General features: G+C 43.2%; 8 protein-coding genes across 12 annotated transcripts; 4 read left to right on the top strand and 4 right to left on the bottom strand.

Moving 5' to 3' along the window:
- Positions 1-11641: 11641 nt before the first annotated feature.
- Positions 11642-27903, bottom strand: mrc1a (mannose receptor, C type 1a). Of its 2 annotated transcripts, none has more exons than XM_038997864.1 (30): positions 27742-27903; positions 26318-26719; positions 25789-25962; positions 24774-24929; positions 24059-24172; positions 23781-23924; positions 23206-23391; positions 22044-22201; positions 21657-21773; positions 21362-21477; positions 21102-21250; positions 20712-20911; positions 20428-20543; positions 20093-20174; positions 19653-19797; positions 19368-19406; positions 18929-19092; positions 17169-17233; positions 16851-16951; positions 16544-16683; positions 16096-16204; positions 15580-15752; positions 15149-15254; positions 14671-14903; positions 13953-14118; positions 13629-13781; positions 13264-13380; positions 12771-12932; positions 12593-12625; positions 11642-12314 (listed from the first exon to the last, which is right to left on the bottom strand). In XM_038997864.1, the coding sequence occupies exons 1-30, from the start codon at positions 27812-27814 to the stop codon at positions 12079-12081; spliced, it is 4329 nt and encodes a 1442-aa protein (XP_038853792.1). In that variant the 5' UTR covers positions 27815-27903; the 3' UTR covers positions 11642-12078. The 2 variants fall into 2 exon arrangements, with proteins under 2 accessions (XP_038853792.1, XP_038853793.1); XM_038997865.1 differs by having other exon boundaries at positions 23206-23388.
- An 18763-nt stretch (positions 27904-46666) lies between these two features.
- Positions 46667-55467, bottom strand: LOC120050682 (transmembrane protein 236-like). The gene is made up of 4 exons (XM_038997258.1): positions 55196-55467; positions 54802-54874; positions 52558-52681; positions 46667-47382 (listed from the first exon to the last, which is right to left on the bottom strand). Exons 1-4 carry the CDS (start codon positions 55465-55467, stop codon positions 46667-46669), a joined length of 1185 nt encoding a protein of 394 aa, XP_038853186.1.
- A 10696-nt stretch (positions 55468-66163) lies between these two features.
- Positions 66164-84655, top strand: LOC120051155 (very-long-chain (3R)-3-hydroxyacyl-CoA dehydratase 1-like). The gene is made up of 7 exons (XM_038997863.1): positions 66164-66294; positions 74004-74121; positions 74521-74539; positions 74636-74724; positions 74954-75075; positions 82177-82355; positions 82744-84655. The coding sequence occupies exons 1-7, from the start codon at positions 66176-66178 to the stop codon at positions 82824-82826; spliced, it is 729 nt and encodes a 242-aa protein (XP_038853791.1). The 5' UTR covers positions 66164-66175; the 3' UTR covers positions 82827-84655.
- A 2253-nt stretch (positions 84656-86908) lies between these two features.
- Positions 86909-148573, bottom strand: LOC120051154 (collectin-12-like). Of its 2 annotated transcripts, XM_038997862.1 has the most exons (10): positions 148164-148573; positions 144397-144447; positions 104054-104176; positions 92046-92132; positions 90807-91850; positions 88527-89024; positions 88273-88409; positions 88055-88164; positions 87751-87897; positions 86909-87593 (listed from the first exon to the last, which is right to left on the bottom strand). In XM_038997862.1, the coding sequence occupies exons 1-10, from the start codon at positions 148168-148170 to the stop codon at positions 87503-87505; spliced, it is 2295 nt and encodes a 764-aa protein (XP_038853790.1). In that variant the 5' UTR covers positions 148171-148573; the 3' UTR covers positions 86909-87502. The 2 variants fall into 2 exon arrangements, with proteins under 2 accessions (XP_038853790.1, XP_038853789.1); XM_038997861.1 differs by lacking the exon at positions 148164-148573 and having other exon boundaries at positions 144397-144457.
- A 6148-nt stretch (positions 148574-154721) lies between these two features.
- Positions 154722-162172, top strand: LOC120050681 (clusterin-like protein 1). Its single transcript, XM_038997256.1, has 8 exons — positions 154722-154824; positions 156503-156651; positions 158832-159002; positions 159134-159590; positions 160232-160366; positions 161483-161726; positions 161850-162003; positions 162167-162172. The coding sequence occupies exons 1-8, from the start codon at positions 154722-154724 to the stop codon at positions 162170-162172; spliced, it is 1419 nt and encodes a 472-aa protein (XP_038853184.1).
- A 507-nt stretch (positions 162173-162679) lies between these two features.
- Positions 162680-166253, top strand: tyms (thymidylate synthetase). Its single transcript, XM_038997001.1, has 7 exons — positions 162680-162993; positions 163198-163271; positions 164621-164795; positions 164899-165000; positions 165139-165314; positions 165442-165513; positions 165805-166253. The coding sequence occupies exons 1-7, from the start codon at positions 162771-162773 to the stop codon at positions 165940-165942; spliced, it is 960 nt and encodes a 319-aa protein (XP_038852929.1). The 5' UTR covers positions 162680-162770; the 3' UTR covers positions 165943-166253.
- A 3345-nt stretch (positions 166254-169598) lies between these two features.
- LOC120051153 (tyrosine-protein kinase yes) lies at positions 169599-216868 on the bottom strand. 2 transcript variants are annotated; one of them, XM_038997860.1, is made up of 12 exons: positions 216701-216868; positions 196251-196538; positions 193092-193191; positions 192390-192488; positions 179787-179890; positions 179247-179396; positions 178193-178348; positions 177527-177706; positions 174877-174953; positions 174336-174489; positions 172942-173073; positions 169599-172001 (listed from the first exon to the last, which is right to left on the bottom strand). In XM_038997860.1, exons 2-12 carry the CDS (start codon positions 196528-196530, stop codon positions 171793-171795), a joined length of 1641 nt encoding a protein of 546 aa, XP_038853788.1. In that variant the 5' UTR covers positions 196531-196538; positions 216701-216868; the 3' UTR covers positions 169599-171792. The 2 variants fall into 2 exon arrangements, with proteins under 2 accessions (XP_038853788.1, XP_038853787.1); XM_038997859.1 differs by having other exon boundaries at positions 216372-216867.
- A 19032-nt stretch (positions 216869-235900) lies between these two features.
- On the top strand, positions 235901-240573 carry adcyap1a (adenylate cyclase activating polypeptide 1a). Of its 2 annotated transcripts, XM_038996999.1 has the most exons (5): positions 235901-236180; positions 236491-236595; positions 237597-237731; positions 238212-238316; positions 238863-240573. In XM_038996999.1, the coding sequence occupies exons 2-5, from the start codon at positions 236498-236500 to the stop codon at positions 239044-239046; spliced, it is 522 nt and encodes a 173-aa protein (XP_038852927.1). In that variant the 5' UTR covers positions 235901-236180; positions 236491-236497; the 3' UTR covers positions 239047-240573. The 2 variants fall into 2 exon arrangements, with proteins under 2 accessions (XP_038852927.1, XP_038852928.1); XM_038997000.1 differs by lacking the exons at positions 235901-236180; positions 238212-238316 and having other exon boundaries at positions 236498-236595; positions 238863-239046.
- The last annotated feature ends 43090 nt before the right edge of the window (positions 240574-283663 follow it).

The following is a 283663-nucleotide window of genomic DNA, read 5'->3' as shown; positions in this document are numbered from 1 at the left end:
CTGTATATATCAACTCATACACCCTGTGCCATGGAATCAGTACAAATGGATTTACTGTAACTCATTTTTATCCAGGTCAAATTGGCCAGCCATCAGTGAATATGAATAGAGTGATTAATAAGAAATCTGTAAATTTGACTAAAAGGACTTAAAGCCATCAAGCAAACACTTTGTGCTAACGATCCAAGGCATGTTCTTTGTTAGTTAACATTTTGTTCTGTGTTGAGGTCATATAAATGATGAGGCAAAATGCTTTTCCCCCTGTGAAAGGCAATTGAATCCATGTAATTCAGATATTTTTTTTAATCTTTCTCTCCCTTCATTGTTTGATAATAGGCCTGTTTTACCCAAATGAGGCGCTTTGTGTTACTGTGAATACAGCCCTGGCCACACAAACACACACAAGAGCAAGAGAGTGGGCAAGGCTCTAACCCTTGCAAATATTTTCAATGCGCAATGTTTCAGGGTCATAAGTGTCAGTTTCTAATGAATGAGTTGCTTTCTTAATTTCTAAAACCCCTGCTCAAATGAGACCTCCATTCAGGGCTTCTGACACACACTGTAATCCCACCCATACAAACACACAGAAACACAGCGCCTCACAGACCACATTTTTATGTAGTGTTCTGTCAAATTGAGGGACCTCTAAAGCCACTCAGCATGAGTGCTGCATAGAGGTCAAGGCCTTAAGCCTCCACACACTCACATTCCAACCATGACAAGCATGTTTGAAAGAATGAACAGACAGGAGTGAATGCAGATCGTATCTACTGTGGTAGTAATTGCTGTTAACATTAACATTATTTTTTTGGAGTAAAACCTTAAATGGAATAAAAGGTGTCATAGTAGAACGTTATGCATAGAACCCCATAGCAGATAGAGTAACAGTTGGATGTCATAGAACGTTCTAGGCCTTACCCTGTCACAGAGCTTCTGTGATCCCCCAATCCGTTCTGCACAGTGCACAGCCTGGAGGACAGTGGAGAGTAGGATCCCTGTCTGGTTCCTCTGGAGCTGGGTCTGAGACCCAAGTTGTAGAGCCCCGATGGCCTCCTGCAGGTAGCCCCTCTCCTTGCCATGTTCTGGGGCCTGGCCCTCCACAATCCTCCCCAGTAGACACAGGGGTAGAAGGAGCAATGTGGGGACAGCATGGCTCCAGAAACGCATGGTCCCACCTGGGACCCCTGCCACTGACTTAGGGCTGGATGGAGAGACAACAAGGAGGAGAGGAAAAGAAAGAGGAGAGAGTGCAGCGAAGAGTTCGAGAAAGAGAGAAGTTTTATCAGGCAGGGAAAATAGGATTGAGAAAGACAGACAGAGAAAGAGAGTTAGAGAGAGCGAGGCTAGAAGCAACGAGGGGGAGAATGTGTTTGGGCTAAGGGAGGCCTTAAATGTACCCGCCCCGCCTAATCTAGTGGAGGATGGCCAGCAGGAGGGCTGGCTGGGCACCCTTCACCCGAATTAGCCCCCATTACACAGGGATGGCCAGTCAGCCAAGAGCCCTGGCCCCTCAGTACTCCACAACAAAGGGATTAGTGCAAGCAAGTGAGAGAGAACTAAGGGCAGGGAGAGGGTGTGAGAAGGGGAGAAAGAAAAGGGGCAGGAGCATGAAGGGAAGGACTTTGAGTTTAAATACAGTAATTGATCCATATGGACAGAGCCTGCTATACAGCATGTTGGTAATGAGACAAGGGCCAAATGGACGGAGAAACTCCCGAGTGGATGCACTCAGCAGTAACTTGTGTATCATGTTTGGGGGAAAGTTCCCTCTGAACTATTAGCTGCAGATCAGACATACGGATTTTCTAAACATTCCTCCGAAGGAAAATGTTGCAGATTAGAGAGTTAAGCCATATTACCAGAACAAAGGCTATAACAAATTCTAGTGGAACACTTATCATGAACACATGCACTCTTACTGTATAGAAATAGATGTTCAAGTTCTTTTTTTAAATTGAAAAAAAAAAATCGCACTGGATATCCACCTGCTCACCAATGAGTCAGATTACCATCACACATCTAAACAATAATAAATAGCTGTAGAACACAGATGAATCCCACAACATGAGGACATACTAATACATGAAGCGGCATGCTGAGTAACAGTCCCAGATGCCTGAAGCAGATCCCCAGACATTAACATAGAAGTATTTTTGCTGTATGGTCCCTGAGTCGCCACAGGTCAAACGCACAAGTGCACGCACGCCAACACTACCTCTGAACGCGTTCGCAACATCCTCCCACACACCATGTACCCTGCATGTCAGACAAATCTGAACACACACTTCTGTAAGATCGTATAAAACTGTATACCCATCCAAAACTACCATTGGGAAAAAATGAAACAAAACATTTAATGAAACATGAAGAGACCTAGCTACCTACCGTTTTTCCCTCTCTACCTTTTGTTTTCCTACTCTGGTGGATGAGAGGAAGGGTTTGTGTTGTTTTCGGAGAACCACTTGCATCGGTAAAACCCTCTTATGAGAAGAAGTAAGAATTGTGTAAACTCCTGAGGATTAGCTGCCAGTTCCCCTGCCTTATAGTGCTCAGGTTGCCATGGAGAAACAACGTGGGCACTGGGAGCAACACACCACAGGCTGGGGGTGGGCGAGGGTTGGTGGGGTGGTGGGCAGGGGAGAATGGAAGGGTGTAGATGATCTAGTTGAATGATTGAAGCCTGAGAGAGCACTGTTCTGAGAACTGCTCATTCCTGCAAGCTCTTTGCCACAGAGCAATCAGTATGCACACTCTGAATAGACCGCAGTATGCTGTTATGTAATACAGTAATAGCTATAAATATTTTCTTTGCAGATGACTTGCATTGCATGTAATTGAATGTAACCGAGTGAGTGAGCGACTTAGTGACTGACTGACTGGCTGAATTAGTGACTAAGGGACTGACTGACTTCAGGTTCAACAAATGTTTCCACAACGTTCACTTAAGTCTCATTTTATAGGAATGTTCCCCTTATGAGCAAGGAATGTTTTCCAGAGACCTTTCCCTTAATGTCAATAAGAATTTAGCCAGAATGTGATTACCATGTTCTCAGAACTTAAGATATTAATGTCATAGACACATTTCATGGGTACGTTGCATGATCAAGATGGCGCCGTACTGGATGGCTGCGTTTCGCAATCTCCGACCCAACTATACTATTTAGTCATTTATTTGTACTTTATTTTCACGAAATGTATCCGCTATTATTTCTTACAACCGACAAGGACTTTTGAACATCAGAGCGACAGTTACTTACCCTAATTTAAGCTTCAATTTCAATTAATCTACCAGGGGCTCTACGTAATTCCGACCCAATTTTCAGGCCACCCAAGAGGAAACGCCGGTGTTACAAAGGCAAGAGGGGGGGGATCCTGCTGAGGTGAAGGAGAAAACCAGCCACTTCCCTCCATTCTACTGGCCAATGTACTGTCACTTGATAATGAGATGGATGATCTCCGATCGCGGATCTGCTACCAACGTGACTCTCGAAACTGCAATATTCTTTGCTTTTCTGAAACACGGCTCTCGGACAAGATAGCCCCCATGGCTATCCAACTCACCCGGCGGAAAGGACAGTGGAGTCAGGGAAATCGAGGCGGGGAGGGGGTTTGCCTCTGCATCCACATCAACTGGTGTGCTAACTCTAGTGCGGTGGAAGTGGCGACCCACTGTTAACCCATCTTGGAATACATGGTCAAATGGCGACCCTTCTACCTCCCGAGGGAGTTTTCAGCTGTTATCGTTACTGTTGTATACTGTTACGAATCCCTATGGCCCTGCAGTCTAAGGGGGGTGGATACGAGACCCGTAACATAACTCATGCAAATTATAACAGTGAAAACTAATAACCACAGACATCTTAAATCTACAGTCAAACACTATTGGTTTATTTTTAAACACACGGTAAAGGGGGGCAGGAAGAGGGGCTGAGCTGGACCCAAGGAAAGAAACAACGATCCAAAAACACCCCTAAGCTAGACTAGCCTACTTCAATACAGCTAACTAACTAACCAAAAATGTTAAAAAGTATTCCTACTGGTAATGTATGCCCCTGGGCGACTTGTCTTGGTACCCCCTTTTCCCACCAACAAACAGTCATGAAGCACCACAATACATACTCACATAATTCGAGACAAATGTGACATGTTGGGAAAAAAAATAAAAAAAATAAAAAAGAGCAAGATCTCTACATACAGCGAGACAAAGAGAGTTTGAGACACAGAGAGATCAAGCTCCAAAGAAAACAACTGACTTGGTTTTTAAACCAAGGGAAATAGGATGTGATAGGGTAAAAGAAAAGGAGCAGGTGTCTTCTGATTAGCGACTGATTGGTGACTGATGATTGCCACCTGTGAGGGGAGAAGGAGAGAAAAGAAAATACACACACAGGATACACACTCAGGATACCTGTATCCATAACATATACATTCCACCTCAAAACAAGAAAATAACAAGCTGGCACTTAATGAACTGTACCAGGCTATAAACCAACAAGAAAAGCTACATCCAGAGGCTGCTTTTCTGGTTGCCAGCGATTTTAATTCTGCGTCACTAAGACACGTGATGCCCAAATTCCATCAACACATCTCCAATACCACTAGCGGCGATAAAGTCCTAGACCATTCGGCAAATCTGATCATGACTCCGTACTCCTGCTTCCGGTTTACAAGCAGAAACACAAACAGGAAGTACTCGTGACACGCTCCGTTGAGAAATGGTAACCAGAATCAGAGATTATGCTATCGGACTGCTTTGCTAGCGCTGATTGGAATATGCTTTGAGACGAGCTAACCACCTCCGTTACTGGCTTCATTAGAAAATGTATTGGCCACGTTGTCCCCACGGTGAGGGTTCGCTGCTTCCCCAATCAAAAGCCCTGGATTAGCACAGAGGTTGGCGCATAACTAAAGGACAGGGCTACCACACACAGAGCTATCATACACAACCCCGCTATGACACTCCGCAGAGTCATCAAACGAGCAAAAGGACAATATAGGAATAAGGTGAAATCATATTAAATAGGCTTCGCCGCCTGGCGCATGTGGCAGGGGCTACAGTCTATTACGGATTACAAAGGAAGACCCAACTGTGATCTGCCCAACGATGCCTCTCTACCAGACGAACTGAATGCATTTTATGCACGCTTTGACAACAACATCGTGCCGGGTGTGAGGGCCGTCACCGACCCAGAGGATTGGGTGATCTCGCTCTCCGAGGCCGACGTGAGAAAGCTCTTTAATCAGGTCAACACCCGCAATGCCGCAGGGCCCAACGGTATTCCAAGGGGCGTTCTCAGAGCATGCACAGAACAGCTGGCAGGCATATTCACGGTCATTTTCAACCTCTCCTTGTCCCAGTCTGTAATCCCCACATATTTTAAGATGACCACCATCATTCCTGTCCCCAAGAACTAATGTTTCATGCCAATAATCATGAAGTGCTTTGAGAGACATCACCCCAGACACCCTAGACACACTCCAATTTGCATACCGCCCCAAAAGATCCATAGATGACGCAATCTCATTTGCTCTCCACACTGCCTTCACCCATCTAGATAATAGGAATACCTATGTGAGAATAATGTTAATTGACTACAGCTCAGCGTTCAACACCATTGACCCCTCCATGCTAGTCACCAAATTAATTAGAGTTAACTGCACCTCAGATTGCAGCCCATATAAATGCTTCACAGAGTTCAAGTAACAGACACATCTCAACACCAACTGTTCAGAGGTGACTGCTTGAATCAGGCTTTCATGGTCAAATTGGGCCAAGAAACACGAGCAATGGACATTAGACCGGTGGAGATCTGTCCTTTGGTCTGATGAGTCCAAATTTTTTGATTTTTGCTTCTAACCACTGTGTTTGTGAGATGAAGAGTAGTTGAACGGATGATCTCCGCATGTGTGGTTCCCACCGTGAAGCATGGAGGAGGAGCTGTGATGGTGTGGGCTTGCTTTGCTGGAGAAACTGTCAGTGATTTATTTGGAATTGAAGGCACACTTAACCAGCATGGCTACCACAGCATTCTGCAGCGATACGCCATCACATCTAGTTTGCACTTAGTGGGACTATAATTTGTTTTTCAACAGGACAATGACCCAACACACATCCAGGCTGTGTAAGGGCTATTTGACCAAGAAAGAGAGTGATGGAGTGCTGCATCAGATGACCTGGCCGCCACAATCACCCAACCTCAACCCAATTGAGATGGTTTGGGATGAGTTGGCCCACAGAGTGAAGGAAAAGCAGCCAACAAGTGCTTAGCATATGTGGGAACTACTTCAAGACTGCCATCCTCATGAAGCTGGTTGAGAGAATGCTGAGAGTGTGCAAAGATGGCAAAGGGTGGCTACTTTAAAGAATCTAAAATCTAAAATATATTTTGATTTGTTTAATACTTTTTTGGTTACTACATTATTCCATATGTGTTATTTCATGGTTTTAATGTTTTCACTATTATATTACAATGTAGAAAATAGCAAAAATAAAGAAAAACCCTTGAATGAGTAGGTGTGTCCAAACTTTTGACTGGCACTGTATATCAGGTGGTATGGTTGGAAGGCCCAGAAAAAAAGACTCCAAACACCCAAACCATAGACTATTCTTTCTGCTTTAGCTCGTCAAGTGGTACCGGTTCATCAAGTCTGGCACCAACAGGCACATGAACAGATTCTATCCTCGAGCAATAAGACTGATAAATAGCTAACAAAATAGCTACAAGAATTTCTAAGTTAATCTTTGTTGACCTTTTCTTTTTTGTATTTCACTGTTTCTATGCACACTCGCAGGGCCCTACACACTCACGCACACAGACCCACTCCATCATCTGCTCACTCACACATAATATGCACGTACATTTACACTGACTACCCACGCACACAACCACTCACACACTAGCTTCTGCTACTCTGTTTATCTTTTATCCTGTTGCTTAGTCACCTTACCCCTATACATATCTGTTGCTGACAGGTGTATAAAATCGAGCACACAGACATGCAATCTCCATAAACAAACATTGGCAGCAGAATGGCCAGTACTGAAGAGCTCAGTGACTTTCAACATGGCACCGTCATAGGATGCCACCTTTCCAACAAGTTAGTTTGTCACATTTCTGCCCTTCTTAGAGCTGCCCCGGTCAACTCTAAGTGCTGTTATTGTGAAGTGGAAACGTCTAGGAGCAACAACGGCTCAGCCGCGAAGTGGTAGGCCACACAAGCTCATAGAACGGGACCGCCGAGTGCTGAAGGGCGCAGCGGGTGAAAATTGTCTGTCCTCGGTTGCAACACTCACTACCGAGTTCCCAAATTGCCTCTGGAATCAACTTTAGCACAAGAACTGTGCGTCAGGAGCTTCATGAAATGAGTTTCCATGGCCAGGCACCCGCACGCACACGTCTAAGATCACCATGTGCAATGTCAAGCGTCGGCTGGAGTGGTGTTAAACTCGACCCCGTTGGACTCTATAGCAGTGGAAACGCATTCTCTGGAGTGATGAATCAATCACTCTCCACCATCTGGCAGTCCGACGGACTAATCTAGATTTGGAGGATGCCAGGAGAACACTACCTGCCCAAATGCATAGTGCCAACTCTAAAGTTTTGTGTAGGAGGAATAATGTTTTTCATGGTTTGGGCTAGTCCCCTTAGTTCCAGTGAAGGGAAATCTTAATGCTACAGCATACAATGACATTCTAGATAATTCTGTGCTTTGTGGCAAGCGTTTGGGAAAGGCCCTTTCCTGTTTCAGCATGAAAATGTCCGTGTGCACAAAGCGAGGTCCATACAGAAATGTTTTGTCAAAATCGGTGTGGAAGAACTTGACTGGCCTGCACAGATCCCTGACCTCAACCCCATCGAACATCTTTGGGATGAATTGGAACACCGACTGCGAGCCAGGCCTAATCGCCCAACATCAGTGCCCGACCTCAGTAATGCTCTTGTGGCTGAATGGAAGCAAGTCCCTGCAGCAATGTTCCAACACCTAGTGGAAAGCCTTCCCAGAAGAGTGAAGGCTGTTTTGGCAGAAAGGGCGGTTCATTTCCCAGGAAAGGACATGTTGAATAATAATTACTGTATAAATTAACATGTACAATGTAATCATGTCAAATATGTTATTTGAAAACACTGTATGTTACAATCACTGTGTGACTATAGTCAACCTTGCCAACAGACAAAAAGAGCTGTGAATGAATCTGTGGTTCACAAATCAAGGCCTTGATTGACATTGGAAACAGTAACAAGGCGTGATGTTTAGTGATTTTGTTGGGGGTAGAGCGTTTCTTTGGGACCATCGGGTGACTTCCTGACAACTGATACACAGAAATGTTCTTGCAACGTTCCCATGAAACGTGTCTAGAACATTCATATCTTATATTGTGAGAACATGGCCACCATGTCCTGTGTATGTTTGGTGGGACGTTGATCTAATATTCTCCTAACCCTCAAAACACTGGACACAGGGATTTTCTTGGAACGTTATCATGAAATGTGTCTAGAACACTAATATCTTATATTGTGAGAACATGGCAACCATGTCCTATGCATGTTTGGTGGGACGGTGGTGGAATATTCAGAAAAATGGATGCATGAATGTTCTTGCAATGTCCCATAAAATGCTTTTACACCATTGTTGTATATTCTGAGAACATTGTAACCACATTCTACATAAGTTATGTTTGACATTAAGGCAATGGTCTCCTAACTTTAACACCTAAACATGTTATCAGAAGGTTTTTGCTAACAGAGATAGAATGTTCCACGAACTAACGGAAAACTAGACACAAACATTAGGGGAACATTAGAGTTACAAAAACGTTCTTTCTCCCTAGAATTGTTAGCTGGGTTAGTGACTTACTGACTTCATTCACTGACTGACTGAGTTAAGGAGTGAATTTTAATCCAATTCTGTTCATTTCTCTCAGATGTTGTTAATTACTGTAACTGGTGTGTGTGTAGTTAAGGACCTGCTGAAAGTTAGGTTGGAGTGGGTTTTGAGGCACTGTGTTTCCTTTGTGTTGTTGGACAGGGTTGGACAGCCTAAAGGGCACACTGGACATTCCACACCACTCTCCTCTGAGGCTCTTTGTGGTGCTAATGGTAACATTAATTTGAGCTCTCTCCTCTCTCTCTCCATCTCTTCCTGTCCTCGTAAATATGTGTAATAGGGTTGTTCCATGTGCCTTTTGATATTTTAAGTAGGAATTGTGCACCAATATTGAATTTTAAAATCCTGTTATATTAAATGAAGTGCCCTTTAATATATATATATACATATATATATAGACCACATGGAGAATTCAATCAATCAGGTTTTTCATTTGAATAAGAACTTGCTGAAGTGCCAAAATTCTGCATTTTAGAATGTCCGTCCGTGCACCCTCTGTGACTTCTAGAAAGATTTTAACCCACTTAACCCCAGCATTTCTTCAAGTTGTCATCATCATTGTAAAGCTCTAGTGCTTTTGTTGCTTAGACAGTCATTTCTGAAGAGTATTATTTATTTAATGTGATTAGTGATTCATTGACGTCTGTCCCTCATTTTAAGGTCAACCCTGTTTACGTGAAACTTTTCCTTTAAAAAACTATTTTTTTTTCAGAAGAAACATTGAACATCTAATAGTCAAATCAAAGTGGAACAGCCGGTTGAGTTGGCTCTATTGGCCATTTGAGTTGGCCATTTGCCGGTGTTTTATGGTGTAAACTGAGCGGGTCGAGCATAACACGTCAACCCTGTTACGCACAGATAGGCAGGCTAGAAATGTTTTAACAATTTAATAAAAATTGACGTACAAGGACTGTTTCCAAGAGACCATTCCCTTCATATCAAACATAACTTACCCAGAACGTGATTACCATGTTCTCAGAATTTTCAATATTAATCTTTCATTGGAAGAAAATGAATGTGTCCAGTTTTCTAAGGGTTAGGAGAATATTCCATCAATGTTCCACCAAACATACACAAAACATGGGTGCCATGTTCTCAGAATATAAGATATTAACGTTCTAGACACGTTTCATGGGAACATTGCATGAACATTCCTGTGTATCACTCATCAAGATGTTGCCTGATGGTCCCAAAGAAACATTCTTTTTTCATCATTACACATCACCCCCTTGTTGCTGTGGCCGAGCACATCAATGGTCTGATTGGTGAACCACTGATCCATTCATTGCTCTTTGTTTGTTGGCAAGGTTAGGGACACTTACACAAATAATGCGTTTAACGTAAAGTGTTTATAAACTTACATATTTGACACACTTTGACATACAGTGCCTTCAGAAAGTATTCATATCCCTTGACTTATTCCACATTTTGTTGTGTTACAGCCTGAATTCAAAATTGAATAAATATATATTTTACACATAATACCTTATAATGACAAGGTGAAAACATGTTTTTAGACATTTTTGCAAATGTATTGAATATGAAATACAGAAATATAAAATGTACATAAGTATTCACACCCCTGAGTCAATATAACCACCTTGGCAGCGATTATAGCTGTGAGTCTTTCTGGGTAAGTCTCTAAGAGCTTTCCACACCTGGATTGTGCAACATTTGCCCATTATTATTTTCAAAATTCAGGAAGCTCTGTCAAATTGGTTGTTGATCATTGCTAGACAACCATTTTCAGGTCTTGCCATAGATTTTCACTTGGCCACTCATAGTCTTCTTGGTGAGCAACTCCAGTGTAGATTTGGCCTTGTGTTTTAGGTTATTGTCCTGCTGAAAGGTGATTTAATCTCCCAGTGTTTGGTGGAAAGCAGACTGAACCAGGTTTTCCTCAAGGATTTTGTCTGTACTTAGCTCCATTCCATTTCTCTTTTATCCTGAAAAACTCCCCAGACCTTAATGATTACAAACATACCCATAACATGATGCAGCCACTGCTATGCTTGAAAATATGGAGAGTGCTACTCGGTATTGTGTTGTATTGGATTTGCCTCAAACATAACACTTTGTATTCAGGACAAAAAGTTATTTGGCCATTTTTTGCAGTATTAATTTAGTGCCTTGTTGCAAACAGGATGCATGTTTTGGAATATTTGGGGTATTGTATAGGCCAGTGACACAATATCTACATTTAATCCATTTTAAATTCAGGCTGAAACAACAAAATGTGAAAGGGGTGTGAATACTTTGAGACACTGTATGCAAAATGTTCCCCTAACTAACGAAACACTGGACACTCAAACATCTGGGGAATATTACAAAAACATTCTCTCTCTAGAAGTGTTAGCTTGGATTCCCCCTGTCACAGGGAGTTTTATGGCTGATTTAAGATGAAAATCGTCCACCCTGTACCGGTCAATCCGCAGTAATTTTTTAAATGTATTTACCTCGTGAAATGGGAAAACATGTATTAATGAAGTTGATCATGTGCTCTTTATAACAGAATGATACAATTAGGTGGAATCAAATATGTTTTGGGACCATGTCACACTTCTTAAAAGTCACCGAATTGGTGGAACGACCCAATAACCTCTTTAATCTGCCTCAGTGATGAAGCTGTGTTTAAGAGTACCTCAATTACTGTATATAGTTCCAGAAATGTTGTATTAACCCCCTAAATGCCCCTGGATTCAGTATGTATTGATTTAGCATGCAATGTGTGAGTAAGAGTATAAGGCCAAAGACATTTGTTTCAAAACTTTATTTCTCTCTCGTTTTGATTATATATTTACAATATAACTTGGCAAAAACAAAGCAAAGTACAGTGGTTGTATTTTGAACTTTAGTTTCACACACCAAATAAATCTGTACAAGGCTCCATTAAACCAAACAAAATGACTGTTGTTGATTCTATAATTTGTGCAGGGGTTACATATGTAATCTTAGCTGTACATCTGGACTGTATCCTTGACTGATGCTGATATGCACAAAGTGCATATCATTTTCACCCATTATTTACAGAGCAAGAAAATGAACAAAGAAAATACGTGAATGGTTTCAGATTTAGTTGCAATCTCTCAGAATTGGTAGGCCTTAACACCAGCAGCATGCTTTTGGGGTATTTTTCATATCAAAACTTGTCTCAAAAGTGTTTTCACCTGTTGGTGGTCCTTTGTGTCCTGTCTAAGCTGTTTCGTTCTGCTCTATGTTGGCCACCAGGCCCTTGGTGTCCACAGTGGCTGTTGGGCGGATGGGGTTGTTGAAGTACAAGGTGTTGTCGAACGTACACTCTCCCAAGACGGGGGTAGGTATCCGTTTGCGGAGTAGGAAGGCACCGAGTCCTACCACTGTCATTATCACCAAGACGACTGCCACAGCGATGCCGGCATAACCATGTGGAGCTTCCTCCACTAGGGGAGCTAGAAGAAAGGAAGTCACAGTGTTATTGGCAAACTTATTGGTGGGATTGGTTTTAGTCTCTGTATAATGTTCAGAAAAGTGGAGTAGAGTGAAGTTGCCCCTAGACGCTGATCTTGGGTCAGTTTTGCATTTTCTCCACTAATGGTTACGGATTGGGTGAGGGGAAACTGATCCTAGGACTATGCCCTGGAGCCAGAAAAGCATTGATTTGATTGTCAAAACTATAACATGTATAATTCTTTACGCTAACCAAATATATCTGCTATGAGACACTCACCAGCAACTGGTTGCTTCTCTGTTGGTGTGATGACTGCAAAAGAAAGAGATAAAGATGTTCAGAAAACATCATTGCAAGACAATACTAAGCTGACACAACAAACACAGGATGACTTGAATAATGACTCTGATATCATCCCATCTTAAATACTTGAATCTATCAGCTGAGTTCGACTCACCTTTCGCTGTTTTGCAGATGTACGACTTGTACCGGTTGCAGCTGTTAGTGCTCCACAGACCACTATCAGACTGGATCTCCACACATTGTTCTCCACCCTTTGGCATCCCTTCTTTCCAGTTGGTATAGTCCACCACACTGTTGTCAATCCACATCCAGTCACCTGGAACAAGAACAATGGGTCAAACCTATATCCTTTGACATGGGTGATTCATTGTCATTGAACAACTATAAATCGATAAACATGGTTGTGAAATTGGGACATAATCTTAGAATTGCAAGAGACGGGTAGGTACTGTACTTGCCATTTGTTCATTTAAGGTGATGTTGCTAGTTAAACATGTTTTATATTCGAGGGAACAGGCTTTTTGAGCCAGTGGCCTCCTTAATGTTATGGGTTGTCAGTAAAATTGGTTTCAAAATTCCGGTAATTTTTCCTGAATTCCTTGGTTTTCCAGAAATCCTGGTTGAATTTTGTAACCATAGGTACTGACCTTCGTGGCTCTTGTGCATGCCAATCCAGAATGACTTGGCGCCATCCTGCAATAGCTCAAGGTTCTCCTGGATGAAGCTGGCCTCCAAGGGATCCTCGATACTCACCAGGGATGCTCCTGTTGTCAGAGAAACTTACTACCCATATTCATCATCATCATCATCATCAATCACTTTGAATTTCTTGCATTCAATTAATTAATATGTTCATATGCTCTACATTCAATTAAGACATTGGGTATGTCTCAAATAGCACCCCATTTCCTATGTAGTGCACTACTTTTTGACCGTGGAATAGCATGCCGTTTGGGACGCTATTCCATTGTGGTCTGAATGACAGTTGGTGTAAAGGAGGTGAAGTGTGTACCCATTCGGAGACATTCCACAGTGGCATGGGCCCAGTTGTCCACCACAGAGTTGAGGAAGGCGTAGCAGTAACCCCTGAAGGGAACCCACGTCTTGCGTTTCTTGGGCTCGGGGCAGTTGCCAGGGAGCTGAGGGGGCTGGCTGGGGGCTATGTCTGTAAAAGAGGCCAGAGAAGTTCACATACTGAAGTTGATGTTCATGAGATGTATATGGTCAATGTCGGCAAAATTGATACATTACTGCAAACAACACTTTTAAAAGACACACTTTGGGATTGATCAACCATTAAACACAGACAGTGTGGGTAAATGGAGCCTTGTCTGACCTGGTGATCTCTTGCACAGTGAGGAGTAGGTGTTACTACAGTCGCCTGTCTTCCACTTGGCGTCCGTGTCTATGTAAACACAGGCCATATTGTTCTTTGGCTCATCTTCGCCCCATTTGGTGTAAGATAGAGGCCAGTTATCCACCCACTTAAAGCGCCCTTCAGTCTGAGAGACAGAGACATAGACAATGAAACACACAATGAGGGCAAGATCCAGCCAAAGCTTACAGGTTTAAAACCACAACACCTCTTTGGTTTCTTAAGTGAACACGTCAGAGTAGGAGATCTAATGGATAACAGTGGGAGATCATATCAATGCTAAGTCCTCTTTGGAGCTGCACTAGCTCTTAAACCAAAGCCAGAATCCTACACATTAGGTCATTTTGTACCTACTGTGCCTTGTAAAGAGGAAATTGAAGATCACAAAGCTATTTAGTCTCTGTAACCATAGGGCATAGAGCAATGTCAGTACCATAGCAGCCTAGCGGTTAGAGCGTTGGGCCAGTAACCGGAAGGTTGCTGGATCACAGCCCCGAGCTGACAAGGTAAAAATCTGTCGTTCTGCGCCTGAGCAAGGCAGTTAACCCCTGGGTTCTGTGGATGTCGATTAAGGCACCTCTCTGATTCAGAGGGGTTGGGTTAAATGCGGAAGACACATTTAAGTTGAATACATTCAGTTGGACAACTGACTAAGTGTCCCCCTTTCCTCCACTATTACCAAGTTGTTGTTGAGGCCAATCCACACTGGCCCATTGTATTTGTGGATCTGCATTGTGATGAAGGCCTGGGCGATGGGGTTCAGGATGCTAGCCATCTCTCCATCGTCTGCTTTACATTGCCTCCGGGCCTCGTCCCAGTTCATCTTCTGGACCACCAGTTTGAAGGAGTCATTTCCCAGCTTGTAGAACGTCTTTGTTGACTCTGTGGTGGCGGGGACAACAATCTGAGAATCTGAAACCAAAGGAGACTTGTTGTTGGTGGGGAACCGAAAGAGGGATAATCTATTGGACCACATACCGAAGAATTGGAATTGAACAGCCTCACTAGGGTTACCGATAACTTTCCCAGAACTGGCAGGTTCTCCAGATATGATGCTTGGAGGATTCACGGATTTGTGGAAAACCTGGGGATTTGGGGAAAATTACTGGAATTTTGCAAACCGAGAGCAGCCTCACTGAACTATGGCTTCTTCTCACCAATAATCCTTTTGCAGATGAAACCACGGGATACTAAGCAGTCCTCAACCTTCCACATTCCTGTCTGTTTTTGAGAGCTGCCCACCAGAACCACACAGTCAAACACCTGGAAGAGAGATTGGGAAGGAGATGAAAAGGTTAGATCCCTCTTCAGAATTCTCATTTGACTGGTTAAAGCTGTTTTGCATTTGGACTTGTTGACAGTAAGTCAATCAACATCTCAAAGCCTAACATTTAAAGGTTCCCAAACCCAGATATAAGGCGCAGTCCTGGATTAAAAATAATTCTCAATAAAGAATCTTCCTTGAAAGTAGGATTTCAGTCTGCCTACTTTCAAGGGAGATTCTCTATTGAGAACAATTTTTATCTGTTTCTAGAAAGTCACTTAATCTGTGTTCAGCAAAGAGTTATATTTACTGTAAGTCTTGTACCTCTTCCAGAAATGAATATCGTCCGTCTGGCACTGACGTTGGATGCCCTTTTGCCCAGTTGGTATAGGAAACCCCTCTCCCCTCCGTCCATAGGAAGCGCATCTCCCAGTTGATGTCGTTCAGACCTATCCAAATGTCCTGGGGATTCCCAAGCATCTGGGATGTAAGGAATGCTGGGAGAAAGACCAGTCAGAACAATGAAGAGTCATCAGATGATTCCTGATATACTGTTTACATGCAAATGATTATCAACCTCTGTTCCATTGGCTAGAATTTACATATTTTGGCACTCGTTAACCAATGTCTATAAGATTTCTTGTTGCATGCTTTATAATTTTGCACAAATCCTCATTATAATTTTACACACCAAATTTGACAGAATATTTACTGCATGATTTTATGCTAAATTACATTTAGAGAATTTCAATGTTCATTCTATTTCATTCTACCTTGGGCAATGCCAATGTCTCAGGTAGCTTTGGCAGGGAAGTGTAAAGGGATGGACTTCTCACCCACCTTGCTCATTCTCGCTGAGGACAGATGCCAGGTTCCCTCCCTGGTTGATGCAGTAGGTCCTGGCCTCCTGCCACGGCTTCTTATCACTGTCTCCAATGAATTTGTAGCACTGTGGAAACATGATGCATCAGCACTGTGTGTTGGAACATCACACGCTACTACAGCAAACAAAATGGATTCTATTGTGCATAGGCTCTGGTCAAAAGTAGTGCACTATGAAGGGAATAGGGTGCCATTTGGGATTTAGGCAATGACTCAACTCTCCACACGCAGGTCAGCATGACATTGGGTCATCACTCGGGCCTTGATTTTTTCCCTTGACACATGATAAGGAAAGTAGTTTGTGTGAGGGTTTTCTCTGCTGGTGTACCGTACAGGTATACAGTATGTAGCCTAAGGTATGATTTTATAGTATGTGGTGGTGGTACTGTAGTAGTGTAGCAGTTACCTTCCCCTGGAAAGCAATCCATTCTGGGGCACAACCTCCCTTGGGTACAGTGGTGGGGGCCATGGTTGTGTTAGGGAAACTGGTGGTTCTTTTACAAATGGAGGCCAGCTCTACGCCACAGTTGATGTCATTCCAGTACCCTAGAGATGCAGAGAAACAAAGAGACACAACCCGATATAGACCCAGCTTACAAAATGACATCCTGGGAGCGTCCCCTGAATGTCAGTGAAAGTCCCATGGACGTTGCAGTGTAACAACACTGTAACGAGAGCATAACTGCTAAATCTCTCCTTCGAATCAGACGTACCCATACTCTTGTATATCGACACACAGTTCTCATCGTTGTTGGCGAAGTTGGGTTCGTTTTGATCCCACGCAGTATACACTACAGGAGACCCATCCAACCAGCTGAAACAGACAGTACACAAACCCAGTCTGAACTGTGAGCATCCATTCAATCAAGTACACACCTGGAAAGCACACGTTTCTCCACTCGGCAGAGGAGCACAGATCTCAGGCATGTTCACTGGACTGTGACGAACAAAGCATGGTCATGCACAAATATCTCTGAAAAGAGGTGGTAGGATATCCGGTTGTTTTAACAGTCAACAGTCATTTTACGTACCTAAAAGACTTATCCAAACCAACGGTCATTCCAATGTAATATTGTCCCTCGGATCCTCTGGATATCTGGAAAAAAGTTACAGCTCTTTGAGGAAACAACCATTTCTAGATTGAACATTGAACATTTCAGTGACACTTGTTGTCTACCTGTCATAGTGTAAAATCATCTCTTTATCAGGTCCAAAGAACCAAAGCTTTTCGGACGTCACAGGACTGCATATACACAAATATATACGCAACATGTAAAGTGTTGGTCTCATGTTTCATGAGCTGAAATAAAATATCCCAGAAATGTTCAGTAACGCACAAAAAAGCTTATTTCTCTCAATTTTAGTGCACACATTTGTTTACATCCCTGTTAGTGAGCATTTCTCCTTTGTCAAGATAATCTGTCCACCTGGTAGGTGTGGCATATCAAGAAGCTGATTAAACAGTGTGATCATTATACAGGTGCACCTTGTGGTGGGAACAATGAAAGGCCACTCTAAAATGTGCAGATTTGTCATACAACCCAATGCCACAGATGTCTCAAGTTTTGAGGGAACGTGCAATTGGCATGCTGACTGCAGGGATGTTCACCAGAGCTGTTGCCAGATCATTGAATGTTCATTTCTCTACCATATGCCGCCTCAAATGTCATTTTAGAGAATGACGTCCAACCGACCTCACAACTGCGGACCACGTGTATGTCGTCTTGTGGGTGAGGGGTTTGCTGATGTCAATGTTGTGACGAGAGTGCACCATGGTGGCGGCGGGGTTATTATGGTATGGGCAGGCATAAGCTACGGACAACGAACACAATTGCATTTTATAGACCGTGACGATATCCTGAGGCCCCTTGTCGTGCCATTCATTCACCACCATCACCTAATGCTTCAGCATGATAATGCACGGCCCAATGTTGCAAGGATCTGTACACAATTCCTGGAAGCTGAAAATATCCCAGTTCTTCCATGGCCTGCATACTCACCAGTTATGTCACCCATTGAGCATATTTGAGATGCTCTGGATCAACGGGTTTGACAGCCAGTTCCAGTTCTTGCCAATATCCAGCAATTTCGTACAGCCATTGAAGAGGAGTGGGACAACATTCCACAGGCCACAATCACCAGCCTGATCAACTCTATGCGAAGGAAATGTGTCGTGCTGCATGATGCAAATGGTGGGCACACCAGATACTGACTGGTATTTTGATCCACGCCCCTAAATTTTTTTCAAGGTATCTGTGACCAACAGATGCAAATCAGTATTCCCAGTGATGTGAAATCCATAGATTAGGGCCTAATTTATTTATTTAAATTGACTGATTTACTTACAGTACCAGTCAAGTTTGGACACACCTACTCATCCAAGGATTTTTCTTTATTTTTACTATTTTCTACTTTGTAGAATAATAGTGAAGACATCAACACTATGAAATAACACATATGGAATCATGTAGTAACCAAAAAAGTGTTAAACAAATCAAAATATATTTTATATCTGAGATTCTTCAAAGTAGTCCAAGTAACTGGTTGAGAGAATGACAACTACTTTAATCACAAATATAAAAAATATATTTTGATTTGTTTAACACTTTTTTTTTTACTACATGATTCCATATGTGTTATTTCATGGTTGTGATGAGTATACTATTATTTAATTATATAGAAAAGAGCAAAAATAAATAAAAAGTGTGTCCAAACATTTGACTGGTACTGTATATGATCTGACATTTTTTCATGTTGCATTTATATTTTTGTTCAGTATAGAAGTGTCTACCTGTTTCCATATGAACTTCCTCTCGCTCTCTGCAGTAATGACCAACAGGTCACCAAAGTTCTTTTTACAGAATGCTCTCGCCTCGTCCATGGGGAGATTCTCAGTGTTGAAGAAATACTGAGTGTCGTTGTACTCAACCCAGCCGTCCTTTGTAGTGTTGTACACTGAAAAGGCAAGTATATAAGGAGTACATTTCCTGTTAGGCATTTTTAATAGTACATTTTCACAGAGTACATTTTCTCTTAGTGTTTGTGTTGAACTATGCTTTGCAAACGAAATGATAGAAGAAGGTATGCTATACAGTATGTGCAGTGATTTAATTTCACTTAAAGGAAAGGCCAAGAGCTTGAAGGAGATAGTGAGAAGGAGGAAGTGGAGCCAGGAAGTGGAGGAATGAGAAACAGGAAACTGGACATATTCCCAAGATCCTATGCGTTACCTGGCTCAACTTGAGTGGGAGGGGGCTTTGGGGTAACCCCTGTGGATACCAAAAAAAGTTTGGGTGAGCACATCTGCAAGGTTGAGGGTCAAAATTCTATGTTCATCAATAGCTTCATGACTTACATGTACTGCATGCCCATTGGGCACACACACTGGTTGAATCGACGTTTTTAAACGTGATTTCAATGAACTGACGTTGAACCAACGTGGAATAGATGTTGAATTGACGTCTGTGCCCAGTGGCTGGTGAAGTCAGTGCGCCAGCAGATATGGTCTACTGTACCTTTGCGGATCTCGCAAATCCAGTCATTGTAGGCATCACAGTGTCGATCATTCCAGTGGCGTCCGTAGTAAAACTGGACCTCTGCGCATTTTTCGTTATCGTTGTAGTCGTTTGGTTCTCCAAATCCCCAATTCTCATAGCTGAACTGGAGAACAACATTGGAATAATGTTACACAGTAGCACTGTATGGTGTCCATATTAGGACAGTCTCAGCATGAGGCTGTCCTTATATGGACACCATAGTACTGTATGAACTTTCAATCCCATTAAAGACAATGACTGCAAATCAATGAGAATATAAGAAGTTGTTCTTAACTGACTTGCCTAGTTAAATAAAGTTTTTTTTTTTTTTTTAAATGAGTAAAACAAGTATATAGTGTAATAAACGACTTCTAAGGAGAAGAGATATCACAGGAAAGATGAGGTGGTAGGCTACTCACTGCTGATCCGTCAGCCCACACAAAACCTGCGTTGGGATCCAGATTGCTGAGGCCGATCCAGGCTGCATCAGAAGAATGATATCTGAACAGACAGAATGGAAACCACAGACAGTGGTTATTATGACTGTGTGGATTTCAACCACAGACAGTGGTTATTATGACTGTGTGGATTTCAACCACAGACAGTGGTTATTATGACTGTGTGGATTTCAACCATAAACAGTGGTTATTACGACCGTGCTGATTTTGATTTCAACCACAGACAGTGGTTAATAGGACCACACTGGTTTTCAATGATACTCATGGCTACAGAGACAGCTATGAGGATCACTTACGGAGAGCTGTTCAGGTCTGTGGCACTGTGAATGCTCATCAGATCACCACCAATGGCCTTGCAGAATTCCTGTGCCTCTGACCATGACTTCTTGTTTTCTGTCACTTTTTTGTGAAGCTTATTGTGGGGATAGAAAATTATTATTGATGAATTTTTAATGAATTATTATAATTAAGGATTATCAATGAATTCATGCACATTGATAAAATTATTAATATATAAAAACAACTATTCACTTCAATTGACTAATCAAAGTGTTTGTTACAGCTTGTTCCCCAACTGTACCTTGTAACAGACATTCCTTTTAGCAGCAGGTGACCACCCAGAAGGACAGCTCAGTGCCTGAGTGGTGGGAGGGGCCATTGTTGATGTGACGCCCTCCGCCATTTTCTTACAGATGTACTTCTCCTTGTTGCTGCAGCTGACCACATCCCACAGTCCCGCAAACATTCCAGTTGTCATAGCTACGCAGCCTTGTTTTCTGTCTTTTTTGAAACACACAGAAAGACGAGAGAAAATGTAATAGTTTAATTTAGTTCTGACATTTGCCAGGCAGTTAAGGTGTGGGAGAAAGTACTCCTCTAATACCGCAGTCGTCACACCAATGACAGTTCATGCTACATTCGATCATCAGTTGCTACTATCAATCACCATTGTGGGAAAAGAACACTGTACCTGGCATGCCCACGTTGAAGTGGGTGAACTTGACCTCCGAACTGGTAGTCCACTTGAACGTGTCCATATCCTCCATGTTGGAAAGTCCAGTCCAGAAGTACTTCTCCGGCCTCAAACCCACCAAACTGACCAGGAAGGCATTTTCATACCTACAAACCAACAAACACACACACATTCAGTCTATTATCTGACAACTTATTGCTATTATCTTGTCCAGGATATGACTCAAATAAGTGAGTCAAATATATCTTATCCTGTACCTGTCAGCCACTTCCACCAGGTTTGAGTCACTCTGCTGGCATGTCTGCTTGGCCTCATCAAATGTTTTGGTTTCTGATCCAATGTTGTAGCAGTAAGAACCATACCGGATCCAGCCCTTGATGACAAAAATACAGAAACAATTATCCTCCTACTGGTGAATCTTTGTCAGTCAAGATGACACCATTCTAGTCCTTATCTAGAATCATTTTCAAGCTTCCATTTTATGTGATATCATTGTGTATTCATTAGTTACTGTACACTCCATTTCAACAAACAGGAAATGACCTCACTCACCAGCTTACATCCTGGACTATCTTCCTCTGGGGCACCTGCCACCGGTTTGGTGGAGGCCTTTTTCTTACAGATGTACCCGTAGTTCTTCTCACACAAATTATCAGCCCACTTCCCATCCTGTGAGACAACATGGAGAGTCCACATTGTCACAATACCACATTTAGTACTGTGTTGACACCACTGTTAAACGTTGTCATCATTGACACTGTTAGCCCTAGTATTTAGCTAGTGTTCACATTTATCTAGCGTCAGCATTTACCAAGTATTAGCATATAGCTAGTGTTAGGGTTAGTTATAAAAAATCTGTGGTGTAAGCATTTAGCTAGCTTTAGTGTTAGCATTAGCATGAACCTAGTCTGTCCATTGAGGGACCAATGTGAATGTTACCTTTCCTCTGATCAGGACACAGTCCTCCTGAAGGTTGGCACCGTGGGAGGGCTCCCCTGTCTGCCAGTGGCTGAATGTCACATGGGATCGGTCTGTCCACTCAAACAGCAGCGCGTTCCTTTGGTCGTTCAGGCCGATCCACAGCTCATCTGTGGCCGCTAAAGTCAAGCAGAAGGACATTAAGACTCAAAGCCAGGAAGACAGTGAAAAACACCTGATATATATACTACTTATATAATTGACTGAGGGGACATTATTATTATTATTTTTTCAGGGAAATCCAATTGACACCAGGGTCTCATTCACAATCATGCCTGAGTACAAACATTTTCACAATAAATACAATTTACATCCCCAAAAAAACAAGAAGAATAAAAAAAACGAAAAGGTACAGTTACAATACTACAATTTCAACAAATGAGCCATTACATCAATAAAAACAACTGCAATTCTCAATGAATGAATTTAACACCGGCGTCCTAAACTGCTTTAGCAGCACCAGGAAATCAAGATGCAAGGAATTGTGCAGGTTATTCCAACAATGGGGGGCACTAAAGCTAAAGGAGGATTTACCAGAATCGGTAGAGATCTTAGGGGCCTCAAGATTTAAACAACACTGTGACGGGTTTGGTCGCCTAGCAACAAAGTTAGGTAAGTTAGAAGCTTGTGTAGTAGAACGTTGTAAATGAAAAGGTAATAATGAAGTGATCCATAGGACTTCAATGAGGACCAGCCAACGTTTTGATACAGGATGCAGTGGTGAGTCTTAAAATTGTCACCTGTGATAAAGTGAAGGAAATTATGGTAGACGGCATCCAAACGTTTAAGAATAGTGGCCTCTGCAATCTGGTAAATGGTGTCACCACATAGTCAAGAACGGGCAGGAATATTGACGGTACGATCTGCTGCCTGCTATTTAGGGAGAAGCCAGATCTATTTTTTTTTTGTTAATGCTTTTTAACTAGCTCATCCGCACACTTTTTAAACATGAACTCTTAGTCAATCCAAATACCCAGATATTTATTGGGACACATCTCAGAGTGGTTTTCAAAACTGATGAACTGAAACTGAAATGACAACCCATGAGAAAGATCCGTGTAGTGCATAACAGATCTATCAGATATAGAGGTAATTGTAGCCACAGCATGGATGGTGTACTCACTATATCCTGACTGAGAGATGATGAAGCTTTGTTCTTCTATGTTGTGGATGCTGGCCAGGTCCCCTCCATCTTTGTGGCAGGCGGCTAGGGCATCCCTCCACATCTTCTTGGTACGTTGTAGGTAGTAGCAGTGGCCTGCATAGGGAATCCAGTGACTGGTGCAGAAGGTGGGCTGATCTTTTCCTACTGAGGGGGGGGGGGTCAAAGTTCAATAGTCAGAGAGAAGGTAGAATGTTCAGAAAGTGGTAGACTGCAATGTTTAATCTGTTTGACCCAAACAACCTCTGGGTCTGTGTTCATGAAGCATCTCGGAGTAAGAGTGCTTATCTAGTATCAGCCCGCCCCGTCCATGTAACCTTATTCATTATAATCTATAAAGCCGAAACCGACACTAGTTCAGCACTCCTACTCTGAGACACTTAGTGAAAAATGGGCACTAATTTATAAAGGTTCAGTTTACCCTACCCTACACAACCGGATCTGGTGTTGTTAGCCTTGTGTTGCATGGCATTTGAACTAAGTAAAACATCTTGAGTAGTTCATGACTGTCATGTACCGTGTGATTCAACTCTTACCTATAGGGGCAGAGGCCAGAGTAGTGGAGTTTCCTCTGCGACAGATATATCCCAGCTTCTTGGAACATTCATTGGTCTCCCATTTCGAGGCCTTGCCAGCATTCAGGGTTGCACAGCTGAGCCCGGGTTCAGTTGATGGATGTCCTTTTGGAAATATTGACCCATATATTTATTAATTGTCTTCCTGCAACATTGGAATGCATAACATACTTGGACAACCTCAGTTGTTCCCTAGGCTGTAAAGTATAGTATGAGGTGTTGCATGCGGTTGATCTCACCTGGAGCCCAGTTTAAATATCTGAATGGGTTTCCATTGCTCCACTGCCATCCAGCTTCAAAGTCTAGGCTATTCAGTCCAATCCACAGAGATGTGCCCAGGATATTGGTCAACCCTGCATCAATAAAAAGCATTACAATACGTCCATGAGAGTAGTGTAATATTCTTAATAAGGAATTGATTGTATCAGATTGATTTCTCTCTAAATCAAGGTGAGGTTGTAGGTTAGACTGGCCATAGCGCACTTTGGGCAAATGCCCTGGTCCATCTTCGGGCGGGTGTGTCAGAAATGCCTGGGCTGGTTCCTGGTCCCAGTCCTCCTTTGGCCAACAGGCTAGACTATACCTGAGATGTAAGTCTGACCAGGTCTGACTGTACATACCTGAGATGTAGGTCTGACCAGGTCTGACTGTACATACCTGAGATGTAGGTCTGACCAGGTCTGACTGTACATACCTGAGATGTAGGTCTGACCAGGTCTGACTGTACATACCTGAGATGTAGGTCTGACCAGGTCTGACTGTACATACCTGAGATGTAGGTCTGACCAGGTCTGACTGTACATACCTGAGATGTAGGTCTGACCAGGTCTGACTGTACATACCTGAGATGTACGGTCTGACCAGGTCTGACTGTACATACCTGAGATGTAGGTCTGACCAGGTCTGACTGTACATACCTGAGATGTAGGTCTGACCAGGTCTGACTGTACATACCTGAGATGTAGGTCTGCTCGTGGAGCTCTACTATACTGAGCAGGTCGGCTCCTTGCTGCTGGCAGCTCGTCCTCGCCTGGTGCCAGGTCAACACAGACTGGGTGTTCCTCTGGTACAGGACACCTGTTACTGGGTTACTGTCCCATCCTGAGGATGCTGAGGGGGACATGGAAACATTAGGACACACTTAAGGTGGGAAAAAGAAAGCATCAATAACAGCCCAAGAACTGAATCAAATAGTGTTCTGTTCATCTCTATCACTTTCTGTCATGACAGAACTGCCCCTCATATCTGTGACTATGGTGGCAGTTCACCAGGAACCTTTGTGAAAGGGGGCTTCCTTCCTTTTCCTGTCCCAGTTTTGGAGCTGTGTCAGGGGAAACACAGGAATGAGCTCCAGTCAGGATGGAAGGGTAAAGAGACACAGAGCTGCGTCCACAGCTAGAGGAACTAGAGAAAGCGTCTGTGTTTTTCTGTCAGGAGGTCAGAGACCAGACCTCGTCATCGCTGACCTGGCCAATCCTGACCTCCAGTAAGGTCACGGAAAAACAGGAAAATCAGAGATGTTCATTTGTACATTAGCCTCCCTATCACAGGCTTGGCAGGGGGTTTTACGACATTGTTTGAATTGGCTAGAGTCCCCACATCTTAAACCCTGGTCGTTTGCCTTGTTTTTACAGACTCATCAGAGTCTAGTATATAGTAGGCCACTGATATTAGAGGGTTGTGTACTCCCATGAGTCAAATTGATTTTACCTTTTTATTTTAGGAACTGGGTTGTATTCATAAAGCATCCCAGAGTAGGAATGCTGATCCAGGATCAGGTCCCTTCTTGTCCTTATTCATTTTGATCTAAAAGACAAAACTGATCCTAAATCAGCATTTCTACTCTGAGATGCTTGATACATACGGCTCATGATTTTCTACAGGTGTCACCTACTGACCCTTTTCCTGATCACTGGAAAATGGCAGTAAATGACAAAAACATAGCATGAAATGTGAGTGCTTGACTCACATTTCGAGGGACAGAAGCCCCACTTCTTGGCTTTATTGTAATCTGTCTCTGTGGCGCACCAGAGCTGTCCATCTGAGCGCCCCTGCAGAGTGCACTCAGCATACCACTTCTCCCCAAACTGAAAGGGGAACTGGCAGGGACTTCCAAAGGCATTCCCCCCTAGTGTGAACACCTCTGAAGAAGGGGACAAAACAGTTTGTTACATTTACATTTAACATTTATATAATTTAGCAGATGTTCTTATCCAGAGCGACTTACAGTTAGTGCATTCATCGTAGGATAGCTAGGTGGGACAACCACATACTGTATCTCAATCATAGTAAGTGCATTCTTCCTTAATAAAGTAGCTATTAGCTATCACTCATTGCTAGTAGGGAAAAAAAATCATTGTTAACAGTATGATTCTTCCCAGGTCAGACATTCATCCCTGGCTTTAAGAAAGTTTATGACAACAGCATCTTACACTTCTGATTCCTACCTCCAATCTCCAACCTCCAGTAACAGTGAGTGTGTCTTGTGGCTTACTTACCTTGGTAGCCCTTGGAGCAGAGGTCCTTCTGAGTACCATACATCTTCCAACAGCTCCAAGACCCAGATCCCTGGTAGATCATCATATTCTTCTCGTTGCGGTTGCCATAGTTTAAGTGCAGCGCCTTGTCTTTGAGGCCGAACAGGGTCTCGTTCTTACACTGCCAGTGCTGGAGCTCACTCTTCTCATCACAGGGGAAGAGCAGCACCTTGACCCAGTCCTTCAGGTCCTGAGCCCCCAGGCAGAGCTTCAGGGAGATGCTGAGGAGACGAGACTGTGAGGCCCAGCGGAATTGCTGGTTCTGGGACGTGTGGTCACAGGGAGCCACTGTGACTTGACTGGCGCTCACCGCCACCACACACTTGTTGTGATCCTGGTTGTAGATCAGGAAGGAGCTGCTGTCTGCAGCACGGGGGATAAGGTTCCTCTTTTTATCTGTTTTTGTTCTACAGTACCTTTGTTATTTTTAGTATTACATTGTTATTGATTACTGCACTGTTGGGGTTAGAGCTTTCAAGCACGGCATTTCACTGTACTTGCACATGTGACATTGATACTTGAAACTAAGGACAATGATGGGATCTATCCAAGGTTTCATCCTTCTTTCAGGGCTCTACAGCTGCTCTCACAAACAGCACTGCAACGCTATTGAACTGGGACTGAGACACTGTGTCTAATTGTATCAAAATCACAACATTTTAGGTCCAACTGTACAGTAAGTTGCGTAAGAAAGCCTGTGTATATAATAGTTACTTATTTTCTGTACTTACAGCTGTTATACCTGATTACAGCATTCAAATTATTCTCAATAATTTTTAAGAACTCACAGTGTATGTAACTACAATTGAAATACATATGTTTTTAGGCCACTCCAAAAAATAGGCCACTTTAATTTTTATATCTGAATGTATCTAAAACGCCTTAAAATATTTTGAACGCTATCTAGCTTGTCAAATGGTTCATCAATATATATTTGTATTGTATTTAACCTTTATTTAACTAGGCAAGTCAGTTAAGAACAAATTCTTATTTACAATGACGGCCTACCCCGGCCAAACCCGGACCACGCTGGGCCAATTGTGCGCCGCCCTATGGGACTCTCAATCACGGCCAGATGTGATACAGCCTGGATTCAAACCAGGGACTGTAGTGGCACCTCTTGCACTGAGATGCAGTGCCTTAGACCACTGTGCCACTCGGGAGCCCTTGCAATATCTGCCAATGAAGCAAAATTTACTGAAGGACCTAGAAATTCTGGATATTTATTACCAGTCTACATAAATATTGTTACACTCTAGCAGCCTCAACCTTGCCTTCCGTTTATTGGTAAAGCATATCAACAAATATGATTTGTATCACTTTCATTATACAGAATGCTTAACCATTGCATGAAACCAGTTAAAGTGGAATAAAACCCTACATACCCATCTCAGCAGCACAGCAGAGAGCATGCATAAGGCACAGCAGCACAGCGAGGGATGGACTGGATTCCATCATAGCTAGTGCATAGTTTGCTATCCCAGGGCGAAAAGGTGGTTGTCCAGTCCAGAGAGGAGAGAGGGATCTGGCTGTGGTGTATTCAGGTGTCTCTCATGGAAGAACAGTGACACAGACACATGAATGCTGCCCCCTTAATCCAGCCGATGTGTATCCTGTCACATGGGTTGGCAGGGGGTTGGCCAAAACCACTGACATGAGGAGAGGAGAGGGGAAGGAGGAAATGTGCAGCCACTAGTCATTCACTTATCAGGAGCACACAAGGGGACAAGAAGAGCCACAGGTCTGAGATCAGCCAGAGCATCAATGAGCCAAGCCTCACTCACTTTGATTGGATAAAGTCTAACAAGGACCAACTCTCAGGGCAACTATCTATGGACGATCTGTAAAATCGAAATAAATCAGAGAGGTTCCTCTTTCCAAGTATATGGTAGAAGTCCTTTTGACGACTGAGGAACATCCTTAATTGTACAATATTCCATGCAAGAGACCTTTTGACCCCTATTTTAAGTAGAAGTTGTGCAACAATATTGCATTTTAAAAGCCTGTTATATTAAATGACATGCCCTTTAATATAGACCACATGGATAATACAATAAATCAGATTTTTTTCATATTAATAAAGGCTTGCTAAAGTGCAAACAAATCTGCATTTTGACATGTTACTTCCTAGGAAGATTCCAACCCACTTAATCCCAAAATGTCTCCAAGTTTCACCATCGTTGTAAAGCCATAGTTATTTTGTTGCTTTGACAAAATCATTTCTGAAGATTATTATTTATTTGATGTGATTAGTGATTCATTTATGTCTGTCCCTCATTTTAAGGTCAACTCTGTAACATGAACTGAACTCTCGTTTTAATATGGTGAAACTATTCCTTTTTAAATATATATATATATTAACATTGAACATCTAATCGTCCTATCAGAGCGTAAATTCATGTGAGCTGGCTCTACTCTTTTTGACCATTTTATGGTGTTTTGTGGTGGGAAAACGAGCAGGTTGAGCATCCCTTACAGAAAAAACACGATTTCACATGTGGAAAATCACATGATTTCAGATCAAATTTGACGTGAAATCTGATAAAAACTTGTTTTTGGAACACTTCATGTTATCACATGTTGCTTTACATGTTGTCACATTATCGCATTAACTCCACATAACATCACATGTGATCACATGAAAACATGTGATTTTACAACACTTCACATGTTATCACGTGAAATTCATGTGTTTTTGCGGTAAGGGATAACACGACAATCCATAGACAGGCAGGCTTACATTACATTCAATTGCCACACCCTGCTGCACACAACAAGCTTCCATTCCCACTGTCACGAGGTGATTTAATGCTGTTACTATTTTTGGCACTTAATAAGCATTTACTATAGTAATGTGTTTAATTAACCTTTCGATATGGAAAAACGTGTTTTTAGGTGAAAGACATTTTTCTTTTACAACTTACACTTCTCAAAAGGCACTGGATTGGTGAAACGATACAGTAAGTACAGAAGACTAGATCAAGAGGAAACCTCTCACAAAAAAACAGGCTTCTTGCCAACAGTTGTGGCAAATATTTGGCAAGCTCATATTTTCACATGCAAATTAGTTTTGAGGCAAACTTCTCCAAATACATTATGAATATGCAAATTAGGTGGGACAGCGCCAGTCGGTGACCACCTCAATTGTAACGGGGTCCATTTGGATGCCTGCGGTAGAGATAATGTGACCCAAGAAGGAAACTAGGGATACGTGGAACTCACACGTCTCTATCTTGACATATAGTTGACTCTGCAGGAGGCATTTCAGGACTTGACAGACGTGCAGTATGTGTTCCAGAAGGATCTTGGAGAAGATCAGGAAATCATCAAGGTAAACAAAGACGAACTGATTCAACATATCCTTCAGGGTGTTATTGACCAATGGTTGAAACATTGCCGGTGAGTTTGATAATCCAAAGGATGACTAAATACTCATAGTGGCAACCAGGGGTGTTAAAGGCAGTCTTCCACTCATCTCCCTCCCTGATTCTCACCAGATTGTTAGCGTCGCGGAGGTCTTGTTTGGTGTATTATTGGGCCCCTTGGACCAAGTCCAATGCGGAGGACATCAGGGGTAGGGGGTAACGATTCTTGTTTGTAATCTGGTTCAGCCCTCTGTAATCGATGCAAGGATGCAGGCCTCCATCCTTCTTACCCACAAAGAAGAAGCCTGCACCAGCAGGGGATGTAGAGGGGCGAATGAAACCTGCCTCCAGCAACTCCTGGATGTAATTGTCCATGACTGCTGCTTCAGGGGTCGAGAGGGAGTACAGATGACCCCGGGTAGGTGTTGTGCCGGTTAGAAGTTTTATGGCACAGTCGTAAGAACGATGAGGGGGAAGGGTGGTGGCTTGCCTCTTACTGAAGGCGTCCCGGAGGTTGAAGTATTCGGGAGGAAGTCTTGGTCTTCAAGGGATGCAGGAGGACACGGCGAGACTCTTGGTGGGGGTCTTAGACATTTCGTCTGGCAGTCTTTACCGCAGTCTAGTAGGTGTACCTTGGACCAGGAAACTAGTGTGTTGTGTACCGCTATCCAGGGGTACCCTAGGATAAGGGGGTTCTCGGATGCAGCGATCAACAGAAAAGAGTCTCAGAGTGGTTAACCCCAATCTGCAGTAGAATGGGCTTGGTCTGATATTCCACCTGACCGGAGCCAATGGGGCGTCCATCGAGGGCTTGAATCTGCAGAAGGATGAGACCTTTCACGCAGTGCATTTGTAACTCTCTGGCGAAGTCTTGATCAATGAAATTCTCTGCGGCCCCGGAGTCTACAAAGGCTTGAATCTGGTGCTGACGGTTGTCCCAGTGGAGGGTTGAGAGACAGATGGTGACTGGGTAGCCGGGGAGTAACTGCACAGCTCGTCAGGGTCTCCCCCTGTCCTGGCGCCCTGGCGTTTCCCGTCAGCTCTGGACAAGTAGCAAGGAGATGGTCGAGACCTCCGCAGTAGAGGCAGCTGCCTTTGCACATGCGAAGTTTGCGGCCCTGTGGAAGTCCTTCATCCAAAGCTTGTTGAATGCATGTATTGAAACAATCAGAAAACACTAAACAAAAACAACATTAGGATATTGAAAACAATTACTGAAAACATTTTCTATTTTCACGTCTTAAAGGTAGACTCAGGGCTGGTTTGGCTTTGGAAAAACAAGGTCTGCTGTTACAAAGTTGCCTTGATGTTGCTATGCTTCTCACTTAAACAGGCATTCTATATATTTTTTCAGAATTCTATATAATACTTTGCACATAAACATCATATCTTGCGTGTGCTGGAGCCCCGTGTAACTCTCCACAGACATCCACCTGTAGGTGGTCCCAGGGAGCCTTTGGCCATTCCACTGGTGTCAGGGGTGCAGGAGTGGGTCTGCCTGATTTCCCACTCATCAAGCATGCTGTGCAGTCCTTCACAAGGGACTCAATGTCTCTGTCAATATTTTGCCACCAGACCGCGTCCCTGCATTGTTGCTTCACTTCATGTGCCATGCGAAGCACTTGCGCTTTCAGGACCTCTGGAATCAGTGTGCGATGTCCTCTGGCGATGCCACTTCCTCCCAGCATGAGAGCTCATCTCTCACCCTGTAGAATGGTAGTAGGTCTCCGCCCACCATAGCAGGCCATCCTTCCCTGATGTAGGTGCGAAGCCTTGTGAACAGCTTGTCATCCTGTGATGCCTGTCTGAGTTCCTGTATTGTGAATGTAGCTTCCAGCGGGCCATGTAGCATGTGAACCCAGTTGTCGCCGTCCCCCTCTGTTGCATTCGCCTCTGTTGCCATGCATACCATTGATGCAGGTAAGATCGCCCTGGACAACAGGTCAGCCAAAACATTGTGGCATCCCGGGGTGAACTCAAGATCAAAATTGTACTGGTTCAGACAGTCTGCCCATCTGAAAAGCCGTAGAGGCTTGGGTCCGGAACCCTGTATGGCCAGAAGTGTTGTGAGGGCTTGATGGTCTGTGCGGAGTTTGAATGGTCTGCTGTACAAGTACAAGTACCAGCGCTCACACAGCCCAATTGCAAGCCAGGGCCTACCGCTCTCGCACAGAGTACTTTTGTTCAGTCGGAGACAAGGCCCATGAGGCAAAAGCCACTGGTCGTTCCACGCCTCCATGCAGCTGAGACAAAACAGCTCCCAGGGTGAGTGCCAAGCCAGCTGAGGTATGACGCCACAGGTGACAATCGTTTGTGCTTATGTGTCAAAGTGAGCCAGTGTTGGGGTTGATGTGAGCTGCACCTTGAGCACCTGCCAGCATCCTGACAGTCATGGTGCATCTTTTTTCAAAAGCCATTGAAGAAGAGTGGTTGTCTCAGCATAGTTTGGAAGTAACCGTAAGTAGTATATTTCTATGCTGAGGTATGACGCCAGCTGTGCTGCGGACTGAGGCTCAGGCAAGGTGATAATGGCATCCACATGGGACAGGTTGGAGGTGATGCCCTGGCTGGACAGCCTGTATCCAAGGAACTCAATGTCTGACACCCCAAACCCACTTTTCAGTGTTGAGTCTGGCCCCGTTCTCAAAGAGCTGACGAAACACCTGCTGCAAGCAAGAATCGTGCTCTGTTTGTGATGCACTATTTTTTTACCTTTATTTTACTAGGCAAGTCAGTTAAGAACAAATTCTTATTTACAATGATGGCCTACCCCTGCCAAACCCAGACGATGCTGGGCCGATTGTGAGCCGCCCTATGGCACTTGGAATCAAGGCCAGATGTGATTCAGACTTGATTCGAGCCAGGGACTGTAGTGACGACTCTTGCACTGAGATGCAGTGTATTAGACTGCTGCGCCACTTGGGAGCCCTATATAGATTGACACTCCAGGGATGCCTGTCAGGAGAAGAGTCATAATCTTCTGGAAACAGCTGGGCATGGAGCTGAGTCCGAATGGCATGCGTTTGTACCTGAACAGCCCCCTGTGTGTTATGAACAGTGAGATCTCTACTCTCATGAGCCACGGGAACCTGTAGGTATCCCTGCCTCAGCTCAAGTTTGCTGAATACCGTGGACCCATAAAAATGGGTTGTGAGCCCCTCAGCGGTTTGTATCTGGTAGCGGGTACATGTTGGAAATAATCGCTTGTTCACAGCCCTGAGGTCCATGCAGATCCGAAGATCGCCATTTTTCTTGGGTGCAATGACCAGGTTAGAGACCCATGGCTAGGCATCAATGGGCTCGATGATGTCATCCTCCAGGAGGTTGTCAAGTCCCTTGTCAAAAGGGTCAGCGCTCTCCACAATGGCTGGATTACTGGCTTGACATCTTTGTTGACTGTAGGCCGATGGACAAAACCTCTGAGGTGACCTAGCCCCTCAAACAGTTGTGAGTGCTGCACTTGTGCACCAGTTGAATCTGACAGATTCCTAGGGCATGAAATTTGTCCAGTCCCAGGATGTTAGTGCCATCTGTTGCAATGTAGAACTGTGTGGCCGGTGTGGTTTTGTTGTTCTAACAGACTGGCAGTGAGACAGTCCCAGTGATTGAGATCAGTGTGTGGTTGTAGCTGTAAAGAGATACTGCTGGTCTCTGCAGTGGAACATGTGAGAAGAATGATTCAAAAATGTCTTTCTTCAAAAGTGACAGTTTTGCTCCATTGTCAATTACCAGTGAGGTTCTAACACCCTCAATGTAGCAGTCATTTCTTGAACACAACTGAGTCATCATGTACAGAGTTAATGGGGACTGGTGAACTTCGACCTGCATCTGCTCGATGCTGTCCTGCTACTGCTGAACGACAACTATGGGCAAAATGATTGTATTTGTTGCAGTTCTTGCATCGTTGCCCCTTTGCTGGACATGTTAATGCTCTTGTAGCATGCCTACTGGAACCACAATTTGAACAACGTCGGCCCCCAGTGGTTTCCTGCGCATTCTGCACTGGTGCCTCCGCCAGTGTGTGAAGCCCTGCCCCCTGATATGCGCTCTGTAGTTTATGTAGGTCAGCGAGAGCAACTTCCATTTGTTTTCCAATATTAAGTGCTTTCTCCGGTGTCAGATCATCGGTCTCTAACAACAATTTCTCCCTCAGTGCAGCACGTTAAGTTTTTTCAATGAACTGATCACATAAAAATTTGTTTTCGAATCTGCATGGTCCCACTAGCTCTGTCAAGGAGGAGACAAACTTAGCTACGGACTCACTTGGCAGTTGAGCTCGTTGTCTGAAGAGAAAATGATGCATGATCACACTGTGTGAGCCACTGTAGTGTTCCTCCAGAGCTTGGACCGCCGATGTAAACTTGTTATCCACTGGCTGTAGAGTGGAGAAGACACATTATCCCTCAGCGCCAAGACAGTGGAGTAGAACCGCCCGTTTTCGTGGGGTCAGCAGCTCCATGCAGATTGATAGCTACCATATACAACTGAAAGGATTGAAACCAGCAATTCCACGGAACAGGTGGATCTCCAGGGAGAGGGAGAAATGGAGATGGTGGAGGTAAGCTGAACTCGGCCATCCTCGTCGCCAAATGTTACAAATGCAAGGAGGCTTGTTGTGTAATTAAACTGAACGTCTTTACTTCAGATCAACATGTTAACAACTCGTACAATCCTCACACCTTTGTTTACACACAACGTGCCTGATAAATTCTTAAAGCAATAGTATTCAATACTCAACTGAGTTACGACACCATATTACTGAACACAACAAGTCCTTAATTTGCTTTCTAATGATCATGATCTTTTCATCAAAAAAGTTAACCAATGCTGAAGTGAAAGCCATCTTCTCTTGGCGAATGCTGCTTTTTAGTTTTGCGACAGCATCAAAAATGTATTTTGGATTGTTCTTATTCTCCTCAAATAGGTTGAAAAAATAGGATGATCGAGCAGCAGTGAGGGCTCTTTGATATTGCATGGTACTGTCTTTCCAAGCTAGTTGGAAGACTTCCAGTTTGGTGGAGCGCCATTTCCTTTCTTGCTTCAGGGCTTGTGAATTTTCTGTTAAGGTTACATTTAGATCCTCAGTTAGGTAATTAACCGATTTTTGTACTCCGACATCCTTGGGTAGGTGGAGGGACTCTGGAAGGGCATCTAGGAATCTTTGGGTAGTCCGAGAATTTATAGCACGACCTTTGATGATCCTTGGTTGGGGTCTGAGCAGATTATTTGTTGCGATTGCAAACATAATAAGAAGGTGGTTTGATAGTCCAGGATTATGAGGAAAAACATTTAGATCCACAATATTTATTCCATGGGACAAAAGTTGATGATGACTCCGAAAGCCTTTTGGAGTGGGTCTGTGGACTTATCCATGTGAATATTAAAGTCACCAAAAATGTGAATATTATCTGCCATGACTACAAGGTCCAATAGGAATTCAGGGAACTCAGCGAGGAACACTGTATACAGCCTGTAAACAGTAGCTATAAAAAGTTATTGAGTAGGCTGCATAGATGTCATTACTAGAAGATCAAAAGACGAAAATTGAAATTTGCTGTTGTATATTGTTAGCAACACCTCTGCCATTGCGGGATGCGCGGGGGATATGGTCACTAGTGTTACCAGGAGGAGAGGCCTCATTTAACACAGTACATTCCTCAGGCTTCAGCCATGTTTCAGTCAGGCCAATCACATCAAGATTATGATCAGTGATTAGTTAATTGACTATGACTGTCTTGGAAGTGAGGGATCTAACATTAAGTAGCCCTATGTTTAGATGTGAGATATCACAATCTCCTTCAATAATGTCAGGAATGATAGAGGTCTTTATTCCAGTCAGATTGCTAAGGCAAACACCGCCATGATTAGTTTTGCCCAACCTAAATCGAGGCACAGACACGGTCTCAAAAGTTACCTGTAAACTTTGCCAAAACATTTCAAACTACTTTTGTAATACAACTTCAGGTATTTTTTAATGTAAATAATCGATAAAATTGAAGATGGGATGATCTGTGTTCAATACAGGATTAAAACAAACTGTAGCTAGCTTTCTGGTCACGCGCCTCTAACAAACAGTACACTTCAAGTGACCCTAGTTCAAGATGGCCGTACTTCTTCATTACACAAAGGAACAAACCTCAACCAATTTCTAAAGACTGTTGACATCCAGTGGAAGCGGTAGGAACTGCAAGAAGGTCAATTAGAAATCTGGATTCCCAATGAAAATCCATTGAAAAGAGAGTGACCTCAAAAAAAAAAATCTGAATGGTTTGTCCTCGGGGTTTCGCCTGCTAAATAAGTTCTGTTATACTCACAGACATGATTCAAACAGTTTTAGAAACTTCAGTGTGTTTTCTATCCAAATCTACTAATAATATGCATATCTTATCTTCTGGGGATGAGTAGCTGGCAGTTGAATTTGGGTATGCTTTTCATCCAAACGTGAAAATGCTGCCCCCTATCCTAGAGAAGTTAAGCAACATTTTACTCCTGAACTTAATTAGGCTTGCCATAACAAAGGGGTTGAATACTTATTGACTCAAGACATTTTAGATTTTCATTTATTTTTCTAAAAACATATTTCCACTTTGACATATGGGGTACTGTGTGTAAGCCAGTTACAAAAAAATCTCAATTTAATCAATTTAAATTCAGGCTGTAACACAACAAAATGTGGAAAGGGACAGGAAAGGGAAAGGTCAAGGGGTGTGAATACTAGTGATGGGGAAACAAAGCTTCCTGAAGCATTGAGCCTTCCATCAGATTGCGTTGAAAATGGGTTCATTACTGGAGGCTTTGAGCAACACGTTGTACACTAGTGACACCTGCTGGTCAAAATAATTTAGAACGGCCAAATTATTATAGATGACGTCGCACACGCCGTAGCGCTTGCACAGGTTAGCCATTTTGTCTTCTACCATACCAATACCAAACCAATCAGGTGGTTGTTCCACAAAATGAACTTTGGACATCATTGATCACATGCTTCTCATAAAGTGATACAAGCATCAGCACACTGCTTCGAAGTAAACTGCTTAGTGATTTTGATGCATGCCTCAGAGCGCTGGTATCAAATGTAACATCACTAGTGAATACTTTCTGAATGCACTCTATGTTAAAAGCACTACTTCCTTATGTCATTCATTTATCAACCCTACAAGCAATACACAACTCTATTATTAAGGTTGGAGATTACTATACGGTTTTAAATACCTTATTGGACCGTAAAGGAAATCAAACTACAAACTATCACCCTTACGCACTAAAGGAAATCACAAATATCATGGTTATATTGGAACTAGTGGATATATGGAGGCTTAAATATCCTGACCTAGTGAGATATACATGGCGGAAGCTCATTGAACCTAGTCATCTTGACTTCTTTCTTATGTCATTCTCGCCGGCACCAAAAGTTTAAAAAGTGGTCGAACCATCAAATAATTGGCATACACATTACTCTTACAGAATGTCCATGTGGGTGAGGATATTGGAAATGTAATCAAAGCCTATTGGATGACAAATTGTTTTAAACCAGGACAGAAGAATTTATAACTTACTTTTTACCGACATAACATAGGAACAGCAAATCCCCTTATTGAATGGGACACTTTTAAATGTGCCTTTAGAGGCCATGCAATACTCAATACTAAGCAATTTAGGTCAAAAGAGTTCACATTAACAAAGGAAATAGAGGGACTAACAGTACATATAAATAGCAATAAAAACTGTACCGTAGAGGCACAGAATAAGTTAGTGGAAAAACTAAAAGAAATGGAGAAACGTATTCAAGAAAGATTAAAAAATAACATGAACTGGATGGAATATGGGGAAAAATGCACCAAATATTTTTTTTAGCGTCAACATAGAAATGCTACCAAAATTAATTTACTGAAACTTGTTACAAATAACGGAGTCATCCATGATTCACCAAACAATATTTTGAAAGAGGAAGCAAAGTACTTTATTTTATTTATTATTTTTTTATCCCTTTTTCTCCCCAATTCCGTGGTATCCAATTGGTAGTTACAGTCTTGTCCCATCGCTGCAACTCCCCTACGGACTCGGGGGAGGCGAAGGTCGAGAGCTGTGCGTCCTCTGAAACACAACTGCTTCTTGACACAACCCGGAAGCCAGCCGCACCAATGTGTTGGAGGAAACACCGTACACCTGGAGACCGTGTCAGCGTGCATTGCGCCCGGCCCGCCACAGGAGTCGCTTGTGCACGATTGGACAAAAACATCCCTGTCGGCCAAACCCTCCCCTAACCCGGACGACGCTGGGCCAATTGTGCACCGACCCATGGGTCTCCCGGTCACGGCCGGCTGCAACAGAGCCTGGACTCGAATCAGGATCTCTAGTGACACGGCTGCAATGCAGTGCCTTTAGACCACTGCACCACTCTGGAGGCCTGAAACAAAGTATTAGTAACAAAGATTTTTTTTCTACTAACAATAAAAAATGAACAGCTGTACAGAAAGACTCATGTGAAGGCCAAATTACAGAGAAACGTATTGATTCAATTAAAGCCTTTAAGTCTGGGAAAACTCCAGGGCTGGATGATATCCCGGTTGAGGTATACCAAACCTTTTTTGATGTACTCAGAAGACCTTTATTAGCATGTTTTAACCACTCCAATAAAAATGGTAGTTTATCAGATACTCAACAAGAAGGTCTGATTTCATTATTACTGAAACAAGACCCAAGTGGTAAATATACATTTCCAGTCCATTTAAAACATTGGAGGCCCCTTAACTTCAGTGTTGTGATGCAAAGATTCTAGCAAAATGCATAGTGCATAGAATTAAAAAGTATTGTCAGGTATCATCGTAATCAGACAGGTTTTTTTTACATGGACGAGCCATTGGAGATAATATAAGACAAGTACTGGAAACAACAGAACACTTTTTGAAAAGGCTTTTGATAAAGTACGACTTGACTTTACAGTTGAAGTCGGAAGTTTACATACACCTAAGCCAAATACATTTAAACTGAGTTTGTCACAATTACTGACATATAATCCGAGTAAAAATTCCCTGTTTTAGGTCAGTTAGGACCACCACTTTATTTTAAGAATGTGAAATGTCAGAATAATAGTTGAGAGAATGATTTATTTCAGCTTTTATTTCTTTCATCACATTCCCAGTGGGAAACATTTATATTTTTGTTTCATCAGACCAGGGGACATTTCTCCAAAAAGTACAATCTTTGTACCCATGTGCAGTTGCAAACCGTAGTCTGGCTTTTTTATGGCGGTTTTGGAGCAGAGGCTTCTTCCTTGCTGAGCGGTCTTTCAGGTACTGGCGATACGTGTCATGCACAAAGTAGATGTCCTAACCAACTTGTCAAAACTACAGTTTGTTAACAAGAAATTTGTGGAGTGGTTGAAAAACGAGTTTTAATGACTCCAACCTAAGTGTATGTACATTTCCGACATCAACTGTATATATAAATGCCTGGAATATTTCAATTTTGGAGAATCTCTTATACAATGGGTTAAAGTTATGTATAGTAACCCTAGGTGTAAAATAGTAAATAATGGCTACTTCTCAGATTGTATTAAACTGTCAAGAGGAGTAAAACAAGGTTGTCCACTGTAGGCATATCTATTTATTATGGCCATCAAAATGTTAGCAATTAAAATGAGATCCAACAATATTATCAAGGGGCTAGAAAACCAGGGCTCAAAAACAAAGGTGTTCTTGTACGCTGATGATTCATGTTTTCTTTTAAATCCACAATTTGGATCCCTCCACAGCCTCACAGAGGATCTAAACTCTCTGGATTACAACCAAATTATGATAAGAGTATTATATGACATATTGGATCACAATTTTTTTTAAACATTTACTCTTTACATACCAATAACATGATCTGACAGTGAAGTGGACATACTCTGTATTCATATCCCAAAATAAATAAATGATCCCACTACAAAACATTTGAATAGAAAGTTAGCAAAAATAGATAAAATCTTGTTACCATGGAAAGGAAAATAACTGTCTATTTGTGGAAAAATCACCCTGATTAACTCTTTAGTCATATCCCAGTTTACCTATTTGCTTATAGTCTTCCCTACACCTAGTGACTTGTTTTTTTAAATTATATGAGCGAAACGTATTCCATTTTATTTGGAACTACATACCAGACAGAATTACACAGGTCTGTTTATATAATTAATATGAATTCATAGGGCAGAAATTATTAAATATTAATGCATTAGACCTCTCACTAAAGGCTTCAGTCAAACAAAAGTTATACTTAAATCCAAACCTGTTATCTATCAGATTAGTGAGAATGTCTCACCCTATGGTCAAAAACTATTATGGTTAAACTCAAATATACTAATTGATAAAAAATAAAAATAAATATATTTAAAAAATATAATTAAAATTTAAAAAATCAAAAAAAATCGGTCTAATCTTTGTAAATTACATCATAAACAGGACTGGTGGAGTTATGTCACACTTGCAGCTAACAAAAATATATGTAAATGTCTGCTCGACCCAAACTATTTGCAGCATTACCGCCGAAATGGAAGAGGCAAGTGGAAAGGGAGAAAGTAAGGAACTTGTCTGTCGGCCCTACATTAAAGACCAAAATTGTTAAAGAAGGTTGTGATAAATAAAAAAGTATACCAGTTTAATTTAAGGACCAAAAATTTGTCAGCTGTGCCATATAGATTACAAAATAGTTGGGAAGAGATTTTCGATGTTCCGATTCCATGGCACATGGTTAATGAACTGATACACAAAACTACGCTGGATTCAAAACTTCATTTTTCAATTTAAATTATTATAAGAAATCCTTGCAATCAATAGAATGTTATATATATGGGGGATACAACCATCCCAGCTCTGCAGAGTTTAGTGCGAAGAGACAGAATCATTAGATCATTTGTTTTGGTTCCTTCCATAGGCAGCTTTTTTTTGGAACCAGGTTCAGAATGGCTGAAGAATTGCTACATTTACCTGGAGCTAACTCTGCAAATAGCACTGCTGGATGATTTGAAAAGTCACCAGTATATCAAAAATATAATAATACTCTTAGCAAAAAAAAAAAAATTTCATTTACAATCTGTAGAAGCTATGAGAATAGAAAGGTTCAGAACATTTGTCAAACATCACAGCACAAAAATATATGGCATCTAGAAATCAAAACTGGATGGTGTTCAGAGATAGATGGCAGGGGTTGAGTGGAGCTCAAGGGAGGGACAAAAAATAACAAGATAACTAATGTAAAATATACTGTGTCAGTAAAATGTATATAGTATGTATAAGCTGGAAGTAGAAACCTAAGGGTTGTTGCCCATTGGTTTACTCAGATTAGGGGAGGGGTGGTAGGGTTAGGGGAAAATAATAAAGGAAAATATATTTATAAATATATATATATATATTTACAAAAAAAATATATGGGGGATTGGAAATGATGCAGACAATTACATTGATGGAAGCCACAATCTATCTGCAATATTAAAGCTGATCTAGCCCCTGTGTATCATAAAGCTGAATTGATGTACCCTCTGTATCATAAACACTGTGTATCATAAAGCTTACTTTTTGTTTCACACATGAAGTGTTCCAAAAACATATAGTATGATATTTGCTCAAAAACCACATTCTCAAAAGTTGCAATATTATATGTGAAGTATCATGGGATTTTCTACATGTGAAACTATGTAGCCTGTCTGTAAGAGTCAATTTGTACAGCATTTGCACTCACGGGTGCAACAATTGTAGACGCTTACAAATCACGCCTCAAAATATGTTCATGAGCCAGAAACAACAATAGCATGAGACTAGTGTTCAAAAGGATTTTGGCGCTCCAAAGATACGGTACGGTACTGTACTCTGTGGGGTGGAATTACAGCCCCATTCTAAATACTGCAATTCTATCCCCGACCACAACAATTCCCCACAATGCACTATAATTGACAGCATGCTGCCGTAAAACAAGTATTTTATTGTTGATAATACCCCAAAAATTACTTTTTTTTTAAAAATTACTTTTTAGATTACAGTTTTCCATTTAAGTGTACATCTCAAAACCATGTATGCAAGAAACCTTGACCTGGTGCACACATATTTCTCTTCCCTCAGTTTGATTGAAGGCCTCAATCTGTCTTTTTGCCTTGTGACTGATTCCTTCTAGAAAGAAAGAAAGAAAGAAAGAAAGAAAGAAAGAAAGAAAGAAAGAAAGAAAGAAAGAAAGAAAGAAAGAAAGAAAGAAAGAAAGAAAAGAAAGAAAGAAGCAACAACACAGCTAGCTACTAGTTTAAAGCAATGAAAGATCTAATTGTTACAAAGGTTGAATGTATAGGCTACATTTATGAGAATAATACATGCAGCGTATCAAGCTTGAAGACGATACACTCATTTATCACTCAATAAAGTGTTATGAGTGAGTGAACCACAAGTATCTTTCCAGGGTGTTGATGCACCCTCTTCCCAACGCAGCCTCTTCCAACACCACGGTCAGAGATGGGCAGTATTTCTGTTACATGTATTTGAAATATATATATTGTATTACACTGGGCTGAACTACACTCAATGTTTTTTGTAACAAGGTACTTTTGAGAGCTGTAATTTGCATTTTCACAATTTTGTGGCCCCCTTTCAACCTGCATTGGTATCAGAAGTCTGATGGCACTATGGTGTGTTAAGAGAGTCTGCTTAATGAACTAAATATAAATGTGTATGTAAAAATTGCAGAGCATGCTGAGTATTATTCTAATGAGCTCCGCCGCAAAACAAGGTTTTGTCTAGAAGGGTAACAGATTTTTTCAAAATTAGCAGGCGTAGTTGTAGACTGCAATTCGGGGCATTTCTTGATCTGGGTGTTCCCTGATATTAGGACACGCCCATTGATACCTGCCATTGGTCAGTTCCGGTGTGATGAGACTGATGGTTTCTCGAGACAGAAGATTTGTTTTCATAGCAGGTTAGGATATCAGGTTAGGTAAATTCAAATCAAATCAAATTGTATTTGTCACATGCGCCGAACACAACAGGTGTAGACCTTACAGTGAAATGCTTCCTTACAAGCCCTTAACCTACAATGCAGTTTTAAGTAAAAAATTGATAAATAAAAAATGTAAGACACACTAAAATAACAGTAGCGAGTCTATATACAGAGGGTACCGGTACAGAGTCAATGTGCGGGAGCACAGGTTAGTCGAGGTAAATGAGATAATATGTAGATGTAGGTAGAGTTAAAGTGACTATGCATAGATAATAAACAGAGTTGCAGCAGCGTAAAAGAGAGGGGGGGGACAAAACAAATAGTCTGGGTAGCCATTTGATTAGCTGTTCAGGAGTCTTATGGCTTGGGGGTAGAAGCTGTTAAGAAGCCTTTTGGACCTAGACTTGGCGCTCCGTTAACACTTGCCGTGCGGTAGCAGAGAGAACAGTCTATGACTAGGGTGGCTGGAGTCTTTGACACCGCCTGGTATAGAGGTCATGGATAGCAGGAAGCTTGGCTCCGGTGATGTACTGGGCCGTACTCACTACCCTCTGTAGTGCCTTGCGGTCGAAGGCCGAGCAGTTGCCATACCAGGCAGTGATGCAACCCATCAGGATGCTCTTGATGGTGCATCTGTAAAACTGAGAACCCATGCCAACGATTTTTAGTCTTCTGAGAGGGAATAGGTTTTGTCGTGCCCTCTTCACGACTGTCTTGGTGTGCTTGGACCATGTTAGTTTGGTGGTGATGTGGACACCAAGGAACTTGAAACTCTCAACCTGCTCCACTACAGCCCTGTCGATGAGAATGGGGGCGTGCTCGGTCCTCCTTTTCCTGTAGTCCACAATCATGTCCTTTGGCTTGATCATGTTGAGGGAGAGGTTGTTGTCCTTGCACCACAAGACCTCCTCCCTATAGGCTGTCTCATCGTTGTCGATGATCAGGCCTACCACTGTGGTGTCATCGGCAAACTTAATGATGGTGTTGGAGTTGTGCCTGGCCATGCAGCCATGAGTGAACAGGGAGTACAGGAGGGGACTGTGCCTAATAACCTTAGTGTTCTTGGGCACAGGGACTATGGTGGTCTCCTTGAAACATGTTGGTATTCCAGACTCAGTCAGGGACAGGTTGAAAATGTCAGTGAAGACACTTGCTAGTTGGTCAGCGCATGCTCAGAGTATATGTCCTGGTAATATGTCTGGCCCTGCGGCCTTGTGAATGTTGACCTGTTTAAAGGTCTTACTCACATCAGCTACGGAGAGTGTGATCACACAGTCGTCCAGAACAGCTGATGCTCTCATACATGCTTCAGTGTTGCTTGCCTTGAAGCGAGCATAGAAGTCATTTAGTTTGTCTTGTAGGCTTGTGTCACTGGGCAGCTCGCAGCTGTGCTTCCCTTTGTAGTCTGTAATAGTTTGCAAGCCCTGCCACATCCAACGAGCGTCGGAGCCGGTGTAGTACAATTCAATCTTAGTCCTGTATTGACGCTTTGCCTGTTTGATGGTTCGTCGGAGGGCATAGCGGGATTTCTTATAAGCTTCCGGGTTAGAGTCCCGCTCCTTGAAAGCGGCAGCTCTACACTTTAGCTCTACCATTGCATATCACAGTCATAGCAAGTAAAAAGTTTCTGTAACCGTTACTTAGAATGTCGTTGCTGTTCAGGCCGGCTACTTTCAAATGTATTTTAGTATTTTAAAATACAAGCATTGTGTAGTTTATATTGATAGAATGATATTTATTGTATTTTGTAATTCAGTTTTGTAATTGTGTTTAGTCATTTTTTCTCATCCCTGACCATGGGTAAGGGAAGGGTAAAAGTGATGTTTTACTTTGATGTCAAGTCAGCTCATATTGTTGCTACCTTAGCTGTTGTGCTAGCTAACATGCTACTGAACAGTGACACTAGCATATTGACATGCATATTATTGATATTAGCTAAAATACAGAAATGTATTCACCAAAAAATATGTGCTTAGGCAAATCATTCTCAATTGTGCAAAATATGATAGCCAATGTTAGCTAGCTAAGTTCTAGCCACTAACTAACTAGCTCGCTAGCCAGACAGTGCTGCTGACAGATTGAAACTGTTCTAGCAACAAAATGTTTTTCACTCTATTCCATAACACATGATATTGCTAAGCAGGCATCAATTATTTAACAAAATGTTTATTAGGATGTTAGACACTCAGTGAAAAACTTTGGTAGGTAGCTACATTGGTTGGTTTACATTTTCTAACAGATGTTTCTTCACCCCCTGACTAGTCGTCAATGGTTACTGGTCTTGGAACTCATGTGTTCACCAGAAACGGCTTCTGGTAAACTGTTTGCCACTAGTGGCAATACATGTTGTCGCCACAGATTCAAATAGAATCTTGAGAGAATTGTTTGCCAGAAAAATTTCACTAGTGGCAATAAATATTATTGTCGTAGATTCACCACTAGATGCAAACATTTGCAAACTTCTGGCAACATTTTGTGGCACACTATTTAGTTTGCAGCAAATTTGCCATAAACTTGCGGGAAGTTTGCCGCAATAAATTATATATTGTTCATGACACAGGAGGTGACAGTTGGTCATGAAGATGTGTGTGTTTTCAGAGGACAATAATGTGCTGTGTGTCATATAAGGGAAATTTAGGAGGAAGTTTGCTCCAAAAGTGTTTGGTGTGCGTTTTATCACACTGCCTACATCATACTCACTGTATGCCGAAAAAAAGGGCCTTGAGGTAGATGATACGTGACAAGAGCAGACAAGACAAATGCGTAAACAATGCCCAGAAGCTTGTATTTTTGGAATTTAAGTGATTTAGTAGCCAACTGTTTTGGGAAATTACACTGTAAAGATGTCAGATCAGCCAAGTGAATAAAGCCACCGTAGCCCCAAATGAAATAACTTTTGCTGACTTAGTGGCAGTGAAGGGAGAAGGATGGGGGAGGGATGGGGGGAGAAATGGGCAGGCTCTTCTCCTCCACCACACAGACTGCTGATGCTGTGGATTGGTGGAACAATAACCACTCAGGAGGAATTGTGAGGGCACCGCGGGGATGGATGGTTCTCCAGAAAAGAGGGGACAGAAGAAGGGAGGATATCCTGCTTCCTGCCAGGGGAAGTGAGGGGAGGCCAGAGCATGCAGACCCATTGTGGAAAGCCCAACATGGAGCCCTGTCACCCTGCACCATCATAAGCTGAACGAGGCTGGGGAGGGCCTGAAAAAAACACAATCATACACCGTCATGTACTAACATACAGAGAAATACATGAACAAAATGTAAACACACATGTAAATGCACTCATACACAGTCCATGCTCATGTGGAATCATATCATCAAACAGATTTCTTTCTCTCTTTCTCTTTATTATTTTTTACCCCCAAAAATATGTTTCATTTGTACAAACTCACGCTTTGTTTTTGTGGATAATATCATAACCTAGCAAGGGAAAAAAATCTGGGATGTAGAACAACATTTATGTATATTCTTACACATGCACTGCACTTAGTAATAGAACAGAAAAATCATATATTCTCTGTTATAAAATCTGTAAGAAGTGACATGACAGGTTTTTTACATTCTCAAAGTGCCATAGTTCAGGTTGGGGGCAAGTGGAATTGGAGGGTAAAAAACCCCACTTGGAACAAGGAGGAAATAAGATAACACTGAGACAACACATAGTCCTCTGATATGTCCTCCCTCCCCTTTACGGGAACACATTGCCGAAGAGTTCCCTTTTAACTTGCAAAAACACCACAATGTCGTCCTGTCCCTCCTTTCATCAGAATCATCATTATGAAATGGATCAATCTGTCTTTGCTGTGGTGCACACAGTAATCCTCTCCAATTCTTCTCATGTTCTCCATAACATCCTATTGTCATCGCTGTGTGAGCCCGTTCTTGCTTTTGTCTTCCTTTGGTTTGGTGACTCCTTTGTCTCTGTCATAAAGTTCATCATAGTCCATAGTTTTTTCTCATCCGTGGCCGGCAGCTCAGATCAGAACATCCTCTCGGTGTTGAAGACCCTCAGCTTGGTCATGAAGTTGAAGTAGATGAATGCCAGACAAACGAGCAAGTTCTTCATCAGGTAGAGGAGTGGCGTTACAAAGCCGAAGAAGGCAATGAGGCCGATACGCACAAACAGGAAAGGCAGATCCTGCAGGGCCACGCCTAGCAACGACAGCAGAGGACTGTGGGGCATGACTACCAGCCGCAGGCACGACAGGTAGCTGAAGATGTAGATAGGGAACACCCAGCCCGAGTAGTAGACCGCCGGGTGCCCTGCCACCCTCACCATCTCCACCGTGTCCATCCAGAACAGAAAGCTGTCCACAAACACTTCGGCTCGGGCATCGCTGGCACACAAGAAGTGTAACGGGCCTGTGTAGGCATATGGTGAGACGCCGTGGTCCGCGGACATGCTGGCCGAGCGTGCAGAACATGCCGAGCGCGAGCTCAGGCCTGACATGCTGAACTGTCTGCCTTGTATCTGGTTACCTGGCATCCCCTGGAGTGTCCAATTGGCCTCTGGTTGAGACCCCGCCCCGTTCTGGTCCTGCCCATTTGGACTACCAGGTTGCCCTGGTTGTGTAGGTTGCCCGGGCACAGCTGGCGTTACGGGTGCCGCAGGGTTTTCTGGGTTTACCGGTGTCACTGGGGTTACGTTCGTGACGACAGTGGAAGGGATCTCAGCATCTCTGGCCAATTCGTTAGCTGGACGGAAAGACAACAGCACATGGGTATGTTAGCCATGATAGAACAACCCAGATCAGAACATCTCATTATGGCACAGACCCATGGAGCACACCACGTCACTTCAACGTGGACAACTGGGTAATATTTGGTTGAGACGTTGATCGATAAGATTATAACCTACATTCACTCCCTCAAAAAAAACGCCAAAAGTTTGTTGAATTCCAAATGTGTTATCACTATGCTTTCAACCGCACAGCCAAATTTTTATGGAAGAAACGTGTCTGATTTTTGGTTTAGTAGTCACTGAAATGTTTTATCACTGCACTTTCAACCATTTAAAAGCACAACAATGTTCAAATGGGAATACGTCAGATATTTTGTTTATTTATAAAAAAACGTTCATGTGTTATCACTGCGCTTTATCTTATCACACAACCAAATGACCTGGATTGCGGTTGAGTATACTTTAAAAGTACGTACACTATGCATAGTGCAAGTGATAAATGCACTTTGAAATTCTTTATTATAGCAATTGTGAAGATCTCCACAAAACTACGACCTTTGCATGCTACCTTGAATATGCACCTTTTCTAAGATTACATAGGAGGACATTATAGTTACAGTAACTTCAAAATGTGGCCATGGATGTGTTACTCTTTAGGCCATTTACTGTATTACAAAAGTAATATTGAATTGTGTTTGGTTGACAATATAACCAAATATCAACATTTAAAGGAGATGTATCTACTTCTTGGATAGTTTAATCTGAGCCACTGGCTTAATCCTCTTCTTTAACTTTCATTTTTGGTAGAGTTGCAGACGTGAATCCAACATAGCCTGTTTACGTGTTAACAAATGATATCTACTCTATTGCAAAAGTGATATTGAATTGTGTTTTGTTGTCAATACAACCAAATATCAACATTAGAAGGTTATGTACACTACATTGCCAAAAGTATGTGGACACCTGCTCGTCGAACATCTCATTCCGAAATCATGGGCATTAATATGGAGTTGTTCCCCCTTTTGCTGCCTAACAGCCTCCACTCTTCTGGGAAGGCTTTCCACTAGATGTTGGAACACTGCTGCGGGGAGCGTTCTCCTGGCATCCGCCAAACCCATCCGCCTGGGAGATTCATCACTCCAGAGAACGCATTTCCACTGCTCCAGAGTCCAATGGTGGTGAGCTTTACACCACTCCAGCCAACGCTTGGCATTGCGCATGGTGATCTTAGGCTTGTGTGTGGCTGCTCATCCATGGAAACCCATTTCATGAAACTCCCAACGAACAGTTATTGTGCTGACATTGCTTCCAAAGGCAGTTTGGAACTTGGTAGTGAGTGTTGCAACCGAGGACAGACGATTTTTACGTGCTACGCGCTTCAGCACTCGGCTGGTCCCCTATCCGTGAGCTTGTGTGGCCTACCACTTCGCAGCTGAGCCGTTGTTGCTCCTAAACATTTCCACTTTACACCTTTTAGCAATGGGTGTGGCTGAAATAGCCAAATCCACTCATTTGAAGGGGTGTCCACCTACTTTTGTATATACTGTATAGTGTATGTTCTGTTTGGATAGATCCATCTGTGCCACTGACTTAGACTGGCTTTAATTCCAATTTGTCTATAAATGAATCATTTATATGTTGGATCTCAACCAAAAATCTTAAAGAATGTCACGCCCTGATCTGTTTCACCTGTCCTTGTGATTGTCTCAACCCCCTCCAGGTGTCGCTTATTTTCCCCAGCGTATTTATCCGTGTGTTTCCTGTCCCTCTGTGCCAGTTCGTCTTGTCTGTTTCGAGTCAACCAGCGTGTTTCTCCCCGTGCTTTTGCTATTCCCTCTTTTGCTAGTCCTCCCGGTTTTGACCCTGGCCTGTTTTCTGGACTCTGTTCCCGCCTGCCTGACCAGTCTGCCTGCCCTGACCTCGAGCCTGCCTGCCACTCTGTACCTCCTGGACTCAGATCTGGTTTTGACCTTTTGCCTGTCCATGACCATTCTCTTGCCTACCCCTTTTGGAACTAAGAAATATCAAACACTCAAACCATCTGCCTCCCGTGTCTGGGTCTGGGTCTGGGTCTGTCTGGGTCTGGGTCTGTCTGGGTCTGGCCCTGAGCCCTTATAATGAAAGAATACGACTAAACAGCACTAAATCAAATCAAACTTTAAATGCACTTTAAATAATTGTTTTATTTGATTTAGTCCTATTCTTTCACTTAAATTTGTTTGAGATGGAGATGTGAACCCAACATGTTAATAACTCACTTGTAGATTACATTTGAAATCAACCAAAGCAGGAAACTCTATTTAGTTGAATCCTGGGTTGAATTGAAACAATACGTGTTCTATATAGGCCTAAACAGTATAATTAATGATATACAGTATGATTAAAGTATGGTTTCATTTAATTTCATGTCATGTCTCTTTGAAATTACTTCAATAGCAACAGTGAATCTATAAACATTTTAAGTGGAGTATTCTCAATAATCATTCTCACGATAATACATTGGTAGTAGCCAGTGTCAAATAGCTACGCTGGGCTTGGTTAAAACCCTGGATAGGAGACCAAAGGGTAGCTATAGATCAATTCTCCAGTTGGAGATGCTGCCAAGCCTATTGCTTTTTTTCTGATAGTGGATATAACATTGAAGATCTGATGTTGTTTCAAAAGGTACAAATTCAACGTTATTTTATGATACTAGATTTGTCTATGTTGAAAATTGGTTAGCATTACATAATCCTGGGGTTGTAATTTCAACTTCAAAGAAGTTTGACTTTTTGCAAATCCAATGTACTTTAAAACATAGATTCCACATCACAATACATTGACAAATGACATTAAAACAACGTTGATTTAACCAGAGTCCAACAAAGTAGAACACAGCACAAGACAAGGATTTTCTCTCTGGGCTATATAGGCACTATATTTGACCAACAGCTTTTCTGATCAGTGGAAAAGGACAAACGTTTTGGATCTGGATCATTTCTTCAAATAAAAGGATTCCAAGAAAATGACAGCCGCCCTTAGAACAACGTCATGGTTTTTGCCAATTCAGCACTGTTACGAATAATCAGTTGGTGGGTCATACATAGAATTTCCTGTTCATTTCCTGAGATAGAGAACATATCCCCTGATAGTGTGAGTATTGTTGTCGTTGTGAAATTACACTACTGTAGGTCCCGCTGCATGTGACAAGAGGTTGTGCTCAGTGGATCATGTAACGTTTGGTTGAGTACACGCAACAGTAGCTCAGCCTGGCCTCAGATCCATACACAGTATACTACACGTATTTTTGTTCACCTACAAGACGTATGATATGTACTAATGGTCTAGTAACTTTAGACAGAAACGAAAGTAGGGAGGTTGGTCGGGAGGATGGACGAGCGTCTAGCAATCCAAAGGTTGCGCGTTCCACTCACGTCAGGGAAAACTGTAGCTTTTAGCTAATCTTTCCCCTAAACTTAACCTATTTCTCCTAACCTTTTACATAGATTATCCTAACCTTTGTCATTAGTTCTCCTAACCACCAATGTAAATTCTCCCTGTATTTCTCATTTGTTGTTACAACGCAACAAGCAACATGGTCTCAGCGAAAGACGCATAATACTACGTCATCCAATTCATATGCTATTGTACAACCGAGCAAGAAGTATTCTACTATACATCCTCTAATTTGTATGATATGGTAAGACCGCTATTCTATTCACAACGTAAAGTAATATACACTATATATACAAAAGTATGTGGACACCCCTTCAAATTAGTGGATTGGGCTATTTCAGCCACACACGGTTCTGATAGGTGTATAAAATCGAGCAAACAGCCATGCAATCTCCATAGACAAACATTGACAGTAGAATGGCCATACTGAAGAGCTCAGTGACTTTCAACGTTGCACCGTCATACGACAAGTCCGTTCGTCAAATTTCTGCCTTGCTAGAGATGCCGCGGTCAACTTTAAATGCTGTTATTGTGAAGTGGAAACGTCTAGGAGCAACAACAACTCAGCCGTGAAGTGGTAGGCCACACAAGCTCACAAAACGGTACCGCCGAGTGCTGAAGCACTTAACTTGTAAAAAAGCATCTTTCCTCAGTTGCAACACTCACTACCAAGTTCAAAACTCCATCTGGGCCTCCCGAGTGGCTCAGCAGTCTAAGGCACTGCATCGCAGTGCTAGCTATGCCACTAGAGATTCTGTGTTCGAGTCCAGGCTCTGTCCTAGCTGGCCGCGACTGGGAAACCCATGAGGCGGCCCACAATTGGCCCAGTGTCATCTGGGTTAGGGAAGGGTTTAGCCGGCCGGGATGTCCTTGTCCTCCCCGAGTCCGTACGGGAGTTGCAGCGATGGGACAAGACTGTAACTACCGATTGGATACCACAAAATTGGGGAGAAAAAGGGGTAAAAAAAACTAAAAGGTTAGCACAAGTACTGGAAATGCGTTCTCTGGAGTGATGAATCACCCTTCACCATCTGGTATTCCAATGGACAAATCTGGGTTTGGCAGATGCCAGGTGAACCCTACCTGCCCCAATAGTGCCAACTGTAAAGTTTGGTGGAGGAGGAATAATGTTCTGGGGCTGTTTTTCATGGTTCGGGCTAGGCCTTTTAGTTCCAGTGAAGGAAATCTCAACACTATAGCATACAATTACATTCTAGACAATTATGTGCTTCAAACTTTGTGGCAACAGTTTGGGGAAAGCCCTTTCCTGTTTCAGCATGACAATGCCCCTATGCACAAAGCGAGGTCCATTCAGAAAAGGTTTCTCGAGATTGGTGTGGAAGAACTTGACTGGCCTGCACAGAGCCCTGATCTCAAACCCATCAAACAGATTTGGAATGAATTGGAACGCAGAGACAGGCCTAATCGCCCAACATCAGTGCCGGACCTCACTAATGCTCTTGTGGCTGAATGGAAGCAAGTCCCCGCAGCAGTTGTCCAACATCTAGTGGAAAGCCTTCCCAGAAGAGTGGAGGCTGTTATAGCAGCAAAAAGAGGACTAACTCCATATTAATGGAGATGATTTTGGAGTGAGATGTTCAACGAACAGGTGTCCAGATAATTTTGGTCATGTAGTGTATCTTTCAAAATGGAGGGAACTCATTTACATACCAAATCCAACGAATTGCCAGGTTGAGTAGCTAGCCAATGTTCAATTAAACGTGTGTGTTTAACGCAGAGCTTTGTATTCTCACCGTGTCCAGTGAGTCGACTGTGGCGGATCCTCTCCACAATATCGATGCAGATGAGAGAGAAGAGCACCAACGACACAGGGAGCTCTGCAAACGTATCCTGTCTTATACTGTTATTGATCTGCACCTGAGAGAAAACAATGATCAAAACCAATCAGTGATTCAAATCAGACTACAATGCTAGCCCCGAATGAGATCTAATGAAACCCTCATGTGCCAGTCAGGTACCAGCTTGACTTCCCCTCCAAACCTTCTCCAAACACTACATACAACCCTATGAGTGCTATACATTGAGTGTACAAAACATTAGGAACACCTGCTCTTTCCAGGACATAGACTGACCAGGTGAAAGCTATGATCCCTTATTGATGTCACCTGTTAAATCTACTTCAGTCAGTGTAGATGAAGGGGCGGATACAGGTTAAAGAACGATTTTTGAGCCTTGAGACGATTGAGTCATGGATTGTGTATGTGTGCCATTCGGAGGGTGAATGGGCAAGACAAAATATTTAAGTGCCTTTGAAGGGGGTATGGTAGTAGGTGCCAGGCGCACTGGTTTGAGTATGTCAAGAACTGCAATGCTGCTGGGTTTTTCACGTTCAACAGTTTCCTGTGTGTATCAACAGTCCACCACCCAAAGGACATCCAGCCAACTTGACTCAATTGTGGGAAGCATTGGAGTCAACATGTGCCAGCATCCCTGTGGAATGTGCCCCGACGAATTGAGGCTGTTCTGAGGGGGAAAAAGGGTGTACAACTTAATATTAGGAAGGTGTTCCTAATGTTTTGTACACTCAGTGTATACTCTCTGTGACACTTGGTTAGTGGGCTAATCACTTAGCTCTGGTATGTACTCCACAGGACACAGAACAAAAGAGACTGGGCTGAATTTATGGCTTCTCTTATGTAAAAGAGAGTAGATAAACCAAGGACCTGAGTCACCCGTGGACCTTTAGGAACCTCTAAAAAGTGCTTCATAGACAGCTAATAGGAGGTGGGCACATCACAGACAGGAAGCGGGAAAGTGCCAGACAGACAGCCAATGTGACCAGGGTGGCTGGGACAGGAAGAGGAACTCAGCTGCTTATCAGTTGCTCCTTGGTCATAGGTCTGTAGATTGCTCCCTTGAGAAACCAACTGTTCCTCTGCTCTCATTACCTTTATCCCCTCCTCTCTCGTAAGAGCCCCACTATGACACTGCACTTCAAGGAACTTTCATAATGCTGTGATGGTGCCATAATGGTAGAATAGGTAGACTACAGACGGCATTCTGCGTAGGAGGGTTTGATGTGCATGGAACCATCTACACAGGGGATGGGCAACTTGATGGGGGTGGGGGCTACAAAAAAACAGAACTCATCATGAGGGGCCGCAGTGGCTCGTCGATCTGCCCAGTGGCTCGTGGGCCCCCCTGCGTGCAAAACATTTTAGCGGCAAAAGTTTCCTGCAAATTTCCTGCAATTATGCACATTTTGTAATGGGGCAGAGAGAAAATGTTGCCGTTTTATAGCAAGTTTGCTGCAATTCTATAAATTTTTCCATGGGGCGGACAGAAGATTTAGCCATTTTATAACTCATTTCATGCAATTCTACACATTTGCCATAAGGTGGAGGCAAATGTTTGCCAATTTTAATATGATAACTGATGATCAATGGGCCCCATCCGGGTCGCTAATTCAACCATGCTTTCTAAAAGTTTAGATAGCTAGCCACTAGACTAATTTACCAATAAATAAATAAAAATAGCTGACATGGGCTAATTGAGTGACTGCTGATGCACAACCAAATTTTGAAATTGCACGTTGTATATTCTATTATTCTAACTGTTCCGCGGGCCGACAAAATGGGGGTGGGGGGGGTGCCAGTTGCCCATCCCTGATCTAGACATACAGTAAAATGACATAGAACTGGAGTAGTACAATCCAGACATTGACATCTACTTGTTTTCATCGTTCCTCGACTCCAATCAGGGACTGATTTAGACCTGGTACATCAGATGAGTGGACTCTCGGGCTGCTCAATGGCATTAATCTATTAATCAACTACTGGGGGGAGGAGGAACTGAAAACTAGCAGTACTGCAGACCTCAAGGCTTGGAAGTGAATACCTCTGACTTAGAATGTCTCTCTGAAAGTGTCCCTCTCATTTCAGAGAGGTAACCAACAGGTCGAGTGTCAATGGTCAAACATAGACACACTGAGATGAGAATAAACAAATGATGGATACTACTGGGGTCATATGGTTTACCTCTGAGCTGGCGATGAGAAAGGCAAAGCAGGGTAATGTGGAAAGTGTCAAATAGACCAGGGCCACCGGCCTCCTGAGAGAGAGACAGAGAGAAAAGGAGAAAGGAGATTAAGGAGGGATAGTTTGAGTTATAGGCTAGAGGTTTTTAAAAAGGAAAATATCGATGCATTTGGAAATGGATACTGCCAAACCAATTGCAGGCCCGTCGAGAATCGGACACAGCACAGCTACCGGTCAGGTTCACGCCACAAAGACCAGACAGCCATTACTACACCCCAAGGCTCTGTTCCAGAAAACACTGTGCTGTTATATCACAGCTACAGCTCCTAGCTCCTAGCTTAGATAGTGGATTCCCAACTAGACCACAGACCAGACAGGCCAGACAGACACTCACCACTTCTTCCTCCCGACAAGAAACTTCTTATTCGTGAACACCATGTACTTCATGGGTACCCAGACCAGCAGGGCAGCAGAGGTGACATAGGCGATGGAGGAGGCCACGGTGAGCCAGTAGGCGGTGCTTGCGTCGCCGGGCGGCTGCGACACGCTCTTGACCCGCGCTACAATGAGGGCGAACCTCTGCATGACGATGAAGAGCGGCACGCACAGGCCTGCGAACTGCAGCACCTCGCACAGGGCGAACTTCAGCGTCCTCCCCGAGGCCATGCTGTGGCAGCCCCTGTGCTGGGGGCACTGAAAAAAAAGAGGGAGGGAGGGAGAGAGGGAGAGAGGGGGCTGTTGTCGCAGTGAAGCGACCCCTGTCCCTCTGCGGGCTGGTTAGGCCTCGGCCCGCTGCATTGTCTGTGTCCACTAGCATTTTCCACACGCTACAACCCCGGCTCACTGCTCTGCCGTTTGCTTACACTGCACTAGGCATTGTGTACCTGTATCGGCGCCAGCGGGACGGTGTGATGCGGCTGCCCCTCTAACCTCTTTATGGAGGTTACAAACAAATGATCTCTCTCTCTCTGGCCCTTCAAGGATATTATTTTTCAGAAAGAGGCTGAAGCCTTGGAAGAGATGTGAAACCAAAAGGAAAAGATCTATGGAGCAGAATCATATGGAATAATATAAGGACAACACCATACATGTCCAGTCCCATGTTAAATTAGCAGAGAGAAAGAGAGCTCTTTCATGCTTTGGCTGTGCTGTGCATTGCATGTTCATTCTGCCATGAGTACACATTCCCATCTTGTGGTACTCTGCAACACTCTGCCAGCAGTGTGACACAACACAGTGTTGGACTGCAACCAAAAGCCATAAAACATCAATCTCAAGAAGCGTGTTCTCTGACACTGTAAAAGAGATGTAGAGATGATGTATTCCCTTCCAGGCCAGACCGAAGTGAGTGTAGGGGAGACAGAAAGAGAACAAGCACAAGGGAAGGAGGGAGGAATAGAGAGTGGGGAAGAAGAGAGAAGTTAAAGTGAGGAAAAGAGAGGGAGAGAGTCAACTTTGAAGACAAGCTAAATCAAGTGTTACTGAAGAGATATGGAATTACGTTAGTATTGAATTATTTGATCGTATTTGTACTGACGTGTATGTGATCAGTCACACAGTACATACACACAAAAAGCAGGTCACGTGGAGGAGAGGCATTGGCCCGTGAGGTGTTGCTTAATTTGTTTTTTGAAACCAGGTTTTCTGTTCACTTACGCTATATAAGATGGAAGGGAGTTCCATGCACTCATGGCTCTGTATAATACTGTATGTTTCCTTGAATTTGTTCTGTACCTGGGGATTGTGAATGCAGATTAGTAAATTACAAATAAAACATAATAAAGAGTAACTCTATCTGACTGATATACAAGAGGCTATGAGAAAGATAATCCGACGGGCACTCTGTAGTCGTGAACCTAACCATGCAAGTTTACCTACAATAATGAGATCTATTTATGCGCACTGACTCCCTGCCTCCAGGGTCCTCCCCCTCATACAGTCTGCGCTGGGCAGACGTTGAGATTACCGTCTAACACAAACATCGTGCTTGGATCAAATGGCAAATATGACTAGGCTCCCAATTGCATTTACAAGCAGCAGGTTACTCTCCAGTGACCCTTTACTGGTGGTGAGGTATTCGCTAGTTGTGTGACGACACACTCCTCAGAATAATAAGCATGCCACAACATTCCTCCTGCCAATTCAGTACAGCTAAAATAGAAATACACTGTATAAATCAATAGTTAATAACATCTCTGGTTGTATTCTGCTGAGCGTACATGCTGGCGATCAATTTTAGATGTTAATGAGTCGTTCCACCAATTCGGTGCCTTTTGGAAAGTGTACTTGGTCCCTAAAAAATGTGATTTCACCTCATTTTTACATTCTGTCATAAAGAGCACATGTTCAACTCCATAGAAAACATATTTTCCCACCTCTAGAGGGTAGCCCTTTCCTGCAATCAAATTACCTAGTGGCCTCATTGGTAGAATATTATTATATATATTATATTTTTGATAATTTCATAATTAATAAACATTATTTATTTAAAAAACAATGAAAATCTTGTGTTTCTACGTCAAACAGTTTTGTTATATTTCAGTCTTGTAACGGTTGTCGTCGGGAGAAAGAGAGGACCAAGGTGCAGGGTGGTAAGTGTTCATCTTATTTAATGAAAGTGAATACTTCAAAATACAAAACAACAAAGTGAAAACCGAAACAGTTCTATCTGGTGCAGACACACAAAGACTGAAAATAACCACCCACAAAACACACTAGAAAACAGGCTACCTAAATATGGTTCTCAATCAGTGACCTTGATTTGGCCTGCAGTAAAACGTTGAATAAAAACATACCGTTTGGATTAAGATATCATTTAGATATAATGGAGGCTTTAAGTGAGAGGTTTAATGCCTTAATATTCATTCGTTTTTACCCTCCAAACTCATGTTCGCTATATAAATAAGCCTGTTTAACATTGTCTGGTTTAATATTTCAAATCAAACAAAATATTATTTTCTCACATTACTTTAAAAAAGATTCTCATGGAGCCGGTAGAGCCATTAACAGATACATAAACTGCGATATCAGGGAATAAATCAGAGTAATTTTTCCGTAGATGGACAGGTAGATTTTCGTCGATTTTCCGTCCCTGTCCACGGTTTCAAGATCCTATTTATTTTGTTAAGTTTACTATGAAAGTTAATAGTTTCAAGAGTGTTAGTCTTTTTACGGGATATGTACACCAAGCACATCAACTTCCCCATCCACCCATTTAATCAGGAGACCACATGGCAATTTAATATATAGTACACTTATCATAGTTGGGTTTTAGTCCAGAAAAACTGGAAAAATGATCCAGGTCCTCAATAAGGCCCTTCAAGGTTGAATATTTAGGATTCAAGAGAACTCTTGAATCATCGATGTATATTGATAGTTTTGTCTCTTAACTATTCATTTTTATCCCCTTAATGTTATCATTGGATCTGATTTTTACCGCTAACACTTCAATGGCCATAATAAATAGGTATGGTGACAGAGGGCGACCTTGTTTTTCACCTCTTGACAGCTCAAAATTTTCAGAGAAGTAACCGTTATTTATTATTTTACATAAAGTAACAAGGTTGACTGTAACAGGGTTGATGATTTCATCTGCAGTCAGCTATAAATCCCCTTGTGACAGGGGGAAATGAAGCTCGTTGTGTGCAACTGAGAGTGACAATTGAATGCAATTGTTAAATTTCAATTGTTAAAACATTTCTAGCCTGTCTATCTTTTGGTAACAGGGTTGATATGCTCAGTTTCCCACCACAAAACACCGGAACATTTCTGAAACGAGTAGACCCAGCTCACCTGCTTTTACACTATGATTTGACTATTAGATGTTCAATGTTTCTTTTGGAAAAAAATGTTTTTGAAAGGAATAGTTTCACCAAAAAAAATTGAGTTCAGTTCACGTAACAGGGTTGACCTTAAAATGAGGGACATGAATCTCTAATCAGATTAAACAAATAACAATCTTCAGAAATGACTTTGTCAAAGCAACAAAATAACTAGGGCTTTTCAATGATGGTGAAAACTTGGAGAAATGTTGGGGTTAAGTGGGTTAAAATCTTCCTCGAAATAACAGAGGGTGCACTGAGGGACCTGTCAAAATGTAAAATGTTGGCACTTAAGCAAGTATTTATTCATATATTAAATATGATTTATTCAATTCTCCATGTGGTCTATATAAAATGGCATTTAATTTAAGGATCCACCCCTTTTTCCCCAATTTTTGCCTAAAATTACATAGCCAAATCTAACTGCCTGTAACTCAGCAAGGATATGCATATTCTTGATACAATTTGAAAGGAAACACTTTAAAGTTTGTGGAAATGTGAAATTAACGTAGGAGAATATAACACATTAGATCATCTTTGAAACGCAAGAGAAAGGCGATATTGTGTTATTCCAGCGCAGTTGCAATTTAGATTTTGGCCACTAGATGGCAGCAGTCTACTGGCAAAGTTTTATACTAATCCAATGAACCATTGCATTTCTGTTAAAAAAATTGTATTAAGACTGCCCAAATGTGCCTAATTGGATTATTAATAACTTTTCAAGTTCATAAAATGTGCACTCTCCTCAAACAATAGCATGGTATTCTTTCACTGTAATAACTACTGTAAATTGGACAGTGCGGTTAGATTAACAAGAATTTAAGCTTTCTGCCATTATCAGATATGTCTATGTCCTGGGAAATATTCTTGTTACGTACAACCTCATGCTAATCGCATTAGCCTACGTTAGCTCAACCATTCCGCAGGGGACCCACCGATCCTGTAGAGGTTTTAAAGCTGCAATAGGTAACTTTTTGGGACACTGAACCAAAAACACATAGAAATGTCAGCTACTCTAACTTCTGCGATGGATGCAAGGCCCTCCCCCGCCCTCCTTTCGGCAAATCAAACCACGATTACATTTTGCTCCTCCCTTCCTAATGGCAGAAACTCAAACAGGATGTACCCGTGACAAGGACTATTCAACACTGGTCTGACCAATCAGAATCCATGCTTCAAGATTGTTTAGATCATACGGACTGGGACATGTTACGGGTAGCCTCAGAGATTAATAGTGATTTATACACTGATTCGGTGAGTCCGTTTATAAGGAAGTGCATAGGAGATGTTGTACCCACTTAAAACCTACCCTAACCAGAAACTGTGGATAGATGGCGGCATTCACGCGGAACTGAAAGCGCGAACCTCCGCATTTAACCATGGAAAGGTGACTGGGAATATGGCAAACAGTGTAGTTATTCCCTCCGCAAGGCAATCAAACAAGCAAAATGTCAGTATAGGGACAAAGTGGAGTCGCTATTCAACGGCTCAGACACGAGACGTATGTGTCAGGGTCTACAGACAATCACGGACTACAAAAAGAAAACCAGCCACGTCACGGACACTGACGTCTTGCTTCCGGACAAACTAAACACCTTCTTTGCTAGCTTTGAGGATAATACAGTGCCATCGATGTGACCAGCTACCAAGGACTGTGGGTTCTCCTTCTCCGTGGCCGATGTGAGTAAGACATTTAAACGTGTTAACCCTCGCAAGGCTGCCGGCCCAGACAGCATGCCTAGCTGCGTCCTCAGAGCATGCGCAGACCAGCTTGCTGTTGTGTTTACGGTGTGTTTACGGACATATATATCTCTCTCCCTATCTCAGTCTGTTGTCCCCACATGCTTCAAGATGGCCACCATTGTTCCTGTACCCAAGTAGGCAAAGGTAACTGAGCTAAATGACTATCTCCCTGTAGCACTCACTTCTGTCATCATGAAGTGCTTTGAGAGATTAGTCAAGGATCATATCACCTCCACCTTACCTGTTATTCTAGACCCACTTCAATTGGCATACCGCCCCAATAAGTCCACAAACAATGCAATTCAGCATTCAACACCATAGTACCCTCCAAGCTCATCATTAAGCTTGAGGTCCTGAGTCTCAACCCCACCCTGTGGATCCTGGACTTCCTGATGGTCGCCCCCAGGTGGTGAAGGTAGGAAACAACATCTCCACTTTGCTGAACCTCAACATTGCGTGCTCAGCCCCCTCCTGTACTCTCTGTTCACCCATGAATGCGTGGCCATGCACGCCTCCAACTCAATCATCAAGTTTACAGTAGTAGGCTTGATCACCACCAACAACGAGACAGCCTATAGGGAGGAGGTGAGGGCACTCAGAGTGTGGTGTCAAGAAAACAACCTCTCACTCAACGTCAAAAAAACAAAGGAGATGATCGTGGACTTCAGGAAACAGCAGCAAACAGCACCCCCTTTCCAAATCGACGGGACAGCAGTGGAGAAGGTGGAAAGCTTTAAGTTCCTCAGCGTACACATCACAGACAAACTGAAATGGTCCACCCACACAGACAGTGTGGTGAAGAAGGCGCAACAGTGCCTCCTCGGGAGGCTGAAGAAATGTGGCTTGTCACCTAAAACCCTCACAAACTTTTACAGATGCACAATTGAAAGCATCCTGTCGGGCTGTATCACCGCCTGGTACGGCAACTGCACCGCCCACAACCGCAGGGCTCTCCAAAGGGTGGTGCGGTCTGCACAACGCATCACAAGGGGGCAAACTACCTGCCCTCCAGGACACCTACAGCACCCAATGTCACAGGAAGGCCAAAAAGATCATTAAGGACAACAACCACCATAGCCACTGCCTGTTCACCCTGCTACCATCCAAAAGGCGAGGTCAGTATAGGTGCATCAAAGCTGGGACCAAGAGACTGAAAAATAGCTTCTATCTCAAGGCAATCAGACTATTAAACAGCCATCACTAACACAGAGAGGCTGCTGCCTACATGCAGACTTGAAATCATTGGCCACTTTAATAAATGGATCACTAGTCACTTTAATAATGCCACTTTAATAAATCAAATCAATTCAAATGTTATTAGTCACATGCGCCGAATACAACAGGTGTAGACCATACAGTGAAATGCTTACTTACGAGCCCCTAACCAACAATGCAGTTAAAAAAAATATGAATAAGAAATAAAAGTAACAAGTAATTTAAGAGCAGCTGGAAAATAACAATAGCGAGACTATATACAGGGGGATATCGGTACAGAGTCAATATGCGGGTGTACCGGTTAGTCGAGGTAATTGAGGTAATATGGACATATAGGTAGAGTTATTAAAGTGAATATGCATAGATGATTACAACAGAGAGTAGCAGAGGAAGGGGGCAATGCAAATAGTCTGGGTAGCCATTTGATTATATGTTCAGGAGTCTTATGTCTTGGGGGTATAAGCTGTTTAGAAGCCTTTTGGACCTAGACTTGGCGCTCCTGGGCCGCTTGCCGTGCGGTAGCAGACAGAACAGTCTATGACTAGGGTGGATGGAGTCATTGACAATTTTTAGGGCCTCACTCTGACACCGCCTGGTATAGAGGTCCTGGATGGCAGGAAGCTTGGCCCCAGTGATGTCCTGGGCCGTACGCACTACCCTCTGTAGTGCCTTGCGGTCGGAGGCCCGCGCAGTTGCCATACCAGGCAGTGATGCAACCAGTCAGGATGCTCTCGATGGTGCAGCTGTAGAACCTTTTGAGGATCTGAGGACCCATGCCAAATCGTTTCAGTCTCCTGAGGGGGAATAGTTTTTGTCGTGCCCTCTTCACGACTGTCTCTGTGTGCTTGGACCATGTTAGTTTGTTGGTGATGTGGACACCAAGGAACTTGAAGCTCTCAACCTGCTCCACTACAGCCCCGTCGATGAGAATGGGGGCATGCTCGGTCCTCTTTTCCTGTAGTCTACAATCATGTCCTTTGTCTTGCTCATGTTGAGGGAGAGGTTGTTGTCCTGGCACCACATGGCCAGGTCTCTGACCTCCTCCCTATAGGCTGTCTCGTCGCTGTCGGTGATCAAGCCTACCACTGTTGTGTCATCGGGAAACTTAATGATAGTGTTGGAGTCGTGCCTGGCTATGCAGTCATGAGTGAACAGGGAGTACAGGAGGGGACTAAGCACGCACCTCTGAGGGGCCCCTGTGTTGAGGATCAGCATGGCGGATGTGTTGTTACCTACCCTTACCACTTGGGGGCAGCCCGTCAGGATGTCCAGGATCCAATAGAGATTGCATCATCTGTGGATCTGTTAGGGCGGTATGCAAATTGGAGTGGGTCTAGGGTTTCTGGGATAACGGTGTTGATGTGAGCCATGACCAGTCTTTCAAAGCACTTCATGGCTACAGATGTGAGTGCTACGGGTTGGTAGTGTATTTTTAATATAACAGACTTTTAATTTTAAAAACTTCTTCAGGCTAGGGTCCTTTTTTCTCAATTTCCACCTGACTGACGTGCTCAAAGTAAACTGCCTCGGAATAGATATGGTAGGAGAAAATCCAAAGATAAACCAACCAGATTTTTTTTTGAGAGAGCCCATGCTCTTACAATGGAAAGTATAGGGAAATATTTAAATCTAGCTCCCAGTATGCAATTCCTATGGCTTCTGCACTCTATGTTCAAGGTTTCAGGCTTGTTTCTTCCAAAACGAGTAATAAATATGAGTTTTAGTACTGGGACACACTATTGGAAATTCGTGTTTGAGCGAGCGAACATACTTCTTTCCATATGAAATATTGCAGTTTGATTACATTTTAGGTTATCTGAGGAGTCAATAGGGGTGGCAGGGTAGCCTAGTGTTTAGAGCATTGGGCTAGTAACCAAAAGGCTGCAAGTTCAAATCCCTCAGCTGACAAGGTACAAATCTGTCGTTCTGCCCCTGAACAAGGCAGTTAACCCACTGTTCCTAGGCCGTCATTGAAAATAAGAATTTGTTCTTAACTGACTTGCCTAGTTAAATAGAATGTATTTTGACTTGTTTTAACAAAGTTTAGCGGTAGATTTTTGGATTCCTTTCTCCGCATGGAGTGGATTACTCAAATCGATGGCGCAAACTAACCTGACTTTTTGGGATATAAGAAGGATTTTATCTAACAAAACGACACTACATGTTATAGCTGGGACCCTTTGGATGACAAATCAGAGGAAGATTTTTAAAAAGTAAGTGAATATTTAATCGCTATTTGTGAATTTATGAAACCTGTGCCGGTGGAAAAATATTTTGATGTGGGGCGCCGTCCTCAAACAATCGCATGGCATGCTTTCGCTGTAATGGCTACTGTAAATCGGACAGTGCAGTTAGATTAACAATAATTTAAGCTTTCAACCGATATAAGACACTTGTATGTACCTACGTGTTTAATTTCCATAATTTGTATGATTATTTATTTGAATTGCGCGCCCTCCAGTTTCACCGGAAGTTGTCCCGCTAGCGAGACGCCTATCCCAGAGAGGAAAATCCAATGTTGGTGAAAAAGAAATCTTTAAAGATTCATACGGGCACAAAAGGCACTCTTTTTGTGGAACGACCCTGATGACTATCAGTTTCAGAGAGTTGATGATAGCCTACCCTCCTCATCTGGCCAGATGCCTTCTTTGAGCATAAGGACACACTTGGCAAGAGATTACACCAACAAGGGGAGGATGTCTGTGATTCAATCACTGAGGTGTGAATGATGCCAACGATCTCCATGTCATTCACACACAGAGAGTAGTAAAGAAAGGAGATAGTGATATGAACACACACACACAAACTCATGCGCACACACACACACACACACACACACACACACACACTGTTGAAACCAACGCTGAGACAGAAATTTGAGCACTTGTTACTGGATCAGGATTATGTGGCCTGCACTATATTTGCTGGCGTCTTTAGTTTACACAAATTTCTACTGGGCACTACGAGAGGAGCTAATTTTACATCCTGCAGTGATGCACTTTCTCAGGCTGTGTCTCCACTACTCCTTTAACCCAGTCCCAACAGTACTCCTTTAACCCAGTCCAACACTGTCCCTCTAACCCAGTCCAACACTGTCCCTCTAACCCAGTCCAACACTGTCCCTCTAACCCAGTTCAACACTACTCCTTTAACCCAGTCCAACACTGCTCCTTTAACCCAGTCCAACACTGTCCCTCTAACCCAGTCCAACACTACTCCTTTAACCCAGTCCAACACTACTCCTTTAACCCAGACCAACACTACTCCTTTAACCTTTAACCCAGTCCAACACTGTCCCTTTAACCCAGGCCAACACTGTCCCTTTAACCCAGTCCAACACTGACTCTTTTACCCTGGCCAACACTGCTCCTATAACCCGTGACAACACTGCACCTTTTACTGCAGTGGGCTAAATCAGGGTCACACATGGTAGTTTTACACAAATCTACCTCAAACACATGGTTATGGACTTATGAAAAAGAAGACACCTGTAGATATAGAGTTGAAATTTATTCAATTTTGAGTTTGCATCCCAATATTACACTTTATATACATCACATATTACTGAAATATAAGAAAACTAAAACACCAGATTTTCAGTTGTAATTGAAAAAAACATGTTTATTCATTGTGAAATTATGAAAAATATTTATAACATTCGACCCATGAAGCCACTAGAGGGCGATTTTGTCATTTGACTGCAGGGAATTAACCCGGCCCAAATACATTTAAAAACTCTACAGTCAAAGATTTAGGGTTTTGAATGCAACCCTGATCATACCAAGGGAGAATCTCAATTCCACAAACCTTGCATCCTCTCTCCTCGCCTCCTCAAAACCCATTGGATGAAAAAGCCAGAGGTCAGGCCCCTCGAACCTTCAACCTTCTCCTCCAATGGGTTTTGAGAAGGAGGCGAGGATAAAGGAGAGAGGACGTGAGAAGAATGCAATTGAGATTCTCCCCAAATCTACTTCTAGCCCCTGAAGGCAGAGGGCAGTACCCTACTGTAAATCTGAAAGAGATCAGAGATTGGGAAGAGATCTGAAAGAAAATTCAACATAAAGTGGAGATCATTTGGATTAGTGATGTTGAAGGACACATTTTTTTTGAAGTTGAACGCCCCAATTGCCTATCTATTTATCCACACTTAAAACAAGCTGAAGCTATTTTAAATGGATTGGTATTTATAGATTTGAGAAGACTAATATGTATGGCACAGAGGATTAGGATGACATCAAACGTCTTGTTATCAATGTAGGCCTAAACTGTTCATCAGGCTACAAAACGACTTTTATTTTTAATAATAAATGTATGTAATTACCATTTCAAACGAATGTAGTCAAGAATTAATGAACAGTTACAGTTACATTAAATTGTTCTAATGAAGGCCTACTGGTAGTGTCGCTATGGGTCAAATGTTTGATTGAATGACTCATCGACAGTGGGACTTTCCTTATGGACTTGCCACCACACGCACTTGTGAAGCAATAGTCCCGCGAGAGGGGTGTCGTGGATACATGGATGCATGACCCTGCTGCCCCAAATCGCGCTTGCGCAGCGTTTCTGACTTTCCCACTCTGTCCCCCGTACGTACCATGGCGTCCACGGAGGAGGACGGCTCGGTTGAAGAGAAAGAAAACAACAACAAGAAGAGGACGAAAAGTGCCATCGCTGTCGCATGGCTTACATTTTACAACATCGCCATGACGGCCGGGTATGTCAATTATTCTGCCCTATCGCTGGTTATAAAGTAGCCACTCCCTTAAAACTTCGTTATGCACCAGAGCGCTGTGAGCAAGCGCGTGTGGCTGTTTATAGGTCCGCGGTGTCTCTGACAGTGCAAGTGCCCAATCTGTTGCCGAATTTAGTGACAGACAGCGCCCATGAAGTTTGAACAGTGAGCAAAATAAATGTAAAAGACTTGATAGGTAGGGTGTCCAAGTAGACAATTCTCAAATAATCAATATGTGGATCTTTTTAGTGAAAATAACGGCGTTACAAGTGCGGCCCCCGGCGCGGGTTCAGCCTTTCCAAATACGGTCGATTACACTTTGTCAGCGTCATGCCCAGCACTACCTCGACAGTTGCAGTGATAAGTATAGACAGCGCGCTGACACTGGAGCTTCGGTTTGGGCGAGTGAAATGCCCAATAAGCAGATTTTAATAACTGCAAGTTTATGCGCTACAAAGTGCGCGGGCGCGATGACGCAATTATTTCACTTGGTGTTCGTATAGTCCTTGTAATGAACACACAAAACGAACTTAATTTAATAGCTGTCAAGTTTTCAATGATTTATTAAGCTGTTGATAGTGTCTTAAGTTCATTTTCATTGGTCTGGGTCACTTGAACTGAGAATGGCACTTTTTGGAGATATGCGTAAAATGCGCATTTATGGAGCTGTTGGAGCCATGTTTTCTCCACTTACACTCATTGTACTGTAGCTCCCATTTGTCGTCTGCTACTCACATAATGGGTATTTTAGTATTACATGAAGGTGTGAAAACTAGGTTCAGTTACCTAGTTCAAGAGACATGCGCACTGAGGTAGTTCTAAGCCCCTGTACATGATCAGAGTAAACATATACCAATGTTGATTCAAACCGTCAAAGAGCTGTTAAAATAGTGACTATTGGAATCAAACTATTCATTGACATTTTAAATCATGTGTGTACATTTGTCCCTTCTCTCCAAATGATAGCACTAACCTACACCTATATTATCCAATCATCTTTATATGATAGTTGTCACGTTCCTGACCTGTTTTCCTTTTTCTTGTATTTATTTAGTTGGTCAGGGCGTGAGTTGGGTGGGTTTGTCTATGTTTGATTTTCTATGTTGGGATGTTTGTGTTCGGCCGGGTATGATTCTCAATCAGAGACAGCTGTCAATCGTTGTCCCTGATTGAGAATCATACTTAGGCAGCCTGGGTTTCACGTGTGTTTTGTGGGTGTTTGTCTTCCGTGTAGTCGTTGTGCCACACGGGACTGTTTGTCGGTTTGATTTTCTTTTTGTTATCTTGCTTCATATAGTGTTCAGTTCGATGCTAATAAATTATGGACACTAACCACTCCGCGTATTGGTCCGATCCTTCTCGCCTCTCCTCGTCCGAGGAGGAGGAATATGAAAGCCGTAACAATAGTAACTGTTAGTAACAGAACCGTTTTGTAAGTCCTAAACCCCATTCATTTAATTAGCATCAAATAAACCCTCATGAATTATTGTGCTGAGACAGAGATCATATATTTGCAATACAATAGTAATGTACTCTCAGGTAATAAACTGAAGTAGTTGTATTCAGTAGGTCCTAAATGATGTTGATTTTTCAAACAGATTGTGTCTTCAAACAGATAATACACTTGTTGCACAGCTTGAGCACTTGACCCATCGACCTAGCACCTGAGCTCAAACACTGAACAGTAGCCACTAGGCTACAGCAGTCGCTGCAAAAGTATCAGATCAATCTGGTTTAGCAGAAGCACATCCCTTTATAACAGGTGGTGGCAGTAGTGTATGTCTCACTAATCCCTGACAAAGTTTGATTTAACTTCAAGGTACACTCTGAAACATCACATAAACGGTGGAGATTTACATGGGCACTTGACACCTCGTCGGATTTAGACGATGTCGTGTAATGTCCTAGGACTAATCCTACTATGAGCCCGTTTACTCATGAATACCGAATCAAGGTGTGATTGTAGAAAATTCCCACTCACTCTCCACCAATTACCAGTCACACACATTTACAGGTTCCTGCAGATACCCTCCTCTCACCTTGTGTTCTTACACAAGCTATTTTTCAATTATCTAAATGAGGGACGTCAAAATGTGACAAAAAAATTGTGATTTCAATTTGAGGCCTTTGCAGACTGCGATTTTAGCCTTTTTGTGCCACGATTTTGCCGTCCCAGATGAAATGTCCACGTCATGGGCAAATTCTTATGTCGTAAACGATTGTTGAACGTCTACGCTCGTTCATTGTGATGGTCTAGGTCTGCCGATTTAAGAACCACTACCTGCTTAGGCTGCGACAAAGTTCAGTCAGTGTTAGAATTTGTTTGTCTTTATCGTGTGACGTAAGTGTGACTGGTGTTACAAGCCGATCTCGGTGACTGACCAATAGGAACCCGGCCGGCATTGAGTATGCACACAATACGATTATTGTGAATAGTCATATTAATATAATAGTTTGATTTAAACGTTCCAGATGCTGTGAAAGAAGAACGATTTCCCAAATAAACTTGTTTAGCCTACATGACACATCTGAAATCAGGCTACTGATGGGATTTTGATAAATGCAATCAAAATAAACGTTCTACCACAGCGACCATGTTATTTTGGGGAAGCTTATTCGCTTCCGAGTTCGGACATATAAAGTTTGTATGTGAAAACTATTTCTAAAATGCATATATTTTTCTGAACTCTTCTCGTGCAGAGAGTGAGGCTTGTGCTGCTGGTGCTGGCACATGCGCAAGCCAATTCTTTATTAGATATATTTTTTGAAACTTTTATTTAACTAGGCAAGTCAGTTAAGAACAAATTATTATTTACAATGACAGCCTACCCCGGCCAAACCCTAACCTGGAATCGTAGAATGTCGCAGAATGTGACGACAGAAATGAAGCGAATTGTACAATCTGGCCAGGTTGATATCAAGATTCTAATTTGGTAACCTCGCACACTGTGACGGATAATCGTAAAAGACTGGATACCCGACGTGCAGTCTGCAAAGACCTTTAGTGGAATAATGGATACGGTTGAGGAAATGATGTAATTTGGCCTCCATCATTGCTAATACTGTGTGTTTGTGATCCTATAAAAAAATGTGTTGTAAAGTTACCTATTTTAGAGGAAAAGAACAACTGTATGCCAATACCCGTAGACACCTTCAGAAACATACCTTCACAGAGATCTGTCGCACAGCTGACCTAGTAGACTAGTGAATGTAAAGAGAGCACAGTCTGTTTCCTCTGTAAAGCTCAACAAGGGGCTGTATTTATCAAGCGTCTCAGGGTAGGAGTGTTGATTTAGGATTAGTTTTGCCCTTTAGATCCCAATAATAAAGATTACATGGACAGGGAGGACCTGATCCCAGATCAGCACTCCTACTCTGAGACGAATGATACATACAGCCCCTGGTCTTCTGTGTAAGTTCTGTACAAGAACTCTCACACCTCTGTTTACCCTGATCTTTACCCATGACTAAAGCCATGGATAATTAGCTTTAAATGGTCCTCAAAACGGACCCACAATTACATTGAACAAAAATATGAAATGCAACATTCAACAATTTCAAAGATTTCACTGAATTTCAGTTCATACTGTATAAGAAAATCAGTCAATTGAAATACATTCATTGGGACCCAATCTATGAATTTCACATGAATGGAAATACAGATATGCATCTGTTGGTCACAGATACCTTAAAAGAAAGGTAGGGGTGTGGATCAGAAAACCAGTCAGTATCTGGTGTGACCACCATTTGTCTCATGCAGCGCTTCACATCTCCTTCGCAAAGAGTTGATCCAGCTGTTGATTGTGGCCTGTGGAATGTTGTCCCACTCCTCTTCAATGGCTGTGCGAAGAGGCTGGATATTGGCGGGAACTGGAACACGCTGTCATACATGTCGATCCAAAGCATCCCAAACATGCTCAATGGGTGACATAACTGGCGAGTATGCAGGCCATGGAAGAACTGGGACATTTTCAGTACAGATCCTTACAACACGGGGCCGTGTATTATCATGCTGAAACATTAGGTGATGGCGGCGGATTAATGGCACTACAATGGGCCTCAGGATCTCGTCACGGTATCTCACAGCATTCAAATTGCCATCGATAAAATGCAATTGTGTTCGTTGTCCTTAGCTTATGCCTGCCCATACCATAACCCCACTGCCACAATTGACCACACAATGCCATACTGCCCAGTACAGTTGAAACAGGGATTAATCCGCGAAGAGCACACTTTTCCAGCATGCCAGTGGCTATTTCAAAGGTGAGCATTTGCCCACTCAAGTCAGTTACGACGCCAAACTGCAGACAGGTCAGAACCCTGGTGAGGACAACGAGCACGCAGATGAGCTTCCCTGAGACAGTTTCTGACAGTTTGTGCAGAAATTAATCGGTTGTGCAAACCCACAGTTTCATCTCAGACGATCCCGCAGGTGAAGAAGCCGGATGTGGAGGTCATGGGCTGGCCTGGTTACATGTGGTCTGCGGTTGTGAGGCCAGTTGGACGTTCTGCCAAATTCTCTAAAACGACATTGCAGGCTGCTTATGGTAGAGAAATTAACATTGCATTCTCTGGCAACAGCTCTGGTGGACATTCCTGCAGTCAGCATGCCAATTGCATGCTCCCTCAACTTAAGACATCTGTGGCATTGTGTTGTGTGACAAAAATGCACATTTTAGACAGGCCTTTTATTGTCCGCAGCACAAGGTGCACTTGTGTAATGATCATGCTGTTTAATCAGCTAATTTTACATGCCACACCTGTTAGGTGGATGGATTATCTTGGCAAAACAAACAATTTCACAAACAGGAATGTAAACATATTCGTGCACAAAATTTGAGAGAAACAAGCTTTTTGTTCGTGTGGAACATTTTTGCAATCTTTCATTTCAGCTCATGAAACATGGGACCAACACTTTACATGTTGCGTTTATATTTTTGCTCAGTATAAATACTAAAACATGTATTTTGATTCAAACATAATTATACAGAAAGGTCACAAGGACCTATTGGTCTTATTACTGTGAGATATTTGTGTTGTATCCTGATTGTAATAGACCAATAAAGATCCCATTGTATTTAGTATAGAGCTCTACATATTAAACATACCGTACTTCATTGTAGATACAAATGGTGTCTGCACCAGATTGTTCAGTGATTTCCTTGAAAAATGTTCATTCATTATTCACATATACAGTACCAGCCAAAAGTTTGGACACACCGACTCATTCCAGGGTTTTTCTTTATTTGTACTAATTTCTACATTGTAGAATAATAGTGAATACATCAAAACTATGAAATAACACATATGGAATCATGTAGTAACCAAACAAGTGTTTTTCCAAGCATTCTGTGTTTACATTCTGTCTGGCTTATAGCTGTGCTGTAATGACTGATGTACAGTATAAATAGATTATTGTGAAGTACCAGGCTAGAGACAAAGTCTTGTTCACATTGGCAATTTGAAGTGACAAAAAAATAAATAATTCATATCCAATTCAAATCTGTTATTTTTCCTGCAGTCTGAACAGCCAAAAAACACATGCAATCAGATATTTCAAGCCACATTTCAAACCACCTTCGTGATTCCTGACCATGCGACTCGTCTGAATAGACAAATCTGATATATTTGCCCTCAAGTGGTTTTTAGATTTTATTTGCCATATCTCAGTGCTTGCTACAGTAGCTACTCTGTTGACAGTTTGACAAGAACATGTGGTAGGTAACTAGCTTGTTAATTGTTTACAAACAAATGTGCTCGAACGAGAAACAGCTCCTTAGCTAGTTAAGTGACTGCTGTGGCTAGCCAAAAAGGACTCGTTTTTTTAAAGCCTCAAAGGATATGATCCAACTTTCAAGTGTTCTTACACTATGATTTTTGAACATTCAAAGCAACTGGGATACGTCCATGGCAGGCATTGTTGTCACCTTAGCTTGCTACATAACTTCTAAGGGATAAAAAGTATGAGCACCACCACCAATCAGCCTACACCACTGCACACACACACATTGTTACTATGACAACTAGCGTAGCCAGGATAGCAAATGACTGTTGTCTGAACACACACACATCTGATTAAATCACTTGTAACTTGATGTTTGGACAGTCAGTACTCCAAAACGGATTTGAAAAACAATACTGATTTGAATATTAAGGCCTGCAGTGTGTACAAGGCCTTAGATGTCGTGTAGAAGGGAGTTGGCCCTTGCTGTTTCCCCAACTGACGCTGTGGTTGCGTCCCAAATGGCACCTTATTCACTACATAGTGCACTACTTTTGACTAGAGCCCTGGTCAGAAGTAGTGTCTATGTGAGGAATATGGTGCCATTTGGGACGCATCATTGGTGATGAGGCATACAAGTTTAGCTGGTGTCAATGCTACTTGCTGACAATAGTACTGGAAAACTACATAGGTCAACAATCACACACAAGTAGGTTAGGTCATAAAAGTTGAGACCGAAAAAGCTAAAAACCCCAACCTTAACTATGGGAACAAAGTGATTGAACCAATAACTTTTGAGCTCTAACTCTAAAGTGGTACAATACATCAGTGAACATCTCATTCCAAAGTCATGGGCATTAATATGCTATAACAGCCTCCACTCTTCTGGGAAGGCTTTCCACTAGATGTTGGAACATTGCTGCCGGGACTTGTTTCCATTCTGCCACAAGAGCATTAGTGAGGTCGAGCACGGATGTTGGGCGAGTAGGTCTGGCTCGCAGTCGGCGTTCCAGGTCAGTCAAGTTCTTCCACACCGATCTTGACAAACAATTTCTGTATGGACCTCGCTTTGTGCATGGGGTCATTGTCATACTAAAACAGGAAAGGGCTTTCCCCAAACTGTTGCCGCAAAGTTGGAAGCACAGAATTGTCTAGAATGTCATTGTATGCTGTAGCATTAAGATTTCCCTTCACTGGATCTACCATGAAAAACAGCCCCAGACCATTATTCCTCCTCCACCAAACTTTACAGTTGGCACTATGCATTAGGGCAGGTAGCGTTCTCCTGGCATCCGCCAAACCCAGATTCATCTGTCGGACAGCCAGATGGTAAAGCGTGATTCATCACTCCAGAGAGCGCATTTCCACAGCTTCAGAATCCAATGGTGGCGAGCTTTACATCACTCTAGCCGGCGCTTGGCATTGCACATGGTGATCTTAGGCTTGTGTGCGGCTGCTCGGCCATAGAAACCCATTTTATGAAGCTCCCGTTGAACAGTTCTTGTGCTGATGTTTCTTCCAGGGGCAGTTTGGAACGCGTTAGTGAGTGTTGCAACCGAGGACAGAACATTTTTAGGCACTTCAGCTCTCACTGGTCCCGTTCTGTGAGCTTGTGTGGCCTACCACTTCACGGCTGAACCGTTGTTTCTCCTAGACGTTTCCACTTCACAATAACAGCACTTACAGTTGACCGGGGCAGCTTTAGCAGGGAAGAAACGTGACAAACTGACTTGTTGAAAAGGTGGCATCCTATGATGGTGCCACATTGAAAGTCACGGAGCTCTTTAGTAAGGACATTCTACTACCAATGTTTGTCTATGGAGATTGCAGGGCTGTGTGCTCGATTTTATACACATACTTTTGTATATATAGTGTATCTATTAAGTAATCTTTGTCCTTCTCATGCACACTTAAACTGTATTTAGCATTAAAGTCGTTTCAGATGTTGTAAATATTGTCTCTTTTCCAGGTGGCTGGTTTTGGCTATGGCAATGATGCGCTTCTACATCCAGAAAGGCACACACAAGGGTCTGTACAAAAGTATAGCAAGGACACTCAAGTTTTTCCAGACCATTGCGTTAGTTGAGGTGAGTTTCTGAAATATCATCATAGTTCACTAGTAGCCACATTCACACAAACACCCACTCGTCTCAAAGTGTTCCATGAAAACAGATTATAAAACAGTTAAACGCTGAAATGATTGGTAAGATCCTTCTAATGTGAGCTTTAAATACTCTGAAGCTGAGCTTTGATACTGAGATCCTTGGTTAATACTAAGAAGTGAGAAGAGATAATTCACCTGATTCTGTTTTTTAAGTATTTTGTTTGGTTATGCGTTAGAGAAACATGGAGTTCTAAAAGTGCAATGGGCCGGATTCTAATACATGCTGGCAGCGGTATATCATACATGTACTCCAGAGGCAGCGGCTTAGACCGCTAGACCACCCAAGGCCACGAGTCACTGATTCTTATTTGTTGTCTTTCAGGTGGTGCATTGTGCAATCGGTATGTATGGTCTTGAATGACAACCATGCAATGTGAATATAACCAGATCTCCTACTTCTGACGTTAATGTTGATTTCCATGGTTCTCGTCGTATAGGAATCGTGAGGACCTCTGTAATTGTGACCGGGGTTCAAGTATGTTCACGAATCTTCATGGTGTGGTTCATCACCAACAGCATCAAACAGGTGACTATCTCATTTATGGAGTTGGAGTTGGTGTGAGGTGAAGTTCCCCAGAGACACTGGTCTTGGATCAGTTTAGCATTTTCCCCAATAATGGTTAAGTTTAGGATTGGGGAACGGAAAGCTGACCCCCCTGGCGGCCAACTGTAGTAGTGTCCTACTGTTCAACATGGACCCCCTTAAGTGTTAACTATCTTCTCCCTCCTTGTTTTGTTCCGTTCTTTGTTGGAAGATCCAGAACGAAGAAAGTGTAATCCTCTTCTTGGCCGTTTGGACGTTTACAGAGATTACCAGATATTCCTTCTATACATTCAATCTGCTCAACCACCTGCCATACTTCATCAAATGGGCCAGGTGGAGATGGGGATAGGGATGGGAGGGCTGGGTTTTGGGTAGCTCTGGTCCAGGGCGTTTACGTGCACCTTGCTGATGCCGAGCGTTCTCAGCATCAGTAAGCTGCATGCAAACGCCCAGGGGTGTCCGGGGCTGTCGCAGTTCTTGGAATGTTGGTCTGGTTTGATTGGTGTTTGCCGTGGCATGCTTCCCACTACAGACAGACTGGTTTCACATCAGTATTGTGATGTCACAGGGAATACAGTAGTAGCGTGGGGAAGGTATCTCCTTGCTCATAACCATACAGCATGTGATCAGCATGAGTGTGTTGTTTATTGATTAGCACCTTGTTAGCCATTTTCTATGGACGTTGGTTGACCTAATCGCTAACGCTTAGTACTCTGGCATTATCACTTTGATTTATGCGCTAGGAGACGGTTATGGGTAATTGATGGATTACATGGGAGGTGATCAGGCATTGATAAGCATTCAGATCAGAGATTGGAGAAAATGTGGTGACACTATCAGTGCAGGGATTCTGATTTATTCCGGGGCCATATGTATCAAGCATCTCTATGCTCATTAAGGATCAGTTTTCACAATGGGTAAGATTTTTTTCTTTAAGCAATGGCTTTTTTCTGGACACTCTTCCGTAAAGCCCAACACTGTGGAGTGTATGGCTTAAAGTGGTCCTATGGACAGATACTCCAATCTCCGCTGTGGAGCTTTGCAGCTCCTTCAGGGTTATCTTTGGTCTCTTTGTTACTTCTCTGATTAATGCCCTCCTTGCCTGGTCTGTGAGTTTTGGTGGGCGGCCCTCTCTTGGCAGGTTTGTTGTGGTGCCATATTCTTTCCATTTCTTTAATAATGGATTTAATGGTGCTCCGTGGGATGTTCAAAGTTTTGAATATTTTTTTATAACCCAACCCTAATCTGTACTTCTTCACAACTTTGTCCCTGACCTGTTTGGAGAGCTCCTTGGTCTTCATGGTGCCACTTGCTTGGTGGTACCCCTTGCTTAGTGGATGCACGCACCCCTTCTTCGTTTTTAATTTTAAACAAGTAATTTTTTTAATTTCACTTCACCAATTTGGACTATTTTTTGTATGTGCATTACATGAAATCCACATAAAAATAAATTTAAATTACAGGTTGTAATGCAACAAAATAGCAAAAACGCCAAGGGGGATGAATACTTTTGCAAGGCACTGGACTTGGACAGCGGGGAGCTGATCCTATATCAGCACTCCTACTCTGAGACGCTTGATACTTTGGTCCTGGTCAAGAGAAGAGTGACATTATCCTCAATGTCATAAAGGATAACTTTTTTTATTGGCTGGGTGTAATGTATTTAAGTGATAATGCCCAAGAAGCTGGTGTTTGGAGGATATATTGGCACGGGTGTTGTTAGTCCCGAGATGAAGTCGCTCTGGTGGACATTCCTGCAGCCAGCATGCCAATTGCACGCTCCCTCAAAACATGAGACTGTGGCATTGTGTTATGTGTCAAAACTGCACATTTTAGAGTGGCCTTTTATTGTCCCCAGCACAAGGTGCAGCTGTGTAACGATCATGCTGTTTAATCAGCTTTTTGATATGCCACACCTGTCAGGTGGATGGATTATCTTGGCAAAGGAGAAATGCTCACTTACAGGGATGTAAATGAATTTCAGCACAGAATTTGAGAGAAATAATATTTTGGTGCGGTTGAAAATTTCTGAGATCTTTTATTTCAGCTCATGAAACATGGGACCAACACTTTACATGTTGCATTTATATTTTAGTTCAGTGTAGTATTTCAACCCAGATCTGCGCTTCAGTCTCAGACATACGCAAACAACTACACACAAAAAAACGTGGGGTTATTTGGTAAGGGTGATGGTTTTATGTGGAACCATAATGACTCACGCAACCCTTTTGAGCCCTTCAATGGTTCTTTACAGTGCACAAAAGGATTCTTTGCTCTTTTAGTGATAATTAAAAGGTAGTGGAGGTGGCTCACAGCTCTTTTTGTGCAACCGTGAGTGAGAGTTTCATTCCAGTTGATCTAATGTAATGTGTTGTGTTACGCAATTAAATATTATATATCACTATGGCTAGTGACAGTGTTTTGTGAAAGACTCATGTATGGCCTTGTGTCAATTAAGAATGGTTGACTAAATCAGTCAGTGGCTGTCAATTCTCTTCTCGGGACCCCCAGCTGTTCCAAAGGTAGCTTTCTTGATTCAAATCGTCAGTTAACATAATAATATCACATGGAATTTTAAGATTGAGAGGTTATTTTGTATGAACATTCTCCTATAAAGAGCCATTAAAAAAAGGATTCTACTGTATATAGCCCCAAAAATGGTTGTTACCATAGTGAACCCTTTTTTTTTGTTGCTATATAGAAGCTTTTTTTTATGTTTCTTTATAGAACCTTAGGGTTATTTATAGCACCTTACAGGTTCCATTTAAAACCTTATGAGTATTTATTGAATCTTCAAAAAAATAAAACATATATATATATATAGCACTCAAGACAATTCCGCAATGGAAGCCAAAAAACCCCAATCTAGTACTATTTAAATGTGTGTACTTTAACACATGGCATCAGCTGATGGTGACAGGGGGTCAGGTGTCTGTTAGACCCCAGTCCAACAGCTAAGCAGTGCTGTAGTAAAAATGCCAATTTCTCATGTCTGTCATTATACACGACACTCATAAAAACCTCTATTTACTGCCGCTGTCAGCAGACTGGTGACATAACGTGGGCCTATCAGGGGCAGTAGTGATGTGTAACTGTCAGCCTCGCATATCTGAGGGCCCTCATATGAAATGTGAGCACTGGGGAAGAATGCAGACTACACACGTGGGAAGCAATCCGACCGACCCATAGTCCTGGGATCCTATTGCTAAGAGCATGCTTCTTTCCGTTCAAAATATGAATGTCTAAAAATTTGATTAGAGACATACACCGTTTATTGGCTGTGCAGTGGCTATGAAGTGGGGTGACAATGAGACTCCTGCTTTTTCAGTGACTTCAGCAAGTCAGGTCTTGTTCCTGTGACCGCAGTACGGTTCATTCAATATTTATTTTTTACATGTACGACAGGTCTCTTTGGCTTGCAGGTTTGCTTCCCTTGTCTTGATCAGTTAGTTTAGCCCCCGTTCTCCCCCTCTCTTGTCCTCCCCCTTTCCCCATTCCCCTCCAAGTGTTCTAAGGGGTTAATTTACACAGGGAGGGGAGCAGCCAGGCCCACACAGGGGGGGGAGAGGGGCTCATATTCAGCTGCTCCTGTTTTTAAGACCATCTGTTTTGGGCATGGAATGCTCGCCCAACATTTCTCTCACATCCTCCGAGACACTCCCCAGTACCGCCGCCACGTTATTGAGTAAATTCAGGATTCTTACGCACCGCCGTCTCCACATATATAGATCCCTCTCCTTTGATAACCGACTGGTTTGTTTTCCCCTACATTTTTGTACCCTTTTGGAATTGAATACAGTGGTGTTATAAAATAAATATTTCTGGGTTGATTATTAACCAATGCAGCCATTTTTATCTCAATATCAAATCATTTCTGGGTAACAATTAAGTACCTTACTGTGATTTGTTTTAAATTAAAATGGTCAAAAATAGCTTCTTGGCAAAGAGCAATTTCACAAGCAACAATTTTGTTAGGACTGTCTGGGAGTGGCCTGGTGAGGAGGGGAAAACAGAACACTAGCTGTTATTGGCAGAGAGGTTTGGAACTCTCTTTCTTATTGGCCTAACTAATTTGCCGCCTGGTGAAAATTCCATCCCTCCAAAACAAACTGAAATTTCAGGCAGTCTTTTCAAACAGCTCTTACACCAAAATGTATTCACAATTTCACAGTATTATTCCAACCTCATGGTGTGGAAATCGCGTTCTAAACTGCACTGGGACTTTAAACATCCCCATTGAAAGTGTTTTTTAAGTCCGGGACTAGGTTTAATCTGTGTCCGGGAAACAGCGCCACAGTGTTTGAATACCGGTAATTTCTCATGATGTGCAGAATTTTTTAAGAATTGTTCATGATGTGCAGAAATACAATAATGTTAAAACACTTTGAAAATCATTAATGGAGCTGATCCTTTTGGGACATTCCAAATGACACACTATTCCTAGAGCCGTATATGGGCCCTGATCAAAAGTAGTGCACTATATAGGGAATAGGGAGCCATTTGGGACACCGCCATAGTTGACATTGCATAAAGCTACACTGTAACAAATTGCTGTAAATTTACAGCAAAACTTTAACAATTAGCTACTATAATTCTATAGTACAGTACTGTAATGAGAAATACATTATGGGGGCTAAATGGCATTCTGCTACACTCCTGTAAAATTACAATAGCATTTTACAGTACTGTGTTACATGTCTTTCTGTATATTTACAGCAGCAAACTGTGAATTGTGGAAAAATGTTGTGGGCGGCGAAAATAATCTCTGGCTCATTAACATATTTTGAGGCGTGCCTTGTTGCACCAATTATTAAGAATGCGGTGCCCCACCAAATACAGTACCATACCATATTTTTTTGTATTTGTCTTGTAAATCTACAGTAACTTACTGGCTACTGTGCTGCCAGTAATTTACTGTAATTCAGTATGAGAATACACTACCATACTGTATTTTTTAAATCTAAAAACCTTTTCCTGTAAATCTACAGTAATTACTGGCTACTGTGCTACCAGTAACTTACTGTAATTCAGAACCACCCCCACGGAATACAGTACAATACTGTAATTTTGGAGTGCTAAAAACCTTTAGTGAGTCTATGGTTTTGTTGTGGCTCATTAACACATTGAAGTGTGCCTTGTAAGAAGCCATACTTGTTTCACCCGTTAGTGAGAATGCTGTACCAATTTAAGTGGTATGTGGTAGTACTTCCCTAACAATTAATGTATATAGGGGACAGGTCAGAGTGACAGCAAGTCTCAAACCTTTAATGGGTGAGTGTTTAGCCATGTCCTTTTCACCTGTAGTCCCTACCAGTTTAGAAGCCTTTGTTAAGTAAGGCCTCTGCAAGTGATATGAGACACCAAATATTTATTGGTATGCTGTAATATGTAATTACATATTCACTTATAGCAATTGCTGTAATTTTCTTAAAATACAATTGTCTAATAAAAAGCATGAACTGGCGCACACCCAGAGAAAATAATTTAGTATAGAGGCTGACTAACGGTGAATAAACAGCAAGCTATAAAAATGTAAAATAAATAGTCGCACACTCATATATATATATACACACACACACTACCGTTCAAATGTTTGGGGTCACTTAGAAATGTCCTTGTTTTTGAAAGAAAATCACATTTTTTTGTCCATTTAAAATAACATAAAATTGATCAGAAATACAGTGTAGACATTGTTAATGTTCTAAATGACTATTGTAGCTGAAAACGGCAGATATTTTTTTAAAATATCTACATAGAGGCCCATTAACAGCAACCATCACTCCTGTGTTCCAATGGCACTTTGTGTTAGCTAATCCAAGTTTATAATTTTAAAAGGCGAATTGATCATTAGAAAACCCTTTTGCAATTATGTTAGCACAGCTGAAAAGTGTTGTCCTGATTTAAAGAAGCAATAAAACTGTCCTTCTTTAGACTACTTGAGCATCAGCATTTGTGCGTTTGATTACAGGCTAAAAATGACCAGAAACAAAGAACTTTCTTCTGAAACTTGTCAGTCTATTCTTGTTCTGAGAAATGAAGGCTATTCCATGCGAGAAATTGCCAAGAAACTGAAGATCTGGTACAACACTGTATACTACTCCCTTCACAAAACAGCGCAAACTGGCTCTAACCAGAATAGAAAGAGGAGTAGGAGGCCCCGGTGCACAACTGAGCAAGAGGACAAGTACATTAGAGTGTCTAGTTTGAGAAACAGACGCCTCACAAGTCCTCAACTGGCAGCTTCATTAAATAGTACCAGCAAAACACCAGTCTCAACGTCAACAGTGAAGAGGTGACTCCGGCATGCTGGCCTTGTTCAGGGGCAGAACGCACGATTTTTACCTTGTCAGCTCGGGGATTCAATCTGAGCAACCTTTCGGTTACTGGCCCAACTTTCTATCTACTAGGCTACCTGCCACCCCCACTCTTATCCAGAGCGACTTACAGTCAGTGTAAGGTAAACAAGAATATACCACAGTCATAGCAAGTAAAAAAAGTATGTTATCATTACTGAGAATGTTGTAGTTAAGCGGGCTACTTGCAAGTATATACATTTGTATTGGAAAATACAAAATACATGTATTCTAATGAAACTTTTACAAAATAGGCTGCATGAATTGTAGTTCAGGCCAGTGAAATACAAATTACAAAATGGGTATTGAAAGTATTGAAATACCTATATCAAATACATGTAACAGATATAATGCTCGTCATTGGCACTAGCTACCTGCACTGTAAATTTGCAACAGTTTACTAACCACTGTGCTTCCATTAATGCACTGTAAATTCTAGAAATACAGCATGTTAATGTAGTCAGGTGTTCCAGTAATATGCTGTAAATGTGGTTACAGTAAATGTCATGTAAGTCTACAGTAATTTACTGGCTTCTGTGCTACCAGTAATTTACTGTAAATGTACAGTAAATTACTACTGGCTACTTTGCTGCCAGTCATTTATTGTAAAAATTACAATAAATGTTTTATAGTGTAAGGTGAAGAATAACCTACTGCAAGTCTAATGTCTAATGTTGTTCTGGTGTCGGTGTGTTAAGACAGTGGTTCCCAACCAGGGATACTTGGACCACTGGGGAGAAGACTTATGAAACTCATGATAGCATAGGCTTACTGGTCAAATGTACATGAGAGTGTACTTCAGGGGTACACCGAGCAGAGCAAAATTCCGTTGGTGGTACAGTAGCCGAAAACGGTTGGGAACCACTGTGTTTCGATTACCAAAGTGACAGCTGATATGTTTTTGTTATCAGCCAATTAGTGGCCTAATTCTTCATTTTGCAGTGCAGTAATCCAACAGTGTGAATTTGTGTTTTCAGTTGTTCTTTGCTACACGGCCCCTGAGCTGAATAGTGTGTATGTGTGTACATGCGTGCGTGCATGCCTCTGTGTGTGTTAATAATGACTCTCCTCTCCCTGTCAGATACAACATGTTTATCATCATGTACCCTCTCGGAGTGGCCGGAGAACTCCTGACCATTTACACTGCTCTGCCATATGTTCGCAAAACCGGAATGTTGTCCATGAGGCTCCCCAACAAGTATAACGTCTCCTTTGACTACTACTACTTCCTCATTATCGTCATGCTCTCCTATATCCCATGTAAGCAGCAACGTACAACGTGTTTGTATGTTCAGCCTATAGGTGGACGTTAGTTACTCATGGGTCTTCACGGTCTCTTGTTTTGACCAGCAGAATTGTTCAGTAGTTTGTGACCGCTGTTGTTAATTTGGAATTGTTTTCGGGATGTTTTGAATAATTAGTAGGACCTAGTGTTTGAGCTAACAAAAATGATGTTCAAGTGCATTTCTGTCTTTTATGGCTAGTTGGATACTAGATCTAGACCCAATACTCACCTATATCCCAGCCCTGAGAACTTCCCTGAAGACTCTTTGTTAAAATATTGATCTGGACTGGATAAGTGTTTAGATTGTTGGGTAAATAGCTCTCGCTCTCTTCTCTCCTCTCCCCTCGTCTCTCTCTCTCCTAGTGTTCCCACAGCTCTACTTCCACATGCTCCGTCAGAGGAGAAAGGTGCTTCTTGGGGAGATCATAGTAGAGAAGGATGAGTAGAACCGCCTCAGTCCAGCACCTGGCGTTCGTTTTGGGACAGCGAGTGTGCACAGCTCCCCTGCCGCCACATCCATTCACCTTTGGTACCGCGCTCCACCGCACCCCACATGCAACAAAATGGACCGGGAGAGTCAGACGAATACTAACATCGCCGGAAAAGCCATGTAATAATCACGGAAAAAGAATTAAACATCACAGTCACCACAATAACCCAACTGGACTAAATACAGTGCTGCGAGAGAAATCATAACCCAACAGGAATAACAGTCATCAGAATCATCACTGAATCAGTCATCACCAAACTCATCAATCAACGAGAGGAATCATTACAGAACTGGAATAGTCATCATTGTGGAAAGAATGAATAAATATCATCTCTAGCCGGAATCATTATCATCGCAAAACTGGAACATAATGCTGCGCACCCATCATTGTGGGTTCCACTGTGTCTTCACTGTCCAGGTGTAGAGATCTAGATCCCCAGAAAGAGAAAGCACTGAATCCACCAGCCAGCGTGGCCACAGCATACTGCACTGAAACCCTGCAACCTGATAGCATAATACTGCACTGATTACCTTCTACACCTGCTAAAAACATAATACTGCACTGATTACCTTCTACACCTGCTAAAAACATAATACTACACTGATTACCTTCTACACCTGCTAAAAACATAATACTGCACTGATTACCTTCTACACCTGCTAAAAACATAATACTACACTGATTACCTTCTACACCTGCTAAAAACATAATACTGGAAGGCGCCTGCTGTGCATTGAGTCAACCACACAGCAGATACAAACTGCACCCACCTTCAGTGCAAGATAGAGGAAGTTCAAGGGAACCAGGAAGTGGTGATATGGAAGAATGGAGGAGGAGAGATGATCGTTGAGTCCCCTGAGCAGTTTTTTTTCTCAATCGGCTATTTATTTTTTTCAGAATTTATAAGCGTTTTCCACCACAGTGATTTTATACGTAAATAGCGTGTGGCAACAATGACTAGACAGAAGCTAAAAAAAAATATAAACAATTATGCGTAGACGTATTATACCTCGACAATAAACAGACATTTTGGTAATATGCTGCTTCCTTGGTTTATGTGTGTTGTACTTTATTTGTAAACAATGTGAAACAGCAACATTAGTAGGCTATTTTATGCACAGATCGGATCATTTGAAGAATTACTTAATTTATTCACATATCACCTGGTTGGCAATATTATATGCTTTGTAAGGCAGTAATACACTTGTATTGAATGTTATTAGTACTTTAGGTGTACCTGAGACTGCTCAAACATGTTAAACTTGTTTTCCTAATGTTCTCTCCATGTTGCTTTAATGTTTACCAAGAGCTCAGTCAAATGTATTTACAAGTGTGCATCTTAAACAAGGTTACAACTACAGAAAAGCGCTTGTTTTTTAAAAAGTTCAAGCCAACTTAGAAAACAGAAGATAAGAGAGAAATTATTTCTGAGCTCTCACAGTCTTCAGTTAGTCACTGTTTTGTTCTTTATGTTTAAAAATCTGTGTTCAGGATCCCATTGTCCTGGTTGGTATTGTACTGGTCGTTAGTGTTAGATTCCCTCTACTAAAAGGTGCTACTGTGTCAGATCGTTTCAAACTTCTGTGCAGCTGAAGGAGAAACCGGAAATTGGGATGGAGATAGGAACGGAAAACAGAATGTGAAATGTTTTGGGGAAAAGATGTACAACTTGACATGTTCATCGAATTGTATGCACTGTGATATCGGGCCCCGTGCTACAGTGTACTGAATTAATTGACATAATGCTATGAATCAGGGTTAGACAAGAAAGAAACAATAAAACTCAATGTCAAAAATCACTGGACAATTATTATTTTTCCAGCCACAAATGTACAGTACATGTGAAGATGCAGTACAGTATCTTATAAGTACTGTAAGTACAAAAACGTGGATCCAAGGATGGAACCAACTTCCTAGCACCATAAAGGCAAATGAGACCTCTGGCAAGATCTCCAGTACGAGAGACGTGCTGTGTTCTCGCCTGACTATATTACACTGCCAGAACTCGCAACATCTGGATAGGTGTTCAACCGCCAGATCATATGATATAGCTTTACAGATTCCGCGACATATAGAAATTTAAAGGTAATTTCCGATTGAGCCGACATATGCAGTGTTTACCGTGAATGCGGTCTCCGCTAATGCAGTTGCCTTTAAATTTCAATCATGCTGTAAACTGAACTTCCGCGATGTGGATTGAATAGAGCCCTAAGTATACTAAACAAAAATATAAACGCAACATGTAAAGTGTTGGTCCCATGTTTCATGAGCTGAAATAAAAGATCCCAGACATTTTTCATACACACAAAAAGCTTATTTCTCTCAAATTGTGTGCACAAATATGTTTACATCCCTGTTATAGTGAGCATTTCTCCAAGATAATCCATCCACCTGGCAGGTGTGGCATATCAAAAACCTGATTGAACAGCATGATCATTACACAGGTGCACCTTGTGCTGGGAACAATAAAAGACCACTCTAAAATGTGCAGTTTAGTCACACAAGACAATGCCACAGATGTCTTAAGTTTTGAGGGAGCGCTTAATTGACATGCTGACTACAGGAATGTCCACCAGAGCTGCTGCCAGATAATATAATGTTAATTTCTCCACTATAAACCGCCTCCAATGTCGTTTTAGAGAATTTGGCAGTATGTCCAATCGGCCTCACAACCACAGACCATTCCAGGACCTCCACATGTGGCTTCTTCACCTGAGGGATCGTCTGGGACGGGAGGACGGGGGGGTTGCTGAGGCATATTTCTGTCTGTAACAAAGGCCTTTGTGGGGAAAAACTCATTCTGATTGGCTGGGCCTGGCTCCCCAGTGGCTGGGCCTTGCTCCCCAGTGGCTGGGCCTATCCCCTCCCAGGCCCACTCACCTCCCGCTTTGGGCTGGATGAGTCAATGTGTAGTTCATGCATGTATAATCTATGATAAGAAAGACTGTCTTGCCTCAATTAGCCACAAAATATCTCGTTTGAATGCAACTGTTTTTCTAGAAGCCATTCTCCTATATTTTCCCCCACATGGGCCAGCCCCCTAGCAATTCGAGTTCTATGAGCCAATGAGCTTCAGTCCCTCGCCATTTGAGTGACAGCTAGCAAGATGCACACATAGTACAGAAAGCGAGAGCAATGATGTGGCACTCATATCTGCACGTGTGACATGGTACGCAATTTTCTGGGACTTTTGGCTCGTGAGCATTACTTTCAGAATTACTGGCTAAAAAGTATACACAAGGTAACTGTGACTATCAAAACCAGGAAACATGAATTCCATTAGTGCAGAAAAATGTACTTTCAATTAGATATTGTTAGGTATGAGCCAGAGGCAGCGTTCCAGGCTGACTACATTGCCGATGCCACACAACGCCTGGAAAGGTGTTTATCAAAACAGCTGCCCACATCATATGGTATAGTAATCTGATGCCCGGCTGCACAGTCGATTATTAGTCCCTCACTCCCTCCCTCTGCGATTGCAAATTTTTTTGAAAAGTCAACAATTCCCCGCATACTATGCAAGGCCTTGCAAATTTGACAAATCACTGCACTATTTCCGCACAAAACAGTAAAATCATTGCAATATTATCACATAAAACGAAAACTGACCCATCATTGCAGCACATAAATTGGACTCAATTTCAACCAATCACCGTACATTTACTTCATAATATGGTTCAATCAAGCCACATGTCAACAAACTTTTTCCCTCGTCCCCGCATTTTAGGGACAAATTGGAGGACTAACCCATTGTATATTGGCATGCAAAATGTCAGAATTGCCGCAGCAAAACCAAGCATTTTTGCCCGCAGATATCCCTGCGAAATCCCAGAGGGACAGGATGATGTGGCATGCAATGCAATGTCTGCATTGAAGCCAGCCTGGAACATGACCATAGTCACTTGTTACATTGTGGAAAGTACAAACTCATACACCATACAGGCCCCATACGCAAATATATAGTACCATACATACAGAACTACTAACATGTAAACTTGTGCAGTCTTGACTTCATAACCAAGCAGACCGTCTGACTGTTATTATGTGTAAATACTTCATTTATTTAGATGAATGTGTATAATAACATACTTATATATAGCTGGACAGTTCTTGATGTTTGAGAAAGGACATATCAGCGACATTTCTTTGTTTTATTTGTGCATCATTTTGCACCTCACATAATCATGAAGGAACTAGACTATCAACTGTGAAAGACACTGTGGTGAGTCCCATTGTAAAATAATGATCTACATTGAAAAACTGCAACATGAAAATATACATTCAGATAATCAGTTATAAATGGACTAACGTCACACAAAAAAAACAGCATTAAAAACAATTAAATGAGACAAATCTATATGAGTCAATTACTTTGGTGATTATAAAAAAAATAAAAAAAACGATTGATCTTCCCCTCAACACTTGATTGTCATGTTGCTGGAATGCAAATTCTGGAAGTAGTGGTCTGGATTCACGTTGGAGGAGAGCTGAATCTGGCTACCAGTGGGGGAAATCTCAGTGAATGCAGCCATAGTCTCGATTCAGGCTTGTGAAGCTTGTCCCTCGTATTTCTCCACATAGCATGTCCATGCATAGGGTGTCAGATGGCTAGTGTCACTTGTGGGTGGGGCCTAATGCTGCTCATCATACCGCCTCTGACTCAACCAGGCCTCTTCTTTTTCTTCTTCTTCCACAGAGGGTGCTATAATCCTGGAGTTTTTGCTGCAGAAAATGACATAGCTTGAAGATTATCAAACATATTTTTTGCAAAAGAAAATAACTATGACTTAAGACAGAAAAAAATATACATACAGGAAACTTGACAGACAGACAAACAGACAGACAAAGAGACAGACAGATACTGGAGATGGGTACTCACGGAAACTCCGTGGCTTTCTCGCAGATGTAGCTGATGAGATCTTCACAGAAGAAATCATTCCACAGTCCCTCGTGGATGAGGCCGGCGCAGTCCTCTCCTCTCTCGTGCCCGTGGCTCCAGTTGTCTGGCTGTCCGGGCTTCCACTGCCTACAGTCACACAGCAGAGGGCACTCACACACTGAAACCTAACTTGAGACAGATGCATGTAACTGCGTCTTCCCCTTTAGTCTTGCATTGATATTAATGGGATTATCTCGGCTGTGAAAGACTAGCATCAGCCTTGACACTGAGGTACTATACATACGAGAAGGCAGGTTCGGTTCCATCCAGCCAGCGCCATGCATTCTCCTCCTCCCTGTCTGTCAGACCCATCCAGAAGTAGCCCTTTCCAGAGGTCTGCTTTTGCAGCCATTTCTGAGAGAAAACAAGGAAACATGATGTCAGTAATGTCACTCATTTTATGACTGTTTGAACAGTTGTGCTTTTTGATTTTGAAAGGCCTATGAGGATGACTCTTCTTACCTGTTCATCGTTATCGTTAATGATCACCATTGACGCGGTCTGGGCATCACAGCTTTTCTTTGCATCGTCAAAGTTGTGCAGCTCTTTGGAGAAGTGATAGCATTTGTCTCTGAAGCCAACCCACTCTTGAGGACAACCTGCAGTGAACGGTTATTGTTATACTATCACAATGAACTAATGTCCTGTCTATCATAGATGGTGTTGACAGAGTGATACAGACATATCGATGGTGTATAAAAACGAATTAGTATCACCTGGGGCTGACACAGTAGGAGCGGGGGCCTCACTCTGCATCGAGAAAGGGACCAAAGGCACTGCTGCTGCTGCTGCAGGTCGGGCAGTGAGTCCTGGCAGTCCAGGTGGCCCTGGGGCCCCCATGGGCCCCACCGGTCCCCTGGGTCCCTGTGCCCCAGCTGGCCCCACCTGTCCTCGGTCTCCCGACGGACCTTGTGGCCCCTGAGGACCGGCCTGTCCATCTCTCCCAGGGATCCCAGCAGTGCCTGGCTCACCATTCGCCCCCGGGGGTCCTGCCCTGCCCCCTGACCCTCGGGAGCCCTTTGAACCTGGGTTCCCCCGTGAGCCTGGCTGACCTTTGAACCCTTGTATTCCTGGTGGTCCTGGAGATCCCTTCTCTCCACGAAGCCCCTGCACCCCAGGCCCACCCGTATCCCCTTTCTCCCCTTTCTGACCGGGCTGACCGGCTCCTCCCTGGGGTCCTTTGTCTCCCCGCGGGCCTCTTGGACCAGGTGGACCTGAAACAAGAAACAACAAAAAGTCTATAAACCTGTGTCTGTTCAACTGTGGAGGAGTGTGAGTGTCACTTTAGCCTGCCTTCATGTACATATCTACCTCAAATCCCCGTACCTCTGCACATTGATCTAGTACTGTAACTCCCTGTATATAGCTCCATTCTTGTGTCATTTATTTTACTCCTCTTGTGTTACTAAACTCAGCAAAAAAAGAAACGTCCCTTTTTCAGGACCCTGTCTTTCAAAGATTATTAGTAAAAATCCAAATAACTTCACAGATCTTCATTGTAAAGGGTTTAAACACTGTTTCCCATGCTTGTTCAATGAACCATAAACAATTAATGAACATGCACGTTAAGACGCTAACAGCTTACAGACGGTAGGCAATTAAGGTCACAGTTATGAAAACTTAGGACACTAAAGAGGCCTTTCTACTGACTCTGAAAAACACCAAAAGAAAGATACCCAGGGTCCCTGCTCATCTGCGTGAATGTGCCTTAGGCATGCTGCAAGGAGGCATGAGGACTGCAGATGTGACCATGGCAATAAATTGCAATGTCCGTACTGTGAGATGCCTAAGACAGCGCTACAGGAAGACAGAACGGAAAGCTGATCGTCCTCGCAGTGGCAGACCACGTGTAACAACACCTGCACAGGATCGGTACATCCGAACATCACACCTGCGGGACAGGTACAGGATGGCAACTACAACATTTCCCCAAGTTATACCAGGAACGCACAATCCATCAGTGCTCAGACTGTCCGCAATAGGCTGAGAGAGGCTGGACTGAGGGCTTGTAGGCCTGTTGTAAGGCAGGTCCTCACCAGACATCACCGGCGACAACGTCGCCTATGGGCACAAACCCACCGTCGCTGGACCAGACAGGACTGGCAAAAAGTGCTCTTTACTGATGAGTCGCTGTTTTGTCTCACCAGGGGTGATGGTCGGATTCGCGTTTATCGTAAAAGGAATGAGCGTTAGACCGAGGCCTGTACTCTGGAGCGGGATCGATTTGGAGGTGGAGCGTCCATCATGGTCTGGGGCGGTGTGTCACAGTATCATCGGACTGAGCGTGTTGTCATTGCAGGCAATCTCAACGCTGTGGGTTACAGGGAAGACATCCTACTCCCTCGTGGTACCCTTCCTGCAGGCTCATCCTGAGATGACCCTCCAGCATGACAATACCACCAGCCATACTGCTCTTTCTGTGCGTGATTTCCTGCAAGACAGGAATGTCAGTGTTCTGCCATGGCCAGCGAAGAGCCCGGATCTCAATCCCATTGAGCACGTCTGGGACCTGTTGGATCGGAGGGTGAGGGCTAGGGCCATTCCCCCCAGAAATGTCCGGGACCTTGCAGGTGCCTTGTTGGAAGAGTGGGGTAACATCTCACAGCAAGAACTGGCAAATCTGGTGCAGTCCATGAGGAGGTGATGCACTGCAGTACTTAATGCAGGTGGTGGCCATATCAGATACTGACTGTTACTGTTACTTACTGATTTTGACCTCCCCTTTGTTCAGGAACACATTTTTCAATTTCTGTTAGTCACATGTCTGTGGAACTTGTTCAGTTTATGTCTCAGTTGTTAAATCTTGTTATGTTCATACAAATATTTACACATATCAAGTTTGCTGAAAATAAACGCAGTTGACAGTTTCTTTTTTTGCTGAGTTTATTTTATTTTTAAACTCTGCATTGTTGGGAAGGGCTCATAAGCAAGCATTGCACAGTAAAGTCTACACCAGTTGTATTAGACGCATGTGAATGTGATTTAATTTGATTTACCCTGTAGGATGGTGAAGTTGGTGATGAGCTGTGAGTGCTTGCTGTCTACCAGCTTCATTTCCTCCATGATGATGGAGAGGCTGGTGACCTCCTTGTCCAGGCGGGCCACCAGGTCGTCCTGCTGCGACCTCAGTGTGGTGGTGTCCGACCTCACGTCCGACACAGTGGCATTCAAGTCGGACAGGTAGTCGGAGTGGCGCCCCACTGTCTCAGCGCAGGTGCGGAGCTCGTTGAGGTTCAGGTTGATGGCGCCCAGGAGTTGGGTAGTAAAGCTGATGTTGCCAGTCACGCGGTCGATGCTCCCCTCTGACTCGTCCAGGCGTATCTCCAGCTGGTCGAACTTAGAGGAGGTGAGGTTGTCGTGGTCGCGCTGCTGGTCCATGATCTCCCTAAGAGTCTGGTCGTGGTTCTCTGCCAGGCTGGAGGTGTTCTGGAGCTGTCCAGACAGCGAGGCCAGCTGAGATGCCACGTCCTCCAGGCTGTCGTTGTTGGACTTGGCCAGGGCAGAGGCATTGGAGGCCAGCACCTGGAGGTTCTGCACCTTCTCCTTCAGCCAATCAGCGTCCGACTTCGTCTGCCTGGCCGTCTGCTCCAGGCTCTGGAAGTCGTTTCGGATCTTCTGGATGGCCTGGCTGGTGTCGTCCACAGATCTCTGCAAAGCCGAGATCAGGCCCCTCTGTTGGGCCTGGGTGAGGTTAAGATTCCCGATGCTCAGCAGGGCCTGGCTCTGCTGCCGAACCTGCACCTGGAGCTCCGTTTGCAGCCGAGCCGTGTCCTCCTGAAGACCCTCCATGGTGCCGCCGTAGGCCCGCAGGGTGCCATTGACAGACCTCAGCGTGGCCGTGTTGGCGTCCAGCAGACCCTGTATGGAGCCCTGGCTGCCCTGCATGTCCAGGCCAGAATCCTGCAGACGACCCAGGGCCGCCCGGTTACTGCTGCTCCTCTCTGCCACCTCAGACAGCTGTCGCTGCAGAGCCCGGATGTTGTTCTTAAAGGCCTGGATCTCTGTGGTAGTGTTCTCCGACTTCTCCCCAGTCTGGTCATCTGGGGACATGGTGTGAAAGAAATGATTACATAATGGTTGGTGTGGTTACTCTTCAATCAAAGATTAAAGAGACTTCAATCAAAGACTTCAGTAAAAACAGTAACTCTTAACTGTTATTGTTCAACACAATGCACAGGCTTAAATTACGAAGGATTATGCATGGTCAACTTGCTATAGGTAGTGGGGATACTCACCTAGCTTTTTCAAGTCTGTTTCCACAGCAATGATCTTCCCCCCATAGCTCTCGATACCTTCGGACACATTGTCAACCTTTTGCACCACTGCAACACAAACAACACAACACAGTTCAGGGTTAGCTCTTCCGCACAGTGGTGGGCTCCATACAATATTACGAGTCTGAGAAGGATGGGCAGAATAGCCTGCAATCACAGACACCATGTATAAAAGGGATCAGAAAGAATGATTATGAAACCTCACTCAGACACAATATATAAGATGTCTATATGTCTGGTGGGTATTTAATAATGGTCGCCTCAGCAATCACAAGCTTTAGGATTAGGAAATGGTCATGTAATACACAATAATGTCTCAATGACTGGGTGTGTCCATGAAGACTGAGCATGAGACACTAAAGACACTGGCAGATGAGCGCAGTGTGGGTGGGTGGTCAGAGGGAGTAGGGTCTGGAGAGGAGGGGGGTAGGACAGAGACACTGGAGGGACCCTGGGGGACAGGAAGCAACCGAGGGGGGTCCTCAGTAAACAGGGGGATCAAAGGGTACCCTAAGGAGACAGACGCTGTGTCAGGGAGGGTCTTTACTCCCCCACAGGCGACAGGACCCTTCATTTCCTCTGGAATGTGTCTGGGATTCCATGGAATCACCCCACCACCACTTCCACAGGCTAGGGAGCCATCTCTAACCATCTAACTGGAGCACGATATATCGGTAAGCATATCAGAATCGGACGATATTAGCTAAAATGACAACATCGGCATCTAGTTTAATGCCAATGTGCAAAACCGATGTCAAAGCTGACGTGCATACCTATATAACGTAGGTAGATGACGTAATGACGCCACGAAAAATACAGCGCTACATGTGCAACACAGCATTCCTAACCTAGCCCACAATGTCTGCTGTGTGGATCTATTTTGAAGTTTCAAAGGAAGATAACAAAAAGACCATCTGCAACGTTTGTGCTGCTATTATTTCCCGAGGACGGGAGAAAGTGAAATCTTTCAATACCACAAACCGAATGACTCACTTGAAAGTGCATCACCCCCAGACGTTCAGCGACTACTTAAAACAAAATCTAAAAAAAAACTAAACGCACACAACTAAACAAGTTCAAGTCGAGCAGTCATATGAGAGTAAGAACATTCCAACGAGACAACTCAAAGGCGAAATCCATTAACGCCAAGATAATGGAATTCATTGCCCTTGACAATCAACCATTCTCTCTCATGGATGATGCTGGCTTTCGCCGACTGGTCGAGCACCTCAAGAACTGATAAACACTAACAAGTAGACGCTATTTTTCAGATGTTGCCCTACCGGAGTTACACAGTATTGTTGAAATGCACATCCATGAGCTACTTGCTATGGGCGTCAATGCTATTATCTTCGCGACTGACATTTGGACCAGCGATGTCAGCCCCATGAGCATGCTGAGTCTGACAGCACAGTGGGTCGACGAGCATTTCGTACTGAGGAAAGCCGTATTGCATGCTCAAGAATGTGCTGGTTTCTCATACCGCTGCTGCCATTTGAGAACATGTTTGAAACTTGTAAACATGAACACACTCCAAGCTCCATTCGAACAACTGACTTGAGAAATAAGCTCATCAACTGCGTCTGCAGCAGACGTGATACCCTCTGTCATGGCATTGAAACGCCTGCTCAACAAAACTGCTGACACAGACCATGTGGTTAAAACTTGCAAAAGTACTCTACTAGAGGCTGTGAACAAGCGATTCAGTGGCATTCTCTCTGAGCCTCTTTACTGTGTCGCCACCATGCTCGATGCTAGGTACAAGGACCTCTACTTCGATACAGACAAGAAATCGGGTTTACGTGAAATGTTACAGACTCAGCTGGACAAGTTGGAAACAGAAACAGTGACAGTGCGCACCGAGGAAGAGGACCCATAACAGAAGAGGCCACAGACAGACAGAGCTTGTGAGAACAGACGCTGGGAGACGAGAAGCAAGTATAGGGAGTGAATATAGGGTGTGTGTGTGTGTGTGTGTGTGTGTGTGTGTGTGTGTGTGTGTGTGTGTGTGTGTGTGTGTGTGTGTGTGTGTGTGTGTGTGTGTGTGTGTGTGTGTGTGTGTGTGTGTGTGTGTGTGTGTGTGTGTGTGTGTTTCAACGATTTAACTGTACTAGAATACTTAACAGGCCGCAAAAACAATTAATATCGGTTATCGGTATCGGTATCAGGTTTTTTGGCAAGGAAAATATTGAATATCGGTATCGGCCGAAAATGTCATATAGGTGCATCCCTAGTTACAACCAGTGAAAACTATACCCTAGCTGTTATTTCTATCCTCCACTTAAGAAAACAGGTAAAGACCAACCAACTAATCAAGCTCAAAGACCACACTGAGCTCAACCCTTAAATGGATATCATCATTCACTTTATTCTAGACCACCAAGGATCGAATCATCATAAAGATCATAAAGACACAAGAGGAGAAGACGCATGAGCACCTCAGTTCCTCCTTCTGACTGAGAGCACTGGAGGACATGGATAGATAGATCCCACTGTTACGACTGAGTGTGTGCAATCTGGGCAAGCTGTACAGATGTAGCATCTTAATTTGAGCCAGTTTGCTACAGCAGGAAAATAATCCTGCAGCAACAGGAAATGTGAATTATTATGTGGATTATGATTATTGGACATTTTATTGGGGTTGATACATTTTTCGTAAGGGAAAATCAAGTCTGAAATTTCAAAGTGTAAATTACAAACATCAGAAGACTTTTTAAACCTCAAATGCGCTCTTTGGAAATGGGGATGGATACAAAACGAATGGAGTTTGCACTGCAGGTAGAAATATGTGAATTGTGAATAATGCAAAAGCATGTCAGCAAAAGCCTCACGAGTATACCATTTAGAAAACATTTGATGGATAGGTTACTTGGCAAATGCGTGCCAGGATTAGAAAGAATCCAGACACATTGCCTTTGAACCAGCTTTCATTATAATAATGTAAGGGTAGCCTACAAGGGCTTGTTCTTTAATAAAAGTAAAAGGAAAACAAGCACTTGTTACAGGAAAATAACAAATGTTTCTAAATATGAAGATAACTCATATAAGACAGGTAAATGACCAATCATGTCGCTATGGTTTGAAAATAGAAGAGTACCGGCTTTAACAGGTCGAAATTGCAAACAAGCGTGTGTTTGACAATTGTGCTGACTTAACACCAGCCAAAAATAGAGCCCTATAAATGTAACATTTCCTGCATTGCACATTTTCCAATCTTAAGAGGTTACATTTTTAAAATGACGACAGTAAGTGCCAAATAAAAAAAACATGGTTGACCATAACAGGGTTGTCGATTTCATCTTAAATCAGCCATAAATCAGGGGAAATGGAAGCTTGTTGTTAAATTGTTCAAACATTTCTAGCCTGTCTATATGGGTAACAGGGTTGACGTGTTACGCTCAACATGCTCAGTTGTCCAACACAAAACACCACAAAATGGTCAAAAAGAGGAGAACCAACTCACCTGCTTTTACACTATGATTTGACTATTAGATGTTCAATGTCTCTTTTGCAAAAAAATATTTGAAAAGGAATAGTTCCACCATATTAAAACGACAGTTCAGTTCACATAACAGCCCACTGGCCACAGACGTCAGTTCAACGTGTATTCCACATTGGTTCAACGTAATTTCATTGAAATGACGTGGAGACAACATAGATTCAACCAGTGTGTGCCAAGTGGGAGGGTCGACCTTAAAATGAGGGACAGGTTTTTGTTTTACTTTAAAATGAATCACTAATCACATGAAGTAAATAATCATCTTCAGAAATGACTTTGTAAAAGCAACAAAAATAACTAGGGCTTTACACTGATGGTAAAAACTTTGAGAAATGTTGGGGTTAAGTGGGTTAAAATCTTCCTGGAAATCACAGAGGGTGCACAGAGGGGCATGTCAAAATGCTAATTTATTGAATTTTCCACGTGGTCTATATTAAAGGGCACTTCGTTGAATATAACCAGCTTTTAAAATTCTATATTAGTGCACAATTTCTACTTAAAATATCAAAGGGAAGAAAAAGGCACCCATTTCATGGAACATCCCAATTAAGGAAGAAGTAGAGTGATGACAGAACATCTAACTAACAACGACAGAGAGGATGGAAGGCAACAGCTTGGAAATGAGAGATGAGAGACAGAGAAATAACAATGTGTCATTCTTCAAACCCGCCAAGGATGAGTGTACTTTTCTCATTGTCAACAAACAATGGAAAAAAATGCCTTGCGGAAATAGAAACCCAGAAGTTCATGCTTTTAATGACTTGCATGTGTTCGTCTGTAATTGTGCTAAGCTAAAATGGGAGTAGACCGAATCGCTTGATTCATGCCATATTCCCATGCATGCATAACATGGAATTCAGCCCAAAAGTAGCCTATAATTACCTTTTCCCATTTAGATGGAATTTATTTCAGGTGAGTGTCTTATCAAGAGTGCTGTGGTGTTAGAAGCACTCCTACCTGATAGTGTTGACTGGGGCCCATATTCACAAAGCGTCTCAGAGTAGGAGTTCTGATCTAGGATCAGGTCCCACCCCCTTCTTATTCATTAAGATTTAAGGCAAAGATCATCCTCGATCAGCACTCCTACTCTGAGTCGCTTTCTGGATATGGGCCTGGTATGGGTGGTGTCATAGACATGTAGTAGTGTTTGTGAAACTCAGAGGTAATTGCTTTCGCATGTTTGAGAAAGTGTTTACTACATAAACTCTCTGAACGTATAACCCTCCCAGGATCCCACTCTTTCCATTGCAGGAAACAAGAGATCAAAACAACATTCCCAACCATTCCTAGAAATGTCTCCAGACTTAAAACATAGAGAAGTCATAAAATTATGGTGGAAAATTGCTTCGTACAGAGTAGACGTCCTAATATTTTGGGGAAATCAAGTCGCCTGTATATGGAAATCAAATGCCACTCGGGATGTAGCCTTCTCAGCCTGGTGGACGGATGTAGAGTGCCAGTCAAAAGTTTGGGCCAGTCAAAAGTTTGGGCACACCTACTCATTCAAGGGTTTTTCTTTATTTTCACTATTTTCTAAATTGTAGAATAATAGTGAAGACATCAAAACTATGAAATAACACATATGGAATCATGTAGTAACCAAAAAAGTTGTAAAAAATGGCGCCGGAGGAGATGGCTGCTGTTTTACGGGCTCCTAACCAATTGTGCTATTGCGTGTGTTTTTTCACGTTATTTGTAACTTATTTTGTACATAATGTTTCTGCCACCGTCTCTTATGACCGAAAAAAGCTTCTGGATAACAGGACAGCGATTACTCACCTCGTACTGGACAAAGCATTTTTATTTTTATTTGATGCGAAGGATTTACTTCAGACACCCAACAAGGCCCAAATCCCCATCATTCGCCTGAAGAAGATACAGAGATATTGGGGACGTACTGTAGGTTGGGGTGCCTTGTAAGGATCCGACGGCGAGTGAGTAATCCCCCTTGGATAATAAAATGGATGAGCTCTGATCAAGACTATCCTACCAACGGGACATTAAAAACTGTAATATCTTATGTTTCACCGAGTCGTGGCTGAACGACGACATGGATAACATACAACTGGCTGGGTGTTTCAGTCCATCGGCAAGATAGAACAGCTGCCTCCAGTAAGAGGCAGCTATTTCTCTCAAGGTTTTGCTCGCCTGAGGTAGAGTATCTCATGATAAGCTATAGACCAAGAGAGTTTTCATCTATATTTTTCGTAGCTGTCTATTTACCACCGCAAACCAATGCTGGCACTAAGACGGCACTCAACGAGCTGTATAAAGCCATAAGCAAACAAGATAATGCTCATCCAGAGGCGGGGCTCCTAGTGGCCGGGGACTTTAATGCAGGGAAACTTAAATCCGTTTTACCTCATTTCTACCAGCATGTTACATGTGCAACCAGAGGGAAAAGAACTCTAGACCACCATTACACCACACACAGAGACACGTACAAAGCTCTCCCTCGCCCTCCATTTGGCAAATCTGACTATAACTCAATCATCCTGATTCCTGCTGACAAGCAAAAACGAAAGCAGGAAGTACCAGTTACTCGCTTAATGAGGAAGTGGTCAGAGGACGCAGATGTTAAGCTACAGGACTGTTTTGCTAGCATAGACTGGAATCTGTTCCGGGATTCTTACAATGGCATTGAGGAGTACACAGTGACCACACGTACATACTCCAACCAGAAGCCATGGATTACAGGCAACATCAGCACTGAGCTAAAGGGTAGAGCTGCCGCTTTCATGGAGCGGGACTCTAACCTGAACGCTTATAAGAAGTCCCGCTATGCCCTCCGACGAACCATCAAACAGGCAAAGCATCAATACAGGACTAAGATTGAATAGTACTACACCGGCTCCACACTCATCGGATGTGGCAGGGCTGTCAAACTATTACGGACTACAAAGGGAAGCATAGCCGGTAGCTGCCCAGTGACACTAGCCTACCAGACGAGCTAAATAACTTCTATGCTCGCTTCGAGGCAAGCAACACTGAAGCATGCATGAGAGCATCAGCTCTTCCAGAAGACTGTGTGATCACGCTCTCCATAGCCGATGTGAGTAAGACCTTTAAACAGGTCAACATTCACAAGGCCGCAGGGCCAAACGAATTACCAGGATGTGTACTCTGAGCATGCGCTGACACACTGGCAAGTATCTTCACTGACATTTTCAACCTGTCCCTGACCGAGTCTGTAATACCAACATGTTTCAAGCAGACCACCATAGTCCCTGTGCCCAAGAACACCAATTTAACCTGCCTAAATGACTACCAACCCGTAGCACTCACGTCTGTAGCCATGAAGTGCTTTGAAAGGCTGGTCATGGCTCACATCAACACCATTATCCCAGAAACCCTAGACCCACTTCAATTTACATTCCGCCCCAACAGATCCACAAATGATGCAATCTCTATTGCACTCAAAACTGCCCTTTCCCACCTGGACAAAAGAAACACCTATGTGAGAATGCTATTCATTGACAACAGTTCAGCGTTCAACACCATAGTGCCCTCAAAGTTCACCCCTGAGCTAAGGACCCTGGGACTAAACACCTCCCTTTGCAACTGGATCCTGGACTTCCTGATGGGCCGCCCCCAGATGGTAAGGGTAGGTAACAACACATCTGCCACGATGATCCTCAACACGGGGGCCCCTCAGGAGGAGGTGCTCAGTCCTCTCCTGTACTCCCTGTTCACCCATGACTGCATGGCCAAGTATGACTCCAACAGTATGACTCCAACACCATCATTAAGTTTGCCGATGACACAACAGCCTGATCACCGACAACGAGACAGACTATAGGGTGGAGGTCAGAGTCCTGGCAGTGTGGTGCGAGGATAAGAACCTCCCCCATCAAGACAAAAGAGATGATTGTGGACTACAGGAAAAGGAGGACTGAGCACGCCCCCCTGCAGGTTGAGAGCTTCAAGTTCCTTGGTGTCCACATCACCAACAAACTATCATGTTCCAAACACACCAAGACAGTCTTGAAGAGGGCACGACAATGCCTATTCTCTATCAGGAGACTGAGAAGATTTGGAATGGGTCCTCAGATCCTCAAAACGTTCTACAGCTGCACCATCGAGAGCATCCTGACTGGTTGCATCAGCCTGGTATGGCAACTGCTCGGCCTCCAACCGCAAGGCACTACAGAAGGTAGTGTGTACGGCCCAGTACATCACTGGGGCCAAGCTTCTTGCCATCCAGGACCTCTATACCAGGCGGTGTCAGAGGAATTCTGTGGAATTTCTTTCCTTCTTAATGCATTTGAGCCAATCAGTTGTGTTGTGACAAGGTAAGGGTGGTATACAGACGATAGCCCTATTTGGTAAAAGACCAAGTCCATATTATAAGCAAAGAGAAACGACAGTCCAATTCCTTTAAGACATGAAGGTAAGTCCATTTGTAAAATTTCAAAAGCTTTGAAAGTGCAGTCGCAAAAACCATCAAGCTCTATGGTGAAACTGGCTCACATGAGGACCGCCACAGGAAAGAAAGACCCTGAGTTTCCTTTGCTGCCGTGGATAAGTTCATCAGAGTTACCAGCCTCAGAAATTGCAGCCCAAATAAATGCTTCACAGAGTTCAAGTAACACATTTCAACATCAACTGTTCAGAGAAGACTGCATGAATCAGGCCTTCATGGTCGAATTGCTGCAAAGAAACCACTACTAATGGACACCAATAATATGAAGAGACTTGCTTGGGCCAAGAAACACGAGCAATTGACAATAGACCGGTGGACATTTGTCTTTTGGTCTGATGAGTCCAAATTTGAGATTTTTGGTTCCAACCGCCATGTCTTTGTGAGATGCTGAGTAGGGGAACGGATGATCTCCGCATGTGTAGTTCCCAACGTGAAGTACGGAGGAGGTATGATGATGTGGGGGACCTTTGCTGGTGACACAGTCTGTGATTTATTTAGAATTCAAGGCACACTTAAACAACTTCTTTGGGATCGGTGTCCCGTCCACGGGACGGTTAAGCTAACGTAGGCTAATTAGATTAGCATGAGGTTGTAAGTAACAAGAACATTTCCCAGGACATAGACATAGCTGATATTGGCAGAAAGCTTAAACTATTGTTAATATAACAATCCAATTTACAGTAGCTATTACAGTGAAATAATACCATGCTATTGCTTGAGGAGAGTGCACAATTTTGAACATGAAAAGTTATTAATAAACAAATTAGGCACATTTGGGCAGTCTTGATACAAAATTTTGAACAGAAATACAATGGTTCATTGGATCAGTCTAAAACTTTGCACATACACTGCTGCCATCTAGTGGCCAAAATTGCACCTGGGCTGGAATAATACAGTATGGCCTTTCTCTTGCATTTCAAAGAGAATGGTACAAAAAATGTCAAAGGTACGGTTGGTTTTTTCTTTGCATTATCTTTTACCAGATCTATTGTGTTATATTTTCCTACATTCCTTTCACATTTCCACAAACTTCAAAGTGTTCCCTTTCAAATGGTACCAAGAATATGCATATCCTTGCTTCAGGGCCTGAGCTACAGGCAGTTAGATTTGGGTATGTAATTTTAGGTGAAAATTAAAAAAAAGGAGCGGATTTAATGGCTACCAGAGCATTCTGCAGCGATACACCATGCTATCTTGTTTGTGCTGGGTGAGACTATCATTGTTTTTTCATCAGGACAATGACCCAACACACCTCCAGGCTGTGTAAGGACTATTTGACCAAGGAGAGTCATGGAGTGCTGCATCAGATGACCTGGCCACCACGATCACCCAACCTCAACCCAATTGAGATGGTTTGGGATTAGTTGGACCACAGAGTGAAGGAAAAGCAGCCAACAAGTGCTCAGCATATGTGGGAACTCATTAAAGACTATCGCAAAAGCATTTCAGGTGAAGCTGGTTGAGAGAATGCCAAGAGTGTGCAAAGCTGTCATCAAGGCAAAGGGTGGCTACTTTGAAGAATCTCAAATATAAAATATATTTAGATTTGTTTAACACTTTTTTGGTTACTACATGATTCCATATGTGTTATTTCATAGTGTTGATGTCTTCAATATTATTCTACAATGTAGAAAATAGTCAAATAAAGAAAATCCCTTGAATGAGTAGGTGTGTCCAAACTTTAGACTGGTACTGTATGTTCCACATTTTCACCTTCATAGATGACTAACCACCCAAAATACTTTTGAAATACAAAAACAACTATGACAGTTTTGAGAAAGCCATATGATCTATAAAAACTCCCTGTCGATTGAAAGAGTAGTTTTACCTCAGATTGGATAGGTATGGCCAGTCTGAATGAAATGTTCCACTGCAAACTAAATGAGACACATTTCCAGACACCATACACTACTGTACCACACAGAGCTCGAAAGACACACTCACCTTAAACCATACATTTACTGTACATTGTTTCTCTGCATAACACACACACACAAACACACACACATACACACACACCAACACTCACATACACACACACACTGTATAATATCTGGCCAAGAGCTATGCCCTACTATGGCATGTGTAGTAGGCCAGCTGTGCTGCAGCTGTGGTTTCTGGGTGTCATCCCTTCCTCACACAAAACACACACACACCCACACACTGAGCAGGCACCGAGCATGCACGCACAAAAGCATGCACACACACACACACACACACACACACACACACACACACACACACACACACACACATGCGTACATACACCCATACACACAACCTGACAACGCTTATTTTGGCTAAAGCTCTGATTATAGCCCAGAATGTAGTGACAGACCCCATGCACACAGCCTGAGCACAGAGAGAAACAGAGGGAAAGAAAGAAAGGGAAAAATAAATTAATGCAGCAGGAGTGCTGAGTGAGGAGACTCCCCCTACACCCTTTAATTCCCCTCTCTGTGTCCTCTCCTTCCTCATATTCATATTTTTCTGATCCCTACCTCATCCAAACTGGGTCGCGTCTCAAATGCCACCCTATTCCCTATGTAGTGCACTACTTTTGACCAGAGCCCCCTGGTCAAAAGTAGTGCACTATATAGGGAATAGGCTGACATTTGGGATGCAGGCCTAGTCTTGCCTGCAAGGACAGCCTATATCATGGAGGTTCTATATCTCAGTGGAGACCACATGCACACCATAAAGAGATTAAGAGACAAAGCGAGGACATTGTTATGGGTGAGAGTAGAGAGCACAGGGTCAGAGATATGCTGTATTCTACAGTACAGAATACAGATGTGAGGTGAATAGAGCATTGGGATCTCACTCCACATAACCATCTGGACCTGACTGCATGCTTAGGGCTGTGGAGCTGTGGTTCCCTGGACAGCCCAGTACTACAGCTCCGCCAGTAAAAACCCAATTTCAGTGGGTTCTGCTAGAGTGGCACCGAGTTCACCGCTCATCTGGTCTAAATTAGGGATGCATTAAGATGTGCAGCGGGGAACAAGGATGAGGATTGACTGCTGACTGACTGAACCCAATTGTGAGTGTGAAGGACATTACATTTAATGTAGTTGAGAGTCCCCAATAACCACGAGAGATGTAAAACCAGTGTCATTTTGAGATGTTGTAAATAGGAAAAAAAACACATGTACACATATGGGAATGGTTAGCGCAATTATCACAGGAACAGTCTTAAGTTTGGCCTTCGGACCGTTGCGGGACAGTTTTCCCAAAGCCGGAAAACTCAGAACGCAGGAAGTGGAGCTCCGCAAAGCCGCGGGTTGGTTCCCGGAGGTGTGATTGGGGGTGTTGGTTAAATAAACAGAGACAGGGTGAATGGGGGGACGTGTGCAGGGGTGCAGGAAGGGTGCAAGGGGGAGGACAGACAACGGCGCTGAGGTTTTGTGGAAAAGCAAAAAAAGGGGGCAGACTGTGTGTAAATGTTACTTTCGAGAGAAAAGGGGCTTGTTTTAGTTTCAGAGAGTGGGATGATTTTACAGAGTGGGATCTCTCAGAGTTTCCATGACTCTTCCACTGGCCTTAATTAATAACAATGAAACATTGTCCAACAGCATCTATGTCATGTTTGGGCAGACCGAACGGGGTCACTGGGGATGTTAGGCACACAAACACACAACACACACACAGCCTGGTCCCCCCACACACACTCTCCAATGTAATCTTATTTCCTGGCAGGATATGAACAAGGACCCCACGCACAGTTTGGACAATCACTTTCTCAACAAACCGCACGACTTTAGTGAAATATGTCAAGTAACAACATGTTAGGGCATAATCAGGTTCGGTTGAACGATGTTAGCCACCACGGTTGGACAAGGACATACACTTTCTGTTCTATGTCTCAAAAGTAGCATGCCTTTTTGACAGACACACCAGCATGAAAATACGTCTCTCCCTACCTCTTTAAAGTTGACACCTTATTATCCTGGTCAAAAGTTGTGCACTACATAGGGAATAGGGTGCCATTTGGGACGCAGACATGCATACACTTTGCCTGACAGATAGATGTGTGTCTCTGCTTACCTTTATAACCGAGGACAGCCACAGCGATGGTGAGTAGAGTGCACAGCACGTAGAGTAGTGCTATGGAGGTCTTTAACGCCCACTCATTCTTACACTTAGTGCACTGGGTCCCCTCCTGGATCCCTACACAAGGGAGAGAAATGCAGATTAATAAACATTTGGGAAAATAGTTAGCATATTTCCTTTCCTTCCAACATCAATATTCACAATGTAGCCATACGAAGTGAAAGGATGTTATGGTTATCATACAAAAACATTTAATACATTGTATGAAGGTCCTGGGTCTCTGTGCATTGCCTGTGGCAGGGGTATTCAATGCTTACCCTACGAGGTCCAGAGCCTGCTGGTTTTCTGTTATACCTGATAATTAATTGCACCCACTTAAATCAGTCCCTGATTAGAGGGGAACAATGAAAAAACGTAGTGAAACTGGTTTCGAGGTCCAGAGTTGAGTTTGAGGGGCCTAGGGGATAGGGTGTCATTGTCATAAGTAGTGGACTATATAGGTAACAGGGTGCCATTTGGAACACATGGTCAGGTGTCTATTGTGGCTCAGATGGCTGCAGAGTCAGGCTATGTGGAGACAGCAGAGAGCGAGGTCAGAGTGGGGCCTGGCTGGCCCTATGTGGGCTGGGAATCTGGGGCCTATCCAGGTTCTGGGTCTGAATCTCCAGATCACCACATCTGGACAAACAGCCTGGAGGCCACATTAAAGGGCCCACTGGTCCCCTGAGGGCCCGGTTGGTGAGGGGGCGAGGGACACCAAACAAACACATAAGATGAAGAGATATGATACCAACCTCCTCTGATTCAAACCATGGACCTTCAAGTGCCTCCAACCAGTGGGGAAAGTCACAGAGCCACGCAAGCATTCTCCTACATTCTCTTGGAATATTACTTTCCAAGGATATCTTTCCTGACAGATGAGTGCCGAGATCCGCAGTGCTGACGGGAACACAGCTGTATTTCATTTGAATTCAGGAAGTGGGGGAAAATGAAAGGTCCTGCTTTCCATGTACCTGAAATAAAACTCCTTTGCATGTTCAGCGCAAGGAAAGCCACTTCCAAGACATGGAAATTTCCATGGCAACACAAAGGCAGCCTGTGCCAATGCAATCTTTGTGTTAACACTTCTTGGCCTATGCTAAATATATGCCTATTGAGCTTCCTGTTTTGTTTAATGTGATTATGATAATGAATTATATCCTAATAATTTCCATTAAAAGCATTGGTGTAGAAATGGTTATTTCCAGTGTAGCCTAGTCTTAAAAATAAAGGTTCCAGTTGGAACCAAATAAGAACCTTAAATAGGATGGTTCTTTGAGGAATAGCACACACTCGACACCTTATTTTATGCAAATAAAATACATATTTTAGAGTACCACCCATGACTATGTTTGCTAGTAACATAGACATGGTAGTTTCTTTCATTCATTGTTATCCATGAGACATTTGCCGAGTGAGATCCTAATTGAATGACTCAATGTTTAAAGGTAATTTATATTTCATAAGGCCTTATTTTGAGGGTCTAGTTAAACCCTAACAAGGTCACCTGAAACTCATGGTTTACAGTCCACAGCAGGCCTGTAAAGTATCGTGTTATTCCTATTAGAATTCAGACAGAGTGGGGATATCCAACGTTCTGAATTTGTTTTCACCCGCAACCTATATTATAACTGCGCAACCTATACTGTATGATACTACCTAAAGCAGAGGTATTCAACTCTTACCCTACAAGATCCAGAGCCTGCTGGTTTTCTGTTCTACCTGATAATGAATTGCACACAGCTGCTGTCCCAGGTCTAAATCAGTCCCTGATTAGAGGGGAACAGTAAAAAAAAATATTAATAATGCAGTGGAACTGGCTTCAAGGCTCAGAGTTGAGTTTGAGGGACCTAAAGCATCTAAACTGGAACAACTATTTCAGTAACGGGTGCAATAAGTCCAAGTAACAGATTTGATTAGTTTACAAAAATGTATGTTATTTATATTTGAGTAGCATAAGATGAGTTAATCAATCAAAAACATAGATATTGAAACAAACCATTCTAAAAATCAATGCATGCTGTGAAATATGATAATGATGGGTGTGGTTTTGGTTCAGCCATGGTTATTAACACCAACACTGAGGTTATTTTACACCACTTAGTGTTAATTTGACTCCTTACAGTGTTAGTTTAAGCCCTGAATCAACACTAGAAATGTTACACTAGTTAACACTGCCCAATGTGCTCTGTGCTATGAAAGGGACACATCTGCAGCCTTCCATACATTTCAAGAACCTTTTAGAACTTTGAAGAACCAAAGATGCCACGCGAAGAACCCCACACTTAACTAAAAGGTTATTCTTTATCAGGCAAGAGTTCCCCAAGGAACCTTAAGAGCTGAGGAAGAACCATTTAAGAATCTTCATTTTCTTCAGTGCACTGGAACCATTTGGTGCCAGAGGACTTGAGTCACCACCCATACAGTTGAAACGAGGTATAGCTAGCACGGGATAGCTTTAGCCAATTAGAAAATACTGCAGTGATCAGGTTTTTAATTGATTTTTAAAAGTTTGTCAGGTTGCTCGGCTGCTATAGGGCCGCAGTGGGACTTGAAGATGCATTGTGTCCACACAGCCAAGTCAGAGTGAACATTTAATATACCTGAAAGAGTGTTGAGGCACGGACAAAGCATACGCAAACACAGTTCAACACTCCAAGCTTTCACTAGCTCCTAGCCAACCTTGAGTCATTCAGGTTGACTCAACTCCCTGGCGGTCCAAGCATGCAGCCGTTCACTAACTTCACTTTAGCTCACTGAGGCAAATGATGCACTCCCCATCGCCCCTAACAACCACATGGAGCACTTCAGCAGTCAGCACACTGCTCTATTACACAACACGTTAAGATAACACAACTGGAGAGCTGTTCTTTTCATTACTGTTACTCTTTAACAACAGTCACTCCACGGCACATTCGGAAACTATTCAGACCCCTTGTCTTTTTTCACATTTAGTTACGTTACAGCCTTATTCTAAAATTGATTCATTTTATTTTTCCTCATCAATCCACACACAATGACAAAGCAAAAACAGTTTTTTTGAAATTTTAGCAAAGAAATAGTTGTCCTTCTGGAAGATTCTCTCATCTCCACAGAGGAACTCCGGAGCTCCTTCAGAGTGACCATTGGGTTCTTGGTCACCTCCCTGACCTTTCTCCCCCAATTGCTCAGTTTGGCTGGGCGGCCAGCTCTAGGAAGAGTCTTGGTGCTTCCAGACTTCTTCCATTTAAGAATGATGGAGGCCACTGTGTTCTTGGGGACCTGCAGATATTTTTTGGAGTACTTCCCCAGATCTGTGCTTCTACACAATCCTGTCTCGGAGCTCTACGGACAATTCCTTCAACCTCATGGCTTGGTTTTTTCTCTGACATGCACTGTCAACTGTAGGACCTTATATAGACAGGTGTGTGTCGTTCCAAATCATGTCCAATCAATTGAATTTACCACTGCTGGACACCAATCAAGTTGTAGAAACATCCCAAGGATGATCAATGGAAACAGGAAGTACCTGAGCTCAATTTCAAGTCTAACAGCAAAGGGTCTGAATACTTGTGAAAATAAGGTATAAGTTTTTATTTTTAATAAATATGCTAACATGTCTAAAAACTTGTTTTCACTTTGTCATTATGGGGTATTGTGTGTAGATTGAGGAGGAAAAAATATAAATTTGATCTATTTTAGAATACGGCTGTATACGGTCTGAATACCTTCTGAATGCACTGTAATTACAGCTAAAGAAGGTAATTAATCAAGAGAAAGTCAGAGAAGGAGAGTAGAGAGAAAAATAGACGGACAAAGAGCGATAACAGTTGGGAAGCAGCAAGAAAGAAGAGAGAGGAAAAAGACAGAGAGGGAAATAGATAGAAACGAGACAGAAATGAGAGAGCGAGAGAGAGAGAGCGAGAGAGCGAGAGAGAGAGAGAGAGAGAGAGAGAGAGAGAGAGAGAGAGAGAGAGAGAGAGAGAGAGAGAGAGAGAGAGAGAGAGAGAGAGGAATGATAGCACCTGTACAGCTTGCTATCCTGACATCACATGTTTCCTTTTGGAGCTGAGGTACCTTGTCCAGCTCTCAGTGAGTCACAAATGGCACCCTCACATGGCTTATGATGCCCCCATCTATAACTGGCCCCTCGGTGGCCCTCTTAAAATCTCTTAACAAGGACTAGCGCCTGCCAAGAATATCTCTTACAATCACTGTGCCAGTTCTGTGTGTGCAGTCAGTTATACAGAATCACGTCAGACAGGTCCAATAGCAGCTGACAAATGTCTTGGTCAGTGACAAAGATCCGCTTCAATCTGTGGTTTGCCTCTATGCATAGATCATTGTAGATCATAGCAATGGTCATTGAGTATGTAGCCATCAGGGCTAAACAAAATGGATATCAAAGCTTCCGAACATTTATAACGACTGACGTGTGTTTGGAGTACAAACCCAATGCCGGCTTCCACTGCTAAACAAGCACATGAGAACACCACTTCAAGGTAATCAAAAAGGCTTGTGCCAGAAACAGCAGTGCTATCTAAATATGTTGACAGAGTTCTTAGAAATCTATTGCTCTGAAAGTAAATCAAAACACTAGAAAATGAATTTTTACAATACACAGACAAGGCGTTCCAACTTTTTCGTCATTAGACAATGTTGACAGGATCAACTGAGCTCCCAGGATTAGCTGTCCAACTATTCAACATGGAGGACAGCTGTCAAAACACAAACATGGCCGCCACAACAACAAAGCAACCTGCAACCCCCTCCATTTTCCAGCTCATTCCATTCCTACTCTTTCCAATCGATGGTCAGATTTAGAGAGAAGGGGGCTGGAGGTATCAGATGAAGCAGCTGTGTTCTGTTGGATTCTTGTGTTTTTCTGCACCCCAGTGAGATCCCAGTGACAGTCTCAGTCCAAGGTCGTGATCCAAAGGGCATGGCTTGGTTGTTTGTCGCCCAGTGGGTGACTTCCTGGATGGGCCCTTCAGTCTGACAACAGACACAGGCTATGTCCTAAATGGCACCTTATTCCCTTTGGTCAAAAGTAGTGCACTATATAGGGAATAGAGTGCCATTTGCCCTGGTCAAAATTAGTGCACTATATAGGGAATAGGATGCTATTTGGGACACCGCATAGATGCTGGACTCCTGACTGCGTCACATCAAAGTTAGGTCAATAAAAATTGTCACTCACTGGGAAAGCATCTTTATGTTCATACCATAGGCACCTGGGATACAAGGCCCACAGATTCCCTTGTTGAATGTTAGAAGCCTAGTACTCATCTGACAGATGTACATTGGACAATTCAAACAAAATGTGAAACATAAACTTTCTGTTCTCATATCAGATCACCAAACCAAATCCACAAAACAGACCGCAACATAGAGGAGAGAACCACTGATAGCTGATGCCATTGAAACATTGAGTTTTGAATTTACCAGAGAGGATGAGGCAAAGCGAGAGGTTTTACTCCGGCCAAAATCTGTCAACGAAAGATAAGCCCACGAAGTGACTGTAGGCTACAGTGAAAATCATTCACACGCTGGTCTATGACTATACACATTTTTTGAGGAAGGATCTGAGAGAAATTAGAGCAGACTCCAGAGAAATAGAGACAAGAATGAATGCGGCGCTTCCTTATTCACAGTTTAACAACAACGTGTTGTCTAGCTGGAGTTTCATAGTTCCTTCAGACTGGCTGCTACTCATTCAATTGGACAGTGGGTCGTCATCACTTCCCACAGCTGCACGGTCAAACCTAGGTTAGCCTTGCCGACCACGACCACGAAACAACCAACATCCGGGATACTGAGATCCTACTGAGACCACAGACTGACAAAAACACTTTTATCGCTCACAGCAAAACACAATGCTGCTCCAAACACTAAGAACTTTTTTCCATAACAAGTAAAGAACACCAATCTCTTTTCCAAACTAAGTGCTGCTTGGGATGAACAGTGTATGCTATTGTTCTTCTAATGTTATTGAGGTCTGACATCCTGACCATGTCTACCTTGTTCACATCGGAGTATGCTGTTATGTCCCAGAGCTTTGCCTTTGACTAACGTTTGGTCCGTTTACTGGAACTGTATCCTCACCAAACCTCATCAACTTGTTCTCTTCGACAAATCGACCGTTAAAGGGTCACTCTGGGATTAGAAAAACATAAAACTGCTCAAGTGGCCAATGGCTTGTGTCATTCATTTCACAGTCCGAAAACGGATATACAATCCCGGATTGCCTTTTTAATTCTTGGCCAGAATGTCAAACGGGACGTCCCTGGGGCAAATGGTCGAGCAGAAACTGCTGGCTTGCTTCTGAAGCTAAGCAGGGTTGGTACTGGCCAGTCCCTGGATGGGAGACCAGGTGCTGCTGGAAGTGGTGTTGGAGGGCCAGTAGGAGGCACTCTTTCCTCTGGTCTAAAAAATATCTCAATGCCCCAGGGCAGTGATTGGGGACACTGCCCTGTGTAGGGTGCCGTCTTTCGGATGAGACGTTAAACGGGTGTCCTGACTCTCTGAGGTCATTAAAGATCCCATGGCAATTGTCGTAAGAGTTGGGGTGTTAACCCCGGTGTCCTGGCTAAATTCCCAATCTGGCCCTCAAACCATCCTGGTCACCTAATAATCCCCAGTTTACAACTGGCTCATTCATCCCCCTCCTCTCCCCTGTAAATATTCCCCAGGTTGTTGCTGTAAATGAGAACTTGTTCTCAGTCAACTTACCTGGTAAAATAATGGATAATAAAAATTATTTTAAAAAAATAAACATACAGCCTTGCTCATTAGAAGACAGAGTTTATTTACAGTAAATATGAGGAGAAAACTATATTAACCGATGAAGAGAGGAGGTCAGTGAGCGGAGGTCAGGCTAAGAGTGATCTGGAACTGTGCCCTGCCTAACACACACTCAACCCTTTCCAGGAATCAGCACAAAATCAGCTCCAAGAGGGCAATCATTGCATTGCTATGTGAAAGTGAACCTCTGGCATCACGGATGGTTGAGAAATAGACTAGTTAGATAGACTCCTGGTGAGAGCACATAAAGACAATGGACAGTCATGGATAACCTTGTTGTGCGAAAAGACCAAAACAGTGTCGTTAAAAAGCAGGTCAATACGGTTGGAATGGTACATTTGTTTTGTAAATCATGCTAAATTCTGGACTTTTCCTGCAGCCCATCTGTGGCTCTTTACTCCAAATAGAAATGAGAAGTTTAATAAGATCGTTTGATATACTCTAAACCAAGCCAAGAGCTCTTTTTACAATTTGGAGGGGGAGGAAGACTCATACGCTGCTCTGACTTCTTCAATGGCATAAAGTAGTACAAAGTACGAGACAGTGTGTGTGTGTGTGTGTGTGTGTGTGTGTGTGTGTGTGTGTGTGTGTGTGTGTGTGTGTGTGTGTGTGTGTGTGTGTGTGTGTGTGTGTGTGTGTGTGTGTGTGTGTGTGTGTGTGTGCGTGTGTGCGTGTGCGCGTGTGTTCGAGTGTGTGTGCGTGCTTATGCCTAAACACATTAGGAAAGTTGAGAAATACACCTAAGGCTGTGGCGGTCATAACATTTTGTCAGCCGGTAATTGTCAAGCAAATAACTGCCTGTCTCACGGTAATTGTCACTTAATTAACATAAACACATTCAGCATCTCCTGGCTTCCACACAAGCCACTGATGCAGACCTTTGGAAAATCTTAATTTTAAAAAGTCTAATAAATAAATAAAAAATTTAAACATGTAACTTTTATTTAACTAGGCAAGTCAGTTAAGAACAAATTCTTATTTACAATGATGGCCTAACCCGGCCAAACCCAGACGACGCTGGGCGCCATATTGTGCGCCGTAATATAGCCTAGACCTTCACAATAAATCCATAATTTATTTTAGACAGGTCTAAAGAAACACGATATGAAGAAAATGTAGTCTATTTCAGATTAACAGAATAGCATACTCTAAATTGTCCTTATGCTAGGCCCTGATCTAGCTATGCCATATGGCTGTGGGCTACACTATTTCATTTAGCAGACACGATTTGGATAGAATTCCGTGGCATTATTTTATATTATTTTATAGTATGAAGAATACAATTGAACATATTTTCTCCAAACGATTTGAGGGAGTGCGCAAATGCGACTATTCGTTGTTGAGCAGTTAATAAAGAAACAGGTCCTCCTGTATACTTAATTTAGAGTTATTTATGCAACTTATTTGTGATACAAATATTGGGATATATGTTTGATTGTTAATACATTCTAAGGCTGTATGATGCGAATCTAATGATGATTTGAAAAAAGTCTCATGGCTGCACACACTTCATCAGTCTCTCATTCACAATTTGACAAGCACTGATAATGACTCTGTCACACCAGCCTTCGCTTTGGCTCCCCCTCCTGTTCAGGCGTTCAGCGTCGCCGGCCTTCTAACTGCTGCTGAACCTACTGCTGGCAAATGCCCTTCACTCATCAACCCCGGACTTGTCTCGTCATCATTAGACACACCTGGTTCCAATCCCCACTCTATCACTGTATATATACTCCCTCTGACATTTGTCTTTGTCGGTCATTGAAAATGTTACTTGTTTTCAGGACAGGAATCTTGCCTACTATTTCCTGAGTACTTTATATTTTGCACTTTGGGTTTATCCTGTGCCTTTTTGTTTATGAAGATATACTGTATGTTGAGCACAATATCTTTTGGGTTTTGTCCCGCTTTGATCTATGGTGCTTAAATAAATACAGTAGTTATAAACCTGTGACTGCCTCCTGCCTACTCCTCTCTACACCAGTGACAGCCTCAAATTTCCCAGCTTCATCTCCTTTGTGTGGCCGTAATACCCCTAAAAAAATCCATGCCTTTTGTGTCCAGTGTCTGTTGTGCCCTTGGGCTGAATATAATAATCATAATTCCCTTCTCCTGGCTGTGTGCTCTGAAGCACCTCTCACTCATGGATCTCTCAGATATCTAAATTATTATTAGCCAAAGCTTGTCACGTGATCGGGTCCTTCTCAAAGGCTACTAATGAAGACATACACATCGGGGACACAACTGCAAGCGTCCTTTCGAATTCCAAGGCGCATATTGAAGATGTTGGAAGAACTGTCCACATTTACATTTCGTCATCCAACAAGATAGTCAGCCAACAAGATGAGTAGGTCTACTGAACAGCAAAAGCACTAGCCTATGTCAATCTACTATCCCCCATAGTACAAAAGGTGACCTATTCTATTCTGTGCGAGAAATGAATATTCCAAACATAGTCAAGTGATAGGCTAATATTGTCACCCATCAGACTATTCTTGATTTAATCTCGGCTTTACACATACTAAATAATATATGTGTGACATTTGTTTTGATTTAGAATGGACCACTATCATGCACCTGTCTCAAAACTTGGGAGGGGGAAAAAAATACATGTAATCTATGCACTTAATTAGATAATGGAGGACGCTTTTCCCATGGTTCGTTTTCATGCCAGCCAGGTAGACTATACTCCTGTTGTAAAGATAAACAATGTGTTCAATATTAGGAAAGTTGAGAAATACATATAGTAGACCTAGCCTATAGAAACTGATGGGATCCTCCTCTTTTTAATAGAGGCCATTTACACTAGATAATTCCCATCAAAACTCTTGTGTTCTCACGCATTTGCTCACGGGCTCTCATGAAGTGTTTGATTAGATTTTTGATTACATTTGCATTGATGTCAGAGTGATTAGAGGGACAATAGAGTGCTGAGTACCAGGCAGTAAGTTTGGTAGGCTACTAATGACCATCAGCAGCATCAGAGCTTGGAGAAGCCTAATTACCGTGACTAAACGGTTACGTGGAATTTGACTGCTGGCGTGACTCGTGACCGCCGGTGTGGCGGTAATACTGTCACTGTAACAGCCCTACTTACACCAATGTTAAATCCTGTCATTAAATGACAATGCATAAAGCCAATGTATTTGTGTGTGACTGACTAGGAGGTATCACTGTGGTTGGTACAGCAGAGACCCAGCTCTGCTTCCCATTACCAGGATTCTGCTCTGTGGGGAGGGGGAGGTCAGCCACCATGGCTTCAGGCTTGGTTCAACTTTACGCACAGGCTCCAAACTGGGCCTCCAAGCTAAATAAGCTAAATGTGCTCAAACAACAATTCAGTCCAGCTCTGGTCCTGGCAGTACAGCCTGCCTAATAACTGACTGTTTAACGGCTTGGATTGAATAGAATCCAAAAACATGTCCCATGTGTTCACTTAGTTTCTACCTGTGAATGACGTAATACATAGCGAGTGGAGAAACCAAGCGGCCCAGAGGGCTCTAAGTTCATGCAATCGTTCTTGGGGGCCCCAGGAAACTGACACCATCTCTGCTGCATGTGTGGCCTGATTTAGACTCCATCTCTTGTATTACATGTGATGGAAACCATACGCCTCCACCACACGAGACAGGCGGGGGTGATGCGAGCGGTTATGAGTGAAGAGGGATGGAGGGAGGGTGGCGAAAGGAAAAGGGGATGCTGAGATTGAGATACAGAGGATGAGGGGAGAGAAAGCGTTGGACAGGGAGAGAAATGTGGAGAGGGGGATAAAGAGGAACAGAGAGAGAGAGGGGGAGGATACAGAGAAACAGAGAGAGAAGAAGAGGACGAGAGAAACATGGACAGACAGAGAAAGCAGAGCAGATGTAGTAGTGACAGTAGAGAACACAGACAGTAACTCCTGTCACACTACAGTAAAGTGTGACGAGCCAGGCAGGAAGTGTTTGACACTGTGACAGAGAGCTTAGGAGAGTCTGAGACAGGGATCTGCCACGTCCCCATAGATGGAACCAGTGATCCTCCTACCAACCCACAAAGTCATTCTATCACATATCTACTGGTCTCAACTGGTCTCTGCTGGTCACCTACTGGTCTCTATACTCTTAGAAAAAAAGGTTTTGATCAGAGGAACCACTTTTAGAGGATTTTTTATTTAACCAGGCAAGTCCGTTAAGAACAAATTCTTAATTACAATGACAGCCTACCCAGACAACGCTGGGCCAATTGTGCGCCACCCTATGGGACTCCCAATCACAGCCGGTTGTGATACAGCCTGGAATCAAACCAGGGTCTGTAGTGACACCTCTAGCACCAGAGATGCAGTGCCTTAGACCACTGCACCACTCAGGAGGATAAAGGTTTTTTGTAAGGCAAAGGGTTCTACCTAGAACCTTTAACATCCTAAGAACCGCTTTTCTTTTCTAGGCAAGAAAGATTATTTGGATAGCAAGAAGGGCTCAACATATAACCATATATCATATTTCCCAGCATGCTCTATTGCAGGGTGATTTTCAGAATTGTTTGTTTTAATATCTGTGTTTTTGATTGATTGATACATTTTATGCTACACAGAGGTAAATAGCATACATTTTTCTAAACTAATCCAATCTGTTAGTAGTTGGACTTATTGCACCCGTTACTGAGATATTGTTCCAGTTTAGATAATTGAGGTTGTCTCAATATTCAGTCTTCCCTGCCTTGGCAGTAATTCTGTACGTAGGTTGTGGGTGATTAAAAAAAATATCCACTTGTTGGATCTCTTAACTCTGGTTTGATTCCAATAGGAACTAAACACCACTTTGCAACCAACATAATGTGACTTGCAGGTCTGATGTGGCCTGTAAACCAAGAGTTTCCTAACACCATTGTGTTTGGGTTTATACAACGGGTGGGTCTAATCCTGAATGCTGATTGGTTAAAACCGTATTCCAGCCAGTGTCTATTCCACAAGTTATCACCGGCTAAATCTTTGATGTTCCATCTGTTCCATCTGACAGTGCAATCCACTGTCTCATCAGCCCAGCCAGGCAATTTATGAACTTTATCTCCACTATATAAAGCATCTAGACATTACCTCACATTTCTTTTAGACTAGCATTTCATTTTCAAGAGCAGAGATTTGTATAAACCTTGCTGTCTTTCTCTCTGACACTTGCAACATTGTTTCAATATTCAAATTCGATCTCCAGCTGTTATCAACGGGTCGGGAGTCAGGACGAGACAGACAGGCAGGCAGCGTTTCTCCTCTGAACAACAGCATCCTGACAAGAGAGCAAATTTTAATAAGGCAAAATTGCATCTCATTAGTTCATTGTTATGGATGTGTTCAAATAAATTTCACTAGAAAACAGCTTAAACAAATGTAAATTCTGCTACTGTTGTTATTCTGGCTGCACTGTTTGACGTGACACAAGTTAGCCATAGTTGGCTAGCTAGCAAGCAAGGGATAAGCCAGTATGGCAATGGAACATTTAGAACGAACGACCGGGTAGAGTCCATAGATACAGAATAAAAAGACTGAACGACTGGTTCGCGTCTCTGGCAACCCGAAACGATAGAACGAATGACCAGCCGGCTTGGGTAGCAACCCTAGATTTGTGTCGGGACTATATCTAGTGGAAGGATGAAATAGTATGAAAAAATTCATCAAAATAACGTTTTAAATGAAAATATGTAAATCATTATTTGAATGTGTTGGTAACCCGTTGTATAAAAGTGATAATTTCCTCGATTGCGACTTTGTCTGGGGCCTAACAACACCCGTGCCAACATATCCTCCAAACACCGTCTTCTCTGGCATTATCACTTAAATAACTAGGCCCTCAAAGAAAGATATTTTGATATATGTAATGTATTGTCATAAATAATAAAATTTTAGTTTAGTTTAAGTTTAATAAGGCTGGTGGAATCATTCATAGAGGGTTCTAGGAATAACCCTCCAAAGATACTGTTCTCTACTCGTCTCTACTGCCTACTGGTCTCTACTGGTTTCTACTGCCTACTGGTATATACTGGTCTCTACTGGTCACATACTGGTTTACCGGTCTCTACTGCCTACTGGTCTCTACTGGTCACATACTGGTTTACCGGTCTCTACCGGTCTTTACTGCCTACTGGTTTCTACTGGTGTCTACTACCTACTGGTCTCTACTGGTCTATAACTGGCCTTTACTGGTCACCTAAGATAATCCTCAATAGTAGAACACTACCATATAAAACACACTGCTCACAATCATTCAAATTCGTTCAAATTCCCATAATGCATGCTTATATTTCCCCATGGTATTTCCCTGGTTCTGTACTCATAAAGGGAGCCGGGTACATGCATTTTACATGGTGTAACAACCTCTCTAAATCTCCCAGACACCCCCTCTGATCTATTGAGTAATGTCAGACAGATAAAAGGAGTGTATCTTGGCTGCAACAAAAAAAAATTGCGCTTGAGATAAAGATAAATGGTGCCTCTACAGTGGATATGAAGGTGGCCAAATTCCTCACTCTTCACCATGGATAAGGATCCAGTAGAGGTAAATAAACAAACACCTCCAGAATGGTTCTCAGATGAGTTGCGGTTCAACTTTAAGGCATGCAGGCAAAGAGGCGGACAGGCAGGCATGGAGGCAGGCAGGGAGGCAGGCAGGGAGGTAGATAGGGTGGGAGGCAGGGAGGCAGGCAGCAGTATCTGCTGTGTTCCTGCTTAGCCAACGAGCTCCCCACCCCAACCCCGATCAGAGGCCCTCCCTGTGTCTGTACAGACTCAGCTTTTTGCAGCAGTTACACAAACAGGCCATCTTTCCAGAAAATTACATCAACAATGGTGTGGAGTGAGGGGGTGGAAAGGCCCCTTTTAGCGTGGTGATTTGAGGCCCAAGGAATGACTTGGGTTTTGGTTACAAAGCAAAACAAGGGTTTTAAGCTCCAGCCAACCCCCCCACCCCCATCAACGCAGCCTGTGTGTGTGTGTGTGTGTGTGTGTGTGTGTGTGTGTGTGTGTGTGTGTGTGTGTGTGTGTGTGTGTGTGTGTGTGTGTGTGTGTGTGTGTGTGTGTGTGTGTGTGTGTGTGTGTGAGTGTGTGTGTGTGTGTGTGTGAGAGAGAGAGGGTGTGTGTGTGTGTGTGTGTGTGTGTGTGTGTGTGTGTGTGTGTGTGTGTGTGTGTGTGTGTGTGTGTGTGTGTGTGTGTGTGTGTGTGTGTGTGTGTGTGTGTGTGTGTGTGTGTGTGAGGGTGTGTGTGTGTGTGTGTGAGGGTGTGTGTGAGGGTGTGTGTGAGGGTGTGAGGGTGTGTAGCCTATTTGCGTGTGGTCCAAAGGTTGCTGACCACCATCAGTGACAGGAGTTTAATATAATACTTTCCAAAAAAGGAAAATAAATAACATTAGCAGAAAGAACTGGAAGGAGTGTTGATGACTATAACAATACATAGCCAGATACAACATCGACCGAAGCACAGAAACCTGACATGCATTTCAACAGAAAAGAAGTCAAGAAGTCCTTGGCTTAGCCTACAAAAAACTGTGGAGGTCTAAAAAATAGACAGTACCAGTCAAAAGTTTGGACACACCTACTCATTCAAGGGTTTTTCTTTATTTGAACTATTTTGTACATTGTAGAATAATAGTGAAGACATCAAAACTATGAAATAACACATTTGAAATCATGTAGTAACCAAAAAAGTGTTAAACAAATGAAAATATATTTGATATTTGACACCTTTGCCTTGATGACAGCTTTGCACACTCTTGACATTCTCTCAACCAGCTTCACCTGGAATGCTTTTCCAACAGTCTTGAAGGAGTTCCCACATATGCTGAGCACTGTTGGTTGCTTTTCCTTCACTCTGTGGTCCAACTCATCACAAACCATCTCAATTGGGTTGAGATCGGGTGATTGTGGAGGCCAGGTCATCTGATGCAGTACTCCATCACTCTCCTTTCTGGTCAAATAGCCCTTACACAGCCTGGATGTGTGTTGGGTCATTGTCCTGTTGAAAAACAAATGATAGTCCCACTAAGCACAAACCAGATGGGATGGCGTATCACTGCAGAATGCTGTGTACCTTGAATTCTAATTAATAATAATAATAAGTGTGCCTTGAATTCTAAATAAATCACTGACAGTGTCAACGGCAAAGCAACCCCACACCATTACACGTCCTCCTCCATGCTTCACAGTGGGAACCACACATGCAGAGATCATCCGTTCACCTACTCTGCATCTCACAAAGACACGGCGGTTGGAACTAAAAATCTCAAATTTGGACTCATCAGACCAAAGGATACATTTCCACCGGAAATGTTCATTGCTTGTGTTTCTTGGCCCAAGCAAGTCTTTTCTTCTTATTGATGTCCTTTAATAGTGGTTTCTTTGCAGCAATTTCGACCATGAAGGCCTGATTCACGCAGTCTCCTCTAAACAGTTGATGTTGAGATGTGTCTGTTACTTGAACTCTGTGAAGCATTTATTTGGGCTGCAATCTGAGGTGCAGTTAACTCTAATGAACTTATCCTCTGCAGCAGAGGTAACTCTGGGTCTTCCTTTCCTGTGGCGGTCCTCATGAGAGCCAGTTTCATCATAGCGCTTGATGGTTTTTGCGACTGCACTTGAAGAAACGTTCAAAGTTCTTGAAATGTTCCGCATTGACTGATCTTCATGTCTTAAAGTAATGATGGACTGTTGTTTCTCTTTGGTTATTTGAGCTGTACTTTCCATACTATGGACTTATCTTTTACCAAATAGGGCTATCTTCTGTACACCACCCCTACCTTGTCACAACACAACTGATTGGCTCAAACGCATTAAGGAAAGAAATTCCACAAATTAACTTTTAACAAGGCACACCTGTTAATTGAAATGCATTTCAGGTGACTACCCCATGAAGCTGGTTGAGAGAATGCCAAGAGTGTGCAAAGCTGTCATCAAGGCAAAGGGTGTCTACATTGAAGAATCTCCAATATAAAATATATTTAGATTTGTTAAACACTTTTATGGTTAGTAGATGATTCCATGTGTTATTTCATGGTTTTGATGTCTTCACTATTATTCTACAATGTAACAAAAGTAAAAAAAAAAAAAAAAAACTTGAATGAGTAGGTGTGTCCAAACGTTTGACTGGTACAGTATATTTTTAAATATAATATGTGCACACTCAACTCAAAAGGTCTAGAGAAAAAGCTCCATCAGAGAAAGTTAGAATCAGTTATTTACTAAAGGTCAGCATTTTCAACAGTAATGCAGTATTTTGGCAGAGATGTGTCTCTCTTTCCCCTTTCTTTCATAACCATCCTGCTGAGTTCCAGAACCTTCCATGCAATTTCTCTACGCTCTGCTTAGTGTTTTTGTAATGTTTGGAACTGGGCCTATGTAGCCGCCCCTTTAAAAATCGACTCATCTCATTGGTCTCCGTCCCCCTGGGTCTCATCTCCTACTGGATCATTCAGGTGCCAATCAAAATGTACCCAGATGCCACAAAGACCCCCAGTGACGATAGAGCCAAGGGAGAATGTCAAACAGAAACAAACAAGTTCAATTTAACTATTTGGGGGAAAGGAAAGAAAACAAACAAGAGGTTATTTATCCTCTGATGCAAACAGCTGGAAAAATAAACCATGAGCTGGTATTTGAGGCATGACATTTTCTGACTTGTTCCTTTTGTTGCCATTGCTAGACCATCTGTAATGGCTACACTGGGAATAGCATCTTCCAGTGATTTCTTTCTTTCTTTCGCTCTCTCTCTCCGTCTCTCCTAACTTCCTGCCACTCCGACAGTAACCGGAGTAGTATCCAGAGGTCTTGTTAGCCTGAGCTATGCGATCCGTGTCCAAAAGTTTGCGTTTAATTTCTAATACACCATAAACAAAATGCCGGTAGATGTGAAGCCTGCTTTATTGACAGTGGTGGAAAAAGTACCCAATTGTTATATTTGAGTAAAAGTAAAGATACCTTAATAGAAAATGACTCAAGTAAAAGTGAAAGTCACCCAGTAAAATACTACTTGAGTAAAAGTCTAAAAACTTTTGGTTTTAAATATACATAAGTTTCAAAAGTAAATGTAATTGCTAAAATGTACCTTAGTATCAAAAGTAAAAGTTTAAATCATTTCAAATTCCTTATATTAATTAAACCAGACGGCACAATTTTAAAGTTTTTTATTTACGGAGAGCCAGGGGCACACTCCAACACTCAGACATATTTACAAATGAAGCATTTATGTTTAGTGAATCCACCAGAGTAGGGATGACCAGGGATGTTCTCTTGATAAGTGCGTTTTCCTGTCCGGCTAAGCATTCAAAATGTAACGATTACTGTTCCGTGTCAGGGAAAATGTATGGAGTAAAAAGTACATTGTTTTCCTTAGGAATGTAGTGAAGTAAAACAAAAAAATATATATAAATAGTAAAGTAAAGTACAGATATCCCAAAAAACGACTTAAGTAGTACTTTAAAGTATTTTTACTTAAGTACTTTACACCACTGTTTATTGAGCAGTGCAAATGAACTCCCCCCTGTGCAACATGACAACACTCACATGTCCAGACTGAGTTCATTCCTCATAAAGAGGAGATGCATGCTACTCTCTCCCCGCACACCTCATGTAGCCTAGCCCATTGGCCTATATGTTTCAATAAGGCTTGTATCAGAACTAAAGTGGCTAAATAACTTCTTAAAGTTAAGCACATTAATCTGCTTTACAAGGGGTGTAGAGCCTAACTGGCATACATAAGCAGCGCGTGAATTTCAAGTTTGGGGAAGCTAATTTTTACCATAAAAATGCACTTTTATAATAAAAGCATTAATATAATATAATTATAAAATAATATAATATAATTGCATTTGCAGTCACTTTTGATAATAGTGTTTTCCGCTAATGGAACATTTGCGCGTTATAGCCTACTACCATGTGCACTTTGTTGTGCTTATAATGTGACGAAATAGCCTAATAGTTCATCAACATTTGAAGCTAAATGTTCAGCAACATTGCGTAAAAACGTTTTTATGATGCTAGTGGTTGTATTAATTTGTGATCTGTCACATCCCACAACTGTCCCAGACTATGTTTAGAATATTTATTTCTCACACAGCATAGGTCTACTTTTGTACTATGGTGGATAGTAGATTGACATACAGTGGGGCAAAAAAGTATTTAGTCAGCCACCAATTGTGCAAGTCCTCCCACTTAAAAAGATGAGAGAGGCCTGTAATTTTCATCATAGGTACACTTCAACTATGACAGACAAAATGAGAAGAAAAAATCCAGAAAATCACATTGTAGGATTTTTAATGAATTTATTTGCAAATTATGGTGGAAAATAAGTATTTGGTCAATAACAAAAGTTTCTCTCAATACTTTGTTATATACCCTTTGTTGGCAATGACAGAGGGCAAACGTTTTCTGTAAATCTTCACAAGGTTTTCACACACTGTTGCTGGTATTTTGGCCCATTCCTCCATGCAGATCTCCTCTAGAGCAGTGATGTTTTGGGGCTGTTGCTGGGCAACACGGACTTTCAACTCCCTCCAAAGATTTTCTATGGGGTTGAGATCTGGAGACTGGCTAGGCCACTCCAGGACCTTGAAATGCTTCTTACGAAGCCACTCCTTCGTTGCCCGGGCGGTGTGTTTGGGATCATTGTCATGCTGAAAGACCCAGCCACGTTTCATCTTCAATGCCCTTGCTGATGGAAGGAAGTTTTCACTCAAAATCTCACGATACATGGCCCCATTCATTCTTTCCTTTACACGGATCAGTCGTCCTGGTCCCTTTGCAGAAAAACAGCCCCAAAGCATGATGTTTCCACCCCCATGCTTCACAGTAGGTATGGTGTTCTTTGGATGCAACTCAGCCTTCTTTGTCCTCCAAACACGACAAGTTGAGTTTTTACCAAAAAGTTATATTTTGGTTTCATCTGACCATATGACATTCTCCCAATCTTCTTCTGGATCATCCAAATGCTCTCTAGCAAACTTCAGACGGGTCTGGACATGTACTGGCTTAAGCAGGGGGACACGTCTGGCACTGCAGGATTTGAGTCCCTGGCGGCGTAGTGTGTTACTGATGGTAGGCTTTGTTACTTTGGTCCCAGCTCTCTGCAGGTCATTCACTAGGTCCCCCCGTGTGGTTCTGGGATTTTTGCTCACCGTTCTTGTGATCATTCTGACCCCACGGGGTGAGATCTTGCGTGGAGACCCAGATCGAGGGAGATTATCAGTGGTCTTGTATGTCTTCCATTTCCTAATAATTGCTCCCACAGTTGATTTCTTCAAACCAAGCTGCTTACCTATTGCAGATTCAGTCTTCCCAGCCTGGTGCAGGTCTACAATTTTGTTTCTGGTGTCCTTTGACAGCTCTTTGGTCTTGGCCATAGTGGAGTTTGGAGTGTGACTGTTTGAGGTTGTGGACAAGTGTCTTTTATACTGATAACAAGTTCAAACAGGTGCCATTAATACAGGTAACGAGTGGAGGACAGAGGAGCCTCTTAAAGAAGAAGTTACAGGTCTGTGAGAGCCAGAAATCTTGCTTGTTTGTAGGTGACCAAATACTTATTTTCCACCATAATTTGCAAATAAATTCATAAAAAATCCTACAATGTGATTTTCTGGATTTTTTTTTCTCATTTTGTCTGTCATAGTTGAAGTGTACCTATGATGAGAATTACAGGCCTCTCTCATCTTTTTAAGTGGGAGAACTTGCACAATTGGTGGCTGACTAAATACTTTTTTGCCCCACTGTAGGCTAGTGCTTTTGCTGTTTGTTTTACCCCCTTTTTCTCCCCAATTGTTAGTAGTTACTGTCTTGTCTCATCACAACAACTCCCACACGGACTCAGGAGAGGTGAAGGTTGAGAGCCATGCGTCCTCCGAAACACAACCCAACCAAGCCACACTGCTTCTTAACACAGCGCACATCCAACCCGGAAGCCAGCCACACCAATGTGTCAGAGGAAACACCATACACCTAGCAACCTGGTCAGCGTGCACTGCACCCAGTCCACCACAGGAGTCGCTAGTGCGTGATGAGACAAGGATATCCCTGCCGGCCAAACCCTCCCTAACCCGGACGACGCAAGGCCAATTGTGCACCGCCCCATGGGCCTCCCGGTCGTGGCCGGCTGCGATGCAGTGCCTTAGACCACTGCGCCACCAGGAGGCCACGTTTGTTAGCCCTACTCATATTGTTAGCTGACGAAATGTAAATGTGGCCAGTTCTTCCAATATCTTCAATATGCACCTCGGAATTGGATAAGGATGCGCGCAGTTGCGTCCCTGATGTGTCTGTCTTCACTTGTAGCCTGTGAGAAAGACCCAATCACGTGATGGCGCGAGTAGCACTCAGCGAGAAGGGCAAAACGGCCACTGGCCGCAAAAGGCATGTATTGTTTTAGGGTACATTACAGCCACACAAAGAGGATGCCGCCTTAACATTCTAGGCTTGTCAAATTGTGAATGTGTGACTTATGAAGTGAGTACAGCCTGCGCAAAAAAACTAAGCAGAGCTAATGCTTTTAAGCTACTTTTTTCAAGTCATAATTTCAAATCATCATTAGAGTCGCATCATGCAGGCTTACAATGTATTAAAAATCAAAACATATAGCCCAACGTTTGTAGAACAACTAAAGTTACATTAATAACTCGGCAGGTAGCCTAGTGGTTAGAGCGTTGGGCCAGTAGCCGAAAGGTTGCTAGATCGAATCCCCAAGCTGACAAGGTAAAAATCTGTAGTTCTGCCCCTGAACAAGGCAGTTAACCCCCTGTTCCTAGGCTGTCATTGTAAATAAGAATTTGTTCTTAACTGACTTGCTTAGTAAAATAAAACTCTAAATTAAGCATATAGGAATACCTATTTCTTTATTAACCATACGTGCGCACTCCCTCAAATCGTTTGAAGAAAATATCCTTTCTATTTTATTAATCTTTTTCAATTGTATTCTTCATACTATAAAATAATGCCACGGAATTCTAAGCAAATCTTGTCTGCTAAATTAACTAGTGTAGCCCACAGCCATATGGCATAGCCAGATTAGGACCTAACATAAGGACAACTCAGAGTATGCTATTCTGTTCTTCTGAAATAGACTACATTTTCTTCATATCATAATAAATAATGGATTTATTGTGAAGGTGTAGGCTATATTACATGGATTTATTAGACTTTTTAAAATGTAGCTGTTCTAAAGGTCAGCATCAGTGGCTTGTTGGCTATGTGTGGAACCCAGGAGATACTAAATGTGTTTATGTTAATTAACGGTCAATTACCGTGAGACCGATAGTTATTTGTTGACAATCCCCGGCTGACGAAATTTCGTGACCGCCACAGCCCTACCTGTAACCTAAAAATATTTTCACATTTAAAAAAACATTCTGTTTTACCGGTCAGGAAACGTATGGCTTAGTTCCCACAACCAATGTGAAACCAAAAAAATACGTTCCCACAACTTCCAAGGAACCAAATGTGCTAGCTGGGTATCTATCATGGAGCAAGCTCTACTGTATTCCACCATGGCTGCACCCTATTCCCTATTTAGTGTACTACTGTACTTTTGACCAGGACCATTTAGGACACATACCCATGACAACTGCTAACAGTATCTTACAGTGCCCCAGTCAAACCCAAGACCCATTACGTGTTTGGTTATGTTATAAGGTGATAAAGTGTGTGAGGGTTTGATTTTAACACAGGTATGTGCGTGACCCATTGATTGCATGGTGTGTATAACTGAGTTTGTGTGCGTGAGTGTTAAACGCAGTGGTACAGAGAGATGGGTGGAGAATAAACTCCTAACACAGCTCCTCTGCCAGAAGTGATTTAACTTCAGAAGGAGCCATGAGGTTCTACTCAAATCACCCCAGTCACACACACGCACGTGCGCGCACGCACACAGTGAGTGAGTACACTGTTGGGGCTAAAAGCTTGTTACACTCTGACCAAAACACCTCCGACAATGTAATGTCATCATTTACAGGCACTGTGTACTGTACAGTTGATGTATTTGTTCTGTAAGACCAAAAACACAGCAGGTCTGCTTCAGTGTTGCAGATGTGGAGTCCAGATAAAACCATGAGGAACCATGAGGCCATAAAAGTGTTGAACAGATTCTTGGGCTAGTTCACAGGAAGCAGGTTGAGAGAGTCACAATGGGCCAACTCTTTTACTGCCTAGGCTAACACACATCAGCCAAACTCATCACTGTCTTGGTCACATCGCTCAGTAACGCTCAGAAACAGGACCATATGGAGAGCTGACCTAACATACCTCTTTCCCACATGAAAAAAACACTACTATAGTATACTACAGTACTATACAATTCTGTAGTAAACTGTAGTATACTTTAGAATACTATACTACACATTGTAATATCCCTTGATTATGTGTAGTATATCATTTTATTTTGTATACTGTAGAATATTACAGTAAATACTACAGTATACTATAGATCGCAAAAGAACTACAGTAAATACTAGAGTAATGTCTGCAAAAACACTACAGTAAATACTGAAGGGGTTAGGGTCCCAAAGACCCTCCCAATTATTGATTAAGGGGACTTTAAGATGTATATGTTTTGCTGCAGGCCTTATAATAGATACTGTTATTATGTGTCTAAAAACTCTGCCACTATACGTTGCACAAGCCATCTCTATTAGTCTTTGTGGTTAAGCCCTAGCTGTTACAAGAGTGTGCTTGCAGGCTAGGTCTGAGTCAGACCGAAACTAGATAAAGAGAAGTAACCACTGTCTGGTTTTGACATTTTGATCTTGTGTAACAGTGGACAATGCTAATGAATTCAGAGAAGCTACTGTACTAGGTTACCTTATAAGATAACCTCAGCATATTGCTGTATACATACATTGATGTAGGTGATCATACCAGTAGGGAGTGACCACATGTATAAAATCAGCTGCGCCCTTAGGTGGGGTGCAGAATTTACTCTGAGACATACATGCTGTGTTTCCATTGTCAACTTCTGTCTGCAATTGCATTAATAAAGGTTTGATTGATTTGCTTATAGAAGATATTGTCTGACTGCTGATTTCACCAAAAAGCCAATGATTGACAAGGAACAAGGAACCGACCCCGACAATACTACAGTAATGTCCGCAAAAACACTACAGTCAGCAAAAACACTACAGTCAGCAAAAACACTACAGTAATTACTATAGTACAGTATATACTACAGTATTTCATTTACATATACCCTGCCCATTCCCATCCCCCATATTCCAATTTGTGCCACTCGTAAGTGAGAAACCTACATGCCAAGTACAGACCATACATTGTATTCCTTTCATGTTATAGAAAAGAGCAGAAGTGCTGAACTGCCTGTTCAGTCCTCAGTCCTACCTACAGATTATGGAAAATAGATAATAAAACACTATAGAAAATACTACAGTATACTACAGTCCGCAAAAACACTACAGTAAATACTATAGTACTCAGATATAGAGTATTCAGTCACTGTAGTCATGTCCTCACAGCTGAGCCAATTAGAGAAGATTTCCTGCTTCTGGAAGTCTCCCAAATGGCACCCTATTCCCTTTATAGTGCTCTACTTTCAACCAGGGGCTGAGCCTGGTCAAAAGTAGTGTATTATATAGTGAATACGGTGCTATTTGAGACACAGGCAAAAGCATGCATTCCAATGGGACCCCATGTTCTGTTACGTTACTGTACTCCCTCACTATGGTGTTGGTCGTGGTTTGGTTTTCATTGTTTCTGGTCAATCTGGAAGAAGCCACTCTCTGATTTGGGGGTTTTAGGTTAGGTTGTAATAAGTAACTCTGCCATTCAGAGGAATAATAACTTTTACAGAACATTATGTTAAGATGGTTTGCATAGTGAAACTAAAAACCAGTGTGGACTGTATTCTCAAGTGGTTCACGTCGTTCTTAGTAAAATGTCTCTTCATTACAGGCAGTACACAAAGCAGAGAGAAGTTGTGTGTCAGTCTCAAAGTTAAAGTAAGTAAGGGAGATTCCCTCAATGGAATGTTAGTGGTATTAAACTGTTACTAAAGAGGCAAAAAAACTGTCCATTTGAAGGCCAGCTTTCAGTTGGACAAAAACTACAAGTGAAAGATTTTTAAAAAAAGAAGTGAGATTAGGATAACTTCTGTGAGTTGAAAGCAGGAGCACAATTCCACACGGACACATTTGAATGAGAGAAAACCACATGGACGATGATATTTAACCAAAATATATGTTTTCCTTCCAAAATCTTAGAAACGTCCAACATCAACAGATCAACATGCAAAAGAAAACAGGCGCAGCCACGAAAGCCATGAGCTGCATTCTGAGGGCTGTAACAATAGAAGCCATCTCCTGTCTGCGTTGGTGCATCGTGGGTGATGGAGTTTGATGGAGTTCTCTCTGGGTGGCCTACCACAGCTGTGGCTGGATGCGGGGGAGTGGCCTGTCAGTCGCCATGACAGTGAGCCATCGGCTGCAGCTAGTTGGACTGGAAGGGACACACGCCAGACTAGAGAGTGGCACGCTCTCCGCCGGAAAACCTTGGTTTAGCCTATTAGAGATGAGGGATCCAGTGCAGACATCTGACTGTCAGACATCTGGGCTTGCGATTCATGCCAAGTAAATACCACTTACTGGAACACACGCTAATCAACAACAGACAAAATTGTGTTCAAATTAGATAACTTACTATGGAGTAGTCTGGTAGTTTAGTATTCGTGAGGACAAGTTGAAGGATGAGCTGAAGAGAACACTCCTCACTCTAAACTCTCTGAACAAATATTTTCAGTGATAAAAACAATGTCCAAGCCTTATGTATACAGGTCAGGGCACTGACCTTTTAGGATAACATTTTTGGAAAAATAAGTAACAGAAGTGACCTCACAAGTCTGTGAAGTTGAGAGCTCAACAAGGAGAGTTCAACAAGGCCTCTGTTTGCAGCGAACATGTTGCCAGAGTAACAATTTCAGTTGAACGACTTTAATGAACATTCCAAAATGTTACGGTGAAACATCAAACAGCTACTTTTTGTAACGATTACTGTGGCTTTTTAGAGAGTATTCAAACTGAAAACGACTTGGCTATTCCTACTAAATATAGAACGTTTACATGGCCACTTGATTGTATTTAGCGGCAGTTTAGACACTCACATTCGCCACACACTATCTTCTCAGACTGTTAGCTAACGTTAGCGAACGGTCGCGGCTAACACAAAACAAATGGAATATGTTAGCTTTTCTTTTGTCAACATTATTATTTTACCTTTATTTAACTAGGCAAGTCAGTTAAGAACGCATTCTTATTTACAATGACGGCCTAACAGCTAACGTTAACAAACTATTTCCCTTGTTGAATGCACCTCTGTTCTACGTGCATAAGTGGTATTTTTCAGCCAATGACAGAGCTGACGAGGCCTGACCGGATGTTGAGAGATCTGACTAAGATGAGGACACAATACTATAAAATAAGTGATTTTGGAAAAACACGTAAAAAAAAAACTCACGTTAAAAAAAAAGTTGGCTCGTGCCAACTGTCATTGTGAAAATTGTGTTTCCTCGTGTCATTGTCGTAAACCCACCCCTTTGCATTTGCAGTGGTGGGATATGCAGAGCAAGCAAAAACAGGTATACTGGGTTTAGAAAAAGAAAATATAACTGCAAATTCTCTCCGTCTCAGTCTTGGCCACGTCTGAGAATGTGATAGTCATTATGGGTTTGACTGGGATTTGGACCAGAATATACATCATCTTCTCCACTTCAGCTGTTTTTCTAAACCAGGAAGCGGTAGGTTGATCTTGGCATCTGGCTGAGTCAATTTCTTTCTTTCATTAATGTTTCAAACTTCCCAAAACAGATTTAGGATTTGTATTGGTAGTTTCTACTAAACCAGTAGAAATTAGAATCCCCAGATTCATCATCGCACACGCACGCACGCACGCACACACGCACACACACACACGCACGCACACGCACACACACACACACACACAGCATTACATAATTTTAAAGACAGAGTATGTAGGCTTCCAGTATAGTAGGCAGGTCTCAAGTACAAAGGACTGCCTGCTTGCCAAGTGTAATAGGCTTCTATACTGAACAAAAACATGCAACAATTTCAAAGATTTTACTGAGTTACAGTTCATATAAGGAAATCAGCCAACTGAAATTAATTCATTAGGACCTAATCTATGGATTTCACCTGACTGGGAATACAGATATGCATCTGTTGGTCAGAGATACCTTAAAAAGTTAGGGGTGTGGATCAGAAAACCAGTCAGTATCTGGTGTGACCCCCATTTGCCTCACGCAACGCGACACATCTCCTTCGTGGATCAGAAAACCAGTCAGTATCTGGTGTGACCCCCATTTGCCTCAAGCAACGCGACACATCTCCTTCGCATAGAGTTGATCGGGTTGTTGATTGTGGCCTGTGGAATGTTGTCCCACTCCTCTTCAACGGCTGTGCGAAGTTGCTGGATATTGGCGAGAACACGCTGTCGTACACATCAATCCAGAGCATCCCAAACATGCTCAATGGGTGACATGTCTGGTGAGTATGCAGGCCATGGAAGAACTTGGACATTTTCAGCTTCCAGGAATTGTGTACAGATCCTTGCGACATGGGGCCGTGCATTATCATGCTGAAACATGAGGTGATGGTGGCGGATAAATGGCCCTACAATGGGCCTCAGGATCTCATCACAGTATCTCTGTGCATTCAAATTGCCATCGATAAAATGCAATTGTGTTCATTGTCCATAGCTTATGCCTGCCCATACCATAATCCCACCACCACCATGGGGTACTCTGTTCACAACATTGAGATCAGCAAACCGCTCGCCCACACAATGCCATCCATGTGGTCTGCGGTTGTGAGGCCGGTTGGACGTACTGCCAAATTCTCTAAAATGACGTTGGAGGCGGCTTATGGTAGAGAAATTACCATTACATTCTCTGGCAACAGCTCTGGTGGACATTCCTGCAGTCAGCATGCCAATTGCACGCTGCCTCAAAACTTGAGACATCTGTGGCATTGTGTTGTGTGACACAACTGCACATTTTAGAGTGGCCTTTTATTGTCCCTGGGATCTTTCATTTCAGCTCATGAAACACTTTACATGTTGCCTTTATATTTTTGTTGAGTGTACTTGCTATTTTAAAATACATTTTGGGAGATACAGATCCCCTGCGTGGAAAACCTCTAAAATGGTTCTCATAAGGAGGCAATATTGAACCTAATTCAAAAAGAAGAAAATCGATGTACATGGGTCAGTCCAAGGACACGATGGGGATATTATGGTGTGTGTGTGTGTTCTTGCATTTGTGTGTGTGTGTTTGTGTGCGTGCATTCATGCATGTGTGCATGTGCCTGTGTCTCGCTGTGTGTGTGTGTGTGTGTGTGTGTGTGTGTGTGTGTGTGTGTGTGTGTGTGTGTGTGTGTGTGTGTGTGTGTGTGTGTGTGTGTGTGTGTGTGTGTGTGTGTGTGTGTGTGCGTATGTGCGTGTGTAGGGGGAAGCTGCATTTCCTCACAGACAGGTGAGCCAGAGTCACTGACACTCTGGATTACCAAATTCAATTTAAATCAGGTTTAAGCATCAGCTTAATGTGTTACTCTGGCAAAAAAAATCACTGTTCACCCTAAATTCCAAATCTTCACTTTGACGCCTCAATTAACACCACCTACTCCTTAATTCTGCTGAAGGAGCAAAAGATAAGCTTATTCTAATGCTTTTGGTGGCCATTTTGGTTGTACAGGAGACAAAGGGTGCCAAATCTATGAAAACCTTTCAACCTTGTTTTTGCCAAAATTGATAGTCTCTGGACCCAAGAAATCTGTTTTTCTACTCACTGTTGTCTTCTACCTACAATATTTTGATCAATGTTTTGGTATGAAGGCTCTGTCCCAAGTGGCACACTACTCCGTGTGTAGTGCACGACTTTGAACAGGGCACATAGGGCTGTGGTCAAAAGTAGTGCACTCTATAGGGAATAGGGAACCCGTTCAGATGCAGCCTCTGATTTGGTGATGAGCCCATGGGTGGAGGTCTCTCTGGAAAGAAAAGATTAATGTCCTTTATGATATTAGGCCATTTTTCACTTGGCACTCTTGCCTGGTTTCCGATCGTCATGGGAGATTCCAAATCGATAGGAGTAAGTTATGACTGTCTGGAGAGCGTGTCTGTCTGAGGGAGAACGTGAATGCATGAGAAAAGAAAGCCAAAGTATGTCATGAAAGATAATAAAAAAGATGATAAAAATATTAAAAACAAGGGTCGCTTTAACGCTATTTAGCCATTGAAGGAAAATAGCCAGCACATCACTGTCCATATCAATGTAGCTACACATCATAGCTTAGAATTAGACATGTAAGAACTGTGTATAGGAGTTGCAACATGTGAATGGACAAATGATCTGCAGGTCATGCTTCATATCAACATATCAGCTGAATCTCCCCGAGTAGGGAAGAACACTCACTCCTTCACACACACACACACACACACACACACACACACACACACACACACACACACACACACACACACACACACACACACACACACACACACACACACACACACACACACACACACACAGTGTAACTAGATATTGGACATTCTTATCTCCCCACAAAGAGCTCCCTTTTCCCTTCCTGCTCCTGTCTTTCATCAGCCCTGTTTTCCTTCAACTTGTCTTCACTCTTCATTTTCACTCCCTTCCTCTCTCCCGGGTTGAGCCCCCCACTCCCTCTCAACACCTCTTGTTCTTCTTGCTCATACTCCCCATCAATGTTATCTCTCTCCCCATCCCTCTGTCATTCCCCCCATGCTTCTTTCTCTCTCCCATCCCTCTGTCTCTCTACGGGTGTAGGATTCTCCTTTACCAGAGCAGGTACGTCCTTGTATACATCCTGACTGTGGCTCCATGAGGGCCTCAGCCTCAGCTTCTTACTCGTATTGGTTTATTCTCCGGACAGAGAAAGGAATACGTAAGACAACCTCAAATATTTTGCACTGAGCCGGAGATGTGGAATTAAGAACTTGTCCTGTTCTCTTTAACGACTGGTTGTACATTTTATGCTTCGGTCTTTCAGCTAGAGATTTATGGTTTTCCACCCCCCTCCGCTAACTAAACATCCACTCTGTTTCTCTTTCTCTCTCCTTCCTTCTCTCTTTCTTACTCATTCTTCATCCACTGGCTCTCTCTCTCCTCTTTCTCTTTTTTCTCTCTCTCCTTCTTTCTTCTGTTCTCTCATACTCTTCTCCCTCTCTTTTCTCTCTGGCCTGCAGGAAGGTTTTGCAAGGTTGAGCCTCAGGTTTGTAGCCGTGTCCCTGGGTGACTTCCATAAGTACTTTCCCTTCCCATCTCTCCCTGCTTTCACTGCTGTTCACCAGGAGGTGCACAGGTGGATGACCGTACGTACGCAGTCACGTGGTCACCCGGTCCGGTCAGGTTAAGTGTGTAGTTTTGGCCCCTCAGGTCAATCCTGTGTCTTAGTTTTCTGGTTTCAGAGACTCAGAGTCTGACTATGCAAAATGTATGTATTGTGAAGCGGTTGGTTTAAAACGTCTTTTAAGATGTGTGTAATTACTAGTAGGGTTTGACCACGAGCGAGCCAATCGAAACATTGGCCTGGCTCTCTTTCATCTCTTTCGCTCTGTTGGTTCTCGCTATGTCAAAGAGTTATCCTCATCATTTTTTAAACTTCATTGTGGAAGAGTATTGCCCCCCCCCCCCCTCCCCCCACGCTGCTGCTACTCTCTGTTATTATCTATGCATAGCCACTTTAATAACTCTACCTACATTTCCTCAACACCGGTCGCCCCGCACATTGACACCGGTACCCCCTGTACATAGTCCTGCTACTGTTATTTACTGCTGCTCTTTAATTAATAAGGGCTTGTAAGTAAGCATTTCACTGCTGTTGTATTCGGCGCATGATTTGATTTGATTTGACATTCACTGAGAATTTAAAATATCTTCTCGTAGGAAAAGTGTCAACGAGGGCATGGCCATGGAATATTTTACTTATGCAATGAGCGTAAATGTAATTAAGCCATCTCCAAACTGTTTGAACACAACCAAAGGACAATCAAAATGTATCACGGGCGAAAAGCATGCACATTAAAAGAGAGGGAAAAACAGAGACGAAGAGAGAATAAACACGTTGAAAGAGTAACAACCTAAGAGTCTGGGGGACTCCCTCTGCCCCCTATGGCACAAATGAACCCCTTTTTATTTATTTACTTAACTAGGCAAGTCAGTTAAGAACAAATTCTTATTTTCAATGACGGCTTAGGAACAGTGGGTTACCTGCCTTGTTCAGAGTCCAACGCTCTAACCACTAGGCTACGCTGCCGCCCCCTTGAAGACAGAGGGCGTGGTAAGCACATTTATGGCATTCCTTCAACAATAAAAGGTCATCAAAACCAACCATAGGCTTTTAACAGAGAGAGCAATATGGGGACAGGGGAGTTATACTGCAACGCCACAACTTCTGATGTGAAAAGGGCTTTAGAAATACGTTTGATTGATCGATTGATCGATTGAACTTCAGTAAGGGAAGAAAACCACATAAAAGTGCATTCCACTCCTTCATAGTGCTGCCTAACACTGCGTAGCACGGGCAGATTGAAGACGCAGCTTAATTCCTTGTGATCAATGGGAAGGATTCAGTGACACGCTACGCCTCATTCAACGTCAACGTCATCTGACATTGACTAACTCCTTTTCACACTTCACCAAGCGTGGGGCAGGGACACTCGTGAGATGAGATGGTGAGGATAGGAAGAGGGCGAGTCAGAGAAGGGGTGAGGCTGGGTAGGGGAGGCATGTGTGCGGTGCATCCCATTGGAGTGAAACCACCAGTACGGCTGGTGTACTGCTGCTGCTGACACAGCTGGGCCCGGGCACTGACTCCAGCACCGCAGCCGCACCGCTCTCCTGGAATGTACCAGGCCGTGCCGACTGGGAGTGAAACCATAACAAGTGCAGGAAACTGATCAGCACACTCTGGACTTCACGCCGTCCGCAGGACACCTGGCGCGGACTCCAGAAACCCAGATGTGTGTGAGAAGAAGAAGTCTTCATCCCAAATGGCACCCTATTTCCTTCACGGTGCACTAGGGAATAGGGTGTCATTTGGGACTCGTTTAAAGAGAAACCCTCAAACCTAGACCTCAGACCTCAAGCCCCAGGAGTCCACCCACCGGGACAGCTGCTTACAGCAATTACTTATCTACGCGTTCTTCTCTGGCTGTTCTCAGCCTTTACTCTCCTGTACCTGGAAACTCACACATGAAAGCCCACCAATAAAAAGTCATACTGAGCTCACTCATCCACATCAGTAGCTGGCAGCAGAAGATCTGAAGGTATTGATGCCCAGGTTGGTGATTGAAGGCCAAGAAGGCCCATAACAAATCCTCCTTTATCCACAGATTTAAAAGGAGATGTGGGGGTTCGGCCGAAAAGCTAATGGCCTTCCTATGTCAACCACCCACAGAAAAATAAATATGTCCGAAACCTTGAGGACTAGGGAGGTAATTTTGAGCTGGCTTCAATTTGGCAGAGGAGAGACTGATGGGAATACCATATGAATTCACTCAGCCCATGCGTGTGTGTGAGAGGGAGAAGTGGAAAAGACAGACGGCAAAAGGAGAAACAGTAAAAAGAAGATCTGTTGAATATGTATCTTTGCATAAACCCAAGGTCATATCCGTTCGGCTTCTTCGAACACAGAAAAAAGAGAAAGAGAGTTCAATGGTTATCTGGGTGACTCCGCACATATGTCAGTACTTGTGTCAAGACTCCACCAAAAGCACATATACACATTTCAACATGTGGTCACAAAATGTTAGTGGGACATGTGTGTTGATATTACACCTTCTAGCTTTTAATATGACGATCCCAAGGTCTTTGTGCTGGAAAGAATGCCTGAGGTAAGCTTGAGTTCACTCTCCTCGCTCTCACTCTGAAATTCAGCCATCTTGTCCTGAGAGAGTTTGGATATGCTGGAAAAAAGGTCGAAAAAGGTGGTTGGCTCAATGCTCTGCGAATACCTGCCTTACGGATCAGCCTGCATTTCATGAGAACACGGACTACTATTGCCAGCCGTAGTCCCAAAATGACTGGAATTCCCCAAAAGAGGTTAAACGGAAGGACATACTCGAGGAGGAAGTCTGATAAACAACTTGAGACAGACAAGGTAAACAAAAGGGACAGAAAAACTTTCACAATCATCCCTTTCACTTTCAGTGAGACATCGTATTGTAAAATCACCCCCATCCCAGACTATACCATTTTGAGGACAATGTCCCTAGTATAACACCAGGACAACACCAGTACCACAGTGGAATAGGTATTTTTTGGGGCCAGGGTATATTACACTATATATACAAAAGTAAGTGGACACCCCTTCAAATTAGTGGATTTGGCTATTTCAGCTACGCCCGTGGCTGACAGGTGTATAAAATCGAGCACACAGCCATTGCATCTCCATAGACAAACATTGGCAGTAGAATGGCCTTTCTGAAGAGTTCAGTGACTTTCAACGTGGCACCGTCATAGGATGTCACCTTTGTAAAGTGGAAACATCTAGGAGCAACAATGGCTCAGCCGCGAAGTGGTAGGCCACACAAGCTTACAGAACGGGACCGCCAAGTGCGGAACTACATAGCGGGTAAAAATGCACCACTCACTACCAAGTTCCAAACTGCCTCTGGAAGCAACGTCAGCACAAGAACTGTTCGTCGGAAGCTTAATTAAATGGGTTTCCATGGCTGAGTAGCCGTACACAAGCCTAAGATCACCATGCGCAATGCCAAGCATCGGTTGGAGTGGTGTAAAGCTTGCCGCCATTGGATTCTGGAGCAGTGGAAATGAGTTCTCTGGAGTGATGAATCACACTTCACCATCTGGCAGTCCGACGGACAAATCTGGGTTTGGTGGATGCCAGGAGAGCACTACCTCCCCGAATGCATAGTGCCAACTGTACTGTACTGTATGTTGGTGGAGGAGGAATAATGGTCTGGGGCTGTTTTTCATGGTTCGGGCTAGGCCCCTTAGTTCCAGGGAAGGGAAATATTAACACTACAGCATACAAATACATTCTAGACGATCCTGTGCTTCCAACTTTGTGGCAACAGTTTGGGGAAGGCTCTTTCCTGTTTCTGCATGAAAATGCCCCGTGCACAAAGCGAGGTCCATATAGAAATGGTTCGTCGAGATTGGTGTGGAAGAACTTGACTGGCCTGCACAGAGCCCTGACCTCAACCCCATCGAACATCTTTAGGATGAATTGGAACGCCAACTGCGAGCCAGGCCTAATCGCCCAACATCAGTGCCCGACCTCACTAATGCTCTTGTGGCTGAAAGGAAGCAAGTCCTCACAGCAGTGAGTGTAAAGCCTTCCCAAAAGAGTGGAGGCTGGTATTGCAGCAAAGGGTGGACCAACTCCATATTAAATCCGATGATTTTGGAATGAAATGTTCGACGAGCACATACATTTGGTCATGTAGTGTATTTTTGGGCCTCATAGTTGGAATCACCAAAGTCTATGTCTTTAGGCCAAACTCCGGGGTAAAGTCGTACAATGTCGGTTGAGAGTCTCCCCTAAGCAGTTTAGAAGACACCCCTCTCCATTGAACCTGATGGAGAGGGGTACACACCGGTTACATGTAGCAGTGAACAACCCTATGAAAACACATTACGCTTCGGGGGTTTAATACTCAAGCTAGGCATAGAGAAAAAGAAATGGTTCATTTACACTATAGTTTAAAAGTTACAAGCACTGCACTTAATGATCATCATGCAAATAGTTATTTTGTACAATAACAGCTCCAGAGTGAGGAGACGTGCCTATAAGAGCATGGTAGGCCAGGCCAACAGCTGCCATTGCCTGCGTCCCAAATAGAAACCCTATTCCCTGTATAGTGCACTACTTTTAGCATAGTCCTCCCAGGGCCAAGAGCAGAATCCCCTCCCTGGTTGGGTTGCACAGAGTTCAGCAGCTCCTCTCCTCAGCCTGGCTCTTCTCTGCTCCTACGAGGCCTTACACATGTCCAGAGTTCATTTACATAAATGTAAAAGCGAAACTGGCCTTTGCTATTTGGCCTCGTTGCCTAAGAGCTCTCGTCTAGTCCGTATGCGTCCAAATTGGCACCCTTTAAACTTCCATAGGGCTCTGGTCAAGAGTAGTGCACTACATAGGGAATAGGGTGCCATTTTGGACACATCCAATGAGTGGAGGGCTGGCGTCTCGTGATGCAGCGCGCTCACACAAACACAAACAGGATGCTTCCTCTCAGGTGACACTTTGATGAGAGAGATTGTGTTTTAGCACAGTTTTGAGTTCGTCTCCACTGGTGCCGGGGTAAACATGGGGATCATTCCTCCCTTCATCACTCCATGCTCCCTGATGGACCTGAGTCACACTATGTGTGGATGACTAATTCTGGACTGAAGCAACATTCTCCAGACTCTTTGGATCAACAGAACAATGGCGGAGTACACTCTCTCTCTCTCTCTCTCCGTCTCTCAATTCAATTCAATTCAAGGGGCTTTATTAGCATTGTAAACATATGTTTACATTGCCAAAGCAAGTGAAATAGATAATAAACTAAAGTGAAATAAACAATAAAACATTAACAGTAAACATTACACTCACAAAAGTTCCAAAAGAATAAAGACATTTCAAATGTCATACTATGTCTATATACAGTGTTGTAACGATGTGCAACTAGTTAAAGTAAAAAAGGGAAAATAAATAAACATAAATATGGGTTGTATTTACAATGGTGTTTGTTCTTCACTGGTTGCCCTTTTCTTGTGGCAACAGGTCACAAATCTTGCTGCTGTGATGGCACACTGTGTCACGCCCTGATCTGTTTCACCTGTTCCTGTGATTGTCTCCACCCCCTCCAGGTGTCGCTTATTTTCGCCAGTGTATTTATCCCTGTGTTTCCTGTCTCTCGGTGCCAGTTTGTCTTGTATGTTAGTCAAGTCAACCGGTGTGTTTTTCCCGTTCTCCTTTTGCTAGTCTCTTTTTGCTAGTCTTCCCGGTTTTGAACCCTGCCTGACTCTGGACTACTTTTCATCCTGCCTGCCCTTCGGTACCTTTTGGACTCTGAACTGGTTTTGACCCTTTTGGCTGTCCATGACCATTCTCTTGCCTTACCTATTGGATTAATAAATATTGTAAGACTCCAATCATCTGCCTCCTGTGTCTACATCTGGGTCTCGCCTTGTGTCATGATACACTGTGGCATTTCAACCAAGAGATAAAGGAATTTATCAAAATTGGATTCATTTTCAAATTCTTTGTGGATCTGTGTAATCTCAGGGAAATATGTTTCTCTAATATGGTCATAAATTTGGCAGGAGGTTAGGAAGTGTGGCCAGTGTACACATAGCCTGTCTTATCTTGAGAGCCAGGTCTGCCTACGGCAGCCATTCTCAAAAGCAAGGCTATGCTCACCAAGTCTGTACGTAGTCAAAGCTTTCCTAAAGTTTGGGTCAGTCACAGTGGTCAGGTATTCTGCCACTGTGTACTCTCTTAAGGGCCATATAGCATTCTCGTTTGCTCTGTTTTTATGTTTAATTCTTTCCAATGTGTAGTAATATTTTTGTTTTCTCATGATTTGGTTGGGTCTGATTGTGTTGCTGTCCAGGGGCTCTGTGGGGTCTGTTTGTTTGTGAACAGAGCCCTAGGACCAGTAGTATAAAAATAATTTTAAGTACTACTTAAGTAGTTTTTTGGGGTATCTGTACTTTTCTTTACTATTTATATATTTGACAACTTTTACTTTAACTTCACTACATTCCTAAAGAAAATTATGTACTTTATACTCCATACATTTTCTCTGACACCCAAAAGTACTCGTTACATTTTGAATGGCTAGCAGGACAGGAAAATGGTCGAATTCATGCACTTATCAAGAGAGCATCCCTGGTCATCCCTACTGCCTCTGATCTGGTGGACTCATCTGGTTGACTAACATGCATCGTTTATAAATTATGTCTGAATGTTGGAGTGCCCCTGGCTATCGTTAAATTAAAAAAACTTGAAAATGTGGCCATCTGATTTGCTTATTATAGGGAATTTTAAATGATTTATACTTTTGCTTTCAATAATTAAGTATCTTTTTGCAATTACATTTACTTTTGATACTTAAGTATATTTAAAACCAAATACTTTTAGACATTTACTCAAGTAGCATTTTACTGGGTGACTTTCACTTTTACTTGAGTAATTTTCTATTAAGGTATCTTTACTTTTACTCTATGACAACTGGGTAATTTTTCCATCACTGCCCAAGACCAGCTTGCATAGGGGACTCTTCTCCAGGTTCATCTCTCTGTAGGTGATGGCTTTGTTATGGAAGGTTTGGGAATCGCTTCCTTTTAAGTGGTTGTAGAATTTAACGGCTCTTTTCTATATTTTGATCATTAGTGGGTATCGGCCTAATTCTGCTGCAATCATTATTTGGTGTTTTATGATGCACACTGAGGATATTTTTGCAGAATTCTGCATGCAATCTCAATTTGGTGTTTGTCCCATTTTGTGAATACTTGGTTGGTGAGAGGACCCCAGACCTCACAACCATAAAGGGTAATGGGTTCTATAATCGATTCAAGTATTTTTAGCCAGATCCTATTGGTATGTTGAGTTTTATGTTCCTTTTGATGGCAAAGAAGGCCCTTCTTGCCTTGTCTCTCAGATCATTCAGAGCTTTGTGGAAGTTACCTGTGGCGCTGATGTTTAGGCCGAGGTATGTATTGTTTTTTGTGTGCTCTAGGGCAACAGTGTCTAGATGGAATGTGTATTTGTGGTCCTGGCAACTGGACCTTTTTTGGGACACCATTATTTTTGTCTTACTGAGATTTAATGTCAGGGTCCAGGTCTGACGGAATCTGAGCAGAAGATCTAGGTGCTGCTGTAGGCCCTCCTTGGTTGGGGACAGAAGCACCAAATCGTCAGCAAACATTTGACTTCAGAATCTAGTAGGGTGAGGCTGGGTGCTGCAGACTTTTCTAGTGCCCTCGCCAATGCGTTGATATACAGTTGAAGTCGGAAGTTTACATACACTTAGGTTGGAGTCATTAAAACTTGTTTTTCAACCACTCCACAAATTTCTTGTTAACAAACTATAGTTTTGGCAAGTCGGTTAGGACATCTACTTTGTGCTTGACACAAGTAATTTTTCCAACAATTGTTTACAGACAGATTATTTCACTTATAATTCACTGTATCACAATTCCAATGGGTCAGAAGTTTACATACACTAAGTTTACTGTGGCCTTAAACAGCTTGGAAAATTCCAGAAAATGATGTCATGACTTTAGAAGCTTCTGATAGGCTAATTGACATAATTTGAGTCAATTGGAGGTGTACCTGTGGATGTATTTCAAGGCCTACCTTCAAACTCAGTGCCTCTTTGCTTGACATCATGGGAAAATCAAAAGAAATCAGCCAAGACCTCAGAAAAGTAATTGCAGACCTCCACAAGTCTGGTTCATCCTTGGGAGCAATTTCCAAATGCCTGAAGGTACCACGTTCATCTGTACAAACAATAGTACGCAAGTATAAACACCATGGGACCACACAGGTGTCATACCGCTCAGGAAGAAGACGCGCTCTGTCTCCTAGAGATGAACGTACTTTGGTGCGAAAAGTGCAAATCAATCCCAGAACAACAGCAAAGGAACTTGTGAAGATGCTGGAGGAAACAAGTACAAAAGTATCTATATCCACAGTAAAATTAGCCCTATATAGACATAACCTGAAAGGCCGCTCAGCAAGGAAGGAGCCACTGCTCCATAACCTCCATAAAAAAGCCAGACTACGGTTTGCAACTGCACATGGGGACATAGATTGTACTTTTTGGAGAAATGTCCTCTGGTCTGATGAAACAAAAATATAACTGTTTGGCCATAATGACCATCGTTATGTTTGGAGGAAAAAGGGGGAGCTTGCAAGCTGAAGAACACCATCTCAACCGTGAAGAACGGGGGTGGCAGCATCATGTTGTGGGGGTGCTTTGCTGCAGGAGGGACTGGTGCACTTTACAAAATAGATGGCATCATGAGGCAGGAAAATTATGTGGATATATTGAAGCAACATCTCAAGACATCAGTCAGGAAGTTAAAGCTTGGTTGCATATGGGTCTTCCAAATGGACAATGACCCCAAGCATACTTCCAAAGTTGTGGCAAAATGGCAAGGACAACAAAGTCAAGGTATTGGAGTGGCCATCACAAAGCCCTGACCTCAATCCTATAGAACATTTGTGGGCAGAACTGAAAAAGCGTGTGCGAGCAAGGAGGCCTACTAACCTGACTCAGTTACACCAGCTCTGTCAGGAGGAATGGGCCAAAATTCACCCAACTTATTGTGTGAAGCTTGTGGAAGGCTACCCGAAACGTTTGACCCAAGTTAAACAATTTAATGGCAATGCTACCAAATACTAATTGAGTGTATGTAAACTTCTGACCCACTGGGAATGTGATGAAAGAAATTAAAGCTGAAATAAATAATTCTCTCTACTATTATTCTGACATTTCACATTCTTAAAATAACGTGGTGATCCTAACTGACCTAAGACAGGGAATTTTAACTCAGATTAAATGTCAGGAATTGTGAAAAACTGAGTTTAAATGTATTTGGCTAAGGCGTATGTAAACATCCGACTTCAACTGTATATGTTGAGGAATGTGGGGCTTAAGCTGCAACCTTGTCTCACACCATGGTCCTGTGGAAATAAATTTGTGTTTTTTGCCAATTTTAACCGCACACTTGTTGTTTCTGTACATGGATTTTATAATGTCGTATGTTTTTCCCCCAACACCACTTTCCGTCAACTTGTATAGCAGACTCTCATGCCAAATTTTATTTCTGAAATCAACAAAGCATGAGAAGACTTTGCCTTTGTTTTGATTGGTTTGTTTGTCAGTTAGGGTGTGCAGGGTGAATATGGTAATTTGGTAAAAAGCCAATTTGACATTTGCTCAGTACATTGTTTTCACTGAGGAAATGTACAAGTCTGCTGTTAATGATAATGCAGAGGATTTTCCCATGGTTGCTGTTGACGCATATCAAACGGTAGTTACTGGAGTCAAATATGTCTCCACTTTTGTGCATTGGGGTTATCAGTCCTTGGTTCTGAATATTGGGGATGATGCCAGAGCTGAGGATGATGTTAAAGAGCTTAAGTATAGCCAATTGGAATTTGTGGTCTGTATATTTGATCATTTCATGTAGGATACCACAGGCTTTTTGGGTTGGAGGGTTTGTATTTTGTCCTGTAGTTCATTCAATGTAATTGGAGAATACAGTGGGTTCTAGTAGTCTTTAAAAGCTGATTCTAAGATTTGCAATTGATAATGTATATGTATGTTTTTGTTTTTTGTTCTTTGTTATAGAGCCAAAAAGATTAGAGAAGTGGTTAATCCACACATCTTTGTTTTGGATAGATAACTCTTCATGTTGTTGTTTGTTTAGTGTGTTCCAATTTTCCCAGAAGTGGTTAGATTCTATGGACTCTTCAATTACATTGAGCTGATTTCTGACGTGCTGTTCCTTCTTTTTCCGTACTGTATTTCTGTATTGTTTTAGTGATTCACAATAGTGAAGGTGTAGACTCAGGTTTTCTGGGTATCTATGTTTGTGGTTAGAATGGTTTCTCAGTTTCTTTTTTAGATTTTTCATTCTTCATCAAACCATTTGTCATTTATTTCATTTTCTTAGGTTGTCTACTTGCATTTTTTTTATTTGATAGGGAAGCTGAAAGGTCAAATATACTGTTTACACTTTCTAACGCCAAGTTTACATCTTCACTAATAGAGTGAAATGTTTTGTCCAGGAAGTCATCTAAAAGGGATTGAATTTGTTTTTGGTAGATTTCTACACTACATTCCTTCCATCTATAGCATTTCTTAATATTGTGCAGTTCCTTCGGCCTCGATGCCTCATGATTGAGGATTGTTCTGTTCAGTTAGACTGTGATTTTGCTGTGATCTCTCTCTCTCTCTCTCTCTCTCTCTCTCTCTCTCCCTCTCCCTCTCCCTCTCCCTCTCCCTCTCCCTCTCTCCCTCCCTCTCAGGAGGGGTGTTTCTGTCTCCCTCTTCTCTCTTTTACTCTGTATGTATGTTTGAGAGTGTGAGTGTGCACGGTGTGTGTATGTCTATCTATGAGTGTATGTGTGTTTATGAAGTTGTGACATCCTGACCCAAGCAAGCTGTGATTGCTGCTTTTGGACCAGTGGCGGGGTTGGATCGCACACGCTGTCAGCCAGAATGAGCTGTTGTGTTTAACCCTGCACGGTCCAGACAGGAACGCATCACTGACCCCCTGACCCAAAGGCAGTGGGGAGACAGACTGCCTTGTGTCTATCCCTATTCCCTATATGATGCATTACTTTTCACCCATAGCCCTATGGGTAGTGCACTTCATAGGGAATAAGTTGCCATCTGAGACGCATGCAAAGTATCACTCGATGGTGATAAGGGAGATTGCTATTTCTCTCAGTAGGGGATGGGAGTAAAGACAGTAAGGAGAGTTGTGCTCTACTCACCGAACCTCTTGTATCCAAAAGACTGTACTTCCTCCTCGTCTGCAAAATCGTCTGTGGGCATGACAACAGAGACATATGTGTTACCATGAGGTCTGAGAGAAAAATCACACACGGCAACAAATTAACCGTGTAGCCTATACTCCATTGGTTCCAGAACAAAAACTCCATATAGATCAAGAATATGGTACAGTCACATCACACACTGAAATCAACTGCGTGGGGTGATAACAGTGTCACTACATTTACCACAATGGAAATACATTGTTTTTACTTTTTTTGTGTCACCCTCAATGATTTTAAATGCATTGTGATGTGGTTGTATTGTGTTTTAAATGATCAACTAAATATAATCTCTCTATAAACCTTCATATTACTGCATCCCAAATGGCACCCTACTTACTATATAGGGTTCTATACTACTATAGTATATGGGCCCTGGTCAAAAGTAGTGCACTAAATGGGGACATTTGACACTCTGAATATATCAACTCGCCAGAGGAATGAGTACCCCACCCCACCTCAGCAAAGGTCAGGACAGAATGTTCTCGCCATAACTGTTCTGTTACCATGGTTCTCTCTGGTTGAGAGACCTTGTAATATAATCAAGCATTTTCAGCCTCAACTATCACAACAGAAATGGCCAGATCCTGGAGGGACTGTTATATGTACACACTTTAGCACTCCGTGTTTCACAGTGAATCCAGTGTATGTGATAAAAGTTAAACGGACACAGAATATTTATAATATGATACTTCCGGCATGTCTGAAGAATTACGCAGCACCAGGGATGTGTCCACAACGGCACCCTTTTCCCCCGTCGTGCACTACTTTTAACCAGGACTTACATGGCTCTAGTCAAATGTAGTGCACTATAAAGGGAATAGGGTGCCATTTGAGACGTAACCCAGGTAACCAAATGGATGCAGGACTCCAACAGGCATTTGCTGCAGCCCAGGATACTACACAAATGCCTTTCTCTCTGCGGCGGATATATAGGCCTTACTCAGCACATAGCTTTATCGTCATGGTATGTTATAGAGGCTATAACTCCCCATCAAATGCCTCGTTCTATGTGGAAAGGAGACAGGAGGACTCGGGCCTGTAAAAGCCACAAGCTGTGGTTTCTCTGGGTTGTTGACTTTAAACCCTAATTACACTTTGCCACACTACACTGTACTCCACTACACTAGAAGCCAGCGCAGGGAGGCTGCAGAAAGATAAGAACATCACTGATAATGGATAGCAGATGTAAGAGAGGGAGAGATGCAGTTTTGACTCGGGGCAGTGTGGGGGGGAGGGGAGAAGGAGGTTGAGGATGGTGGTAGTACACTACATAGAGAATAGGGCGCCATTTGGGATGCAACCTGTGTGACAGAGTGGTCCAAAATGGACATATGAGATGTTCTACACTGTAAGACATTTCCTGTAATTTTTTACAATAAATTACTGGCAGCAGAGTAGCTAGTAGGTTACTGTAAATGTACAGTAAATTACTGGCAGCACAGAGGCCAGTAAATTACTGTAGATTTACATGACCTTTACTGAAACACAAATTTACAGCATATTACTGGACCACCTGACTACAGCAACATGCTGTATTTCTCGAATTTACAATGATTTACTGGAAGCACAGTGGTTAGTAAACTGTTGCAGATTTACAGCCCAGGCAGCTAGTGCCAACGATAGGCAGTATTTCTGTTACATGTATTTGATATAGGTATTTCCATATTTACAATACCTATTTTGTAATTTGTATTTCACTGGCCTGATCTACAATGTATGTATTTTGTAACAGTTTAATAAGAATACATGTATTTTGTATTGTCTAATACAAAAATAAACTTGCAAGGTGCTCGCTTAAGTACAACAACATTTTCGGTCATGGTAACATCATCTTTTAACTTGGCATGATTGTGATATGTTCTTGTTGATCTTCCTTAGTTCAATGCACTGACTGTAAGTCACTCTGGATAAGAGTGTGTGCTAAATGACGTTGATGAAATAAAAAACCTATCACAGTAATAGCAAGTAAAAAGTTACTGAGAATGTTGTTGTAGTTAAGGATACATTGGTCTTCAAGGTATTTTGAATTTGTATTAAGGTACCTTTTGATGTATCTTTGCCCATCTCTGGCTAGTGCAAAGCACGTTACTGTAATATTCACAGTGACTTGCCACCAGTGTCCTGTAAGTTACTGTAATATCCGAGCAACGATACAGTATAATACTTTAAAATGTGCCTACTATACTATAAGAAAGTAAATGCTACTGTAATCGTAATATTGGTATTTTACTGTAATTACATGGGACTGGTGCAAACAGGTTGGCTGCTAGGCATTTGTACAGTACAGAATATTTATGAATATTTGTTGTTTTATATCGCTTGCAAAGACTTCCAAACTGGCTGTGATTACAGCGCCAATCAGACCAAAAGGCAAAAAACTCAACCAGTAAAGGTTTAAGACTTGCTGCCACTCTGATCTGTCCCCTTTACACATTGAATGATTAGGGAACTTCGACCACATATCAGTTCAATTGCTACAGCATTCTCACTAACGGATGCGCCAAATACAGTATAGCCACTTACAAGTCACGCCTAAAAAATATGTTGAGCTTGCGAGTCTTTCCAGTCCCACAACAATTTTTTTTAAATTCACCATAATTTAAAGAATGCTGCAATAAATATACAACAACATAGCAATACAGTACTTTATGGTTAAAGCTGCAATATGTAACTTTCTGGGTGACCTGACCGAATTCAAATAAAAATGTGAGTTATAGATATGTAATTTGCATTAAAAGCAAGTCTAAGAAGTGGTAGATCTGTTCTATGTGCACTATTTCTTTGCTTCCCGTTCTTAAATGACTTTCGGTTTAGTACCCCAGCTTCAAACAGCTGAAAATACAATATTTTTGGTTATTGAAAATATATTCCACAGCGGTTTAGATGGTACAATGATTCTCCACACTATACCTGTTTTGTCACATAAATTGAAATTAACCAAACTAGTCAAATTTTAGCAACTAGGAAATGGCAGAGCAATTTTTGCATATGGCACAAATTGAGCCCCCATAATGCATTGCTCTTTACAGTACTGTACTGTAATATAGAATTACAGTAGGTCTATGTACATCTTTTGCTGGAAACTTACAGCAATTGTTACAGTGATATTGTTCCCTGATCACTTTTGAATTTGAGAGACACATCTATCTGAGTAGACCATCTATGGTGTTAAGTTTTATTTCGCACAGGTAAGATAACAAAACGGTGTTTCGCAGGGGAGTTAACATAACTATAACATAACTATATAATGGAATACATCGATAAATAAAAAGAAAATGACAGATCCATGTAAAACACAAAAAAAGAATCAAATACGCAAATACACTTCCATGCGTAAAATATGGTTCAAATTTCACTTTAATAATGTTACTGCAGCCTAGACCAAAAAATATCACTGCTATCATACATGTAGGGCATATCACCAAGGACCAAATGATCAAACAAAGACAGCCACTCTCTCATTGTCCAACTATAGAGAATGATGCGACTGGCGGAGAAAGGCCAAGTCATTTCACAACGCATCTGAACGCCACACCACGGGCAACTCATCCAGATGTGCAACACAGCCCAACGCACGAATAAGCACGCACGCTCACATATACAGAAAACCGTGAATTCATCGAAATCATAGATTAGCTACGACTTCAAAATGTCTCAAAACTCAATTTTAAGATGAACGTAACTGTGCATAACACATACTGTACCTTTCATGGCGTTATATAAATATGTTAGGAGTGTAGAAGAGATGAGAGTCTCTATGTCACTTTTAGCGCATCTCAAAGTTCCGTCCAACCGGGCAGATTTGAATCAGTTGCTTGGAGAACAGAAAACTAAACGTGTACACAAAAAGTTCAGCTCCCCCAACTGCAAAATGTAATGATTGCGCACGAACCGCTCCGTTAGGCTATTTGTTCATCCCGAACCTCCCGTTAGAATGTCATTGTTCCGTTATTTGCATACATAGTTGAATAAAATGTGTAGCGTGCGTGGGAGAGAAAGTTACAAGTTCACGTATTCGTAATATTTTGTGTAGCTCTGTAAAATGCACCCGTGGCTATGGTGTTAGGTTGTTGATGTCTTCTTTCCAGTACGCTGCGCCTGCCACAATCACAAACCCACAAAAATGTCAAAGCCAAAGGAAGTCCCGCGTCTGGAGCCCCGTTCTAGCAGCAAACCACGTGTGTTCTACATCTGTCCGATTCCCCCCCCACTCCTCGCACTCCTTAAAGGGGAAAAGGTGAGGATGCCTTTCAGCGCGAACTCTGAGACCCTTGTGGAGCTGCTAGCAGGAGATGAGATTAGATTACTGGCTTGATGGCAATCGCGTCCTCTGGGTGAAAAATGTGGTACTCATTAAAGACCATTTCAAAGGGGTTGCGGAGGGGGCTCAACCAACATCACTGGACCAGACTGGGACATTAGACAGTGCACTGCATTTTTGGGTGCATTCTTCCTCACTTCAAGTAGTATTTATAGGATATTAGACAAAACAGTTGGAATGTTCAAAATCCATCCATCCACTCTTTTATAAAGTTGTATGTTTCCACTACCACCAATAACTATTATCACCCTTGAGAGAAGTTACTACTATCACAGCTGGGAATGTTGCTAGGAATGCAAGACCATTTTATTCAGCCTAATGGGAACCCGAACACAGACCTTACCCTCTTTGGTTTGTGGCCCCTGAAATGTCATTGCCCTGCAGATGCAGTTCACTGATCAAATACACAGGGTCTTCTCAGGCTAATTAGGACATCAAGGCAATTAGTATATTTTATCTTATCTTAAAGCCACATGTTTTACTGAGTGTCAATGGGATACTAGTACACACAGCGTTTCGGGTTTTGTCTAAAACGCCCCAAAGTAATATGGAGTCAACGACGTTTGGCGCTTCAGTCCACATTGAACAAAGCATTAATTGTGTATGTGTGTGTGCGTGTGCTTATGTGTGTGTGGGGGGGTGTTTGTTGCGGGTGCATGCATGCATGTGTTTTGCAGCACACTCCCTTGGTGTTCGCACTCAAGCTGATCCTCTGGCACGCGTTCAGTCACAATCTGATTCTACAAACAGATCGATTTCAGGGAAAAACTGAAAATCCCCCAAGCTTTAAAGAGCAGCCAGCAGATCACCTCGTAAAGCTTCCGGTGCATTCCAAATGGCACCATATCCTTTTTGACAAGGGCCCATAGCGCATTATATAGGGAATATGGTGCCATTTGGGACTCAATCTTCTTATTTGTGGATAAGAGCCCATAACCAAGCCTAACCCAGGCTCAGTGTTAAGGGCTTGGGTTATGACACAGTCCAGAGGGTATCGGTTTCCAGACCAGTCTGAAATAATTTGAGGGGGTCAACCAGTGTTTTCCATAGGGCTGCAAAACTGTTTTTTATTATTTTTTATTTTACTGTTGGCCATAATTGGAGCAGCAGGTTGGTATTAGGGCCCAGGTAGAGATCAGGGCTTGCTGATAGAAAGCAGTTGAGTGGCAGGTAGTCTATATACAAGACTCCTGCTGGGCCTCATTTAGAGGTTGGGACCTCATTTGCTGTGTCAGGGCTCTTTGCAGTACAGAGGGTTCATATTAACCAGGCTAGAAATACAGTGCCTTCAGAAAGTATTCACACCCCTTGACTTTTTCCACATTTTGTTGTCTTACAGCCTGAATTTAAAATGTATTCAAATTTGATTTTGTGTCATTGGCCTACACACAATATCCCATAATGTCAAAGTGGAAGTATGTTTTTCGAAATGTTTCAGAAATTAATTTAAATTGAAAAACTTAAATGTCTTGAGTCAATAAGTATTCAACCCCTTTGTTATGGCAAGCCCTAATAAGTTCAGGAGTAAAAATGTGTTAAGAAGTCACATAAAAAGTTGCATGGACTCTGTCTACAATGATGTTTACATGATTTTGAATGACTACCTCATCTATGTACCCCACACATACAATTATCTGTAAGGTCCCTCAGTTCAGCAGTGAATTTAAAAAACAGATTCAACCACAAAGACCAGGGAGGTTTTCAAATGCCTCGCAAAGAAGGGCACCTATTGGTAGATTGGTAAAAAAAATGCAGACATTGAATATCCCTTTGAGCATGGTGAAGTTATTAATTACACGTTGGATGGTGTATCAATACACCCAGTCACTACAAAGATACAATAATAATATTCCAAAATATGCATCCTGTTTGCTATTTGGCACTAAAATAAAACATTATGTCCTGAAAACAAAGCATGATGTTTGGGGCAAATCCAACACAACACATCACTGATAGCCACTCTTCATACTTTCAAGCATGCTGGTGGCTGCATCATGTTATGGGTATGCTTGTCATCAGCAAGTTCTAGGGTTTTTTTAGGATAAAAAAGGAACGTAATAGAGCCAAGCACAGGAAAAATCCTTGAGGAAAACCTGGTTCAGTCTGCTTTCCAACAGACACCGTGAGACAAATTCACCTTTCAGCAAGACAATAACCTAACACAGAAGGCCAAATATACACTGGAATTGCTTACCAATATGACATTGAATGTTCCTGAGTAGCCTAGTTACAGTTCTGACTTAAATCGGCTTAAAAATCTATGGCAAGACTTGGATTACAGGCAACATCCGTACTGAGCTAAAGGGTAGAGATGCCGGAGTGGGACTTTAACCCGGATGCTTATAAGAAATCCCGCTATGCCCTCCGACGAACCATCAAGCAGGCAAAGTGTCATTACAGGACTAAGATTGAATCTTACTACACCGGCTCCGATGCTTGTCAGATGTGGCAGGGCTTACAAACTATTACGGACTACAAAGGGAAGCACAGCCGTGTGCTGCCCAGTGACACGAGCCTACCAGATGAGCTAAATAACTTCTGTGCTCGCTTCGAGGCAAGCAACACTGATGCATGCATGAGAGTATCAGCTGTTCCGGAAGGCTGTGTGAACACACTCTCCATAGCCAATGTGAGTAAGACTTTAAACAGGTCAACATTCACAAGGCTGCAGGGCCAGATGGATTACCAGGATGTGAACTCAGAGCATGCGCTGACCAACTGGCAAATGTCTTCACTGGCATTTTCAAACTGTCCCTGACTGAATCTGTAATACCAACATGTTTCAAGCAGACCACTATAGTACATGTGCCCAAGAACACCAAGGTAACCTGTCTAAATGACTACCGACCCGTAGCACTTACATCTGTAGCCACAGATGACGCAATCTCTATTGCCCTCCACACTGCCCTTTCCCACCTGGACAAAAGGAACACCTACGTGAGAATGCTATTCATTGACTACAACTTAGTGTTCAACACCATAGTGGCCTCAAAGCCCATCACTAAGCTAAGGACCCTGGGACTAAACACCTCCCTCTGCAACTGGATCCTAGACTTCCTGACGGGCCGTCCCCCAGGTGGTAAGGGTAGGTAACAACACATCTGCCACGCTGATCCTTAACACAGGGGACTCTCAGGGGTGCGTGCTCAGTCCCCTCCTGTACTCCCAGTTCACCTGTTCACATCCTAACTGGTTGCATCACCGCCTGGTACGGCAACTGCTCAGCCTCCGACCGCAAGGCACTACATAGGGTAGTGCGTACGGCCCAGTACATCACTGGGGCCAAGCTTCCTGCCATCCAGGACCTCTAAACCAGGCGGTGTCAGAGAAAGAAAAAAATTGTAATTGCCAAAGGCTCCAGCCACCCTAGTCATAGACTGTTCTCTCTGCTAACGCACGGCAAGTGTTACCAGAGCGCCAAGTCTAGGTCCAAAAGGCTTCTTAACAGCTTCTACCCCCAAGCCATAAGACTCCTGAACAGCTAATCAAATGGCTAATCAGACTATTTATATTGTCCCCCCCCATCCCCATTTTTGCGCTGCTGCTAATTTATGTTTATTATCTATGCATGATCACTTTAACTCTACCTACAGTACATGTACATATTACCTCAATTACCTCGACTAACCTGTGCCCCCGCACATTGACTCTGTACCGGTACCCCCTCTATATAGCCTCGCTACTGTTATTTTATTGTTGCTCCTTAATTATTTGTTATTTCAGTTTATTTTAGTAAATACTTTCTTAACACTTATTTTTCTTAAACTGCATTCTTGGTTAAGGGCTTGTAAGTAAGCATTTCACTGTAAGGTTGTATTCGGCACGTGACAAATACGATTTGTTTTTATTTTATTTGAAATGGATGTCTAGCAATGATCAACAACCAACTTGACACAGCTTGAAGAATTTTGTGCAAATATTTTACAATCCAGGTGTGCAAAGCTCTTATATACTTACCCAGAAAGACTCACAGCTGTGATTGCTGCCAAAGGTGATTCTAACATGTATTGACTCAGGGGTGTTAATACTTATGTAAATGAGATACTTCTGTATTTCGTTTACAATAAATTTGACAAAAAATTACCAAAACATGTTTTCACTTTGTCATTATGGGGTTTTGTGTGTAGATGGGTGAATTTAATTCATTTAAAATTCAGGCTTTAACACAACAAAATGTGGAATATGTCAATACAAATATGTTCCACATTTACCAACCTGCTACCATACAGTTTAGATATTGACTAGTTCTGGAACGTGCACTAATATGATCAGGATGACATAAAAATGGTCAGACAGTGAAAAGGAAACAACATTCACACAGACCAATTCACACAGAAACACACACACACACAGAGCACAGTCATTATCCAATCGTGCAAACTCGAAAGCGGTGTTGCATGCATGGTGGACATTATGGGGCCCGAGGGAAAGGAGGTCTTCATGCCATGGGGTTCGGTTTAGAGTTTGGGTCTTTCTGGCATGGAGCCACCGTGAGGCCCTGGGATGTGTATGTGTGTTGGCCATGACAACCAGATTAGATTAAGAGTAGAGCCGAACATTCAAACTTCAGTGCCAATGTCTGCCATGGGTCGGTCTCTCTCTGAAGTGGGAATATGGGGGATTCATGGAGATAGTTTCACTGCGACACGTAGCCTGTGGAGAAAAGGCTCTGAAGTCCTATGGAAAAGATAAGCAGATTGTTTTTTTATTTTTGTTGATATGTATGCACTGAAACTGTAATCCCTAGTCAGCTGTGCAGGTGAGGTGCGGATGACGGCAGGCTTAATGGTGGATATTGCAAATAGGCTAATTGGATCTAAGATAACTGCTGTCTACAGTCATATAAATAGAACAATCCTTGGGTAATGCGAACGCATCACTCTCGAACGCACGGCGCTACCAAGTCCGCTGCTTCTGTTTTCTCTCGTCTCTCAAGGTAAAAGTAGGTGTGTGCCAATCATCCTATAGCATGTTCCCATCACGTGTTGCAGCTTTGCTTTCTGATTGGTTTCTGGTATGTATTAAGTAAGTAATTAGGCATGTATGTCGGCTACTATGAATGCTGGTATGTAGGATATCTGTTTGTATTGGCAATAACTGATGACTGATATTGTGGTATGAGAAAGGTACAGTGTGTTTTGTAATGTGTTTTGCTGTTGCAGTCTTCTTTTCTACGGATGATATTTTGCTCATACTGAAATAGGGATTATTGTAAGTAGGACGAAAAATCTTTTATGTAGCATTGAGTTGCTATCAGGGTTGGAGTCAATTCCATTTTAATTCCAGTCAATTCAGAAAGTAAACCAAATGTTCCTTATTGAAAAGCATAGAAGAGAATTGGAATTTCAGTGTTCTTCCTGAATTGAAACAGAATTGACCCCAACCCTGGTTGCTATTCAGTTTACCATGTATTTTGCCAGCCACTATTCAGTTACTTAATTTGCATTTTAGTGGAGAGAGACAGATTATTTATTTTGTGAAGTTGGACATATATCATTGAAGTATAACCCATCCCTAACATTTGAACAATAAGCATAAATAGTCTATCTAGCTATTGATTGTACCCATCCGTTGCCCTTAATGACTTATTTTCATGACTCCTTTGAATGCTTAAGATATTTGCACCCCCTTGTGGCAGACAACGGAATCCCTACGTCATGTCAGGTGTCTATTCAAATCCTCTTATCTGTGAAGATCAGACAAGATCAAGAATTGTAGATGAATCAATGACTTCCAGGAAGGTTACATAAGAAGAAGTCATCACTCTAAAGCCCAATTCAAAGTCCACAGCCGCAGAGCCACGATAATCCGCGGCCCATTGTGACATGCCTACGGGCCAGTCAAGAGAGCACGTTTTTCTGTATTGATCTTACTTCAAGTAATAATATTTAACCAATTGGTTGTGTTTCAGAGCTGCACCTGTGAGAGTAAGCCAGTGAAGATGAGAGCACTGCTGATTCTCACCCTCTACATTTCATCTCTTGGGGTCCTGCATTGTGGCCCCGACCCCTCTCCCACAGAACTGAGTGAGGATGTTCTCCAGGGTGAGACCTCTTTTGAAATGTACTATACCACATGCAACTTTCATCACCTTTATCTAACATATGACGTTTAGCAAACCCTTTTATCCAAAGTGACTTACAGTAGTGCATGCAAACATTTTCATATTCCTTGAACCCACAACCCTGGCATTGCAAGGACCATAGTATACCAGGACTATCGGTGTCACATAATAGCAATCAAATCAAATCAAATATTATTTGTCACATATGCCGAATACAACAGGTGTAGACCATGAAATGCTTACTTACAAGCACTTAACCAACAATGCAGTTCAAGAAACAGAGTATTTAATAAAGTAAACTAAAGTAAATATTAACACAATAAAATAACAATAACGAGGCTATATACAGGGGGTACCGGTACCGAGTCAATGTGTGGGGGTACAGGTTAGTCGATGTAATTTGTACATGTAGGTAGGGGTAAAGTGACTATGCATAGATAATAAACAGCGAGTAGCAGCAGTGTAAAAACAAAGGGGGTGTCAATGTAAATAGTCTGGGTGGCCATTTGATCAATTATTCAGCAGTCTTATGGCTTGGGGGTAGAAGATGTTAAGGAGCCTTTTGGACCTAGACTTGGCGCTCTGGTACCGCTTGCCGTGAGGTAGCAGGGAGAACAGTCTATGACTTGGTTGACTGGAGTTTGGGCCTTCCTCTGTCACCGCCTAGTATATAGGTCCTGGATGTTAGGTATCTTGGACCCAGTGATGTACTGGGCTGTACGCACTACCCTCTGAAGCGCCTTACGGTCGGATGCCGAGCAGTTGCTATACCAAGCGGTGATGCAACCGGTCAGGATGCTCTCGATGGTGCAGCTGTACAACTTTTTGCAACTTTTTAAGGATCTGGGGAACCATGCCAAATCTTTTCCGTCTGCGAAGGGGGAATAGGCGTTGTCGTGCCCTCTTCACAACTTTCTTGGTGTGTTTGGACCATGATAGTTTGTTGGTGATGTGGATACCAAGGAACTTGAATCTCTCGACCCGTTCCACTACAGCCCTGTCAATGTGAATGGGGGCGTGTTCGGCCCTCCTTTTCCTGTAGTCCACGACTAGGCTGTCTCATTGTTGTCGGTGATCAGGCCTACCACCATTGTGTCGTCAGCAAACTTAATGATGGTGTTGGAGTCGTGCTTGGCCACGCAGTCGTGGGTGAACAGGGAGTACAGGAGGGGACTAAGCACGCACCTCTGAGGGGCCTCCGTGTTGAGGATCAGCGTGGCAGATGTGTTGTGGTCTACCCTTACCACCTGGGGGCGGCCTGTCAGGAAGTTTTTGTCCAGGTGGGTGAGGGCAGTGTGGAGTGCGATTGAGATTGCGTCGTCTGTGGATCTGTTGGGGCGTTATGCAAATTGGAGTGGGTCTAGGGTTTCTGGGATGATGGTGTTGATGTGAGCCATGACCAGCCTTTCAAAGCACTTCATGGATACCTACGTGAGTGCTACGTGGCTGTAGTCATTTAGGCAGGTTACCTTCGCTTTCTTGGGCACAGGGATTATGGTGGTCTGCTTGAAACATGTAGGTATTAGAGACTCGGTCAGGGAGAGGTTGAAAATGTCAGTGAATACACTTGCCAGTTGGTCCGCGCATGCTCTGAGTACATGTCCTGGTAATCCGTCTGGCCTATATCCAGACATTTTCTCTGTTGGTTCTGGGTCCAGGGCTGTCGAGGGATGGTGAGCGTTATGTTGACGAGGAGATGAAGAGAGCCTTGTTTGGGGTGAAGCGGATGAAGGAGGTGATGGAGAAGAACCAAGAGAAGCATGAACACCTCATGAAGACCCTCAAAGAAAGTAGCGACAAGAGGAAGGTAAGCTATTTCACAGACAAAGCAGTGCACGTAAAATCATCATACAGTAATATATACAGTGCATTCGGAAAGTATTCTGAGCCCTGGATTAAATTGTTTTTTCCCCTTCCTCAATCCACACACAATACCCCATAATGACAAAGCAAAAACAGGTTTGTAGAACTTTTGTCATATCCAATTGGTAGTTACAGTCTCATCCCATCGCTGCAACTCCCGTACGGACTCGGGAGAGGCGAAGGTCGAGAGCCGTGCGTCCCTCGAAACACAACCCCGCCAAGCCGCACTGCTTCTTGACACCATGCACGCTTAACACGGAAGCCAGCCGCACCAATGGGTCAGAGGAAACAAAGATGAATGGCGCAAAGTACAGAGAGAATGGGTGAAACTCCCCAAATACAGGTGTGCCAAGCTTGTATCGTTATACCCAAGAAGACTTGAGGCTGTTATCGCTGCCAAAGGTTCTTCAACAAAGTACTGAGTAAAGGGTCTGAATACTTATGTAAATGTGATATTTCAGGGCCTCCCGAGTGGCACAGTGGTCTAAGGCACTGCATCGCAGTGCTAGCTGCGTTACTACAGATCCCGCTGTAGTTTTGGTACCCTTCCGCAGATCTGTGCCTCGACACAATCTTGTCTCAGAGTTCTATGGACAATTTCTTCTACCTCATGGCTTGGTTTTTGCTCTGACATGCACTGTCAACTGTGGGACCTTATATAGACAGGTGTGTGCCTTTCCAATTCATGTCCAATCAATTGAATTTTCGACAGGTGGACTCCAATCAAGTTCCAAACTTCTTCCATTTAAGAATGATGGAGGCCACTGTGTTCTTGGGGACCTTAAATGCTGCAGATCTAATTTCCCCATACACAGAAACGCATCACACATTTTCTGCCTCATAAAAAAAAGCTCATACAGAGACCACAAAGCAGACACTGAGTTGTGGATGTGGACTTAAGGAGGGCGTAGAGTACAATTTTTTTTTTAACTGTTTTTGCATTGTCATTATGGGGTATTGTGTGTAGATTGATGAAGGGAATTTAAAAAAAATCTATTTTAGAATAAGGCTCTAACGTAACAACATGTGGAAAAAGTTAAGGGGTCTGAATACTTTCCCGAAGGCACTGTATAAGGTACCATGATAATAACAAATCACAGATTATTATCTGCATATGATTTAGGCAGTGAAAGATAGCACTTGGTTGAACACACCACAGCATTTAAGGCACGAGCCACTTTGTGTTAATGTAACTCTATAAAGCACGTGTACAAATATGTAAGTTATGCTCTTCCCCGAGGATAAGAATGTCCTCCAAGTGAATAAATAACGTCATATCTGATTATATCATCAATAAAATAAATCCCACTGTAAGAAATTAATCCACAGTGAAAGATTGGAGTCCAAAAAAGCATTAATCATCCTGAATCTAACGTATTGTATTGCTATGTATTGCATAGGGTTTAGGGCACCATTTGGGATGCAAACAGGCTCACCATCTTCTACATACTGTACACTGACACCAACGATCTGACTTCCCCATACACAGACACCCATCACATATTTTCTGCCTCATAAAAAAAAGCTCATACAGAGCAGACAGTGAGTTGTGGATGTGGACCTAAGGAGGGCGTAGAGTACAGCCCAGTCATGATTAATGGGCTGACTGTAGATTTATGTCTGTGTTCTTCATTCGTTCAGAAGGGAGGGTACTGTGAGCCAGGGCCTAGGAGGACCGCTGAGCTGAAGGGGCCTCAGAACCACATCCTCCTCTTTCTCTCCTCATTGACCACACATTCACCCTACACACTGACAGAGATTAGTGCAGAGGTAACCAGGAAGAAATGGAGAGGGTACAAGGAGCATTAGGCATGGTTATATTAAAATGCAGCACAATACTTTTTCATAGTTTATGATCATTGAAATGTGGTTCCATTAAGTCTGTCCAGTTGATCTTGCCTGTTAATACCTATAAAGAACACCCCAGTTTGCTATTGAATTTACAATTTTGGCTGCATTTTAGTTCCTAATATGGTCTATTCCAGAGTGAAGTTTCCTCTAGGTACAGATCTAGGATCAGCTTCTCTCCCAAGCCTAACCTTAACCATTAGTGGGGGGAAATGCAAAACGGACCCAAGATCTGCATCTAAGGGCAACTACACCTTACTCTTTATTTTACTGAAGGGGGCAGTGCAACTGGCCACAGAGGCGGAGCTAAAGCTTCAGAAGGCTGAGGAGCAGTGCCATGATTCGCTAAGGACATCATTTATGGAGTGTCGACCCTGCTTGGAAGACACGTGTAAGACATTTTACACCTCCACCTGCCGAAGAGGCTTCTCCTCCTTCTCTTTCAAAGTAAGGCCGTTATCTCTGCCTTCAAGGCCCCTTACACATCCACGGCTGCATCGACCCATGTCTTATCAAGTAGGCCCAAGATTGGTACAAATTCAGCTCCATTTAGGTATTTGGTTCTCTTCTGCTCACAGGTGGAGGAGTTCTTCAGGAAGTTATCGTCCCAACTGGAAACTCCAGACCAGGTTGTCAATCAGAACCAAGATAACCTGAACCAGACCCAGAACTCAGACGATCCAGATCTGGAGCTGGTGCGGCTGAATGCCTCCTTCAGTCAGATGCAAGGGAAAATGAGCTCCCTGCACAACCGGAGCACAGAGCTGGTCAACACGATGCACCAAGAGTTTGGCCATGGCTTCTGGGTGGCCTTCACCACGAAGCTGAAGCCCAAGCCCCTCTCCCCCACACAGGAGTCCCCTAGTGGGGGCTTCTTCACGGGCATGGGCCGCCTTGGCAGCATGGGCCTAGATGATGTGCTGGAGGAAGTGTATGACTTTGGCCGGGCGGTAGTGGAAGACTTCAGCGATGCAATGACAGATGTCCTGGACGAGATGCAGGAGGCTGTAGATGAGGAGTCTTGGCAACAGAGAGGTATCCAATGATAATAGCCATTCGATACACATTCAGACTACTGGTAAATTTGATCGTTATCAGATTTGTCAGGAAATACAGTATCTATTTCATATACCATTATATAATGTTGAGATTTCAAGATCTAAGTACTATAGTCAAAGATTGTATAGTATGAAGATGCCTGGAAACTGCTCCGCCAATATAAATCCCAGATTGTGCTTGTAGGCGATGTCATGGCAACGTTGGCTAGCTAAGCTCATGCGCATAAACACGTCATCGTGTCTAGCGGTCATTCTCGCACCGAACTGCTCATGTGCAGGCCGTCAAATCAGAGTTACTCTTTCATCACTTTCATGAGGTTGGAGTAATAACATGTTCTGCTACGTAAGACATTGACTCGAACCTAGTTTGTGCCTTGAGATTTAGAGAAAAAATAACAACCAATGAAGAATTTATCATTTCTCCCATTGACTTCCCAAACCCCAAACCCCTGATTGGTCTGTCGAGTCTGCTTCGCAAAGCGTTCCAAAAATAATTTCAATGTTGGGCCTCTGGGTTTAGAAACTCTGTGCTGTAGTTATCACATTGTTGTGTCTCTCTAATTTGATACAGCTCTGATTATGTTGTCCTGTGTGCTGTGCCCCTTTCCAAAAACACAGAGTCATTCCCTAGCTGGAGCTGGGTCCCAGTTCCATTCCCAGACATGTATCTCTGTAGACAGCTCCGCAGGCAGGCAGCAGAGTGCTGGCAGCTGCAGAGACTGTGCGAGTCCTGTCAGGACACTTTGGTGAAAGGTAAATATTGATGGTCATTATTGAACTCTCATTTAATTCAAATGTTTCCTGTCCTATCGGAACACATGGTTCAAATGACACATTGCGCCCCTTGGGGATTCCCATGAAATGGTGTTCTACAGTCTAGATTCTAGACTTTTATCTTAAGCGTTTGAACCATGTCTGTGTAACAGAGTTGGTCTCGATTTGCAAATCACTATCTTTTCTAGTGTAATTAGCTAAGACAGGGACAGGTAAGGAAGCCATACTGTTAAGCAAGCACAGTGATGCCTGTTATAGGGGAGAATGGGGTAAGTTGAGCAAAAGGGGTAAGTTGAACTACCCTTGTTTCTAGGAAACCATACACAAAATGTCTCATTTCTCCAAATATTTAGGAAGAGGTTGTCAATTCATGGAGTTTGTGAAGGAAGAAACCACATGGGAAAAGTGGTAGCAAGATAGGTCAAAAAAATGATTTTCACCAAGTCTAATTGGGCATGTTAGAGGTTTCATGATGCTTGTATCTAAACCAAAGTAGATTAAGCAGATCATTTAAGATTGTTCTACAGATCAGTTGTGGTCTCTAGAAACTTAAATATGAGGTCCTAAACCTAGCATGAAATTGCTTCCTTGTAACTGTGTGGGCTAATATAGTCAAAATGTTTGCCTTGGGGTAAGTTGAGCCAATGGCAAGTTGAGCAAATTGAAGTGTTTTCTTCTCAGGTGTAACGCAAGGCATTATCGCTGGGATATGAGATAACAACAGGGCCTGGCCTATATTAAATGTGTTTAAAAAGTGTTGAAAAAAACACTTCAACCAGTGTTAATAGGTGCTTAAAATTATTAAAAGACAAAAATGCGATTGTGTTGAATTGTGTTTGGGAAAGAAAGATAGACATGGTTTTAAAAGGTAGTGATGATATTACATTTAGTACAGAAAGTAGGCGGCTTAACATACCCTGTCCAGTGGTAATGTTTACATAAATTCAGATTATTTCCAGGGATACACAACATCCTGACATATATGTAGACATCTTTGTTAGAAAGAATACTATATTTCCCTTGACAGAGTGATGCTGAATGTAAGAAATGTCTCAATTTTCCCCACTCTCCCCTATCTGTATCATGTTCCCCCAGAGTGTCCCAGTGTGAGGGAACTCCACTCTGCGCTGGAGGAGACCTACCTGCTGCTCAACACGTCTCGTTTGCAGTATGAGGAGATGCTGCAGGTGGTCCAGAAACACACGGATGACACACACACCTGGCTCAACACCATGGAGGCCAAATATGGCTGGGTGACGCAGCTCACCAATGGCACCCTGGGTCCTCAGTACATCTTCAGTGTGAGCGCGGTAAGTTCACAGTACACACATAAACGGTTGTCCTTATGTACCTCCGATGATGATGATGCTGTTGATGATGATTTCAGCACTTTAGAAAAAAACTAATATTATTCTCATGATTACCGTGTTGTTATATGTTTTCAGGTGGTTCTACAGGTGAGGGATAACGGGTTTAAAGGTGACACCAGAGTGGTGTTGAACATCCTGAACTCTCCTTCATTAACCCTCTCCGTCCCAGCAGAGCTAGAGGTGCAGGACTCTGCCTTCATTCAGTATGTGGCCCAAGAGGCCCTGGCCCACTACAAACAGTCAAAGGTAAGTATAAGTCTGTAGCTAGGCAAAACGTACATGCCATGATTACAGTACCCAGACAATTCCTTAGAATTTAAATGTCTCATACAGTATGCTATAGGCCCAAGCTAGTTATACATGCCAAAGTAATGGGTTGTATCCTGCATTGTTTCTGATCCTTTCACAGATATGAAGTAATCCGAGGATTTTGCAAGCTGTGCTATTTATAAGCCTCAATTTACCATTGTGTGTCTGTCTACCAGTTCCTTGGAATGGAGCATTATGTTTAAGGTTGTATGCAACATTTGGTCGAGCTATGAGCTATACTCTATACACTGTAAGTGATGGAATAAAAAAATGTAAGCAAACAAGCTTACATGTTTGATCAACTTTGACATTTTACTGATGATTAAACTGTGACTGTGAACATTTACATTGTTATTTTTATTTATTTATGTTCATACATCACTCGTTTCTGATAAATAAAATGCACAAAGCCCCCCCCCCCCCCAAAAAAAGTGTGTGAAAGTATGCATTTCGCGGCATATAGAGAGGCGGGGATTACATTTTGCGCGTATTTTTCCCAATCACCCATTGGTCCAGTTGTAAACCAAGAAGCACGCTTGCCCTCGTCTTTTACTTGATTGGAGGAATCTTCTATGTGGGCGTGTCTTCGAGGAAAAACTAAATAAACCGGGAAATTTTTAAATTTAACACAGGAGTTGAAGAAATCAACCAGTGCTGCCACTGCATTAATTGTGTCAGTATTTTTTTTGTGTCAAACAAACAAAATGCCTGCTACTTCTGACATACACACAGCGGCACCTTGTAACAACGAAGAGCCTAAGAAAGAGGATAGTCAGGTGGGACAAAGTTCGTTCTCTCTCTTCTGTGATGAACGCGGGTATCTGAACCAATGTGAATACATTTTGCAACATGGACATCGAAAGGGAGACCGAACAGGAACGGGGGTCATCTCTGTTTTCGGTTCACAAACAAGATACAGTCTCCGGGGTAAGTCGATTTAACTAATGTTCAGTATGTGTGGGAAGTTGTGCGTAGCCTGTTAAAACAAGTCAATGCACGATTTAAAACATGTAATTTTTCCGCAATGGCGGGAATTGCACAACCTAAGTTGAACGTTACCTCATTAACTGGCTTTGCATGGGACCTCTGTTCAAATGACTAGCTATTTTTTTTTTTCGTTTATCATTCCAGATCAGTTTCCTTTACTGACGACGAAAAGGGTTTTCTGGAAAGGAATTCTCGAAGAACTACTGTGGTTTATCAAAGTAAGAAGGAAGCCATGTCCCCCGAAAGAATGCACCAGTGACCACGTTTACATGTACATCAATATCTCGATATTATTCGGAATACTCAAGTATTCTGTTTTTGAGTTGGCTAATATTAACATATCCCCTTAACAATAACCCGGAAAAGCTTGTATTCCGGTTATGTGAAACCAGGATAAAATGCCTAGGATATGCTGCTTTTTAGACGGGGAAACTGGCATGTAAAAAATCTTATTCGGTTTACTGTTTGTCGGGGTCTGCGCAGGCTCGGTTGCATAAATCGTGCCATCGTCACACAACACCCTAGCCTGCAAACACCCATGATTCAAACGTCATCCCACAACACCATAATAGACTGTTGGCAGTCTGGTGACGTTTCCATCTGATTGTCAAACAAATCACTTCAAACAGTACAGTACATGTGCAGTTAGATCCACCATAATAATGCCATTTATTCTTCTGATATTCCATACTGGATCTTAATGCATATTGGCTACTTTCACCCCCAATAATTAACTACATTTGTTAGGCCATTTTGCTTGTGAACTATAGTTAAATACATGCAGCTTAACTTCTGTCATAACTTGTTGCCCTAGAAGACTAGTGCTCACCAAAACAATGTCATGCATCGATAGAATGAATGTATTAATCTAGTTAGCACCTGGTGAAGTTGTCTGTTTTCGTTTAGGAACCGGGAGAAAAACGCAATGACTCCAAAACAGTGGGAAGATTGGGCCTGTGTAAAATGTCCAATGCCATCGGTTTTAAGGAAATTAAAAGCTGAGAACAATGAAGCACGTTTCTGATAGGACTTCAGTTCGTCTGGGACGCATGTTTTATGTGGTTGAAATACTGTCTGTGTGCGTAAGTGTCGAAGATACCACTTTACATGCCCTTTTGCATTTTCTCGACATGCTGAAAAATATTATTTCTCCACTCCTGTTGCAGAGAAAAGAATAATTTGTTGTATCTGTTATTCTGCAAGAGTTAATATTATATTACCCTACATGTGAAAGGTTATAGGCCTACAGCCAGTGTCCATACTTCAGTTTTCTGTTCCATTTTACCCATATGAAATTCAATTAGGAATATTCTGTTTATTCACGGATACTCGTGAACGGGATATCAAATGTGCATGTAAATAGCTATTCCTGAATAAGATCTTAAGCGAGATATGAGCTACTATCCGGAATACTGTGTGCATGTAAACGTGGTCACTGTTATAATGCATTGAATTTAATGTGCCAGTGCCTATACACACTTGCATACTATTTCCACTAGATGGCGCGCCATACCAATACATCGGGCAGAGAAGTTGACAGATCTTGTTCTGTGCGTGTGCGCTTTAGGGCTCAACAAATGCCAAGGAGCTCACAGAGAAAGGGGTGAAGATCTGGGATGCAAATGGTTCGAGACAGTTCCTGGACAAAATGGGGTTTACAGACCGGGAGGAGGGAGACTTGGGACCCGTGTATGGTTTCCAGTGGCGGCACTATGGTGCAGAATACAGCGACATGCACAAAGGTACATCACACTGATATGGTGTTGTAGGATTATGTTGCACGTTTCAATCCAACCAATTTGAACTGTAGTGCTTAATTCTCTTGCATAATGCTTCACTTTATAGATTACACAGGAGAAGGTGTGGACCAACTACAGAAGGTTATTGACACTATCAAGACTAATCCAGAAGACAGGAGAATCATCATGTGTGCATGGAACCCCAAGGGTATTTGACTAGAATATTCCATTCTGGTTTCGCAGAGGCCTAGATACTACATTTGCTGTAATGATTTCACTGTGTATTCCACACTTAACAGTCAGTGTTGGTTTGTATCGCTCACACCCGCTCCTGTGCTGTTCTCAGACCTGCCCCAGATGGCGCTGCCCCCCTGCCATGCCCTGTGCCAGTTCTATGTCATTGACGGGGAGTTGTCGTGCCAGCTGTACCAGCGCTCGGGGGACATGGGCTTGGGGGTCCCCTTCAACATCGCCAGCTACGCCCTCCTCACCTACATGATTGCACACATCACAGGACTCAAGGTGGGGCAGACACTGGTTTAAACTCCCTACTCTCAACACCTCCCTTCCTTTGACTCAAAGAAAGGATGATATTTTAACCTTTTAATAAGAAGTGTAGTAAAGAGATTTCTTGCCTTTTTCCCTTTAGCCTGGGGACTTTGTGCACACTCTGGGAGATGCTCACATCTACAGCAACCACATCGAACCCCTCAAAGTGCAGGTAGGTTCAGCAACACGGGCAACTTTGGCATTGAGATATACACTGCAGTGACATGTGTGTAATGCTATGGCCAATGAGATGTATACATGCATACAGTACCAGTCAAAAGTTTGGACACACCTAGTCATTCAAGGGTTTTTCTTTATTTTTACTATTTTCTACAGTAATAATATTGTGCGCTGATGTTGTCCGTCATCAGATGACTCCCATTTTAAGAACCATTGTCTCAATCCATAGTTTTCGGACACATTGTCTGGCCGCAGCCTAAACGTGATGACTCTTCCCTTACAGCTCCAGAGAGAGATTCGGCCCTTCCCCAAGCTGAAGCTCCTCCGGACGGTTGAGAAAATAGATGACTTCCGTGCAGAAGACTTTGAGATTGTTGACTACAAACCCCACCCCACCATCAAAATGCAGATGGCAGTTTAAATGGGCTTCAATTAACTAATGTATGGGTGGAGGTTCTTCATCAATTTAAATATTCAGGTGCAGTGTACCTGTTGCCTTTTTTTTGTTGGTTCAATTGTGTATTTTGTTTGTCACGATTTTTGTAAATAAAGAATTTATACATTTAGTTGACACAGAGCCTTGGAAACATGTTCTATATTAAACCATTTTATTGAGGCAGAACATTACAGAGTAACATCCCGATTAAGATTAAATGGAATCAACTCTATATTTTGTGCAATGAAGACTGGCACTTTCTTTGCTTAGTTAAAAATAAATAAACTTTAACTGCCTCTGCTTCCTTAAACCAAAGTTTCAAGAATTTTGTAGTTGGTAATGAAACGAGTACTTAATGACTTGCCGTGGATCATGTGATTGCACCGTAGGCGGTCATTTTTAAAGGCTTTAACAGTGAGTGCAAGCTCAGTTTGGTCTGAGTATTTGAGCTGCCATCCTTAAGGGCCAGGGGTGCATCGCAATAAGCTAGCATGGTTTTCATCCTTCCCTCGGTGCCGATAAGATATTGAGACGTATTCCCCAGTGCTTCGGGGAATACCTTTGCAAAAAGTCTAAAAACATGTTTTCACTTTGTCATTATGGGGTATTGTGTGTAGATGGGTGAGCGAGAAATCGATTTAATCCATTTTGAATTCAGGCTGCATCAACAGAATGTGGAATAAGTCCAGGGGTGTGAATAGTTTCTGAAGGCACTGTATACACGTCAGTCTGTTCCTATAGTTGTTTACTGCATCCAATGGCCTAACAGATTGGACCCAACAACACACTGGTAAATCTAATCATCTGCCGTATGAGACTTCACATCCTCTAGGTCAGCCCCCACAGTCTTGCACTAAATGATGGCTGGACCAAGTTCAAAGTGACTGGGGGCTGACCTAGAGGATGACATTCGCCAGTGAAGTCCCATACGGCAGATGATTGGACCCAACAACAGACGTGAATAATCTGTTACGCCATTGGATGCAGTAGATTGGACCAATTCATCCTGTAGCCAATTGTCTTCTCTGTTTAAGATGATTGATGCCAACCAGAGGTTGGACGTAGGCAACCTGGGGGACCAGGCTGGCTGAGTACAAACCCATGTGGATCGAAGAGCCCACCTCCCCTGACAACATCCTGGGACATGCTGCCATCTCCAAGGTGATAAGGGGAAGTGAGAAGGATCTGAGGCCTGGGCTCTTTCTGAATTTGTCTTTGTGACTCCTCACATCTCAACTGTATTGGAGAAGGTCCAAGGGGTCTCCCCCCAGACCTTCAAAAAGTTTTTTTTATATATTTGCAAATTAATAAAAAAAACTAAAACAAATACCTTATTTACATAAGTATTAAAACCCTTTACTATGAGACTTGAGTAAATACAATGGTGTTGATAGATCCTCAGTCTTTTCATATCACAGCCATTAAACTCTTAACTGTTTTAAAATCAAATCTTATTTGTCACATGTACCGATTACATCCGGTTACCATGCACCGAATACAACCTTACCGTATAATGTTTACTTATAAGCCCTTGGCCTCTTGGTGAAATCCGTGAGCACTTTCCTTCCTCTCGGGCAACTGAGTTAAGAAGGACGTCTATATCGTTGTAGTGACTGGCTGTATTGAAACACTATTCCAAGTGTAATTATTAACTTCACCATGCTCAAAGGGATTATCAATGATATTCAATTAACCCATTTACCAATAGGTGCCCTTCTTTGCAAAGCATTGGAAAACCTCACTGGTCTTTGTGGTTGATTCTGTGTTTGGAATTCACTGCTTGACTGAGGGATCTCACAGATAATGTGTGGAGTACAGAGATGTGGTAATCATTCAATAGAGTGAGTCCATTCAACTTATGTGACTTGCACATGTTTTTCTCTTGAACTTATTTAGGCTTGCCATAACAAAGGGTTTGAATACTTATTGACTCAAGACATTTCAGCTTTTCAATTATTAATTTGTAAACATTTCTAAAAACATAATTCCACTATGACATTATGGGGTATTGTGTGTAGGCCAGTCATGCAAAATCTCAATTTAATGTATTTTTAATTCAGGCTGTTACACAACCAAATTTGGAAAAAGTTTATACTTTGTGTATTAAAGTAGCAAGTTTAGAATTTAGTTCCATATTCCTAGCACGCAATGACAACATCAAGCTTCTGACTCTACATATTAGTTGGATGTTTTTGCAGCTCTGACTCTACTGATACCTACGCTATTGAGGAACAATGTACTCTCTATGCCTGTGATATGTGGTTGTCCCACCTAGCCAGACGAATGCACTAAGTCACTCTGGATAACAGCGTCTGCTAAATTACTGAAATGTAAAAAATGTAACACTGCATTCAGGACCGCCGCTGTGGCCAACTGAATGAATCCTTTCTCTGGTACAATCCGGCACAAAATGGGGAAAAGTGCTGCATACACACACACACACCTTTCAGTGAAGGGCGGCAGGTAGCCTACTGGAGAGAGCATTGGGCCAGTAACTGAAAGGTTGCTAGATCAAATCTACAAGCTGACAAGGTAAAAATATGTTGTTCTGCCCCTGAACAAGGCAGTTAACTCATCATTAACTCGTCATTGTAAATAAGAATTTGTTCTTAACTGACTTGCCTAGTGAAATAAAAAAATGGTTGTTTGTGGTGGAGTGGCTGTGTGTAGAACTCACAGAAATAACTCAATCTCCTCTAGATTTCCCCACAACTAGGGTTGACAGGGTTTCCAAAGCACACACCACTACAGTTTGAAGGGACAAAAGTGAAAGTTAGTGATTCATTTGAAAACAGTAGATAGTATTATCCTCAGACTAGCAGGTAGGTTGACATTAGGACGACTAGCGTCACCCTGCATTTGTTCTAGTTGTGCCTATTAAATACAAAGCCAGCCTGTATTGTCTTGACACATATTACCACAAGATGACGCTGTGGATAACATGTATTTGTTGGTTACAGAAAGCCAACCAATTATAATACTCAAAATGTATTGAAATGGTGAAGTTTGTGGATCAAGAATCTGACCAATTTCTGTGCCCCTGCCCACAGTAAAAGTCAATCCATATCCTCGCATTCCTTGATAAGTTTCGATGACAACATAGGCGACAGAGTAGTCCAGGTTGGTGATGAAAGACGCAAATGTATTATTGTATTGTGTAATAGTTAGAACTACTGGTGGTTGGTACCTTATGTATAACATTTTACGTGAAGCAAGCGCAGCAGCAATTCATAACTTCTGTCTGCAACTTCTGCAAGAAATCAGTCATTACATTGATGCACGTACCATTGCGTCTTAATTAACAATGTTGCTCAAAATACGTTTGAAATCGGACATCGCCGACTGTCAATTTGATAATATTTGTAATATTATTTAATTTTTTAAACGGGGAAGTAGCCTTGTGTACTATCGCAATTTCAACAGGGAGTCCCGCCCACTGCTACTGGTTGAAATGCCTCTTCGCCTAGCAATAATGTGATTGTCACATGACTTCATGCATTGTGGCTGCAATGTAACTGACAAAAATCAATTCATGCCAAGAATATGAATAATTCTGACAGCTCGAGATTCGTAATATGTTGTGCCTGTTGTCCGTATTAAACTAATGAATCTAACGAATTCAATACAGAATACCACACAAATTAGAATCTGATTTTTTTTTATTTTCCAACTGTACAAATTCCACAGATTAGTATCTAAACCATCATTATTTATCTTTCCCCCAACGTTATAATAACTTGCGTTCTAGTCTTTGCTGTCCTTTTTATAAAATCAGGATTTTGTACAAAGCCCTTCTTTAAAACCCCAGTTGACCAATCTATGTTCTGCCCATCTGTGTAAGTATGCATAATCAAATGTAACACTTAACGGATGAGTTTAAAGAAAAACAAGAGCCAAATGACCCCTGTGGATGCGACATGACGCATTAAAATGACCTTCCTCCATTTTGCGGTCTTAAAATATAACTAACCGTTCACTGGTTCTGACTAATGTATTAAAGGAAGACTCAGCGATATGATGTAGGTGCACAAAATAAACAGCATAGTGGGTCAAATTCCGCAAAAACTAAGAGCTTTGAAGCGCGAGGCTAAACTCCCCCACTGTTTTGGTCCCGTACCTACCACGCTCTAACAGCGTGAAGGGAACCCTTGCGCAAGCGCAGATACTGTATGTGACTGAGGGAGCGAAGGCTTGCATCTCGCTCATCGCAATATCTGCGGTGCTGCTCGTGGCAACGTCATTTCGCTGAGTCTACCTTTAAAAACAAAAATGTCTGAATAAAAACGTATCCTCTTTGTATCTAGGCTGAAACTGTTGACTGAATGAAATCCGTTCACACTATAAAATCACATGTAGTCAAAATAAAAAACAGTTTTCAGGTGCTTTGGCAATATTTTCCCATAAAGGTGAAATGGTTTCCTTTTCGAGCATCCTCAGGTCTGAAAATAGAACACGTGATGAGTCTAGTAAATGACTTATCCATGTAAGTGAAAGAGAAGGCCAAGTCCTTTTTAACATAATTGTGTACAAGTTATTGCTGGCATGCAACTGCCAAATCAGATGGTTGCAACCATAAATTCTAATTCTGGTCCTAGATGTGTTAGTCTATACTAGCTCCATTCAATATTGCCTCCTGTTGCGTAGTGCTATGACATGTGCAGAGACAATCTGAGTTGGCATGTAGCTTAGTGATCTACAGGGCTGTCGGCATTGCCAGGTGAGAGCTGAATATTCTCCTATCTCACAGTGATACATTGCTCCGGGGTGAAGTTTCCCTTAGATACAGATCTAGGATCAGCTTCCACTCCTGTAATCCTCACCTAAAGAATTTGTAGGGAAAATGCTAAACTGACTCCAGATCAGAGTACAAGGGAAACAAGGTTTAGTCATACTCTGTAGTGATCTTTAAAGAGGTAATGTAACTTGGCATGGCAACAGTCTGTCTTGGACACATAACAGGATGGACTTAGTGTTGTAGAAATGTCCTGTATGTTATTGAAGGACTCGAGGGCTTCACATGAACCTAGAACCATTTCCATGATATGAATAATTCTTAGTTTATATAGAATAAAATCAACTAATAGAAATAAAATAGAAAATGAGCAGACAAGACGGACCCACGCAACTGTCCCTAATCCGCGCCACTCAAGTCAATCATTCAGAAAAACATGAATGTAGAAAGAAAAGCATTTTCCAGTTGAACACAGAACTGAATTCTCATTTGAAATATTCCCACAGTACTTGCCTTCGAGTTTACACAGGCAGCCCAATTCTGATCGTATTTTCACGAATTGGTCTTTTACCCAATCAGATCAGCTCTGAAAAAGATTTTAAAAGATCTGATACGATTGGTCAAAAGACCAATTAGTGGAAAAATTATCAGAATTGGGCTGCCTATGTGTAAACGCAGCCTTACAGTACATCCTTCTCTCTTGTCCTCCATTTTGAAGAGCTCTCATTCCGAGAGCCTCTACCTGATGGGCTTTCTCGTGCCATTTTCATGGTGCAACAAATTTGTTAAAACAACTAACACAGTTGAATGATTGGTCACTTTGAAAATGAACATGATCATTGAGGACAAAAAAAGGATAAAAAATAGTAAATTCATACAAACTAAGACTAGATGTAGTACCTGAAATAAAAAAAATAAAAAAATGATCATCAGCAATAGCAGTGGTTTGTGCAACTTGATAACCAAGCTTCCAGTTGGCTTTTCTGAAGCACATTATTCATAGAATTACGTCTCCATGCGTCTGTATCCAAGTCTGCTCCTCCTGGGTGGAGAGATACATTGCACGGTGAAGTGGTCCAGGGCTGCGCTGCGGCCAGGCCTGACTATAGGTTATCCCCAGGCTGGTATTGTGGCTCCGTGGCTGTGAAGTAGTCCTCCAGGAAGGACTGGATGTACTCGAAGGTGGGCCTCTCGTCAGGGTCCTTCTTCCAGCACAGCTTCATCATCTCGTGGAGGGACTCCGGGCAGCCCTGGGGGCAGGGCATACGGTACCCCCGCTCCACCTGCTCCAGGACCTCCCTGTTCACCATGCCTGGGTGGAGAGAGAATAAGACAGCGAGAGAAAGAGAGACAGGGGGGGGTCAGTCTGTTTAGTGCCCATTACATTAACAGTGCAGTAAACCATGCGAGGCAAGTCACAATAAAAATCAAGATTATCCACAACAAAACAAGGTCTGTGATCTATTTCCATTGTCACAGTCACGAGATGGCGGTGCATTGTGAAATCGCCCAATTACTCCATTAGACTATTACACCCCCACCAAAAAAAGCATAAATAAAAAAAGGGGGCCTGAAGGCTAGTGTGTGTGTCAGCGTTTCACAGCACTCGTCAGCCTCTCTCCCCTGAGCCCGATCAGTCTGGGACAGATGGTTATAAACAAGAGTGGTGTTCAATCTCCAGACTCCACCAGATGGTCTTCTCTAACCTCAGTCAGTGTTTACCCCGTAGAGACAAAAACAGCCATCACAACAGTGTCACCGCCGGCCCACTTCCTAGGACAGTATTAACTAGTCTAGGCTATAAAGACTTCCTTGTTTACATTGTGCTGGCACTACTCCTCCTGGTTACACAAGACTCCTACTTCCCTGGCTTTGGAGATCACACAATTGACAAATCCTAACCAGATTAAACAGCCTCAGACTGCAATTGTTGTTATGGGATTTGCATTCCAAATGGCATTGTAATCCCTACATAGTGCCCACTCCCTGTGAGCCCTGGTCAAAAGAAGTGCACTATATAGGACAGGGGTATTCAACTCTTACCCTACGAGGTCCGGAGCCTGCTCGTTTTCTGTAATACCTGATAATTAATTGCACCCACCTGGTGTCCCGGGTCTAAGTTAGTCCCTGATTGGAGGGGAACAATGAAAGAACACAGTGGAACTGGCTTGGAGGTCCAGAGTTGAGTTTGAGGGATATAGGGAATAGGGGGCCCATGTGGGACTCAAACATTGTTTTGTCTGTGTTCTCACCTGGGTAGGGCACCCTGCCCTTGGTGACCAGTTCAGTAAGTAAGATGCCGAAGGACCAGCCGTCTGACTTGATGGTGAAGCGGCCGTACAGGGCAGCCTCAGGAGCCGTCCACTTGATGGGGAACTTGGCCCCTACAAACCAGGAGCAGGAGGGGAAGAGATGGGCAGAGACAAAGAAGAGAGGGGAGAGAGAGGGAGAGACCGAGAGAGAGAAAGAAGAGAGACAGATCATTAACTTCCACTAGGTGTCATTAGGGAGCCTAGAGTCATAATAGAACCACTGAGAATTGACCCATATCAAAGTTCATGTTTCAGTCTGCCATGACAATTACACTATTGACCTCTGGAACAAAAAAAATCTACATTTTTCTTTAAAGGATCATACTTGATTTTTTAAAATGGTTTAAGTCAGATCTAATTGCAAAGGAAACTGATTGAACTAAGATACTACTACTACATTGTCAATAAAGACAGATTCTTGTGGGTGAATTGCAGGGTAAAAAAAAGTCACATTCCAAAAGGTTTAAGACTAGTGTTGAGTGGGAAAAAGAGTTATTGTCAGGGACGCCTGTTTCTCTGCTCAAACCATTGGTCTTAAATGGTTAAGCAGCAGGCAGCTTCAGAGTCAGAGTTTACTCACCGCAACTAATCAGAGTAAATTTGAGCATCTGCTTTCCGCTATTAGCTGAACTTACCATGGTAGGAAACAGCAGGGTTTACTCTACGCCAGTGACCTCACACTTCCGTCCCCTCCCCCCCCCCTCTTCCCCCACCCCATATACATCTCAAATGACTGTGACATTAAGCCGTGTCCCCGTAATCTCTCCTTTTTCCTGAAGTGTGCACTCGTTGACTACTACCCACAAATGTAAAAGCATTGTAGTGGTGTAGGCATGGGGTAGATGAAGGTTCCATATATTAATAGTATATTAATAATAACATAATAATATACAAGTCATTTCAAATCCATGACGGGAGGTGAACAAGTAAGGAACACGTCGGGAGAAAGGAGATTATTGGGACGCAACCATAGAGTTCTAAGCCCTTGTCTGTCTGTCTCGGGACCTAGCGGTTACCAACGTTAGGCCAGTAACCGAAAGGTCGCTGGTTCGAATCCCCGAGCCGGCAAAGGTGGAAAAATCTGCCGTTATGCCCTTGAGCAAGGCAGTTCACCCCAAACAACAACTGTTCCCCGGGCTCAACTGTTCCCCGGGCTCCTCTCTGATTCAGAGAGGGGTTGTGTTAAATGCGGAAGACACATTTAGGGTTGAAAGCATTCAATTGTGCAACTGGCTAGGTATCCCCTTTCCCTACCCCTTGCCTATCCTCTTTCCACCCATACACACCTCCAACAACTGGGATTCTAAGTCCCTCTGTCTCGGTGCTCTACTAACCTTGCCTAGCCGTGTACTCGTTGTCCTCGATCAGCCTAGCCAGACCGAAATCGGCGATCTTGCACACCAGGTTGTCCCCGACCAGGATGTTAGCGGCGCGCAGGTCCCTGTGGATGTAGTTCATCCTCTCGATGAAAGCCATACCGTCAGCGATCTGAGAACACAAGCAGATTAATTTAACACGCCGTTTGATCACAGAGGCTCGGGTTAATAATTGATGTGATCCACTCGAGAGCAGAGCCGTTGGTCTTGTGTAAGTCCCAAATGGCACCCTATTCCCTATTTAGTGCACTCCCTTTGACCAGGGCTCTTTTGGGATGCAACCTTACAAACAGGAGGGAGAATGCTGGTGATGGATGCGAAAGAAGAGTGCACTAAATCGGTTTTCTTGTGCAACAGTGTACTACGGGCATTAAAAACAGCTCAAACCTATCCTTAGGTGGAAACACTAAAGGGCGAGACACTTGGAAACATACATGGTAGCTACTAGCTACATATGTAGAAGTGTCAATGTCTACTGAGAGGTTGACTTTGGACTTACCTGTGCTGCCATATCCACCAGCAAGGGAAGCTTGAGGAATTTACCGTCTCCCTCCTTTAGGAAGTCCAGCAAACTTCCTACAAAAAAAACCACCAGCAAAACGCGACAGTTACAGTACCAGAGAGACTGCGGCTAAATGTTGCAACGGAGAAATACCACCATAGAAATAGTGAGACTGAAAACTTCTTAAAATACGCCTTCTTAAAATATTCATGATCCTTCCCTTGGTATTGATGAAGCTAGCAGCTTGCGTCTATGTTCGGTACACGGCTCCTAATGACATCTAGTGCGTGCCCCCAAATGGCACCCTATTCCCTATATAGTGCACTACTTTTGACCAGAGCCCTTATGGGACCCTGGTGAAAAAGTAGCAGACTATATAGGGAATAGGGTGCCATTTGGGACGTAGACGGCGCCATTTCCTCAGTGTGAGAGAGGGACATTGTTCTTTTAATTGACCCCTGAACCAAGATTAGAATCAAGGGGATAAAAACACACACACACGTTCCTCTGGTGCATTTATACATATATACACAGGGGTCACTGAGTCCATTTAAAAAGGTATTAGTCATCAGCATTCAATCACTAATAAAAAAGAAACAGGGTGACGCATTGCAGCTGAGAAAGATGAAAGCTTGCCACAAACTGCTGCAGTTTTCAATTAAATATATCTCTGCTTCGGGCCTTATAAAACCCCACATGGGATTCCCAAGGACTTTCAGACTGTAGGGTACGTTAATTAAAAACGGCCATACATTTTAAATGTGGTCCTTTAAGGAAATTGTCCTGTATACATTCCGATAGGGCGACGTGTGTGTTGTGGCGTGATATCTAAAAGTTTGGATTTCAAAACATCTCATCAATTCCGCGCCTGAACAACCTTCGACGTCGTGCAACTACTAACATCAAAATCTCTGGCATGTGGCCAACGTTCCCTACGTTTAATAAATTACCAAGTTCTCCAACTCCATCACACACGTATAACAAGGTCCAGCTGAGCCAGCCAGCTAATCACCTCCCCCAGGCATGTGTGTATGGGACCCTTCTGGAGAGAGACTCCAGCTATAATGTTTTAATTACACATCTAATCAGCCATGAGGAATCTATGTCAACATCATGCTGCCAGCCGCATACGTCACCGCATCTGGACTGGCGAAGGAGAGGCTGTGTTTATCTGTGTCTGTAGAGGAAAGTATTCAGACCTTGACTTTTCCCTCATTTTGTTACGTTACAGCCTTTTTCTAAAATTGATTAAATTGCTCCTCCCCCTCATCAATCTACACACAATATACCCATAATGACAAAGCAAAAACAGTTTATTTTTATGTTTGCAAGTAAAAAGACAAAAACAACAAACATAAAATGTACATAAGTAATCAGACCCTTTACTCAGAACTTTGTTGAAGCACCTTCGGCAGCGATTATAGCCTCGAGTCTTCTTGAGTATGACGCTTCAAGCTTGGTACACCTGTATATGGGGAGTTTCTCCCTTTCTTCTCTGCAGATCCTCTCAAGCTCTGTCAGATTGGATGTGGAGCGTCGCCGCACAGCTATTTTCAGGTCTCTCCAGAGATGTTTGATCGGGTTCAAGTTCGGGCTCTGGCTGGGCCACTCAAGGACATTCAGAGACTTGTCCCAAAGCCACTCCTGCATTGACCCTAAGCACACAGCCAAGACGTTGTCCTTTTGGAAGGTGAACCTTAGCCCCAGTCTGAGGTCCTGAGCACTCTGGAGCAGATTTTCATCAAGGATCTCTCTGTACTTTGTTCTGTTAATCTTTCCCTCGTTCCTGACTAGACTTTTGCTGAGGAGTGGCTTCCGTCTGGCCACTCTGCAGAGATGGTTGTCCTTCTGAAAGGTTCTCCCATCTCCACAGAGGAACTCTGGAGCTCTGTCAGGGTGACTTGACCAAGGCCCTTCTCCCCTGATTGCTCAGTTTGCCCGGACGGCCAGCTCTAGAAAGAGGTTCCAAACTTCTTTCATTTAAGAATGGAGGCCACTGTGTTCTTGGGGACGTTCAATGCTGCAGAATTTTTTGGGGTACCCTTCCCCCGATCTGTGCCTCGACACAATCCTGTCTCGTAGCTCTACGGACAATTCCTTTAACCTCATGGCTTGGTTTTTGCTCTGACATGCACTGTCAACTGTGGGATCTTATATAGACAGGTGTGCGCCTTTCCTAATCATGTCCAATCAATTGAATCTAACATAGGTGGACTCCAATCAAGTTGTTGAAACATCTCAAGGATGATTAATGGAAACAGGATGCACCTGAGCTCAATTTTGAGTATCATAGCAAAGGGTCTGAATACTTATGTAAATAAGGTATGTTTTTATTTGTAATAAATTTGCACAGAAAAATCTAAAAACTATTTTCGCTTTGTCAATCTACACACAATACCCCATAATGACAATGCAAAAACAGGTTTTTATATTTCACTGAGATTTCATTTTTTACATTTATTTTTTAATAAATTTCCCAACATTTTTAAAAACCTGTTTTTGCTTTCTCATTATGGGGTATTGTGTGTAGATTGATGAGAAACACCCCCACCGATTTAACACATTTTAGAATAAGCTGTAATGTAACAAAATGTGGAAAAAGTCAATGGGTCTGAATACTTTCCAAATGCACTGTATCCACACACACCTTTGGCCATGTACTCAGTGACGATGTAGATGGGTTCCTCAGACACCACGGCGTAGAGGGGCACCAGCTTGTCGTGTCTCAGCTTCTTCATGATCTGGGCCTCCTGGAGGAAGGCCTCGGGGGACATGGTGCCTGGCTTCAGGGTCTTAATGGCCACCTTGGTGGTGCCGTTCCACGTGCCTGAATAGAATTACAGAAGTAGAACGAACCGGGTCATGCTGCTGCTTACTGAAGAAGCAAGACAATGGTGTAAAAACAGGAGTAAACAAATAGTAGTTTTATAGAGTCCCAAATAGAGTCCCAAATGGCACCATATTCCCTCCACAGCCCGGTCAAAAGTAGTGCACTACATAAGGAATAGGGTGCCATTTGGGATGCAGCCCGACATAATACAGTACGGGTGTATTTGGGTACATGAACACATGTAGTTATGAGCTGTGGCTGGATGGACTTGTGTCTCTCTCTGAAAGAGAGAATGCTACTTCCTCCGGAGATAAAGATAAACGGAAGAAGCATCTGAAGGAAGTGAAAGATTCCCTGGCCTGGGATAAAAATAGTGTAGTATATTTCCTGTCTGTTCAGACCATCCAGAGTGTGTGGGGGCGCGCATATTTGTTCTTTGTGTGTGTGCGCGCCCGTCTGTGTCTAAACAGTATTTGGTCTTACCCATCCAGACCTCTCCGAAGCATCCCTGGCCCAGTTTGAGCTCCAGGCGTAGGGACTCCCGGGGGATCTCCCAGGCATCCTTGGCCAGTCCCTGGGTCTGGGGCTTCACCGTGGGGCACACCGTGGTCAGCCGGTAGCACAGACCGTCTGCATGCTCTGCATGGGGGGCACAAACAAACATGTAGGGATTCTTATGAATCCCAGCAGTAAAGTACGAGGGAAACCCAGCGAAGCTTAAAAAGGGGGAATTTCACACAACACTTCAAGTTTGCCTGTCAGACATGCGATGCGGCTGAATTTAGACATGCCTATAATAACAGAGCTAAATATGAATTGGATGATTTAATACGACTGGGACCTCTTGCTTTTATAGTGCACCAGAGCGAGGTTTTCTTTGCCCCAAATGCCACCCTATTCCCTATATGGTGCAATGCTTTTTTTATGTAGGGAGCAGGGTGCCATTTGGGACGGAGACGTAAAGTGGGCTCTCCCAGAGTTTTAACCTCTCTCCTTCTGCTGAAGGGGAGGCACTTAGGGAAGGTCTTTATTAAATATTCAATCTGAGAGCCATTCATCTAGCTGGGGAAATCACAGGGTCAATTACAGGTAAGCCTGCTACTACAGTAGCACAGATGTGAGAGACCGCAGTGAATGAATGTGGATTTTTGATCATAAACTGCACTTGGAGAACGGGAGGAAGCTGTGAATAAGAAAGTTACTGGGGAGCTACACTGGGGTGTTGGGAAAAACAGGTTTTAACTGAGACATTTTGCCAGCGCAAACAGAATGTAAGCCACTTTGTCAAGTGTTCTCTTGCGTGAGCTACCCGTCAAACTCTTGAAAATAGAACCAGTGTCATTTTACGCTGAGCAGTGCAAGCCTCTCGCTGAGCCGCGCTGCTTAGGCCCAGGTTTCATAGAAATGAATAGGAGCATCTCACGCTCAGCAAGGTTACGTTTCCAGTGTAGCAGGCCTGTTAAACAGTGAGTTTGAGAGAGAAAGTGAGTGCTAGAGAGATCGAGAGACCATCAATAAAAGGAGGTAGAAGACATACCTGTGTAGTGTTTGACCAGTTTCTGCAGCGTGTCAAACTGGGCACGTGTGGTGATGTAGTAACCCCCGTTGTCAAGTTTGCGGATCTTGTAGTGTTTCACATTGTCGCCTTTGGCATCGTCCCAGTCTCGTATGGACAGGGAGTAAGCACCTGGAGACAATGACCAGATTCTTCGTCCATCCAAGCAACAGTATTAAGACCTAGGCTTTATTCATGGAAATGTGAGTGTCACTGGCTATTTCTCAAATGACTCCATATTCCCCATTATAGTGCACAACTTTGTCTTAGGGTACCATATGACTTCAGGGCCAGTATTCACAAAGCGGGTCAGAGTGCTGACCTACGATCAGTTCCCACTTGTCCATGTAGTCTTATTCAGTGTGATCTCAAAGGCTAAACTGATCCTTAAAAATCAGCAGTCATACTCTGAGATGCTTGGAACATACGGACCCCGGTCAACACAAAAGTAGTGCACTACATGAGAAATGGAGTGTAACTAGAGATGCAGCCCGTGCACGTTCTCACGCTAATCGTCTTCACCTTTAGTAGTTTCACTCTCTCGCACCAGGAAGGTGCCCCGGTTGTTGCCTGCATTCAACAGCAGCCTCTCAGCATCTTTACGTCCCATTTTACCAAAGTACCACCTGAGGAAGGACACAGAAATAGAATGAGTAGAGCCTTTGGAAAATGTTGCAGTGCAGCAGTTTCCCAAATCTGTCCTTGAGAATCCCCAGCCGCTCCAAGTATTTGAAGAGCATTTTATGTGTTCCAGAACTAGCACACCATTCTATTTCTATGGTAGGACACACATTTACATCAATACCAGCTTATGTTACTATGAACTTTACTTGAATCAATACTAGCAGGTATCATTTCCGTGTTTGGAAAAATCAAACTTCAAATACACAACGAGAGGAAATAAAGCATTTGAGTCCATCAGGGGTCAATCTAACAAACAGGATGACATTCAATTTCCTTGCTAAACGATCATAAACCTCTAGGCTCATATAGGAGATGGTGGCTGAAACCCCCTGTGGCCATATGTATGAAGTGCAGGGCTCTACACAGAGTACATGTGCTCCTAAGTTGAAAAATGTAGGAACACAAAGAAATGTAAGAGCACAATGAAAGTATTTTAGGAAGAGTTAAGAAATTATTAAAAGTTTATAAATAAAAAAGTTGTGTTCAAGCCCAATGCCTCCTCAAATATTTGAGTTTCTTAGGGGAGACAAAAATGTTCAGCTGCCCCTTTAAGGGCGGCAGGTTGGCGTGGCAACAGGGCACTCGCATGGCATGCAGGCTCGCATGTCTGTCTGTGAGGTCTCTTCACTAGCAGTTGAGCAAGTTCAAACTAAAAACAACCTAGCGTGTGAACAAAACGACGTAGCCTAAATAGCCAAGAAACACAAGGACAAAGTCGCACTTCAGTAGACTTCGATGCCGGTGCGCTTCAAAAATGAATCTTTCAGCGCTTCACTCACAGTGCAGACAGGCCCCAGACACTGTTGCTGCACGTGGTGGGATAGTACCCGGCTCCACGAGCTAAGCCCCCCTCAGTTCAAACTTGTGCCCCTTAGTTTTAGTTCAATGTCCCTATATAAAAACAGCAAAATGATTTGAGTGAAAAAAAATCTGTATCTCCGCTGTGTCAGCACAATGGACAGAGCGTGCCGCGGTGTGTGAAGGGGGGCTATGGAAAGCCACGGGCAGTTAGGTATGACTCCTTTGTGTTTTAATAAAAAGCTGGGGGGAAAAACAAACACTTCTCATCTCTGTGGTAGGCTAAATGAACAACGTGACACGCCTCCGCCTGTCATATTTGACTTAGATCTATAAAGGGCGGGGTCGAGTTTACCAGTCGGGCCATGGTGAGGACGTCGTGTTGGAGGCCGAACTGTCTCCTCCTCCGTTGTTCCTATCGGGGGGGGGGGGGCTCTCTGCGAGAGTATCTGCCCTATGACGGGGTGTGTGAGGTTTTCATCCAACATTGACTGATACGGATTTGATTATGACCGAGCTCTTTTCTGGAGCCTGGAGAGGAGAGGGTGTACTCTGACCCTTTCCCTGGGCTTGGAGAGAAAATGACTGCATAGCAAAATGTTCCTGGTTGTGTCACGGACGTTGTGTCACCGCTGGAGGTATGGAGACAACCCCAGTGTCCACTATGAATCATTCAGGATAGAATTCTCCCCTTACAAGCTTCAGCAAAGGCCCATGCGGGAAGTTGGTGCCCCCGCATCGCCAAGAGGTTAGAGGACAGTGTTTAGGGCCTGGGCAAAGTGTTAATTTACCTCAGGCTAACTGCTATGACGCTCCTTTATTTGGCGGGGGAATATGCATCATGTACCCAGTGCTCGTTTTAGAAAGTGCCATCCCGCCTTGCTGTCACATGTCCATTAGTTTGGGTAGTGTGTGTGCATTTAAGGGGGGGGGGGGGGTGGTTAGAAATACTAAATCATGCTAATTTCAGTTGAGGAGAAACTGAGGACTGCTACGTCCTGACAATGTTTGAGGTTACTGCTTGTGTGTGAGGAACGTGTCTCGAGCATCAGTTTAAATGTCGAGACCAGAATAAAAGGGAGGGGGTGCGTGGCGGAGACGCGCTATAGGCACATCTCTCTCCACTATTGCGCACTGACACTATCGCGCACTATGTCTTTCATTGAGTCAATTGTCTGTCAATGTTGATCAATGCCTTGTGAAATAAACAATGTATTCATCAGTAATAATCCCAACATATTCCCCCACTCATTTAGAATGTTTGATGTCTACTCATACCATTCTCCAAGTGGAAATGTTGTTTGGAGCTCACAAACTGCGATACACTTGTGATGAAGACTTTTGGTTTATTTAATTGCATTTATCAGTTTACTGCCAATTTCTTTGTTGTCTTTGTTTGGATAGCATATGTCTGGTTTCTCTTTTTAGCGTAAATAGATATACCTGGCCTGTGCGCCAAGAAAAGGTGTAGCTAAATGTATTTAAGTGCCCGTTTGGAGATGTTGTAGTTAGTTCACTTTTGGGTAACTCAAAGGAAGGCTGTATCTGAGCTTGGCAGACCCAACCTGTGCTTTATTGGTTAAGATGGGTTTTGCCTGATGAGATGCTTTTTCTTTTGAATGCTGACATTTAAGTCAGAACTTAAATATATATCAAACACACAAGCAGTACCAGTCAAATGTTCGGACACACCTACTCATTCAAGGGTTTTTCTTTATTTTTTTTTACTATTTTCTACATTGTAGAACAAATTGTTGCAAAGAAACCACTACAAAAGGACACCAATAAAAATAAGAGACTTGCTTGGGTCAAGAAACCAGAGCAATGGACATTAGACCGGTAGAAATATGCACCTTGGTCTGATGAGTCCGAATTAGATTTTTGGTTCCAACCGCTGTCTTTTTGTGAGACGCAGAGTAGGTGAATGGATAATCTCTGCATGTGTGGTTCCCACTATGAAGCATGGAGGAGGTGTGATAGTGTTTTGCTGGTGACTGATTTTATAATTCAAGGCACACTTAACCAGCATGGCTACCACAGCATTCTGCAGCGATACGCCATCCCATCTTGTTTGCGCTTAGTGGGACTATCATTTGTTTTTCAACAGGACAATGACCAAAAACACACCCCCAGGCTGGTTATTTGACCATGGAGGGTGATGGAGTGCTGCATCAGATGACCTGGCCACAATCACTCGACTTCAAACCAATAGAGATGGTTTGGGATGAGTTGGACTGCAGAGTGAAGGAAAAGCAGCCAACAAGTGCTCAGCATATGTGGGAACTACTTCAAGACTGTTGAAAAAGCATTCCTCATGAAGCTGGTTGAGAGAATGCCAGGCGTGTGCAAAGCTGTCATCAAGGCAAAGGGTGGCTATTTTGAATAATCTAAAATAAACACATTTTGATTTGTTTAACCCATTGACGCGTACGATCACATATTTGTGATCATTGTTGTGTGGCTCCTGCAGCGTACAATCTCAAATATGTGATTGGAACAGTAGCAACAGAACATATGATGCAACAAACGCATCTAAACATCATTGTTGTCTGAACAGCATCTAAATATGTTTTTGTACTGATGGAAAACAAAAAGGTCTTAAATGCAAACTTCATCATCCAAGCATCACACGGAACACATCCACAGCCAAACACATTCTATAAACCAGTCTAAATAACAGGTTGCGCTGACAAAAAACAAAACATAAATTAGCGACCTAACTGCTAGACTAGTTTAATGTACCACATCTCTGGTGAGCACAAGAGACTAATGTAATGTTGTTAGAAAATAAATGTGTGTCAGCTAAGCTAACAACAGCTACATTCTTTATAATGGCAGCCATTTTGTTTATGTTGGATTAACCGAAAACTCCTTAATCCCAGAATGCCATTCACTATAAGACGCAAATAAACGAACTCAGATGGCTGTACTCATTGCCTGAAAAACATGAACTTAGTTTAGCAACTTTTCAGCACATTACAAATCGTCAATATACTTGTTACAATGTAAGGGAACTCCCCCCCCCCAATTGTACAAAATAACATGGCAAGTTATTGGCACCGGGCGCATCATATACACGATGGACAAATACACTACTTCTGGCGGTGTTTCATCCAAAGTTGATGGCAAATGCCATCTTGCAAATGAGCTGTGTAACACTCCAAAAATCCTATAGTGGGCGAGTGCGTTCTATCCTAATTTTTCATAGGCTTATTGTAACGCAAGTCAAGACCCAAGAGTAAAATTTTGAAAGTTTTGGCAAAAACTTATCACCCCCTTAAAAAAGTGCTTTCTGGACCGTTTTTCGAAATTCTTTCGATTTTTATGTCAATTACACATGTATAAGAACTGTATGAAAATACTTTAGTCACATTTTATTATCATAATTTTTTTTTTTTAAATGTTTACTTGTACTTAAGGAATATGTTTTGTGCATTTGTATAGTGCTCCCATAGCGGGCATGGACGTCTGGATGACACCTAAAAGCATTTAAAACCGTTTTGAAAAATGACGCCTGGTAACCCAAAACATGAAACATAGAATATTTTTTGACTTTTTTTGGAAACCTCCATAAATCACTCAGGCCGGACCCCATTGACCCGAGAAGAAAAAACAAAACAAAAATTCCAGAAGAAAAAACAGAATATTTTCTGACTTTTTTTTGAAAACCTCCATAAATCACTCAGGCCAGCACCCATTGATTTTTGGCCGTAGAATAGTGCTCCCAGATGCGGGTATGGAAGTCTGGATGCCCCCTAAAAGCCCATGGTAACCCCCAAAAAATACCAGGTGCACGAAAAGTTTGGACTTAGAATATTTTTGGAGTTTTTTGGAAAAACTCCATAAATCACTCAGGCCATTGACTCGAGAAGAAAAAACATAAAATATTTTCCAGAAAAAAAACCTGAATATTTTCTGACTTTTTTTGAAAACCTCCATAAATCACTCAGGCCAGCACACATTGATTTTTGGCCGTAGAATAGTGCTCCCAGAGCGGGTATGGAAGTCTGGATGCCCCCTAAAAGCATTTAAGGTTCTGTGTGTCTTTAAGCACCATACTTTTTCATTCCATCCTTGCTGTGTGTGTCTGTGTGTGTGTGTGTGAGCTTTTCTTTGACATCTGTTTAGAGAAATGACTGATTTACACTTCATGAGGGTTGCCTAATCACACACTTAAAGTTTTGGAAAGATCTGACTTTTTTAACCCTTTGAAACAGCACCTATGACCCCATTTTAAGGCACTTCCGGTTGGCACAGGAAGCTATAAGTAAATACCTATCCTGATCGGGGTATGCTTTTACAGAATCCTGAGTTTTAAGTCTATACGTTAACCTGTTATGGCTGCAGGGGGCGTATTGAGTAGCCAGATAATATGTGCCCATTTCAAACGGCGTCGTACTCAATTCTTGCTCGTACAATATGCATATTATTATTACAATTGGATAGAAAACACTCTCTAGTTTCTAAAAACGTTTGAATTATTTCTCTGAGTGAAACAGAAATCCTTCTGCAGCACTTTTCCTGACCAGGAAGTGAAATGTCAGAAATCTATGCTCTGTTCAACTGCATGCCTATACATGGGCGTGTTACGTAAGAGTCTACAAACACTTCCTACGCCTTCCCCTGGTTGTCAAGATGCGGTGAGAGAAGAAATTTCGTGTCTATCTTGGTCTGAGGTGGAATAAAAGGTCTTTGTTTGACGTGACCGTCCATTTCCTGTTTCTGGAGCGCGCGAAAGAGGACATGGATATGGCTTCTGTTTAGCTGTCGTTATGAAAGACGAACATCTCCGTCTTAGATTTGATTTGATACATGTCACCATATCATCGTAACGTATGTTTTTTCAATATAGTTTAATCAGATTATTGAAACTTTTTCGGGAGTTTTGCCGTGTTCCGTTTTCTAACTTTGTTGACGTTGGAGTAATCCGTGTCACTTGGCAAGTGCCCATGCTAAATGAAGAGGGATATTTGCCGTTCCAGATCAAAACAACGACTATTCTGGACAAAGGACACCTTATCCAACATTCTGACGGAAGATCACCAAAAGTAAGAAACATTTTATGATGCTATTTCTAATATCTGTCGTGCATGTTGACTGGTCGTGGGCGCCCAAGTGTTTCTGGCTATTGTGGCTATGCTAATATCACGCTACATTTTGTTTGCGCTGTAAAACATTTAATAAATCGGAAATATTGTCTAGAATCACAAGATGCCTGTCTTTCAATTGCTGTACACTATGTATTTTTCAGAAATGTTTTATGATGAGTAATTAGGTATTTGACGTTGGTGTCTGTAAATATTATGGCTGCTTTCGGTGCAATTTCTGATTGTAGCTGAAATGTAAACTATGAATTATACCTGAAATATGCAAATTTTTCGAAAAAAACATATGCTATACAATAAATATGTTATCAGACTGTCATCTGATGAGGTTGTTTCTTGGTTAGTGGCTATTTTTATCTTTATTTGGCCGAATTTGTGATAGCTACTGATGGAGTCATAAACTGATGGAGTAAGAATATTGGTGTCTTTTGCTAACGTGATTAGCTAATAGATTTACATATTGTGTCTTCCCTGTAAAACATTTTAAAAATCGGACATGTTGGCTTGATTCACAAGATGTGCACCTTTCATCTGGTGTCTTGGACTTGTTAATGTGTGACAGTTAAATATTTAAAAAAAATATCTTTTGAATTTCGCGCCCTGCACTTTGAGCTGGCTGTTGTCATAAGTGTACCGGCGTCGGGCTGCAGCCATAAGAAGTTAAGAACTGACTGATTTAAACAGGGTTGAATGCACTATATATCACAAACTGCTGGTTGGGTATGGCAAAACACTTTTAGGGTGATTTTATCACTTCCGGTTGCTCCAGGAAGCTTAGAATCAACACAGGTAGACCTCATAGTGGCTTGATGGATTGTCATTGAAGACAGGTTCATAAGACATTCATAACCCACATAGGGTTTATTTAAAGAATGCACGTTACATTTGCATATGATTCAACAGTGAAAAACATCACATCATATTGCAAACATAACACACACTGTTGAATCATATTGCAAACATAACACACACTGTTACGTTTGCAATATGATGTGTTGAATCATATTGCAAACATAACACACACTGTTACGTTTGCAATATGATGTGTTGAATCATATTGCAAATGTAACGTGCATTCTTTAAATACTTTAGAAATACAAAAAACTCACCAACAGTGAGTTTGGTGTCAGATGGTATCAGTTTGGTGTCTGAATATATCTAATTGACTGATGGACACCGACTTGCTAGTTGACTTTTGTGCATTTGCAATATGTTTCAACAGGGGGGTACCATCACAAAAAGCGACATGATGAAATTTAACACAACGAGCGATGGAGAGGAACCACTATCACTGCCCGGCCATCCTGAGGTCATCAGGCCGTTCACTTTTGCATTTCTAAAGTATTTAAGAGAATGTACGTTACATTTGCAATATGATGTGATGTTTTTCACTGTTGAAGCACATTGCAAATGCACGTTACATTTGCAATATGATGTGATGTTTTTCACTGTTGAATCATATTGCAAATGTAACGTGCATTCTTTAAATACTTTAGAAATACAAAAGTGAACGGCCTGATGACCTCAGGATGGCCGGGCAGTGATAGTGGTTCCTCTCCATCGCTCGTTGCGTGAAATTTCATCATGTCGCTTTTTGTGATGGTACCCCCCCGTTGAAACATATTGCAAATGCACAAAGGTCAACTAGCAAGTCGGTGTCCATCAGTCAATTGGATATATTCAGACACCAAACTGATACCATCTGACACCAAACTCACTTTTTCCAACTCCTTTAGAAGCCAACTATCACATATTTCAGAGCAGGCCCAAAATTCACAGCACCTTCCATTTAAACCAAAAATAAAACAAATAATGCGTAGTTGTGTTCTAGCTGCGGGTCCAATTCTCACATTATGTTTAGCCCTATGTGAGGCGACCTCGAATCCCAAGTTTCGGCTTGATAGGTCATTCGGTGCCCGAGCAATACCTTAATTGGTGCTGAAAATTCACTTTTTTCCATGCCTTGCTACGGGGTGCTTGAATGAGCAATCGGACAGAATCGTTGGGGTCCGTCTCTATGGGCCGAGCCGGTTTCAATGCACCTAGTCTTGAGACTCTGGGACTTTTCTAAATGTCGCCAGTTTCGTTGAGCTCAAAATGAATTGAAAACATTGCAAATACACAAGGCTTTTTATTGGTCCGAGAACCTTCTAGAGCCACATAACTCACCGTGCACAATCAACCTGAGGTCTAGAACAGGTTTCCAAAGTTTCAGAACTCTAGGTCTGACGGTTCTTTAAAAGTTGGAACAAAAGTAACTACTGCAGACACTGTCTGCCTCTAAGCCCCTCAGTGTGTCCCTCCATTTCTGTGTGGGTGTGTAAATTTTTCTTTGAAATCTGATGGGACTAATGACTGATTTACAGTTCAGGAGGGTTGCCTAATCACAAATATGAAGTTTTGGAAAGATTTGACATTTTTAACCCTTCAAAACAGCCCATTTGACACCAATTATGGCACTTCCGGTTGGCACAGGAAGCTGAAAGTAAACACATATACTCACTGGAGTATGCGGTTACAGAATCCTGAGTTTTAAGTCTATATGTTAAAAATTGACTGATTTACATAGGGCTGAATGCACTATTTCTCTCAAACTGCAGGTTGGGTATTGCAAACACTTTTAGGGTGAATTTAATCACTTCCGGTTGCTCCAGGAAGCTTAGAATCGACACAGGTAGACCTCATGGTGGCCTGATGGACTGACATCAAAGACAGGTTCATAAGACATTCATAACCCACATAGGCTTCAGGTTGAATTTAGAGGTGCAGTCAATGTATTCCAATGGGGAGACATGTCATTGTAAACTGTTTGATGTAAACACCTTCTTTTAACTGTTAAGGGTTAATGCCACAAGGTCAAGGTTAGGCTTGCACAGATCGGGAGAACCGTAAGAACATTCCTGAGGTCAAATTGTGCTTCTAACCTTAACGGTTCTCTCTCTGTCTCCCAAAAGCAAATAAAATTGACATTGAGGTCAAAGGGTCATTTTGCTCTGTCTTCTTGTCACTGTCACTGCGCTCAGACCGAGTGAGCTACGGTCAAGCGGGGCATCTCGTTGAACTCGGCACGGCCTGGAGATAATAGTAATGCCATTGCAGGCTTTGTGTGTCACTTTTTCACTCCATCCTTCCTTTTTGTGTGTGTGTGTTTGTGTGAGAGAGCTTTTCTTTGACATCTGTTGGGAAAAATGACTGATTACAGTTCATGAGGGTTGTCTAATCACACAAGTGAAGTTTTGAAAAGATCTGACCTTTATTACCCTTCAAACCTGACCCTTTGGCACCATTTAAGGTACTTCCAGTTGACATAGGAAGCTGAAAGTGAACACATACCCTCCTTGGGGTAGGCTCTTATATAATATTGAGTTTTAAGTCTTTATGTTAAGAACTGACTTATTTAAAGAGGGTTAAATGAGTGTGTGTTATTTCATAAAATCACAGAATTCTCGCAGAGCTTCGAGACCCACTTTAAAAATGTTCATCTTAACAAACTGCAACTGGATCTGTGAATTTTTGGGGAAAAAAATTCCTCTGTGAACATCACCAAACGGTCAATGTACGATTTCTCTTAAATTACGATAGATAAATGGCTGGTTCTTTTTTTCCTGACACCGTATGCTTATGTACTTTGACGTGAAGCGGTCAAATTAGCACCCTACTTGCGTTTTTGACCTTTAATCACAGAAAAAATGGCCATAACTCAAAAAGCGCCGAGGCCTCGACGCCATCTCGTTCGGGGCCAACTGCCCATTACTCCAAACCTACGCTCGCCGAGTTTCGTCTTCGAAATATTTTCCGTTTAGGAGAAAAGGCCGCGCGCGTTTGCCACGTGCTCGTGCGCTTGCAATATGATTTATTTTCCCTCGTGGGAATTTTCGAGAATGCGGAAAAATGACCAAAATTTGTCATTTTTATAAAAAGGAAACCGAACGTCCGAGACGCTTTCTTCGATGACTTCCCGAAAGATCTCTCCCCCGCCTCCGGCCCGACGCCGTCCGCGATTTTCTGAAACGTCGCCGGACGTCAGGTAAGGGACCGTACATTCGCAATGGGACTTTCTTCACCGACCATACGGCTCCCGTCTCAGAAGTCCCTTAAGGTATGTAAATAAGAACCGGAGTACATGACTTGACAAGTCGTTTGCCATTTTTGACAAATCACAAAGTCAATACAATGTGTTCACCTCACAGACCTACTGCCTAGCCTAACCATAGCGCGAAAGCTAAACAGGGATGAAACCATTTTACGGGGGTTGTGGGGAGGTTCATTTCATTTGTGGTGGCCCATGGAGTGTAGAAATGGGGCAAGGTATCGTGGGGAGATATGGTGCAGAAAATATTACTATGATTGGGGATATCAATAAATGGGTGGCAAACACAAGGCAAGATTATACACCAAATAAAAATAAAACCCCTGGAAAGGGGGGGGGTCTGGGCTGACAACCCTGAGGTACCAAAGTTACAATCTGATGCTGCGTTCAAAACAACTGGGAAATCTCCGACTTCAGTGCATTCAAGACAACTGGGAACTCGGGGGGAAATGAGTTCCGACTGGGAAAAATAGTTTTGAATGGTCACCCAACTCGGAATTCAAACTCGGGAACTCGGCTCTCTTTCTAGCGCTCCGACCTTCTGACCTGAAGATCGTTGACGTCATGATTTTACCTAGTATTTTTCCAAGCTCACAGTTGTCTTGAAAGCACTATAAATCAGTCGAGTGAACTACCCCTTGTTATAACATCTTTGGTCTGACAGACGCTTAGGTGACAACCAGAATGCATTGTATGATGTCAACAAACATGGCGCCACACATAGCCAATAAATAGCTTAGCATTAGCTCATCATAATCAGTACAACATTTAAAAAAAAAAAGTATTTTACACACATCATGTGACCATTACAATCTTTACAAGAATCGGAATGCATGATTTGTCACCGGTAGTTGAAAACGTGAATAAAACAGTAAATAGATTATGACACATACATACATACATACATACATACATACATACATACATACATACATACATACATACATACATACATACATACAGTGTGCTATAGCAGAAAGGACAACACGACATACAGAAAATAAGCCACTTACTTTGATAGGAACACACACATCCAATTTGTAAGGAAAAACAACCATGAAGGCAATGTGGACGGCAGACAGAAAATGTGCTGGGGGAAAATGTTTGTGCAAGGCCTGTTCTGACTAGTGATGCGCAATGTCTTCATACTTGATCTCGGGAAACACTAGGGAAGTGCTTGGGCACTCGTTCAAGAGAGAAGTTTGTCCGGCTCAGTAAAGCCTCAAACATAAGGTGATCCGCAACAGTGAAATGGGCTACTTCTTATGTGAATTAATGAGGAGGCGGAAAACACCTCGATTCAAACTGTTGTTTGAGAAAATAATTAGAAAATTACAAGTTGAAACATAGCCTTTAGATAATTAGCAGGCAGCGTGTCTTGGTTTGAGGGCAGCGCAGGTAACTGTCCTGTTGTGTAACAATCACATTTTGGAACAGTGAGAGCATTCTGCCATCACGAGCAACAACAAAAAAACTCACGCAGGGGCGATGGTTAGAGATATTTGGAACTCACGCTTTAAAAAAGGTTAACACTTTTTTGGTTACTACATGATTCCATGTGTGTTTGCATAGTTTGTGTCTTCACTATTAGTCTACAATGTAAAAAAAATTGAATGAGTAGGTGTCCAAACTTTTGACCGGTACTGTATTTATATTTGCAAATTTCACCGTCATCTTCGAAAACACCAGCGCTGTGTAAATAAATCCAACACTAATTTTCACCTCTACCTGACAGCCTCCTGCTGAATCTTTGTCCTTATGACTGCTAGAAGGCCCCTATTTTACACAGACAGCGCAGCGGAGATAGGTTGACAGCTAAATCTATAGCATGTCACTTGAAAAGCACTCAATGATCTAGGAATCTCTGCATTTGAACTTTGTTTGTTATGGTATAGCGTGATGTTAGCAGAATTCAATATAATTCCAACGCAAGAAACCCCCAAAAATGTAGCCCCCTCGCTGATTTCAACTGCCCCCTTAGTCACTTTATCCTGGCGCCAGATCTGACGGGATTCGTAGTTCTTTGAGTGATTAGCTACCATATGTAGCTAGTTTTGATTCCAATTGACCCTTCACTAAGCCCCACCCCATAATTGTGGGCAACCAATCGCAGCGCTCCAATGGACACATTTTTAAGGCTGCCCCAGCAACTTTTGGTTGATTTAGCAACTTTCCTGTGTGTGTGCGTGTGCCCGCTCTTGGATCCCTATGGATAAGATCACCTGGAAAGGTGGAACCTGATCTTAGATCAGCACTCCTACTCTGAGACACTTGATACATATGGACCCAGGAGAACAGCAGAAGCTCTGAGATCTTCTAGTGAACGTGCCTCCAGTGAGAGCTGTGTGGTATTATGGTCACGCTGCAGTGATTAGGCTAGCTCGATTTGCTGTTGTAGCCGTGGATAGTCTTAAAATCAGGTTAGGTTAGGAGTGACAAGGGTCTTACTCTTCAGCCTGGATCGAGTCAGCTGGTGCCACATAGTTACTGGGGATGTAACCCTTCTTCCCTGTGTTGATGGAGCGCGCCTCCCACCAGTCCCCTTCTCTGTAGGGGGGGACAGACAGACAGAGAGAGATAGATACAGACAGACAGACAGAGACAGAGATACGGACAGACAGAGAGAGATATATAGAATCATCCAGATAGATATATATCACTACTATGTCTGTACAACGGTAGTCTGGTTATTAAAGGGACTTGTATGCTTGCTTTATCTGTGTCTTGGCAGTGAGCTTGTACATGCTGTCTTTTATGCATGGATTCTATTGCTATATTATTAAGGCATGCAGCAAAGTATTACATTTGAATTGAACAAAGTCAACCAAGGCTACATTATAGAGCAGAAAGTTATATATGACCGAAGGCACCATCTATGTTAAAGGTTTTGTTAAATTAATCAAATGAAAGTCTCCAGCGATCTGGGTGGAAAAACAGGATCGGGGGGGACACAAATCTAACCCATTTAGGAAGAACACTTGACAGAACAGGTAGTGTTCTTAAAGATATTCTGTCACCGTTACGCCACTACTCTACGGGAATAAGCTCCTGATCATGATGAATGATGTTCTCAGAGGGAGGCTGTGTCCCAAATGGCATTCCATTCCCTATATAGTGCGCTACTTTTGACCAGGGCCCATGGGGACTCACGTGTTGTTGATGATCTGGAAGCGGTCCCCTTTTTTGAACGACAGGTCGTCTGAGGTTCTGGCTTCATAGTCGTACAAGGCCACAAAGAACGTAACCCCACCTGAATACAGACACAGAAAAACATTAAATAAAACATTCAAGTTAAATGCACAAGTGAAATTCATGACAGTATGTCCATTTAAGAGGCTGAAAAATATTTCTGTTGACTAACTCAGAGAGATAAGGTGGAGAACCAGTTAGAATATGAAGGAATTCAGAGCTACTAATAGCCTACTAAAGATACAAAGACTTCCTATAAATACCTGCTGACCTTTGTGCCAAGATTGTTCCTGTCATTGTCGCTGAATGTTCACAGTACCAAACTCTGCGGCAAAGGTGTGCAGGCACATTAAAATGACAGGAGACCAAGGGACCAATGGAAGATGAGTCAGAGAATGTAGACCTGTAGTGGCGGTTCTGTTTCCATAGCGCCCGTGACTGACTGGTGTCTGTGGTGTGAATGTTCGTGAGCGGAGAGTAGCATCTGTGTTCTCTAGCCTGCACACTCCCTAACGTTTTTTCACTGTCGGTAATTCTACTCTATAGAAATTTCCAGTGTATAGATTAGAAATAATGTTATTTTGGTCCGGAAACGGACCGGCCATAGGGCAGTTTGGGCAAATGCCAGATGGGTCGCTCTATCTTAAGCCAAGTGGGCTGGTCTTTGTGTGTGAAAAAAATATATAATTATGGCTAATGATGGGGGCCTCAAGAGAAAAAAAAAAAAAAAAAAAAAAAAAAAAAAAATGGGGAGATGTGTTAGAAATGCCCAGGCCAATTTCTGCTCCCGGTCCATCCCTGTGTAGTGCATACTAATGGCAGTGGGATGGGTACAGTTCTGACAGAGTCTAAATCAGTCGGGGAGCGGATTTAACGGTCCGGCAAGGTTGTTGTTTGCTTAGCGTCGTAGAGGAAATGATTACGTCAGCTCGGTGCAAAGCGAACATCATTACAAGACAAGAATAACAACATGGTACAGGTCAATCTCATCTCGCAGTTACGTAATGTCAATAAATACACTGTAAACCATTCTGCTTACTGGGAAGAGACTAGACACGGCAGATTGTGTGGATAATAGGGCTGTGACCATTACAGTACCATGAAACAGAGCAGACCAACTCTTTGGTCCTTTAAATAACCTGCTGTATGTAAAAAAAAAAAGTGTGCTATAGCTTGGGAAATAAATACATGTGACTCTAGATGACAGCATGGTGTTTGTTTCCAACATTAGGGCCGTTTTCCTAAAGAAGTTAAATCCCTTTGTGTTTTGTTTCCTTGCCACGATTCTAACAAGTATCGCGATACTGGTATCATCCCGGCCCTAGCGGATAAATATCTATGGTTTCGTCCCAAATGGCAGCCTATTACCTATATAGTGCCCTTGTCCCAAATGGCAGCCCATTACCTATATAGTGTCCTTAGGGCTCTGCTCAAAAGTAGTGCACTACATAGGGCAGTGTTTCCCAACGCCGGTCCTCAAGCACTCCCAAAAGTACATATTTTTGTTGCGGCCCCAGACAAGCACACCTGCTTGAATCAGGTGTTTTTGGGAAACACTGACATAGGATGAGTCCCAAATGGCACCCTCTTCCCTTTGACACCCCTCATGGGGAGCTCATATTCATCGTACACATTGCTGAACAACCAAGCTGCCAAAACCAATCCCATGATCTGGTCCAGGAACTCAATACCATGCCATGTAACCCCCCCCCCACACACACGAGCAGATAATCCAACAAAGAGGGGGATTACAAACCTAATCCCACCTAAACAGGAGAGCTCAATCTCATCTCACTGCTCTTTGGGACCTTATCAGATTGATTAGTCTCCCTGCCACCTTTAAAAAAATCAATCGCTGTTGATTTGTTGCTAATGACACCTATGGACAACGTGATTGAAGGACATCCTAAGGCATCCGCGTGTTTCCGAGCCGAAATAGTGGCGCAGTATTGAGTTCCTGGGCCAGATAACGGGATTGGTTTTGGCAGCTTGGTTGTTCAGCAGTGGGTACGATGAATATGAGCTCCCCATGAGGGGTGTCATAGGATGTGTCCCAAACGGCAGTTTGGTAGAGTTTGTGCATATATTATATGACGACATTTTGTGACGTTTTTGGTCGTTTTTGAATTCAGTGAGGGTTTTTTCGTCTGTTCAAGCACACAAATTCTTTCCTGGAGGCAAGCCGAAGTCTACGCCCCTTCGTCAGTGATTGGTCAACAGTAGGGATTCTTCATTAAAGTCAACAAGAACTCATTTTCATGCACATTGGTTCATTGAAAAATACTGCACCAAGCAGCTTAGTTAGATGTAAAAGATCTCTTTGGCAAAAACGTCAAAATTAATGACAGATTTGAGTTATCTTAGTCATTCTGACTACTTTGAGGAAGTGTATACTGGCTATGGCATCTCAAAATGGACAAACAGTATTATTGCCGCTTTTTTCTCATTTTTCAAGCAAAGGTATGCCAGCATACTCATTCGGTTCAGCTAGTCGAGTTCAGCTGGGCGCCAGCCAAACTGAAGCATGCTGACGCTTTAAGAGGGAGATGGTGAGAGACCACTGGATTTGAATCATCTGAAACGCAATGGCAGGTGGACTTTGGAGTGACTCTAGATATTGGAGTTGTCAGATCAGCAGCTATTCTGTTGTGGGGAATAAGTATATGGGTCCTTGTGAAGGAACTATAGAAGTTTCAAATGGCAAACTTTAGAGTACTTCTATAGTATCGATGCGGTAAAGAGGACAAGGGCACTAGACCAAAACAATGGAAATGCCAAGTAAATTTGCAGACATTTAGGCTATTGTTTATGTGTGTATTTCACACTATGTTGAGGTAAAAATCGGAGTATAATGCTTGTATGGATGTCAACCCCAATACAGATGTTGAATGTGTGCCAATCCGGCATCTTTCTTTTATCCCCCGCGTTCTGCTTTACTGTAGTTACGATAGAAAGGCATACAGGTGCGTAAGAAAATGCACACTTGAAATCTACACGCACACAAACGCATCGCACAAATCATCCATTGATGTCAACGTGTGATTTGCGCAAACATTTTTATGTAGGCTATGCTTGAAGATCTCAAGTTAGGATCGTGTGGATAATATAGGCAAGTCTCACCTGAGACGGCACCGGGGAACGCGCCGGGCAGAGCGCCGGAGAAGGAGGTGGAAGCCCCTCCGAAGGGGGTCATGATGGAGGAAGCTCCTCCGAAGGGGGTGATGGCGTGGGGGTTGAAACCTGCAGCGGGCCCCGTGGAGGACGGCTGGTTCTGCTGCAGCTGGGTGGGGTCGGGCCCGTAGTGGCCCACGTGGGGGCCGATGACATCTGAGACCGGAGCGTTATCCGGGCGGTACTTCATGGTAGGCCCCTTGTCCTCTTTACTCTTGATGCAGCCCATGGTCACGTCTAGAGAGAAACAAAGTCAAGAGCTTAGTTTCAGGACAGGACAGAAACAAATCCACAGGACAGTACAGGACTGAATATTCACTCCTGTGTCAGTCACCGTTGGCATAGATGTGTGATAGCTTTTTTCCCTCCCCACCTCCGCACACTCAGCCTAAGAGCTTACAAATGATTAAGAATTACAGCATACAAACTGGTTAGAAGGATTCCATTAATGAGACGTCGACTACCACTGTAGCCACAACCTAGAGAATAGTACGTCTATAAAAATGTACATTTGTAAACCTTTTTTTTTTTGTCAAACTATATGATGTACTTTTATGTCATGGCTAAAGCCATGAGTACAGATGCTGTATATCTAGGACAAAAAAATCCTAAATCTAATCTGAAATGATTTGGTTGTAGAGCGTCACTCGCGGTCATAATCAAAAAACGTGATCTCGTTCATTCATACACATACGACAGAACTAGTCTAGTGTATCCTATGCAAAGTACATACATCATGTTATACCGATTGACGGTCTAAACATTTTATAAGTGGGTTTAGAGCCGTTGTGTTTATCTGTATGACTTTAGGAGATAACATGTTTATTACATGAATATCCAACTGACAGCAGATGAAAAGCCATCCTGATGCAAATAGTAAGAATTCTGGGAAACGCAGGTTTTACATTTGCTGCTTTTTTGTGTGGGTCAAACCTTCACAATAATGGTTGCAACACATGGTCACCAGCCATTTAAAAACTCAAAGTACATTAGGCTATGTCCCAATTCTCCACAAGTGTGCACTTGCACACTCCCCGTCGTGGATTTAAAAGCATAAGATTGGTGTAAGCATTGGCAGGAGAGAGAGTTTCCACCTTGCCTCAATCCATGCAAGAAAGTGTGCAAGTAGCCTACATACTTCAGGAGAAGGGTGAAGAACCGGCACGCATGCCTTAAAATCACCAGCAACTCTTATGTCAAACCATTATGTCCCGAAAAAGCAACACTTCTATACTGGCGTGTTCACCATCTGCATTGTTCTCATTCTTCCCTCTCAACAGAATTGGTCAGTGTTACCTCGAGGTATTCCCTTTGTGAAGAGAAGGCCACGTAAATATGCTCCAGTCAGGGGATGTTTTGAATGATCTGGAAACAGCTGCCCTAGTCTGAGAGGGTTACAGCCATGACTCTCAATCGTTTCCTTTACCAGGGGGGTGGGCTAGACTTCCACGAAATTGTGAACCTTCTTCGAAATCTCAAGCTCGCTAGCTCGGCTTGTTTGTAACTACGAATGGCTGTCAAGGGGACTAGGGGTTGGCAAACAAGGTTGGTGATTTCATAACTTGAGAACTTCGATTTACACTTGAGAGCTGACTAAAATCAGTTTGAACTGACTGAGGGACCTGTCAGTTAGCAACGTCCCGGGGACTTATACAGGCACATTTTTCCCAAAATGTCCTGCTCATTCCCTCCTGATCACAGCAATATTCAAACTGAGCTTTCTGGAAAACCTGTGAATTTTGGGAAAGTTAACTTCTTATGGCTGCAAGGGGCAGCACTGAGTAACCTGGAAAGAGGTGGCCATTTCAAACGGCCTCCTACTCAATTCTTGCTCGTACAATATGCATATTATCATTTCTATTGGATAGAAAACACTCTCTAGTTTCTTAAACCGTTTGAATTATTTCTCTAAGTGAACCAGAACTCTTTCTGCAGCCCATTTCCTATCCGGAAGTGAGATTTCCAAATGCGAGGTCTTTTTTCAAGAGCTTGTCTATAAAAGGGCATATCACTTGGGACCATAGAAACACGTCATACGCCTTCCCCTGGGTGTCATGCGGAAGTGAGAGCAGAAAGGACTTGAATATCTCGTTCTGGGATTGAATACAGCCTCTTGGAGTGAGAGGTCCGCCATAATTTTTTTTTCTCGAAGGTGCGAAGTTGGACCTTGAATTGCCTCCTGGAAAACCGTCGTTATAGGTGAATATAATCTCCGGCTTCGATTTTACTTGATACATGTCACAATATCATCCTAAAGTATGTTTTTTCAATATAGTTTAATTATATTATTGAAATTTATTCGGGACTTTAGACGTGATGCGTTGGAATAATTTTTTCAAGAAGGAGAGGTTAGCGCCGCACGGCCAGTGTGCTTGCTAATTCAAGAGGGAAATAGTTCGTTCTGGATCCAAACAAAGACCGTTCTGGACAATGGACCCCTTTACAACATTCTGATGGAAGATCAACAAAGATAAGGACCCAATTTGGGATGCTATTTCATATATCTGTCGAGCTGTGCTATCGCTACCGATTACTTGGAATCAATGCTGTTGTGTGTTAGCCATTGCAGTAAGCTAATATAACGATATATTGTGTTTTCGCTGTAAAACACTTTAAAAAATCGGAAATATTGTCTGTATTCACAAGATCTTTGTCTTTCATTTTGCTATACACCATATATTTTTCTGAAATGTTTTATGATGAGTAATTAGGTAGTTGACGTTGGTGTCTGTATTTACTCTGGCTACTCCCGTGCTATTTCTGACTGTAGCTATGATGGTAGCATCAATGTAAAACTGATTTATAGCTCAAATATGCACATTTTTCGAACAAAATATATATTTATTGTGTAACATGTTATAGGACTGTCATCTGAGGAAGTTGTTTCTAGGTTTGTTTGGTTGGATCTTGGTTAGTTAGGTTGGCTTTGTGCATGCTACCTGTGCTGTGAAAAATGTCTGTCCTCTTTTGTATTTGGTGGTGAACTAACATAAATATACGTGGTGTTTTTGCTGTAAAACATTTTAAAAATCGGACACGTTGGCTGGATTAACAAGATGTTTATCTTTCAAATGCTGTATTGGACTTGTTAATGTGTGAAAGTTAAATATTTTTAAAAAATAGATTTTGAATTTCGCGCCCTGCAATTGAGCTGGATGTTGTCATAAGTGTACCGATGTCGGGACAGCCCGCCTAACAGGTTAACAGAATTTTGCATCCCTATGACTGTGAAACACTGGTCTAGTAGACAGAGAAAAAGGGAATGGCAGAAGGTCACTGAGTTTTTCAGCTGCCGAGCTGCCATGTAAAACAACAAAAACGGGGGCAAACCGCAAGAAGACTTCACAAGAAATCAGGGCACTTTGCTCAAATAAAATTGTACACTGAGTACATTTCATGTTATGGCTCGAATCGCGTGTTGATAGATCTCTATAAAACTGATTTAAGAGTGGTCAGTCGTAGCTAATAGGCCTACATTAAGTCAAATGAGAAGGAAGATACGGTTCATATAAATCTAATCTCAGATGTTCAGATCGGAGGCCAAGAAATTCTTGTCAGCCACATGAATATGGAACCAGCCCTCACTTTAAGGGAGTCTAACCCACTCTCCCCTTTAACTTGAGATGGTATGCTGGTCTCCTGGAGGGTAAGAGAGGTTGGGTTGGTTGACTGTGGGGTTTGAAGTTCACCATCAGAATGAAGTGGCCCAGAGACTCAGGGTCAGCGCTTAACTTGCCACACCATAAAAGCACAGTTCCAGGCCTACATCCTGGTCATATAGCTGCAGCCTGCATCCTAGCTTTTACGACATCTCAATAAAACACAGACCATCTGTTCTAGGATTTATTTGTCTCTCAACAAAACACAGTTAACCATTCGCCAACTCTGCCCTTACGTCACATTTGGTCATACACAGAGTATACCAAACATTAAGAACACCTGCTCTTTCCATGACATAGCTTTCACCTGCTCAGTCTATGATCCCTTATTGTTGTCACTTGTTAAATCCCCTTTAAAAATTCAGTGTAGACGAAGGGGAGGAGATGGTTAAATAAGGATTTTTAAGCCTTTGAGACAATTGAGACATGGATTGCGTATGTGTGCCATTCAGAGTGTGAACGGGCAAGACAAAATATCTAAGTGCCTTTGAACGGGGTATGGTAGTAGGCGCCAGGCGCACCGGTTTGTGTCAAGAACTGCAACGCTGCTGGGTTTTTCACGCTCAACAGTTTCCCTTGTGTATCAACAATAGTCCACCACCCAAAAGGTCATCCAGCCAACTTGACACAACTGTGGGAAGCATTGGAGTCAACAGGGGCCAGCATCCCTGTGGAACGCTTTGGACACCATGTAGAGTCCATACCCTGACTAACTGAGGCTGTTCAGATGGCACAACTCAATATTAGTAAAGTAATCTTAATGTTTGATATACTCAGTGTATAGTGACCTCCGTCTCTCAGAGGAAACGGACTGGATTGGTTTCGGGCTGGCAGTGACACAGATATGTAAAGTTCGAGAGGCAGTGTATATACAGCAGCACCCGACTGTGTGTGTATACACACACACACACACACACGTTCCTCTGGTGCATTTATATAAACAGATAGCAGAGGAGGGAAACATGATCTTATGATCCAAGCATTCACACCAGTGCCGTTTTAAAAGGCCCTTCACTAACCCGCCATGGCCTAAGCATAACACTTATCCTATCCTAAGTAAATGGAGAGACTGAAGCAGGTTCATATTGCCATGAATAGGCCAAGTACAGTATTACAAGTGATTGTTTTTCCATCTTGTGTCATTCTTTCACCCCACCCACTAATCCCTATAGCCCTCCCTCTTACACAAATGCCGATAAGCGAAGCAAAACTCCATTGCATGGTAAAGCGGGAGGGAGAGACATTTGCTATGAATGTAGAGATAAAATGACATTAGTATTTGTGTGTGTGTGTGTGTGTGTATCAAAAGAGAGACACAGGCTGGGAATGGGACATTGTGCCAAATCCTCTCACATGGGTGACTGTCAGCACAGAGAAGAGCCAGCTGAGAAAAGCCACACAGAGAGACAGAGTGAGGAGCCAGAGAGTGAGAGGAGCCAGAGAGCGAGCGAGCGAGCGAGAGAAGCCAGAGAGCGAGCGAGCGGAGCGAGAGAGCGAGCGAGCGGAACCAGAGAGCGAGCGAGCGGAACCGGAGAGCGAGCGAGCGGAGCCAGAGAGCGAGCGAGCGGAGCCAGAGAGCGAGCGAGCGAACAGAGCCAGAGAGGAGCCAGAGAGCGAGCGAGCGAGAGGAGCCAGAGAGCGAGCGGGGCCAGAGAGCCAGAGAGCGAGCGAGCGAGAGGAGCCAGAGAGCGAGCGAGCGGAGCCAGAGAGCGAGCGAGCGGAGCCAGAGAGCGAGCGAGCGGAGCCAGAGAGCGAGCGAGCGGAGCCAGAGAGCGAGCGAGCGGAGCCAGAGAGCGAGCGAGCGGAGCCAGAGAGCGAGCGAGCGAACAGAGCCAGAGAGCGAGCGAGCGAACAGAGCCAGAGAGGAGCCAGAGAGCGAGCGAGCGAGAGGAGCCAGAGAGCGAGCGGGGCCAGAGAGCCAGAGAGCGAGCGAGCGAGAGGAGCCAGAGAGCGAGCGAGCAGAGCCAGAGAGCGAGCGAGCAGAGCCAGAGAGCGAGCGAGCAGAGCCAGAGAGCGAGCGAGCAGAGCCAGAGAGCGAGCGAGCAGAGAGCGAGCGAGCAGAGCCAGAGAGCGAGCGAGCAGAGCCAGAGAGCGAGCGAGCAGAGCCAGAGAGCGAGCGAGCAGAGAGCGAGCGAGCGGAGCCAGAGAGTGAGCGAGCAGAGCCAGAGAGTGAGCGAGCAGAGCCAGAGAGTGAGCGAGCAGAGCCAGAGAGCGAGCGAGCAGAGCCAGAGCGGAGCCAGAGAGCGAGCGAGCGAGCGAGAGGAGCCAGAGAGCGAGCAAGCGGAGCCAGAGAGCGAGCGAGCGAGAGGAGCCAGAGAGCGAGCAAGCGGAGCCAGAGAGCGAGCGAGCGAGAGGAGCCAGAGAGCGAGCAAGCGGAGCCAGAGAGCGAGCGAGCGAAGCCGGAGAGCGAGCGAGAGGAGCCAGAGAGCGAGCGAGTGAGCGAAGCCAGAGAGCGAGCGAGCGAGCGGAGCCAGAGAGCGAGCGAGCGAGAGAGAGGAGCCAGAGAGCGAGCGAGCGAGAGGACCAGAGAGCGAGAGGAGCCAGAGAGCGAGCGGAGCCAGAGAGCGAGCGGAGCCAGAGAGCGAGCGGAGCCAGAGAGCGAGCGGAGCCAGAGAGCGAGCGGAGCCAGCGAACGAGCGGAGCCAGAGAGCGAGCGAGCGGAGCCAGAGAGCGAGCGGAGCCAGCGAACGAGCCGGAGCCAGAGAGCGGAGCCAGAGAGCGAGCAGAGAGCGAGCGAGGAGCTGGAGAGCGAGCGAGAGGAGCGAGAGGAGCCGGAGAACGAGCGAGAGGAGCGAGAGGAGCCGGAGAGAGAGAGGAGCGACAGGAGCCGGAGAGAGAGAGGAGCCGGAGAGAGAGAGGAGCGAGAGGAGCCGGAGAGCGAGCGAGCGAGAGGAGCCGGAGTGCGAGCGAGCGAGAGGAGCCAGAGAGCGAGCAGAGAGCGAGCGAGGAGCTGGAGAGCGAGCGAGAGGAGCGAGAGGAGCCGGAGAACGAGCGAGAGGAGCGAGAGGAGCCGGAGAGAGAGAGGAGCGACAGGAGCCGGAGAGAGAGAGGAGCCGGAGAGAGAGAGGAGCGAGAGGAGCCGGAGAGCGAGCGAGCGAGAGGAGCCGGAGTGCGAGCGAGCGAGAGGAGCCGGAGAGTGAGCGAGAGGAGCCGGAGAGCGAGCGAGCGAGAGGAGCGAGAGGAGCCGGAGAGCGAGCGAGCGAGAGGAGCCGGAGAGCGAGCGAGCGAGAGGAGCCAGAGAGCGAGAGGAGCCAGAGAGCGAGCGAGCGAGAGGAGCCAGAGAGCGAGCGAGCGAGAGGAGCCGGAGAGCGAGCGAGAGGAGCCGGAGAGCGAGCGAGCGAGAGGAGCCGGAGAGCGAGCGAGAGGAGCCGGAGAGCGAGCGAGAGGAGCCGGAGAGCGAGCGAGCGAGCGGAGCCGGAGAGCGAGCGAGCGGAGCGAGAGGAGCCGGAGAGCGAGCGAGCGGAGCGAGCAGAGCCAGAGAGCGAGCAGAGCCAGAGAGCGAGCAGAGCCAGAGAGAGAGCGAGCGAGCAGAGCCAGAGAGAGAGCGAGCGAGCAGAGCCAGAGAGGAGCCAGAGAGCGAGCGGAGCCGGAGAGCGAGCGGAGCCGGAGAGCGAGCGAGCGAGCGGAGCCGGAGAGCGAGCGAGCGAGCGGAGCCGGAGAGCGAGCGGAGCCGGAGAGCGAGCGAGCGAGAGGAGCCGGAGAGCGAGCGAGCGAGCGGAGCCGGAGAGCGAGCGAGCGAGAGGAGCCGGAGAGCGAGCGAGCGAGAGGAGCCGGAGAGCGAGCGAGCGAGAGGAGCCGGAGGGAGAGCGAGCGAGAGGAGCCGGAGAGCGAGCGAGCGAGAGGAGCCGGAGAGCGAGCGAGCGAGAGGAGCCGGAGAGCGAGCGAGCGAGAGGAGCCGGAGAGCGAGCGAGCGGAGCGAGAGGAGCCGGAGAACGAGCGAGAGGAGCGAGAGGAGCCGGAGAGAGAGAGGAGCGACAGGAGCCGGAGAGAGAGAGGAGCCGGAGAGAGAGAGGAGCGAGAGGAGCCGGAGAGCGAGCGAGCGAGAGGAGCCGGAGTGCGAGCGAGCGAGAGGAGCCGGAGAGCGAGCGAGAGGAGCCGGAGAGCGAGCGAGCGAGAGGAGCGAGAGGAGCCGGAGAGCGAGCGAGCGGAGCGAGAGGAGCCGGAGAGCGAGCGAGCGGAGCGAGAGGAGCCGGAGAGCGAGCGAGCGAGAGGAGCCGGAGAGCGAGCGAGCGAGAGGAGCCAGAGAGCGAGAGGAGCCAGAGAGCGAGCGAGCGAGAGGAGCCAGAGAGCGAGCGAGCGAGAGGAGCCGGAGAGCGAGCGAGAGGAGCCGGAGAGCGAGCGAGCGAGAGGAGCCGGAGAGCGAGCGAGAGGAGCCGGAGAGCGAGCGAGAGGAGCCGGAGAGCGAGCGAGCGAGCGGAGCCGGAGAGCGAGCGAGCGGAGCGAGAGGAGCCGGAGAGCGAGCGAGCGGAGCGAGCAGAGCCAGAGAGCGAGCAGAGCCAGAGAGAGAGCGAGCGAGCAGAGCCAGAGAGAGAGCGAGCGAGCAGAGCCAGAGAGAGAGCGAGCGAGCAGAGCCAGAGAGAGAGCGAGCGAGCGGAGCCGGAGAGGAGCCAGAGAGCGAGCGGAGCCGGAGAGCGAGCGGAGCCGGAGAGCGAGCGAGCGAGCGGAGCCGGAGAGCGAGCGAGCGAGCGGAGCCGGAGAGCGAGCGGAGCCGGAGAGCGAGCGAGCGAGCGGAGCCGGAGAGCGAGCGAGCGAGAGGAGCCGGAGAGCGAGCGAGCGAGCGGAGCCGGAGAGCGAGCGAGCGAGAGGAGCCGGAGAGCGAGCGAGCGAGAGGAGCCGGAGGGAGAGCGAGCGAGAGGAGCCGGAGGGAGAGCGAGCGAGAGGAGCCGGAGAGCGAGCGAGCGAGAGGAGCCGGAGAGCGAGCGAGCGAGAGGAGCCGGAGAGCGAGCGAGCGAGAGGAGCCGGAGAGCGAGCGAGCGAGAGGAGCCGGAGAGCGAGCGAGCGAGAGCCGGGGAGCGAGCGAGCGAGAGGAGCCGGGGAGCGAGCGAGCGAGAGGAGCCGGGGAGCGAGCGAGCGAGAGGAGCCGGGGAGCGAGCGAGCGAGCGAGAGGAGCCGGGGAGCGAGCGAGCGAGCGAGAGGAGCCGGGGAGCGAGCGAGCGAGCGAGAGGAGCCGGGGAGCGAGCGAGCGAGCGAGAGGAGCCGGGGAGCGAGCGAGCGAGCGAGAGGAGCCGGGGAGCGAGCGAGCGAGAGGAGCCGGGGAGCGAGCGAGCGAGAGGAGCCGGGGAGCGAGCGAGCGAGAGGAGCCGGGGAGCGAGCGAGCGAGAGGAGCCGGGGAGCGAGCGAGCGAGAGGAGCCGGGGAGCGAGCGAGCGAGAGGAGCCGGAGAGCGAGCGAGCGAGCGAGCGAGAGGAGCCGGAGAGCGAGCGAGAGGAGCCGGAGAGCGAGCGAGCGAGAGGAGCCGGAGAGCGAGCGAGAGGAGCCGGAGAGCGAGCGAGAGGAGCCGGAGAGCGAGCGAGCGAGCGAGAGGAGCCGGAGAGCGAGCGAGCGAGAGGAGCCGGAGAGCGAGCGAGCGAGAGGAGCCGGAGAGCGAGCGAGCGAGAGGAGCCGGAGAGCGAGCGAGCGGAGCCGGAGAGCGAGCGAGCGGAGCCGGAGAGCGAGCGAGCAGAGCCAGAGAGCGAGCGAGCGAGCAGAGCCAGAGAGCGAGCGAGCGAGCAGAGCCAGAGAGCGAGCGAGCGAGCAGAGCCAGAGAGCGAGCGAGCGAGCAGAGCCAGAGAGCGAGCGAGCAGAGCCAGAGAGCTAGCAGAGAGCGAGCGAGCAGAGCCAGAGAGCTAGCAGAGAGCGAGCGAGCAGAGCCAGAGAGCGAGCGAGCAGAGCCAGAGAGCGAGCGAGCAGAGCCAGAGAGCGAGCGAGCAGAGCCAGAGAGCGAGCGAGCAGAGCCAGAGAGCGAGCGAGCAGAGCCAGAGAGCGAGCGAGCAGAGCCAGAGAGCGAGCGAGCAGAGCCAGAGAGCGAGCGAGCAGAGCCAGAGAGCGAGCGAGCAGAGCCAGAGAGCGAGCGAGCAGAGCCAGAGAGCGAGCAGAGCAATAGAGCAATAGAGCGAGCGAGCAGAGCAATAGAGCGAGCGAGCAGAGCCAGAGAGGAGCCAGAGAGCGAGCGAGCGGAGCCAGAGAGCGAGCGAGCGAGCGAACGGAGCCGGAGAGCGAGCGAGCAGAGCAATAGAGCGAGCGAGCAGAGCAATAGAGCAATAGAGCGAGCGAGCAGAGCAATAGAGCGAGCGAGCAGAGCCAGAGAGGAGCCAGAGAGCGAGCGAGCGGAGCCAGAGAGCGAGCGAGCGAGCGAACGGAGCCGGAGAGCGAGCGAGAGAGAGCGAGTGGGCGAGCGAGAGGAGCCAGAGAGCGAGCGAGAGGAGCCAGAGAGCGAGCGTGCGAGAGGAGCCAGAGAGCGAGCGTGCGAGAGGAGCCAGAGAGCGAGCGTGCGAGAGGAGCCAGAGAGCGAGCGTGCGAGAGGAGCCAGAGAGCGAGCGTGCGAGAGGAGCCAGAGAGCGAGAGGAGCCAGAGAGCGAGCGAGGGGAGCCAGAGAGCGAGAGGAGCCAGAGAGCGAGCGAGGGGAGCCAGAGAGCGAGAGGAGCCAGAGAGCGAGAGGAGCCAGAGAGCGAGAGGAGCCAGAGAGCGAGCGAGCGAGAGAGAGGAGCCAGAGAGCGAGCGAGAGGAGCCAGAGAGCGAGCGAGCGAGAGGAGCCAGAGAGCGAGCGGGAGGAGCCAGAGAGCGAGCGGGAGGAGCCAGAGAGCGAGCAATCGAGAGAGAGGAGCCAGAGAGCGAGCGGGCGAGCGAGAGGAGCCAGAGAGCGAGCGGGCGAGCGAGAGGAGCCAGAGAGCGAGCGGGCGAGCGAGAGGAGCCAGAGAGCGAGCGGGCGAGCGAGAGGAGCCAGAGAGCGAGCGGGCGAGCGAGAGGAGCCAGAGAGCGAGCGGGCGAGCGAGAGGAGCCAGAGAGCGAGCGGGCGAGCGAGAGGAGCCAGAGAGCGAGCGGGCGAGAGGAGCCAGAGAGCGAGCGTGCGAGAGGAGCCAGAGAGCGAGAGGAGCCAGAGAGCGAGAGGAGCCAGAGAGCGAGAGGAGCCAGAGAGCGAGAGGAGCCAGAGAGCGAGAGGAGCCAGAGAGCGAGCGTGCGAGAGGAGCCAGAGAGCGAGCGTGCGAGAGGAGCCAGAGAGCGAGCGTGCGAGAGGAGCCAGAGAGCGAGCGTGCGAGAGGAGCCAGAGAGCGAGCGTGCGAGAGGAGCCAGAGAGCGAGCGTGCGAGAGGAGCCAGAGAGCGAGCGTGCGAGAGGAGCCAGAGAGCGAGCGTGCGAGGGGAGCCAGAGAGCGAGCGTGCGAGGGGAGCCAGAGAGCGAGAGGAGCCAGAGAGCGAGCGTGCGAGAGGAGCCAGAGAGCGAGCGAGCGAGCGAGGGGAGCCAGAGAGCGAGAGGAGCCAGAGAGCGAGAGGAGCCAGAGAGCGAGCGTGCGAGAGGAGCCAGAGAGCGAGCGTGCGAGAGGAGCCAGAGAGCGAGCGTGCGAGAGGAGCCAGAGAGCGAGCGTGCGAGAGGAGCCAGAGAGCGAGCGAGCGAGGGGAGCCAGAGGAGCCAGAGAGCGAGCGAGCGAGGGGAGCCAGAGAGCGAGAGGAGCCAGAGAGCGAGAGGAGCCAGAGGAGCCAGAGAGCAAGCGAGAGGAGCCAGAGAGAGAGCAAGAGAGAAGCCAGAGCGAGAGAGCAACCTGCACACATGCTTTGTACTCTTTGATAGGAATGCGTTGCAATGTCATCTACGCTACATTGATCACAATGTAGACTATGCTGACGATAATTCTCTCTAAATGTTAGGTGCTTCTCATGTATCCCCACGTTCACTTACAGTACATGTATACTTGCATGTACATGCCTTCAAAATTATTGGTCTAGAGTTGAGTGATCTAGGCCTACACCTCCAGAAAGATGATATTTTAGTCTGACCAGACCACCATGTCCACTCTCTTTCTTTCAGGTCTTCCGACTCCAGCTCCTAGGTTTGATTGGGTAGGACTGAGATTTTATTGGGTTTGAATGAGATTAAAGGAATAGTCGAGATGCAACATGACGAACAAAGGCGATTGTTACGGTTATAATTACGTAATCTCTCGTGGACAGGCTCCTGAAACATTAGGGCTGGGCGGTAAACTGTATTTTACGATATACCGGTATTGTTGCACGGACCGGTTTGGGTGTTTACTTTACCTTCTATAACGGTATTTGAATGTTTGGTTTGTTAAAGGTGATAAGCCGTGTGTAACGTCCATTTTTATAGTTTACTTCGCTACTTGAGTCATCTCTCTCCGCCGCTTTCCACACAGACCTAGCCCCGCCTCCTGTCACTCAAGGGGTGCATTTGTTGTTCCTCGACCGCGAGACACTTGCATTCAGTCTGCATGGTCAACGCAGCACATGCAACAATGATGACAACGTTGTGGTTTTCACTTTGCTTCTTAATATGAATCCACTAGTGCTCTAAATGTACTCTTATTACTTTGTGTTTCTTACATTTATTAGCTAGCTAACTATCGATTAGCGTTAGCAGCTAACAAGATTTAGGCCTAACTTGCCAAGAAAAGACAAGCTGCTTTTCTTGGCAAGTTAGGCCTAAATCTTGTTAGCCGCTAACGCTAATCGATAGTTAGCTAGCTAATAAATGTATTGAGTCAGAGCAAACGCAATTAGCTATACGGCCTGAAAATACCACTGATGGTGCAGACCTAAATCAACATGTTGTTTGTGCAACAGTATCTTCTCAATCAAAGAGGAACATGCAAAGCATGAATGTTAGCTACATGAAGTTGCTAATAAAAAAGCTAATTAAAGTAGGCAAAGATTATTGGGTCCACTGAGAAACAGTTATCAGCACTTTGGTTCTTACCCTGTCACAATAACTCCTCCCTGGCATTTGAATTCGTCGTCATGTCAAACACTGTATTCAAAGTGCCCACTATTATATTCTAACTATAGAATTAGAACAATAGTTTTATTTCCACCCAAGTGTTTTGCTCTAAATCGCAAGTCAAATCGCAATTGCAAAATTTGGTTAGAAATAAGTCCTAGATTGTTTGCCCATATCGTGCAGCCCTACACAGCAGTGTGGAAATGATCTCAAATGAGTGCAGAAATTGCTGAAACTGCTGAGAATTCGTTTGAACCGTATAAAAAAAATCAGAATGGAGAAAGACCCATTAAAAGACACTTTGAATGTATTCGTTTCCACCCTGGGGGCGGGCACTACTCATGAAGCAAATGTACAACTTTTATGATTCAAAAAACATAAAATACCGTCAAACATTTTGGCCACATCGCGCAGCCCTAGTTCTAATTACTGACGGCGTCCCGTTGCCTTGAGCATATAACAGCATAACACTACACACACGTGAAAGGATTTCCAGTAGTCTCGTCTAATGTAGCAAGCTGGTGGAATAGGAAAAGTTGAGGTGTTACGTCCCTCAAACATTTCCTCTGTCTGATCTGAAGGGGAGACGGTAGAAATGCAGACCATAGGTGTTGTCTTGTCGGGGAGAAACTCAAGACTTCTCAGGAGCTGTTTCATTACAGCCCGTTAGATGATGCCGAAATAGAAATGTGTCCTTTCGAAACTAGGTCAAAGTTTGTGCATATTTCCAGCTGTCTAAATCAAAAGCATTTTGTGATTTGAGACAGCGAAAGCGTCAGGAATAAAAAGACAGAAAATACCACGCTATGTAGCAGGCGGAGGAAAAACCTACACATTTTGTCCTCAAAAGTATAGACCTGCTTTGCACAGGGATCTTTTGGCACTGACTATACCCTAGTATATTTGGAATGATTTAGCTGGTGTAGGGTGAAGTTGCCCCTAGACGCTGAACTTGGGTCAGTTTCTCATTTTCCCCTCTAAGGATTGGGGAGGGGAAGCTGATCCTAGATCTGTACCTAGGGGAAACTTCACCCTGAAGTCGCTTTAGCTGCACAGTATGCCCTTCATACATTCCACAGAGAGGGACGCGAAGTTACACCTCCACCTGAGGCTCCTTGACCTCTGATCCTTGACCTCCTCATCCCTGGTGTGCTCACCTTACCTAGGGCTCAGGCCTCACAGAACACATAAGATTAAAGGGCCCAAGTGGGACCCTTCAGTGTGATCCCAAAGGTCAGCCCAGATTGGTGGGTCAGGGCTGGAGCGGTAACTATTATTAGCTATTATTTAAAGCTGTATAGATTTAAATCAGTTGGTAGTCTGCACTGTGTTATTCAGTTCACTTTACTCCAGTCATCTTTGGATGCAGACCAATAAAGATTCTAGTCACGCGATGAAAGTTTCAATCGTAGAGGATTCAAAAAAATTGCCACCCCAAATCCACATCAAAACAGAGGAGAATACACTTCCATAGTCAGTTTACGCAAAAAGGGATTTGATGTGCTTACTCTAAAATCTCAGAATCTGAATATTCTGCAGAGATAATGTCAAACAGTATCAAAAACGGCATTCAATCAGAATGAGATGTCTTCTCTTATTCTGCTGAACATGGCAAAACTGAACTATAGTAAACGGTTCTGTGTATTGAATCCTACACCCTGGCCCATTCCTCTCCTGACTGAGTTGGAAAGAACTGGGAATTCCACAGAAAGGCCCTGGGCTGAAACAGCCTGGAGAGTGGAGTTCTGGCTCTGGGGTGAAGTTTCCCCTAGGTACAGATCTAGGATCAGCTTCCCCTCCCCAAATCATAACCTTAACCATTGTGGGGAAAATGCTAAACTGACCCAAGATCAGCATCTAGGAGCAACTTCACCCTACTCTGGAGTCTGCATCAGACTTCCGCTCGACAAGCCGATCACATTGGGGTGAATCCTAACTTCCACGTCATCAACGCATGACTACTAAGTGAAAATGTTACTTAGGATTCGCTCCATCATGCTGAAAATGACATGACAGAGCAGCAGGTAGAGCTGTTTGAGGACTGGCCTGATAGTCCCAGATCTGAACTCAGATCTATTTGTGTTTTTTCCAACTCAATTGCTGTCATTGTTTGGCATGACAAGTCCTCGTGGAACTGTCAAGAGAGCAGAAACAGACTGGCACCCCAGCTAGAGCTCATAGCTAAGAGGGACATCAATCCCCTGTACTGAAATGGAGGGAGTGCTGGGATGATCAGTGAGAAATGAACAGATCACTCTGGCCCGGACGTCCTTCCGCCCGGGCCTTTGTGTTCCAGACCACCTGATGTATCTTTCACTGAGAGGAATGCAGGCAGGCAGAAACACGCACACCAAAAAAAAACGCAAGCACATATGATAGCCTACACACCAGCACACTTGCACACACAAAGACATGTGCACACTACGGAAACTCATCGATGAATACACCCACTCAATACAGCCAAGAGACCTCTATTTGCTCCTCCTACCAGGGAGATAGACATGAGACAAGGAGTGGGAAAGAAACAGGCTAAAACTGGTTAGCTGATGGATATCAGTCGACCATGTGGTTCTGGAACATGGTTTTTGTTACCAACCAGGGTAACTTAAGACATAAAACTGATGCCTGACATAAATGAAAGCTGCAGGTGAAATGACATGCATACACTGCTAAATATCAGTTCGTAACAGGGACATTGATTGACACATTGTTACGCAAGGAGAACCACCCCTAAGGTTTGATGCTGGGAGTTTCCACAGCAACTAGGGGTCTGTGAGTAGCCCCACCCTTGAAGTGGACAGCTGTTAGCAACTGACACCAAGACTGTAGACAGGGAGGGTCCTGAGAGCTTTACCATGCTTAAAACTGCCAGCAGACGCCATTGGAGGAAGACGAGGCAAGGGTTACACTGCCAATGGGAAAGTGCAGTTGTACAATATCAAAGAGTATATGCCTATTGCTACTGTAGCTTCAATAAATATTAAAAGGAAGGAAATTGGAACATCACTTTGCTTTGATACCATAGTCTATCAGCATGAATACAGAATTAGGCCTAATGTAGTCTCTCACAAGTGTGGCATGCGAGACTAGGCCTTACATGAATTTTAAAGCAAGAAGCAGTCTAAAATGTGGCTGTGATTATTAAGGATCTGTTACTCTGTTCAAACACCCCATAGCCTACTGTTGGCAAGACATCTCTCTACCTCTTGAGCTGTACCAGGCTGCCAGCCTCACAGAATACCTGGCTACGCATCTGCCAACACATGGGTCAGCTAAAGCTTACTCATAGCCAGGTCTCAGGCTCGACAGTAGACACAGGACTCATTCTATAAGGCTGGCCCTGGAGGACTACCTAAAGGCAGGAGTTCACACGAGTGTGTACGAGCTATTTTAGTAGCGGGAGGTGACCACAGTAAGTCAGAGAGAGGCGGTTTAAACTATCAACGCCTACTTCTCACTCAGGGGTTGCCCTGAGTGCCAATGTGTGATGTGGTAATAACTTCAGTGACCTCACCATTACTAAGCATTCCTTCACACACTGTGTGCACTCAGTCACACCAATGTACACAACTGTGGTATTGCAGTAGGGCTAATAAGATTAAGCTATATCCTATGCTACTTACTTCAAAAATAGGCTCCCTGGTATGAGTTCACTCAGTTTCAATGGTTCCATACTTGGCAATTATCTCTCTGTTATACGTAGACAAAACAGACAGACACTACCATGGAATCACCAAGGACAAGGGTCACATTTTTGTGTGTACACAGTAGCAAAACGTAGTGGAACGAAAATGATGGCATGTTTTATTGAAGTTCAGGTAGTCCCTCCCAATTTCAGGCCGTATTTCCCCCCCACTGGTGCCTAGTACATACGTCCCCGCTCTGCCATTGCCCAGCTGGAACAGTTTACCAACAGCTCACAGAAGGTCTTCCACATGCTCCTCAACTCTTCAATATGCAGTATCTGTCCCAGATCCAAGTGAGATTCTGGCTTCAAGGCACAGGCGTAGGGCATGACATGTCCACATTCCCACTGGCTGTCTAGAGCCCTCAAACTCAACTCTGGACCTAGAAATCAGTTCCACTGCGTTTTCTCATTGTTCCCCTCTAAATCAGGGCCTGATTTAGACCTGGGACACCAGGTGGGTGCAATTATTTATCAGGTAGAACAGAAAAACAGCAGGCTCCGGACCTCATAGGGTAAGAGTTGAATACCCCTGGTCTAGAGAACGAGAGCCAGCCATGTATCTCCAGTCATGACCTACTGTAAGAGAGAGGCGTTCTCATTCTTCAATCACAGTGGCTTGGAATTTTTCTTAGGGCATATGTTATTATTGTGAGGTTACACTCCTGTTTCTTCGTAGCCTAAATACCTGGTCATTAGTGTACCATAACATTAAGTGCAACCGATATCACATAGAGCAACGCAAGTACCAACTCCAGTGAATGCTAGGGGACATTAAGCTGACAAACAGGCTAATGTTGGTACAAAACATGAGCCCACTCGGCTTAATGCATCCAATATCAGCCATGGTCAGCTCATCCAAGAGGGTGCATCGCTGTCTTTGTACATATTCTTACATAGGTATTCCTTTTGTCCAGATGGGATAGGGCAGTGTGATGGCGTAGTCTGTATACTGCCCCAACCGGTCCACAGACGACACAATCGCCATCACACTGCCCTAACCCATCTGGACAAAAAAAATACCTATGTAAGAATGCTGTTCATTGACTACAACTCAGCATTCAACACCATAGTACCCTCCAAACTCATCATCAAGCTGGAGGCCCTTGGTCCCAACCCTGCCCTGTGCAATTGGGTCCTGGACTTTCTGACGCCCCCCCCCCCCCCCCCAAGGTGGTGAAGGTAGGAAACAACATCTCCACTTCGCTGACCCTCAACACTGGGACCCCACAAGGGTGCTTGCTCAGCCCCCTCCTGTACTCCCTGTTCACCCACGACTGCGTGGCCATGCATGCCTCCAACGCAATCATCAAGTTTGCAGACGACAACAGTAGTGGGCTTGATTACCAACAACAGCGAGACAGCCTACAGGGAGGTGGTGAGGGCACTTGGAGTGTGGTGTCAGGAAAACAACCTCTCACTCAAGAAGAATTTAAAAAGGAGATGATCGTGGACTTCAGGAAACAGGAGAGGGAGCACCCCCCCTATCCACATCGAAGGCACAACAGTGGACAAGGTGGAAAGTTAAGTTCCTAGGCATCACAGAGAAACTGAAATGGTCCACTCACACAGGCATTTCTTCAACCTCAGGAGGCTGAAGAAATGTGGCTTGTCACCCAAAACTTTTACAGATACACAATCGAGAGCATCCTGTCGGGCTGTATCACAGCCTGGTACGGCAACTGCACCGCCCTCAACTGCAAGGCTCTCCAGAGGGTGGTGCGCTCTGCACAACGCATCACCGGGGGCAAACTACCTGCACAGTAAAAAAGTTGATGTAAAAATTACAGTGTTGACTTATTTTAACCCAGGATGAGTATTTTCAACATTATGAGGAGTCAATGAGCTCTAGTGTCGGAATTAAATCAGAGTGTAAAATGATGCAGTCGTTGCAGTGTAAATTCAACTAAATTCAGTGGAATGAAAATTAACTCTGAAATTGTGACACTACCTGTAGAGTAACTTTAAAACTATGTAGACTGGGACCAAATGTTATCTGAAACAGTGTTGAATTCAACTCTATCGGAGCTAAACTAACACTTATTTTTACTGTGTGCCCTCTATGACACCTACAGCACCCGATGTCACAGGAAGGCCAAAAAGATCATCAAGGACATCAACCACCTGAGCCACTGCCTGTTCACACCGCTACCATCCAGAAGGCGAGGTCAGTACAGGTACATCAAAGCTGGGACCGAGAGACTGAAAAACAGCTTCTGTCTCAAGGCCATCAGACTGCTAAACAGCAATCACTAACTCAGAGAGGCTGCTGCCTACACTGGCCACTTTAATAAATGGATCACTAGTCACTTTATACAATGTCACTCTAAATAATGTCACTTTAATGATGTTTACATATCTTACATTACTCATATCACATGTATATACTGTATTTTCCCAATACATACTGTAAATTCCCAATCTGGCCCTCAAACCATCACGGTCACCTAATAATCCCCAGTTTTACAATTGGCTCTTTCATCCCCCTCCTCTCCCCTGTAACTATTCCCCAGGTCGTTGCTGTAAATGAGAACGTGTTCTCAGTCAACTTACCTGGTAAAATAACAGATAAATAAAAATTATACTGTCACCTTGCCTATGCCGCTCAGCCTTATATGTACATATTCTCATTCACCCCCTTAGATTTGTGTGTATTAAGTTGTTGCTGGGGAATTGTTAGATTACTTGTTAGATATTACTGCACTGTCGGAACTAGAAGCACAAGCATTTCACTACACTCACATTAACATCTGCTAACCATGTGTATGTGACAAATAAAATGTTATTTGATTTTGATCTATGTTCTAGCCTAGGGGGTCACACTTTGGGCTTGTCTAGGTTGCTCTGAATCCCGAGGCCAACCGTAGACATTACAATACTTAGAGGCCTTGGACCTTTTAGACATAGTGGTTTAGTCCCAGCAACAACAGTCAGTCGGTGGTTCTCTCCATTTAACTGACACCACTCCAACATCGGATGTGGAAGTGTTATTATTAACAAACTCAAGCATATGCCTCAGATATTTTTAACGTGGTGTGGAGTTGGTAAGTTTTTATGGGGTTGATACTCTATCCCCTTCTACCAAAATAACCTATGCATTCAGGGATTACTACTGTAGGCCTATAAGTAAATATAATTGGAGGTCATTAATTTATTTACGCTCAGTACTGGCAATCATGGGCTACGTGTAGCCTGCAGATGCACATTCTTCAGCTAACCACAATCACATTCCATAACACAGTTAGTTGCTTTATCTCAATTAACTAGTATCGACTATCAGGAATATGATTTGTTACCAAGGCCATGTGGTGAGAGTCCAGACAATGCTAGTGTTGCTACTTCAGCTAGCTGTTCCATGTGTTCTGTATTGGAACAGCCGTCTTAAGTTACCCTCCAGCAAACTGGACTAGCTTGATTGTCCAACAAGAAACAATTGTTTTGTCGGCGTTTGAGAAATTCATTATTTCACTTAACGTCTTATATATAAGACGTTAAATAAAATGCTGTCTTTGGGGACGTCAAAGTCGTAACCTACAATTAAAACGTCAATTAGTCTACATGCTCACACCAGAGAGTGAACTACAGTAGGCCTGTGTTGGTCTCCAAAAACATATTTGAACTCAACACTTTATACGAATTTAATGTACCTTTAATAATAGGCTATATTTACCGCAATTCTTTAGGTCAGAACAAATATATGCAGACAATGCTCTGGAAAATCGATCCTATCAGAGGACTGGTGTGGCCCATCATTGGGTTATTGGATTGTCAACTTATTTTTCTCATTTAAAAAATCTTACCTTTTAGAAATTCACGATCTTGTGTCGCTTGTTTGTATTTCCAATTTATTTCTGGGTTCAACGAAAAATCAGCTAGTATTCCAACATGGAAATCACAGTCGCCCCCATCCCGCCTCCCTCCAACACAGGTCTTTCTCAATCGTTTTTGTCCTCGGTGAATGAAATAACAATGAAGTTATATCAAAGCAAAACGAATGATAAAGAAATTAAAGGAGTTGACACAGACAGAACGCCTTAATGAATAAAACCCCAGCAAAATGTATCCAGCGACATGACAAAAGAAGTCACCAAAAGTAGGCTAACCCAGTTCCTGTAGCTACACTTCCTACCTCTAAACTTGCATCAACCCCCACTACAACATGGCCGACGCGATTCCAGTAAATGACGCCGCAGTTGGAGATATCAATCCTGCAGACCCGTGTCTAGATCGTTAGACGATCATCACAGACTCAAGTGAATATAGCAACAACAACAAATGTATAAACAAAACATTGAAAGGAAGAAGTAATTTTGTGAACCAAAAATGTGTCTGTATGCCGTGTGTGTGGCTTTCAAGGGATTTGTGTATTAAAGATTAATATAATTCTCTCTCCAAAACTGGTCTTCTATCGCCTTCTACTGGCAGTATCGCCTAATATCGGAATACTGTATCAGTGGTTTGACTACCTTTCTACTGTTTGAGTGTGGAAGTGGTTATATCTTTTGCTACAGGGGCCAAGGGCCAATCTTCTCAAAATCCACTGGGCGCCCCACTGACTCTTCTTGTTTGCTGCTGTTGAGGCACTGAGGCCTAATACATCATTTAATTAAATCCAAGTATTAGTATTTCGTATTTTATTAAGATCCCTATTAGCTGCAGCCAAGGCAGCGACTAGTCTTCCTGGGATCCAAACAGGAACAAAACAACACATCACAACAAAACATCATCTACATCATCAATACAACAATACATCACACCAGACATTGTGCACTATACATATTTACACTGCTAAACCAGTACACATTTACAATATAAAATGTACAATATTACAAAAATACAATACTAAAATATAAGAAATGTGCTCACTGATGAAATCTTTGAAGTCCAGCTTTCTAGCTAACTGACTTTCAATTGACAGAATGGCAAGACTGCAAAGCCTGTCCTGGGACATAATGGACCTCAAATTGTTTTTTTTATCAGTTTTAGCTTACTGAAAGCTCTCTCACCACCAGCAACAGTCAAAGGCAGTGTGCAAAATATACGTAAAGCAATCCACACTTCTCCAAAAATGCTTTGCGGCTGCATCTTACAAATTGCATTCAGGAGACCAAGTTAGGGGGGAAAGTGGCAGCATATAGAGTGTGCAGGTGTCTTACTTCATTTTTAAACTCAGGAGTAAGATCTCTGGAATAGTTTGTCATCAGTGGTTGGCACACAGAAAGGGCTTTATCCTCACTAATCTGACCCACTTTCAGAACAGCAGAAAATTATTCTACAATTTTTACAGTGGTGTGGAACCTTGTGTCCAAGTCACTTATGATGTTGGCCATAGCAGTAAAAAAAAAAACACTGTGTTCCGAAACACCATTGCTGCACTGTCCTGACCTGTGATGATCCTAATCATGGATTCTCTTCCTTTTCCTCTTTTGTCTGTGTTCCTTGCTACATTGAGGTACAACATCCATTTGTGTAGCGATCAGTGTTGCCTCAGACAGGAGAGACTCCCATCCATCTCTAAGAGCCTGCATCTCTTCTTTTAAGGCTCTGATATTGCCTGCCTTTGTGTCAAGTGATATTTTTCCTGACTGGAGAATTACATTCCTGTACTCAATGCATTGCAGTACCTGCAATTATGTCAACTGACATGTCATTCAACACAATGCTGCTCACCTCCTTCTTCAGTTGGGAGTAGGGCTGGTTTAGGGGTATGGGGATGGGGAGACAAGGCTGCTGAGCCTGAAGCTGCATCTGTTGGACCTGGCACCAGACGGGGCAGGGACAACTGATTCAGCCTCAAGTATTTATGCTGCAGTAGTTTATGTGTCGGGGGGCTAGGGTCAGTCTGTTATATCTGGTATTTCTCCTGTCTTATCCGGTGTCCTGTGTGAATTGAAGTATGCCCTCTCTAATTCTCTCTTTCTTTCTCTCTCTCAGAGGACCTGAGCCCTAGGACCATGCTTCAGGACTACCTGGCATGATGACTCCTTGTTGTCCCCAGTCCACCTGGCCGTGCTGCTGCTCCAGTTTCAACTGTTCTGCCTGCGGCTATGGAACCCTGACCTGTTCACTGTGATTACTATTATTTGACCATGCTGGTCATTTATGAACATTTGAACATCTTGGCCATGTTCTGTTATAATCTCCACCCGGCACACCCAGAAGAGGACTGGCCACCCCTCATAGCCTGGTCCCTCTCTAGGTTTCTTCCTAGGTTTCGGCCTTTCTAGGGAGTTTTTCCTAGCCACCGTGCTTCTACACCTGCATTGCTTGCTGTTTGTGATTTTAGGCTGGGTTTCTGTACAGCACTTTGATATATCAGTTGATGTAAGAAGGGCTATATAAATACATTTGATTTGATTTAGTATGAATAGCTTGCTAAAAGTTTGCCTGCATTGTTTAAATGTCGGCTAAAAGAGGAGCGAAATGTAAACACTCAGAATTTTCTATGAAGATATTAAGTAACACTGTTAGGGGAGACAAATTTGCCTATTTTACTAGGACTAAACTAACAGGTTAATTTCCACCACTCACGACTACACCCACCTTCCTTTGTGAAAAAGTGGGTGACCTTTTTTTATTTATTTTCTGTCTTAGTAAAGTTGTTTTTGCGGACTAAAGCCTCCCTATCTGTGTCAATCTCTGCATGCTCCACCCAACACACCACGGTTTACCACATATGGTGGAGAATGCGGGCAACTCAATTGTTTTGGGTGCCGTGGGGTCGAGTGTGCGGAGATTACCATGGAGGAACTGGTGGCTCAGTTCATCCTCAGCCAGCTGAAGCAACAGGCTCTCCAGGAGCAAGCGCTGGAGGAGCAGTACCAACAAAACCGCAGACTGGTAGCGGAGGTAGCCTAGTTGGAGGTTGGGAGGGCTCAGGAGTCTGGTCCGAATCAGTTCTTGGTTCAGTTAAGGGAGGAAGATGACGTGGAGTCGTATCTGTGCACCTTCAAGAGGATGGCACAGCGGGAAGGATGGCCCAAGCCCCAGTGGGCCAGCCTGTTGGCACCCTACCTCTCTGGGAAAGCCTACTTTGATTTGAACACTGACCAGGAGGCAAATTATGAGGGACTCAAACAGGAGATACTAAGCCATTATGGGTTCAATCTCGCACGCTGTGAACAACTGGTCCACGACTGGGCCTTTGACCCCACACTTTCCCCCCGTGCGCAGATGAGCGACCTGGTGCGGCTGACCAAGGGCTGGCTACTGACGGAAGTACCGTCCCTCCCGATGCTTGACAAACTCTTCCTGGATAAATTACTTCGGGCCCTGCCCTACGAGATGAAGAAGACGGTGAGCATGCAGAACCCCCAGAGCCTGGAGGAATTGCTGACAGCGGTGGAAATTCACCAGAACACCCAGGACCTGCTGAGAGGGTCCCGAGCGGAGAGAGGAGGGTACGGCTAAAGGGGGGCAACCAACACAAAGAGAGGCGAGGAGCTGAAGGGGGCCCGGACGGAACCAGCCGAGGCTGTGAAGCGGGAGAGTGACCCAAACCGACGACGCCAGCGGCTGCTGGACCCCGATCAGAGACGTTGCTATGAGTGCGGTGAGCCGTGGCACCTCGCGTGGAGCTGTGATTATTGTCTTATTTCACTGTAGAGCCCCTAACCCTGCCCAATATGCCTTAGATAGCCCTTTTGTTCCACCCCCCACACATGCGGTGACCTCACCTGGTCTTAACTGGTGCCTCTAGAGACAAAACCTCTCATCGTCACTCAATGCTTAGGTTTACTTCTACTGTACTCACATCCTACCATACCCTTGTCTGTACATTATGCCTTGAATCTATTTTTCCGCGCCAAGATATCTGCTCATTTTACTCTCTGTTCCGAACACACTAGACGACCAGTTCTTATAGCCTTTAGCCGTACCCTTATCATACTCCTCTTCTGTTCCTCTGGTGATGTAGAGGTTAACCCAGGCCCTGCAGTGCCCAGCACCACTCCCATTGCCCAGGCGCTCTCATTTGTTGACTTCTGTAACCGTAAAAGCCTTGGTTTCATGCATGTTAACATTAGAAGCCTCCCTAAGTTTGTTTTATTCACTGCTTTAGCACACTCCTCCAACCCTGATGTCCTAGCCGTGTCTGAATCATGGCTTAGGAAGGCCACCAAAAAAACAGAAATTTCCATCCCTAACTATAACATCTTCCGACAAGATAGAACTGCCAAAGGGGGCGTAGTTTCAATCTACTGCAGATAGCCTGCAGAGTTCTGTCATACTATCCAGGTCTGTGCCCAAACAATTCAAGCTTCTACTTTTAAAAATCCACCTTCCCAGAAACAAGTCTCTCACCGTTGCTGCTTGTTATAGACCCCCTTCAGCCCCCAGCTGTGCCCTGGACACCATATGTGAATTGATTGCCACCCTTTATCTTCAGAGTTTGTACTGTTAGGTGACCTAAACTGGGATATGCTTAACACCCCGGCCGTCCTCCATCTAAACTAGATGCCCTCAATCTCTCACAAATTATTAAGGAACCTACCAGGTACAACCCTAAATCCATAACCATGGGCACCCTCTTAGATATCATCCTGACCACCTTGCCCACTAAATACACCTCTGCTGTCTTTAACCAGGATCTCAGTAATCACTGCCTCATTGCCTGCGTGCGTGACGGGTCCGCGGTCAAACGACCACCCCTTATCACTGTCAAACGCTCCCTGAAACACTTCAGCGAGCAGGCCTTTCTAACCAACCTGGCCCGGGTATCCTGGAAGGATATTGACCTCATCCCGTCAGTAGAGGATGCCTGGTTGCTCTTTAAAAGTGCTTTCCTCGCCATCTTAAATAAGCATGCCCCATTCAAAAAATGTAGAACTCAGAACAGATATAACCCTTGGTTCACCCCAGATTTGACTTCCCTTGACCAGCACAAACATCCTGTGGCGTTCTGCATTAGCATCGAATAGCCCCCGCGATATGCAACTTTTCAGGGAAGTCAGGAACCTATATACAGTTAGGAGTTAAGGCTAGCTTTTTCAAACATACATTTGCATCCTGTAGCACTAATTCCCAGAAGTTTTGGGACACTGTAAAGTCCATGGAGAATAAGAGCACCTCTTCCCACCTGCCCACTGCACTGAGGCTAGGAAACACTGTCACCACCGATAAATCTACGATAATCGATCATTTCAATAAGCCTTTTTCTACGGCTGGCCATGCTTTCCACCTGGCTACCCCTACCCCGGCCAACAGCTCTGTACCCCCTGCAGCATCTTGCCCAAGCCCCCCCCCGCTTATCCACCCCAAATCCAGACAGCTGATGTTCTGAAAGAGCCGCAAAATCTGGATCCCTACAAATCAGCCGGGCTAGACAATCTGGACCCTCTCTTTCTAAAATTATTTGCCGAAATTGTTGCAACCCCATATTACTAGCCTGTTCAATCTCTCTTATGTATCGTCTGAGATCTCCAAAGATTGGAAAGCTGTCGCGGTCATCCCCCTCTTCGAAGGGGGAGACACTCTAGACCCAAACTGTTATAGACCTTTATCCATCCTGCCTTTCTAAAATCTTTGAAAGACAAGTTAACAAACAGATCACCGACCATTTCGAATCCCACCGTACCTTCTCCGTTATGCAATCTGGTTTACAAGCTGATCATGGGTGCACCTCAGCCACGCTCAAGGTCCTAAACGATATCATAACCGCCATCGATAAAAGACAGTACTGTGCAGCCGTCTTCATCGACCTGGCTAAGGCTTGCGACTCTGTCAATCACTGCATTCTTATCGGCAGACTCAATAGCCTTGGTTTCTCAAATGACTGCCTCGCCTGGTTCACCAACTACTCTCTCAGATAGAGTTCAGTGTGTCAAATCGAAGGGCCTGTTGTCTGGACCTCTGGCAGTCTCTATGGGGGTGCCACAGGGTTCAATTCTCGGACCGACTCTTTTCTCTATATATCAATGATGTTGCTCTTGCTGCTGGTGATTCTCTGATCCACCTCTACGCAGACGACACCATTCTGTATACATCTGGCCCTTCTTTGGACACTGTGTTAACAAGCCTTCAAACAAGCTTCAATGCCATACAACACTCCTTCCGTGGCCTCCAACTGCTTTTAAATGTTAGTAAAACTAAATGCATGCTCTTCAACCGACTGTTTCCTGAACCCACCCGCCCGACTAGCATCACTACTCTGGACGGTTCTGATTTAGAATATGTGGACAACTACAAATACCTAGGTGTCTGGTTAGACTGTAAACTCTCCTTCCAGACTCACTGATAGGTGAGAATTATCTGTTAATTGAATGATTAGAATATTCCGCCCTGAAACATATAATTGTATGAAATTGATTAGAATGTATAAAATCATAATCAATAAATGTGTAGTCCTAGTCAGAATTAGGGTAAAGACAATATGTCTTTATGGTATTTTAAACACAGACTGTCTGAGCTTGGTGCCGACCTGACTAGAGATTTGGGAGAGAACGGGGAGTACGTGTCAAGGACAAGGTCACTAATCTCTGTCGGCTGGGTAGCAGGACATGTGTGTGCGTATGGTTGTGTGAATGTGTGGGCGTGAGAAGTCAGTATAAAATGAATTGTTTTGTATTCTTGACTTTAGAACGTTCCCGTGAATAAACCTTTTTGACTATTTTAGCCGGGCCTCCGTCTGTTTCATTCGATCAGGATCTTACAAATTCTGGTTTGCAGACTGAGGAATATAATTAAATTGGATTATGTACCTTGAGAACAAATATCACTCACATCTCCTATCACTCACATTAAGCATCTCCAATCCAAAATTAAATCTAGAATTGGCTTCCTATTTCGCAACAAAGCCTCCTTCACTCATAATGCCAAACATACCTTCGTAAAACTGACTATCCTACCGATCCTTGACTTTGGTGATGTCATTTACAAAATAGCCTCCAACACTCTACTCAGCAAACTGTCTTTCACAGTGCCATCCGTTTTGTGACCAAAGCCTCATATACTACCCACCGCCACTGTGACCTGTATGCTCTCGTTGGCTGGCCCTCACTAGATATTCGTCGCCAAACCCACGGGCTCCAGGTTATCTATAAGTCTTTGCTAGGTAAAGCCCCGCCTTATCTTAGCTCACTGGTCACCATAGCAACACCCACCCGTAGCACACGCTCCAGCAGGTATATTTCACTGGTCAGCCCCAAAGCCAACACTTACTTTGGCCGCCTTTCCTTCCAGTTCTCTGCTGCCAATGACTGGAACGAATTGCAAAAATCACTGAAGCTGGAGACTTATATCTCCCTCTCTAACTTTAAGCATCAGCTGTCAGAGCAGCTTACCGATCACTGTACCTGTACACAGCCAATCTGTAAATAGCACACTCAACTACCTCATCCCCATATTGTTATTTATTCTCTTGCTCTTTTGCACCCCAGTATCTCTACTTGCACATCATCTGCACATCTATCTCTCCAGTGTTAATGCTAAATTGTAATTATTTAGCCTCTATGGCCTATTTATTGCCTTACCTCCCTACTCTTCTACGTTTGCACTCAATGTGCATAGATTTGTCTATTGTGTTATTGACTGTACGTTTGTTTATGCGTAACTCTGTGTTGTTTTTGTCGCACTGCTTTGCTTTATCTTGGCCAGGTCGCAGTTGTAAATGATAACTTGTTCTCAACTGGCCTACCTGGTTAAATAAAGGTGAAATAAAATTGTAAAAAAAAAGAAAAGAAGATCATCAGGGACCCCAGCCACCTCAGCCACGCCCTTTTCTCCCTGCTTCCATCACTCAAACGCGGGCAGTAAAGGAGCATCATGGCGAAAACTGGAAGACTGGCCAATAGTTTCTACCCCCAGACCATCAGGCTGCTGAATAGCCACCACTAGTCAGCTACCTACTCTCCCTATGTACCCACCCCCTCAACGGTCACTTACCTTACCTGCTGCTCCCCTTAACATACTTTTACTCTGCCCCCACCCCAATGACATTCATCACTGTTGCAGTTGTTAATATGTGTGTATATATATATTTTTTTTGAATTGTTTTATTTCACTTGGTCCCCACACCCCCTCAATGGTAATTTAGTCTGCCTGCTGCTCCCCCTATGGTCATTCCCCCCCCCACCCCACCCCCTCAACAGTCTTTACTCTGCCTCCACCCCAGTGGACATGTATTTATTAATCACTGCATCAGTTGTTGTTATGTATATAGTGCTATTTATATTTATATCTTTGTTTTTTCTTAACATTTTCATTGTTTTATTTCACTTAGCCTCCGAGCTCCAACATGCAGGACTATGTGACTATTAAACAATCTGAATCTGGATCGGATTATATATTTTTTGCATTTCAATTAGAATTTTGTCACAAAAATGCATTCCCATTGAGGAAAAGCAGTTGGAAACATGATATTTATTTATAATTTTACCATTTGCATTCCCAATTGAATTTTGGCAGCTAAACGCTTCCGTAACGCCGTAGCGCGTACGCAGCGTAGCCTTTTTGTCAGCTACCAAACCAATCAGGTGTTTGTTTGATGAAACTAAGCAATCTATCTGCAATATTAAAGCTGATCTACCCCCTTAACAATTGGGTGATACACAAAGCAACTCAAACAACATTGAAATTGCATCAATGATGTTTTATACACTGCTCAAAAAAAATAAAGGGAACACTTAAACAACAGAATGTAACTCCAAGTCAATCACACTTCTGTGAAATCAAACTGTCCACTTAGGAAGCAACACTGATTGACAATAAATTTCACATGCTGTTGTGCAAATGGAATAGACAAAAGGTGGAAATTATAGGCAATTAGTAAGACACCCCCAAAAAAGGAATGGTTCTGCAGGTGGTGACCACAAGACCACTTCTCAGTTCCTATGCTTCCTGGCTGATGTTTTGGTCACTTTTGAATGCTGGCGGTGCTTTCACTCTAGTGGTAGCATGAGACGGAGTCTACAACCCACACAAGTGGCTCAGGTAGTGCAGTTCATCCAGGATGGCACATCAATGCGAGCTGTGGCAAAAAGGTTTGCTGTGTCTGTCAGCGTAGTGTCCAGAGCATGGAGGCGCTACCAGGAGACAGGCCAGTACATCAGGAGACGTGGAGGAGGCCGTAGGAGGGCAACAACCCAGCAGCAGGACCGCTACCTCCGCCTTTGTGCAAGGAGGTGCACTGCCAGAGCCCTGCAAAATGACCTCCAGCAGGCCACAAATGTGCATGTGTCAGCATATGGTCTCACAAGGGGTCTGAGGATCTCATCTCGGTACCTAATGGCAGTCAGGCTACCTCTGGCGAGCACATGGAGGGCTGTGCGGCCCCACAAAGAAATGCCACCCCACACCATGACTGACCCACCACCAAACCGGTCATGCTGGAGGATGTTGCAGGCAGCAGAACGTTCTCCACGGCGTCTCCAGACTCTGTCACGTCTGTCACATGTGCTCATGTGCTCAGTGTGAACCTGATTTCATCTGTGAAGAGCACAGGGCGCCAGTGGCGAATTTGCCAATCTTGGTGTTCTCTGGCAAATGCCAAACGTCCTGCACGGTGTTGGGCTGTAAGCACAACCCCCACCTGTGGACGTCGGGCCCTCATACCACCCTCATGGAGTCTGTTTCTGACCGTTTGAGCAGACACATGCACATTTGTGGCCTGCTGGAGGTCATTTTGCAGGGCTCTGGCAGTGCACCTCCTTGCACAAAGGCGGAGGTAGCGGTCCTGCTGCTGGGTTGTTGCCCTCCTACGGCCTCCTCCACGTCTCCTGATGTACTGGCCTGTCTCCTGGTAGCGCCTCCATGCTCTGGACACTACGCTGACAGACACAGCAAACCTTCTTGCCACAGCTCGCATTGATGTGCCATCCTGGATGAGCTGCACTACCTGAGCCACTTGTGTGGGTTGTAGACTCCGTCTCATGCTACCACTAGAGTGAGAGCACCGCCAGCATTCAAAAGTGACCAAAACATCAGCCAGGAAGCATAGGAACTGAGAAGTGGTCTGTGGTCACCACCTGGAGAATCACTCCTTTATTGGGGGTGTCTTGCTAATTGCCTATAATTTCCACCTTTTGTCTATTCCATTTGCACAACAGCATGTGAAATTTATTGTCAATCAGTGTTGCTTCCTAAGTGGACAGTTTGATTTCACAGAAGTGTGATTGACTTGGAGTTACATTGTGTTGTTTAAGTGTTCCCTTTATTTTTTTGAGCAGTGTACATCTCCCATTTGAGATGTCTCTTGTGAAGCTTCTTCTTCTTCTTTATCTGATAGACTCTTCATCAAAACTCAGTAGTGCAGACACTGTTTTCTCTGTTTCATCATGCTCTTCACCGGGTCTGCGTCGCACCAAACGGCGAGCATCACAGACACCAGTTGATCCTCCTGAAAAGTTAACTCCAGTTATCACTCATTTCAACGGCGCCCTGCTCAGGAGAGGAAAGCAAGTCACAGTTCTTGTCCCCAGTCACATGGTGTGGAGCGCACGTTCCCTCTGGATGGCAGAAATGCAAAAAATCAACACTATTCCACTTCGAGTCACTTTCACCAACCCAACATTCTCCACTCTTCTGACACCACATATTTGTATTTATTATGGATCCCCATTAGCTGTTGCCAAGGCAGCAGCTACTCTTCCTGGTGTCCAAACATATTAAAGCATTTACATTACATATAAAACAATAGATAAAACAGTACATTATATAACATTTTTAAACCACTACATATCTACAATATGAAATGTTTAATACCACCATACAACAATATCACAATATGTGTGTGTATGCATGTGTCTGTACCTTTGTGTACCTCTCTTCGCAATCCCCGTTGTTCCATAAGGTGTATTTTGACCTACTTTTAAAAATCTGATTCTACTTCTTGCATCAGTTACCTGATGTGACATAGAGTTCCATGTAGTCATGGCTCTATGTAGTACTATGCACTTCCCATAGTCTGGGGACTGTGAAGAGACCTCTGGTGACATGTCTGGTGGGGTATGCATGGGTGTACGAGCTGTGTGCTAGTATTTTAAACAGACAGCTCGGTACATTCCGCTTGTCAACACCTCTTACAAAAACAAGTAGTAATGAAGTCAATCTCTCTTCCACTTTGAGCCATGAGAGATTGACATGCATGCCATTAATGTTAGCCCCCCGTGTACTTTTAAGGGCCAGCCGTGCTGCCCTGTTCTGAGCCAACTGCAATTTTCCCAAGTCCCTCTTTGTGGTATCTGACCACACGACTGAACAGTAGTCTAGGTGCGACAAAACTAGAGCCTGTAGGACCTGCCTTGCTGATAGTGTTGTTAAGAAGTTAGAGCAGCACTTTATTATAGACAGACTTCTCCCCATCTTAGCTACTGTTGTATCAATATGTTTTGACCATGACAGTTTACAATCCAGAGTTACTCCAAGCAGTTTAGTCATCTCAACTTGTTAATTTTCCACATTATTCATTACAAGATGTAGTTGAGGTTTTGGGTTTAGTGAATGATTTGTCCCAAATACAATGCTTTTAGTTTTTGAAATATTTAGGGCTAACTTATTCCTCTTGCTACCCACTCTTTGTTAAGTGTGGCAGTCATTTCAGTTGCTGACGTGTAGTGGGGAAAGAGGGATACCTAATCAGTTGTACAACTGAATGCCTTCAACTGAAATGTGTCTTCCGCATTTAACACAACCCCTCTGAATCAGAGAGGTGGGGGGGCTGCCTAAATCAACATCCACAGCGTCCGGGAAACAGTGGGTGAACTTCCTTGCTCAGGGGCAGAACGACAGATTTGTACCTTGTCAGCTCTGGGATTCGATCCAGCAACCGTTCGGTTATTGGCCCAGCTCTCTAACCACTAGCCTACCTGCCACCCCTAGTGTAGTATAGTGTTGAGTCATCCGCATACATGGACACACTGGCTTTACTCATGGTTTCATCCAAATATCAAAGGCAAAGACAGTGCAGCTCATTAGTGACACGTGCTCTTACAAAGTTTGCAGAACAGACAGTGTCAAAGGAGGTGACAACCATCAAACCCTTAAACTGCTACAACACATACAGTGGGGAGAACAAGTATTTGATACACTGCCGATTTTGCAGGTTTCCCTACTTACAAAGCATGTAGAGGTCTGTAATTTTTTATCATAGGTACACTTCAACTGTGAGAGACGGAATCTAAAACAAAAATCCAGAAAATCACATTGTATGATTTTTAAGTAATTAATTTGCATTTTATTGCATGACATAAGTATTTGATACATCAAAAAAGCAGAACTTAATATTTGGTACAGAAACCTTTGTTTGCAATTACAGAGATCATACGTTTCCTGTAGTTCTTGACCAGGTTTGCACACACTGCAGCAGGGATTTTGGCCCACTCCTCCATACAGACCTTCTCCAGATCCTTCAGGTTTCGGGGCTGTTCGAGGCACTGTTCTAGCAGGTCTTCCGGCACTATGGCCGGAGGACATCGTCTTTGACTGGGGGCCCCCAATTCACATCATGGGTATAGAGGGCTTTCATGGAGAAACTGGGGGTCACGGTCAGCCTTATTTCCGGGTACCGGCCTCAGTTCAACAGGCAGGTGGAGAGAATGAACCAGGAGCTGGAGAAGTTCCTGAGGAGTCACTGCTAGGACCGGCAGGGGTAGTGTGCCTGATTCCTTCCCTGGGCAGAATATTCCCAGAATTCATCACGTCACTCCTCCACTGGGCTTACTCCCTTCCAGTGTGTCCTGGGTTATCAGCCGGTCCTGGCTCCGTGGACTCCGAGCCAGACCGAAGCCCCTGCAGTGGACAAATGTTTCCGGTGCGCAGAGGAGGTTTGGAGTGAAGCTCATGCGAGGCTCCAGCGTTCCGTCCGTCGTCAGAAGGAGCAGGCGGATCGCCACCGCAGTGAGTCGCCCGTGTTCCATCCTGGTGATCATGTCTGGCTCTTTACCAGGAACCTCCCACTTCACCTGCTCTGCAAGAAGCTGAGCCCACGGTTTGTGGGGCCATTCAAGGTTCTCCGGAGGGTCAACGAGGTGACGTATATGTTACAGCTTCCCAGTGACTTCCCAGTGGTTTCTGGTCCCCTGGCTGATGCTGTCCCCTACGACACCCCCCCCCCCCCCCCCCATCCCCCCTCTGACATCAATGGAGGTTCCGCCTATGCCGTCAGATCCCTACTGGACTCCCGACGTCGTGGGGGTCGGCTCGAGTACCTGGTGGACTGGTAGGGGTATGGCCCAGAGGAGCGGTGTTGGGTTCCGGTGGAGGACATTCTGGATTCCAACATCATCTGTGATTTCCATCATCGCTGCCGGCCATCTCCTCATCCTCGGGGCCGTCCCTCTGCACTCCCTTAGGTTCATTCCACAGGCAGTATTGACTGTTTCATGTCTGTACGCTACTCGTGTTTCTTGTATTGTTCCATTTATTAAACTCACCACCTGCACTTGCTTCCCGAATCCCAGCGTCCACGTTACAAAAAAGTTGATAAATGTCCCTCATCATGTTTGTCCGACTTCTAGGAAGGTTTTTTTACCCATTTAACCTCAACATTTCTTCAAGTTTTCACCATCATTGTAAAGCCCTGTTTATGTTCTTGCTATGACAAAGTCCTTTCTGAAGATTATTATTTAATGTCATTTGTGTTTCATTTACGTCTGTCCCTCAGTTGAAGGTCAGTCCTGTTACATGAAATGAACTCTTGTTTTACCTCAAAGTCTAAACCTTTAAATCATAGGGAATAAGGTTTTGAAGTGTCTGTCCTATATCTAGGAGACACTGTATATTCATTTGTATGGGTTACCTTCAGATGAGTCCAGTGACACTTGTGGGTATCATAGAGAAACAGAATGCCACCGTGTTCGTGAGTCGCCCCTTTCCATAGTGGTCGTAAATGTTTGTACGTTTCAGACGTTTTCGTGAGAATACCTTTTTTGGGGGGGGATATGGTCTGACAAACTCCGCTCTAGCTCTGCCACCTTTCACCGCAGATGCGGAAGGCCGACATAGGAGGATGTGGGGGATTATTATTTAAAAAAAATAACTGTTACTGAAGCACGGATGTGTCAATACTCTTAAGGATTTTAATATGGTGAAACTATTACTTTAATTTTTTTTTTCAAAGGAACAGATAACAGTCAAATCAGTGTAAAAGCAGGTGAGCTGATACTAGAACACGTCAACCCTGTTACCATAGCAGGGTTTGGGTCAATTCGAACAAAGACAGTCATTTCAGAACAAACTAATTCCAATTCATTAACTGCAAAAAATGTCATATTTTCAGTGAATTCAAAAAACTAAACATGTATTTAGCCAGGGCATCATGCTCTTTTGCAGATTAGCCCTGCATGAACATATCAAAAAACAATTCCACCATATCTATAGACACTGTGTACAAAGCATTAAGAACACCTTCCTAATACTGAGAACAGCCTCAATTTGTCAGGGCATGGACTCTACAAGGTGTTGAAAGCGTTCCACAGTGATGCTGGCCCATTCTTCCCATAGTTGTGTTAAGTTGGCTGGATGTCCTTTGGGTGGTTGACCATTCTTGATACACACGGGAAACTGTTGAGTGTGAAAAATCCAGCAGCATTGCAGTTCTTGACACAAACCGGTGCGCCTGGCACCTACTACCATACCCTGTTGAAAGACACCTAAATCTTTTGTCTTGCCCATTCACCCTCTGAATGGCAAACGCACACAATCCATGTCTCAATTGTCTCAAGGCTTAAATGTCCTTCTTTAACCTGTCTCCAGACTAACCAGGTGAATCCAGACAAAAGCTATGATCCTTTATTGATGTCACTTGTTAATTCCCCTTCAATCAGTGTAGATGAAGGGGAATTAACAAGTGACATCAATAAAGGATCATAGCTTTTGTCTGGATTCACCTGGTTAGTCTGTCATGGAAAGAGCACTCAGTGTACACATCAATTACACAATACATGAAATAAACTGACAAGTAGAAGCTATTTATTTCTGAATATTGAATTCAAATCACTTCCTGAATTGACTGCTTTCAATTCGGATTGACCCAAACCCCCCGATAGGCTAGAAATGTTTTAACAATTAAAAACGTTTGTGAAGCTTGCAATTAATTGCCCCTCTCTGTTGCACACAACAAAGTTCCATTCTCCCTTGTCACAAGGGGATTTATAGCTGATTTAAGAGGAAAACACTGTTATGGTCAACCCTGCTACTTTAATGGCCCTTTATTCGCTCTTACTATAGTAATGTATTAAATTTCACCCCTTGAGATGTGAAAACATGTTTTTTATGAACTTGAACAGAATGTTCAAATTCGGTGAAACAATTAATACATTTTTTCTTACCAAGTTACACTATACAAAATGTACTCTATTCGTGGAACGACCAATATGGCAATGAACAATTAATAATGCAATATTGCTCTAAAATTGCTCCGAAATGTCTTCTTCATTGGTGTTTTAGCTTTGGCTTTAATCTAATCATTTTATCATTGATGCGTGTTTTGTTTTGATATTTTGATTGAAACAGATCAAGCTACTATATTCTATCAGTGGAAAATATATTGAAGCTTTATTTTGTCATTTCAAGAATGGAAGATCAAGATACATTTCTTAATCAAAATCTAATTAAAAACCCCCCTGCTGTAAGAAACTCATTACACACACACACACACACACACACACACACACACACACACACACACACACACACACACACACACACACACACACACACACACACACACACACACACACACACACACACACACACACACACACACACACTAGTGAGATACATATTTGCCCACTGCATAATAAAATATTGTACCTATTAACCCTATATAATTAAGACACCAGTATTGTCAACAGAAGTGGTTATTATTATTATTATTACAGTGAGTCAGATATGCCTTTTTAGTAACCCTTGTTTGATCACTCAATACGAGGTGCCCTATTGCCTGGTTTAAATTATCCTACTCCTGGATGTGGGTCGTATAGTCATTAACAGATTGAGATTTAATGTTTGTGTATCTACTCAGGCAAACAGTAGACATGGTGATCAAGGGGGGTATTGTGCAGGCCCAACGATGAGTTCCGTGCCTCATATAAACTTCTTCTGTCCTTTGTGTATAGTGTGATATTGCCTACAGATGTTATGAAGGCTGTATAAACTCTGATCCTATCAGAAAGCATGAGTAAATCTGTGTCCCTCTGTGAAAATGTATGAGTCAGTTACTCATCAAATAAAGCCTGGAAAGAGCTGAGCAGGGCTCTGTACCAAATAGCACCTTATTCCCTACATTGTATTACTTTTGACCAGCGCCCCTGGGTCCTGGTCAAAAGTAGTCCACTATGAAAGGAATAGGGGATATTTGTGACATACCCTGGATATCTTTTCGTGAGGGGTTTGTCCTTGTATAAACACAATACTATATTTGTTCTAAACAAAAGAAAGAACATTTATTCAAACTCATCTGAGTTTTTTAGATTGTGGTCAGGTCTCGTCTTCTAATAACAGTTGACTTCATGTTTTTGGTAGCAGTAAAAGCTTATGGTTACAACAGCCAGCTGCAACCTCAATTAGACTTCTCAGCTGGGAATGGCTCTAATGTTCATTAGCTTCACTTAACGATTTGTGGATATTCCAAACAAACATTTACATTTGAGTCATTTAGCAGACACTCTATCCAGAGTGACTTACAGTAAACCTTTGTCCACAAAGTGAGAATGGGGTTGGTTTCAGAGTGGCCACATATTATGACAGGAAGTAGCCAAAGCACTTTGTGTAAACCCTTTAATGGCATGACTCAGAAATGATGGGATATAAATAACCTCATCAATCTTCCTGACAGGCATTCACATCCCTTTTTTATCCCTGCACTTCTGAAATGATGATGGGTTATTGATTGTGTTCTTGTTATTAGATTCCACCCCTCCTAAAATTGGATGATATTTCTGTGAATTATATCTTTCTGATAAAAAAGGTATTCAGCTGCCAGGTGATCAGAAACGTTATCTTTAGTATTAGTTTATGATAGATTTTTTTTGTGACTTGTGTTTATCTTGTACATGCCTCATATAGCATTTGAATCTGTCATGTGTGAATGTTGCTGTTATATATATATATATATATATATATATATATATATATATATATATATATATATATATATATATATATACCTTAATCTACATTTCCCTCTGGGAACAAAAGTTATTATATTATATTTAGCTGCAGTATATTTATTTTCAAAATAGTCTATATACATTGAATTAGTATGGATACTTATATTTAATTGTTAACACATTGTATTCATAGGGCAAACTGTCTAGAATAGTTATTAGACATGAAAATAATATCTACTGAAAATGTATAGTCTGTCTATAATATCCACAGTATTTAAAGATCCAATGCAGCCCTTTAAAAAATATATATCAATATCAAATCATTTCTGGGTAACAATTAAGTACCTTACTGTGACTGTTTTCATTAAAATGGTAAAAAAAGAAACAAAAATAGCTTCTTTGCAAAAAGCACTTTCTCAAGCAAGATTTTTGCTAGGACTGTCTGGGAGTGGAGTGGGGAGGGGAAAACTGAAATCTAGCTGTTGACAGAGAGGTTTGGAACACTTTTTCTTAGTTGTCTATTAGGCTAACTAATTTACTGCCTGGTGATGTCAGTCTGAAATTTCAGGCAGTCTTTTCAAACAGTTCTTACACTAAAAGGGATTTATCATCATTTTCACAATTTCACAGTATTATTCCAACCTCATAGTGTGGAAATATATATAAAACATGGGAAAATCACGTGTTTGACTGCACTGGGCCTTTAATGTTGGCAAACTTCATGATCTTCCTTTCTCATTATGACGCACTTACTCCACATCACCACTTGGGAGCGGTGCTCGCTCAGCGCTTGGAGAGGCCACTTTATGTAAGCGACGTTTTTCTGAGCAACTTTTCGTTTCATCCCTGGAATGAAAAAGACAAAAAGTACACGAGTATCTGCAAGCGGTACTGAAATGTTCGTCACAATACGTCAGAGTGTGGGTCTGAATCATTCACTAAAGATTCCACACATGATCCTGACATGGGCGTGAAAGACAGACAGGCAATGGTCAATCATGAATGATTGAAACCTGCGGAACTTTGGGATTTTGTATCAAACTTCTCCGCTTCTCCATTATCATTTCCACTGATTGCTATTTCTCATCATAACATTCCATTCAGCACGTATAGATAATATTGAAAAACTGGATACAACATTCGATATTCTTTTTAATAGAATATTATTTGTGAATCTGTGTAGAAGATCCCTATTACAACAAAGTACATGTTGTATTTTTTAGACATCTTGTGGGATAGTTGAGGGCCTACAGGCTACATTTGATAAACAAATAAATGCTAAAAATCAAAATATTCTCATATGGTAAATAAACGTCATAGGCCTCTATGGCTTAAGTAACCCTATATATATATATATATTTTTTTTTACTTTATTTAACTAGGCAAGTCAGTTGCGAACAAATTCTTATTTACAATCACGGCCTACCCCGGCCAAAACCCTAACCCGGACGACGCTGGGCCAATTGTGCGCCGCCCTATGGGACACCCAATCACGGCCGTTTGTGATACAGCCTGGAATTGAACCAGGGTCTGTAGTGACGCCTCTAGCACTGAGATGCAGTACCTTAGACCACTGCGCCACTCGGGAGCACCGCTGCGCCACTCGTTCGAGCGTGTGCATAACAGAGAATAGCTTATGTCTAGGTGCATAATGCGTTGAAGGGACGGAGGTTATATCAAGTCCTAAAACATTTAGACCAACATTAAATAGAGAGTGAGAATGTACATATTGTTTTCCTGTTTCAAATCAACTTTTTGTGTGCAACAAGCACCCCAAGCCTTCACCCTTTCTTGCTAAAACGCGCCCATTCAACCATTGCTAGTTCCAGGGTTGCCTCGTTTCAGCACCTGAGTACTGGACATCTCCCGCTCTGCCTACCTATCATGGGCCAATGGGGATGCACGCCCTTGACTTTGATCATTTTCACCATATATGGCTATAATTGAAGGATGGATCAGGTTGGCTTTAAGTTTGACGGGGGCGATTTGATTTTAGTCATTTGATTGAGGTATTGAAATGAACCACGCACATTGACCTCACTTGGCATACCGCCTATCTATGTCACGCTGACAAATATTAGCATTCATTCATTGTCCCACAATTACGTGATTGAACTAAACATGCATATGCACTTTATGACTCCGGCCATCTCATTGACGGGAAAGGAAAAGTACTACATTATAACATTCGGAGAGGATGGGGGCGATGACGTAGATAGTATCCCCTAACGTGACTAGTGAAAAAGGCATGCCATTCGATTCAAGAATAAAAAAGCCGAGGGAAGCAAGTCTTCAGAACAAAAAGTTTCCTCTGTGAAGACAAATGTTTGGCCTCTTTCTCCCGGGGCTGTGTGCATACAGAGATCCGAGAAGCGCGTTTTATGTGTGACCGCACGGAGGGTTGGACAAATTGAAGGAGCAACAGGAGGCGGCAGAGACGCTTTCCAGAAGAAGCAAGGGGAGAGAGAGCGGGAAGGAGAGAAAGGGAGAGAGAGAGACTATCTCACTCTCCCAGTCGTAGTTGCAACCGGATCGCATCCAGCGTCTCTCTCGACACCGCAATAGGTACGTGATGCTTTCCGAACTTTTACGCACACAAATCGAGAATACAGCAACAGGCTTGGGTACTTTATAATGTTTGGAGGTAATGTTTAACACTTTAGAATGTTTGGGTCAACACATTTTAGGTACTTTGAGGCACTGTTGAATAGAAGGGGATAGATGGGGAGTTCGAATCATTTTTGTAAGCTTATTACATTATTTTCCAACTATCCATTCTTAAAATATGCATTAATTTCGTTTTTTCCTCAGTCTGACTGTGGAAATGTTACATAGCCTTCGCACATTTAACGTTGTGATATTTTTTTCTTCACAGCAGGACAATGTCTAGTAAAGCGACTTTAGCCTTACTCATCTATGGAATCATAATGCACTACAGTGTCTACTGCTCACCTCTCGGGCTTAACTATCCTAACCTTAGGTAGGTACCTGTTCACCCCTCCTTCAACTGAGCATCTCTGCATGTAAAGGATTAGTAAACTGAACATTGGCAAACGCATGGTTTCTGTTGCTGAGCGCCTGCGACGAGCAAAGCAGTTGTTTGTTTATCAATTATACCTGCAACCACATAGGTATATAGACCTATGCCATTTAATGCTACACACATTTTTTTTTCGTTCAATCAATGTGTGTATAATTTTTATTTCGTTTATATCTAAATTAATACGCAATATTTTGTACATTTTCAGAGCATCTTATTAATTTGGGTATAAAATGAATGCCACAGCCTACATTGGAAGATACTCTTAAATGTGTCTTATTTTCAGTGTGAATATGCTGCAATGTTTTGTTATGAGGGGCTTTAGAGCACTTGGAATCATATCACGGGAACAGGGCATATTAGCAGCTATTGGTAGATCAAGCGTCTGATACAGAACTGTAGCTCTGCGTGCAGACGCGTCCCATGGGAATGACAGAGAGGCGTAATTTTCTGAGGAATGAGGCAAACGAAGGAGCCACTAATTCACAGAATAACAAAATCGATTTATTGTGATTGTCTTAACTAAGAAGTCATAATCTGCATCATTTAATTTTAGAATGACAACTCTACATTTTCTTTTTGAGTTCAGGATATGATGTTATTTCATTCACAATGGCAAATATTTTAAATTAAACGTTATTATCTTCCTATTTCCGATGGGGTGGGGTTTGGTTGCCTTTTAAGGGCTATAGCCCATGCTTCCACTAAATTAGTTCTGTAAGGTAATGTAGCCAAATTAGGATTGGCCGATAACAATTGCAATTATTTAGAATTTAAGCAGATACATGTTGGCCATAGTATCAGACATGTATATATAAAAAATAGGCTACAATCTAAAAATACATTCGTCATTTATTTCAGTGTTTATTTTTAGAATTGGTTTAGTCATGATAATGCATGATCAAAAATAATATAATATTCAAATGCATTTCCAATTTCAGACTTGAAAATGAGGTTTATGACGAGGATGGGAATTCGTTACCGGACTTGGCTTTTGACAGTGATCAAATTGCTATAAGAAGTCCCCCGTCTGTGGCTGACGATTTGTACACTTTATACTACCCACCGGAGAAAAGGTGACTATCATTATCACTATTCTCAACCTATTGTTTGTAATGCTGTTGACGTTCTTGCTAGTCATTTCATTATTTGAGCTCGTATTTCTGTTCTTCTATGTTATATGTTCTGTGTTAGTAAATGTACTGTATTGTCAATAATCACATTTTGTTGTAGAACCTTTTTTTGGGGGGGGGGGGGGGGGGGGTTCGGTGGTACTGGTACCCTGGTATTCCAACGAAGCTGATCGGAAAGCTTTTGTGGTATAATGTAGTAGAAAGTAGGCTATTTACTTGGCAAATTTAAACATAACGAAACACTTTTAATCTGAACTGGCCATTTCCAAAGTCATAAAAGTAACTATTCACTATTCAAGCTCACCTTTTGGAAAACAGCTCATATGACGAGTTGGATTTGGTATAGGCTACATTAATGTTGCTACTTAACGCTAGGTGTGTGTTGAGTGTGGTCATTTATTGTTTGGCGTTTTATCATCCCAGAACGGAAAGGCATGCAGACGGAATGTTTAATAAAGCCTACAGGAAAGCGCTGGGTCAGTTATCAGCAAGAAAATATCTCCATTCTCTGATGGCAAAGCGTGTAGGGTAAGGACATCTTCTTGGTTGTCGTCTCTTATTTTGTGATCTAAGTTCTTTTTCGTGTTCGTTTTTCTTTTAACTCTGATATTCATTCTGTTTCGTTTAATTTCCCCGTGTGTCTACGTGTGTGGTCTTCCCACCTGAATTTGACGCCTTTACGCCCAGAGTAGGTTGACTTGATAAAATCTTCAAGAGTGCAAATCCGGGTGCGGCATTAGATCGAATCCGTGAATCTCAGTGCTGATATTGTCTCTTTAAGGAGCAAAGCACATGATACACGTGGCTGAATACATTTACTTTTCATTATGAATAATTAATGTGGTGGATTAGTCCCAAGGGTTGAAGATAAATATAGGCTTCAATTATTCCCTACAATATCCTCAACCAGCCAGCCTAACCATGATGATATCGAAATAAAAATATATTCCGGAGGGTTGATTAAAAGCGTAAGTTTTTAAATCAGAACTGTGCAGCGCATCCTATGGGCTACAGTCCTCCGAGGCAGGGTATACGTCTCCTAACAGAGAGAACTTCTACTCTTCCCCTTTCTAGTGGAGGGAGCACCATAGAAGACGACTCAGAGCCCCTGTCAAAGCGACATTCGGATGGGATCTTCACAGATAGCTACAGCCGCTACCGAAAGCAAATGGCAGTCAAGAAATACCTGGCGGCAGTCCTTGGGAAAAGGTATAGACAGAGATATAGAAACAAAGGACGCCGGCTAGCGTATTTGTAGCGTTGCTAACCCAAACTAACATGTGTGTACAGCCCAGATCAAGTCATTTTGAGATAACTGAACAATCAATCAGTGGATCGCTCTTGTGTTCTTTAAACATGTATTTATGTATGAAGTAAAGCCATTAAAATGAATATTTTGATAATAATATTGTTTTTCTTTTGTACTTTAGCACTTGAGAACGCACAGATCTACTTTATGGACCAATCTTTTTGTTCAACCTAAATATAGCCTATATTTATTTATTTTTTAGACCTACTTATAAAATAAGATTAAATTATGAGCAAATGATCAATATGCTCTTTACCCTGTCTTTTAAACATTTAAATATATGAATGTGAGGAAAATAAATAGTTTAAAAGACAATTAATGTATTGAATGTTAATTTTTGGCAACTGAAATTAAGAGATTAGTGTCTTTATTTACAACAGCCCTGAAGACTTAGGTTTTCACCATATTCTACAAGACATAGACTTTGATGCCCTCCCGGATGGGGATGAGTTTGAGGCTATTTTGGGAGACTGGCTGAAACAGTTCTCTCCCGAATTTCCGGTGAGTTCCAGGCTCTTTCCCAAGGCCTTGTCTTGAGGGATGTCTCCTGTCTCTCCCTCTTTTTCTCACCGTAACCTAAACCTGTGATCTTACACTCCAAATACTTTATACAACCCAATCGCCTCCTTTCCTCATTTGTGCTCCTGTCTCTCTAGAGATACTGTATCTACTATATTCACACCTATATAATGCATGTCAAGCATGCATGTACAGAATATGTATGAACGTGAATATAGATGCATAGATATGTTATACACATAAAACGTGTGTTGATATACTTTATATATTTTTAAATTCCCCATAAATATCCTATCAGAGGCTGTAGGATAATAATGTTATGTCAAACAGTATTATAAAGAAATTAATTATTTAAGACCAAAACAGACATGACCCAACTGGTTTTAGAAGCCTTACATATGGTGGTAACCCAGCCACTAAAGTGAAATACTTGTTAGAATGACCCCTATATGACCCCGATATAAGATGAGGACCAGAGTGCTTTTGAGCTTTTTCTTTTCTTCCGGTTGTTCTTCTTCAGTGTTAACGAAAATAAGCGTACACTTTTGAACTTTGTGCAAAGTATCTATCTTGTGTTCCTCTCTAGTGCTATCCGTGTGTTTTGAAAAGCTCTTGAAAACCTGGAATGCTGTTAAAGGTTTTCCATATGTCTCTTCTCGCCACATAAGAAGTATCATGAACATAGAATAACCTAGAATGTTAGCAGACTCAAAAGAAAGAAAGAAACAATTCAGACCGTTTCGACTAACGTGATACTTTTTATATGGCTTCATTTAATTTCACAAATGTTGTTATTTTTCATGAGGAACATTGCAGAGGTAATCTGAAGACGTATGTGTTGCACCTTCCTGGTTGCTTTGCTGTGCTTCCCCTCTATTGTTATGTGAACCAATGTAAAGCTAGACTGCATGATTAAAGTAATTGCACTAGCCACAAAATCTGTGCAAACTACTGCAATTGGCTGGTTTTGTTTGCTCACTGATTGACGTATCTACATATCTGTGTTTTCTGGATGTTGTTTTTGTTTTTGTTCCTTCCCCAACATTACTGCACAACGTGTGCGATTGAACGTCTGACCCCTGTCCTCTGTCGAGGAAACTCGGATGAATGTACTGCAGAGGAGAAGCTCTTAGAAAGAGTCTTGTTATGTTGTCCTTTTAGTCTCTTCTCAATGGGACTTGAGGCAAGATTTTGTTACATTCCAAATGTAATGTATGCCAAAAACAATTCTTGAATGATCGTTGTTTTGAATTACCTATCCTGGCAGCCCATGCGCAGCACAGTAAAACTTCTACCTAATAAACAGTTAGATAAAGCCTTAAACATAATGAACCGTGCCTGTACTATTCTGAACACCACCAATCCCAAACTAGCTCCTCAGTTTACTTGCCTCTTTGCTGTTGATGTAAATGATCACAAGAAGAGTTGCAGAAGAACCTGTTGAGTGCTAGATAGACCCAAGTATGAGAGGAGTGGGAAGAAGAGAGAGGGAAGGAGGATAGTTGGTGCGAGAGAGGAGAACAAAGCGAAAGAGGGACACAGAGAAAGAGGGAGAGTCCACGACCAATCAATTTGAGAGAGCAAAACAGTGATTTTTGGCTTTAAAAAGGGAGTTACCAGGCAAAGGTTTCCACACTTCATTAGAAGAACCTGGCCTCTCTTCTCGCTTGTACCCATCAGTGACACATAGACAATGGTTACTCAGACAGAACAAGCCACACTTCTTCCAACTAGAAGCATGATTGGGCTAGCTACTTCTGTAATAGCCATCCCGGGTTTTGGCAGCATAAAAAAAATAGCTAATAAGATCATGAAAAATGTTGCTTCTGAATCCCCACAGTATACTTCCCCTTCCTGGCCCCAACACCTCATCACCCCGCTTGCCTAAAAAGCAAGGAGATCTAACTCCACTCGTGCACCAGGCAGATTCTACAGACACTGTAGGTTAGGTTTGAGCATTGTGACACTGAGCAGTAGGACAAAGTTCTTCGATCTGTGCCTGTGTGTATGAAATCAATCTTTCTTTAATTCTGCATTCCCCTCCAGGCTTTGTGACGCAGGATGCAGCTTGCGGCTGTGGTGCCTTGCTTCGACTTTAAAATCGCCACGAATCACAGATGGCTATTTAGTAGCCCTACAATGCTGCACATCATCAGCTTACATTTCACCCTTTGGTTGTTGTTTTTGTGTTGCGCAGGCATTTGATTGGATCTTTAGTGCCATTAGGTGTAGTCTCCGAGCACTCTTGCTCGCGATCATTTCTTTTGGCGGTTGTTTGTTTTTAGAGCACATAGACTTAGATAATTGTGATAGATAGTTGCAACCATCATGATTGCCCTCTCTCCATAAAGTGTATCATTTTGAAAGCGCCAACAGCCTTACTAAACGTGGAGATTAAACTTAAAACATATATTTATTGTGTAGAAAATTGATATTAGAGAGTACTATTATAATGAAGGAAAAAAAAATGGCGAACCCGCAAGGGTCAAGTCTATAAATGTTTAAAAAAAGGTGTTGTAAGATTTGTATGAATAAAGTTTTGTAAACAACACAATTTCGTCTAATCTTTGAAACACATAACACTAGAAGTAGTTCTCCTGGGCACATAGGAGAGGATGCTAGTACAGATAATTCTGCAGTACCATTTCTATACAACAATACACGATAATTGTTAGCCAATCTTAGTCCCACTCCACATACTATCGTGCATCCGTCCGATAGGTGTACTTTTTCACTAGCCCATCACACCAAAATGCCCAAAGAGAGACAGATTACAGAGGAGGAGAGGACTAAATGAAAGAATAGACACCTAATGGGTATCACTGAATTAAATAGGGGTCTAAATAATTATCTTCCACAATCAACAAACAAAAACAACAACAAATGGATATGGAAGGAACTAAGTGTCCATAACTACATTCTTTTAAAAACACAGTGTTAAACATGTCCATGTTGTGCTGCTAGAAGTATAAAATAATTTCCCTTGCTGAGTGTGGATGCCTTACTAAACAAATAAACAAATTACTGTGAATAGTACATCTACAATAAATGAACATTAAGGTGCTCAGAGATACCACTACCCATAGGAATCATGGGTATGAGGATGAAAAAGTCAGACTGCTGCCTCTGCCCTGGTTTCCAAGAGTCAGAGAACACTAAATTGCTCTTTGGTGTGAATCCTGTGAAACCCTGACACTTCACTTGCCCATGTGTCCATACCCCCATATCCCCAGACCCCCTTGGGATGGCACCAGTGGAGGGTCAGACATGGGAGGGATCACCCGACCAGTACCACCCACTGCTGTCCTGCTGTGCCCAGCATCCGACTAGGACGTCACGGATGAAGAACTCAGACCATGGTGGCGTCTCTGAAAAGCCTATAGTATATACCATATCTCCCATTCTCAATGACACATTCTTTACTCTTGTAGCAAAGGAAAAGGAACATTGCCACTACCTCCCTCTTAAACCAAGGTGCACAAATTGAAGAGCAAACTGAAGTAAAAGAGAACATTTAGCATCATTACAAACATAGCAAAACACCAAATAAACTCAACATGCAAAACAGTCGACCAAAAAGTTACACCCAATACACCACATGAAAATGTATGCAAACACATGGCATACTACATAGCCAATCCAACAAGTGTCTGTAGCTACCGTGGTGGCTCGAAGCTGGAAACTCCATCCAGAGCAGTAAATATTACCGTACACAACACTAATCAATAACGTCATGTTGCTCCATATCTTAGTGTGAGGTTATGGATGAATCAGACACACACTATATATAAAAAAAGTATGTGGACACCCCTTCAAATTAGTGGATTTGACTATTTCAGCCACACCAGTTGCTGACAGGTATGTAAAATCGAGCACACAGCCATGCAATCTCCATAGACAAACATTGGCAGTAGAATAGACTTACTGAAGAGCTCAGTGACATTCAACATGGCACCGTCATAGGATGACACCTTTCCAACAAGTCAGTTCGTCAATTATCTGCCCTGCTAGAGCTTCCCCAGTAAACTGCAAGTGCTGTTACTGTGAAGTGGAAGCGTCTAGGAGCAGCAACGGTTCAACCGCTAAGTGGTAGGCCACACAAGTTCATAGAACGGGACCGCCGAGTGCTGAAGCGGGTAGCAAGTAAAAATCGTCTGTCCTTGGGGCTATACTGCCTCTGGAAGCAATGTCAGCACAAGAACTGTTCGTCGGGAGCTTCATGAATTGGTTTTCAATGGCCGAGCAGCCAAACACAAGCCCAAGATCACCATGCGCAATGCCAAGCGTAGGCTGGAGTGGTGTAAAGCTCGACGCCATTGGACTCTGGAGCAGTGGAAATGAGTTCTCTGGAGTGATGAATCACGCTTCACCATCTGGCAGTCCGACGGACGAATCTAGGTTTGGCCTATGCCAGGAGAACGCTACCTGCCCCAATGCATAGTGCCAACTGTAAAATTTGGTGGAGGAAGAATAATGGTATGGGGCCTCTACAGCATACAATGAAATTCTAGATGATTCTGTGCTTCCAACTTTGTGGCAACAGTTTGGGGAAGGCCCTTTCCTGTTTCAGCATGACAATGCCCCTGTGCACAAAGCGAGGTCCATACAGAAATAGTTTGTCGAGATCGGTGTGGAGGAACTTGACTGGTCTGCACAGAGCCCTGACCTGAACACCTTTGGGATGAATTGGAATGCCAACTGGGAGCCAGGCCTAATCGCCTAACATCAGTGCCCGACCTAACTAATGCTCTTGTGGCTGAATGGAAGCAAGTCTCCGCAGCAATGTTCCAACATCTAGTTGAAAGCCTCCACAGTAGAGCAGAGGCTGTTATAGCAGCAAAGGGGGGACAAACATATTAATGCCCACGATTTTGAAATTAGGTGTCCACATACTTTTGGTCATGTAGACTATTTACTTAACTGTAAATATGTATTTTAGACACATGACTCACTTCACACACACATTAAAGCTAGAATTCTTGGGGCTCTATTAAATCCGTATCGCAGAGGTGCAGTGTTACGGCATGACTGAAATTTAAAGGCAATGTTCCCGCCTTAGCGGAGACTGCATTCACGGTAAACGCTGTAGATGTCGGCTCAATAGGTAATTACCTTTAAACGCTTCAGCAATACAGATTGAATAGAGCCCTTTGATTTTACAACAAGTTTTGGACTTTTACATTTGTAATATATTTTGATTCTTGGAGAATATAACTCATAAATGCCTCATGAGCTCAGCTGAACTGCCGTACCCCATCAGAACCCAAAATATAAGCTTGTTTGACTACAATGTTTGTAAACGTCGTGAATGTAAACAAACACTGTATAGCCTCAAAACACTTAAAACTATACATTTTATTTCATGGATGGCAGCCATAGCTCTGTCTATGAATTTAAGAGTGGTTACATTTATCCAGCCCCATCCCTTAGCTTTTTATCAAAACAGGGGCAGGGAGAGGTTTTGATATTGTTTAAATTAAGGATTCTAGCTTTATACCCAGGCAGGCAGGCTCTTAACAGGCTGCTTGTGGGTTGCAGCTTTGTCAAGGGTCCAGTCCCACAATAGCTACAAGAACACCCAGTGCCTCAGTCCCCATAGTAACAAAGCAGAAGACAACAGAAGACAGACGTTCACATCCATCTTAGAAGTGAAAATGAGCACCACATGATTCGTGTGGAATGAACACGATTTGTTCGAAAAGAGTTGTCACATGAATCAAGTGCTGTAAAAAAGCACGTACTATGCTGTTTGGACTTTGTTTGGTTGATTGCCTTTTTTAGTTTTGTTTCTACACCTGTGTTCTGGGCGAGTTTCGTCTATATGGTTGACTTAGTGCTCAGTGGAGTGGCATTACGATGCCTGAGTGTGTTCCACTGCGGTGGTGATGCTAATCAGAGTTGGGTCCTGTGTCAGGCCACTGTCCCTGTGCCCTCTGGGGCACCCTGGGTCTGCCCCAGAAGGGGGTGGAGGTGTGAGGTGGTGCCCCTGCTGGGTCGTGCCTCTCAGAGGTGCCTGGAATGCCACCATGAACCTCCCCAGCCGGACGCCAGCGGAACCTTTTAATGCCTGTCGCGCCGGATTGGAGCTAATGACCTCAAACTGAGCCCCCCACATTTTATGTGGCCACCGCAGGGACGGCCAGGGACAGCCAGGGACCTTTCACAGACATCACAGACTCTGCCTACGACCCACCAACCCAGCCCTGCTCCTCCTGCCATTTCTCCCCCACAATGGTTCAATTAAAATGTCATCAGAAGTCGATGGGAGATTGAGGAGTCGTGGTTACAGACAGTCTGCAGGGCATACTGTACAGTAAGGATGTCAGGTTGAGGTTGTCGCCAAAGCCTCATAAAGCCTGGTGCGTCTTCCCCCTTTCACCCTACATGCATAATAACCCCCTCCCTCCCAGATAGACTTACAGCCTTTGGCTGTACGGCCGCAGCCCCGGACCTCAGTGGAGGATGATCAATGGGAGTGATCTGATTCCTCTAGCCCCGTGCCAGACCCCCTCTTAACCCTGCTAACCCAATCAGCCTGTGTTGCCAAGCAACGGGCCACAGTAGGATGCACTAGGGATGCGATGGAGCTGGGCGGGGCCGTGGTGGCCTTCATAGACATCTGAAGATCCTACTGGATATATTTCACTCAAATGGCTTTTGTCGGTGGACTCAGCGCTGGCCGCGCTCTGTTTTACCAGCTCTGATGGCAGCAGGGAGGGGCTAATGATGAATGGGTTCTCAGAGGCAGAGAGAGGTAGTGCCAGATCCTAAGAACACACACACACACACACACACAAACCACAGATTCTCAGTGTCATATCCTAGTAGCACAATCACACAAAGACACACACAGCTTCACACAACTACAGTATGCAGGCAACCACAGCCATACACTGCTTCATAAAATGGGACAAGAGCATCAATCGACACACAAACACAGGCTCAGACAGGCATAAGATACAGAGATACAGTTACCTTTCTATACCGCCAGCCTGACGTGCAGCCGAAGTGTTTCATATCATTGTGGTTTACTGAAAAATCCATCAAAATAAGAATGTGTAGATATAACTTTTATTATGGCATGGAGTTTGAGAATGTATTTATTTTTGTTCCCATTTGTCTTTTTTATTTTACCTGGTGGAGTGTACAGTAACATGGTTAAATGGTTAAACAGTGACAGGCATATCACTCTTTTATTCCTAGCCTCCATGTCTCTCCCTCCCCCCACTGTGTTTCTCTCTCCCCCGTCTCTCTGCCTAGCTACCGCTCCCTCTCGCTTGCCCTTTCATATTTAATATTCCTGCTTCCAGCTCTGTAATAGATATATCTAACTGACTCACTTATTGATCTCCAATCAATGTCTGGGTGTGGCCAGAAAGCCCGCCTCCAATTACTGAATCCTGTCACAGATTGAGATAGAAAGATACAAAGAGATAGAGATAGAAAGATACAAAGAGATAGAGATAGAAAGATACAAAGAGATAGAAAGATACAAAGAGATAGAAAGATACAAAGAGATAGAAAGATACAAAGAGATAGAGATAGAAAGATACAAAGAGATAGAAAGATACAAAGAGATACAAAGATACAAAGAGATAGAAAGATACAAAGAGATAGAAAGATACAAAGAGATAGAGATAGAAAGATACAAAGAGATAGAAAGATACAAAGAGATAGAGATAGAAAGATACAAAGAGATAGAGACAGAAAGATACAAAGAGATAGAGACAGAAAGATACAAAGAGATAGAGATAGAAAGATACAAAGAGACAGAAAGATACAAAGAGATAGAGACAGAAAGATACAAAGAGATAGAGATAGAAAGATACAAAGAGATAGAAAGATACAAAGAGATAGAGATAGAAAGATAGAAAGATACAAAGAGACAGAAAGATACAAAGAGATAGAGACAGAAAGATACAAAGAGATAGAGATACAAAGATACAAAGAGATAGAGATAGAAAGATACAAAGAGATAGAGATAGAAAGATACAAAGAGATAGAGATAGAAAGATACAAAGAGATAGAAAGATACAAAGAGATAGAGATAGAAAGAGATAGAGATAGAGATAGAAAGATACAAAGAGATTGAGATAGAAAGATACAAAGAGATAGAGATACCACAGCCAGAGCTAGAGAGCGAGATGAGAGAGAGTGAGATGGGGGTTGAGATCAACAAAGGTCTTTCCTCGCTCTCTACTGCTGTGTTGTTACAGTATTGTTGTCATCATGCACTCTGCCTAGCCCCTCTACCCCCCCCCCCCCCCCCGCCCCCTGCTCCACACATCTCCCCATCTCTGCCCCACCCAAGGAACCCCATGGCCATGTGGAGGCCGGCTGAGTGACAGCTTTCTGGAGGGGAATCCACATGCCACAGCCCTTTCATCAGCACCTCCCTCTGGGTGCTGCCAGTCTGACTGCTCAACAATGCAGCATGGATGGAAACGTGTTTGGGGAACGTAGAGCTGTGTTTGGCTTACATGAGGTGTTTGTGTTTGCGATGTGTGAGGAGTGGGGGTTGTGTGTGTGTGTGTGTGTGTGTGTGTGTAGGGTGTTTTCTTGTGTGTATGTGTGTGTGTGTGGGGGGGGGGGGGGGGGGGGCTTTCCTGCATTTCTACACAATTTAACATGACCCATGGCCCTTCTGACCAGTTATTTTTAGAACATCAGAAATAAGCAAAAATGGACTTAGTCATCAAGCTAGGTAAGATATCATTATTAATGTTTGAGTGATTGATTGATGAATTACCAAACTAGAACACAGGTAATTAAATAATGAATATTGTGTCACACCTTGACCTCTTAATAAAATCAAAGTACAAAGATATCACTTTTGATGGTTTTTATAAAGATTTCCTCTATATGAAACGTCATCCAATTTAGCTAGTCAGAGAATATTTCAAGTTTTTGCCATTTACCCAGAAAGTAATCTGTGGGGCCAGGAGAGACAGACAATCACGAATCAGAATTTTTTTCAAAAACCACTGCCAATTTGAGCGAACTGTAGCCAAAATAATCCCAAAACAATGTGAGTGATAGGGGAAAGCTCACCATGTTCAAAAGTTGTGGCCAAATAACCTCTAAGTAACTTCAAACCAAATCTTTGAGTTGATCTGGTCATGCAATTTTGAACATGGTGAGCTTGTCCATTGTTTTTCGGTAACGTGAGCTCAAGTTAAACAACACATCGTTTCGTACCGTCAGCCTATGTGCTCAGAACAGGAGTTACATAATCCTTTATCTGAACGAGGAGTTCTTGGCTTATTCGTGTGATTTAGGCTGCATTTTGTGATGACCTTGGTCTATCGGGCTTGACAAGAACCTTTATTAGGGCTCTGATCTACTTTTTAGCGATGGTGAAAGCCAGAGGCAGACATGGCTGACGTTTACAATGCTCAATTACAATGCATTTTTCTGAATAATTAGTTTTTTTGTGTATTACCTTACTGCCCTATTACCAAATGCTTGTTTTAAGATAGCGATAACATGGACCATAGCACTATTTTATTGTCTATTGTGGGACACTTGGGGGTATCTGAAACAACAGTGTAAAAATAATTGGATGAAACCTTTTGATCTGCCTTATACATAACACAAAGATATGTCAAATGTCAAATGGATATGTCAAATGGCCCACTGGCTCCAGGTAATCTACAAGACCCTGCTAGGTAAAGTCCCTCCTTATCTCAGCTCGCTGGTCACCATAGCAGCACCCACCTGTAGCACGCGCTCCAGCAGGTATATCTCTCTGGTCACCCCCAAAGCCAATTCCTCCTTTGGCCGCCTCTCCTTCCAGTTCTCTGCTGGCAATGACTGCAACGAACTACAAAAATCTCTGAAACTGGAAACACTTATCTCCCTCACTAACTTTAAGCACCAGCTGTCAGAGCAGCTCACAGATTACTGCACCTGTACATAGCACATCTATAATTTAGCCCAAACAACTACCTCTTCCCCAACTGTATTTATGTATTTTTCTCCTTTGCACCCCATTATTTATATTTCTACTTTGCACATTCTTCCACTGCAAATCTACCATTCCAGTGTTTTACTTGCTATATTGTATTTACCTCACCACCATGGCCTTTTTTTGCCATTACCTCCCTTATCTTACCTCATTTGCTCACATTGTATGTAGACTTATTTTTCTACTGTATTATTGACTGTATGTTTGTTTTACTCCATGTGTAACTCTGTGTTGTTGCATGTGTCGAACTGCTTTGCTTTATCTTGGCCAGGTCGCAATTGTAAATGAGAACTTGTTCTCAACTTGCCTACCTGGTAAAATAAAGGTGAAAAAAAAGAATGAAAAAAAGAAATAAATTGGGTAATGCCAATTTTCAGTCTTAATGAAGCATGCTTTGAAGTGGTTAAAACATATCAGACAGGTATTTGGAAGTTTAGAGAGCAGATGGAAGATCACCAGGATGTCACGCCCTGACCTTAGAGATCCTTTTTATGTCTCTATTTTGGTTGGTCAGGGCGTGAGTTGGGGTGGGCATTCTATGTTGTGTTCTATGTTGTCTAGTTCTATGTGTTTGGCAGTGTGTGGTTCTCAATCAGAGGCAGTCTATCGTTGTCTCTGATTGAGAACCATACTTAGGTATCCTTTTCCCACCTGTGTTTGTGGGTAGTTGTTTTCTGTTTTGTGTGTATACCTGACAGAACTGTTTCGTTTTTCTTCATTGTTATTTTGTTTAGTGTTCAGTTTCAATTAAATTATAACATGAACACTTAACACGCTGCGTTTTGGTCACCTTCTTCCCAGGACGATCGTTACACAGGATCATAGTGTATTTCAGTCATTCTGATCAGTTTTGTCACAGTCGTTTCTAATGAGTCCTGTGCGACTTGTGAATAGTTGTAAACAGAAGACACATATGTGTTCCTGAGAGCCTTAGCTTTCAGGGATGGGGTCTTATTTGGCTAATGGCCTAAATCGTTCAAACGCTGGAGCTAAATTCCTAGCAAGAAAACAAATTCAACATGCCACACTGGCTTTAGAAACCACTGGGGGGGGGGGGGGGGATGACTCCCCGTCCCTAGTGAAAGATGCGCCCCCTACATGTATGCTTCTGTGCGTGCTTCCTTGCATGTCTGTGTTCTTGGGTGCTGATTGGCTGCTGCGATCTTAGTCATTTCCAGAGACACAGTAGGCCCTGTTAGTAGTCCTGAGTGAGGAGAAGTGGGTGAGATGTCTTGCCAGGGGTCTGCGTGGTGAAGCCTAAGGTGAAGGAGAGGTGTTGGTAAATGTATTATTTTCAAAAGTAAGCTTCCCTCAGCACAACTGTATGGCTTATAACTGAAAGTGTTTTCCGGTATGCCTTCTCTCCTTTACCCGCTTATTTTTCCCCAACTTTTGCACACCAGTAAATTACTACCTCAGATATCTGTGGCAGGACCATGTGCTGTTATGCTCAGAACTGAGAATGTTGCCCACACAAACAACTCTGTGGATAACTTGATATATGTGTGTTTCTCTGAACACAATGACCGAAATGTCTACTTGTGGAGGTGAAGGGCTTCTCTCCATGGCTTCTTGGTGGCAAATGTTTTTGTTTGTGTGTGTATGTATGTGTTTGAGTGTGTGTGCAAGCATTCGTGTGTGCACGTTTTTTTGTGCACGTGGTTATGTGTGTACGTGCGTGTCTGTGAGAGTTGTCGGAGAGGACATGGTCTCTAATGATGCGAGGAGGTGGCATGTGGGGGCAGCTGACAGCTGGGTAATGAGTACACGCTTCAGTCCCAATCCAGGAACCTGTCCCCTTACCCCTAACCTATGAACCCTGGCTGCCATGACGAACCAGCGAGGATCATGTTAATTGGGTCATATCGCTGCTCTCTATTAAAGAAATGATGCACTCACTATTGTAAGTCGCTCAGGACAACAGCGTCTACTAAATGACTCAAATTTACATGTAATTGAGAGAGAGAGAGAAACAGAGATATAATGATAATATTATAATAAGATATTAATATATAATATAATGATCGGACCGTGGACCCAGTAGAGACATGATGACCCACTGCTCTAATTTCAGTGTGTTCACATGGTACTGTTCTAAGAACAGTGTTAGGTGGTAAAGTCAGATGTTGGCTGATTGATGGAGAGACAAGACAAGGCAGGATATCTCGAGAAAAAGAGTAATATGAGTGAGGATGTTGGGCAGTTGGAGAGAGACAGATAGAGGTATGAATGTAAAAGTGATGTTTCTATACTTCAGTGACAAGGCTCCGTATTGAACTCTTTTTTTACAGAGACCTTTTTGAAATTAGAGCTCTGCGTGACTTTATTCAATCAAGAAAAAGAAGCCGCTTCTAGTCTAGTCGTTCGTCATCTCTTCCCTCACATCAATCCACAATGTGTTGGAGTTGACTGATGTGAACCCCAGTGAATAAAGCAGCCATTAGTTAGAGATGCAATTGATGTGGGTTCACCTGTCTTTGCTCTGTTCTGAAAGGAAGTACAGATCAGGTGTAAATAACAGGCAGCTCGCTCAAGATTGAATTCGAAATTTGGCGTCTGTCCATGTACTAAGGTCATCGGAAAATGCCTTCAAAACCGTCCATTAGGGGCAACAGTGAGCGCTATTACCATCAAGTAAGCGTGGGTTTTTCTAGGGTGTTGTGGACGGGGTAGTATATGGGCATAATCCAATGTTTCCGGATCCGAATGTTAACCCTATCCCAAGATCATCAGATTGCGTGTTCAATCCCAGTGGTTGAAATGCTTTTGTTTTAACCCTATCCCAAACCTTTACCTTTAACTTAACCATTCGGAATAATCCAATCACTCCGTATCCGAAGGTATCCAAAACCTTAACCCTTAAATTCGACATTTTGGAGAAACAGAACTATACAGAGCAGTAGGAGTCAACCCAAGGTGTCAAACCCACTTTGAAATATGACGTTTAAAGAAGCATGGCTAAGTGTCAGTATCTGAAGTCAAATTGGTAAAACTGTGAGATCTTGTTGGTAAATAAATCATGGATGAATTTAGTTCTCAATCTCAGGGCAAAATCCAGTCATCTCATTATTTATGAACCAGTGTGAGAGAGTGATGTGAGTAAGAAATTTCTCTCCCGGTGAGATACTTCTCTCTCCCCACAGCGATTCTTCCTAAACTCTGTAATTTCTCATCTCAGAAGTACACCTTTATCCTGAAAAATTGTCCTTTCCTTGGGCTGTCAATTAAGAGAACCAAGCCTTTTTTCCCAAGCCTTTCCCCTCAAGGTTTTCCTTTATACCTGAAGTAAAGTAACATACTCCTTTGTAGTATGTCCAATATATTCTAGACAGCCCCTATTCAATCCAAAACTACAGGCACACTCAACCTCTTGATTGTACTGGGAGATGGTTGCTGTGTGAGTCACCTTGGTTATGCAGGAATTGCCCTGGTTTGTCTGTCTGTCTGCTGTCTGTCTGTCTGTTTGTCTGTCTCTCAGCTACTGGTACAATATAAGTCAATGGAAACTGTGCTTTCAGAAAGTATTCACAGCCCTTGACTTTTTCCACATTTTGTTGTGTTACAGCCTGAATGTTAAATGGATTACATTGATATTCTCTGTCACTGGCCTACACACAATACCCCATAATGTCAAAGTGGAATTTAGAAATGTTTACGAATTCATTACAAATGGAAAGCTGAAATGTCTTGAGTAAATTAGTATTTAACCCGTTTGTTATGGCAAGCCTGAATAAGTTCAGTAGTAAAAATTTGCTTAGCAAGTCACATAATAAGTTGCATGGACTCACTCTGTGTGCAATAACATTGCTTAACATGCTTTTTGAGTGACTACCTCATCTCTATGCACCTCACATAAAATGATCTGTAAGGTTCCTCAGTTGAGCAGTACATTTCAAACACAGATTCTACCACAAAGACCAGGGAGGTTTTCCAAAGCCTTGCAAAGAAGGGCACCTATTGGCAGATGGTTAAAAAAAGAAGAAAAAAAAATAGACATTGAACATACCTTTGAGTATGGTAAAGTTATAACTATACTTTGGATGGTGTATCAATATACCCAGTCACTGCAAAGATACAGGTGTCCTTCCTAACTCAGTTTCCGAAGAGGAAGGAAACCGCTCAGGGATTTCAACATGAGGCCAATGGTGACTTTAAAACAGTTATAGAGTTTAATGGCTGTGAGAGGAGAAAACTGAGGATGGATCAACAACAGTGTAGTTACTCCACAATACGAACCTACATGAAAAAGTGAAAAGAACGAAGCCTGTACATAACACAAATATTCCAAAACGTGCATCCTGTTTGCAATAAGGAACTAAAGTAAAACTGCAAAAACACATGGCAAAGAAATTTACTTTATGTCCTGAATATAAAGCATTATGTTTGGAGCAAATCCAACAGAACACATCGGTGAGTACCACTCTTCATATTTTCAAGCATGGTGGTGGCAGTATCATGTTATGTGTATGCTTGTCATCAGCAAGGACTAGGGAGTTTTTGAGGATGCTAATAAATGGAATAGAGCTAAGCACAGGCACAATCCTAGAGGAAAACCTGGTTCAGTCTGCTTTCCAACAGACACTGGGACACAAATTCACCTTTCAGCAGGACAATAACCTAAAACACAAGGGTAAATATACACTGGAGTTGCTCACCACGATGACTTTGAAAGTTCCTGAGTGGCCTAGTTACAGTTTTAACTTAAAACGGTTTGAAAATCTATGGCAAGACTTGAAAATGGCTGTAGCAATGATCAACAACCAACTTGCTTGAAGAATTTTCAAAAGAATAATGTGAAAATATGATGGGTGAGAATTTTTACAATATTTAATCCATTTTGAATTCACGTTGTAAAACAATAAAAATGTGGAATAAGTCAAGGGGTATGAATACTTTCTGAAGGCACTCTATTTTAGACACTCTCCCACTCTGAGCAAATAGTAAAAATAAATAAAAACCCTTGAATGAGTAGGTGTGTCCAAACTTTTGACTGGTAATGTACATAGTGCACTGCTTCTGACCAGAGCCATAAAAAGTGCACTTCATAGGGTTCCATTTGGGACACAGCCAAAGAGACCATTCTCTTTATGAGGTTGCTTCCCCCGGAAGAGACAGGTAGATTTGTGACTCGTGGAAAGACTACAACAACAGAGTCCAACCCTTTTTTGGGTCATTGTGTCTATTTTAATTATTCAACGCTGATTTCACACTATTGTCTTTGTCCTACAGAAGAAAAAGGAATGAAAAGTGCACATCTAGACACAGCTCCTGAGTGACGCGACCAACCATATATTCTCTGGTGGAATGTGACTTCTCACTCATTACAACATAATGAGATTTCATGCTGTACAATGAATTCGAGCGGATGTGGGAAGAAAAGCAGGCATTTGATTGGTACATGAGAGCTATGCCAATAACCCGGATTATGAGGACATGTGCTCACTAAAACGTGACCCCCGAAAAATGAACGAATACAGGGCTTTGGCACTCTAGTGTCAAGAGGATGTTAGTGCAGAATACAGAGACAAAACACAGATGCAATGAAACAATGGAGATGTTTGTTTTCCTTTAGTTGAAGTGAGATGGTTGCTGTCCATCTAAGAGTTCTGAGATGGACAGCGTCGCTGTCTGCTTCAATTGTGCTGAATAGCCTCTCGCAGACTTTTCGTATTCAATCTCCATCGCATCCTTTTACACTGGTGACTAAGTCACCACAGCATGGATTTGAAGCATGTATTCCTCCTCCTTGTCTTGCCTTTCTGGACAGAAAGCCTATGAGTTCAACCCACAGAACTATTCTATTCATTCTATTTCTATGGTTCAAACACAGGTAGGACGCCACATTACGACAGAGAGTGAGAGGAAAATGACTTTTTGTGGTGGGTACTTCTACTTGTACTATTTCACACATGTACAAGTGTGTATTATACGCATGTGTGAATTGGAAACATGTTTTTTGCATATACCAACTTCCCGAAGACACCCTCAGAGAGTGGGGTCACGGCCAGGGTCAGCCATTATCAACTTAGTTGGCTATCTGAGCAGGCTGAGCCGGAGAATGAATGGACATGTCAGCACAGAGTATAAAATTAACATATATCCCATTTCATAATTGTGTCTTGATGCACTTTCTGAGACCTAGTAACATTCTTTGTGTGAAAGAATGAAATTATAGTCCCGTTGAAATGTTCAATGTACTTGATGGTAGAACATCCTAAGCAACCACACAGCATCCTATTTCCAAGGTTTATTTGAAGTGAATGGCTGTTTGCCATATCTCAAGCGATATCTTAAGATATGAGTAACCATCTCTGTATAAAAGGTTGAGATGAGGGTCAATTTGAATTGGAACTCCTAAGTCTTTCCATGCCCATATTCAAGAATATACAGTCCCATGTGGCTCACTTGCAACGCCAGGCTTGTGGGTTTGATTCTCATGGAGGACCAGTAAGAAAAAAAGTCTGAAAATGTATGCAATCACTACTGTAAGCCGCTATGGATAAGAGTGTCTGTTAAATGCCCCACAAAAAAATGAAATAATAATAATTTGATTTGAGTGTATTTAGGGAAAAAGGATTTTGGTTGAATGCGTTCAGCTGTGCAACTGACTAGGTAGGTATCCCCTTTCCTCTTTACTCTCCCTCCAAGTGAGAGGATGCAGGTCTGTAGGAGAACTCTGCACTGGGGCTCTGATTAAAAGCGTAGAGGAACCACAGGGTGTTGTGTTCAGGTTCCACTAGGGGGGTACGGGAGTGACTGAAAACCTCCTCCCACTGTCTGGCCCAGAATGACCTCTGAGGGTAGGTATGGCCCGCCCCCCTGCCTCTGCATGGGCATACTGTGTGTGTGTGTGCATGAATGAGGGGAGAGAGTGTGAGAGAGAGACAGAAAGAGAGGTCGAAAAACAGAGAGAGAAATAGAGCGATATAATGATAATAAAATTATATACTATGATATGATAATATAATATAATGATCTGACCCTGGACCCAGTAGAGGCATGATGACCCACTGCTCTAATTTCAACGTGTTCACATGGTACTGTTCTGAGAACAGTGTTAGGTGGCTGACTGATAGAGAGACAAGACAAGGAAGGATATTTGAATTCTCTTGTACAAGTCAATGACTAAAACCACTGGCAAAACAGGAAAAGAGAAAGGATGCTAGAGTAAAGAGAGAGAGAGAGAGACAGAGCAGACCTAACTCACTCTATTCAATTAATTGAAACAGGAACATTTTACATTTGACTAGAAATTCAAAAGGAAATGATCTTAACAGAGAAAAATGTCCTCCTGTGTGCTACCTATATACCCCCACTAGAATCCCCATACTTTAATGAAGACAGCTTCTCCATCCTGGAGGGGGAAATCAATCATTTCCAGGCCCAGGGATATGTACTAGTCTGTGGCAACCTAAATGCCAGAACCGGACAAGAACCTGACACCCTCAGCACACAGGGGGACAAACACCTGCCTGGAGGTGACAGCATTCCCTCCCCCATATGCCCCCCTAGGCACAACTATGACAACATAACCAACAAAAACGGGTCACAACTCCTGCAGCTCTGTCGCATGCTGGGTATGTACATAGTCAATGGTAGGTTTCGAGGGGACTCCTATGGTAGGTACACCTATAGCTCATCTCTTGAGCAGTAGTACTATAGACTACTTTATCGCTGAACTCAACCCAGAGTCTCTCAGAGCGTTCACAGTCAGTCTACTGACACCTCTATCAGACCACAGCAAAATCACAGTCGACTTGAACAGAGCTGTGCTCAATCATGAGGCATCAAAGCCAAAGGAACTGAGTAATATTAAGAAATGCTATAGATGGAAGGAATGTAGATTGGAAACCTACCAAAAAACAATTAGGCAACAACAAGTTCAATCCCTTTTAGACAACTTCCTGGACAAAACGTTCCACTGTAAGAGTGAAGATGTAAACTTGGCAGTAGAAAATTTAAATAGTATATTTGACCTCTCAGCTTCCCTATCATCTCAAATAGAAAACCAAAGCAAATGAACAACAATGACAAATGGTTTGATGAAGAATGCAAAAATGTAAGAAAAATATTGAAAATCCTGTCCAACCAAAAACATAGAGACCCGGAAAACCTGAGTCTATGCCTTCACTATGGTGAATCACTAAAACAATACAGAAATACACTACGGAAAAAGAAGGAACATCATGTCAGAAATCAGCTCAATGTAATTGAAGAATCCATAGACTCTAACCACTTCTTGGAAAATTGGAAAACAAGAAACAAACAACAACACAAAGAATTATCTATCCAAAATGGAGATATTCTTCTCCAATCGTTTTGGCTCTATAACAAAGAATAAACAGCAAAAACATATACATGATCAAATACAAATCTTAGAATCAACTATTTAAGACTACCAGAACACACTGGATTCTCCAATTACCTTGAATGAACTACAGGACAAAATACAAACCCTCCAACCCTAAAAGGCCTGTGGTGTAGATGGTATCCTCAATGTGATCTAACCGTAACCCTATACAGACAACAAATTCCAATTGGCTATACTAAAACTCTTTAACATCATCCTTAGCTCTGGCATCTTCCCCAATATTTGGAACCCCAATCCACAAAAGTGGAGAAAACTTTGACCCCAATAACTACTTTGGGATATGCGTCAACAGCAACCTTGGGGAAATCCTTTGCATTATCATTAACAGCAGAGTCATACATTTCCTCAGTGAAAACAATGTACTGAGCAAATTTCAAATTGGCTTTTTACCAAATTATTGTAAGACAGACCACATATTCACCCTGCACACCATAATTGACAAACAAACAAAACAAAACAAAGGCAAAGTCTTCTCATGATTTGTTGATTTAAAAAAAGCCTTCGACTCAATTTGGCATGAGGGTCTGCTATACAAATGGATGGAAAGTGGTGTTAGGGGAAGAACATACAACATTATAAAATCCATGTACACAAACAACAAGTGTGTGGTTAAAATAGGCAAAAAACTCATGCAGCTTAAGCCCCACCCTCTTCAACATATATATCAACGAATTGGTCAGGGCACTAGAAATGTCTGCAGCACTCGGCCTCACCCTACTAAAATCTGAAGTCAAATGTCTGATGATGATCTGGTTCTTCTGTCACCAACCAAGGAGGGCCTACAGTAGCACCTAGATCTTCTGTACAGATTCTGCCAGACCTGGGCCCTGACAGTAAATCTCAGTAAGACCAAAATAATGGTGTTCCAAAAAAGGTCCAGTCGCCAGGACCACAAATACAAATTCCATCTAGACACCGTTGCCCTAGAGCACACAAAAACCTATACATACCTTGTCCTAAACATCAGCGCCACAGGTAACTTCCACAAAGCTGTGAACGATCTGAGAGACAAAGCAAGAAGGGCATTCTATGCCATCAAAAGGAACATAAAATTTGACACACCAATTAGGATCTGGCTAAAAATACTTGAATCAGTTATAGAACCCATTGCCCTTTATGGTTGTGAGGTCTGGGGTCCTCTCACCAACCAAGTATTCACAAAATGGGACAAACACCAAATTGAGACTCTGCATGCAGAATTCAGCAAAAATATCTTCCGTGTACAACGTAGAACACCAAATAATGCATGCAGCGCAGAATTAGGCCGATACCCGCTAATTATCAAAATCCAGAAAAGAGCCATTAAATTCTACAACCACCTAAAAGGAAGCGATTCCCAAACCTTCCATAACACAACCATCACCTACAGAGAGATGAACCTGGAGAAGAATCCCCTAAGCGAGCTGGTCCTGGGGCTCTGTTCACAAACACAAACACACCCCACAGAGCCCCAAGAAAGCAACACAATCAGACACAACCAAATCGTGAGAAAACAAAAAGACACATTGGAAAGAATTAACAAAAAAAACTGAGCAACCTAGAATGCTATTTGTCCATAAACAGAGAGTACACAGTGGCAGAATACCTGACCACTGTGACTGACCCTAAACAGAGAGTACACAGTGGCAGAATACCTGACCACTGTGACTGACCCTAAACAGAGAGTACACAGTGGCAGAATACCTGACCACTGTGACTGACCCTAAACAGAGAGTACACAGTGGCAGAATACCTGACCACTGTGACTGACCCTAAACAGAGAGTACACAGTGGCAGAATACCTGACCACTGTGACTGACCCTAAACAGAGAGTACACAGTGGCAGAATACCTGACCACTGTGACTGACCCTAAACAGAGAGTACACAGTGGCAGAATACCTGACCACTGTGACTGACCCAAACTTAAGGAAAGCTTTGACTATGTACTACCTCAGTGAGCATAGCCTTGCTATTGAGAAAGGCCGCCGTAGGCAGACCTGGCTCTCAAGAGAAGACAGGCTATGTGCACACTGTCCACAAAATGAGGTGGAAACTGAGCTGCACTTCCTAACCTCCTGTATGACCATATTAGAGACAAATATTTCCCTTCAGATTACACAGATCCACAAAGAATCGAAAGCAATACCGAATTTGATAAACTTCCATATCTACTGGGTGAAAATACCACAGTGTGCCATCACAGCAGCAATATTTGTGACCTGTTGCCACAAGAAAAGGGCAACCAGTGAAGAACAAACACCATTGTAAATAAATACAACCCATATTTATGCTTATTTATTTTCCCTTTTTTACTTTAACTATTTGCACATCGTTACAACACTGTATATAGACATAGTATGACATTTGAAATGTCTTTATTATTTTGGAACTTCTGTGAGTGTAATGTTTACCGTTCATTTTTATTGTTTATTTCACTTTTGTATATTAATCTACTTCACTTGCTTTGGCAATGTTAAGATATGTTTCCCATGCCAATAAAGCCTCTTGGATTGAATTGAATTGAGAGAGACAGAGCGAGACAGAGCGAGAAAGAAAGAGACAGAGAGAGACAGAGAGACAAAAAGAGACAGAAAGAGACGAGAGAGACAGAAAGAGACAGAGAGACAGAAAGAGACGGAGAGAGACAGAGAGACAGAGAGAGACGGAGAGAGACAGAGAGACAGAGAGACAGAAAGAGACAGAGAGAGACAGAGAGAGACAGAGAGACAGAGAGAGACAGAGAGACAGAATGAGCCGGAGAGAGACGGAGAGAGACGGAGAGAGACAGAGAGACAGAAAGACACAGAGAGAGACAGAGAGACAGAAAGAGACAGAATGAGACAGAGAGAGACGGAGAGAGACGGAGAGAGACGGAGAGAGACAGAGAGACAGAAAGAGACAGAGAGAGACAGAGAGACAGAGAGAGACAGAGAGACAGAGAGAGACAGAGAGAGACAGAGAGACAGAATGAGACGGAGAGAGATGGAGAGAGACAGAGAGACAGAAAGACACAGAGAGAGACGGAGAGAGACAGAGAGAGACAGAGAGACAGAAAGACACAGAGAGAGACAGAGAGACAGAAAGAGACAGAGAGAGACAGAGAGAGAGATGGGATGGTCATAATTTGACCCACAGAGCTAGAAAAGAGGATAAATGCTGAGTGAGTATATGACAAAGGGGAGAGAAAGGGTTAGAGAGGGTGACAGAGTAAGGACACGTCCCATATGCCACCGTATTCCATACACAGTGTGCTACTTTTGACCAGAACCCCATGGACCCTGGTCAATAGACGTGAACCATGTAGAGAATAGGGTTCCACTTGGGACACAGGCGGCGAGAGAGAGGTGTGAGAGAGAGCCCTGGCACCAGGAGGAAACTCATTATTCATTCACACGTGTAAATCTCAGCAGAGTGTGTTCAGCAGGCGGGGTCGAGGAGACTCATTTACAGACGGTGGAGGGAACTCTGCCTTTTTGTCTGTCCGCCACCCCATAAGGGCACATGGTGTGAACTTTGTGTGTGTGTGTGTGTGTGTGTGTGTGTGTGGTGAATGTGTTTGTCTGTGTATGCATGTGTGTGGCGCACGCGTGCACGCATGTGTCTGTGTGAACATGGGCATACATCTATGTGTATGGGGTCTGTGTGTGTGTGCATGCGTGTGTGCATGTGTACGCATGTGTACGCAATGCATATGTGTGTGTGTGTGTATTTTCTGACCAGCAGAGAGTGTGATGCCAGCGCTGTCAGTCATCGGAGGGACTGTAAGACGTTCTTTCAGTGCTGCTCATGCAGTCGAGCTGTGAAGCTGTTGCGGCTGTAACTAACCTAGTGGTCATGGTGTCAAACCTCAACCCAGCTGAAAACTATACATCCAACACGGTTATGCAATACAGGATGAGGAGGGTTATAACAAGGTTCTGAGATAATTGCAACATAAGTAACATGCTGTAACAAATAAGCGTGCAGGCGTTGATGTTTCAAATTAAATTAGGATCTTGGGGCTGTACGTATTAATCGTCTCAGGGTAGGAGTGCTGATCCAGGATCAGTTTTGCCTTTAAAATGACACCTTTGTCAGACTTCCACGCGACGTGTGAGTGAGAGAGGAGGTAGGAGGAAACTGAAACGCAACATCCTGTGGGGGCATTAGAACACAAACCATGTGGCTCTTTGTCCTGACCCCTCCCTGCGATGTCAGGTGATGTCAGGCGATGTTTACCCCTTACCCCCACTCCTCCCAGACCAGGCCATTCTCACGGGAGAGACACCATTGAGTGATGCTCTATTACACAGTAAAGATGATCTCATTTAAAGCCCAACTCTCAAAGTAAACTTGACATCATGTATCTGATTCATCCTGCCTGACTCAGTGGGGTCAAAACATGACTCAAAAGGAGTTGCATCATCTGTCAGAGATTCATAAGGATCCATTTGTTATAGAAAATATCAGAATGGATGAAAGGGAAAGGCATCAATGCATTATTGTATGAACTGCACGATGGCAAATCGATTAAAAACAAATTCTATATAATATATCCTCATGTTTGGCCAGCCTCTGGGGTAGACCAATAATACTTTTCATAGAAAAGAAGGCAGTCGAGCATCAATCTGAACAGGAGCACTGGTCTTTGAGTTGTAATGGGTGTGCACTCTTTGTAAATGGTTTACCTTTGTGTACCACATCGTAATCCACGCTGCGACTATCTTTGATAAATTAAGGGTAAAGGCTGCCGCAGCAAATTGGCTCAGGGACTCCAGAGTCTCTGAGAAAAAAGCAGACCAACAAACTGTGGAATACAGAAGAGATTCAGGTATACCTCTGCATGCAGATTCCATCTCCGTGTTCACACAGTCAGCCCATTTCGGATCTTTTCCCCCCCCACTAATTGGTCTTTTGACCAATCAGATCAGCTCTGAAAACGATCTGATGTGATTGGATTTCACATGACTGGGAATACAGATATGCATCTGCTGGTCACAGATACAGTCGTTTCATCTCATAAAACGTGGGACCAATACTTCATATGCTGAATTTATAGTTTTGTTCAGTGTGTTATATATCGACAATGACCATGAAAAGCAATCAACATAATGAACAGAATAATGCCTATGGCCATTGCACAAGCACAACCAATGGGACATGAGTCCATATTGGGCCTGTCCAATGAGGGTCGGCCTTGGGGGTTCCTTTGATCACAAGGCCAGCTGAGGCCCTGTTGTCAATCTGATGGGGAAGAGGGGCGAGACAGGAGCACAGACACGCGTCCCCCCAGGGATCCGCTCTCGACCTTTCTCCCTCTCCTCATTATCCTCTCCTTGGGTGGAAGGGAGGGGCGTGGTGGGGGGATGGGAGGCACGGGGTCGAGCTAACCCAATACCCCCCCCCGGGAGGCAACGAACAGATGGGATCCCTCTCCCTCCACACAAATCACCTCCACTGAAGATCCCCCTGTGCCACCCAACAGCTTCTACACAACATCACTGTTTATATATACAGTTGAAGTCAGAAGTTTACATACACCTTAGCCAAATACATTTGAACATACGTTTTTCACAATTCCTGACATTTAATCCTAGTAAAAATTCCCTGTCGGTTAGGATCACCACTTTATTTTAAGAATAATAGTAGAGAGAATTATTTATTTCAGCTTTAATTTCTTTCATCACATTCACAGTGGGTCAGAAGTTTACATACACTCAATTGGTATTTGGTAGCATTGCCATTAAATTGTTTAACTTGGGTCAAATGTTTCAGGTAGCCTTCCACAAGCTTCCCACAACAAGTTGGGGGAATTTCGACCCATTCCTTTTGACAGAGTTGGTGTAACTGAGTCAGGTTAGTAGACCTCCTTGCTCGCACACGCTTTTTCAGTTCAGCCCACAAATTTTCTATAGAATTGAGGTCAGGGCTTGTAATGGCCACTCCAATAACTAGACTTTGTTGTCCTTAAGCCATTTTGCCACAACTTTGGAAGTATGCTTGGGGTCATTGTCCATTTGGTAGACCAATTTGTGACCAAGCTTTAACTTCCTGACTGATTCCCTGTCTTAGGTCAGTTAGAATCACCACTTTTTTTGGTAGCATTGCCTTTAAATTGTTTAACTTGGGTCAAACGTTTCAGGTAGCCTTCCACAAGCTTCCCACAATAAGTGATATCTTGAGATGTTGCTTCAATATATCCACATAATTTTCCTCCTCATGATGCCATCTATTTTGTGAAGTGCACCAGTCCCTCCTGCAGCAAAGCAACCCCACATCATGATGCTGCCACCCCCGTGCTTCACAGTTGGGATGGGGTTCTTCGGCTTGCAAGCCTCCCCCTTTTTCCTCCAAACATAACGGTGGTCATTATGGCCAAACAGTTTCATCAGACCAGAGGACATTTCTCCAAAAAGTACGATCTTTGTCCCCATTTGCAGTTGCAAACCGTAGTCTGGCTTTTTTATGGCGGTTTTGGAGCAGTGGCTTCTTCCTTGCTGAGCAGCCTTTCAGGTTATGTCGATATAGAACTCGTTTTACTGTGGATATAGATACTTTTGTACCTGTTTCCTCCAGCATCTTCACAAGATCCTTTGCGGTTGTTCTGGGATTGATTTGCACTTTTCGCACCAAAGTACGTTAATCTCTAGGAGACAGAACGCGTCTCCTTCCTGAGCGGTATGACGGCTGCGTGGTCCCATGGTGTTTATACTTGCGTACTATTGTTTGTACAGAGGAACGTGGTACCTTCAGGTATTTGGAAATTGCTCCCAAGGATGAACCAGACTTGTGGAAGTCTACAATTTTTTTTCTGAGGTCTTGGCTGATTTCTTTTGATTTTTCCATGCTGTCAAGCAAAGAGGCACTGAGTTTGAAGGTAGGCCTTGAAATACATCCACAGGTATACCTCCAATTGACTCAAATGATGTCAATTAGCCTATCAGAAGCTTCTAAAGCCATGACATAATTTTCTGGAATTTTCCAAGCTGTTTAAAGGCACAGTCAACTTAGTGTATGTAAACTTCCGACCCACTGGAATTGTGATACAGTGAATTATAAGTGAAATATTCTGTCTGTAAACAATTGTTGGAAAAATTACTTGTGTCATGCACAAAGTAGATGTCCTAACCAACTTGCCAAAACTATGGTTGGTTTACAAGAAATATGTGGAGTGGTTGAAAAACGAGTTTTAATGACTCCAACCTAAGTGTATGTAAACTTCTGACTTCAACTGTATATATATATATGAGTGTACAAAACACTGACCAGCTAAATCCAGGTGAAAGTTATGATTCCTTATTGATGTCACCTGTTAAAACCTCTTCAATCAGTGTAGATGAAGGGTAGGAGACAGGTTAAAGAAGGATTTTTAAGCCTTGAGACAATTGAGACATGGATTGTGTATGTGTGCCATTCAGAGGGTTAATGGGCAAGACAAAATACTTAATTGCCTTTGAACAGGGTATGGTAGTATTTGCCAGCTTGAGTGTGTCAAGAACTGCAACGCTGCTAGGTTTTTCACGCTTAACAGTTTCCTGTGTGTATCAAGAATGGTCCACCACCCAAAGGACATCCAGCAAACTTGACACAACTGTGGGAAGCATTGGAGTCAACATAGGGCAGCATCCCTGTGGAATGCTTTCGACACACAACTAATTGAGGCTGTTTTGAGGGCAAAAAGTGATTTTGTTTGTATTTCATGAATTTTTTATTGGCCCTCCAATTGTTTTTTTTACAGTGTTTTTGTTACATATACATTTTAAACACATTTTACATTCATGGTACTTTTGTACAAAGTAGCTACACAACAATACATTTTTTTTTTTTGTATATACATTACATTTTGGGACTGAAGGGGAGTGAGAGATGCTGCTGGAGTGAGGCAATGGATACACACAGACACAAAGAGAAAGTAGAGGTCATCTACTACAGAGATGAGTATGCAGCACTATATCTACGGCCCGGCTCGCTCCATAGTACGTCATTGAGACACTGTTGTGGCCTAACAAGGGTTAGGCCCAAGTCCATTCACAACCAATAGACGATGAACCCTATCGGATCGTGCAGATCTGGTTCATCCAAAACAAAGACCATCAACACGTGGGAGATATTCTGTTTATCAATGTATCAAATTATTTGTAGCTTTATAGTAGTTTTATTATTTTTGATTAAATCAGGGATCAGCCTTACTATTGCAATAACCAGTTATGTTATTACAGTCAATAACAAATAGAACACATATATGTGAATTATAGGTTCTCTATGGTTACAGTTATATCAACCATTCTCTTTTGATTGACAACTACTGGGTGTAAACATGTCAGATAGTAATGTACAAATCTGCGTAGGCCACAGTTAACTTTTATAAGAATTCGCAGTTAACAGATTCTTCCTCCCCAATGGATAATCTTGATGAGGAAATGATTTATTAAGATTGTAATTTACCACTGTCAGAGGACCAGGAATCATGGGAAATGTAGTCATCCACCGGGAGGTAATTAGAGAGCTGCCACCTGCACCTCCTTCCCTCCCCTCCCCTCCTCTCCTCCTCTCCTCCTCTCCTCTCCTCCGCCAGGCCCAGACAAGCCTCGTTAGAGATCACCGAGCTCGTCTGGGTGAGGAGAAAAAAAGCTAAATAAATATACAATGAAAATCTGACACTAATTAGTATTTTTGGCGAGAACCCGTCGGAGGTCCATAGAGATAATGTCTATTGATTCACTGACTACATTTTAATTGTGCTTGTTCGATCTGGAAAACAAAACAGATCAAAACACCTCAGCAATTGAATTTTAATGAACAGCCATTAACGAGGCTAAATGACCAGATTGGTAAACTCTATCCTACAGAGGCCTGGAGGAGACAAAAAGAGGATGCAAGGATAGGATCCATTGTAGTCAATGGCCAGTGTTAGCCAATGGTCTGTCCATGACACTTCATTGGGGGTCTGCGAATGAGAAGAGATTTCAAATCAATGTGTTGTTTTTATTTTATTTAGAAGATGCTTCCAGTAGAGACTGAGTGGGCCTTGGAGGACCAGGGGGAAAAGGAAGAGATGGTCCCCAGAGTGGGTGTGTGTCTGTGGGCAGCTGTCAGGGAGGATGTGTGGGGTCTAGTAAAGGGATGTGATTAAATGTGGCTGCTCAGAGGATTCCCTGGAGAACACTATGGCTCTGTCTGGTGATCCACAGAGAGACCAGTGACCCTCATCAACAACATGCATCTCTCTATTCTCTCTAGCATTGAAACTGTAATTTATAGCCTTCACTCTGTCACAGCCTAAAGATGCATGCACCACACACGCATCTTCCGTAACATCGACCCTCCTGTCCTTTATTATTCTCAATTTAACACCCGTAACAATCAATACGAGACACATTTATCAATTAAGCACCCATAATAATCAATACGAGACATATTTAGAGGTTTGATATCATGTCAACGATCATTTAATATGGAACGGTCATGTCAAAATGTTAGACTCACTTGAGTAAAAGGCATGTGAAAAATATATAAAGAAGCCTAGCTAATCTTCTTGAAGGTAAGTAATAGTAATAAGAAGAGAATGAAACCATGGTGTAGTCAGTGGGAGGTATTTCCGGTATGTTCCAAAAATAGATTCAATGAAACTCTGATAAACTCATATTTCACCTCCCACATCCATGAGCCGCCTCTTCAGTTACCGACTTAGAAACCAGATCGTTTCAGCACTAAGGGATTCTCTGTGATTCTCTTAGCATGAGAAAAGTTGAGCATTTGCAACAACAAAAAACTCCCCTCACAGTAAACTGAACAAATTGGCTGCAGGCTTGAGTGGTAATTTACATCCTTTCTTCTGATGATTAAAGGGCTCTTTGGGGTTGCCAGATATGTCATTGATAAAGTGCAGGCAGCACTCTTTAGGGTTACCAGATTTACAGATATGTTGTCGATACAGTGCATTTAAGGTGAATTTAATGAGTGTTTGTTTTCTGTTCAGCCAATAAGCCATCGCTGATGGAACAGATGCCGACATGTGTACACTGAGATTAGAAACAGACGTTGTTATAGCTAGTCTCTATCTCCTCGAAGAGTGAAAGGGATCCAATAATGATAAAGTACATCTCTGTCAGCCACTCTCTATCGCTGTACTGAGTCATGTCATCAGAGGATAAGATAGATGGATTCCCACTGAGAGACCCTAAGCAGCACACTACCTGTGTCACTCAGGCAGACAAAGCTGAAGAGCTGGTGAGACAAAGATTCAAACAGATTCATTGTGTGAAACATTTCAGTCAAGCTAGCTCCAAAAAAAAAAGTTTGCTAAATATTTTAATTTACATTTTAAAAAAAAACTTTATTTAACTAGGCAAGTCAGTTAGGAACAAATTCTTATTTTCAATGACGGCCTAGGAACAGTGGGTTAACTGCCTTGTTCAGGGGCAGAACAACAGATTTTTACCTTGTCAGCTCGGTGATTCGATCTTGCAACCTTTCGGTTACTTTTCCAATGCTCTAACTACTAGGCTACTTTTTTCTTATTGTATGTAGTCGCGGCTGTGTACGGATGGATTTCAATTACTATATACAGAAGTATGTGGACACTACTTCAAATTAGTGGATTCGGCTATTTCAGCCACACCTGTTGCTGACAGGTGTATAAAATCGAGCACACATCCATTGAATCTCCATAGACAACATTGGCAGTAGTTTGGCCTTACTGAAGAGCTCAGTGATTTTCAACACGGCACCGTCATAGGATGCCACCTTTCCAACAAGTCAGATCGTCAAATTTCTGCCCTGCTAGAGCTGCACCGGTCACCTGTAAGTGCTGTTATTGTGAAGTGGAAACGTCTAGAAGCAACAACGGCTCAGCCTCAATGTGGTAGGCCACACAAATTCACAGAACGGGACAGCCAAGTGCTGAAGCACGTAAAAATCGCCTGTCCTCGGTTACAACACTCACTACCGAGTTCCAAACATCAGCACAAGAACTGCCCAAACTACCTCTGGAAGCAACGTCAGCTTGCTTGATGAAATGGGTTTCCATGGCAGAGCAGCCGCACACAAGCCTAAGATCACCATGCGCAATGCCAAATGTCGGCTGGACTGGTGTAAAGCTCGCCGCCATTGAACTCTGGAGCAGTGGAAACGCGTTCTCTGGAGTGATAAATCACGCTTCACCATCTGGCAGTCCGACATACAAATTTGAGTTTGGCGGATCCCAGGAGAACGCTACATGCCCCAATGCATAGTGCTAACTGTAAAGTTTGGTGGAGGAGGAATAATGGTCTGGGGCTGTTTTTCATGATTCAGGTTAGGCCCGTTAGTTCCAGTGAAGGGAATTCTTAACACTACAGCATACAATGACATTCTACAATGCCACCGTGCACAAAGTGAGGTCCATTCAGAAATGGTTTGTCGAGATCAGTGTGGAAGAACTTGACTGGCCTGTACAGAGCTCTGACCTCAACCCCATCGAACACCTTTGGGATGAACTGGAACGCCGACTGCCCAACATCAATGCCCGACCTCACTAATGCTCTTGTGGCTGAATGGAAGCAAGTTCCTATTGCAATGTTCCAACATCAAGTGGAACGCCTTCCCAGAAGAGTGGAGACTTATAGCAGCAAACGGGCGGATCAACATATTAATCCACATAATTTTGGAATGAGATGTTTGACAAGCAGGTGTCCACATACCTTTGGTCATGAATTGCATCTTTTTATATATACATATTTTCTTTACCCCTTTTTCTCCCCAATTTTGTGGTATCCAATTGATAGTGACATTCTTGTCTCATAGCTGCAACTCCCATACGGACTCGGGTGAGGCGAAGGTCGAGAGCCGTGAATATTCCAAAACACAACCCAACCAAGCCGCACAGCTTCTTGTCACAATGCCCACTTAACCCGGAAGCCAGCCGCACCAATATATTGGAGGAAACACCGTACACCTGCCTACCGTGTCAGCGTGCACTGCGCCTGGCCCGCCACAGGAGTCGCTAGAGCGTGATGGGACAAAAACATCCCTGCTGGCCAAACCCTCCCCTAAACCAGGCGATGCTGGGCCAATTATGCGCCGCCCCATGGGTCTCCCGGTCGCGGCCGGCTGCGATAGAGCCTGGACTCAAACCCAGAATCTCTAGTGGCATAGCTAGTACTGCAATTCAGTGTCTTAGACCACTGAGCCACTCAGGAGGCCTCCATGAAGTGTATATATATCGAAGTGCTGGAAATGATAGTTTAAAACAGCTGTATTATGTGTAACTTTTCACAGTCAGCGCTGTCCTCAGCTCCTAGGCTTCGCTCATGAAGGTGAGGTAAAAGCCTATGACAGAGGCTAAAGCTCTCCTAACGAATGAAGTTCGTAAGAAACAGTAAGTGGTCAGATGAAGCAGATGATAAACTACAGGACTGTTTTGCTAGCACAGACTGGAATATGTTCCGTGATTCTTCTGATGGCATTGAGGACTACACCATACCAGTCACTGGCTTTATCAATAAGTGCATCGAGGACGTGTCCCCACAGTGACTGTACGTACATACCCCAACCAGAAGCCATGGATTACAGGCAACATTCACACTGAGCTAAAGGGTAGAGCTGCCGCTTTCAAGGTGCGGAACTCTAACCCGGAAGCTTATAAGAAATCCTGCTCTGCCCTCCGACAAACCATCAAACAGGCAAAACGCCAATACAAGACCAAGATTGAATCGTACTACACCGGCTCCGACGCTCGTCGGATGTGGCAGGGCCTGCAAACTATTAGAGACTACAAAGGGAAGCACAGCCGCGAGCTGCCCAGTGACACGAGCCTACCAGACGAGCTAAATCACTTCTATGCTAATTTCAAGGTAAGCAACACTGAAGCATGCATGAGAGTATCAGCTGTTCCGGATGACTGTGTGATCACACTCTCCGTAGACGACGTGAGTAAGACCTTTAAACAGGTCAACATTCACAAGGCCACTGGGCCAGATGGATTACCAGGACGTGTGCTCCGGGCATGTGCTGACCAACTGGCAGGTATCTTCACTGACATTTTCAACATGTCCCTGATTGAGTCTGTAATACCAACATGCTTCAAGAAGACCACCATAGTCCCTGTGGCCAAGAGCACTAAGGTAACCTGCCTAAATGACTACAGACCCGTAGCACTCAAGTCTGTAGTCATGAAGTGCTTTGAAAAGCTGTTAATGAATCAAATTAACACCATTATCCTAGAAACACTAAACCCATCTCAATTTGCATACTGCTCAAACAGATCCACAGATGATGCAATCTCTACTGCACTCCACACTGCCCTGTCCCACCTGGACAAAAGGAACACCTACGTGAGAATGCTATTCACTGACTACAGCTCAGCGTTCAACGCCATAGTGCCCTCAAAGCTAATCACTAAGCTAAGGATCCTGGGACTAAACATCTCCCTCTGCAACTGGATCCTGGACTTCCTGATGGGCTGCCCCCAGGTGGTGAGGGTAGGTGGCAAAACATCTGCCACGTTGATCCTCAACACTAGAGCCCCTCAGGGGTGCGTGCTCAGTCCCCTCCTGTACTCCCCGTTCACCCACGACTGCATGGCCAGACATGACTCCAACACCATCATTAACACCATGCAGATGACACAACAGTGGTAGACCTGATCACCGACAACGACGAGACAGCCTATATGGAGGAGGTCAGAGACCTGGACGGGTGGTGCCAGAATAACAACCTATCCCTCAACGTAATCAAGACAAAGGAGAAGATTGTGGACTAAGGGAAAAGGAGGACCGAGCACGCCCCCATTCTCATCGACGGGGCTGTAGTGGAACGGGTTGAGAACTTCAAGTTCCTTGGTGTCCACATCACCAACAAACTAGAATGGTCCAAACACACCAAGAAAGTAGTGAAGAGGGCACGACAAAACCTATTCCCCCTCAGGAGACTGAAAAGATTTGGCATGTGTCCTCAGATCCTCAAAAGGTTCTACAGCTGCAACATCGAGAGCACCCTGACTGGTTGCATCACTGCCTGATACGGCAACTGCTCGGCCTCCGACCGCAAGGCACTGGGGCTAAGCTGCCTGCCATCCAGGACCTCTACACCAGGCGGTGTCAGAGGAAGGCCCTAAAAACTGTCAAAGACCCCAGCCATCCCAGTCATAGACTGTTCTCTCTGCTACCACATGGCAAGCGGCAGCATAGTTAAAATGGGGAAGCAGGTAGCCTAGTGGTTAGAGCATTGGGCCAGTAACCGAAAGGTTGCTAGATCAAATCCCGAGCTGACAAGGTAAAAATCTGTCGTTCTGCCCCTGAACATTGCAGTTAACCCACTGTTCCTAGGCTGTCATCGTAAATAAGAATTTGTTCTTAACTGACTTGCCTAGTTAAATAAGGGTAAAATAAAAACAATCTATACCTACATATGCATATTACCTCAAGTAGCCTGACTAATTGGTGCCCTGTATATAGCCTTGCTACTGTTATTTTCACTGTCATTTTACAGTTACATTTTTTTATTATTATTACTTTACTTATCTATTGTTTTTTCCTTAAAAATTGCACTGTTGGTAAGTAAGCATTTCACTGTAAGGTCGACACCTGTTGTATTCGGAGCACGTGACAAATAAACTTTGATTTGATGGATATCGATCCAACATGAATTCAGTTTTCAGAGATTTGCTGAGACAAAATAAATCCTCACCAAATCCTTAGACTTTAGTTCCAGTGTTAAAGATATATTTATTACCATGCTGTGTGTTTTCTGCTAACTAAACGCCATGCAGGCGTGGTGGCGATACAGGATCCTCTCCTGACTGACAAGTCAACAGATGGCGACGATACACTGTTGCTAGGCAACCACTAATCAAATACCCTTGGCACGCCACAGATTTCATTTTGTTATTGAGCGTTGAATTCAAATTAATTTTGTTTAACTTTGTTTAAAGCAGCGAGGAGTTGCACTGCTCAGAGGAAAAGGGAGAGGAACTTTGAAACGAAATTATATACAGCTATCACACAGAGTGTGATGATACCTAAATATGAAACATGAGCTGAGATATTGCAACCTGCCATGTTGGAGTTGGCACCAAAAGTCTTCAGGTGGTGCAAAAGGTCACCTTTCTCATCAAGGGCACCGTTAACGAGCTAACATGAATAATTAATGACTGAGCTTGGGGTGGCGGATGGGGAGACATCCATAATAGTAAAATGTATCTACATTAGACTCATACCTTTGGGTTGGTTGTTCAACATAGATAATGGCATATGTTCTCTTTAACTCAATGCTCTTGTATGCAAGACACACTCCTGTAAAAGGTCAAATAAATGAACTGAATAGAACTGAACTGAACATTACAATGGACTCTGTGGCATTCTCAATGCCTCACTGTTGCTAAATAATACATTTGTTGTGGGAGGTGAACGCTGTCCCGATATCCAGACCAAACCATATATTTATAAAGGGATGTTTACAGCACGGATCACACGGATCGAAAGAGCTAGGGGTGAGCGGTGGGAAACCTGGATGAAACAAACAAATTGTCCTGCAGGAACCACCAGTGGAGGACTAAGAGCACTATGAATTGGAACTCTTAATGTAGACTATGCTCACACACACACATGATGTAATGGCTGGAATACATTCCCTTCCAATGCCAAAAAGATGTGAATGAAGTGTAATGTCAACAGAGAAGCTTCACAGAGTGACAGTCTGGGAGGATTGCTGTGCTAAGATACAAATACCTTAAATAAGAGGTGGGATGGGGTGGGGCCGACATCTGATCCGAGATGCCTTTAGATGTCCATGTCTCCCCTGACAGAACGTTCAAAGAGCGTGTCGGGAAACATCAATCTTCCCCTGGAGGCAGCTAGGAGGCTGCTCATCTTGACAGTGAAGAGGGGGATATTACAAGAGAAAGACAGAGAGAGAGAAACTAATAAAAAGAGAGATCAATAACACAGCAAGTCATAGTGAAAGGTAAGGTATAGGTGAATGAGTGCAAGATAGGGGGAGAACTAAAGAACAGAAAATCTAACGTTTCTATTACAACATTTATAACATAGTTATAACACATAACACAGCGTATCACGGTATGATTGAAGTATGGGGTGTTTGTTCTTAGCCTCTGGGCAGAGTTCAGAGTGGGAGAGCCAAAGTCTTGACAATGAGTTCATCCGACAGATACACTCGTTTTGATCTCTGCACCTGTAGCTCGGCACCCGCTGATTCAGTAGGATTCCAATGTAATTTCACACCGTTTGAATCAGGCATTCCGTGAGTGATTCTGAGAGCTTTTGTTGAGGATTGATAGCATGCAGCTCACTGTGATCCCATACTCTGTCCTCAACCATCTCAAGTGTATCACTGGCTGGGTCCCAAAAGGCCCCCTATAGTGCACTAGTTTTGATCTTGTCTCATCGCTGCAACTCCCCAATGGGCTCGGGAGGCGAAGGTCGAGTCATGCGTCCTCCGAAACATGAGCCTGGCCTCCACAATCACCCGACCTCACCCCAAATGAGATGGTTTGGGATGAGATGGACCGCAGAGTGAAGGAAAAGCAGCCAACAAGTGATCAGCATATGTGGGAACTCCTTCAAGATTGTTGGAAAAGCATTCCAGGTGAAGCTGGTTGAGAGAATGCCAAGAGTGTGCAAAGCTGTCATCAAATATGAAATCAGAAGTTTATATACACCATAGCCAAATACATTTAAACTCAGTTTTTCACAATTCCTGACATTTAATCATAGTAAAAATTCCCTGTCTTAGGTCAGTTTAGGATCACCACTTTATTTTAAGAGTGTGAAATGTCAGAATAAAAGTAGAGAGAATAATTTTTTTCAGCTTTTATTTCTTTCATCACATTCCCAGTGGGTCAGAAGTTTACATACACTCAATTAGTATTTGGTAGCGTTGCCCTAAAATTGTTAAACTTGGGTCAAACGTTTCAGGTAGCCTTCCACAAGCTTCCCACAATAAGTTGGGTGAATTTTGGCCCATTCTTCCTGACAGAGCTGGTGTAACTGAGTCAGGCTTGTAGGCCTCCTTGCTCGCACACGCTTTTTCAGTTCAGCCCTCAAATTGTCTATAGGATTGAGCTCAGGGCGTTGTGATGGCCACTCCAATACCTTGACTTTGTTGTCCTTAAGCCATTTTGCCACAACTTTGGAAGTATGCTTGGGGTCATTGTCCATTTGGAATACCCATTTGCGACCAAACTTTAACTTCCTGACTGATGCCATGAGATGTTGCTTCAATATATCCACATAATTTTCTTGCCTCATGCCATCTATTTTGTGAAGTGCACCAGTCCCTCCTGCAGCAAAGCACCCCCACAACATGATGCTGCCATCCCCGTACTTCACGGTTGGGATGGTGTTCTTCGACTTGCAAGCCTCCACCTTTTTCCTCCAAACATAACGATGGTCATTATGGCCAAACAGTTTTATTTTTGCTTCATTAAACCAGAGGACATTTCTCCAAAAAGTACGATCTTTGTCCCCATGTGCAGTTGCAAACCGTAGTCTGGCTTTTTTATGGCGGTTTTGGAGCAGTGGCTTCTTCCTTGCTGAGCGGCCTTTCAGGTTATGTCGATATTGGGCTCGTTTTATTGTGGATATTGATACTTTTGTACTTGTTTCCTCCAGCATCTTCACAAGGTCCTTTGCTGCTGTTCTGGAATTGATTTGCACTTTTCGCACCAAAGTACGTTCATCTCTAGGAGACAGAATGCATCTCCTTCCTGAGCGGTATGACGGGTGCATGGCCATGGAGTTTATACTTGCGTACTATTGTTTGGACAGATGAGCGTGGTACCTTCAGGCGTTTGGAAATTGCTCCCAAAGATGAACCAGACTTGGAGGTTTTGGCTGATTTCTTTTGATTTTCCCATGATGCCAAGCAAAGAGGCACTGAGTTTGAAGGTAGGCCTTGAAATAACATTCACAGGTACACGTCCAATTGACTCAAATGATGTCTATTAGCTTATCAGAAGCTTCTAAAGCCATGACATCATTTTCTGGAATTTTCCAAGCTGTTTAAAGGCACAGTCAACTTAGTGTATGTAAACTTCCGACCCACTGGAATTGTGATACAGTGAATTATAAGTGAAATAATCTGTCTGTAAACAATTGTTGGAAAAATTACTTGTGTCATGCGCAAAGTAGATGTCCAAAACCGACTTGCCAAAACTATAGTTTGTTAACAAGAATTTTGTGGAGTGGATGAAAAAAACAAGTTTTAATGATTCCAACCTTAGTGTATGTAAACTTCTGACTTAAACTGTATACAGGTAAGATAGTCTAGTGTTAGCTTGCTACATTTTCAGATATTACACATTTCTAATTTTGACAGAAAGTGGTTTCATTTCAAGCTAAAGTGTACTGTTAGCTAGCTAGCTAACGTTAGCTGGCTGGCTCCCTAGCTGACGTTATTCATATCCCAGAGCTGTTTGCTTTGCTAGTTAGAGCCTAATGTTAGTCAGCTAACATCGAACCTGGTTGGTTAGCTCCCAGCATATTCATGCAGAGTAGTAATGACATGATTTGGCACTTGTGGCACAATCAGCATTTGTGCGTTCGATTACAGGCTCAAAATGGCCACAAACAAAGACCTTTCTTCTGAAACTCGTCAGTCTATTCTTGTTCTGAGAAATGAAGGCTATTCCATGCGAGAAATCGCCAAGAAACTGAAGATCTCGTACAATGCTGTGTACTACTCTCTTCACAGAACAGCGCAAACTGGCTCTAACCAGAATAGAAAGAGGAGTGGGAGGCTCCGGTGCACAACTAAGCAAGAGGACAAGTACATTAGAGTGTCTAGTTTGAGAAATAGATGCCTCACAAGTCCTCAACTGGCAACTTCATTAAATAGTACCCGCAAAACACCAGTCTCAACGTCAACAGTGAAGAGGCAATTCCGGGATGCTGGCCTTCGAGGCAGAGTTCCTCTGTCCAGTGTCTATGTTCTTTTGCCCATCTTAATCTTTTATTTTTATTGGCCAGTCTGAGATATGGCTTTTTCTTTGCAACTCTGGAATAGCCTTCATTTCTCAGAACAAGAATAGACTGATAAGTTTCAGAAGAAAGTTCTTTGTTTCTGGCCATTTTGAGCTTGTAATCGAACCCACAAATGCTGATGCTCCAGACACTCAACTAGTCTAATGAAGGCCAGTTTTATTGCCTCTTTAATCAGGACAACAGTTTTAAGCTGTGCTAACATAATTGCAAAATGGTTTTCTTATGATCAATTAGATAAACTTGGATTAGCTAACACAACGTGCCATTGGAACACAGGAGTGATGGTTGCTGATAATGGGCCTCTGTATGCCTACGTAGATATTCCATACAAATCGGCAGTTTCCAGCTACAATAGTCATTTACAACATTAACAATGTCTACACTGTATTTCTGATCAATTTCATGTTATTTTAAAGTACAAAAAATGAGCATTTCTTTCAAAAACAAGGACATTTCTAAGTGACCCCAAACTTTTGAACGGTAGTGTAAGTATTCAGACCCTTTGCTATGAGACTCAAAATAGTTTTCAGGTGCATCCTGTTTCCATTGATCATCCTTGAAATGTTTCTACATCATGATTGGAGTGGAAAGCAACACACCTGTTTATATAAGGTCCCACAGTTGACAGTGCATGTCAGAGCAAAAAACACAAGCCTTGAGGTCGAAGGAATTGTTTGTATACAGGATTGTGTTAAGGCACAGATCTGGGGAAGGGTACCAAAACATGTCTGCAGCATTGAAGGTCCCCAAGAACACAGTGGTCTCCATCATTCTTAAATAGTAGAAGTTTAGAACCCCCAAGACTCTTCTTTGAGCTGGCCGCATGGCCAAACTACACAATCGGGGGAGAACGGCCTTGGTCAGGGATGTGACCAAGAACCCAATGGTCACTCTGACAGAGCTCCAAAGTTCCTCTGTGGAGATGGGAGAACCTTCCAGAAGGACAGCCATCTCTACAGCACTCTACCAATTAGGTCTTTATGGTAGTGGCCAGACAGAAGCCACTCCTCAGTAAAAGGCACATCACAGCCCGTTCTGAGTTTGCCAAAAGGCACCTATAGACGCTCAGACCATGAGAAATAAGACTTTCTGGTCTGATGAAACCTATTTGAACTCTTTGGCCTGAATGTCAAGCATCACGTCTGGAGGAAACCTGGCACCATCCCCACGCTGAAGCATGGTGGTGGCAGCATCATGCTATAGAAATGTTTTCCAGCGGCAGGGACTGGGAGACTAGTCACGATCGAGGCAAAGATGAACGGAGAAAAGTACAGAGAGATCCTTGATGAAAACCAGCTCCAGAGCTCTCAGGACCTCAGACTTGGGCAAAGGTTCACCTTCCAACAGGACAATGACCCTAAGCACACAGCCAAGAGAACACAGGAGTGGCTTTGGGACAAATCTTTGAATGTCCTTGAGTGGCCCAGCCAGAGCCCAGACTTCAACCCGATCGAACGTGACCAATACATTTGATTTGATTTTTGTTTTGATATCTCTGAAGAGACCTGAGATAGCTGAGCAGTGACGCTCCCCATCCAACCTGACAGAGCTTGAGAGGATCTGCAGAGAAGAATGGGAGAAACTCCCCAAATATAGGTGTGCCAAGCTTGTAGCGTCATACCCAAGAAGACTTGAGGCTGTAATCGATGCCAAAGGTGCTTCAACAAAGAACCGAGTAAGGGGTCTGAATTCTTATATAAATATTATATTTCAGTTTTTTATTTTTTATACATTTGCAAAATTTCAAATAACCTGTTTTTGCTTTGTTATTATGGGGTATTGTGTGCAGATTAATGAGGGGAACAAACCATTTAATACATTTTAGAATAAGGGAGTAACATAACAAAATGTGGAAAAAGTCAAGGGATCTGAATACTTTCCGAATGCACTGGATATATAATAAAGAAAACAAGAGAAATAAGAAATAAGAGAGGAAGCTATATACAGGGTCAGTACCAGTACCAAATGTACAATGTGCAGGCATACTGGAATATTTGAGGTAGATATGTACATGTAGGTGGGAATTAGGAGAAAGTGACTGGTAGCAGGATAAATAATACAAATAATAGTTAACAGTATGGCAGAAGCATAAGTGGGTGGATGGGTGTATATAAGTGTAAGTGTGAGTGTGTGAGTGATTGTGTGAATGTGTGAGTGAGTGAGTATGTGAGTGAGTGATTGTGTGAGCGTATGAGTGAGTGAGTGTGTGCAAAAGTGTAGGCGTGATAGGTGGATATACATTTAAACGGGGCTGAAAAGTGACTGGTAGTAGGAACATATTAATATTATTGTAATATACTAGTGGTAATATATACAGCACATGTGAATAGGAGTATTAGTGACCAGTAGCAGGAGAAATAGATAGGTACTAATAGTAATGGTAATGACAATCAATAATCAATCAACAGCAGCGTAGTGGTACTAATACATCTACTCAATAATCATTTTAAAGAAGTGTAGGGCTATAGGGTATATAAGTACACAGTTAAAATAGAAAGACTCCATCATTGTGTAGTAAAACCATGAAAAGTATTGCACCTAAGCTGAGATCTGAGCTGCATTCCAAACACTTAAAAGACACACCCTCTCCTCTCAGCCCTCAAACTAAGTGGACACAACTGACGACGTATCATGACGTCTGACGAGTTGACACTTGCAGGTCGAGGGAAGAACGAATGAATTTGAAATGGGCTGCTCTTTCCCGGAAATGTGTCACTCCATCTCACGGTTGTGTTGCCAGTCCACATGGAACCACCAGTAGCTGTGTGTGCCTTATATGCTCTACATTCAATTATGATTGCATTTCATATCTTCGCTAGAAGACTACGCATCTGCAGACATCGAATGTTAGCCATCCTACTATATCAGGTAAATCGAAAATTACAATGTATAAGTGTGATCTCAGGGAAAGTTGTGCGCAAGGAAACGTTTTCCAAAAGCTAACCAAACAAAAACATAATTCGTTTTATGATTGTTTGAGCCGTCATGTGCATTAGTAGCATAATTTCTAACCTATTTACATTCGTTTTTAATTACACTTGTATGTTGAATTCTCCATATTAATGTTGGTTTTAAGTTTTGGCGGACTTTTCTTAGCAGATGTACAATCATCGTGAATTAAATTATGGGGCGTTTCAGGGCCCGGAGTGAACATAATTGTACACTCGCAAACTCAATCAAAAACGAGGGCTGACTTCCCTTGCTTGGCTAATCATTTGGACCGACGACAAAGATGGCCGCGGGGATTCACCCAAGGGCATAAGGCGAGGGTACGTGGAGGAGGGCGTGTCTTTTATGAGTTTGAAACGCAGCCCTTGTGTTTGGAGGGTGTTTGAATGTAAACCCAATGTAAGCGTTATGATACACTGAACGTATTTCAAAACAGAGTGGTACTCTGAGCCGTCCAAAGTTGTTCTTCAATCTAAATAATTGTGTTTTAAGAGAATGTTGTGAAAACACTTTTTGGTGTTTCAGTGCATGTAAAAGGCAGCCCCCAAACACAAAATGTTTTGGCAGACTGTGCCTTTCATATCTTCAAATGTTTCTAAATTGCAAATTGTTTATAGCATAAATATTGATTGATTATAAATATTGATTGAATTATCAGTAAATATTTTGAGCAACATTTTAAAGAAAACACTGGGAATTGAATACTTTTCCTCAGTTAAACTTTGGTACTAATTATAGGCTGCAGTTGCCAGGCAACTTTGTGAGATTATAAATAATGTTACAATCAAAATGTTTAGGGTTATCTAAATTTTATCAGAGGTGACATGTATGAAGTGAGCCTTCATCACTGGTATTCATGTGAGAAGGTGGACGTGAACCCAGTTCTCTTGCTTGTCAAAACACTGTCTTAGTCCACTAAGCCAGTCTTCAGGAGTTAACTGTTGTGCAGAACCACCCTTGTTACACCGATCACATGGGGCCTGATTCAGACTTGAATCAGACTTAACATGATTGAATAAAAAAAAAATTATGACTGTAGTCAATTTTAAGTCAACGTTAAATCAACTTATTTTATTTAACCTTTATTTAACTAGGCAAGTCAGTTAAGAACAAATTCTAATTTACAATGACGGCCTACCCTGGCCAAACTCTAATGACGCTTGGCCAATTGTGCGCCGCCCTATGGGACTCCCAATCACAGCCGGTTGTGATACAGCCTACAATGTAGAAAATAGTAAAAATAAAGAAAAACCCTGGATTGAGTAGAGTGTGTCCAAACTTTTGACTGGTACTGTACATACTGTACATACTACATTACCCACCAGCTGTCCAATCCTAACAAAAGCCAATCAAAACCAGGATCACAACTGAACTGTCCATTGTCAATCATATCATCTAACTCAACTGTACAGTGATTCAATTCACCTGAACAACCTTACATGCCATGTACCATCTGAATATAAAGACTCAGGTCAGGAAATTAGCACAATGGATGACTGGTGGATCGTATCGAGCCCTGGGCTGAAGTTTTTTTCAAGTTTTGGATGAGTGCTACTTCTAACATTATCAGTCATTGCATGTATCTTTCCCCCATGAATGTGAAATATAATGCCACATTTCTGTTGATTTTGAAGAATATGACACTGCAAATACCTTATGGATCTTTGAATTGTCTTTAAACATATAAACATGTTTAAGACCTTTCAATGTTTTGTCATGTGATAATTTGCTAATAAAATATAAAGCATTTGAAGCTTCAATCGTGTCTTGAAAAAGTATTTTTGTACTCATTAATTGTTATCCTGGACAAAATTGTGTCCTTTGTTTTAGCATAATACTGTCCATTTTACCTTATGGAATTACTGATGTCATGTTTCAAAATACCTCAGGATGAATGTTTCCGTACACCTTAAATCTTTCCCAATTCCCTCACAACCATGTGACCATGTGTTTCAATAATCCAGCAAAGTTGGATTATTGTCTCCTTTAAGTTGGTGGCAGCTCAGTTGCCAGTAGTTTTGGTGTTATAAAGCACTTCCTTTGCACAGCGTGGTGCACTATACAGGGAATAGGGTGCCATTTGGGACACAACCAGTATGTGTAAGGTTGTGTAACTTTCCCGAATTTGTAAGGGATCAGGGTATAAAAGGATGTTTGAAGATGAATGGGAAGAGGTTTAGATAAAACACCGGTTTTAAAACACAGAGCAACCAAGACACTCAAAAGACAGTGACTGGAATGCTTGGCTGAAGAAATGGTAATCAACATCCTATCTATTCAGTGTTATCAATTAAAAAGGGTTGGAAGGGGCTTTATTTGTCAAGCGCTGCTTGTTTGTGGTTGCGACTGGTGTTATCTCTCAGCATATGTGTGTGTGTGTTTATGAGTGTGTGTGTGCACGTGTGTTTCGAGCCCTACCCTAGCAACATCACACATCGCCACTGACGTGCGCGTTTACACCTCCGCCCACGCACTGCCTCGCCGGGAATTAGCATGGCGACGAAGACAAAACGCTCAAAGCAGCACAGTGTTGGCAATTAAACACAAACACTCACAGTAACAACACAGAGAAAGAGAAAGAAATGAAAGAAGTGGGATACAATTGGGGGTAAAAAAGAAGTAAAAGATTTGAGTGTAAATAAAATGTGGCAGTTGAGCAAATCAAATGCGAGGCAAATATTCCTTCTCGAGACGTGCTAAGTTGAAGTAGAGACATCTAATGAATGATTAATGGGCGAATGGCTATCAATATTGTAGGAGCCGGGGTCTGTTTAATTCTTGATCGGGTCTGTGGTTATACTTCCTGCAGACTGTGCATGGGTAGGTTTCATACGTAGGCTGACATGTTCTGGGCTCATGTAAGAAAGGATTTCATGAGGAAACTGCAGAGCTCTGATTTCCAGTCACCCGAGGATGTATGGGGATACAAATGGTTCCATGTTGGATCAAATTCAACGACTTGCATATTAATGCATGCAGAGGCATTTATTCTTAATTCCGGCTCAAAACGACACAGATGCCAATTGACTTATTGTTAAATCGGGGAACCTCTTGAGATTATCTCCTTGTGGAGGGTTCTGAGAGGTATGGAAGATGGAAATGACAGTCTAAACAAATAGGAAGATTTCCCCTTACTGTATGTGTTTGTACTTAAGCATGACTAAGAGCCCATCTTAGCCCATTTCACCATGTCTGCTCACTTTGCTGATTCACCATACGCGAAACACCAAACTAGAGCCAAAGGAATGAACAATAACCTTTCCAATTATTGTCAAGAGGAAACACAATGCATATTGTTGTATTTTTCAAATAATACCTTTTCTTTGACCATAAGCAATTACTTACCCTTCCGGACCTGTATACTGTAGCTTACATTTACTGTACCATTAAGTGATTAGTTAAACGGCCATAGAATGAGAGAAATTAGAGAAAGCTGGGAGGAATTGGTCACTGTATTGATTGACTGTACTGACTAACTGTCTTTTGTGCCCAAAGCAAAGGTGTAGAAGCATAATAACAGATTGTGCGCAGAGAGTATTCAGCTCTCAAGGCTAAACACATCATGTTTAACCACACAGTGACGGAAGTAACAGCACAGTCTCGCCTATACATTTTCAGTCTTGTCCTTGCGGTTTACCAGGATTTACAGAAAATAACACAAAACCTCTGGCCAAAAGAGAATAAACAGCCCAGATCCCTTCAATAAGATCTATTGTTAGTTACAAATCATCGATTTGGAATTATTATCAGCACAGTATTACCATCTCTGTGACCAGGATATATAACAACATATTTGTATATTGTGCATAAATAAACAGCAT

This window comes from Salvelinus namaycush, chromosome 7, assembly GCF_016432855.1.
Source record: "Salvelinus namaycush isolate Seneca chromosome 7, SaNama_1.0, whole genome shotgun sequence".
NCBI lineage: Eukaryota > Metazoa > Chordata > Actinopteri > Salmoniformes > Salmonidae > Salvelinus > Salvelinus namaycush.
This window is presented reverse-complemented; position numbering and strand designations above follow the sequence as displayed.

Excerpts from the sequence above, each read along its gene's own strand:
- LOC120050682 (XM_038997258.1), bottom strand. The coding sequence starts at position 55,467 with ATGGCCTCGGGGAGGACGCTGAAGTTCGCCCTGTGCGAGGTGCTGCAG. Across the intron at positions 52,682-54,801 it reads TTCTCATCGCCAGCTCAGAG|GTGCAGATCAATAACAGTAT; the intron begins GTAAACCATATG and ends GTTTTCTCTCAG. Across the intron at positions 47,383-52,557 it reads CAGTCGACTCACTGGACACG|CTAACGAATTGGCCAGAGAT; the intron begins GTGAGAATACAA and ends CTTTCCGTCCAG.
- mrc1a (XM_038997864.1), bottom strand. The coding sequence starts at position 27,814 with ATGATGGAATCCAGTCCATCCCTCGCTGTGCTGCTGTGCCTTATGCAT. Across the intron at positions 14,904-15,148 it reads CATCTGCAAAAGGATTATTG|ATTCTCAGATTGTTGTCCCC; the intron begins GTGAGAAGAAGC and ends CTTTGGTTTCAG. Across the intron at positions 14,119-14,670 it reads TTGGCCTCAACAACAACTTG|ACTGAAGGGCGCTTTAAGTG; the intron begins GTAATAGTGGAG and ends TCTGTCTCTCAG.
- LOC120051153 (XM_038997860.1), bottom strand. The coding sequence starts at position 196,530 with ATGGGCTGCATCAAGAGTAAAGAGGACAAGGGGCCTACCATGAAGTAC. Across the intron at positions 179,891-192,389 it reads GACTCGATCCAGGCTGAAGA|GTGGTACTTTGGTAAAATGG; the intron begins GTAAGACCCTTG and ends GTCCTTCCTCAG. Across the intron at positions 177,707-178,192 it reads CTTCGGAGAGGTCTGGATGG|GCACGTGGAACGGCACCACC; the intron begins GTAAGACCAAAT and ends AATTCTATTCAG.
- LOC120051155 (XM_038997863.1), top strand. The coding sequence starts at position 66,176 with ATGGCGTCCACGGAGGAGGACGGCTCGGTTGAAGAGAAAGAAAACAAC. Across the intron at positions 66,295-74,003 it reads AACATCGCCATGACGGCCGG|GTGGCTGGTTTTGGCTATGG; the intron begins GTATGTCAATTA and ends TCTCTTTTCCAG. Across the intron at positions 74,725-74,953 it reads TCACCAACAGCATCAAACAG|ATCCAGAACGAAGAAAGTGT; the intron begins GTGACTATCTCA and ends CTTTGTTGGAAG.
- adcyap1a (XM_038996999.1), top strand. The coding sequence starts at position 236,498 with ATGTCTAGTAAAGCGACTTTAGCCTTACTCATCTATGGAATCATAATG. Across the intron at positions 236,596-237,596 it reads CTTAACTATCCTAACCTTAG|ACTTGAAAATGAGGTTTATG; the intron begins GTAGGTACCTGT and ends TTCCAATTTCAG. Across the intron at positions 237,732-238,211 it reads TACTACCCACCGGAGAAAAG|AACGGAAAGGCATGCAGACG; the intron begins GTGACTATCATT and ends TTATCATCCCAG.
- LOC120051154 (XM_038997861.1), bottom strand. The coding sequence starts at position 144,457 with ATGCCCACAGACGATTTTGCAGACGAGGAGGAAGTACAGTCTTTTGGA. Across the intron at positions 92,133-104,053 it reads GGCTGTCCTCGGTTATAAAG|TGGTGCAAAAGGTTGACAAT; the intron begins GTAAGCAGAGAC and ends TTTGTGTTGCAG. Across the intron at positions 88,165-88,272 it reads TTAACGATAACGATGAACAG|AAATGGCTGCAAAAGCAGAC; the intron begins GTAAGAAGAGTC and ends GTTTTCTCTCAG.
- LOC120050681 (XM_038997256.1), top strand. The coding sequence starts at position 154,722 with ATGAGAGCACTGCTGATTCTCACCCTCTACATTTCATCTCTTGGGGTC. Across the intron at positions 159,003-159,133 it reads TCTCCTCCTTCTCTTTCAAA|GTGGAGGAGTTCTTCAGGAA; the intron begins GTAAGGCCGTTA and ends TTCTGCTCACAG. Across the intron at positions 161,727-161,849 it reads CAGTACACACATAAACGGTT|GGATAACGGGTTTAAAGGTG; the intron begins GTCCTTATGTAC and ends TCTACAGGTGAG.
- tyms (XM_038997001.1), top strand. The coding sequence starts at position 162,771 with ATGCCTGCTACTTCTGACATACACACAGCGGCACCTTGTAACAACGAA. Across the intron at positions 163,272-164,620 it reads AACTACTGTGGTTTATCAAA|GGCTCAACAAATGCCAAGGA; the intron begins GTAAGAAGGAAG and ends TGTGCGCTTTAG. Across the intron at positions 165,315-165,441 it reads CACACATCACAGGACTCAAG|CCTGGGGACTTTGTGCACAC; the intron begins GTGGGGCAGACA and ends TTTTCCCTTTAG.